The sequence below is a fragment of the Lagenorhynchus albirostris genome, chromosome X (genome assembly GCF_949774975.1).
Source record: "Lagenorhynchus albirostris chromosome X, mLagAlb1.1, whole genome shotgun sequence".
In the NCBI taxonomy this organism is placed as follows: Eukaryota; Metazoa; Chordata; class Mammalia; order Artiodactyla; family Delphinidae; genus Lagenorhynchus; species Lagenorhynchus albirostris.
The window spans coordinates 84,401,772-84,690,129 of NC_083116.1; the positions used below are offsets into that span (position 1 = coordinate 84,401,772).

The following is a 288,358-nucleotide window of genomic DNA, read 5'->3' on the forward strand; positions in this document are numbered from 1 at the left end:
ATATATAATCTCAGTAGATGCAGAAAAAGCTTTTAACAAAATTCAACACCCATTTATGATAAAAACTCTCCAGAAAGTGGGCATAGAGGGAACCTACTTCAACATAACAGAGACCATATATGAAAAACCAACAGCCAAAATCATTCTCAATGGTGTAAAATTGAAACCATTTCCTCTATGATCAGGAACCAAACAAGGTTGCCAACTCTCATGGGTATTATTCAAAATAGTTTTTGAAGTTTCAGCTGCAGCAATGAGAGAAGAAAAAGAAATAAAAGGAACCCAAATTGGAAAAGAAAAAGTAAAACTATCACTGTTTTCAGATGACACGATAATATACATAGAGAATCCTAAAGACTCTATCAGAAAACCACTAGAGCTGATCAATGAATTTGGTAAAGTAGCAGGATACAAAATTAATGCACAGAAATCTCTTGCATTCCTATACACTAATAATGAAAAGTCTGAAAGAGAAATTAAGGAAACTCTCCCATTTACAATTTCAACCAAAAGAATAAAACACCTAGGAATCAACCTACCTAAGGAGACAAAAGACCTGTATGCAGAAAACTATAAGATGAAAAAAACTAAAGATGGTACAAACAGATGGAGAGATATACCATGTTCTTGGATTCGAAGAATCAACATTGTGAAAATGATTATACTACCCAAAGCAATCTACAGATTCAGTGTAATTGCTATCAAATTATCAATGGTAGTTTTCACAGAACTAGAATAAAAAAATTTCACAATTTTTATGGAGACACCTAAGACCCTGAATAGCCAAAGCAATCTTGAGAAAGAAAAAAGGAACTAGAGGAATAAGGCTCCTGGATTTCAGACTATACTACAAAGCTACAGTAATCAAGACAGTATGGTACTGGCACAAAAACAGAAATATAGATCAATGGACAAGGATAGAAACCCCAGAGATAAACCAATGCACATACGGTCACCTTATCTTTGATAAAGGAAGCAAGAATATACAATGGAGAAAGACAGCCTCTTCAATAAGTGGTTCTGGGAAAACTGGACAGCTACATGTAAAAGAATGAAATTAGAACACTCTGTAACACCATATGCAAAAAATAAGCTCAAAATGAATTAAAGATCTAAATGTAAGGCCAGAAACTATAAAACTCTTAGAGGAAAAAAGAAGGCAGAACATTCTATTACATAAATCACAGCAAGATCCTTTTTGGCCCACCTCCTAGAGAAAGGAAAATAAAAACAAAAATAAACAAATGGGACCTAATGAAACTTAAAAGCTTTGACACAGCAAAGGAAACCATAAACAAGACAAAAAGACAACCCTCAGAATGAGAGAAGATATTTGCAAATGAAGCAACTGACAAAGGATTAATCTCCAAGATATACAAGCATTTCATGCCACTCTATATCAAAAAAACGATCAACCCAGTCCAAAAATGGGTGGAAGACCTAAACACACATTTCTCCAAAGAAGATATACAAATGGTCGACAAACACATGAAAGGATGCTCAGCATCACTAATCATTAGAAAAATGCAAATCAAAACCACAATGAGGTATCCCCTCACTCTGGTCAGTATGGCCGTCATCAAAATATCTGCAAACAATAAATGCCGGAGAGGGTGTGGAGAAAAGGGAACCCTCCTACACTGTTGGTGGGAATATAAATTCATTTATCCACTATGAAGAACAGCATGGAGGTCCCTTAAAATAGTAAAAATAGAACTACGATATGACCCAGAAATCCCTCTACTGGTCATATACCCTAAGAACAACGTAATTCCAAAGAGACATGTCCCACAATGTCCATTGCAGCACTATTTACAGCAGCCAAGATGTGGAAGCAACTTAAATGTCCATTGATAGATGAACGGATAAAGATGATGTGGCACATATATACAATGGAATATTACTCAGGCATAAAAAGAAATGAAATTGAGTTATTTGTAGTAAGGTGGATGGACCTAGAGTCTGTCATACAGAGTGAAGTATGTCAGAAAGAGTAAAACAAATACAGTATGCTAACACATGTATATGTAATCTAAAAAAAAAAATGGTTCTGAGAAACCTAAGGACAGGACCTGAATAAAGGCTCAGACCTAGAAAATGGACTTGAGGACACAGGGAGGGGGAAGTGTAAGCTGGAATGAAATGCAAGAGTATCATTGACATATATACACTACCAAATGTAAAACAGATAGCTAGTGGAAGCAGCTGTATAGCACAGGTACATCAGCTCAGTGCTTTGTGACCACAGAGAAGGGTGGGATAGGGAGAGTGGTAGGGAGGCACAAGAGGGAGGGTATATGGGAATATATGTGTACATATAACTGATTCACTTTATTATATAGCAGAAACTAACACAACATTTTAAAGCAATCATACTCCAGTAACGGTGTTAAAAAAATACATCTACATGTAGAGCAATTGTCACTGAAAACTACCTGGAGACCATCAGAAAAAATCTTGTACAACCAAGGCTATAATAAAGATCCACACAAAATCAGATTGGAAGGGAAGAAAAGCAATCAGGATGCGACCTTTACCCCTGGAATGGGACAAAGAAGAAGAGGGGGATCTTCCCTGGGGAGTGTGCTGTTAGAGTCACATATTGGTTGCCTAACATCTGGGGTCTGACACTGGGAAGCCAAGTTCCCTTAGATGGTTAGAAAACAAGTTGGACCAGCAGAAGAGCTGTAGGAATCCTAGACTCTGCTTGTGAAGAGCAAGCACATACTCATTTACTCCTGAAAATAAATGGATCTCTCTCTTCTCCTTCTTTCTTTCCTTCTGCTTCATGTGTGGTACTACAGTTTTCTGGGTCTTTTAAAAAACTTAATTGTATATCATTAACAGTTTTCAAGTTAATATGGTCTTCTTTTAAAAGGTTCCATATTATTCCAATAAAAAAATAAGATGGAGAAAGTAGATTGAAACTGCATCAGACTCTGCCCATCTCCCATGACTGCCTCACAATGCACCCCAACCCGAGCCAAGTGTCTGCTCTGGCCCTGCTTGCTTTATAGCACAGCTCCACACTAGGGAAAGGGCTGCTCAGGGCAAAGAAGAGTTCAGTTGTATGGGACAGAATGGATGCAGACTTGGAATGGCATCTGAATGGGGACAATGGTAGCCATTACTGGTGCTTAAAGAGGCAGCACATCAGGAGTGGCTTGGGATTCTGACTGGGGCTGGGACCGAGGCTGCAACAGCCAGTGCCCAGATCCATGCAGAACACATGCTCAAGAACCACTTGCCCCAGCACTGCTTCCTTCTGGGGCAAAGGTGCCAGTGTTTCAAGGTGGGGAGAGCACACACTTAGAGGGAAGGGAACCAGCTCAGACCTGACCCACAGGTCTTCTGATTCAACAGCTTGGGACCAACCCAAATAGGGTGGTGTTGGTCCCTGAGCAGTGCAGAAGTTCCAGCTCACATTTGGCTCTGGCTGTAGCTTCACCATCTCCAGACATAGCTCCTACCAAGGTGTTAGTTGTTAGAACACCCTGGGGAAAGATGTGACTCATGCTCATGTCAGATCCAGTTCTCCCACCAAACCGCTGGGCACACAGATTGTATAAGGATTCTCCCACACAAGCACACCCCTTCAAGATACTAATAATGAAACATCAGAAAGATAAATCAACGAGTGATCAAGATGGCAGAGGAGTAAGACGATTCACACAGAACATCTACTGAATGCTGGCAGAAGACCTCAGACTTCCAAAAGAGCAAGACAACTTCCATGTAAATGGGTAGGACAAAAGGAAAAAAAAAGAGAGAGAAAGAAAGGAATCTAGATGGGACCTGCTCCCCAGGGAAGGAGCTGTGAAGGAGGAAATGTTCTCACACCTGGGGAAGTCACCTCATTGGTGGGAAGATCAGCCTGGAGGGAAGGGGAGCTTTGGAGTCTTGGAGGAGAGTGCAGCAACTGGTTTTCAGTAGGCAAAACGGAGACCGACCAGCACAGATAGTGGGTACCATCGCCCTGTACTCCCCAGACTGAGACACTTGTCTGCCAATGTGGGCAGGGGCTAGATGGTGAAGCTCGGGCTTCAGAGGTCAGACCCAGGGACAGGACCGGGGTTGGTTGTATGGAGACAGGTTGAAGAGGCTGGAGTGTGGCAACTGAGGTATACTCGGAAGAAGCCTGGGCCCGGCTAGAGAGGCAAGGCTCCATTTTTGGTGTCCCACAAAGAGAAGGGTGAGACCACCATAGGCACTTCTTTCCCTTTGCATGCTCTCAGGTAACAGGACACTGCCCACACGTGCTCTGTGAGTGGGCATGAGACAGCACCACCATTCTGGGCCACTAATATGAGACATGCAAGCAGGGGTCAAGTGCTGCACCCACAGTCTCCAGAGTGTGCGGGCCACTGCTGCTGCTAAAAGACCTGCGAGCAGGCACCAAGTGCTGCCCTTGCTGTACAGGAGGACACCGTCCCCCTCCCCCACTAAGACACCTATGAATATGAGCCAAGTGCTGCCACCACTGGAGAGCACACGTGCCATGACCAGGCACTAAATGCTAGCCCTGCTGTTGCAGGAGTGCATGGGCCACTGCTGCTGCTAAGAGACCTGGGAGCAGGTGCCAATCGCTGCTCCCACTGTCTGGGAGTGGGCAGACCACAACTGCTGCTGGGACACCTGTGAACATGCAGTAATCACTGCCCCTGCCATCCTGTGAGTGTGCAAGGGCCGCTGCAACTGCACACCCCATATCAAGGGGATAATGGCCAGCACACACTGAGGAAAGATGCAGCAAGCATCCAAACTAAAAGAAGCCCTTCAATTACAGAAAAGATGACTGAGTAGAAGGACTTGAGCTCACCTCCTCCCACAAAAACATCAAAGTCACAGTTACCTGCTGAACAACCATCAACAAAAAAGACTGGAACATACCAAAAAAGATATTTTGCATCCAACAATAAAGGAATCACGAGATGGTAGGATGGGCACTTTCACAATATAATCAAATACCATACCCACCAGGTGGGCAACCCACAAACTGGAAAATAAGTATATTGCAGAGTTTCTCCCCCAGGAGTGAGAGATCTGAGCTCCACGTCAAGCTCCCCAGCCTGAGAGTCTGGCATTGGGAGGAGACCCCAGAACGTTTGGCATTGAAGGCCAGTGGGGCTTGAGTACAGAAGTTACACAGGACAGGGGGAAACAGAGACTCCATTCTTGGAGGATGCACACAAAGTTTGACATGCACTGGGACTCAGCATAAACCTCTGACTCCATAAGAGCCTGGGCTGGACCAGCCTGTGGGTCTTGGAAGATCTCCTGGGGAGACAGGAGTTGGCTGTGGCTCCCTGAGGGGTCAAGCAAACTGGTGGAAAGACCCCAGGGAATATTGATTGAGCTCTCCTGGAGGTTGCCATTTTGACACCAAGACCTGGCCACAGCCTGCAGGCTCCAGTACTGGGACACCTCAGACCAAACAACTAGCAGGGTGGACACACAGCACCACCCATCAGCAGACAGCCTGTCTAAAGTGGTATGAGCTCACAGACACCTTTAAACACATCCCTTGACATGACCCTGCCAACCAGAAGGATAAACCCAGCTATAACCACCAGTGGGAAGGCAACAGTCCCTCTCACCAGGAAGTTTGCACAAGTCCCTGGACAAACATCACCCAACAGGGGGCAGAAACCAGAAGTAAAAGGAACTACAACCATGTAGCTGGCAGAAACGAGACCACACACATAGAAATTTAGACAAAATGAGACAGCAGAAAAATATGTTCCAAACAAAGGAACAAGATAAAAACCCAGAAGAACGACTAAGTGAAGTGGAGATACAAATTCAGAGTAATGATAATAATGATGATCCAAGATCTCAGAAAGAGATTGTAGGCACAGACCGAGAAGATACAAGAAATGTTTAACAAGGAACTACAAGATTTAAAGAACAAACACACAGAGATGAACTATATGACAACTGAAATGAAAAATACACAAGAAAGAATCAATAGCAGAATAAATGAGGAAGAATAACGAATAAGTGAGGTAGAAGACAGAGTGGTGGAAATTGCTCCTGCAGAACAGAATTTTTAAAATATGAAAAGAAACAAGGGCAGGGCTTCCCTGCTGGTGCAGTGTTTAAGAATCCTCCTGACAATGCAGGGGACAGAGGTTCGAGCCCTGGTCAGGGAAGATCCCACATACCATGGAGCAACTAAGCCTGTGTGCCACAACTACTGAGCCTGCACTTTACAGCCCACGAGCCACAACTATTGAGCCTTCACACCACAACTACTGAAGCCTGCGTGCCTAGAGCCCATTCTGTGCAACAAGAGAAGCCACCAAAATGAGAAGCTCGTGCACCACAACGAAGAGTAGCCCACACTCACGACAACTAGAGAAAGGCCGTGTGCAGCAAAGAAGACCCAATGAAGCCAAAAATAAATTTAAAAAAAAAGAAACAAGAGAACTCTCAGAGACCTCTGCGACAACATTAAACATGCCAATATTCACATTATAGGGTTCCTAGAAGAAAAAGAGACAGAGAAAGGGGCTGAAAAAATATTGGAAGAGATTATAGTGGAAAACTTCCATAACATGGGAAAGGAAACCTTCACTCAGGTAAAGGAAGTGCAGAGTGTCACATACAGGATAAGCCCAAGGGGGAACATGCTGAGACACATATTAATCAAACTGACAAAAATTAGAGACAAAGAGAAAATACTAAAAGCAACAAGTGAACAGTAACAAATAACATACAAGGGAATCCCGATAAAGTTATCAGCTGAATTTTCAGCAGAAACTCTGCAGGCCACAAGGGAGTGGCTTGATATATTTAAAGTGATGAAAGGGAAAAACCTACAACCAAGAATATTCTACCCAGCAAGGTTCTTGCTTAGATTTGACAGAGAAAGCAAAAGCTTTACAGATAAGCAGAAATTAAGGGAGTTCAGTACCACCAAACCAGCTTTACAACAAATCCTAAAGGAATTTCTCTAGGCATAAAAGAAAAGGACACACCTAGAAACAAGAATATTATGAATGGGAAAGGTCACCAGTAAAAGCAGTAAAAGCAAATATACAGTAAAACAAATATACAGTAAAGGTAGGAAATGATTCAGACACAAATATGATATCAAAACCAGCAATGGTGAGAAGAGGTGAGTACAAATGCAGGATATTGGAAATTGTAATTAAGACACCAAAAACTTTAAAAGCTCTTGTAAATATATATATATATATATATATATATATATATATGTAGAGAGAGAGAGAGAGAGAGAGAGACTACTTTATCAAAACCTCATAAGAACCACAAACCAAAAATCTAAAATAGGCATATACACAGAAAAAGAAAAAACAATCCAAACACAACATTAAAGATAGTGATCAAAGCACAAGAGAACAAAAGAGGAAGGGAAGAAAAGCAACCTACAAAAACAAGCCCAAAACAATTAATAAAATGACAATAAGAACATACATTTTTTTCTATTTTTTTGTTTGATTTTTTATACTGCAGTTTCTTATAGTCATCAATTTTATACACATCTGTATATAAATGTCAATCCCAATCGCCCAATTCAGCACACCACCATCCCCAGCCCACCGCGGTTTTCCCCCCTTGATGTCCATACGTTTGTGCTCTACATCTATGTCTCAACTTCTGCCCTGCACACCGGTTCATCTGTAACATTTTTCTAGGTTCCACATACATGCGTTAATATACGATATTTGTTTTTCTCTTTCTGAATTACTTCACTCTGTATGACAGTCTCTAGTTCCATCCACGTCTCAACAAATGACTTAATTTCGTTCCTTTTTATGGCTGAGTAATATTCCATTGTATATATGTACCACAACTTCTTTATCCACTCATCTGTTGATGGGCATTTAGGTTGATTCCATGGCTATTGTAAATAGTGCTGCAATGAACATTGGGGTGCATGTGTCTTTTTGAATTATGCTTTTCTCTGGGTATATGCCCAGTAGTGGGATTGCTGGATCATATGGTAATTCTATTTTTAGTTTTTTAAGGAACTTCCATACTGTTCTCCATAGTGGCTGTATCAATTGACATTCCCACCAACACTACAAGAGGGTTCCCTTTTCTCCACACCCTCCCCAGAATTTGTTGTTTGTAGATTTTCTGATGATGCCCATTCTAATCGGTGTGAGGTGATACCTTGTTGTAGTTTTGATTTTTTCCATTTCTCTAATAATTAGAGATGTTGAGCAGGTTTTCATGTGCTTCTTGGCCATCTGTATGTCTTCTTTGGAGAAATGTATACCTAGGTCTTCTACCCATTTTTGGATTGGGCTGTTTGTTTCTTTAATATTGAGCTACATGAGAAGTTTATATATTTTGGAGATTAATCCTTTGTCCATTGATTCGTTTGAAAATATTTTCTCCCATTCTGAGGGTTGTCTTTTCGCCTTGTTTATGGTTTCATTTGCTGTGCAAAAGCTTGGAAGTTTCAATAGTTTCCCATTTGTTTATTTTTATTTTTATTTCCAATGCTCTAGGAGGTAGATCAAGAAAGATCTTGTTGTGATTTATGTCAAAGTGTGTTCTTCCTATGTTTCCTCTAAGAGTTTTATAGTGTCTGCTCTTACATTTAGGTCTCGAATCCATTTTGAGTTTCTTTTTGTGTATGGTGTTAGGGAGTGTTCTAATTTCATTCTTTTACATGTAGCTGTCCAGTTTTCCCAGCACCACTTATTGAAGAGACTGTCTTTTCTCCATTGTATATCTTTGCCCACTTTGTCAGAGATTATTGACCATAGGACCATAGTGTATCTTTGGGCTTTCTATCTTCTTCCATTGGTCAATGTTTCTGTTTTTGTGCCAGTACCATGTCTAAATTACTGTAGCTTTGTTGTATAGTCTGAAGTCAGGGTGTCTGATTCCTCCAGCTCTGTTTTTTTCCCTCAAGACTGCTTTGGCTATTCGGGGTCTTTTGTGTCTCCATACAAACTTTAAGATGATTTGCTCTAGTTCCATAAAAAAAGCCATTGGTAATTTCATAGGGATTGCATTGAATCTGTAGCTTGCTTTGGGTAGTATAGTCATTTTCACAATATTGATTCTTCCAATCCAAGCACATGGTATATCTCTCCATCTGTTAGTATCATCTTTAACTTCTTTTATCAGCGTCTTATAGTTTTCTGCATACAGGTCTTTTGTCTCCTTAGCTAGGTTTATTCCTAGGTATTTTATTCTTTTTGTTGCAATGGTAAATGGGAATTTTTCCATAATTTTTCTTTCAGATTTTCATCATTAGTGTAGGGGAATGCAAGAGATTTATGTGCATTAATTTTGTATTCTGCAAATTTACCAAATTCAATGATCAGTTCTACTAGTTTTCTGGTGGCATTTTTAGGATTCTCTATGTACAGTATCATGTCATCTGCAAACAGTGACAGTTTTACTTCTTCTTTTCCAATTTGTATTGCTTTTATTTATTTTTCTTCTCTGATTGCCATGGCTAGGGCTTCCAAAACTATGTTGAATAATAGTGGTGAGAGAGGACATCCTTGTCTTCTTCCTGATCTTACAGGAAATGCTTTCAGTTTTTCACCATTGCGAATGATGTTTGCTGTGGGGTTGTCATATATGGCCTTCATTATGTGGAGGTAGGTTCCCTCTATGCCCACTTTCTGGAGAGTTCTTATCATAAATGGGAGCTGAATTTTGTCAAAAGCTTTTTCTGCATCTATTGAGGTGATCATATGGCTTTTGTTCTTCAATTTGTTAATATAGTGTATCACATTGATTGATACGCGTATATTGAAGAACCCTTGCATTCCTGGGATAAATCCCACTTAATCGTGGTATATGATCCTTTTAAGGTGTTATTGGATTCTGTTTGCTAGTATTTTGTTGAGGATTTTTGCATCTATATTCATCAGTGATATTGGTCTGTAATTTTCTTTTTTTTGTAGCATCTTTGTCTGGTTTTGGTATCAGGGTGATGGTGGCCACATAGAATGAGTTTGGGAGTGTTCCTTCCTCTGCAATTTTTTGGAAGAGTTTGAGGAGGATGGGTTTTAGCTCTTCTCTAAAAGTTTGACAGAATTCACCTGTGAAGCCATCTGGTCCTGGACTTTTGTTTCTTGCACGATTGTTAATCACAGTTTCAATTTCATCACTTGTGATTGGTCTGTTCATATTTTCTGTTTCTTCCTGGTTCAGTCTTGGAAGATTATACCTTTCTAAGAATTTGTCTATTTCCTCCAGGTTGGCCATTTTATTGGCATAGAGTTGTTTGTAGTAGTCTCTTAGGATTCTTTGTATTTCTGCGGTGTCTGTTGTAACTTCTCCTTTTTCATTTCTAATTTTATTGATTTGAGCCCACTCCCTCATTTCTTGTTGAGTCTGGCTAATGCTTTAATAATTTTGTTTATCTTCTCAAAGAACCAGCCTTTAGTTTTATTGATCTTTGCTATTGTTTTCGTTGTTTCTATTTCATTTATTTCTGCTCTGATCTTTACGATTTCTTTCCTTCTGCTAACTCTGGGCTTTGTTTGTTCTTCTTTCTCTACTTCCTTTAGGTGTAAGGTTACATTGTTTATTTGAGACTTTTCTTGTTTCTTGAGGTAGGCTTTTATAGCTATAAACTTCCCTCTTAGAAATGCTTTTCCTGCATCCCATAGATTTTGGATCATCGTGTTTTCACTATCATTTGTCTCTAGGTATTTTTTAATTTCCTCACTGATTTCTTGGTTATTTAGTACCGTATTATTTAGCCTCCATGTGGTTGTATTCTTTACGTTTTTTCCCTGTAATTCACTTCTAATCTCATAGCATTGTGGTCAGAAAAGATGCTTGATATGATTTCAATTTTCTTAAATTTACTGAGGCTTGATTTGTGACCCAAGATGTGATCTATCCTGGAGAATGTTCTGTGCACACTTGAGAAGAAAGTGTAATCTGCTGTTTTTGTATGCAATGTCCTATAAATATCAATTAAATTATTTTGGTCTATTGTGTCATTTAAAGCTTCTGTTTCCTTATTTATTTTCATTTTGGATAATCTGTCAATTGGTGTAAGTGAGGTGTTTAAATACCCCACTTGTGTTGTGTTACTGTTGATTTCCTGTTTTATAGCTGTTAGCAGTTGCCTTTTGTATTGAGGTGGTCCTATGTTGGGTGCATATACATTTATAATTGTTATATCTTCTTCTTGGATTGATCCCTTGATCATTATGTAGGGTCCTTCCTTGTTTCTTGTAACATTTTTTATTTTAAAGTCCATTTTATCTGATATGAGTATAGCTACTTGAGGTTTCTTTTGATTTCCATTTGTATGGAATATCTTTTTCCATCCCTTCACTTGCAGTCTGTATGTATCCCTAGGTCTGAAGTGGGTCTCTTTTAGACAACATATATATGGGTCTTGTTTTTGCTTCTGTTCAACAAGCCTGTGTCTTTTGGTTGGAGCATTTAATCCATTCATGTTTAAGGTAATTATCAATATGTATGTTCCTGTGACCATTTTCTTAATTATTTTGGGTTTGTTTTTGTAGATCTTTTTCTTCTCTTGTGTTTTCCACTTAGAGAAGTTCCTTTAGCATTTTTTGTAGACCTGGTTTGGTGGTGCTGAGTTCTCTTAGCTTTTGCTTCTCTGTAAAGCTTTTGATTTCTCCATCGAATCTGAATAAGATCCTTGCCAGGTAGAGTAATCTTTGTTGTAGGTTCTTCTCTTTCATAACTTTAAGTATATCATGCCACTCCCTTCTGGCTTGTAGAGTTTCTGCTGAGAAATCAGCTCTTAACCTTATGGGAATTCCGCTGTATGTTATTTGTCATTTTTCCCTTGCTGCTTTCAATAAATTTTCTTTGTCTTTACTTTTTGCCCATTTGATTACTATGTGTCTTGGTGTGTTTCTCCTTGGGTTTATCCTGCCTGGGACCAACTGTGCTTCCTGGACTTGAGTGGCTATTTCCTTTCCCATGTTAGGTAAGTTTTCGACTATAATCTCTTCAAATATTTTCTCAGGTCCTTTCTCTCTCTCTTCTCCTTTTGGGACCCCTGTAATGTGAATGTTGTTGCATTTAATGTTGTCCCAGAGGTCTCTTAGTCTGTCTTCATTTCTTTTTATTCTTTTTTCTTTGTTCTGTTCCACAGCAGTGAATTCCACCATTCTGTCTTCCAGGTAACTTATCTGTTCTTCTGCCTCAGTTATTCTGCTATTGAGTCCTGCTAGTGTAGTTTTCATTTCAGTTATTGTATTGTTCATCTCTGTTTGTTTGTTCTTTATTTCTTCTAGGTCTTTGTTAAACATATATTGCATCTTCTCGAATTTTGCCTGCATTGTTTTTCTGAGGTCCTGGATCATCTTCACTATCATTATTCTGAATTCTTTTTCTGGAAGGTTGCCTATCTCCACTTCATTTCATTGTTTTTCTGGGGTTTTATCTTGTTCCTTCATCTGGTACGTAGCCCTGTTCCTTTTCACCTTGTCTCTCTTTCTGTGAATGTAGTTTTTGTTCCACAGGCTGCAGTATTTTAGTTCTTCTTGCTTCTTCTCTCTGTCCTCTGGTGGATGAGGCTATCTAAGCGGCTCAATCAAGAACATACATATTGATAATTACCTTAAATGTAAATGGATTAGTTGCTCCATCCAAGAAAACAGACACACTGAACAGATACAAAAACAAAAACCGTATATATGCTGTCTACAAGAGGCCCACTCCAGATCTAGGGACACATGCAGACTGAAAGTGAGGGGATGAGAGTAAGAGTATTACATGCAAATAAAAATCAAAAGAATGCTGGGGTAGGAATACTCATATCAGACAAAATAGAGTTTAAAATAAAGACTGTTACAAGAGATAAAGAAGGACACTACATAATGAACAAGAGATCAATCCAAGAAGAATATATAATAATTGCAAATATCTCTGCACCCAACATAGGACCATCACAATATATAAGGCAAATGCTAACAGCCATAAAAGAAGAAATCGACAGTAACACAATAATAGTAGGGGAATTTAACAACCCATTTACATCAATGGACAGATAATCCAGACAGAAAATCAATAAGGAAACACAGGACTTTAAATGACACATTAGAGCAGATGGACTTAATTTACATTTATGGAACATTCCAACTGAAAGCAGCAGAATACACATTCTTCTCAAGTGCACGTGGAACCTTCTCCAGGATATCAGATACTCAGCCACAAAGCAAGCCTCAGTAAGTTTAAGAAAGTTGAAATCATATCAAGCATCTTATCCAACCACAACACAATGAGATTAGAAATCAACTACAAGGAAAGAAAACTGTAAAATCACAATCACATGGAGGGTAAACAATATGTTACTAAACAACGAATGGATCACTGATGAAATCAAAGAGGAAATAAAAACATAACTAGAGACAAATGACAACAAAAACATGATGATCCCATACCTATGGGACATGGCAAAAGCAGTTTGAAGAAAGCAGTTTATAGTGATACAATCTTACGTCAGGTGAAAAAAAATTCAAATAAACAACCTAACCTTACTAAGGCAAGTAGAGGAAAAAAATGCAAAAATCAGTTAGCAGAAGGAAAGCAATCAGAAAGATCAGAGCAGAAATGAATGAAGTAGAGATAAAGAAAACATTGGAATAGATCAATTAAACTAAAATATGATTCTTTTAAAAGATAAACAAAATTGATAAACCTCTAGCCAGCCTCAACAAGAAAAAATGTGACAGGGCTCAAATCAATAAAATTAGAAATGAAAAAGATGTAAAAACAGACACCACAGAAATATAAAGCATCTTAAGAAACTAACTACAAGTAACTATATGCCAATAAAATGGACAACCTAGAAGAAATGGACAAATTCTTAGAAATGTACAACCTTCCTAGATGGAATGAGGAAGAAAAAGAAAATATGAACAGAGCAATCACAAGTACTGAAATTGAAACTGTGATTAAAATTTTCCAAAAAACAAAATTATAGGACCAGACTGCTTCAAAAGCAAATTCTATCAAACATTTAGAGAAGAGTTAACACCTATCTTTTTGAAACTCTTCCAAAAAATTGAAGAGAAAGGAATAATCCCAAACTAATTTTGTACAGCCACCATCACCTTGAAACTGAAATCAGAAAAAGATACCATGAAAAAGGAAAATTATGGAAAAATATCACTAATAAACATAGACACAAAAATTCTCAAAAAAATATTAGCAAACCAAATCCAACAATAAATTAAAATGATCAGACAGCATACTCAACTGGGATTTATCCTAAGGATGCAAGGATTCTTCTATATCTGCAAATCAATAAATGTGATATACCACATTAACAAACTGCAAAATAAAAACCATATGATCATGAGGGGAAGATGGCAGAACAGTAAGACACGGAGATCACCTTCCTCCCCAAAGATACACCAGAAATACATCTACACGTCGAACAACTCGCACAGAACACCTACTGAACGCTGGCAGAAGTCCTCAGAACTCCCAAAAGGCAAGAAGGTCCCCACATGCCTGGGTAGGGCAAAAGAAAAAAGAAAAAACAGAGACAAAAGGATAGTGACAGGATCTACACCAGTGGGAGGGAGCTGTGAAGGAGGAAAGGTTTCCACACTAGGAAGCCCCTTCAAGGGCAGAGACTGTGGGGGGAGGAGGGGGAAAACTTCAGAGCTGCGGAAGAGAACACAGCAACAGGGGTACAGAGGGGAAAGGAGAGAGACTCCGGCACAGAGGATCTGTGCAGACCTTCACTCACCAGCCCAAGAAGCTTGTCTGCTCACCCGCTGGGGTGGGCGGAGCTGGGAGCTGAGGCTTGGGTTTCAGTAGGAGCACAGGGAGAGGACTGCGGTTGGTGGCATGAACACAGCCTGCAGGGGATTAGTGCACCACGGCTAGCCGGGAGGGAGTCCGGGGAAAACTCTGGACCTGCTGAAGAGGCAAGAGACTTTTTCTTCCCTCTTTGCTTCCTGGTACGTGAGGACAGGGGATTAAGAGCGCTACTTAAAGGAGCTCCAGAGATGGGCGCAAGCCGCGGCTAAAACCGCGGACCTCAGAGACGGGCATGAGACAATAAGGCTGCTGCTGCCACCACCAAGAAACCTGTGTGCGAGAGCAGGTCACTATCAACACCCCCTTTCCGGGGAGCCTGTGCAACCCATCACTGCCAAGGTCCCGGGATCCAGGGACAACTTCCCCAGGAGAACGCATTGTGTGCCTAAGGCTGGTGCAATGTCACACCGGCCTCTGTCGCTGCAGGCTAACCCTGCACTCCATACCCCTCCTTCACCCCGGCCTGAGTGAGCCAGAGTCCCCAAAGCAGCTGCTCCTTTAACCCCGTCCTGTGTGAGAGAAGAAGAGACACCCTCCAGCGACCTACACACAGAGGCGGGGCCAAATCCAAAGCGGAGACCCTGGGAGCTGTGAGAAAAAGAAAAAAAAGGGAAATCTCTCCCAGCAGCCTCAGAAGCAGCGGATTAAAGCTCCCAAATCAACTTGATGTACCCTGCACCTGTGGAATACATGAATAGACAACGAATCATGCCAAATTGAGGAGATGGACTTTGAGAGCAAGATTTATGATTTTTTCCCCTTTTCATCTTTTTGTGAGTGTGTATGGGTGTGCTTCTGTGTGAGATTTTGTCTGTATAGCTTTGCTTCCACCATTTGTCCTAGGGTTCTCTCTGTCCGTTTTTATTTAAATGTTTTTCTTATTAATTATTTTTTATTCTAATAACTTTATTTTATTTTATCTTACTTTATTTTACTTTATCTTCTTTCTTTCTTTCCTTCTTTCCCTCCCTCCTTCCATCCTTCCTTCCCTCCCTCCCTCCCTCCCTCTTTTCTTTCCTTCTTTCTTTCTTTCTTTCTTTCTTTCTTTCTTTCTTTCTTTCTTTCTTTCTTTCTTTCTGTTTTCTTTCTTCTTATTCTCACTTTTATTCTGAGCCATGTAGATGAAAGGCTCTTGGTGCTGCAGCCAGGAGTCAGTGCTGTGCCTCTGAGGTGGGAGAGCCAATTTCAGGACACTGGTTCACAAGAGAACTCCCAACTCCACATAATATCAAATGGCAAAAAACTCCCAGAGATCTCAATCACAGCACCAGCACCCAGCTTCACTCAACCATGAGCAAGCTGCAGTGCTGGACACCCTATGCCAAACAACTAGCAAGACAGGAAAACAACCCCACCCATTAGCAGAGAGGATCCCTAAAATCATAATCAATCCACAGACACCCCAAAACACACAAAGAGACATGGACGGGCCCAGCAGAAAGACAAGATCCAGCCTCATCCTCCAGAACACAGGAACTAGTCCCCTCCACCAGGCAGACTACATAACCCATTGAACCAACTATAGCCACTGGGGACAGACACCAAAAACAACGGGAACTACGAACCTGCAGCCGGCAAAAGGATACCACACTGTAATATAAGCAAAATGAAAAGACAGAAAAACACACAGAAGATGAAGGAGTAAGATAAAAACACACCAGACCTAATAAATGAATAGGAAATAATCAGACTACCTGAAAAAGAATTCAGAATAATGATAGTAAAGATGATCCAAAATCTTGGAAGTAGAATAGACAAAATGCAAGAAACATTTAACAAGGACCTAGAAGAACTAAAGATGAAACAAGCAATGATGAACAACACAATAAATGAAATGAAAAGTACTCTAGATGGGATCAATAGCAGAATAACTGAGGCAGAAGAATGGATAAGTGACCTGGAAGATAAAACAGTGGAAATAACTACTGCAGAGTAGAATAGAGAAAAAAGAATGAAAAGAACTGAGGACAGTCTCAGAGACCTCTGGGACAACAGTAAACACACCAACATTCGAATTATAGGGTTTCCAGAAGAAGAGGAGAAAAAGAAAGGGACTGAGAAAATATTTGAAGACATTATAGTTGAAAACTTCCCTTATATGGGAAAGGAAAGAGTTAGTCAAGCCTAGGAAGCACAGAGAGTCCCAAACAGGATAAATCCAAGGAGAAATATGCCAAGACACATATTAATCAAACTGTCAAAAATTAAATACAAAGAAAATATATTACAAGCAGCAAGGGAAAAACAACAAATAACACACAAGGGAATCCCCATAAAGTTAACAGGTGACCTCTCAGCAGAAACACTGCAAGCCAGAAGGGACTGGCAGGACATATTTAAAGTAACGATGGAGAAAAACCTGCAACCAAGATTACTCTACCCAACAAGGATCTCATTCAGATTTGATGGAGAAATTAAAATCTTTACAGACAAGCAAAAGCTAAGAGAGTTCAGCACCACCAAACCAGCTTTACAACAAATGCTAAAGGAACTTCTCTAGACAAGAAACACAAAACAAGGAAAAGACCTACAATAACGAACCCAAAATAACTAAGAAAATGGGAATAGGAACATACATATAGATAATTACCTTAAATGCAAATGGATTAAATGCTCCCACCAAAAGACACAGATTGGCTGAATGGATACAAAAACAAGACCCATATATATTCTGTCTACAAGAGACCCACTTCGGACCTAGAGACACATACAGACTAAAAGTAAGGGTATGGAAAAAGATATTCCACGCAAATGGAAACCAAAAGAAAGCTGGAGTAGCAATTCTCATATCAGACAAAATAGACCTTAAAATAAAGACTATTAGAAGAGACAAAAAGGACACTACATAATGATGAAGGGAGTGAAACAAGAAGAAGATGTAACAATTGTAAATATTCATGCACCCAACATAGGAAGACCTCAATACATAAGGCAAATACTAACATCCATAAAAGGGGAAATCGACAGTAACACATTCATAGTAGGGGACTTTAACACCCCACTTTCACCAACGGATATATCATCCAAAATGAAAATAACTAAGGAAACACAAGCTTTAAATGATACATTAAACAAGATGGACTTAATTCATATTTATAGGACATTCCTTCCAAAAACAACAGAATACACATTTTTCTCAAGTGCTCATGGAACATTATTCAGTATAGATCATATCATGGGTCACAAATCAAGCCTAGGTTAATTTAACAACATTGAAATTGTATCAAGTATCTTTTCCAACCACAATGCTATGAGGCTAGATATCAATTAGAGGAAAACATCTTGAAAAATTACAAACACATGGAGGCTAAATGATACACTACTCATTAGCGAAGTGATAACTGAAGAAATCAATGAGGAAATTACAAAAATACCTAGAAACAAATGACAATGGACACATGACGACCCAAAACCTATCGGATGCAGCAAAAACAGTTGTAAGAGGGAAGTTTATAGCAATACAATCCTACCTTAATAAACAGGAAACATCTCGCATAATGAATATAAACATGCACCTAAAGCAATTAGAGAAAGAAGAACAAAAAAACCCCAAAGTTAGCAGAAGGAAAGAAATCATAAAGATCAGATCAGAAATGAATGAAAAAGAAATAAAGGAAATGATAGCAAAGATCAATAAAACTAAAAGCTGATTCTTTGGGAAGATTAAAAAAAATTGATAAACCATTAGCCAGACTGATCAAGAAAAAAAAGGGAGAAGACTCAAATCAATAGAATTAGAAATGAAAAAGGTGAGGTAACAACTGACACTGCAGAAATACAGAAGATCATGAGAGATTACTACAAGCAACTATATGCCAATAAAATGGACAACCTGGAAGAAATGGACAAATTCTTAGAAAGGTACAACCTGCCAAGACTGAATCAGGAAGAAATAGAAAATAAGAACAGACCAATCACAAGCACTGAAATTGAAACTGTGATTAAAAATCTTCCAACAAACAAAAGCCCAGGACCAGATGCCTTCACAGGCGAATTTGATCAACAATTTAGAGAAGAGCTATCACCTATCCTTCTCAAACTCTTCCAAAATATAGCAGAGGGAGGAACCCTCCCAAACTCATTCTATGAGGCCACCATCGCCCTGATACCAAAACTAGACAAAGATGTCACAAAGAAAGAAAACTACAGGCCAATATCACTGATGAACATAGAGGCAAAATCCTCCACAAAATACTAGCAAACAGAATCCAACAGCACATTAAAAGGACGATACACCATGATCAAGTGGGGTTTATTCCAGGAATGAGAGGATTCTTCAATATACGCAAATCAATCAACATAATACACCATGTTTACAAATTGAAGGAGAAAAACTATATGATCATCATAATAGATTTAGAGAAAGCTTTCGACAAAACTCAACACCGATTTATGATAAAAACACTGCAGAAAATAGGCATAGAGGGAACTTTCCTCAACATAATAAAGGCCATATATGACACACCCACAGCCAACATCATCCTCAATGGCGTAAATCTGAAAGCATTTCCACTAAGATCAGGAACATGACAAGGTTGCCCACTCTTAGCACTATTATTCAACATAGATTTGGAAGTTGTAGCCACACCAATTAGAGGAGAAGAAAAATACTAGGAATCCAAATTGGAAAAGAAGAAATAAAGCTGTCACTCCATGATACTCTACATAGAGAATACTAAAGATGCTACCAGAAAACTACTAGAGCTAATCAATGAATTTGGTAAAGTAGCAGGATACAAAATTAATGCACAGAAATCTCTGGCATTCCTGTACAGTAATAAGGAACAATCTGAAAGTGAAATTAAGAAAACACTCCCATTTACAATTGCAACAAAAGGAATAAAATATCTAGGAATAAACCTACCTAAGAAGACAAAATACACATATGCAGTTATTTATGAGACACTGATGAAAGAAATTAAAGATGATACAAATAGATGGAGAGACATACCATATTCTTTGATTGGAAGAATCAACATTGTGAAAATGACTCTACTACCCAAAGGAATCTCCAGATTCAATGCAATCCCTATCAAACTACCACTGACATATTTCACAGAACTAGAACAATATATTTCACATTTTGTATGGAAACACAAAAGACCCCAATTAGCCAAAGCAATCTTGAGAACGAAAAATGGAGCTAGAGGAATCAGGCTCCCTGACTTCAGACTTACTACAAAGCTACAGTAATTAAGACAGTATAGTACTGGCACAAAAACTGAAATATAGATCAATGGAACAGAATAGAAAGCCCAGAGATAAACCCACGCACATATGGACACTTTATCTTTGAAAAAGGAGGCAAAAATATATAGTGGAGAAAAGACAGCCTCTTCAATAAGTGGTGCTGGGAAAACTGGACAGGTACATGTAAAAGTATGAAATTAGAACACCTCCTGACACCATACACAAAAAAAAACTCAAAATGGATTAAAGACCTAAATGTAAGGCCAGACACTATCAAAGTCAGAGGAAAACATAGGCAGAACACTCTATGACATAAATCACAGCAAGATCCTTTTTGACCCACCTCCTAGAGAAATGGAAATAAAAACAAAAATAAACTAATGGGACCTAATGAAACTTCAAAGCTTTTGCACAGCAAAGGAAACCATTAACAAGACCAGAAGACAACCCTCAGAATGGGAGAAAATATTTGCAAATGAAGCAACTGTCATAGGATTTATCTCCAAGTTTTACAAGCAGCTCATGCAGTTCAGTAACAAAAAACAAACAACCCAATCCAAAAATGGGCAGAAGACCTAAATAGACATTTCTCCAGAGAAGATATACAGATTGCCAACAAACACACGAAAGTATGCTCAACGTCATTTGTCATTAGAGAAATGCAAATCAAAACTACAATGAGATATCATCTCACAGCAGTCAGAATGGCCATCATCAAAAAATCTAGAAACAATAAATGTTGGGCAGGGTGTGGAGAAAAGGGAACACGCTTGCACTGTTGGTGAGAATGTAAATTGGTAGAGCCACTATGGAGAATAGTATGGAGGCTCCTTTAAAAACTAAAAATAGTACTACCATACGACGCAGCAATCCCACTACCTGGCATGTACCTGAGAAAACCATAGTTGAAAAACAGTCATGTACCAAAATGTTCATTGAAGCTCTATTTACAATAGCCAGGACATGGAAGCAACCTAAGTGTCCATCAACAGATGAATGGATAAAGACAATGTGGCACATATATACAATTGAATATTACTCAGCCATCAAAAGAAACGAATGTGAGTTATTTGTAGTGAGGTGGATGGACCTAGAGTCTGTCATACAGAGTGAAGTAAGTCAGAAGAGAAAAACAAATACCGAATGTTAATACATATACATTGAATCGAAAAAAAAAAAGGTCATGAAGAACCTAGGGTTAAGACAGGAATAAAGACACAGACCTACTAGAGAATGCACTTGAGGATATGGGGAGGGGGAAGGGTAATCTTGACAAAGTGAGAGAGTGGCATGAACATATATACACTACCAAATGTTAAATAGATAGCCAGTGCTAAGCAGCTGCATAGCACAGGGAGATCAGCTCAGTTGTTTGTGACCACGGAGCGGGATGTTATAGGGTGTGTGGGAGAGAGGGAGGGAGATGCAAGAAGGAAGAGATATGGGAACATATGTATATGTATAACTGATTCACTTTGTTATAAAGCAGAAACTAACGCACCATTGTAAAGCGATTATACTCCAATAAAGATGCTAAAAAAAAAGAAATGAAATCAGCTTAAGAGACCTCTCAGACAACATTAAATGTAACAACATTCACATTATAGGTGTCCCAGAAGAAGTAAGATAGAAAGGACCCAAGAATATATTTGAAGAGATTATAATCAAAAATTACCCTAACATGGGAAAGGAAGTAGCCACCGAAGTCCAGGAAGTGCAGAGAGTCCCATAAATGATAAACCCAAGGAAAAATACATGAGACACATAGTAATCAAACTGGCAAAAATTAAAGACAAAGAAATATTATTGAAAGCAGCAAGGGAAAAATGAAAAATAACATACAAGGTAACTCCCATAAGGGTAACAGCTGATTTCTCAGCAGAAACTCTGCAAGCCAGAAGGGAGTGGAATGATGTACTTAAAGTGATGAAAGGGAAGAACCTACAACCAAGATTACTGTACCCAACAAGGATCTCATTCAGATTTGATGGAGAAATCAAAAGCCTTACAGATAAGCAAAAGCTAATAGAATTCAGCACTAGCAAACCAGCTCTGCAACAAATGCTAAGGGAACTTCTCTAAGTGGAAAACACAAGACAAGAAATGACCTACAAAAAACAAACCCAAAACAATTAAGAAAATGGTCTATGAACACACATATTGATAACTACCTTAAACGTGAATGGATTAAATGCTCCAACCAAAGGCACAGGCTTGCTGAAGGGATACAAAAACAAGACCCATATACATGCTGTCTACAAGAGACCCACTTCAGACCTAGGGATGCATACAGACTGAAAGTGAGGGGATGGAAAAAGATATTCCATGCAAATGGAAATTAAAAGAAAGCTGGAGTAGTAATACTCATATCAGATAAAATAGACTTTAAAATAAAGAATGTTACACGAGATAAGGAGGGACACTACATAATGATCAAGGGAGCAATCCAATAAGAAGATATAACAATTATAAATATATATGCACCCAACATAGGAGCACCTCAATACATAAGGCAACTGCTAACAGCCCTAAAAGAAGCAATCGACAGTAACACAATAATAGTGAGGGCTTTTAACACCTCACTTACACCAATGGACAGATCATCCAAAATGAAAATAAGGAAAGAGAAGCTTTAAATGACACAATAGACCAGATATATTTAATTGATATTTATAGGACATTCCATCCAAAAACTTCAGATTACACTTTCTTCTCAAGTGCACACGGAACATTCTGCAAGATAGATCACATCTTGGGTCACAAATCAAGCCTCAGTAAATTTAAGAAAATTGAAATCATATCATGCATCTTTTCTGACCACAATGCTATGTGATTAGAAATGAATTAGAGGGAAAAAGACGTAAAAAACACAAACACATGGAGGCTAAACACTACGTTACTAAATAACCAAGAGATCACTGAAGAAATCAAAGAGGAAATCAAAAAATACCTAGAGACAAATGACAATGAAAACATGACGATCCAAAACCTACGGGATGCAGCAAAAGCAGTTCTAAGAGGGAATTTTATAGCCATAGAAGCCTACCTCAAGAAACAAGAAAAATCTCACATAGACAACCTAAGCTTACACCTAAAGGAAGTAGAGAAAGAAGAACAAACAAAACCCAGAGTTAGCAGAAGGACAGAAATCATAAAAATCAGAGAGGAAATAAATGAAATGGAAACAAAGAAAATAATAGCAAAGATCAATAAAACTAAAAGTTGGTTCTTTAGCAAGGTAAACAAAATTGATAAACCATTAGCCAGACTCATCAAGAAAAAGTGGGAGAGGACTCAAATCAATAAAATTAGAAATGAAAAAGCAGAAGTTACAACAAACACCACAGAAATACAAAGCATCCTAAGAGACTACTACAAGCAACTGTATGCCAATAAAATGGGCAGCCTGGAAGAAATGGACAAACTCTTAAAAAGGTATAAACTTCCAAGACTGAACAGGAAGAAATAGAAAATATGAACAGACAAATCACAAGTAATGAAATTGAAACTGCGATTAAAAATCTTCTGACAAACAAAAGTCCAGGACCAGATGGCTTCACAGGTGAATTGTATCAAACATTTAGAGAAGAGCTATCACCCATCCTTCTCAAACTCTTCCAAAACATTGCAGAGGAAGGAACACTCCCAAACTCATTCTATGAGGCCACCATCACACTGATACCAAAACCAGACAAAGATACTACAAAAAAAGAAAATTACAGACCAATATCACTGAAGAATATGAATGCAAAAATCCTCAACAAAATACTAGCAAACAGAATCCAACAAAACATTAAAAGGCTCATACAGCATGATCATACGGGATTTATCCCAGGGATGCAAGGATTTTTCAATATACGCAAATCAATCAATGTGATACACCATATTAACAAACTGAAAAATAAAAACCATATGATCATCTCAATAGATGCAGAAAAATCTTTTGAGAATATTCAACAGCAATTTATGCTAAAAACTCTCCAGAAAGTGGGCATAGAGGGAACCTACCTCAAAATAATATAAGCCATATATGACAAACCCACAGCAAACATCTTTCTCAGTGGTAAAAAACAGAAAGCCTTTCCTCTAAAATCAGGAACAAGACAAGGATGTCCACTCTCACCACTATTATTCAACATAGTTTTGGAAGTCCTAGCCATGGCAATCAGGGAAGGAAAAGAAATAAAATGAATACAAATTGGAAAAGAAGAAGTAAAACTGTCACTGTTTGCAGATGACATGATACTATACATAGAGAATACTAAAGATGCTACCAAAAAACTACTAGAGCTAATCAATGAATTTGGTAAAGTAGCAGGATACAAAATTATGCACAGAAATCTCTTGAATTCTTATACACTAATGATGAAAAATCTGAAAGAGAAATTCAAGAAACACTCCCATTTACGATTGCAACAAAAAGAATAAAATACCGAGGAATAAACCTACCTAGGGAGACAAAAGTCCTGTATGCAGAAAACTATAAGACACTTATGAAAGTAATTAAAGATGATAACAACAGATGGAGACATATACCATGTTCTTGAATTGGAATAATCAATATTGTGAAAATGACTATACCACCCAAAGCAATCTATAGATTCAAGGCAATCCCTATCAAATTACCAAAGTCCTTTTTTAGGGAACTAGAACAAAAAATCTTAAAATTTGTATGGAGACACAAAAGAACCCGAATAGCCAAAGCAGTCTTGAGGGAAAAAAACGGAGCTGGAGGAATCAGACTCCCTGACTTCAGACAATACTACAAAGCTACAGTAATCAAGACAATATGGTACTGGCACCAAAACTGAAACATAGATCAATGGAACAAGATAAACCCGAGAGGTAAACCCATGCACCTATGGTCAACTAATTTATGACAAAGGAGGCAAGGATATACAATGGAGAAAAGACAGTCTCTTCAATAAGTGGTGCTGGGAAAACTGGACAGCTACATGTAAAAGAATTAAATTAGAACACTCCCTAACACCATACACAAAAATAAACTCAGAATGGATTAGAGACCTAAATGTAAGACTGGATACTACAAAACTCTTTGAGGAAAACATAGGAAGAACACTCTTTGACATAAATCATGGCAAGATCTTTTTTGATCCACCTCCTAGAGTAATGGAAATAAAAACAAAAATCAACAAATGGGACCTAACGAAACTTTGATGCTTTTGCACAGCAAAGGAAACCATAAACAAGACCAAAAGACAACCCTCAGAATGGGAGGAAATATTTGCAAACGAATCAAAGGACAAAGGATTAATCTCCAAAATATATAAACAGCTCATGCAGCTCAATATTAAAAAAACAAACAACCCAATCCAAAAATGGGCAGAAGACCTCAATAGACATTTCTCCAAAGAAGACATACAGATGGCCAAGAAGCACATGAAAAGCTGCTCAACATCACTAATTATTAGAGAAATGCAAATCAAAACTACAATGAGGTATCCCCTCACACCAGTTAGAATGGGCATCATCAGAAAATCTACAAACAATAAATGCTGAGGAAAAGGGAACCCTCTTGCACTGTTAGTGGTAATGTAAATCTATACAGCCACTATGGAGAACAGTATGGAGGTTCCTTAAAGAAATAAAAATAGAATTACCATATGACCCAGCAATCCCACTACTGGGCATATACCCTGAGAAAACCATAATTCAAAAAGACACATGCACCCCAATGTTCATTGCAGCACTATTTACAGTAGCCAGGTCATGGAAGCAACCTAAATGCCCATCGACAGATGAATGGATAAAGAAGATGTGGTACATATATACAATGGAATATTACTCAGCCATAAAATGGAACAAAATTTGTTTATTTGTTGAGATGTGAATGGATCTAGAGTCTGTCATACAGAGTGAAGTAAGTCAGAAAGAGAAAAACAAATATCGTATATTAATGCATATATGTGGAACCTAGAAAAATGATACAGCTGAACTGGTGTGCAGGGCAGAAATTGAGACACAGATGTAGAGAACTAACGTATGGACACCAAGGTGGGAAAGTGGCATGGGGGTGCGGGTGGTGGTGTGATGAATTGGGCGATTGGGATTGGCATGTATTCACTCATGTGTATGAAATTTATGACTAATAAGGGAAAAAAGGGGCTCATAACTTAATAAGAACAATATTTCTTCCTTTCTGTATTCTTATACCTTGTAGTTATATTTCTTGCATTATTGTACTTGCTAAGACTCCAGTACAGTGTTAACTAGAAGTGGAAATATTTGGGAGCTATGAATTATTCTCAGTCTAAAAGTGAAAGCTTTTAATGTTTTACCAAGCTAATTTTTTGTATATAGGGAATAACAAATTGAATAATAATTGTATCCTTTAAAAAAAAAAACAGACCTCCTCAATGTTAGAATCCTTTTCTTTATGACATAAGACTTTCAGACTTCATAGAATAAAACTCAACTCAAAGGAAAAAAAAAGTCCCAAAGCTTAATGATTCTCTGTTTATTTCTTTAAAATATCTTTTTTCTTTGTGTTTCATTCTGTTTTAACTTCACTGACCTTTTCACTGTAATGTTTAATCTGCCAGCAATCCCATTCAGTGCATTTTCCATCTCAAACATGGTAGTTATCATCTCTAGAAGTTCATTGCAGATATCTTGTATACCTTCTGTGTTTCTAATTAATTTCCGAACATATAGAATATAGTTACAGTAACTATTTTAATAACCTTGTCTCTTAATTGTAGTGTCTGTGTCAGTTGGGGGTCATTTTCCATTGACTGATTTTTCTCATTTTCACTCATATGTTCCATTTTTGAATGCCTGATAATTTTTTATCAGTTCTGAGACATTATTAATTTTACATTGTTGAGTGCTGATAATTTTTGCATTTCTATAAATACCATACCTTTCATCTTCGTTCTGGGACACAGTTACTAGGAAATTGTTTAATCCTTTCAGGTGTTCCTTTTATGTTTTTTAAGGCAGTACTAGAGCAATTCTCAATCAATCTTAAGGTAATTATTCCCCAATATGGAGGCAAGTCCCTTCTGTGTACTCTAACTAATGCCCCAAGGGTTATGAGGTTTTCCAGACTGGCTGATGGAGACAGACACTATTTTCCACTTTGAGTGAGTCTCAGGTATTCTTTCTTATAATATTTTGATGTTGTTTTTTCCCTAGCCTCTGGTAGTTTCCTCACCTGCACACACAAATCAGAACTCAACTGAATACTTGAGAAGAACGCTTTGCAGATCTCTGGAGTTCTTACTCTGTGCAGCTATCTCATCTCCTTACTCTGTCCTGTGGACTCTCTCTGACTTGATCTCCTCGACTTCCAACTCCATCTGCTAGCTCAGGGAATCCCGTGGGCTTCACCTTAGTTCTACCTACTTGTGCCTCAAAATTGTAAGCTGGGGCAATAGTAGACCCCACCTCATTTGTTTCCCATTTCTCAAGGATCATTGTCCTTTGTTACCTGATGTCCAGTGTCTTGAAACACGTTGTTTCATAAATTTTGTCCTTTTTTGTTTCTTTTGTGTGAGAGGATAAAATCTAATTCTTGTTCCTCCATCTTTCCCAACAATTGTGAGCCTGCACTCTTAAACCCTAAGGTATAAAGCAGCTCTCTCCCCACTTCTCCTTTTTTTGTTTAACATCTTTATTGGAGTATAATTGCTTTACAATGGTGTGTTAGTTTCTGCTTTATAACAAAGTGAATCAGTTATACATATACACATGTTCCCATATCTCTTCCCTCCTGCGTCTTCCTCCCTCCCACTCTCCCTATCCCACCCCTCTAGGCGGTCACAAACCACCTATCTGATCTCCCTGTGCTACACGGCTGCTTCCCACTAGCTATCTATTTTACGTTTGGTAGTGTATATATGTCCATGCCACTCTCTCACCTCAACACAGCCTACCCCTCCCCCTCCCCATATCCTCAAGTCCATTCTCTAGTAGGTCTGTGTCTTTATTCCCGTCTTACCCCAGGTTCTTCATGACCTTTTTTTCCCCTTAGATTCCATATATATGTGTTAGCATATGGCATTTGTTTGTCTCTGACTTACTTCACTCTGTATGACAGACTCTAGGTCCATCCACCTCACCACAGATAACTCAATTTAGTTTCTTTTATAGCTGAGTAATATTCCATTGTATATATGTTCCACATCTTCTTTATCCATTCATCTGTTGATGGACACTTAGGTTGCTTCCATGTCCTGGCTATTGTAAATAGAGATGCAATGAACATTTTGGTACATGACTCTTTTTGAATTTTGGTTTTCTCAGGGTATATGCCCAGTAGTGGGATTGCTGGAGAGGGTGTGGAGAAAAGGGAACACTCTTGCACTGTTGGTGGGAATGTAAATTGATACGCTCACTTCTCCTTAAATGTTAAAACAGAGCAGATAGCCAATCCTGTGGGGATAAAACAGAACAAAGACTCTGAAAGGAAGGAAGCCAAGGGAATGTATGTAAGCAGGCATCTCAGAGAGTTTGGGGGCTCAGTTTTCCCCTAATCTTCCTGAAAGCTTTAGCAGAAAAGGGGGGTGGGGAGCAGAATTCCCTAGTTTCCATTTTCTGGAAAAAAGGAGGCACAGAGGCATGTCTAAATGGACATTTGTCTTGGGCTGAAATTCCAGAGGAGTTGATCTTGTGGCCAGCTCAGCAAACATCTGGGACCAGAAATTCATCTGTGATTTCATGAGGTGCTAAAAGTCTTATTCACACACGTTATTCTGACAGTCAGAAAGTAGAGGGGGAAGAAAGCACATGAAATTCTATCCCAGAAGAGAACCTTGCTAGACTGCAATTTCTTACACCAGTAAGGGGCATGGGAGGAGACTTAGAACCTGTCTGTGTGTCCGTCTCTCTCCACAACACACACCACATGACCCTCTTGGAAGAGACCCAGTTTACCTGAGGACATGACACTCTTCAGAGACTGGCTCCTGGAAAGGATGGTGAGTCCAGGGTGAGGTTATGAATGAGGGGCGCAGCCTTGGTGCTGAGGGGAGGGATGGTTCTCTCAGGGTGGGCTTGTTGGAAGAGGCAGGGCAGGAAGAGCTGGTTGTAGGTTTGGAGAGGAGCATGGCATTTGGGCAGGTGGAATAGTGTTGCAGGCAAGAAAAAATAAACAGCATGTGGTACAGGGATTACTTCTCATCCTACCCGGATATTGCCCCTTTTGATGTCACTTTACGTGGCTTTCTGTTTGGTAATCCCTCTGTCTTAGTCAATTTGAGCTGTTATAATAAAATACCACAGACTGGGTAAGCTTATGAACAACAGAAATTTATTTCTCATAGTTCTGGAGGTTGGAAGTCCAAGATCAAGCTACTGACATGGTTGCCTTTTCCTGGTTCATAGCTGATGCCTTATTATTGTGTTCTTACATGGTAGAAGGAGCTAGGGATCTCTGTGGGGTCTCTTTCATAAGGCTCTAATGCCATTTATGAAGGCACTACCCTCATCACTTAAGCACCTCCCCAAAGCTCTAACTCTTAGTATCATCATTTTTGGGACTTCAACGTATGAATTTTGGAGGCACACAAACATTCAGATCATAGCACCCTCCATCCTATCCCACCCCATTCATACAGGTGAAGCTGACTTGCCACCATCCACCAGAATTGAGAAGGGAGAAGGCTGTATATGTATCATCTTCTACCCATACTGCAAGGCTAGTCTGGGTTGACTAGCTCAGTTATCATGGTAGATTTCATGATCCAATATGTTGTAGCCATGGAGGACCTCACTGGACATGTGTAGATGTGGGGGTCCAGGGAAGTAGAAGGAGCACTGACTTTGAAGTTGATGCTTGTTCTACTTCCTAGCTGTATAATAGTAACTAAATTCCCTTATCTCCTTATGCCTCAATTTACTCTAATAATTGACTTATTTTTAAGATGTTTGACTGAGCTGATGTGATAAGCCCTTCCCCTGCCCCCCCACACATATTTCTGTGAGAAACTCTGGGTATTTTTCTGCTCCCTAATCTCACAAGTGAGTGGAATACATAACAATAAAAGAAAGCATAAATAACTACATTAGTATTAGACAATTACATTAGTATTAGACAATAACTACATTAGTATTAGACAATTTAAGCTTAAATTCACTAAATACGATAAAGAGGATCATCAACAATAATACAAATCATATTTTCTGAAGGAGTCATAGCAACATAAGAGCTAAATGCCTACCACCCAAATTATTAAAATGGGAAATAAAAACATACGTTATAGTACAGATTTCAATGATCTAATTTCAAAATAGAATATATATAGCAGGAAAAATTTAAAATACATAAAGTAATTAAATAAAACCTTAAAGTAATTAATAAAACCTTAAATTATATACATTTAATAGAAAAGATATTGTTTTTTTTCTCCATATATCCACGAAACATATCACCAAACAGTCCCTCAGATTTAATATACTGTGTCTGTCCTCTGCTTTGTAACTTGGGGATTGTAAGGTTAGTCAGGCCTAGCTTCATGCCTTGAAAGAGCTAACAGATTTTTAGGAAGCAAATACATAAAAAACAACAGTAATAAATTAGTTTAGATAACATGCAGATACATATACCAACATATTGGAACACAAAGAAAGGAAAGATTATTTTTACCTGTGCTGAGGTGTGAGATCAGAGATGGGAGGACAGAAAAGGCTTTGTAGAGAAAGAAATACTTGAGTCGAAACATAAAACATGAATGGGACCTTACCTTCATCAGGTGAACAAGGTTCAGAGAAAGATGGTTCTAGCCAAAGGAAACAGTATGTATAGAAATACAGGGGTATGAAACAGCATGACAAAACAGTATGGTACTGGCAAAAAACAGACACATAGATCAGTGGAACAGAATAGAAAGCCCAGAAATAAACCCACACACATATGGTTAATTAATCTATGACAAAGGATGCAAAAATATGCAATAGCAAAAGACAGTCTTTTCAATAAGTGGAGTTGGGAAAACTGAACAGCTACATGTAAAGGAATGAAATTAGAACATTTTCTCACACCATATACAAAAATAAAGTCAAAATGGACTAAAGACCTAAATGTAAGACCAGAAACCACAAAACTCTTAGAAGAAAACATAGATAGTACACTCTTTGGCATGTCTCAGCAATATTTTTTTGGATCTGTCTCCTCAAGCAAGGGAAACGAAAGCAAAAATAAACAAATGGGACCTAATTAAACTTGAAAGCTTTTGTACAGCAAAGGAAACCATTGAGAAAACAAAAAGACATCCTATTGAACGGGAAAAGATATGTGCAAATGATATGTCTGATAAGGGGTTAATATCCAAAATATATAAACTGCTCATATAACTCAATATAAACAAACAAGCAACCTGATTTTAAAAATGGGTGGAAGAACCTAGGGGTAAGACAGGAATAAAGACACAGATCTACTAGAGAACGGACTTGAGGATATGGGGAGGGGGAACGGTGAGCTGTGGCAAAGAGAGAGAGAGGAATGGACATATATACACTACCAAACGTAAGGTAGATAGCTAGTGGGAAGCAGCCGCATAGCACAGGGAGATCAGCTCAGTGCTTTGTGACCACCTGGAGGGGTGGGATAGGGAGGGTGGGAGGGAGGGAGACGTAAGATGGAAGAGATATGGGAACATATGTATATGTATAACTGATTCACTTTGTTATAAAGCAGAAACTAACACACCATTGTAAAGCAATTATACCCCAATAAAGTTGTTAAAAATAAATAAATAAATAAAAATAATAATTTTTAAAAAATGGGTGGAAGACCTGAATAGATATTTTTCCAGAGAAGACATAAAAATGACCAACAGGAATATGAAAAATGCTCAATATCACTAATCATGAGGGAAATGCAAATCAAAACCACAATGAGATATCACCTCACACCTGTCAGAATAATTATCATCGAAAAGAACATAAAATAACAAATGTTGGTGAAGACATGCATAAAAGGGAACCCTAGTACATTGTTGATGGGAATGTAAATTGGTGCAGCCACCATGGAAAACAGTATGGAGGTTCCTCAAAAAACTAAAAATAGAGCTACCATATGATCCAGCAATTCCACCCCTGGGTATATATCCAAAGAAAATGAAAACACTAATTTGAAAAGATATATGCATCCCAATGTTCACAGCAGCATTATTTACAATAGCCAAGATATGGAAGCAACCTAAGTGGTCCATCAACAGATGAATGGATAAAGAAGATGTACAAACACACACACGCACACACACACGGTGGAATATCAATTATTCAGTCATAAAAGAATGAAATTTTGCCATTTGCAACAACATGGATGTACATAGAGGTCATTATGTTTAGTGAAGTAAGTCAGTTAAGGGCAAATAGTATGCTATCACTTCTATGTAGAATCTAAAAAATAAACACAAACTAATGAATCTAACAAAACAGAAACAGATTCATAGATATAAGGAGCAAACTAGTGGTTACCAGTGGGGAGAGGTATAAGGGGAGTGGCAAAATAGGGGAAGGGGATTAAGAGGTACAAATTACTACATATAGAATAAATAAGATACAAGGATACAATGTACAGCACAGGGAATATAACCAATATTTTATAACTTTAAATGGAGTATAATCTTTAAAAATATAGAATCACTATGTTATACACCTGAAACTAATATAACATTGTAAATCAACTCTACTTCAAGTTAAAATAATTTTTTTAATTATTCGTCAAGGTTAAAAATAACGTTTCATGTAGCTGACATTCTCCATTCAGAGAACTGCAAAACAGAGCAGAAGGAAGAAAGCTTTTATGGGACAAAGAATAAAGAACAAGGAAGAGAAAAATAGAAAATTTCTGATTGGCTGAGGCCACAGACTCAACCTTGTTTGGGATGAGAAGAGACAAGAAAATAGTACAGTGTCCAGAGTTGGCTTGACATTTGGGGATTGGCTGACCTGGTATATGTACTACCTTTCTGGGCAAGCAGAACATTTACAGGAACACAAAAGCTATCTAAATTTCAACTTGCTGACATGGCACCCAGGGTAAGAGCAGCTCCATTTTGGACCTATAAAATTATGCCAACAATATTAATAAAAGTAAAACCACTCTCAGGAAAAACAAAACGAAACAAAACAGCACAGCAAGTAGGAAGGAAAGCATTTCCTCCACTCAGAACTGAAGGGAGCATCCACTTTAGAGTACACTTCCACCAGGGGGCAGTAGGAGTCTTACTCTTGTTCTTAGGCACAGATGTGGTTAGTTAACTTAGAAATTTGTTAACTTTCCCCACTTATAACTATTTCTAAACTCCCCTATATTAATAGTACGAAACCATGTCCACTAAAGGGTGTAAGAAATATTGCTTTCTTTTTTTTCTAACACTATTTTTTTCTTTCTTCATCCCCATCACACTAGAATGGTGGATACTTAATTTCAGCTATTTAAGGACTCTTTCCCCTTTGACATACTTCTCTCCAGGGATGTATTTGTATTCTGGAGGGAGGATACAGAGTTAGGCATCTAATACTCTGTGCTCTTATATATCCATGCTGGCATCACTGAGATATATTCTTGTGAGGCTTTTGGTCATTTGTCTATGCCAGTCACTGATACCTCTTCCTTGTTCTGATCACAGAATCACTTCAGTTTCCTTGCTTGGAAAATGTTTTATTGCTCTTGCACTGCTCTTGACTAGAGGAAATTATGGGCAGGTTTATTTGCCTAGATACTACACAGAAATGTCTTCTTTATTCTTGCAAATTGTGATGCAATGAGGGGACTCTGGGATTTTGCCAGGTACCTGTCCTCCACACTAGGGAGGAAAAAAAAATCACTCTTCTTCCTGATATTCAGACTAATCTAGGAGTTCTGGAGTCTCAGTCTGAGTTTTAGCAGGCTATAGGTTCCATTCTCAGAGTCCACAGTGGTATCTAATCTCTCTTTGCTTTGTCTTTGAGACTTTTCTCCTCTTCTTATATTGGGAAAATTTAATCTAGTCTCAAAGGAAAAAACTGACCCTGACTGTTCACTTAGGCTTATGGATGAATTTGCCTTATGCCCAAATTAAGGATTTTCAAAGTCAAAAGCCAGGAACTGACTTTGCTATTTACTTACTTCATGTCCCAGATACACTGAAGGCAGATTGCCTTCTATATAGAGGTATGTATTTAGGTGAGACAAAGAAAGCTGAAGGAGAGAGGTAAGGGTTTAGAATGTCCATTGAGGGGACTGTGAAATGTTGCTGACCAGCGATTTGCCTGTAAGTCCTGGAGCATGATTGTGATACCCGAGGAAATGTTGGAACCATGGAGTTGGAGTCAATCCAGACAGGTTAGTGATTTTACCAGAGTGTCTCCTCACTTCCCTAGGCATGGAGTCAAAGGAGGATAGCTGGGGAAATAGTCTAGGCTTGGGCTATTGCTGGGGAGTTCCCAGACCCATGGGGAGTATTGTTAAAATTATTGGACTAGGGACAGAGAACATTCTTCAGAACAATGAGCAACTTTTAGATTCAGACTGTTTATTACTTGTATAGACCACAAAAGGAAGAGTAGTCAAAGGTGTCATTTTCCTGGGTCTTTGTCTCACACACTGAAAAGGATGACACCAAAATAAAAGAGGCAGATGCCTATAGTGTGAACTGTGGATACTCCACTCCTGAGGAGCCAACTCCAGCCTTCAGGTAAGTGGTTTTATGTTCTTTAGCTCTATTCTGAAAGAGATGAGTCAGGAAGCTTGATACCTCATCAGAACCCAAGAGGCAATGAAAAGTTGTCTTATGATGATAGCCTGATAGGAGAGTTAAGGAGGCAAGTGGGAGGTGACCTTATAGAAACTCATCACACGCCTCCCACCAGCTTCTGTTCTGGGAGGATCAAAGGCACTCAACCAAGATCCAGATTTGCTGTAGTTAAAGCCTTTGCCTACATGGCAAATATGGATGCATGCAAGGTTGCCAGGGGGCTATGGCAGAGAATTTTGTCTACTTTCCTCCCATCTCCCCTTTCTGCTTGAGAGAGGAGGAGACAGTGTGTACAGCCTTATGTATCCCTTAGCAAATTATTATAGTTATATTTACTACTTTTGCCATTTAACCTTCATACTAACTTTACAAGTGATTAACCTACCACCTTTACATCATTGGGTTACTTTGAATTTTATCAATACTATATATTTACCTTTACCAGTAAGATTTATACTTTGATATTTTTTCCTGTTACTAATTACCACCATTTCTTTTCAACTTAAAGAAGTCCCTTTAATATTTCCTGTAAGGCCATTCATGGTGATGAATTTCTTTAGCTTTAGCTTACCAAGAAAACTATTTCTCCTCCAATTTTGAATGACAACTTTGCCAGTTAGAATATTCTTGCTTGGCAGAGTTTTTTTTCTTTCAGCACTTTGAACACATTGTGCTACTCACTTCCAGGCTGCAAAGTTTCTGCTGAAAATTTTGCTGATAGTCTTATGAGGATTCCCTTATGCTTAACAAATTGTTTTCCTTTGCTACTTTTAAGATTCTCTCCTTGTCTTTAACTTTTGACACTTTAATTATAGTGTCTTGTTGTGGGTCTCTTTGGGTTCATTTTATTTAGAAACGTCTGAGCTTCCTTTCATCTTGTCTTTTGTTTGAAATATATTTCTATGTTTTTTTCATTTTCCTGGACTCTTTATGTTGGTTTCTATGCATTAAATAAAACAACCACCTATCCCAGTCTTGAAGGATTGGCCTCCTGTGGGAGATGAACCTAATTGTTCCACCCTGCCCCAATCTTTGTTGTCTCTCAAAACTTTGTGCTTATCCAAGCAGCCTATTTTACTTTTAGTGGTTTCCAGTAGTTGAGAGTGTGTCAAGACCTGTTGTTACAAACAGGAGGATCTCAGTCAGCCTTTAGATTCAGTCTGTATGGAAAATGGACTCTCAGGCAGCAGCCTTTAAAGTATGCAAATATACTTATTTTAGGGGAGGATTGGGAGATAGATAGGCATTTCTTTCTGTTCCTTCTTCACTGAGCCTTGGAATGATAGCTAGCACAGAACTGTTTCTATCCTACCATCACATTGAACCCAAGAACAAAAGTCTTGTTGGCCACTAGAGCTAGGAGATCAAGGTACTTCCCCTAAGGGGCAGCCATGAAAACTGGAGCACCAGACATAAAAACCAGGACACCAGGTGTGTGCACAACTTCCCTTTAGGAGTTACCAGTGATCTGGAGCATGGCAGAGGGAGTGTGAAGATAGCTCCTGCCCTTTGAGGTCTTTGGAAAGGATTACATTGAGTTCTTAGGTGTGTGTTTAATTAGCAGCCTGCCCCTCAGGACACAGCTATAAAGATAAGCTAATAGACCTCTTTCACAGAAAGACTGGGTGCCTCAGTCTGTTACCTCTCACGTGTGCCCTCGGAGGTGGTAGCTGGTTAAGAATACTTTCTCCATTTGTCACAGTCCTGTGGGACCCATTAGCATTAGCCCCACTAGTCAACATAGCCAGGTAATCTAGAGGTGTCCCCTGGGTGGCAGCTACAAAAATTGGGGCATCAGACTAGTGTACAATCTCCTGAGAGATATAGTGAACTGGAGCAAGGCAGAGGGAGAATGCTAAAATGGCATCCACTGCCTTCTGTCCCTGGAGAGCACCTAAGTAGGCTCCTAGATATGTGCCAAACCAGAAGCCTGCCCCTCATACCAAAGCTCCAGGACAAACAGATAGACCTCTTTTTCGGAAAGACTGCCCAGGACAACTGGCCAGGATCTGTTTCTCTACTTGTTACAGTTCCATGGGACCTGTGAATGCAAGCCCCACTTGTCACCAGAGTCAGAAGTTCTAGGGGCATCCCCAGGGTGGCAGTCACAAAACTGGGGCATCAGACATAAAAACCAGAGCACCAGATGCCTGTACAATCTCCCCTCCAGGGGATTACTGGTAACCTGGAGCATGGCAAAGATGAGTATGAAGATAATTCTTGCCTTCTGAGGTCTTCGGAGAGGATTACACTTGGCTTTAGTTAAGTATTTTTCATAGAAAACTATTTGGAAATTGGCAGAAGAACTCCTATATAATCAAAGCTGCAAGAAAGATCTCCACCTAACCAAGTAGGGGGAAAAAAAGCATCAGGTAAGGATCTGCGCCTCTGGGAGGTATCTGTAAGGACGAGGAGGTCTGCATGGGTGGACCTTCGCCCTGGGGGGTTAGCAGTTTGAGCCACAATCTGGGTATCCCTGTCCTGGGATCTTACATGGAGGAGTTAGGCTGCTTTATCTGCTGGGAAATCCACCAAGACAGAAAGAAGGGCTGTAGGAGTCTAGGCTCTACTTGTGAGAAGTATGTGCGTGTTAGCTTGCTGACAATCAAGGCAGACAGACCCTTTACTGGTGGCTGGTGCCTTGTCACACTTGCCAATCTGAAGCGGTGAACAACACAGCCTCACTCATGCCCCAACACAGCCTGGTGTGAGACCTGGGCAGAGACTCAGCCTAGCTGTGTAGAGACAGACCAGGGCACCTGGGGTGTTATATGAGTGGATCTGAGAAGACTATTGTCAGTGAACACACACAGCAGCAGGTGTAGCTGTGGCAGACATTGTCAATGTACACATGGGGCAACACCACAGGTGCACAAATGGCTAAGTGCTGAATCTTGGGCAGACAGGCCCTGGAAAATGACTCATTTAGCTATGCAGAGATAGGCTGGAGGTCCTGGGGTGTGGTCCATGTGGGGTGGCGATGGCTATTGTCAGCATGTTCCAAGAGTATGCGGTGGTTTATCTCCCAGCAAGAGTGCCCAAGCTCCACCCACTATACATCACAGTTAGCTTAGTGCTAGATCTGGGGCAGATAGGTCCTGGGAGAACTCTGCCACAGAGGCAGCCCAGATCTCAGACAACAGCACAGCCAACTCAATTCCTGCACTCACAATCCCCTAACCCCCAGTCCCAGTCTACTCCCCACCACAGCTTTGCACTAGATGTGGGAAGAATACTACAGAGAAAGGGACACAATATTGAGTTGCTTCTGAGCAGAACTGAGGATGCCTACAAAGGCAACACATAGGTCAACTGTGACCACACGGGCCTCACTAGCTTCAGTAATCACCACATTTGGGGTAAAAACATGCACTCAATGGCAATGGAGCTTGATCCAACTCAACAATAAGGGCTTCTACTTCAACAACTGGAGAATAGGCCCCACCCCTGACAGGGCTGTGACATCCACAGAAGAGAGAGGAAGCCATGCCTCACATCCAGCACAGGCTCTAGATACTACAACATGAAAAATGAAAAGGAAGAGGAACTACTCCCAATTAAGAGAACAAGAGAACAGTCAGCTTTACCCACCACCAGTCCCTCCCATCAAGCCTCTTAAATACCCTAATCCACCAGAGGACAGAGAGCAGAAGCAAGACAAACTAGAATCCTGCAGCCTGTGGAACAAACACCACATTCACAGAAAGATGGACAAGATGAAAAGGCAGAGGGCTATACAGTAGATGAAGAAACAAGATAAAACCCCAGATAAACAACAAATGAAGTGGAGATAGGCAACCTTCCAGAAAAAGAATTCAGAATAATGATACTGAAGATGATCCACAACCTCAGAAAACGAGAGGAGGCAAAGATCGAGAAGATGCAAGAAATATTTAACAAAGACCTAGAAGAATTAAAGAACAAACAAACAGATGAACAATACAATAACTGAAATGAAAACTACACTAGAAGGAATCAATAGCAGAATAACTGAGGCAGAAGATCAGATAAGTGACCTGGAAGACAGAATGGCGGAATTCACTGCTGTGGAACACAATAAAGAAAAAAGAATGAAAAGAAATGAAGACAGACTAAGAGACCTCTGGGACAACATTAAATGCAACAACATTCGCATCATAGGGCTCCCAGAAGGAAAAGAGAGAGAGAAAGGACCTGGGAAAATATTTGAAGAGATTATAGTTGAAAACTTCCCTAACATGGGAAAGGAAATAGCCACCCAAGTCCAGTAAGAGTAGCGAGTCCCATACAGGATAAACCCAAGGAGAAACATGCTGAGACACATAGTAATCAAATTGGCAGAAATTAAAGACAAAGAAAAATTATTGAAAGCAGCAAGGGAAAAATGACAAATAATATACAAGGGAACTTCCATAAGGTTAACAGCTGATTTCTCAGCAGAAACTCTACAAGCCAGAAAGGAGTGGCATGATATACTTAAAGTGATGAAAGGGAAGAACCTACAACCAAGATTACTCTACCTGGCAAGGATCTCATTCAGATTGGATGGAGAAATCAAAAGCTTTACAGACAAGCAAAATCTAAGAGAATTCAGCACCACCAAACCAGCTCTAAAACAAATGCTAAAGGAACTTCTCTAAGTGAGGAACACAAGAGAAGAAAAGGACTTACAAAAACAAACCCCAAACAATTAAGAAAATGGTCATAGGAATATACATATCGATAATTACCTTAAACGTGAATGGAATAAATGCTCCAACCAAAAGACACAGGTTTGCTGAATTGATACAAAAACAAGACCCACATATATACTGTCTACAAGAGATCCACTTCAGACCTAGGGACACATACAGACTGAAAGTGAGGGGATGGAAAAAGATATTCCATGCAAATGGAAATCAAAAGAAAGCTGAAGTAACTCTGCTCATATAAAAAAAAATAGACTTTAAAATAAAGGATGTTACAAGAGACAAGGAAGGACAGTACATAATGATCAGGGGATCAGTTCAAGAAGAAGATGTAACAATTATAAATATATATGCACCCAACATAGGAACACCTCCATACATAAGGCAACTGCTAACACCTCTGAAAGAGGAAATCAACAGTAACACAATTATAGGGGGGAACTTTAACACCTCACTTACACCAATGGACAGATCATCCAAAATGTAAATAAATAAGGAAACAGAAGGTTTAAATGACACAATACACCAGATAGATTTAATTGATAATTTATAGGACATTCCATGCAAAAACAGCAGATTACACTTTCTTCTCAAGTGTGCACGGAACATTCTCCAGGATACATAACATCTTGGGTCACAAATCAAGCCTCAGTAAAATTAAGAAAATTGAAATCATATCAAGCATATTTTCTGACCACAACGCTGTGAGATTAGAAATGAATTACAGGGAAGAAAACGTAAAACACACAAACACATGGGGGCTAAGCAAAACGTTACTAAATAAAAAAGAGATCACTGAAGAAATCAAAGAGGAAATCAAAAAATACCTAGAGACAAATGACAATGAAAATACGACAATCCAAAACCTATTGGATGCAGGAAAAGCAGTTCTAAGAGGGCAGTTTATAGCTATACAAGCCTACCTCAAGAAACAAGAAAAATCTCAAATAAACAATGTAAACTTACACCTAAACAGACTAGAGAAAGAAGAACAAACAAAACCCAAAGTTAGCAGAAGGAAATAAATCATAAAGATCAGAGCAGAAATAAATAAAATAGAAACAAAGAAAACAATAGGAAATATCAATAAGACTAAAAGCTGGTTCTTTGACAAGGTCAACAAAACTGATAAAACATTAGCCAGACTATCAAGACAAAGAGGGAGAGGACTCAAATCAATAAAATAAGAAATGTAAAAGGAGAAGTTACAACAGACACCACAGAAATACAAAGCATCCTTGGAGACTATTAAAAGCAACTCTATGCCAATAAAATGGACAACATGGAATAGACGGACAAATTCTTAGAAAGGTATAACCTTCCAAGACTGAACCAGAAAGAAACAGAAAATATGAACAGACCAATCACAAGTAATGAAATTGAAACTGTGATTAAAAATCTTCCAGCAAACAAAATTCCAGGACCAGATGGCTTCACAGGTGAATTGTATCAAACATTTAGAGAAGAGCTAACACCCATCCTTCTCAAACTCTTCCAAAAAATTGCAGAGGAAGGAACATTCCCAAACTCATTCTATGAGGCCACCATCACCCTGACACCAAAACCAGACAAAGATACTACAAAAAAAGAAAATTACAAGCAGCCTCAGAAGCAGCGGATTAAAGCTCCACAATCAACTTGATGTACCCTGCATCTGTGGAATACCTGAATAGACAACCAATCATCCCAAATTAAGGAAGTGGACTTTAGGAGCAAGATCTATGATTTTTTCCCCTTTCCTCTTTTTGTGAATGTGTATGTGTATGCTTCTGTGTGAGATCTTGTCTGTATAGTCTTGCTTCCACCATTTGTCCTAGGGTTCTATCCGTCCATGTTTTTTTTTTAATTTTTTTTCTTAATAATTAATTTTAATAACCTTATTATACTTTACCTTCGTTCTTTCTTTCTTTCTTTCCGTCCTTCCTTCCCTCCTTTAGACAACGAATCATCCCAAATTGAGGAGGTGGTCTCTGACAGCAAGATTTAGGATTTTTCCCCATTTACCTCTTTTAGTGAGGGTGTATGTGTATGCTTCTGTGTAAGATTTTGTCTGTATAGCTTTGCTTCCAACATTTGTCCTAAGGTTCTTTCCGTCCCTTTTTTTTTTCTAAATAAGAAGTTTTTAATTCAATAACTTTATTATACTTTATTTTATTTTTACTGTATCTTCTTTCTTTCTGTCTTTTTTCCTTCTTTCCCTCCTTCCTTCCTTCCTCCCTCCCTCCCTCCCTCCTTTCTTTCCTTCTTGCCTTCTTGCCTTCTTTGCTTCTTTCTTTCTTTCTTCCTTCCTTCCTACCCTCCTTTCCTTCTTTCTTTCCTCATACTTCTCCTAATTCCCTCTACTTTTTCTCCCTTTTATCCTGAGCCTGTGGATGAAAAGCTTTTGGTGCTCCAGCCAGGAGGCAGGGCTCTGCCTCTGAGGTAGGACAGCCAACTCCAGGACACTGATCAACAAGAGACCTCCCAGCTCCACATAATATCAAATGGCGAAAATCTCCCAGAGACCTTCATCTTAACACCAGCACCCAGCTTCACTCAACAACCAGCAAGCCACAGTGCTGGAAAACCTATGCCAAACAACTAGCAAAACAGGAACACAACCCCACCCATTAGCAGAGAGGCTGCCTAAAATCATAATAAGGCCACAGGCGCCCCCAAACACACCACCAGACGTGAACCTGCCCACTAGAGAGACAAGATCCAGCCTCATCCACCACAACACAGGCACTAGCCCCCTCCACCAGGAAGCCTACACAACCCACTGAACCAAACTTAGCCACTGGAGACAGACATCAAAAACAGGAGGAACTACAAACCTGCAGCCTGCAAAAAGGAGACCCCAAACACAGTAAGATAAGCAAAATGAGAAGACAGAAAAACACACAGCAGATAAAGGAGCAAGATAAAAATGCACCAGACCTAACAAATGAAGAGGACATAGGCAGTCTACCTGAAAGAGAATTCAGAATAATGATAGTAAGGTTGATCCGAAATCTTGGAGATAGAATGGACAATAGATTGGACAAAATGCAAGAATCAGTTAACAAGGACCTAGAAGAACTAAAGATGAAACAAGCAACGATGAACAACACAATAAATGAAATTAAAAGTACTCTAGATGGGATCAATAGCAGAATAACTGAGGCAGAAGAACGGATAAGTGACCTGGAAGATAAAATAGTGGAAATAACTACTGCAGAGCAGAATAAAGAAAAAAGAATGAAAAGAACTGAGGACAGTCTCAGAGACCTCTGGGACAACATTAAACGCACCAACATTCGAATTATAGGGGTTCCAAAAGAAGAAGAGAAAAAGAAAGGGACTGAGAAAATATTTGAAGACATTATAGTTGAAAACTTCCCTAATATGGGAAAGGAAATAGTTAAACAAGTCCAGGAAGCACAGAGAGTCCCATACAAGATAAATACAAGGAGAAATACGCCAAGACACATATTAATCAAACTGTCAAAAATTAAATACAAAGAAAGCATATTAAAAGCAGCAAGGGAAAAACAACAAATAACACATAAGGGAATCTCCATAAGGTTAACAGCTGATCTCTCAGCAGAAACCCTACAAGCCAGAAGGGAGTGGCAGGACATACTGAAAGTGATGAAGGAGAAAAACATGCAGCCAAGACTACTCTACCCAGCAAGGATCTCATTCAGATTTGATGGAGAAATTAAAACCTTTACAGACAAGCAAAAGCTGAGAGAGTTCAGCACCACCAAACCAGCTTTACAACAAATGCTAAAGGATCTTCTCTAGGCAAGAAACACAAGAGAAGGAAAAGACCTATAATAACGAACCCAAAACAATTAAGAAAATGGGAATAGGAACATACATATCGATAATTACCTTAAATGTAAATGGACTAAATGCTCCCACCAAAAGACACAGATTAGCTGAATGGATACAAAAACAAGACCCTTATATATGCTGTCTACAAGAGACCCACTTCAGACCTAGAGACACATACAGACTGAAAGTAAGGGGATGGAAAAAGATATTCCATGCAAATGGAAGCCAAAAGAAAGCTGGAGTAGCAATTCTCATATCAGACAAAATAGACTTTAAAATAAGGACTATTAAAAGAGACAAAGAAGGACACTACATAATGATCAAGGGATTGATCCAAGAAGAAGATATAACAATTGTAAATATTTATGCACCCAACATAGGAGCACCTCAATACATTAGGCAAATACTAACAGCCATAAAAGGGGAAATCGACAGTAACACATTCATAGTAGGGGACTTAAACACCCCACTTTCAACCATGGACAGATCATCCAAAATGAAAATAAATAAGGAAACACAAGCTTTAAATGATACATTAAACAAGATGGACTTAATTGATATTTATAGGACACTCCATCCAAAAACAACAGAATACACATTTTTCTCAAGTGCTCATGGAACATTCTCCAGGATAGATCATATCTTAGGTCACAAATCAAGCCTTGGTAAATTTAAGAAAATTGAAATTGTATCAAGTATCTTTTCTGACCAAAACGCCATGAGACTAGATATCAATTACAGGAAAAGATCTGTAAAAAATACAAACGCATGGAGGCTAAACAATACACTACTTAATAATGAAGAGATCACTGAAGAAATCAAAGAGGAAATCAAAAAATACCTAGAAACAAATGACAATGGAGATACAACGACCCAAAACCTGTGGGATGCAGCAAAAGCAGTTCTAAGGGGGAAGTTTATAGCAATACAAGCCCACCTTAAGAAGCAGGAAACATCTCGAATAAACAACCTAACCTTGCACCTCAACCAATTAGAGAAAGAAGAACAAAAAAACCCCAAAGCTAGCAGAAGGAAAGAAATCATAAAAATCAGATCAGAAATAAATGAAAAAGAAATGCAGGAAATGATAGCAAAGATCAATAAAACTAAAAGCTGGTTCTTTGAGAAGATAAACAAAATAGATAAACCACTAGCCAGACTCATCAAGAAAAAAAGGGAGAAGACTCAAATCAATAGAATTAGAAATGAAAAAGGAGAGGTAACAACTGACACTGCAGAGATAAAAGAGATCATGAGAGATTACTACAAGCAACTCTATGCCAATAAAATGGACAATCTGGAAGAAATGGACAAATTCTTAGAAATGCACAACCTGCCAAGACTGAATCAGGAAGAAATAGAAAATATGAACAGACCAATCACAAGCACTGAAATTGAAACTGTGATTAAAAATCTTCCAACAAAGAAAAGCCCAGGACCAGATGGCTTCACAGGCGAATTCTATCAAACATTTAGAGAAGAGCTAACACCTATCCTTCTCAAACTCTTCCAAAATATAGCAGAGGGAGGACCACTCCCTATCTCCTTCTACGAGGCCACTATCACCTTGATACCAAAACCAGACAAGGATGTCACAAAGAAAGAAAACTACAGGCCAATATCACTGATGAACATAGATGCAAAAATCCTCAACAAAATACTAGCAAACAGAATCCAACAACACATTAAAAGGATCATACACCATGATCAAGTGGGGTTTATTCCAGGAATGCAAGGATTCTTCAATATACGCAAATCTATCAATGTGATAAACCATATTAACAAATTGAAGGAGAAAAACCATATGATCATCTCAATAGATGCAGAGAAAGCTTTTGACAAAATTCAACACCAATTATGATAAAAACCCTGCAGAAAGTAGGCATAGAGGGAACTTTCCTCAATATAATAAAGGTCATATATGACAAGCCCACAGCAAACATCATCCTCAATGGTGAAAAACTGAAAGCATTTCCACTAAGATCAGGAACAAGACAAGGTTGCCCACTCTCACCACTATTATTCAACATTGTTTTGGAAGTTTTAGCCACAGCAATCAGAGAAGAAAAATAAATAAAAGGAATCCAAATTGGAAAAGAAGAAGTAAAGCTGTCACTGTTTGCAGATGACATGATACTATACATAGAAAACCCTAAAGATGCTACCAGAAAACTACTAGAGCTAATCAATGAATTTGGTAAAGTGGCAGGATACAAAATTAATGCACAGAAATCTCTGGCATTCCTATATACTAATGATGAAAAATCTGAAAGTGAAATCAAGAAAACACTCCCATTTACCATTGCAACAAAAAGAATAAAATATCTAGGAATAAACCTACCTAAGGAGACAAAAGACCTGTATGCAGAAAATTATAAGACACTGATGAAAGAAATTAAAGATGATACAAATAGATGGAGAGATACACCGTGTTCTTGGATTGGAAGAATCAACATTGTGAAAATGACTCTACTACCCAAAGCAATCTATAGATTCAAAGCAATCCCTATGAAACTACCAATAGCATTTTTCACAGAACTAGAACAAAAAATTTCACAATTTGTATGGAAACACAAAAGACCCCAAATAGCCAAAGCAATCTTGAGAACGAAAGAAGGAACTGGAGGAATCAGGCTCCCTGACTTCAGACTATACTACAAAGCTACAGTCATCAAGACGGTATGGTACTGGCACAAAAACAGAAAGATAGATCAATGGAACAGGATAGAAAGCCCAGAGATAAACCCATGCACATATGGACACCTTATCTTTGATAAAGGTGGCAGTAATGTACAATGGAGAAAGGACAGCCTCTTCAATAAGTGGTGCTGGGAAAACTGGACAGGTACATGTAAAAGTATGAGATTAGATCACTCCCTAACACCATACACAAAAATAAGCTCAAAATGGATTAAAGACCTAAATGTAAGGCCAGAAACTATCAAACTCTTAGAGGAAAACATAGGCAGAACACTCTATGACATGAATCAAAGCAAGATCCTTTCTGACCCACCTCCTAGAGTAATGGGAATAAAAACAAAAATAAACAAATGGGACCTAATGAAACTTCAAAGCTTTTGCACAGCAAAGGAAACCATAAACAAGACCAAAAGACAACCCTCAGAATGGGAGAAAATATTTGCAAATGAAGCAACTGACAAAGGATTAATCTCCAAAATTTACAAGCAGCTCATGCAGCTCAATAACAAGAAAACAAACAAACCATTCCAAAAATGGGCAGAAGACCTAAATAGACATTTCTCCAAAGAAGATATACAGACTGCCAACAAACACATGAAAGAATGCTCAACATCACTAATCATTAGAGAAATGCAAATCAAAACTACAATGAGATATCATCTCACACCAGTCAGAATGGCCATCATCAAAAAATCTAGAAACAATAAATGCTGGAGAGGGTGTGGAGAAAAGGGAACCCTCTTACACTGTTGGTGGGAATGTAAATTGATACAGCCATTGTGGAGAACAGTATGGAGGTTCCTTAAAAAGCTACAAATAGAACTACCATATGACCCAGCAATCCCACTACTGGGCATATACCCTGAGAAAACCATAATTCAAAAAGAGACATGTACCAAAATGTTCATTGCAGCTCTATTTACAATAGCCCGGAGATGGAAACAACCTAAGTGCCCGTCATCGGATGAATGGATAAAGAAGATCTGGCACATATATACAATGGAATATTACTCAGCCATAAAAAGAAACGAAATTGAGCTATTTGTAATGAGGTGGATAGACCTAGAGTCTGTCATACAGAGTGAAGTAAGTCAGAAAGAGAGAGACAAATACTGTATGCTAACACATATATATGGAATTTAAGAAAAAAAATGTCATGAAAAACCTAGGGGTAAAGCAGGAATAAAGACGCAGACCTCTTAGAGAACGGACTTGAGGTTATGGGGAGGGGGAAGGGTGAGCTGTGACAGGGCAAGAGAGAGTCATGGGCATATACACACTAACAAACGCAGTAAGGTAGATAGCTAGTGGGAAGCAGCCGCATGGCACAGGGATATTGGCTCGGTGCTTTGTGACAGCCTGGAGGGGTGGGATGGGTAGGGTGGGAGGGAGGGAGACGCAACAGGGAAGACATATGGGAACATATGTTTATGTATGACTGATTCACTTTGTTATAAAGCAGAAACTAACACACCATTGTAAAGCAATTATAACCCAATAAAGATGTAAAAAAAAAAAAAAGAAAATTACAAACCAATATCACTGATGAATATAGATGCAAAATCCTCAACAAAATACTAGCAACCACAATCCAACAGCACATTATAAGGTTCATACACCATGATCAAGTGGGATTTATCCCAGAGATACAAGGATTTTTCAATATACGCAAATCAATCAATGTGATACACCATATTAACAAATTGAAGCATAAAAACCATATGATCATCTCTATAGATGCAGAAAAATCATTTGACAAAATTCAACACCGATATACGATAAAAACTCTCCAGAAAGTGGGCATAGAGGGAACCTACCTCAACATAATAAAGGCCATATATGACAAACCCACAGCAAACATCATTCTCAATGGTGAACAACTGAAAGCATTTCCTCTACTATCAGGAACGAGACAAGGATGTCCACTCTCATCACTATTATTCCACATAGTTTTGGAAGTCCTAACCATGGCAATCAGAGAACAAAAAGAAATAAAAGGAATAGAAATTGGAAAAGAAGAAGTAAAAGTGTCACTTTTTGCAGATGACAGGATACTATACTTATGGAATCCTAAAAATGCCACCAGAAAACTACTAGAGCTAATCAATGAATTTGGTAAAGTAGCAGCATACAACATTAATGCACAGAAATCTCTTGCATTCCTATACACTAATGATGAAAAATCTGAAAGAGAAATTATGGAAACACTCCAATTTACCATTGTAACAAAAATAATAAAACACCTAGGAATAAATCTACCTAGGGAGACAAGAGACCTGTATGCAGAAAACTATAAGACACTGATGAAGGAAATTAAAGATGATACCAACAGATGGAGAGATATACCATGTTCTTGGATTGGAAGAATCAATATTGTGAAAATGACTATGCTACCCAAAGCAATCTACAGATTCAGTGCAATCCCTATCAATTTACCAATGACATTTTTTTACGGAATTAGAACAAATAATATTAAAATTTGTATGGAGACACAAAAGAACCCGAATAGCCAAAGCAGTCTTGAGGGAAAAAAACGGAGCTGGAGGAATCAGACTCCCTGACTTTGGAGTATACTACAAAGCTACAGTAATCAAGACAACATGGTACTGGTAGAAAAACAGAAACATAGATCAACAGGACAAGATAGAAAACCCAGAGATAAGCCCACACACCTATGGTCAACTAATCTATGACAATGGAGGCAAAGATATACAATGGAGAAAAGACAGTCTCTTCAATAAGTTGTGCTGGGAAAACTGGACCACTACATGTAAAAAATGGAATTAGAACACTCCCTAACACCGTACACAAAAAGAAAGTCAAAATGTATTCGAGACCTAAATGTAAGACCGTACACTCTAAAACTCTTAGAGGAAAACATAGGAAGAACACTCTTTGACATAAAGCACAGCAAGATCTTTTTTGATCTACTTCCTAGAGTAATGGAAATAAAAAAACAAAAATGAACAAATGGGACCTAATGAAACTTCCAAACTTTTGCACAACAAAGGATACTATAAACAAGATAAAAAGACAACCCTCAGAATGGGAGGAAATATTTGCAAATGAATCAACGGACAAAGGATTAAGCTCCAAAATATATATACAGCTCATGCAGCTCAATATTAAAGAAACAAACAACCCAATCCAAAAATGGGCAGAAGACCTAAATAGACATTTCTCCAAAGAAGACATACAGATGGCCAAGAAGCACATGAAAAGCTGCTCAACATCACTAATTATTAGAGAAATGCAAATCAAAACTACAATGAGATATCACCCTACACCAGTTAGAATGGGCTTCATCAAAAAATGTACAAACAACAAATGCTGGCGAGGGTGCAGAGAAAAGGGAACCCACTGTTCTGTTGACAGGAATGTAATTTGATACAGCCACTGTTGAGAAAAGTATGGAGGATCCTTAAAAAACTAAAAATAGAATTACCATATGATCCAGGAATCCAACTACTGGGCATATACCCAGAGTAAACCATAATTCAAAAAGACACATGCACCCCAATGTTCATTGCAGCACTATTTACAATAGCCAGGTCATGGAAGCAACCTAAATGCCCATCAACAGACGAATGGATAAAGAAGATGTGGTACATATATACAATGGAATATTACTCAGCCATAAAAGGAAGGAAATTGAGTCATTTGTTGGGACATGGATGGATCTACAGACTCTCATACAGAGTGAAGTAAGTCTGAAAGAGAAAAAAAATATCATGTATTAACACATATATGTGGAACCTAGAAGAATAGTACAGATTAGCTGGTTTGCAGGGCAGACTTTGTGACGCAGATGTAGAGAACAGATGTATGGACACCAAGCGGGGAAAACCACAGTGAGGTGGGGATGGTGGTGTGCTGAATTGGGCGATTGGGATTGACACGTATACACTGATGTGTATAAATTTGATGACTAATAAGAACCTGCAATATAAAACAAACAAACAAACAAAACAACTAATACTAAACTTTCTTTGAGTTATTTGTATAGAAATATGTTAATATAAATGTTTCAGACATTGTATGAAATTTCTAAAGATCTTATATGTTCTGGTATAATGTTATAAATCATAATTCCAGTTATTACTTTAAAATGTATATCTCAGAAATAACTAAATTTCCTTGTCAATTGCATTATTATGAACTTTCATCAAATATTTAACCATGGTCATTTTTAAGTCTTTTGTAATTTACAGACAGTTCTGGGTGTACTCTGATGCTTTTGCAAATATGTTCCTATAAAAGGGTTTCATCTTCAAGGAATTCATGGAAAAGACTCTGACAAGTACAGTTTCTGGTAACCCACTATACTGCTGAACTGAATGAAGAAGCATTTTCAGAACTCTAATGGAAAACTGATGAACTCTTAAAAGTGCTAACAAAAGATCAAGAGGAAAATAAAAAGATTAATTACACAGGACTGAGTGAACTGATGTGGACGATTATAATTTTTGCGACTTTGTGTTTGAATAAAAGAAAAAAAATCCCACAAGGACCCAGAGGCAAAAAATATACAAATCAATTTTCACTGCAAAGTAAAGGAGCTGTTATAGTGGAGGATTACTGGACTGAATGTCAATATTATGACATATTATGAGTGTGTTTTGTGCTTGGTAATTGCAATCATTGTTGCTTTTTTTTGTGGTCATCCATTTACAATGCTTGTTGTCAGTCTATTTATCTCTTGTAAAAATAAAATACAGTGTGTGTGTGTGAAAAAAAAGTGAGTGGCGGGCTTCCCTGGTGGCGCAGTGATTGGGAGTCCGCCTGCCGATGCAGGGGACATGGGTTCGTGCCCCGGTCCAGGAGGATCCCATGTGCCGTGGAGCGGCTGGACCCGTGAGCCACGGCCACTGAGCCTGTGCGTCCGGAGCCTGTGCTCTGCAACAGGAGAGGCCACAACAGTGAGAGGCCTGCGTACCACAAAAAAAAAAAAAAGTGAGTGGCATTATATGGGGAAAGAATCTTATAAAGAGTGAATATATGTATATGTATAACTGATTCACTTTTGCTGTACACCTGAAACTAACACAAGATTGTAAATCAACTATATTCCAATAAATTTTTTTAAAGTGAAAAAAAAAGAACAAGAGAAGTCTCCTGAAAGAACAAATAATGAAACAAAGCTCACCAGTCTACTAGACCTTGAGTTTAAAAAAGAGGTGATAAAAATGTAAACTGAATTTAGAAATATTATTGATAGAAATGTAGATCACTATACCAAGGAACTAGAAACTGTAAAGATAAGATAATCAAAAATAGACAATTCAAGTGCCAAGATAAAAACCAGTCTAGAAGCAATAAATAGCAGACTAAATGGCACAGAATAATGAACAAGTGAGCTGGAAGGTAAAATAATGGAAATCACCCAATCATAACAGCATAAAGAAAAGAAAATTTAATGAGAACTGTTTAAGGGATCTTTGGGATAACATCAAGCATACCAACATTTTCCTTATAAGGGTCCCAAAAGGAGAATAGAGAGAGAAGGGAGTCAAAAATGTCTTTGATGAAATCATGGCTGAAAACTTCCCAAACCTGAAGAAGGAAACAGATATCCAGGTACAGGAAGTAAAGAGCGTCCCAAGGAAGATTAACCCAAACAGACCCACACCAAGACATATCATATTAAAAATGTGAAAAGTAAAAGATAAAGAGAATTCTAAAGACAGCAAGAGAAAAACAAAAAGCCAGGTACCACTATAAGGGAACCCCCATAAGGCTATCAGCTGATTTCTCTCCAGAAACTTTGCAGGCCAGAAGGGAGTGACATGATATATTCAAAGTCCTGAATGGGAAAAACCTGCAACCAAGGATACACTACCCAGCAAGATTATCATTTAGAATAGAAAGATAAGAATTTCTCAGACTAGCAAACACTAAACCTACCCTAAAAGAAACATTGAATGGTCTTCTTTAAATAGAAAAGAAGCAGGAATCTATAGAAAAGGGAAATCACAATAGGAAAGGTAAATATACAAAAGGATCGAAGATCATTTAAATAAGCCAGTACATATATTAATAAAAAATTATAAAAGTGATTATAGCTACAATTAACAGCAAAAGGATAAGCATGAAGATGTAAAATAGATTATCAAAATCACAAAATGGGGGTAGGGGAGTATAAGAATGTAGATTTTTTAGAATGTGTTTGAACTTCAATGACTATCAGCTTAAAGGAAGAGTTATAGTTATGGATCAATGTACTTGAACTCCATGGTAACCACAAATCAAAAACATACAATAGATTCACAAATACCAAAGAGAAAGGAATTCAAGCACACTACAAAAGAAAATCATCAAACCACAAAGGGAAAAACAAAAAGAAGAAATGAAGAAAGAAGAACTGCAACAACAACCTGAAAACAAGAATTAAAATGGCAATAAATACATAGCTACCAATAATTACTTTAAATGTCAATGGACTAAATGCTCCAATCAAAAGACATAGAGTGCTAGGTTGGATAAAAACTTAAGAACCTACAGTATGCTGCCTACAGGAAACTCACTTCAGGGCAAAAGACACACACAGACTGAAAGTGAGGGGGATGGAAAAAGATATTTCATGCAAATGGACACAACAAGAAAGCAGGGACGATGATACTCATATCAGACAAAATTGACTTTAAAACAAAGGCCATAAAGAAAGACAAAGAATGGCATTATATAATAATAAAGGGATCGATACAAAAAGAAGATATTACAAATATTAACATATACATGCCCAATATAGGAATATCTAAATACATAAAACAAATACTAACAGACCTAAAGGGAGAAATTGACAATAATACAATAACAGTTGGAGACTTTAACACTCAATTGACATCAATGGGTAAATCATCCAGACAGAAAATCAATAAGGCAGAAAAGATCCTAAATGACACAATAGAGCAGTTGGAGTTGACTGATACCTACAGGACACTACATCCAAAAATAGTAGAATAAGCATTCTTTTCAAGCATGCATGGAATGTTCTCTAGGATAGACCACATACTAGGTCACAAAACAAGTCTCAACAAATTTAAGAGGATAGAAATTATTTCAAGCATCTTTTCTGACCACAATAGTATGACACCAGAAATCAACTATAGAAAGAAAATGGGAAAAGAATGAACACATGGAGAGTAAACAGCATGCTACTAAAAAACCAGAGTCACTGATGAAATCAAAGAATTCAGAAAATACTTGAAGGCAAATGAAAATGAAAACATAACCTTACAAAATCTATGGGATGTAGCAAAAGCATTTCTAAGAGGGAACTTCATAGCAATACAGGCCTACCACAAGAAACAAGAAAAATCTCAAACAGCTTAATCTACCTCCTAAAAGAATTAGAAAGAGAAAAACAAACAAAACCCATAGTTAGCAGAAAGAAGGAAATAATAAAGTCAGAGAGGTAATAAATAAAATAGAGATTAAAAATGGGAAAGATCAAAAAAAATAGGAAAGATCAATATACCAAGAGCTTTTTTGTTTTTTAAAGGTACACAAAATTCAAAAACCTCTAGCCAGGCTCACCAAGAAGAAAAGAGATAGAACCCAAGTAAACAAAATAAGAAATAAAAGAGGAACAATACCAAGTGATACTACAGAAATACAAAATCTCATAAGAGAATACTATGAACAATTCTATGTCAAGAAACTGGACAACCTAGAAGAAAAGGTCAAGTTTCTAGAAACATATAGCCTCCCAAAACTGAGTCAAGGAGAGACAGATAATTTGAACAGACTAATCACTCAAAGTGAAACAGAATCTGTAATTTTAAAAACTTGCTGCAAAATAAGTCTTCAGCTTCATTGGGGAATTCTACCAAATATACAAAAAAGAACTTATACATATCATTCTCAAACTCTTCCAAAAATTTGAAGAGAAGTTTTGACTCCCAAATTCACTCTATGAAGTTGCCATCACCCTGATACCAAAACAAGACAAAGACATTACAAAAAAAAAAAAAGACCAACATCTTTGATGAATATAGATGTAAAAATCCTCTGCAAAATATTAGCAAACTAAATTCAACAGTGCATAAAAAGGATCATACACCATGATCAAATTAGATTCATTCCAGGGTCACAAGGATGGTTCAACATATGAAACCAATCAACGTGATACACACCATCAACGAAAGGAAAGACAAAAACCACATGATCATCAATAGATGCAGTAAAAGCATTCAACAAAATTCAACATCCATTCATGATAAAAATTCTCACCAAAGTGGATATAGAGGGAACATATCTCTACATAATAAAATCCATTTACAACAAACCCAGAGAAAATTAATATTCAATTGTGAAAAGCTGAAAGCCTTCCCCCCAAATCAGGACCTAGACAAGGATGCCCACTCTCACCACTTTTATTCAACATAATATTGGAAGTCCTAGCCACAAGAATCAGACAAGAAAAAGAAATAGAAGTTATTCAAACTTTAAAGATAGGGTAAAACTCTCTCTATTTGCAGATGACATGATACTCTATATAGAGAGCCCTAAAGACTCCACACAGAAACTATATCAGGAGTAATAAATTAATTCAGCATGGTAGCAGGATAAAAGATTAACATACAGAAATCTGTTGCATTTTTCACTAATAATGAAATAGAAAGAGAAAATTTAAAAACAACCAGTTTAAAATCATGTCAAAAAAAATACCTAGGAACTTAGCCAAGGAGGTGAAAGATCTATACACTGAAAACTATATAACATTGATAAAGAAATTGAAGATGATTCAAAGAAATGGAAAGATATCCCATGCTTTTAGATTAGAAAAATTAATATTGTTAAAATGACCATACCACCCAAAGCAATCTACAGATTTAATGCAATCCTTACCAAAAGACCCATTACATTTTTCACAGAACTAAAATAATTAGTCCTAAAATTTATATGGAACCACAAAAGATCCTGAATTACCAAAGTAATCCTGAGGAAGAAGAACAAAGCTGGAGGCATATGCCTTCCATACTTCAGAGTATACTATAAAGTTACATTAATCAAAACAGCGTGGTATTGGCACAAAAACAATAGAACAGAAGAGAGAGCCCAGAAACAAACCCACTCACCTATGGTCAATTAATCTATGACAAAGGAAGCAAGAGGATGTAATGGAGAAAAGATAGTCTTTTCAGCATGTCGTGTTGGGAAAGATGGACAGCAACATGTAACTCAGTGAAATTAGAATACTCATTACACCATATATAAAAATAAATTCAAAATGGTTTAAAGACTTAAATATAAAATACGAATCCATAAAATTCCTAGAAGGGAACATAGGTAAATCATTCTCTGACATAATTCATAGCAATATTTTCTTGTTAAAAAATTTTTTGTAGCAATATTTTCTTAGATCAGTCTCCCAAGGCAGAAGAAACAAAAGCAAAAATAAACAAATTGGACCTAGTTGAACTTAAAAACTTTTTGACAGTAAAGGAAATCATCAAAAAAATGAAGACAACCTACTGAAGGGGAGAAAGTATTTGCAAATGATGTGACTGACAAGGGGTTAATAGCCAAAATATACAAACAACTTATACAACTCAATATTAAAAAAACCCAATCAAAAAATGGGCAGAAGTCCTGAATAAACCTTTCTCCAAAGAAGACATACAGATGGACAAAAGGCACATGAAAATATGTTCAACTTTGCTAATTATTAAAGAAATGCAAATCAAAACTGCAATGAGGTATCACTTCACACCAATCAGAATGACCATCGTCAAAAATCTACAAATAATAAATGCTGGAGAGGGTGTGGAGAGAAGGGAACCATCCTACACTGTTGGTGGGAATGTAAACTGGTGCAGTCACTATGGAAAACAGTATGGAGATTCCTCAAAAAACTAAACATACAGCTACCTTATGAACCAGCAATCTCACTCCTGGTTATATATTAGGAAAAAATGAAAACTCTAATTCAAAAAGATACATTCATCCCCCAATGTTCATAGCAACACTATTTACAATAGCTAAGACATGGAAACAACACAAGTGCCCAACAGATTATTCACTTAAGAAGATGTGGTAGGTATATACATCAGAATATTACTCAGCCATAAAAAAATGAAATATTGCCATGTGCAAGAACATATATGGACCTAGAGAATATTATGCTTAGTGAAGTAAGTCAGACAGAGAAAGACAAATACTATATGATATCACTTATATGAGGAATCTAAAAATAATACAAATGAATCTATATACAAAAGAGAAGCAGACACACAGGCATAGAAAACAATCTTATGGTTACCAAAGGGGAGGGGGAGAGAGGGACAAATTAGGAGTATGGGATTAACAGACACAAGCTATTGAATACTATACATAAAATAGATAAGTAACAAGGATTTACTGTATAGCACAGGAATTTATATTCATTATCTTGTAATAACCTATAATGGAATATAATATGAAAAAACACTGGATCATTTTGCTTTACACGTGAAATTAGCAAAACATTGTAAATCGACTATACTTCAATTTTTTAAAAAGTCCATGTTCACTGAAGCCTTTCCTTGTGTAAAATAATGTCATTTTCCTCTGGCTGTTTTATAGGTTTTTAACATACCTTTGGTTTTAAGACTTGGTTTTCTTGGAAGTTATGCTGTTCACTGAGCTTCTCATACATACAGAAATGTTTTACTCACATAATTTAGGAAGCTTTTGTTTATGACTTCTTCAAATATATTTTCTACCCCAGTCTATTTCTCCTCCATTTTTTGGAACTCAAATTACACATATATCAGTATCTTTGGTAATGCTCAATAGCTCTCTCAGTCTCTGTTTATTTTTCCCCTAACTTTTTTCCTTTATATATTTCTGATTGGTTAGTTTCTATCAATCTAACTTCAATTTCACCAATTTTTTCCTTTGAAATTGCCATTCTGTTATTAAACTCATCCAATTCCTTTTTATTTTAGATAGTGCACTTTCAATTCTAAAATTTACATTTGCTTCTTTCTTACAGTTTCTACTTCTTTTCTGAGATTTGTTTTTCCTTCATTTATTTCAAGTGTGTTTTTCTGTACCTCATGGAATATAGTTATAATAGCTACTTTAATGTTATGCCTCATAATTCCAATATCTGGGTCTCTTCTTGTTTGACATCTGATGATTTTGTTTTTCATTTTGAATGGGGCATATTTTCTTGTTCTTTAATACTAAGTAATTTTTTTGTTTATCCTGGACATTGAAAATGTTTTGTGTAGACTCTGTTCTTTTATAACCCTCTGGAAAATGTTGATCCTTTTCTTTTAGTAGGCAATCAATTTGGTTAGATTCTGCCCATCAGTTCTGTCTTACATTTTCTGGGCTGTAGTTAAAATCTCAGTTTAGTTCTCAAAGCCTTAATTTGCTAATTTGGTTATGTGTGTGCATGTGTGGTTCAGGGTTTAGGCTGATAATTTTGTGATTCAAATCTCAGCTCATTTCTCAAAGCCTTTGATTTGCTTGTGAGGTTAACTCCTGCATGTGTGGTTAACTCCTGCATGTGCATTTTCCAGTAAGTGTTGTGTGGTTTAATTCACAGATATGGAATACTTTCTCTGTCTCTTTTCCTCCTGAGATTCCTCACTTGCACTGCATCTTACCCATGCTCCCTTGTGAGGTCCTTTGGCCAGAAAGATGGCAGGGTTTCCATCAGAGTTTCAGCTACCTGTGCTTCTCCAATCCACAAGTGGGACACAATAACCATGCAAGGCTGAGAAAGAAAAAAAAATCTGGATAACTTACTCTCTTTCTTATGTTATCACTCTTTTCCACCATTTGCCTCCTTTTTGGCTACTTCTCAGAGTCCTCAAGTAGGATTTTTCTTTTTAAAATTTTTTCCAGTGTTTATAGGTGTCATTAATGGGGGGTGTGGTTTGTAAGGGAGCTTACATTCCCATTGCAGAATTGAGTCTCCCAAGAGCACTGCATTTTAAATCTCATTCTATGTCTTAATTTATGTTCAACATTATGTTGATAATTATCCAGTTGCATCTTTTCATAGAATTTTAGGTTTTATTGTGAAAGACATAAAAAGTAACCTGAACACGTGGACAGATATACCATATTTATGAATAGGATTATTTAGCACTATAAAAATTTCAGTGTCTCCCAAATTTATCCATAAATTGATTGACAGTTCAGATAAAATTACAGCAAGAATTTTGTACATTAGTGTACAGATTATAACATAACAAACACTTGCTAAGCCATTATCCATACCTATCATATCCTAACATTTTATAAAGTTGTTTCCAGAGGTGATATTCAAAATATAACAATGTGTATGGCATAGACATCAACTAATGAGAAAAATCCCTGACTACCAGTTTCTATGAGCTCAATCTAGCTACCAAGCCCTGCTAGATTTTTATATTTTTAATAATAAAATATTTTAGATAGAGTTAAATATGCTTTTGTACCTGTTTCCAAATCCCATAACTTCTTCCCTCCCTGTGCAGATTTTTATACTATTACTGTATATGTATGTATCCATAAAATGTATAGCATAGTTTCACATGTACATAAATGGTATGATACTGAAGATATTAGTAGGTAAATATCCATTTTGATACATATTTTAACTGTTGTGTAGTATCTCATTGAACGACTATGCTACAATTTACTTATCAAAATTGCCTATTACTTTGTTTTAAATTTGGGGTAGCCTTCTGATTCTGTTCTATTACAAATAATGTTGCAATAAACATTCATTTCATGTATCATTAGGAACATGTTTCTCTTGGATACTACCTAATAGTGGAATTTTGGGTTATAGGTTATATTTAATTTTACTAGATAATATAGTTGGACAAATGTATACCACCACAAATACTGAATGGGATTGCCTATATTCTGATACTCTCCCCAACACCATGTATTATCAATCTTCATTTTTAAAAAATATATTTTTTAGCTTTTACTAATTTAATAGACAAAGTGGTATTTTATTTTATGGTAATTTTCATTTCCCTAATTAATGCTTATTGATTTTCATTCAGGCCAGTCTCAAACTCAGTTTATTTCTTTTTAGTAGAAATTATTTTGAGGTTCCTTATTGTAGCCAACATACCCTCATACTCTATACTTTTCTAACTTCTGCCCTCTGTTGCAGTTTCTACCCATAACAACTTGGTACCAATTTCTGTATAGGCATGCTTTTGCCTGTAAATAATAGAAAATTCAACTCCAAACTGACTTTAAAAGGGGGGCATTGTATCATACATTAGGAAAGTTCAGGGATAGCACTGGATTTAGGCATGGCTTAATGTAAAAACAAAAATTGGCAATAAAAGAAAAAACGAAATAAGGGGAGGAGAGAGGGAAACAGTGGAAGAAGATGTGAAGAAGAAGAAGAAGAGGTGACTTCCTCACATGGCCCACTGAACTGAGATGCCAGGCAGCAACGTTTCTCACTAGGAAGTATGGTCTGAAGTGCCAGGTGTGAGGCTTTTACGGTGCACACTATGAACAAGTGAAACTAAGCAAAGCATGAAGGATAAGGGGGAAAACGTCCATATTTGCACAGCTACCATAAACACACCTTGATCAGCTCAATATTCTGCATGAATCTAATAGAAACCACAGGTTCTCTGGCTGTATCTGTTTCATAAAGACAAGAGTTCATACCAAGTTTCCGTGGCAAAGATTTTCAAGGAACAATGAGATAAAACTGCTGGTTTTCAGGGATATTTCCAGCTTTGGACCTCAGTGATAAAAATGAGAAGATAGAAGTGGATAATCTACCAGAAGATGCTACTAAGAAAATTGGTGGACCCCTGAGAAGAAGGTTAAATTAATTTTGATTTATTCTCTTGATTCATGCTGAACTTTGCTAATACTACCTAACACATGAGGAAGCTGTGAGCTTAATCTTTGCCATAGTCAGAAAGTGTAAGACCCTGTAGCAGCCAGCATTCAGGTCTGAAAGACTAACAGAAGTCAGCAGAATCTGCAAGGGGCCATGGGGAGGACTGTGTAGAAGCAGTGAAAAGTGGATGTCTGGTTACAGATAAAGCAAGTCCTCATTCCACAATTTTCTCTTCTTCCACTGAGGTAAAGCTGTCATAATTTGTTTCATAAGAACACTTGGAGGAGTAGTATGAAATTTCTGGTAATGTGCTCTATTAAGAGATAGTCTTTTAGACAGAGTGAAGAGTCAAGATGGTGGAATAGGAGGACAAGGAATTTGTCGCTCCTCACAGGTACATCAAGAATACATCTACAAATAGAACAATTGTCTCAGAGCACCGGCTGAACATTAGTGGAAGACTTCGGACACCTAAAAGAACAAGAAACATCCTCTTGCAACCAGGTAGTTTGAAAGAAAGAAAAGAGGAATCAAAAAAGAGACCAGCAACCCTGGCAGGAAGCTGAAGGTGAGAGGAGGTCCCAGCACTCAGAAAAACTCCCTCACGGTGGAGAAATCAGCTGGGACAGAAAAGAATCTTCGGGGATCAAAGGAGAATACAACGGACGGTCTGTGGAAGGCAGGACAAAGTAAGAACTGCGTGCATGGTCTGAACTGCAGCTCTGCACATCCCAGCCTGAGTTGTGAGTTTCCTGTTGTGGAGGGGGGTTGGGTGCTGGAAAGTGGGATTTGGAACATGGACCCAGGAAGGAGACAGCTGTTGGCTGTGAAACGACAGCCTGACGGGATAGGAGTAAGGAGCTCCACAACCTGGAAAGTTTGCAGAGAAACCTCAGGACCCCGTAGAAGAAAGGCATCACTGTTGAGTGGCAAACAAGGGGTGGGACCACTATTACAACCCCTTTCCCCACTTGCTGGCTACTTTGGCCTCTGCAGGCATTGGGAGGGGCAACCACCTGAGCAGGCTTACCTGCCCCTCAAGCCAAGGTCTCCTCCACATCCTCCGCCCACGTAGGCCACAGGGTCCTGAGTGTCGCCCAACCTAAAGCCTCCTTGGGAAACAGCCCTTGGCACCCTGCCTGAGACAGGAATCTGCGGATGCTGGCTGGTGCTGAGTGCTAAAGTGTGGGGTTAAAAGAGCAGATCCAGGGAGAGGACCACTGTTGGCTGCATGGATACAACAGAGGGGATGGGAGTGAGAAGCTCCAGGACCAGGAATGTCCCTATAAGAAGCATTGTCTGCCTAGAAAATGAGGTGCCATTGTTGAGTGGCACACAAGGGGAGGGACTGCCAAAAGCCCCACACACCAGCCCCTCCAACCAGAGCAAGCTTGCCCCAGTCAGTTGCAAATTCCTGCCTGTCCCTGCTGCCACAGGCAATTTTAGAACACCCCAGTTGTGGTTGCCTTACCACTCCCCAGACTGAGGGAGTAAGTGGATCCCAATTAGCTGCTGCTTTCTCTCTCTCTTGCCTGGGTGGGGAACAGATGTCTGAGGGCGGTGCTGACAAAGAGTTGGGGCCAAAATCAAAGCTGAGCCCCACAGGCACTGCGACAGAGGAGAAGGAATCTTTCCATGCAGCTGCATAGGTCTCAAACTATTTTATTTTATTATATCTTCTTCTTTCTTTCTTTCTTCTTTCCACTTTTTATTCTGAGCCATGTGTATGACAGGCTCATGGTGCTCCAGCCAGGAGTCAAGGCTGTGCCTCGGAGGTGGGAGAGCCAAGTTCAGGACACAGGTCCACAAGAGACCTCCAAGCTCCATGTAATATCAAATGGCAAAAATTTCCCAGAGATCTCCATCTCAACGCCAAGACACAGCTCCACTCAATGACCAGAAAGCTCCAGTGCTGGACACCCTATGCCAAACAACTAGCAAGACAGGAAAACAGCCCCATCCATTAGCAGAGATGCTGCCTAAAGTCATAATAAGGTCACAGACACCCCAAAACACACCACCAGACGTGGAACTATTGACCAGAAAGACAAGATCTAGCCTCATCGACAAGAGCACAGGCACTAGTCCCCTACACAACGAAGCCTACACAACACACTGAACCAACCTTAGCCCCTGGGAGCAGACACAAAAAACAATGGGAACTACAAACCTGCAGCCTGAGAAATGGAGACCACAAACACAGTAAGTTAAGCAAAATGAGAAGACAGAAAAACACACAGCAGATGAAGGAGCAAGGTAAACACCCACCAGACCTAACAAATGAAGAGGAAATAGGCAGTCAAACTGAAAAAGAATTCAGAAAAATGATAGTAAAGATGATCCAAAATCTTGGAAATAGAATGGAAAAAATACAAGAAACGTTTAACAAGGACCTAGAAGAACTGAAGAGCAAAGAAACAGTGAGGAACAACACAAAAAATGAAATTAAAAATTCTCTAGAAGGGATCAGTGGGAGAATAACTGAGAAGAATGGATAAGTGACCTGGAAGATAAAACAGTGAAAATAACTAACAAAGAGCAGAAAAAAGAAAAAAAATGAAAAGAATTGAGGACAGTCTCAGAGACTTCTGGGACAACATTAAACGCACCAACGTTTGAATTATAGGGGTCCCAGAAGAAGAAGTGAAAAAGAAAGGGACTGAGAAAATATGTGAAGAGATTATAGTTGAAAACTTCCCTAATATGGGAAAGGAAAGAGTTAATCAAGTCCAGGAAGCACAGAGAGTCCCATACAGGATAAATCCAAGGAGAAATATGCCAAGACATATATTAATCAAACTGTCAAAAATTAAATACAAAGAAAACATATTAAAAGCAGCAAGGGAAAAACAGCAAATAACACACAAGAGAATCTCCATAAGGTTAACAGCTGATCTTTCAGCAGAAACTCTGCAAGTCAGAAGGGACTGTCAGGGCATATTGAAAGTGATGAAGGAGAAAAACCTGCAACCAAGATGACTCTACCCAGCAAGGATCTCATTCAGATTTGAGGGAGACATTAAAACCTTTACAGACAAGCAAAAGCTGAGAGAGTTCAGCACCACTAAACCAGCTTTACAACAAATGCTAAAGGTACTTCTCTAGGCAAGAAACACAAGAGAAGGAAAAGACTTACAATAAAGGAACTCTAAACAATTAAGAAAATGGGAATAGGAATATACATATCATTAATTACCATAAATGTAAATGGACTAAATGCTCCCACCAAAGGACACAGATTGGCTGAATGGATACAAAAACAAGACCCTTATATATGCTGTCTACAAGAGACCCACTTCAGACCTAGAGACACATACAGACTGAAAGTAAGGGGATGGAAAAAGATATTTCATGCAAGTGGAAACCAAAAGAAAGCTGGAGTAGCAATTCTCATATCAGACAAAATAGACTTTAAAATAAGGACTATTAAAAGAGACAAAGGAGGACACTACATTATGATCAAGGGATCAATCCAAGAGGAAGATATAACAATTGTAAATATTTATGGACCCAACATAGGAGCACCTCAATACATAAGGAAAATGCTAACAGCCATAAAAGGGGAAATCAACAGTAACACAATGATAGCAGAGGAATTTAACACCCTTCTTTCACCAAATGACAGATCATCCAAAATGAAAATAAATAAGGAAACACAAGCTTTAAATGATACATTAAACAAGATAGACTTAATTGATATTTATAGGACATTCCATCCAAAAACAACAGAATACATGTTCTTCTCAAGTGCTCATGGAACATTCTCCAGGATAGATCATGTCTTGGGTCACAAATCAAGCCATGGTAAATTTAAGAAAATTTAAATTTTATCAAGTATCTTTTCTCAACACAATGCTATAAGACTAGATATCAATTTTGGGGAAAAATCTGAAAAAATACAAACACATGGAGGCTAAACAATACACTACTTAATAACCAAGATATCACTGAAGAAACCAAAGAGGAAATCAAAGAAAACTAGAAACAAATGGCATTGAAAACACAACAACCCAAAACCTATGGGAAGCAGTAAAAGCAATTCTAAGAGGGAAATTTATAGCAATACAATCCTACCTCAAGAAACAAGAAAAGTCTCAGATAAACAGCTTAAACTTACACCTAGAGCAACTAGAGAAAGGAGAAAAAACAAAACCCAAAGTTAGCAGAAGGAAAGAAATCATAAGGATCAGAGCAGAAATAAATGAAATAGAAACGAAGAAACAATAGCAAAGACTAATAAAACTAAAAGCTGGTTCTTTGAGAAGATAAAAAAAATTCAAAAACCTTTAGCCAGATTCATCAAGAAAAAAGGGAGAGGACTCAAATCAATAAAATTAGAAATGAAAAAGGAGAAGTTACAACTGACACCACGGAAATACAGAGGATCGTAAGAGAGTACTACAAGCAACTATATGCCCAAAAGTGGACAACCTGGAAGAAATGGACAAATTCTTAGAAAGGTACAACCTTCCAAGTCTGAATCAGGAAGAAATAGAAAATATGAACAGCCCAATCACAAGTAATGAAATTGAAACTGTGTTTAAAAATATTCCAACAAACAAAAGTCCAGGACCAGATGGCTTCACAGTTGAAGTCTATCAGACATTTATAGAAGAGTTAACACCTATTCTTCTGAAACTCTTCCCAAAAAATTGCAGTGGAAGGAACACTCCCAAGCTCATTCTACAAGGCTACCATCACCCAGATACCAAAACCAGACAAAGATACCACACACAAAAAATTACAGGCCAATATCACTGATGAACATAGATGTAAAAATCCTCAACAAAATACTAGCAGTGTGAATCCAACAATATATTAAAAGGATCAGACAACTTGATCAAGTGGGATTTATCCCAGGATGCAAGGATTTTTCAATATCCAAAAATCAATCTGTGTGATACACCACATCAACAAATTGACTAAAAACCATATGATCATCTCAATAGCACCAGAACATACTTTTGACAAAATTCACCACCATTTATGATAAAAACTCTCCAGAAAGTGGACATAGAGGGAACAATCCTCACCAAAATAAAGGCAATATGTGACAAACCTACAGGTAACATCACACTCAAGGTTGAAAAGCTGAAAGCATTCCCTCTAAGATCAGGAACAAGACAAAGATGCCCACTCTAACCATTTTTATTAAACATAGCTTTGGAAGTCCTAGCCATGACAATCAGAGAAGAAAAAGAAATAAGAGGAATACAAATAGGAAAAGAAGAAATTAAACTGTCACTGCTTGCAGATGACATGATGCTACACAGAAAATCCTAAAGACCTTACCAGAAAACTACTAGAGCTCATCAATGAATTCAGTAAAGTTGCAGGTTACAAAATTAATATACAGAAACCTTTGCATTTCTACAGACTAACAACAAAAGATCAGAAAGAGAAATTAAAGAAACAATCACATTTACCATTGCATCAAAAAGAATAAAATACCTAGGAATAAACTTAACTAAGGAGACAAAAGACCTGTACTCCTAAAACTATAAGATGCTCATGAAAGAAATCAAACATGATACAAACAGATGGAAAGATATACCTTGCTCTTAGATTGGAAGAATCAATATTGTGAAAATGACTCTACTACACAAGGCAATCTACAGATTCAATGCAATCGCTAGCAAATTACCAATGGCATCTTGCACAGAATTAGAACAAAAGAATCATAAAATTTGTATGGAGACCCAAAAGACCCCGAATAACCAAAGCAATCTTGACAAAGAAAAACGGAGCTGGAGGAATCTGGCTCCCTGACTTCAGACACTACTACAGAGCTACAGTCATCAAAACAGTATGGGACTGGAACAAAATAATAAATATAGATGAATGGAACAGGATAGAAAGCCCAGAAATAAACCCATGCAGGTACAGTCAATTAATCTATGACAAAGGAGGCAAGACTGTACAATGGAGAAAAGGAAGTCTCTTCAGTAAATGGTGCTGGGAAAACTGGACAGCTACATGTAAAAAAATGAAATTAAAACATTCTTTAACACCATACAGAAAATAAACTCAAAATGGATGAAAGATCTAAATGTAAGACTGGATACTATAAAACTCTTGGAGGAAAACATAGGCAGAACACACTTTCACATAAATTGCAGCAAGACCTTTTTTTCATCTACCTCCTAGATTAAAAACAAAAATAAACAAGTGGGACCTAATTAAACTTGAAAGCTTCTGCACAGCAAAGGATACCATAAACAAGACAAAAGAACAACCCTCATAATGGGAGAAAATATTTGCAAATGAAGCAACTGACAAAGGATTAATCTACAAAATATACAAACAGCTCATGAAGCTCAATATCAAAAATCAAACAACCCAATCAAAAAAATGGGCAGAAGACCGAAATAGACATTTCTCCAAAGAGGACATACAGATGGGAAACAAACACGTGAAAAGATGCTCAGCGTCAGTAATTATTAGAGAAATGCAAATCAAAACTACAATGGAGTATCACCTCACACCGGTCAGAATGACCATCATCAAAAATTCTACAAACAATAAATGCTGGAGAGGTTGTGGAGAAAAGGGAACCCTCTTGCACTATTGGTGGTAATGGATTGGGATAGAGGTTCCTTAAAAAACTAAAAATAGAGTTACCATATGATCCAGCAATCCCACTCCTTGCATATATTTGGGGAAACCTCTAATTCAAAAAGATACATGCACCCCAATGTTCATAGCAGCACTATTTACAGTAGCGAGGATATGGAATCAACCTAAATGTCCATCAACAGAGGAATGGGTAAAGAAGATGTGGTACATATATATATACATATACGATGGAATATTACTCAGCCATAAAAAAGAACGAAATTGGGTTATTTGTAGAGATGTGCATGGAACTAGAGACTGTCATACAGAGTGAAGTAAGTCAGAAAGAGAAAAACAAATATTGTATATTAATGCATATATGCGGAATCTAGAAAAATGGTACAGATGATCTTATTTGTAAAGCAGAAATAGAGACACAGATGTAGAGAACAAGCATATGGATACCAAGGGGAACAGGGGGTGGGATGAATTGGGAGATTGGGATTGACATATATACACTTTTGATACTATGTATAAAATAGATAACTAATGAGAACCTACTGTATAGCACAGGGAACTCTACTCAATGCACAGTAGTGACCTAAATGGGAAGGAAATCCAGAAAACAGGGGATATATGTATATGTATAGCTTATTCACTTTGCTATATAGTAGAAACTAACACAACATTGTAAAGCAAGTATACTCCAATAAATTTTTTTAAAAAAGAAGAGATAATGGGGCTTCCCTTGTGGTGCAGTGGTTGAGAGTCCGCCTGCCGATGCAGGGGACACGGGTTCGTGCCCCGGTCCAGGAAGATCCCACATGCCGAAGAGTGGCTAGGCCCGTGAGCCATGGCCGCTGAGCCTGCATGTCCGGAGCCTGTGCTCCACAACAGGAGAGGCCACTACAGTGAGAGGCCTGTGTACAGCAAAAAAAAAAAAAAAAAAAAAACGTAATGTAATATTTCATTCAGATGTCTATTCTGTGAAACAGGACATGAGTTCTGGGGTGTCAGAGATGAAACAGATCTTCATGATGGGGCCCCAAGGAGCTCACAATCTAGCATGTAGGAAAGAGAGTAAACAGTAAACCAGTAAACAGAGAGCTCTTACTCAGTTTATTAAGTGCTCTGACAGAGCCATATGCAAAAGAGCAAGGAGGAAGGAAAGACTAACTAAGCTTGGGGTGATTTCAGATGGCTTCTTGGAAAAAGCAGAATTTGTACCAATCTTTATAGGAAGGCAGGCCTTTTATTGGTAGGCATGGGGTGTGGGAGAGGGGAACAAAAACATTCCAGGTAGAGGAAGAGTTTGAGCAAAGGTATGGCATTGGCAGGAGGCAGAACATGAGTCATCCACTGTGACTGAGGCCTGTGAGGCTGTCAGAGACTGACTGTGGAGGGCCTTGAATGATAGGCTAAGGAGCTTGGATTTAAACCTGCAGGCCAAGGGAACCCTTGGTGGCTATAGATATGGTCATCTTGGCATTTGAAACATGATTCTGAGGGCCTCTGTGCAAGTAGAACAGATGGGAAGCAGGTACATTAGATCAGAGACCCATCTGACACTGTCCCATGTGCCCCTATGCTCAGCAGAGGCTCCTCAGAGCCTGCAGTCCTACAAGAACTACTCCTTCTTCCCTTCTCTTCTTCCAATGTTCTACTCCTCCCACAGGACACACCCAGCTCAAATACACCCTATCTGGAAGCTTTCACTGCCTTCCAGTAGGCGATTTCCTCTGTGAGGCCCGTCAGTATCCTGCTCTGGGATTCTTCAGTGACATGTTGTATTCTTATGCATCCCAGCCAGATGGAGAAATCTTCAAGGACAGGTTGTGAATCTCATCCAGTTTTGCATCTCCAGTGCATAGTATGGGTTTTGGCACATGGAAAACCACTGGGGAACTCTTCACCAGTGAATTAGAGAAAGAGAAAGTGCATGAAGAAAAGAAGAAATGGGAGAAGGGGAGGAGAATACTTGAAGAGAGGGAGGGAAGGGGGAAGAGAGATAGGGTGTTGGTATGGTCAAGGGAAATAAGAGGAAGAGTGTGGAGGAGAGCACAGGGCCAATGTGGGTTCTTTCTTCTTCCCATCAGTAGCACCAAGTATCAGACCTGCCACAGTGAGTGTCAGGCTTTGGAATCAACCAGATGTGGGTTCATATTCTGGTTCCATCACTTAGTGACCATGTGCCTTTAGACAAGACACGTCACCTCTTGGGCATTAATTTCATCAACTGTGGAATGGTGATAATACTAGTTCTTCCTACATGGGCGTTTTAGAACTTAAGAATAGAGTCTGTCATACAGAGTGAAGTAAGTCAGAAAAACAAATACCATATGCTAACACATATATATGGAACCTAAAAAACAAACAAACAAAAGGTTCTGAAGAACCTAGGGGCAGGACAGGAATAAAGATGCAGACATAGAGAATGGACTTGAGGACATGGGGAGGGGGAAGGGGAAGCTGGGACGAAGTGAGAGAGTGGCATGGACATATATACACTACCAAATGTAAAATAGATAGCTAGTGGGAAGCAGCCGCATAGCACAGGGAGATCAGCTCTGTGCTTTGTGACCACCTAGAGGGGTGGGATAGGGAGGGTGGGAAGGAGATGAAAGAGGGAGGGGATATATGTATACTTATAGCTGATTCACTTTGTTATACAGCAGAAACTAACACAAAAGTGTAAAGCAATTATACTCCAATAAAGTTAAAAAAAATAGATGTGAGTTCTTTGAGGGCAGGGATCCAACATCCAACAAGGGCCGTGGCACAACTGTGTGCTCAACAAATAATTACTGACTGAGGGAGTAAGTGATTGCCCTAGAAGAACTGTTTTCCACACTGGGGAGCAGTGCTCCATTCCACAAGAGACAGAGGCTAAGCACTTGTGTACCAGTGTACCAATAAAGGAGAAACACAGTCCCAGTAAAAATTTTCAGCTAAGTTGATATACATTAAAAGCATCAATATAGTGATCAGGGGATAAATAAAAACTTTTGGTAGACTTTCTTATATTTACTGATTTTATTCTGAATTACATATGATGCAGGGGATACCCTAACTTTTAGCGTTTAGAGACTCTAAATGTCTTAATTTGGTCCTACTTAAGCAATAGAAATTAACATGATCTAGTCCCCTACCGCAGAGCAGCTCCTGGGGAGAGAGACCCAGACACACAACACACTACAACAACACACTATGTAACTGAGGTTGGCATAGAGGGGTCTGTAGGAAGCATTGGTGTGGGAGCCCAGAGAAACACAGTCCTCCTAGGGGCAACAGAGGAATCAAATAGGAATGGGGATACAGTGTGGGGGATAGAGAAATCAAATGGAGAATAGAAAAGAATGATTGCTGAATAAGAGGTAGTAAGCAGAAAAGAGGTCACATTGGGGAGAAAGGAAATCTGGAAGTAGGGAGTGAGGGAGGAGGCTGACAGGCAGGGAAGGAGACCCCTCTGGAGGCGGAAAGAGGCAGGATCACTTCCGGCTGGGGAGGGGGAGCAAATAGGCTCAGACCTAAGGAGAGGCTTGGAGAGAGCAGATGCCTTCTGGACGGGAGAGGTGAGCTAAAGTGCCCTGCTTTACTGAAGACCTTGTGGGGGACTCCAGGCTAGGGTTTGACGTGCTTGACTCCACACATCCCTAGGGTTTGAAGGAAACCTGCTAGAGGTTCAGGAGCTAACCGCATAGAAGTGGTCGGATAGAGGTGTCTGGACTCGGTTTGCAAGGGAGAAAGGAGAGGGCAAAATCCCCTTTGGGCAACGGAAAGAGAGATCTGGACTCAGTTCGGGCTGCAGGAAGGAGGGATGCTGACCCGGTTGGGACTGCAGAAAAGAGAGATGGAGAAATAGTTCCGGCCATAGAAAGAATGGAACACGATCCAATTAGGTAGGGAGATAGGCGATGGGAGGCTTCGTTTAAACTGGAGAGAGGTCACAGGACCTGGTTTGGGCCACAGAAAGTAGAGACTGGGAGCTAGAAAAAGTAAGAGGCAGAATCCTTATTATACATCTGAAATGACCTGACTCAGAGGGGAGAAAAGAGGGGCTAGGACCCGGTTGATACCGGTTTGAAAAGAAAGGGACAGAACCTGGTAGCGTTTGGGAAGGATTACACAAAAGCCGAATACCATAGGATTTGTGGGTGGGGTAACCATGTTGCAGTAAGGGCGGGATGGTCACTTGCAGACGTGGAAGTAGGGGTGCGGTGTTGCGGAAGGGGCAGTGCAGGCACTTACTGCAGAGCATAGGGAGGGGGCATATAAAGAGAAGAGGAGGTGCGGAGGAGTACAGCAGAGCGGAGGGAGGGGGCATTACAGAAAGGGGCAGTGCGCTGCGTGGCTATACTGCAGAGGAGAGGTGTATGGTGTTGGGGAAGGGGCGGAACGAAGAGGTGCTGCAGAGCGGAGGGAGAGGGACCGGTGTTGGGGGAAGGGTTGGAATGAGACGAGATGCAGTTAGAAAGAGTGGGTCAGGAGTGGCGTCAAGATGTTCTGCTGCTCTGAGGGCAGAGGGCTTATGTGGGATTGAGGTGGTCAGGCTGTCCAGTCCACCAAAGCACATGCGCGCTGAGCGCCTGCGGTTGCCCTCACGCCTCTGGTTGATGTGCATGCGCACTACCGAGTTGCGGTAAGGGTGTTTGTAGGGTAAAGGGGCGGGATCGAGAGCAGGCTTGCGGTTTCTTGGAGGCAAAAGGAGCTAGGATTTGGAAGCCAGATGGTCTGGGTTTCTAGGTATGAGAACCCAGTAGTTGAAGGGTTTGGGGCCCAAGGTTTGATCAGAACCCCCTCCTTCAGGATTGGCAGGAGACCTGATGAATGTCCACCTCCCTCTTATTCTTTCCTGACTCAGGCCCCTTCTCGGCTTTCCAGAAAAATGGATAGGAGAAATGACTCCGATTATAAGATGACCCCGTTCCAGGTGAGGCCCCTCTGCATTCTTGGCAGGCCATCTGCCCTATTCTGAGTTCATTTAAGGCTGTTGAGCCCCTACCACTCTGTAGTTGCATAATTTCCTGCCTAACCTGTTTCAGTCCTCCCCTGAATGGTGGAGGAGGAGGTGAAGAAAACCTGCCTATTTCTTGCTCCCTTCCTCTTCCTTCACCCTCCCCTTCAATCAGTCACCATTCAGAGGAGGGGGAGGTTTTATAGAAAGGGTGGATTGTAGGGAGGCCAGATGGCTCAGCACGTTATAATCTTAAGTGTGTAGGGCCCTCTGGGAGCCTGGGCTTCACTTCCCTCCAGATGTACAGCCTGAGACAACAGAAGAAGATAGTGTCTTGCTGATGCATACCCTCTTGTCATCAACCAAGGACCTACTAGCTATGGACCCACCAGTTGCCAACCGGCCTAAGAAAAGCAAGACCAAGAAGGCCCCTATTAAGGCTATCACTAAGACAGTACGCACTGCCCCTCCAGTTCCATCTGCCAATGTGATTACCACCAACAAGCCTAAAATAACTTTTCTGGCTTTAAACCTGCCAATCATCCCCCAGATCAACCAGGCTTCAGCTACCACTGAGGTAGCCAATACTCAGGCTTCTTCATTCACTGCTCAGCCTAAGAAAGCCAACAAGACAAAGAGAGTTACTGCTAAGGCAGCCCGAGGCTCCCAATTTCCAACTGGCAGTGAGAGTGTTACTACACAGATCAAGTTACCCTTGTAGGCCCTAAATGTGCCAGTCATCCCACAGACTATCCAGGCTCCGATTGCCACTGAGTCAGCCAATTCTCAAGCCTTGTTAGCCTCCATCAAGCCTAAGAAAGCTCCCAAGGCTAAGAAGGCTAACAATAAGGCCATAACTAGTGCCACTGAGATCTCACTGACTCCATCCACCACCTACTCAGCTACCATCCAAGGCCAAATTACCTCCATCCGAACTAAGAAAACCTCCAAAGCCAAGAAAGCAACTGTTAAGGACACAAATACTGACACTGAACTCCTAGAGACCCCAGATGCCACTGAGACAGCTACCAGGCAGATTGAGGCCTCAGCAGCAGCTATCTGGCCCAAAAAATCCAAAGTCAAGAAGGCTGCCTATAAGGGCCCAAATTCTGCCTGTGAGATCTCTGAGGCCCCACCTGCCGGTCAAATGGTCACAAAACAAGCCCTAGCAGCCACCCTCCGGGTCAAGAGAAGGTACCCGGCTCAGAAGGTTGCCACTAAAGCCCGGACAACTGAAAGCCAGACTCAAATTGACAAAGGGGCCCAGGCCAAGATGACTACCCCTCAGATCAATATAAGTGCCCTTGAGACTCAGGTTGTTGCTGCTGTCCAGGCCCTGGCAGATGACTACCTGGCTCAGTTGAGTCTGGAGCCAACAACCAGGACCCGGGGCAAGAGGAACCGAAAGGTGAGATCTCTGACATCACCATCCTTAACTCTGTACTCCTTTTCCATTCCTATCTGCCTGGTTTGTTCACTTGTTCTTTTAAGTTTACTGAGCCAGTCCCTGCATTCACATAGGCTGTGAGAGATGCTGAGAGGAATGTGATATAGTTCCTGCTGCTTTGCAGTTCAAAAATTGGTGGGGAAATAAGGCATCCATACACTTAGCTACAAACTGGATATAATTCAACTTGTATTTATCAATACATAGTAGTTAGCATGGACCAGGCTTTGTGTTGGGTATAGTCACACAGGTTATGCTTTTATGTTTTAAAGTAACTCTTACCAGCTAGGTCCCAGTGTTACAGATAAGAAAACCAAGTCCCAGAGAGGTGAAGTGACTTGTTGAAGGGGTACAGCTAGTAGAGCCAGTGGTGGCCAAAAGAAGAGGAAGAACCAGACCCTGCCCTTGGGTTGCTCCTGTCTTGGCAGGGAAATGAAACTCCTGACCGGAAGACAGTGAAAGACAAATCTAGAACTCAGTGTGGCTAATGGTAAGGTCAGGACCCCTACAGGGAGGGTTTAGGGGACTTTCAGGAATAGGCAGGGTGAGGAGACAGAGCCATCTCTTTCACCTGGTGATTTTGGACCTTTCTGCTTTCTGATGATGCAGTCCAAGCATCTGAACGGGGATGAGAGAGGTGGTGGTAATTATAGGTGGATTCCATGGGGCCGGAGGCCTCTGCTATCCTGAGATGTGGCCATTTTGCAAGAAAGGGTAAGAATCCAATGCTGCCCAGTCTCTTCTCTTCTTCACCTGCCCTCTTCTCTGTCATTCTTCCAAGTTTTATGAAAACATATTGAGATCTCCCCATGTATTCCTCTTCTCCCAGGCAAATAAGTTTATGAAATACCTGTTGGTTAAGGATCAGACAAAGATCCCCATCAAGCGCTCAGGTAGAGTCATCCCAACCCTCCTCCCTGAGCTCTCCTTTCTACTCCCCTCTCCTCCCTGCCCTGGGGGTAACCATTTAGTTTTATGGCCTCTTCATTCTCTCATCTATCCTCCCCTGCCCTTTTCACACTCTGTCATGGCTGGCATCTCCCATTAACACAGTTCAGGACTCAGACTACACTAACCCCATAGGGCTGGCAAAAGGGCTGCAGCTCTGTGGCCCCTTCTCAGCCCAGCTGCTCCCACCTCTCCCTTCCTGCAGACATGCTGAAGGATGTCATCTAAGAATATGATGAATATTTCCCAGAGATCATTGAACGAGCAAGCTATGCTCTGGAGAAGGTGAAGGGACATCCTCTGTGGGATGGGCACAATGGGGAAGTCTTGAATGGAACAAAGGTGTACACGTCCCTTTGCGGGGGACCACAGAGACTCCCTAATCCAGCCCCATCACTGTGCAAATGAGCAGATGATGGCCTAGGGAGGGACGTAGACTAGCCTCGGGTCACACAGCAAGTACAGCTAGGACCCAAGCCACCCAGCTTAGTCCTGGCTTCTGTCTACTGCTGGACATGTCCTGTAGTGTATTTCAGTTGCTCACCTCTCCCTTCCATCCCCCATTATCTGTCTCCCTAGAGTCCCATTAAGCATAAAGACTATTTTGATAACAATAGTATATTTGTTACCTGTTTGCTGTGTTAGTTAAGTGCTTTACATGAATTATTTCACTGCCTAGGCTGAATTTTGTGACCTCACAGGCTATTCTTTTACTTGGCAGATGTTTCGAGTCAATCTGAAGGAAATTGATAAACAAAGTAGCTTGTATATTCTCATCAGCATTCAGGAATCCTCTGCAGGCATCCTGGGAACGTAAGCTGGGAAAGGGCTAGGATGGGAGGGAGGCTTCTGCTTTTGTCCATGGTACTACTCCATCCCTGTCCTCTCCCCACATCCCCTAGGAAGTCAGGAAAGACAGAGCCTAAAAACCCCTTTTCCATATCCCACACGTAGTTGGAGCCCTACACATGATAGTGGTGCCTGTTTATGATTGAATGGAGGTTGTAGAAGCCTGGGACAGGTCATTCCTACTGTCAAGTTTTCTGTATCTCCAGAAGCTTCCCTGTTGTTGCTTGTCTCTTCCTATTGACCTTGGTAGAGTGGTTCCCAAGGGAGGGCTTCCTGGTATGGGTGAATCATGAGGGTTGAAGGGCAGGAGCATCAGTGGGGCCATGCCTAGAATTCTTTTGGAGCTGAGGGGTCTGGAAGAGAAAGAAGGGACTCATATTGGCTGGGTGTCTGGGTTGTAGTGGGTTGACAAATACAAGTACAATTCTATCCTCTCAGCAACCTGGGGAGAGGAAAATGTGATTTTCCCATTTTATGAATAAGGGAGTCTAAGTGCCTTGCCCAGGGTCACATAGAGCTTGAAGCATAGACTGGGCAGAATTCTCTCATATCTGAAGAATCTGGGAGAAGCTAACCTAGTAGGCTGGCTGGTGTGTATTTTTTTGCAGATGGCTGCTGGATGTAAACCTTCTCTCTGTCCCATTATTTCCCTAGGACCAAGGACACACCCAAAATAGATCTTCTCATGGTGATTTCTGAGTGTCATTTTTATGAATGGCAACAAGGCCAATGAGGGTGAGTTGCTGGGCTGGCAGCTGAATGGGGGGTCATGGTCGGAATTCCACATGTTCATTTTCTATCCCTGTTTCCTTTTGCCTCCCCTTGCAGCTGTCATCTGGGAGTTGCTGCCCAAGTTGGGGCTGCACCCTGGGTATGATTGGGCTCTGTCAGCAGTTGCTTTCCATGTTGTCCTTTGGCAAGAGAGGATGGTCCCAGGATTGCATCAGCCTGGTGGTCTGGTGGAGGGGGCGGGGTTGCTGGACTGGGTAGAGGGTCCAGGGTTCTGACCTGGGTGGATGGGGAAATGGTCCTGAACTCTCTGCTTCCCCTTTCTCCTATGTTCTTTTTCTGTTCTAAGCTGATATATAAGATAGACCTTCAGGGCATCCCTGATAAAGAACCATCTGGCCTCAACTGCCTGCTTCTAGTGACCATGTGTTCATTACTTTCCTGAGTTCATTGAGATGGCCTTATGTACTAGAGAGGTCTCTTCCATGCTGGGAAATGCCTCTGCCCCCATGTGGGAAGTTCTGATCTTGGTTCATGGGTTATTTTTCCCATTGTTAGGGTAAGGCACTCGCTCTTTGGGGAAGTGAGGAAGCTCATCACAGATGAGTTTGTGAAGCAGAAGTAAGTGGTGTTTGGGGGCTTTGTCAGGCCATGAAGTGTTCTGAGTGTGCCGATCTGGTCCAGAAAGTGCTCGATTGCCCTTTTCTTACACTACCTTTAGAGGTATGGGCATCCTGTTCCCTAGAACTGAGTCCATGGTGGACCATACCAGGGCTGGGCCAGACCAAACACAAGGCCCTTGCTGTGGGGTGTGCTCAGAGCAGAATGCCCAAAGAATGGCTCCTCTGTTTACAACACACCCAATAGAAACTTGGGTTTACTCCTCACAGGTGGCAGGATACTTTGGCCTCCCTGTGACACCATGCCCTATACATGCGTCCCCTGCCACACCAAGCGACTACTTTGCACAGGGCCAATGGGAAATGGCTCAGTATTGGAGGTCAAGACCATGAACTGTGTTTTGGAGTGAGTCTAGGGAAGGAGGGCCTTGGAAATCCTTCTCTAGGAGCTGAGTTTAGTTTTTCTTTGGAGGAGGTTGCCACCTGGTCCCAAGTGGTTAGACAACAGGTTTGCTTGGTTAGAAGCAAGTTTCATTTCCTTTCTTCAAGGTACCTGGAATACAAGAGGGTCCCCAACAGCAGACCACCTGAATATGAGTTCTTCTGGGGCTTGTGCTCCTACCATGAGACTAGCAAGATGAAAGTTCTCAAGTTTGCATGCAAGGTAATAGGAGAGCTGCCCTGACTTGGCATATTAAGGGTACAGGATGTCTCTGGCTGGGGTAGGCAGTGTACAGGGATGGGCAGGTATAGGGCAGTCTGCAGTTCATATATAAGCACATGGAACTTCATTTATGTCCCAGAATGCTGCTTGACATAAAGTTTACATTGTTTCATTCATGTTCATACTTTGTATTAGTCTCCTCAACTGCCATAACAAAATACTATAGACTGGGTGGCTTAAACAACAGAAAATTATTTTATCATAGTCCTGAAGGCTGGAAGTCCTAGATCAAGGTCCAGCAGTGTTAGTTTCTAGTGAAGCCTCTCCTCCTGGCTTGCAGATGAATACCTTTTTGCTGTGTTCATGGTGGTGAGAGAGAGTCTCTTCTTATAAGGACACTAATCCTATTGGATCAAGGACCCACCATTATGACCTCATTAAACTTTACTTCCATAAAGGCCTACCTCCAAATATAGTCACATTCGAGGTTGGTACTTCAAAATATGAATTTTGGGGGGACACAAACATTCAATCCACAACATACTCTCTTATCGTTTCCCATATTACAGATGAAGACACTTAGGCTCAGTGAGATTAAGTAGCTTGTCCAAGGTCACACAGCACCTAAGTTATCGAACTGAAATTGGATCTCAGGACTGACCCATGATAGAGTCCCAACAACTAAGACTTTTTTTTTAAATGCTACTATTAGTTTTATACAAAGCCCATGGTAGGTATTTAATACATAATTACAAATGTTATTTTTCTTATAATGATTGTAATTCTCATTTTAGGTGCAGAAGAAAGACCCCAAGGACTGGGCCGTGCAGTACCGGGAGGCAGTGGAGATGGAAGTCCAAGCTGCAGCTGTGGCTGTAGCTGAGGCTGAGGCCAGGGCTGAGGCAAGAGCCCAAATGGGGATTGGAGAGGAAGCTGTGGCTGGGCCCTGGAATTGGGATGACATGGATATCAACTGCCTAACAAGAGAAGAGTTAGGTAATGATGCTCAGGCCTGGGGCAGATTTTCACTTGAAATTGAGGCCAGAGCCCAAGAAAATGCAAATGCCAGCACCAACATTGACTTCAGCAGAGGATCTAGCACCAGGGCTAGCTATAGCGATGGTGCTAGTACTAGCTTCAGTGGTGTCCCCAGCTCCAGTAATGTCTTTGGTGACAGGGCTGGCATTAGCTTTGGTGGCACATGCAGCACCAGTGCCAGCTTCAGCAGTGTAGCCAGCATTAGCTTTGGTGGCACCTTGCACCAGTACCAACTTCAGTGGTGGGGTCAGCTCTAGTTTCAGTGGCCCACTCAACACCAGTACAAGTTTCAGTGGTGGAGCCAGCTCTGGTTTTGGAGGCATACTCAGTACCCCTGCTGGCTTCAGTGATGCACTCAGTATGAGCACCAGCTTTGGCAGTACACTCGGCACCAGTGCAGTCTTTAGTGGTGCACTTAGCACCAGCACTGGCTTTGGTGGCACACTCAGCACTAGTGTCTACTTTGGTGGCTCTCCCAGTTCCAGTGCCAGATTTGGTGGCAAACTCAGTACCAGTATCTGCTTTGGTGACTTTCCTAGCACCAGCACTGGTTTTGATGGTGTACTCAGTACCAGTGCTGGTTTAGCTGGTGTACCAGCTCTTTCAGCAATAGCACTGACTTTGGTGGTACACCAAGCACCAGCTTCTGCTTTGGTGATTCTCCCAGCACTAGTGCCAGCTTTGGTGGTACACTCAGCACCAGTCTTGGCTTAGGTGGTGCACTCAACACCAGTGCTGGTTTTAGCAGTGCTGTCAGCATTAGCATTGCCTTAAACAGTGCACCCAGTGCCAACTCTGGCTTTGGCAGTGTGTTCAGCATCAGTACTGACTTCAGTGGGGCACCTAACACCACTACTGACTTTGGCAGTGCTCCCAGTACCAGCATTAGCTTTGGTGGAGCCCCCAGCACCAGATTCTGCTTTGGCAGTGTGTCTAACACCAACCTATGTTTTGGTGGCCCTCCTAGTACAAGCACCTGCTTTAGTGGTCCTACCAGTGCCAGTTTTGGTGATGGACTCAGCACCAGTGCTGGTTTCAGCTTTTGTGATGGGTTAAGCACCAACTCTGGCTTTGGTGGTGGACTGATCTCCAGTGATATCTTTGGTGGTGGGCTGGGCACCAATGCTGGTTTTGGCAGCACACTTGGCACCAGTGCTGACTTTAGTAGTGGCCTCAGCATCAGTGATGGCTTTGGCGGTGGGCCTAATACCAGCTTCGATGGAAGACTGAGCACCATCATTGGCTTTGGCAGTGGTTCCAACACCAGCACTGGCTTTATTGGTAGACCCACTTCCATTGTTGGCTTTGGCAGTGGACTGAGCACCGATGCTGACTTCAACGGTGGACCAAGCAGTAGTGCTGGCTATGGCAGTGGACCGAGCAATGCTGCTGGCTTTAGTGGTGGAGCCACCAGCCTTGGTGCCTGTAGCTTCTCCTATGGCTAGTGAGGTTTCAGGTAATTACAACATTTCCACAGCCAAGGCCGATGGGGATGGGTATAAGAGCTGGGAGATGTTATAAGAAACCCCAAGGTGGGAGGGCAGGGTGGGGAGATGAGCACAATGAAGGAAGTATGAGAAAATAGTATATTTGGTGCTAAAATGTGTTTCTGTTTGGTGTTTTGTTTTCAGATTTATATCGCATGTTTACAGATACCGCTAATGAATTGCAGCAGTCCTTCCCATGGAGCCAAGGTACATCCTTGGAATCTTTGTCCACGTAGCAATCTAAGCAGATATTACCAATCAGCTGAGGGTGACATACTATGAAAAAATCTGTTTGCCAATCCTGCTTTGTTGTTTGCTTTCTGTGTCTTGTCATATTTGATATGAGTTACATTAAATTTGAAAAATGAATTGCGGTTTGTTCTGTCTTTTAATGTGCCTAAGTTGTTGTGAGTGACATTTTGGGTTCATATAAGAGCTAGAGATAAGCATAGCTCTTTGGGGAAGGTGGGCTCCAGCTTTAGGCTAAAAGGCAAGTATGACTTCAGTGGGGTAGAGATGTGGGGAAAGCATAGCAGGCAAGGGGATAATACCTTAAGTCAAGATCTAGAAGGAGAAAGCCTGGAACAGAAGGCAAAGGGAGAGGGTTCTGGAGAGTAAGTATAGATTCATTTTGAGATATTTGTGTAAGAATGGGAGGGATATAGAGGGACGTAACTAAAGGTGGACATGGGAACAAGGGAGGACTTTTTTGGGATAGGAGAGAGACCTGAGCATGTTGCATAGACAGTGGGGGCAAAAGCCAATAGAGAAGGACAGGATATAGATATGGAATAGTCAGGAACTGACTGAATCAACCCATCCTTGGGGAGGTGGGATGGATAGAATACCAGAGAATAGAGGGTGACCCTGACTTTGAACAGGATTTAAGGGTGGCTCTAGAAGGAGATAAATGTAGATTTGCTTCAAGCAGTGATCCCAATAAAAAAAGTGATGTGGATCATACAAGGTTTGTGTCTTGCTGGTGGTTGTGATGGAAGGACAAACAAAGTCAGGGGGTGTATGCATCTGTCTCTTCGCAAGTGGGTTGCTGCTATCTGCCCACAGTAGCTGCATGGAGATTGGCTGAAGAAATAGAATGTAGGATGCAAGCTGGCCAGGTATGGAAGAACAGTGAAGAGGAAGAGGACTGGTGGATTGGGAGATAATGGAGGAATCAAAGGACTATACTCTTGATGCAGTACAAGAACAAGTATTGTTCATTCAAGAAATACTACATACATGCCTGCTGTGTGGGAGGCATGCTGCTAGGGATCCTGTGGATGACACAGAGAGTTTTAAGGACCAGGGGGCCAGTGGTCAGATAGTGGGATGCTTGTATTTAAGAAGTCAGACTGTAGAGAAGTCTAGATGATGCCAACCAAGCAGTGAGTGGCTGAAGGGAAGATGCTCACTGAAGTTGAGGGGGCAGGACACTAGGAGACCAGGGTATTGTCTGAATCATTTATATGGACAGTGAAATAACTCAGGATGGCAACAAGAGTTGGAGAAGGAAGGAGAACTGTGGTCTGAGTGCAGGTTCTTCTTTGAATGTAGGGATGAAGGTGTCATGTTCCCAGCCATGTTGCCCACGAAGAAACAAGGCCATAAGCACTCACATGAACCTATCTCCACCCTCACATTTGGAGGTACTACTCCAAAGTCCTTCTTTCCAGGTAGTTCTCACCCAGTCCATACCCCAACAGCACCAGAGCCATTTCATAGGGTCAGGATCTTAAGAGGATCTTGTGGGAAAAGCCTCACAATGACCTCCTTTCCCCTTTTGTAGGCAGTAAGAGAAGTCTTTATTGATCAGGAAATAGGAATTAAGAAGGAAAAAGTTTCATCCTGACCTAGACAGCTCCTTAGTTGTAGCTAGAAATCAAGACCTGTTTTGGAGCTGATGAGGGTTTCTTCACTGGAAGCAGGTCTCTTTCAGTGAGGCCAACTCCAGAGTGTTCTCAGTGTAAGAGAAGAGCAACAATAGCAGCTCCTAAACGTGAAAGATAGCGAGGACAGAGGCAGTTTTATGTCTTAGAAAGGGCTCAGTAGTGGGCAGGGACAGTGTCCAGGGCTTCCTCAGGTTCCCGGCTGACGTCCACATTCTGAGAGGAGAGAACCCAGTATTAGCAGGAAGCAGCCAGCAGTGTGGAGCCCCCGCCCCTCCCTGCCTCTTGTCCTCACTGCCAGGCTCCCCTATTTCAGCCAAGCCTGGATCCTGACCCTCTTCTCAGGCAAGCCTGGGGGAACCTCAGCCAGAGGCCTTTTAGGCAGGGTTGCTCTAGCTGTGCATGTCTAGGGTGCCTCGGGTCTGGGCTGTGGTTCCTGCATTTCTGGGTGCTGGTTATTCTACCTGTTGGTGGAAACACCCAAGCTCTGTGGGACTGGGGCTGCCTTTCTGCAGGGGAGGGTGCTTTCACCACGTGCCAGCTTAGGACACAGAGTCCCTCACCTACCTCAGGCTTCTCCCGATGTGTGTTTACAGCCTCCACGTTCAGGTAGATGGACTCCACTTTGCAGCCTCAGAAAAGAACAACCCGTTCATCCATAAGCCACCCGGGTAAGCACAGGTCTTTCCTGAGGTGTCATTCCCTCCTCCACCCGTCACCACCCACACCCCCAGCTCCATGCTGTGTGCAGACCGTGACTGCCCTTTAGGGAGGGGAATTTAGACCACTTGTGTGATGTCAGGGGAAGACACTAGGCCTAAGATACAGGAATGGGGCATCCTCCCAGCTCTTCCCCTAATAGTCTCAGACTTCTCTGAGCCTCCCTTGCCCAGTTGTCAATGGGAATGAGAGATGACAAGAGATGATTTTTGCACCCCTCCCCAGCTCTTGTCTGTGAGACAGAAACCTAATAATAACAATGGAGCTCTGTGGATCCTCCCAGCTGTGTTAGGTGCTAAAGTGGTGGAAGAGTCCTGGTGTCTCTGCCTGGGGCGACCAGTCCCAGGTAAAATTTATTTCCAGAACTATGCGGTTATGGCAACATCAGAGGTGTGGAAGGTCAGAAGGGAGTTCTAGGAAGCCTGAAGAAAGAGGAGGGTGGTATCATTGGGGCCTGGAGTGGGCAGAGGAGGCCCAATGCCTATGGAAGCCCCCTTAGCTCCATCCCTGTGGATTGAACACTAATCCAGGTTTCAGTACACCATCTGCCCTCTTCATACTCCAGAATAGATTTGAGTCTGTCTCTTCATCGCTCATGAACATTCCAGAGCTGACTAATGCCCCCAAAGAGAGTCTCAACTGCCCGGGCTGGTCTTTGAACCCTCTCTTCAAATCTGGCCCCAACATACACTTATTCATCTGGTCCCTTTTGGGGACCCCCTCTTCTACAGCTTTGTGCTGTATGATTGGTGCTCTGGTAGAGACAGAGAAAGCTGGGGCCAGGTCCCAGATTTAGAGGCCACCTCAGTCCTTCCCCATTCTCATCTTGCTATCACAAACCCTGCCTCTACCAAGACATCCAACTACCCACCCAGGAAATCTCTCTCAGGACTCTTCTGGGAAAATGCTAGGCATTGCAGGCATGCTCATGGTGTCTATGTGCTTTTCCCCAGATGAAGGTAGGGGACTCACCATAAGCCACAGGTGTAAGTTTGAGCACTGTGTGCAGAGGGCACCTGAGATAAGGCAGCTCATCTAGAAAGGAGGAGAGAGCAGCCCTCAGAGACAGGGTGCTGGGGAAGGCACCACCTCCCCAGGCCTCCAGGCTTGCAGCACTCTCCCTTTCCACCCCCTTCCCCATGGTTGTCTTCACCTGGGCCCTTCTCCCCCACAGTCTTCAGAGACAGTGCTGAGAGCAGGGTGGGGAAGGAGGAAGAGAGCAGAGAGGCAGCCTCAGGAGCAGGGAGGAAGGAGGGCCCTGGAGATCGCAGACAGACCCTGGGTCCCCCAGACGCTGAGGATGGTCACCTTGGAGGTGGCCGACCTCCTCACCCACAGGGCAAACATAAGACCAAGGCAGGCCTCCCTCCCGCCCCAACCTCAGCCCTTCCATGGGCTCCCCCACCACAAAGGCCCACAACAGGTCCCAGCAAGTGTTTTCTGAGGCCCTACTATGCGCCGGGGCCGTGGCTGAGGTGTGCGTGCACCTTGGCAGCTCCCGCAGCTTTCTCCCCAGCCCAGGCCTGTGCCCTCTGACTCCTGGGACACTTGTTGATGGACAAGCATTCACCGATTCACTTGTTTCCAGTTACTGAGGATTATGTATAAAGTTGTTCTGAATATTCGCATGCAATTACTCGTATGGCCTTGATGACATTCAGACAGCCCTGATGGGAGGTGATGATCAGGCCCATTCCATGGATGAGGACACTGAGGTTCTGAGAGGGAAGGCACTTGCCCTATGTCCCACAGCCAGGAAGTGGCAGTGCTGGGACTCGAGCCCAGGATGCTTTGAGGCCAAATGTGTGCTCTTCCCACTGCAGTCTGCTTCCACTGCCTTCAAGGGACTCACAGTGTTGTGGGGTGACACCCCCACCTCACTCCTCTCTGCAGACATCCACCCTCCTGACCACCCAGGCAACCTATACGGCTCCCCATCTCCCTTCATTGAGCCAGAACTCCACCCCTCACGGCCTCCCTGCCCCTGAGGTTCACCGTAGGCTTTTAAGGCCTGCCACTGACCACTCAGCCTCCTGACACATAAGATTTGACAATTTCCTGGGCAACCAGTCTGCTCCTCCTCCTTGCCTTTGTCACCATCATCTTCAGGTGCTGGGCCCAGTGCTTTTGGTGCACTATCTCATTCCATCCTCACTGATACTCTGCGGGAGTTACTGTTCCTCACTGCACACATGACAAAATAGATTCAGAGAAGGGAAGCGACTTGCCTGAGGTCTCTGACCCAGCTCTGCCACTGCCTGCACAAGTGACCTCAGCCCTGTCTTTTCCCTTTCTGGTCCCTAAAGTTCCTATCTCTCATAGCACAGGATTGGACCCAGCTCTGAGGTCTTATGGGTCTGAGTTCTCAGTCACACCATCTCTCTGGGTCTCAGTTTCCTCACGTGAGTGATAGGGGCAAGAGCATGTGCCCAGCCCTGCCTGGCCCAGCTCTTAAGACAGCTGTGAGAAGATGGCATGGCCTGTGCATGAAAGTGGTTAGTAAGTGGGTAAAGCAGTGTGCAAACGGGAGATGCATGTGCTTCCCATGCACCTCACATGTGTCTGAAGTGAGAGGCCTCTGGAATGCACCTGAGATTGGTACCTCTCCTTGAGCCCTGTGATCTTGGGCAATTCCTTCATCCCTCAGAGCTTCCATTTCCTCTTCTGCACAGTTGGGGTTACAAGACCGGCCTCACAGTCTCAAAAATAGTACTGAGCAGTAGAGATGTGGACAGTATCAGAAATCTAGCAGCACCACCCCACCCCCTGTCATCTTTTTTCCATTGAAGAGATTGAGGACCAAGCAGAGGAAATTACTTGTCCAATGTCAAGTTTTCAAGTCCCAGGGGTTCCAATTCTAGATGACTCCATATTACAAGTGCCCTTTGCTTGGAAGCTAGCGTCATAGAAAAGATCCAAGTCTGCAGGATATTGTACACTTCAAATATGACTTTGCATTGTCCTCACACTCCCTCCCTCCAGTATCCTGGAGATGTCAATGCTTCAGCATTCATGTCAGAAATGGACTCTCCCACCTGAAGGTGACACAACAGTCTCTTGCCAGGCCAGCTGCCTTAGTTTGCATTTCAGTATTTGTAGTCAGTGTAGATACTCTGTAAATTAAAATATCTAGATGTTTTTTATAAAAAGAAATTATCATTTAAAAATTTTAAATGAAAACATCAATATCTTGGGGAAATCATCCCTATAGCAAAGACAGAAACCTATAATCAAAATCAAGAGACCACAAGAGGTCCCATTCCACCTGAGAACAGCATGCCTCAGACAAATACTGGCTCATCTTTTTCAGGTTGAGGCAGACTGTTAAGGTTGGCTTTGAAAATGTTATCTCAGAGTAACACTGATATTAATAATAGCAGCTAACACTTATATGGCCCATACTTTGTGTCATGAACTGTTCTAAGCTCTTTATGTTAAATATGTTCATTTATTTAAACTTCATCATTATTCTCCCCATTTTACAGATAAGGAAACTGAGAACAGAGAGGTTAAAGTAATTTGCCAAAAGTATTATGTGACAGAGCAAGAACTTGAACACATGCACCCTTGCTCTAGATCCCGTGCTCTTAACTATTAAGATATAAACCACCAATTTCTGGTGTCAGAGTCTCAACTCACATGCAGCTCCCATGCCAGGAACAGAGAGAACAGTGGTACCTGAGCTCTTGTCCAGGAAGTAGGCCAGGAGGCACCGCATGACAGCCTGGTGGCAGATCACCAATACATTTTCCTGCCGTTCTAGCTCCATTATAACTGGCTCCAGACGCTGGACCAGATCCTCATAGGACTGAAAGGGAGAGAAACACTTGGGTAAGAAGAGGAGATGAGGCACATTTGCCCAGAGGAGAAGAACTCTACACTAGGAATCAGGAAAACTTGGCTGTGGTGCCAGTTCCGTTGTTGGTCCAGCAGTATGACCTTAGGCAACTCACTTCCTTCTTAAGGCCTTAGTTTCTCATCTATTAAATGGGGCAACCAATATAGTAGAGTAAATAACAATAATAAAATTTCCACTAAAATTCCCTAGAAAATCTGGATAAAATAAATGTCTGCACTGCTGATCTTTCAAGAAAATGAAGGAAATGTTATGAATATATGGTTCCAAAATGAAGAAAAACTGAAAAAAAGAGTGATAAATGGATATAGAAGCCACAACTCCTATGAGGGCATTTGCCAATCACAGTATCCAAGAGACTTGAGCTTTTAAAACCTTATAGAAACACGAGACAAGGCCTTAGGTGTGTACGAGATGGGGATTTGGGACTGAGACTCTCACAAAAATCTGAGACCTTCAAAGGACTACATCCTCAGAAAAACTATAAACTAAAAAATATATCCACAGGCAAAGGGAAACAGTAAGAAAATATATCTGTCTCTGCCTGACTCTTGGTGGAAAAAATTAGGAAAAGCCTCCTGTAAGAATGTATAACCACAAGCCTATCCTCAGGTGGATTTGTGGTTGAGAATTATACTACCTATGTGTTTTAGAAAATGCTAAGCTGAGAGTTTAATAAAAAGTGATTTCAAGTCATTAGCTCCCAAGAGTGTCTGGAAGAAGCAAATGGAAATTCTCTCTGGATTCTCTCAACTCAGACTGCATGGGATTCCCATAGATAAATTTTCATCAAACTGAAGCTCACATAACATGCAAGGAAAATAAGCTATCATGAGTAAAAATAAGCAGAAACAACAAGAACCCTAACAACTTAAGATAAAGGATCCACAATATAAAATGAATATGCTTGAGATTTTGAAAGAAATAAAAGATTGAATCAAAAATGTAAGGAAGAAATAAGATGCTATTGAATATATGATCTAGATTTGAAAAAGAACTAAGTAGAATTTCTATAAATGAAAGATATAGTCATTAAAATGGAAAACTCAATGGATAGAGTAAACAGCAGATTAGATACAATTCAAGAAATACTGTTCTGGAAGATAGAGCTGAAGAAATTACTCAGAATGTAGCAAAGAGATTGAAAATAAGAAGAAGTTAGGAGACATAAAGGATAGAGACAGGACTAACACACATCTAATTGCATTTCAAGGAGATAATAGAGAAAATATGAGAGAGGAATATTTAAAGATATAATGTCTGGGAATTTTCTAGAATCGATGAAGAATCCTAGTCCTCAGATTCAGGAAGTTCAATTAACCCCAAGCAAGATAAATGAAAAGAAATTAATATTTAGACATATCAGAGTGGAACTAAAAGCCATAGAGACCCAAAGACCCTAAATGCAGCCAGAGAGAAAAGAAATGACAATTAGAATTTCAGGAGACTTCTTAACCATGTTAGAAGCCAGAAGACAGTGGGGACAATATCTCCAAAGTGCCGAGAGAAAACTGTCATCCTAGAGTTTTATACCTTGCCAAAATACCATCTAGGATTAAGAGCCACCCCTCCTTAAAGACATTTTTAGACAAAAAGAAAGGTGAGTCTACTACCAACAGATCCTCCTAAAGAAACTTCTAAAGGAAGATAGACATTGAACCCAGAAGGAAAACTTCAGCTGTAAGGAGAAAGAATGATCAAGGGAATGATCAAGGGAATTGGATATATGTGGCTAAATCTAAATAAACACTGACTGTATACAATATTATTTTTTAGCGAATAAGAATTATATTTTAATTGGATAAGTGATTTTACCCCTTTTCCACTATATAAAATCCATCTAGGAGAACAGTATGGAGGTTCCTTAAAAACTAAAAATAGAACTATCATATGATCCAGCAATCCTACTCGTAGGCGTATATCCAGAGAAAACCATAATTTGAAAAGATATATGCACCTAATGTTCACTGCAGCACGATTTATAATAGTCAAGACATGGAAGCAAGCTAAATGTCCATCAACAGATGAATGGATAAAGAAGATGTGGTATATATATATATATATATATATATATATATATATATATATATATATATAATGAACTATTACTCAGCCATAAAAGAGAATGAAATAATGTCACTTGCAGCAACATGGATGCTTCACTTCACTTATCATATTAAGTGAAGTAAGTCAGAGAAAGACAAATATCATACGATATCACATATATGTGGAATCTCATTTTTAAAAAATGATACAAATTAACTTATTTACAAAACAGAAACAGACTTACAGATATCAAAAACAAATTTATGGTTACCAAAGGGGAAAATTGGGGGGGGGTGGAATAAATTAGGAGCTTGGAATTAACAGACACACACTACTATATATAAGATAGATAACCAACAAGGGCCAACTGTATAACACAGGGAACTCTACTCAAAATTATGTGATAACCTTTATGAGAAAAGAATCTGAAAAAGAATGAATATATGTATATGTATAACTGAATCACTTTGCTGTACACCTGAAAGTAACACAACATTGTAAATCAACTATAATCCAACAAAATTTTTAAAAAAGAAAAAAATCCATCTATGTGGGTACAAAGTTTATTAAGTGTTTGGAAGTAGCTCTATTTTGTCTAGCATTTATAATAATTCTACTCTGGTAATATTGATTTAACTTAAAAAATATAATATGTTGGTATTATAGGAACAAATAGTGATATATTCTGATAGATTGTTGTAAATTGAAGTGCTTCAGTAAGCATTAATTCAATCAACATCTACTTAGTAAGTTGTGCTTACAATAATAAATCTATTAATAACAATAATAAGTCATCTGGGGGATAAGACACAAGTTTGAAGTAAAATATAAAACAACAATTAACATGTAAGTTAAGAGAGGGAGTGACCAGAGTTGTAACATTTTTATATTGTTTTAGGGGGTGGGTGGAGATATTGATTTTTAGATTTTGTCAATCACACATATTAAAATGTTAAGAGCAACTCTAAAAGAAAGGAGATTGTATAAGTCAAATATAGATGTAAAAACTCTATCAATTCTAAAGAAGGAAGGAAAAGAGAAAAGATAAACTAAGCCTAGAGAGCTCAAAATAAGAGAATAGAAAGAAGTTCAAATAAATCAGTAATTACAATAAAAGTAAGTGTACCAAATTTACAATTCAAAAGACATACATTTTCAATTTTTATTAAAACCAATAAAAGTCAACTATACGCTGTCTATAAGAAACAAAACAAAAATACACAGAGAAGTTGAAAGTAAATGACTAAAGATGAACTAAGCAAATACTGACCAGAAGAAATCTTATATAGCTATATTAATATCATATAAAATACACTTTTAGGCAGAAAGCATTATTAGGGGGAAAGAGGCTTGCTCACTATGTAATAATAAAATATACAATTCACTAAGGAGATATAATTGCTTTAATTTTGTATGCCTCTAACAACATAACCTCAAAATATATAAAGGAAAATGAGGGCAAAGTCGGACTGACTTCATAATGTCATTTTTGAGGATGAAAATACACATGTGAAAGTGCTTTGTAACACAGGATATCTATTGTTTCTTCTCTGATATCCTGCTTTCTGATAATTGTTCCCTGGAATCTATCAAAAATGGAGTATGACTAACAAATATTCTAACATGTGGAACTGGCTAAATGGAGACTGGGTTGAAAACAACGAGGATTTACCTCACATGGGAATAGGGAACTGATAGTCTGGTTCATGTGGTGGCAAAGAAGTTGGATAAACCATTAGCCATTGTCCCTTGGGACTCCAACCCACAGTCCAGAGAGGCTGGAGCTTTAGGCAACTTGGCAATAAAATGTCAGGAAATTAGAGTATATTGAACTATTTCAAATACCTTTAGTGTAAGGATATCAAATTCAAAGTTTAGGACAAAGTGAGTCCTCCTGAAAGAAGACAGGAAAATAATCAGGCAAATGTGTAGCTTTTAAAAAAAGGGGAATCTGTTGCCTATAGCTAAGAATGAGAGAGCAAAGGGCCAGATAATCATATGCCTTGCGGGATGGAAGATGCTGCAAAATTTGCTTTACCCTGTTTTTAAAGCTGTCTAGGAAAATATGGAATCCTGGTAGTTGGAATAGAGATACTGGGGAGGAGTCCTAAGAGTCTGGTCACCCCTCCAAACCTTACCTCTCCCTTGGGATAGCGGTAGCGATATTTATCTTGGTCTCGTAGTGCAAATTCTTCAGGGTAGTGCTCTTGGATTTCTTCGTAGGTCATCTCCTCACAGACACCCTGAGAAAAATTATTTGGGGACAAAGTATTCACAAGTTGAAATCCCCACAACCTTTACCATAGTTCTGAAGCCAATGATTGTGGAACGTTAGCACACAAGCACCTGGGTTTCTGTGAACACAGCTCTAGGTCTGCGTCTGTTGTCTGAATGTATGTGTGTATGTATGCACAAGGTGTGTAGCTGTGTGGATGTGAGAATGAGTGCATGTGTATAGGTGTGTTCAGGCTGAGTGTATGGTGGGTATCTGGTGTTTCTCTATGGTTGTCTCCAAAGGTTTATAGGTGTACATTGTATATATGAGTGTGTACTTTTATAAATTTGTGGGGATTTGTGACTGTGTTTATCTGTGTGTGTGCAGCATGATTATGGTGTGTATTTGTGGTATGTTTAAGGTTCTATGCTGTTGGCTGTGTTTTTGTCTCAGCATATGTATAGTGTATTGGTGTGAGTGTGTGTGTATGAAGACTGTCTGATCATCTAAGAATCTGCCTGCATGGGTGTCTCTGTGGTCTGTCCCTCCATGTGGGTCTCAGTGTGTCTGTGGTATGTGTATCTGTGAGTGTGTATGTCCCTGATTATATGTGTGAGTATCTGTGTACCTATGTCTAAGGTCTGCATTAATCTGTGGTAATATGATTGAGGTTATGTGTCTGTACTGTTTATATGTCCCTGGTATGCCTCTATGTGTCTATGTGATGTAGATATATGCAAAGACTGCATGTGTGTCTATGGTGAGTGTGATATGTATCTCTAGGTGTGTCTGTCTGTAAGTGTGCATGTGTGTGCATGAATGGTGCAAATATGATTGGTAAATGCATCTGAGAGGGAACCTGTGTTTGACTATTGGGTCCATGTGTCTGTGAAGTACATGTCTGTGAGTGTAAACATACCTATGGTGGATGTCTGTGACTGTGTAGGCAGGCGCATGTGTGTGCGCACATCCACAGCAGTGCTTTCTTGTGTTATAGCATTTCCCATCCCTCCTGCCCACACCTCTGCTCCAGGACCTCTGGCAGATAAAGAAACAGGTATCCACAGACTTCTCAGAAGGCAAGAATTAGTAAATTCCTAACAGTTTCAGAGTGGTCCTTGGGGAGATACACTCTCCACACCCAAAGGAATCAAGGGCTCAGAGAATGAGTTCCCACTGAGAAATCCACAGAAGTGAGGTGGCTGCTGGTAGAGGTGGGAAGTGATGTTGGGTTTGTAAGATTTCCTTCTGGTTGTGTAGATTCCAAGTAGACCTTCCTGTAGGGGAGCAATGTGCTCTGGTTGTTGTCTTTTGAGCCATCAACCAAGCTTCCCTTAGGGTTTAGGTTCACCCCTGCCCCAGCCTACAAGAAGACAGGCAGTGTCAAACCTGCAACTGACACTGTCCATAGGAGAAAGTGCACCCTGTATATACACAAGGTCCTTCCAGATTGGCTTTGACTTTATATTCTGAGGCATGCTGGGAGCCTGTTGCCTGTGGAAGTGGCCACTGACTTTATTGACAAGGAAAATTGCTTAACTTCTCTGAATTTTATTTTCCTCATCTGCAAAATAAGGATAATTATAACTACCTCACAACAGTAGTTTGAATATTAGAGATAATATATGTAAAAGAGACTAGTACAGAATGTACAAGGCACATTTTAAAAACTCAATCAATAGAATATATTATTATATTAATTAATATTATTTAGATTATATAGTAATTTAAATAGATTAATTTAATCTAATGTTATTAGATTAATATATCTAATTATTAATATATTACTGAATGGAAAAGAAACCAGAAAATTAGACATCATTCTAAATTCTTCCTTCTTCCTTACCCATCCCCTCATAGCTAATTCCTGAGATTTTACCTCTTAAATTTCTCTCAGATATATTCCTTTTTCTTCCCTCTCCATCTGCACTGCTATGACCTTAGTAGGTCTACACACACACACACACACACACACAATTCCCTCTTTGCTTATTCTGCTTTCTCTGCGTGACATACTATTCCTGATCCTCTCTTTCTGGCTCACTGTTACTCACCCCTTAGGCTTTAGCTAGGCATCACTTCCTCTAGGCAGATCATGGCTGGGTCAGATGCCTTGCCCCAACATCTGTGTGCCCACATTCTAACCCATCAGAGGCTGTATCATGCACACTATTTTGCATTCCTCTGTCTACCCTGTTTTTTTCTGAAAACCCAGTGAAGACAGGAACCAATCTCTGTCTCCAGCACTACTCCAGAGCCTGAAATGGAGTAGGTATCCAATAAATGTTTACACCACATGTGGGCCAGAAACAAACAATAACTGAACAATTATGATGAACTGTTGCTTGCATGTATTTTATAACAAATATATGTGATATGTATAACAATGCTGTATATCCCTTTTCTAAATATGTGTGCCTCTGTACATCTACAGTTAAGCATATATGTATTATGTATACACAAACATACTTCTCTGTATTTATCTAGCAGGCAATCAGGTTAACCTACCTACACACAAGCTATCTATATCTGTAGTGAAGCTTTTACTTTAGTGTCTAACCTGAGGTCAGTGTACCTATAGTACAGGTGAGACAATGGAGAGGAAACACTTTCTCAAGAAGCTCATGGAAAAACCTGACTCTAATGAGAGACTGCCATGTCACGAGGGTCATATGAAATATTTACCAAATTTTTCTTCTTCATTTCATCTCCAATATACATATGGGCCATCACACCCTCACCTCTTGCCTAGACATCTCCATACCGGTATGCATTCTCATTCTGGCCTTCTTCTCCATACCGGTATGCATTCTCATTCTGGCCTTCTTCTCACCTAGTCTCCACACATGACCAGAGTGGTCTTTTTTTAAGAAAACGTGAATCACATTCAGGCCACTCCTCCTTGACTTAGACCACATCAATGGCTTCCCATTTTTAGGGCAGCATCCAAATCCCTCAACATGGGCTATAAAGCCCTATAAGCTGTCTTCATTTCCAACCTCATCTCCCTTCTCTCCAGACCTCACACTCACTGTCCCAGACTCTCTGCTATTTTTCCTCAGTTCCCTAAACATGCCATGCTCTCTTCTTACCTCTGGGCTTTCACATGAACTGTTCCCTATTTCTCGAATTAAAATTATCCCTCACCCCAGTCCATTTTGCCTGCTTCTTGTCTCATCTCCAGCTTCCTCTAGGAAGCTTTCCTTCTAAATCTTCCACCACTGTCTTGTCAAGAGTACCCTCACCTTCTGAGACTCTATAGTCCCTTGCACTTCCCCTCTCACAAACTTTTGTCACATGCAAAGCAATGTCTTATTCACGGCCTGCCTTTGGGCTCCATGAGAGTAAATATCTTGTCTGTTCTGGCCTTCACTGGATCCCCAAGACACAGAACAGTGTTTAGCACAAGAAATGTTTGCCGAATTAATTAGGTTCCCCATATGAGCCAGAGTAGAGGCAATCCAGGGGATAAGCCTAGAGTCAAGCCTCACCATCCACCGGGAAATCCATCCCCCTCCATCTCACCGCATCAATCTCATTCAGGGCCTTCCACTGCTCATAAGGAACACCCAGGGCTTCAGCTGTCTGGATAGTCCTCTTCATGTGGCTGGTCCACACCTTCAGGGAGCTGATGCCCTGGGACTGAATGAAGTTGGCCAGGGCATAGGCATACTGGGGAGTAGGGGTGCAAAGGAGGAGAGCAGGGGAGAAAGAGAGATGAAAGAAGACAGGGTGACCATGAGAAGAATTTCAGATCTGCCACAAATAATGGAGTGACGATGAACAAGCAAAAGTAGAGCTTAAATATTCCCAATTTATAAAAAGTCATACTCTTGCCCATGTGACTAAGAACCAAGGGAATAGAGAAGAATATGTGTATTTATGTGTGTATATGTGCATATGTGTGCGTGTGCATTCACTGATGTTTGCTCACAGAACCTCCTACTTGATTGTTCATTTATTCAAACAGCCCACCTCTAACATTTGTGGAGCCTGTGACAAAAGTACAAATGGAAGCACTCCACTCATAGTCTACTTCCCTCCTTTTCCCATTTCTGCTCCATCCTGCACTCCTAGGTGCCTTGAGTACACGTTTATGGATAATCCAGTCACAGGAACAAGTTCTGTCCACACCATATCTCCACCAATCTCCATAACACACAAACAGTAACCCCTTGGCCACCCCTTTGCCTAGGGGTGAACACTTCTGTGACATGGCCTTTTCTCAGGTGAAAAGACTCTGGGATGTGCCCATGTAGGTAATGGAAGCAGACTCTGGGCAGGAAATTCTAGTGTTCTGGGTACTCTGAGTGTGGTCTGGAAGTGTATGGGGGTGGGATGTGGGGTACATTTCCCTTTGACCCTGTGAATTCTCATTGTTTGAGCAGGGGACCTGGTACCCAGGTTCTAAGGGCATTCAAACATTTACTGAGTGTGTGTGGCCATGTGCTGCGTACTGGGGTGTCCTGTTATTAAGACATGGTCAGTCCAGTGAGGGAAACAGTGACAGCACTAAAAGGAACCACTTAGGTTTGTGGGAGCCCAGATGAGCAAGTGGTTCGCTATTCTTCTGCATACAGGCATGTTATTCATCACAGATGGTGTGTGAGGAACATCTGCACAAATGTACAGGTACAGGCACACATTTTTATGTACAAATATAGGCATTGTGTACACACATTCTAATTATGGATTATGAGTCAGCAGTCAGTGTGCTCTGGTGGAAGGAGTGCTGACTGGGAGACAGACGATGGGGGTTATGCCTGTGTGGCCTGGGATGTGTCCCTGGCCATCGCTGGCCTCATATCTCCTGCCTATAAAATGTAAACAGCGTTAGCTCACTCAGCCTGGTCTCTGTGTCACATTGGATAGTGGACCGGGAGCACCCAGAGCGCTCCCTGGCACATAGTAAGTGAGAGCTACTGTGATTGGTGGTGGGTGACAGTTGATGGGAAACTGCTTTGTAAACAATGCATGGTGCACTGTGCCCTTTAGCATGAAGGTTGGGGCCAGGCGTGTGCATGTACATGTGCACACTTGTGTTCAAGGAGGCATGTTGGGTGGAGATGGCCACGTGTCCAAACTGGGTGCTAAATTGTGCAGGCAAAGCCACGGACAGCCCTAACCAAGAGACCCCTGGCTGTAGGTGGTGCCACGGGCTAGGGTGGCTCCTCCAGTGGTCTCTGACTCTGCGAGAGAGGCGAGAGTCAGAGGTCAGAGTCTACCTCGAGGGGAGGCTACCAGTCTGAAAGTAACAGAAAATGATCCAGGAGGACCAGGCCTTCCGGTGTGATGCCTTGCCTGTGATACTGCCAGCTCTGCAGTGGGGGGAGGCTGAGGAGCAAGCATGAAGGCCTGGTTTTCAGTCCTGGCTCTGTCCTTTACTGGCTGTGTGACCAGGGGCCACTCTCTGTTCCTGTGTGGGCCTCAGCCTCCTCATCCATAAATCAGTGACAGTAATGGCCACTGCACAGAGCTGCTATGAAGATTAAATGAGGCCACACATGTGGAAGCAGACGGTGCCGTGAATGTGCAGAGGTGTCCAATAAGAGAGGACATTCCCTCCCTCCTGCACCTCATTTCCCACTTGTTCCACCCCAAGCCATCCTCCCAGCAAGAACAATAACTGTGTTAACAAGCCCAGGGTCAGGGCCAAATATGGGAAAATGTGTCTCTTTAATTGGCCAGCACCCATAATGTGCAGCTCACTATTCTCAGCTACAAAGAGACTCCCACCGTGAGGGTCAGAGATGGGCCAGAAATGGGGGGGATGGAGCCCAGGTGACCTGACTAGGAGGGCAGGAAAGGACAGGGGAGGGCTTCCTGGACCAGCTCATGGAGCAGGAGATGGGTCCTGGAAGGGGTAGAGCAGGGAGGGCAGAAAAGAAGCGGTAACTGGGGGAGGACAAGTGCTGACCCTGTGATAACCTGTAGTGGGGGTTTGGGGGAGTAGAATCAGCCCTGAGTAATGGAGGAGAAGACGGATTCAAAGGTGGGGCACTTTAAGGCAGGTATCTGTGCAAATGACGGTCACCAGCTGACAGAGGGGACAGAGGAGGACAGCCTCGGTGGGGAAGCTGCACAAGCAAAAGCACAGAGTTGTGAGAAAGATGAGGGGACCAGTCAGGCAGGAGAGAGGGTGCTTATTGTAATGGGGCTGGAGGAGCAGCTAGATCTGGGAAGGCCTGGACCAAGCCATCGGACTTGCAGATGCTGTTGGCACTTGGGAGCCATTCAGTGGGTCAAAACTGAGTGGCTGATGGGGTGGAAGAGCAAGAGTGACCAGAACCTGCTTTTATCCTGCCACTGAGTACCCCCATCCTCAGGACCCAGGCAGCAGCCACCCCACCAACCCACAGCCCACCTGGACCAGATCAGCCAAAACCTCTGAGTGCATGGGGCCATCCCTACCTGCTTGCCCCGAGCTGAGAGGCCAGAGTCACCTCCGATGCGGCCTCTGAGGTTGAGTTCACTCTCACCGTGCCGGCATAGGTAGATGGAGCGGGGTGTGACGTGGATGTTCATGAGATAGTAGACTGTGCGGCTCTGGATGTGGTCCTGCAGTCGGTTCACCATGTAGCGTGTGCCCACGTCGAAGATCTTGATGTAGGACAGGTGGCTGGGCCAGCCCAAGCAGGAGCAAGGGCAGCTCAGGGGCTGATGTTGGAGAGGCTGATCCCAAGAGAAAGCCCCAACCACACACCCTGCCTTCAAGCTTCCTCCATAACCCAGCTCTCACCTACCTTTCCTCTGACAAGGTGCTATGCCTTGCCCTGTTCTGGGTACCTGTTCTAGAGACTTGGTTCCTGGCCACTCTGAGGAGCTCACTGCCTGCTACCATCTCCTTTTCTCTCCTTTCCTCAATCTCAGTTTGAGCCAGACTGTCTTTTTACTTTCACTCCTCACACTTCAGGCATCTAGGGTTCTCTCTTTTTTGGCTCACACTGCTGACATACTCAGAGAGAAACAGTAATCCTCTGTGTCCCTGACTGTCTCCAACATCTCACAGGCCACTTGCATTTGCTGACCATTTTGTGTGTATGTATGCACCTGGCAGGGGTGGGGGCTTCAAAGTGCGTAAATCCTCATAACCATCCTAGGAAGCAGAGATTATTATCTCTGATAGGTGAGGAAACTGAAACACAGAGAGAGGAATTGATTTGCCTAATGTCGAACTCTCCAACCATCTCATCTATGACTCTCAGAACCTAAGTAGAAAATATCTGATGTAGCCTTGTTGCCTTGTTTCTGGTACTAGGTCCTGAGTGGCTCTAGGAGAACTTCCAAATTCTGTAGCTTAGTCTGACATTCTAGGTGCCTTCATACACTGGTCCTGCTTTGCCTCACCTCAGTGTTCCATGTCTATGCTCATAACTTCTCTGTTTCATTCTAGCCTTAACGCTTTTGCTGAAATATTCTCTGTACTCCTCTACTTTTATTCAGATTTAACTAGGCCATTGCAAGGTACTGTTCTCTTTCCTTGAAAATATGTTATTTGCCTGATTTCCAAAGTTGAGCTCCTATGCATCCATCCTTCAAGAACCAGTATATTCACTCTCTTTAGAAAGTTTTCTTTGAGCCCAGGATCATATGAAGTCATTTAAAGGTACTTCACATCAAAAGTCTTATAGTAGCTAATGCTTACTCCCATTATGTGTAATTTAAAATAAAAATTATAAGCTATATTATAACATGAAGAAGGTCTACTGAGTTCTGGTTATATTTTTTTCTGTTTTGACTACCTTGATGCTGTTTTTGAAATACAAACTATTAAAAGCTTTCAAGATTTTCTTTTCTTATTTTTGGTGGACTCTACCTTGCTGGTGCCCTAAACGCATGTCTAGTCCACCTACTGGGTAAACATGTTCTTCCAGACCTTTTCCTCCCAGTTGGACTGGGTCCCCTCTTCTGTGTTCCCCCACCCCACTTGCTTTACCATCACCACAATTCTGGTCAACTGCATACTCATTGTCTTCCTCAACCAACTGGGCATTCTATCAGAACAGAGATAGATAGACCTTCCCTCTTTGGGTTCCTAGGGCACAGCTTAGGAGTGGGCCTTGATGCATGGATTGTAAATGTCTGTTGATGGAAAAACGATTAGATAAAGCCAACTTTCAGAATCAGTTGTCTTCAGACCCAAACTGATTCATCAAACACCGAGTACCTGCAGCAGTCTAGGCCAAAGGCTAGGGGCTTTCTCAATGCTGTTCTTTCATTTTAGCTCCCCTCCTTCAAACTTCTTCCACCATATGCTACTATTCATACAGTGCCTTTGTGGAAATTTGAAAAAGTTTCCCCTACTCCAGTACACGTCTTGGTGAGAAAAGCAAGTGTACCCGTGACCTGGCACAGTGAACAATATTCACAATTGTACACAAGGTCCTGCCCCTTGACCTGAGTGTCTAAGCCTCATGTGGCACTTTTATGATATAGGGATGTGGGAGGAGGATAACCATGATGGAAGTTTGAAGACAAGAATTTGAGTATATATTCTGCTACTCACTCATTGTGTGGCCTCAGATAAGCCCTTGCCCTGCTGTGGGTCTGTTTCCCCATCTAAGAAGTGAGGCAGTAACAATGCTCACCTCTGGGGACTTTGGTTGGACAAAGTTGGAAGGATGCTCTTTAAACTTCTTTGGGTGGTGATGACTGTTAGAAGTCTCCTTATACTTCTTACTTGGGGTCCAAAGGGTCTGAGTGACCAGGGTCTCTTCTCATCACAATCCATTTTGAAAGAAAGTGAGGTTCTGGGTATACCCTACGTCTAAAACTCACATCTTCCCTGTACTGCCAGCTAACACCTCTCCAATCTTTAGTTGGTATTGTGAATGAAAGTTTCATATTTTTAATGTATCCTCCTATATGTCAAAGCACTATGGAAGCTACCTGAGGATAGAACCTACCTCTCTTGCCCTTATTTACACCCCCGATGTACACCATAGCCCAAAGAATCCAAATACTTACTGGTTGAAGGTGCATGCGTGTTGTGAAAACAGACATGATTAAGAGACAGAATATGTAGTTAGAATCCTAGCTCTACCCCCTGACTTGTGGTGGAAGCTTGAGCAAGTGGTTTCAGCTCTCTAAGATGCAATCTTCTCTTCTTGAAAATTTATGATCATAAGACCTATTTCAGCCTCCTTAACAGGGATGCCGAGGGGATTCAATGAAACAAAAAAGGTGAACATGTTTGGAAGCTGAAATGTCATCCATGTGTGAAGAATACTTTTGAAAACATAATAGCAACAACCACAGGAGAGAGGCATTTCTCCCCCCCTGAAATCAGGGTCCTAATATGTCCACATTGTTCAGGAAAACACTACTTCAAGCCCCTTATGATGAACACCTTACACAACAAGGAATCACCACCTCATGGATAATTAGAGCTGGGAGGGCCCTTGAAGACAAATCAAGTACAGTTTCCTGATGTTACAAATAAAGTTGAGGCCCAGAAAAGGAAGGCATTCCTCCAGGTCCTACAGGACATCAAAACCGGGCTAAGGATCCTGACCTTTACTTTGAGGTTCTGGGTTCTTACCTGTCTAGTTCATCATCCAAGGGTTGGTAGTTGACCTCATAGCATTCAATTCTCTTTAGAAAGTCTTCCAGAACCTTTTCATGGTCACAGTCTATGTAATCAGGGCTGCCAAGTTTCACTTGCTGGAGGAAGGGAAAAAGATGGAAGAACCATGGGAGACAGAGACTCCGACAGTGCCCTTGGGATGAATGCTTAGAGATCACTGAGTACAACATTCCTCATCATAAAGATGAGGAAGTTGAGACTTGGAGAAAGGTTCTTGCCCAAGTTTACAAAATCAGTCAGTTGAAGAGAATCTGTACTGTGTTAACACCTCATTCCTTATCCCTGTGTGCTCAAACAAGGTCTGTTACATTATATTCAGTTCACACACTGCTTAAGAGAAACATTTATAAGTGGCCTGGAAATTGTGGTGTGAGAAATGGTTGAAGAAAAGGAACAGGAGATCTTGGCTGGGGATCATAATGGCTTACATGTATTGAGTGTTTACTGGGATAACATGGCATATATTGGCTTTAGATTTCTGAGGGGCTGGCAACTCCTAATCCCTTAATATATCTACCTTCTCCACCCACATTCACCATCTCAGTGAATGTCACTATCATCTACTCAAGTCACCTGAGCCTAAAATGAATCTGGGAGTCATCCTAGATGTGTCTCTTTCTATCATCCCCCACCTCTTAGAAGGTACCAAATCTTCCCCCCTGTATCTTCTAAATATCTCTCCAGCTGGCCTCCATCCATTTCCTGGATGCTCACTCTAGCTTTGTGACTGGTTACTCTGTCTATAGTCTAGTTACTTTCCCATACTAGCAGCCAGAAGGATATTTCTAACATGCACATCTGAATATGGAATTCCTCTGCTTGAAACCCTTCACCATTTCCTCACATCTTTTAGGACAAAGTATGAAATATTTTAGCAGGTGACTCATGGCCTGTTATGATTGGGCCCCAAATGATTTCTTCATCCTCCTCTCCCATTGCCCCTCTAGACCTCCACACACTTTGCTTTAGACAACCTAGGCTATTTCTAGTTCCCCATAGATGCCATACTTAGTATATGCTATCCCCCTATTTTCCATTCTTTACTTGCCAAATTCCTATGCATTCTTCAAGATGAAGGTCAGCTATTACTTCATTGAGAAGCCTTCCCATGCAAGGTTAGGTCCTCAACACTGTGCTGCCACAGCCTCCTTTGTTTCTTCATCTCAGCACTGATCTCACAGAATTATGTCTATAAAATTGTCAGTCTCCCTCACTAGACTGTGAGCTCAAGGGCCAGGCACTCCCCTATCTATTTCTGTCTCTAGTACCCAGAATGGTTCAACCCAGGTGTATGTATTCAATTTATGTTTAATCAACAAATGGATGGATAGGTGGATGGATGAAAAGGAAAGAGAGTACTTGGACATATTCTATGCCTCAAGAGGCAAAATTAGGACCAATGAGTGGAAATTACAGGGAGGCAGATTTCAGATTGATTGGACTGCACTTAATGAAGGCAATGAGCTTTCACACTGGAGGTACAAAGAGAAAATCTACACAAACAATTAGCTAAGATTTCAAGTTTCTGATGAAGTGTTGAAGGAGGTGACTTTTAAGGTCACCTCTGTCCCCAAGATACAGTAATTTAATGAAATAGGGAAAAATAAAATGTAGTGAGTGAACTAAATCTAGACCACATGCCTAGAAACTGTAGAAAAGAGCAGTGATAGCTCTGATATGAATTGTGGGTCAGAAAAAAGAGCTTTCAAGGCAGACATCCAAGCTTGAGGTCCAGTCCCAGTTCTACCTCTTCCTGGCTGTATGAACACTTGACAACTTACCTCTCCTCTTGGAACCTTAGTTTCTTCTCCAATACTTAAAGGAATTTCACAGAATCATTGTATGCCAGGATGATCAGGGAATACTTCCTATAGGAAGTGGGAGGAGAAGCTCAGGGAAGATACCTCCTTTAACTGCACAGAGGTATTTCTAGGTATGATCCAAATCTGAGACAAAATAAGAAGGAAAGGTGACTGGTGCTCCTTACCCTGATGTTTTCTGCAATGACGTCAGGGTCATTACAAATGGACTCGATGAAAAAGACCTATAAAAGAAACAGAAGAAAGATTTCCAGCAAGGAATTATGTTTGGTAGGAGTCAAACATAGCTTGACCCCTTCTCAATGGCTCTGAGTCATCTTTAGAGGTATCTCTGACAACATAATTTCATACAGTGGTGCTTTCAGGATTCTGAGTTTTATGAGTCAGATTGGCCCTGAATTGTAGTGGTTCTCTCTCCTCCTTCCTCATACCCACCCCCACAGTGTCAGCTTGTCAGCAGTTATCTTCCATTGCCTAATGTGGCACCTCTTCTTTCCTGTTCTGTTCTGTTTTGATGCTTCTAACTGTGACCTGGAAAATCCTACAACTAAATTAAAATGCTGACCCTATGGTAGCTGATTTGGCATCTCTTCCTCCCCTGGTTTGCCTTTCTTTGGTGTTTGTTAAATGAGTAGGCTCTAGATAAGAGCTAGAGAGTTACTCTACCTTGTAACCATGTTCTTTAGCAAACTGCAGAATCAGTGACCGTCGTTCTCTGGTAGTGTTGGTGGCATCAAAAACCTAGAGGCACACGATGAGATTGGTTTGCTCTGAATCTGGCTCTGATAGAATGCCTACTCTTTGACCATCTCTGTGCTAAGTACAGGGCTTCCAGAAGGGGATAAAACTTGAACAGGGTTTTGAAGGATTTGGAAATGGCTTATATCAATTTCTCAAACACTCATTGAGCCCTCACTGCCTGCCCAGAAATGTAGCAGACTCTGTAGACATAATAAAGCAAGAGGAAAATGGTGGGGGTTTATTAGAGTTATTTTACAGGTAAAGTAGCTGAGGCTTAGAGGAAGTGTTTGCCTTAACCAATGTCACAGAGAGACAAACTGTCATAAACTCTGACAAAGCAGAGTTGGAACCAATTCTCTCAACTCCTAGGTGAAGCTTCTTCCTTCCCTATCACTTTGGAGCTCTTTGAAGCACTTTTAGAATTTGCAAATCCCAAAGGTCTATGAGATTAAATTGATTAAATGTTTAGCTAAATCTCTAGAACTTAAAAATGTTTGTATTGCAGTCAAATTCTAGTGTAGTCCTGCTGAATTCTTGGGGATGGAGTGGTAGTGTATACTGGTTAAGGGTGTAGATTCTGGGGACTTCCCTGGTGGTCCAGTGGTAAAGAATCAGCCTTCCAAAATAGGGGATGCAGATTCGATCCCTGGTCAGGGAACTAAGATCCCACATGATGCGGGGCAACTAAGCCCATGTGTCACAACTACTGAGCTCGCGTGCCTCAACTAGAGAGACTGCGTGCCACAAACTACAGAGCCCACACTCTCTGGAACCCGCGTGCCACAACTACAAAGCCCATGCACCCTGGAGCCTTTGCGCCACAACTAGAGAAGAGAAAACCCGCACGCCACAATGAGAGAGAAGCCTGTGCAGCGCAGTGAATAGCCCATGCACCGCAATGAAAGATCCCGCGTGGTGCAACAAAAGATCCTGCAAGCCTCAACAAAGATCCCATGTGCCGCAACTAAGACCTGACACAGCCAATAAATAAATAAATAAATAAATAAATAAATAAATAAATAAATTTTTTTAAAAAAAGAAAGAAAAAAGGAGTGTAGATTCTGGAGCTATACAACCTGTATTCCAGTTCTGGCCTGCCACCTTGGTAAAATATTTAATTATTTAATCTCTCTGCACGACATTCTTCTGGGCTATAAAATGGAGTATAATAACAATACCTATCTCATGGGGGAGGGTGGAAATTAAATAAATATGTGCAAAGTGCTTAGAACAATGTTTAGAACATAGTAAATGCTCAATATATATTAGCTCTTCTCCAACCCAGCAGAAACCTAAGAAAAAATGCAAATTTCTTTACCGCAACATGACCTTCCTCACAGCTGAGATAGTTATGGACATCTTTCAGGGCTGCTATGGCACATTGCCTGAAAAAGATGAAGGAAGAAACAGAAACAACCATTATACCCAAAATGGTCTCCTCTCTATTTTTCTGAATTATCTTTTGCACTATCTCTTAGATGTCCTACATTAAATTATTCATCTGTTGAATATCTACAAAGGGTGTCCTATATTCTAGGTATAAGCACAGAGAGGTCACACAGTTGAAAATGTGCTATGACAAGCACAGAGAGGTCACACAGTTGAAAATATGCTATGACAAGCACAGAGAGGTCACACAGTTGAAAATGGCTCTGTGTAGACATTTTAGGTGCAGGTATAAAGTAACATACCCAGGAAAAGTTGACTAATGACAGAGCCATAGTATTAAGGGCTCCAAACCTTGAACTAATAGCGCTCAAGCTGAATTGGTTCTTGAACCCAAGAAGAGCCTGAATATATGGTCTGTGAAGGAGAAGGCATTCCTGGCATATGTAACAGGGCAAGCACAGGTAATAATGTGGAAATGTATTTATGCTTTTGGCAAAAATCTGGTTAGTGATTACTCTTTGCTGAGTTCTATTAAGAGGATATGGATCAATAAATGAGACCCAGGCTCTGTTCTGGAAGTGCTCAGAGTCTTGTAGAGGAGAGACAACTTGAGGTTGAATGGATGAGACTGGAGTGGGCCAAGCTACTGAGACTCTTATTTTAAATTCTAGGCTAAGTTTCCACTCTCTCTTGTCAGAAGTAGGAAACTGTTAAAAGTTCTTAAGCAGGGGATGGATATGACCAGAAATAAGCTTTGGTTAAGATAGTAGAAGGGCTGTCCTAACCACCCTTTGAGACTCTAGGTGGACTCCTTGCTAACCCAAGTTGCTCTGCCCTATTCCCCCATCATTTGAACAAAGGTCTCCCTCAGCCAGGGGGCAGCACAGGTCTTTAAAATATTAGGTACTCACTTCCTGATAAGTAGGGCCTCCATGTTGTCTGGGAGAAAGAATTCGTAGTTCTTGTAGCTCACTGCCTCTCGTCGATACTGGCCTAAATTAAACACTGAAAGCAGGAGCCCTGGTGAAGAGGCTGGGAAGATCCCAGTGGCAAAATAATGTCCTTTCTTGGAGGTAGCTCAGAGGTAAAAGAAGGTATAGTTTGTAGCTATATAATATGTTTACAAAGCTTCAAATTATGGCCACCAGCTCATTTACTCCTTACAACAACCCTGAAAAGTAGGAATCATCATTCCCATTTATAAATGAGGAAATCAAGGGAGTAACTCTCATAGCTAATAAGTGGAGAGATGGGATTCAAACCCAGGACTGTTTGGTTCCAAAGCTGGTGATCTTTCCACTATTCCATTTTAACATAAACTCCAAACCTTTTAATGCCCATAGTATTACTATATATTATTACTGTGTTCTGTACATTACTGCATTGGAAAGATAAAGAAATTGGGACCCAGGGAGTAAAATCCGTCAAGGGTCAAACATTGAGTCAGCTGGGGACATAACTAGACTGGGCCTCCTGAATCCTAGTCCAATGTTGTTGCATTTTCTGTATCAAGACAGAGAGTCTAGATTTATTGCCTTCTTTAGGCCACACTTTCTCATTTGTAATGGTGAAAAATCAGAGAGGAGGGAAGGAAAGGGGGAAAGAGGGGATAATAGGCAAAGAGGTAATGTAATATTTTCTTCATTCATCCAATAAATAGTTTCTCATGCCTACTTTGTGAATCAGGATATGAGTTCTGGGGTGTCAGAGATGAAACAGATCTGCATGATGGGGCCCCAAGGAGCTCACAGTCTAGCATGTAGGAAAGAGAGTAAACAGTAAATCAGTAAACAGAGAGCTCTCACCCAGTGTGTTAAGTGCTCTGACAGAGCCATGCAAAAGAGCAAGGAGGAAGGAAAGACTAACTAAGCTTGGGGTGATCTCAGATGGTTTCTTGGAAAAAGCAGCATTTGTACCAGTCTTTATAGGAAGGCAGGCCTTTTATTGGCAGGCATGGGGTATGGGAGAGGGGAACAAAGACATTCCAGGTAGAGGAAGAGTTTGAGCAAAGGTATGGCATTGGCAGGAGGCAGAACATGAGTCATCCACTGTGACTGAGGCCTGTGAGGCTGTCAGAGACTGACTGTGGAGGGCCTTGAATGATAGGCTAAGGAGCTTGGATTTAAACCTGCAGGCCAAGGGAACCCTTGGTGGCTATAGATATGGTCATCTTGGCATTTGAAACATGACTCTGAGGGCCTCTGTGCAAGTAGAACAGATGGGAAGCAGGTGCATTAGATCAGAGACCCATCTGACACTGTCCCATGTGCCCCTATGCTCAGCAGAGGCTCCTCAGAGCCTGCAGTCCTACAAGAACTACTCCTTCTTCCCTTCTCTTCTTCCAATGTTCTACTCCTCCCACAGGACACACCCAGCTCAAATACACCCTATCTGGAAGCTTTCACTGCCTTCCAGTAGGCGATTTCCTCTGTGAGGCCCGTCAGTATCCTGCTCTGGGATTCTTCAGTGACATGTTGTATTCTTATGCATCCCAGCCAGATGGAGAAATCTTCAAGGACAGGTTGTGAATCTCATCCAGTTTTGCATCTTCAGTGCATAGTATGGGTTTTGGCACATGGAAAACCACTGGGGAACTCTTCACCAGTGAATTAGAGAAAGAGAAAGTGCATGAAGAGAAAGAAGAAATGGGAGAAGGGGAGGAGAATACTTGGAGAGATGGAGGGAAGGGGGAAGAGAGATAGGGTGTTGGTATGGTCAAGGGAAATAAGAGGAAGAGTGTGGAGGAGAGCACAGGGCCAATGTGGGTTCTTTCTTCTTCCCATCAGTAGCACCAAGTATCAGACCTGCCACAGTGAGTGTCAGGCTTTGGAATCAACCAGATGTGGGTTCATATTCTGGTTCCATCACTTAGTGATCATGTGCCTTTAGACAAGACACGTCACATCTTGGGCATTAATTTCATCAACTGTGGAATGATGATACTAGTTCTTCCTACATGGGTGTTTTAGAACTTAAGAATAGAGTCTGTCATACAGAGTGAAGCAAGTCAGAAAGAGAAAAACAAATACCATATGCTAACACATATATATGGAATCTAAAAAACAAACAAACAAGAAAAGGTTTTGAAGAACCTAGGGGCAGGACAGGAATAAAGACACAGACGTAGAGAATGGACTTGAGGACATGGGGAGGGGGAAGGGGAAGCTGGGACCAAGTGAGAAACTGGCATGTACATATATACACTACCAAATATAAAATAGATAGCTAGTGGGAAGCAGCTGCATAGTACAGGGAGATCAGCTCTGTGCTTTGTGACCACCTAGAGGGGTGAGATAGGGAGGGTGGGAAGGAGATGAAAGAGGGAGGGGATATGGGGATATATGTATACTTATAGCTGATTCACTTTGTTATACAGCAGAAACTAACACAACATTGTAAAGCAATTATACTCCAATAAAGTTTAAAAACTAGATGTGAGTTCTTTGAGGGCAGGGATCCAACATCCAACAAGGGCCGTGGCACAACTGTGTGCTCAGCAAATAATTACTGACTGAGTGAGCAAGTGATTGCCCAAGAAGAACTGTTTTCCACACTGGGGAGGAGTGCTCCTTTCCACAAGAGACAGAGGCTAAGCACTTGTGTACCAGTAAAGGAGGAACACAGTCCCAGTAAAAATTTTCAGCTAAGTTGATATATGTTAAAAGCATCAATAGTCATTGGGGGATAAATAAAAACTTTTGGTAGACTTTCTTGTATTTACTGATTTTATTCTGAATTACGTATGATGTAGGGGATACCCTAACTTTTAGCGTTTAGAGACTCTAAATGTCTTAATTTGGTCCTACTTAAGCAATAGAAATTAACATGATCTAGTCCCCTACCGCAGAGCAGCTCCTGGGGAGAGAGACCCAGACACACAACACACTACAACAACACACTATGTAACTAAGGTTGGCATAGAGGGGTCTGTAGGAAGCATTGGTGTGGGAGCCCAGAGAAACACAGTCCTCCTAGGGGCAACAGAGGAATCAAATAGGAATGGAGATACAGTGTGGGTGATAGAGAAATCAAATGGAGAATAGAAAAATATGATTGCTGAATAAGAGGTAGTAAGCAGAAAAGAGATCACATTGGGGAGAAAGGAAATCTGGAAGTAGGGAGTGAGGGAGGAGGCTGACAGGCAGGGAAGGAGACCCCTCTGGAGGCGGAAAGAGGCAGGATCACTTCCGGCTGGGGAGGGGGAGCAAATAGGCTCAGACCTAAGGAGAGGCTTGGAGAGAGCAGATGCCTTCTGGACGGGAGAGGTGAGCTAAAGTGCCCTGCTTTACTGAAGACCTTGTGGGGGACTCCAGGCTGGGGCTTTGAGGTGCTTGACTCCACACACCCCTAAAATTTAAAGAAAACCTTAAGGTTGTGAAGAAATGGTAATGCTAATAAGAATCGTATTTTTGGTGTAGAAGTAATAATAAAGGTGATAAAAGTAGTATGTTACTCATAGGGTTTTTTTCAGGTCTTACAAAAATCGTGCTCCTTGAAAACAGATATTTAATCTTTGTAGTTTTCTTATGCTTAGCAGCTATCACGGGATTGGGCACAGATTACGTACTTAAGAAATTGTAAAAATTTATGAGGTTAGTGGTGGTGGTGGTGGTGGTGGTGCTATAGTAGTAGTAGTAGTAGTAGCAGTAGTAGTAGTAGTAGTTGTAGTAGAGCAGCAGCAGCAGCAGTAATAGTATTAGTCCTAATACTGTTAATAATGTTTTGAGACATTCCTTTACTCGTGGTTTTGCCCTTTTGAGGTCAGCTACCTTACTGTATTTTCCATAATTGGCCTATAGAGGGCTGTAGAACAAAGGCTTTCAGGGACATACCTTTAGTTGGTGTTCCTATCCAGTTGAGATATCGTGTGAGCTTCGTGGAGATGTAGGTCTTTCCTCGAGCTGGTAAACCCACCATTATCACCATCGTGGGGGAATTTGTAAACTGGGGTATGGATGCTGGAAGACAAACAGAACCTCAAATCTTATCCCCAGGTTCACATGATATTCTGGTATCAACTCAGAGCTGTAGAATTGGAATGAGCATCTCGCCCACCATTAGAACAAGGAAAACAAAAACTGGAAAATTGCAAATTGTCCTCTATTGAATTCATGAGCAAACTGAGATTGCAATGCTAAAAGCTAACCCAAAATCTGTAGACATAGGCATCTACAGGGAACAACAGGGCCCAGGTACTTGCTTATCTTTTGCAGATACTACTGAATAATATGTAGTCATAAGAAGATAACAGCTAAAATTTGTTAATGAATTGCTAAAAGTTGGTTGTGTGTTAGTGTGAGAATGTGAAACCCCTGGGGGCTGTAGACATAGGTGGTTTTGAATCCTCTTGCAGACTTTCCCCCTAAGAAGTCCACCAGGTGCTGGCAGGGAAGAATAAGAATCCGGAGAAAGATATTCTATAGTTCTGGTTTGGGGGAGGGAAACAGAACAGCATCCATTGCTGAAACTGTGCCCAAAGCATTCTGCCTTTATACACTGCAGAGCAAAGGCCTTAACCTTCACAGGGAAAGGTAATAAAACTGTAGTCTGAGCACACTGGTGGAAATTCACTGCAGCTAGCAGAGAGGAATACCCAACACCACTAAAACTCTGCCCAGACCAATCTACTCTATCTCCCCTAGGGAAAACAAGCCTTGCTCTGCAGAAGGAATGGCAATAGGAACTGAGGGCACAGGTGGAAACTCACCACCACAGGTGAAGGAGAAAATTTGAAAAAATGCTATAACCCAGGAGGGATAGGAATATGTGCTAGGCTCACAGTTATATTTAGAGGAGGGGCAGGAACATTTGGGAAAGTCACACCTCTATGACTCAGGATAAGCCTGCCTAAGACTGAGACTTAATCAAAATAACATAGTATGTCCCTAGTCCCCTATTCTCCACTACAAGGCTAAAATAAATCAAGTAAAATAATAGCAGACTTTATTTTTAAAGAATGCAAGAGGTAAGTTACCTCCAGAGAGCAGCACAAAGGGAAGAATCAAGGAAAGAAAAAAACATAGTCTGAAGAGACAAAAAAATCATCAGGACAAGACTCAGTTATGACACATTTTGGAATTTCCAACAGACAACTTAAAATAGCTGTGATTAATATGATTAAGTACTTTTCTATATTGAAAAAGGTAGACAACATGCAAGATAAGATAGCAGCAAGGGATAAAATGTATAAGAAAGAATCATATGTAAATACAAGAGAAAAAACACATTAACAGATCTGAAGAATGCCTTCAGTGTGCTTATTAGTGAACTAGACACAGCTGAGGAATAAGCGAAATTGAAGCTAGAACAATAGAAATTACACAAACTGAAATGCAGAGAAAAAATAAAGAGTAAAAAAAGAAAACAGAACAAAACATCCAAGAGCTTTGGGACACTATCAAATTAGAATACTAGAATGAGAAGAGAGAGAGAATGGAGAAAAAATATTTGAATAAATAATTGCTGAAATTTTTCATAATTAGCAATTGATATAAACCCCAGATCCAAGTATCTCAGAGAACACAAAGCAGGGTAAATAAAATTTGTAAAAGAGCCACATCACACCCAGACATATCAAATTCAAACTGCAGAAAAACAGGCAAAATAAAATATTGAAGGCAGTCAGGGAAAAAGGGTGGACGGAACACCTTACATACAGAAGAACAAGAATAATTACACAAGACTTCGTACCAGAGTCACATAAGCCAAAAATAGTGGAATGAAACCTTTAACATACTGAAAGTAAAAACCCTGCCAATCCAAATCTAAATTCAGCAAAAATGTCCTTCAAAAATAAAGGCAACCTCCTTCCCACCCTCCCTCCCTCCGTCCTTTCTTTCTTTCCTTCTTTCTTTCTACTTCTACTAATTATTTCTTTCTACATTTTCTCCCTTTTATTCTGAGCAGTGTGGATGAAAGGCTCTTGGTGCTGCAGCCAGGAGTCAGTGCTGTGCTTCCGAGGTGAGAGAGCCAGCTTCAGGACACTGGTCCACAAGAGACCTCCCAGCTCCACATAATATCAAACAGTGAAAATCACACAGAGATCTCCATCTCAACACCAACACACAGCTACACTCAACAACCAGCAAGCTACAGTACTGGACACACTATGCCAAACAACAAGCAAGACAGGAACACAACCCCACCAATCAGCAGAGACGCTGCCTAAAATCATAATAAGTCCACAGACACCCCAAAACACACCACCAGATGTGGAACTGCTCACCGGAAAGCCACAATCCAGCCTCATCCACCAGAACACAGGCACTAGTACCCTCCACCAGGAAGCCTACACAACCCACTGAACCAAACTTAGCCACTGGGGACAGAAACCAAAAACAATGGGGACTACGAACCTGCAGCCTGCTAAAAGGAGACCCCAAACACAGTAAGATAAGCAAAATGAGAAGACAGAAATACACACAGCAGATGAAGGAGCAAGATAAAAACCCACCAGACCTAACAAATGAAGAGAAAATAGGCAGTCTACCTGAAAAAGAATTCAGAATAATGATAGTAAAGATGATCCAAAATCTTGGAAATAGATTAGAGAAAATGCAAGAAACATTTAACAAGTACCTAGAAGAACTAAAGATGAAACAAACAATGATGAACAACACAATAAATGAAACTAAAAATACTCTAGATGGGATCAATAGCAGAATAACTGAGGCAGAAGAACGGATAAGTGACCTGGAGGATAAAATGGTGGAAATAAGTACTGCAGAGCAGAATAAAGAAGAAAGAATGAAAGAACTGAGGACAGTCTCAGAGACCTCTGGAACAAAATTAAACGCACCAACATTCGAATTATAGGGGTTCCAGAAGAAGAAGAGAAAAAGAAAGGGACTGAGAAAATATTTGAAGAGATTATAGTTGAAAACTTCCCTAATATGGGAAAGGAAATACTTAATCAAGTCCAGGAAGAACAGAGAGTCCCATACAGGATAAATCCAAGGACAAATACGCAAAGAAACATATTAATCAAACTGTCAAAAATGAAATACAAAGAAAACATATTAAAAGCAGCAAGGGAAAAACAACAAATAACACACAGGGGAATCCCCATAAGGTTAACAGCTGATCGTTCAGCAAAAACTCCACAAGCCAGAAGGGATTGGCAGGACATATTTAAAGTGATGAAGGAGGAAAACCTGCAACTAAGATTACTCTACCCAGCAAGGATCTCATTCAGATTTGATAGCGAGATTAAAATCTTTACAGACAAGCAAAAGCTGAGAGAGTTCAGCACCACCAAACCAGCTTTACAACAAATGCTAAAGGAACTTCTCTAGGCAAGCAACACAAGAGAAGGAAAAGACCTACAATAACGAACTCAAAACAATTAAGAAAATGGGAATAGGAACATACATTTCGATAATTACCTTAAATGTAAATGGACTAAATGCTCCCACCAAAAGACACAGATTGGCTGAATGGATACAAAAACAAGACCCATATATATGCTGTCTACAAGAGACCCACTTCAGACCTAGAGACACATACAGACTGAAAGTAAGGGGATGGAAAAAGATATACCATGCAAATGCAAACCCAAAGAAATCTGGAGTAGCACTTCTCATATCAGACAAAATAGACTTTAAAATAAAGACAATTAGAAGACACAAAGGAGGACACTACATAATGATCAAGGGATCCATCCAAGAAGAAGATATAACAATTGTAAATATTTATGCACCCAACATAAGAGCACCTCAATACATAAGGCAAATACTAACAGCCATAAAAGGGGCAACCGACAGTAACACATTCATAGTAGGGGACTTTAACACCCCACTTTCACCCATGGACGGATCATCCAAAATGAAAATAAGTAAGGAAACACAAGATTTAAATGATACATTAAACAAGATGGACTTAATTGATAATTATAGGACACTCCATCCAAAAACAACAGAATACACATTTTTCTCAAGTGCTCATGGAACATTCTCCAGGATAGATCATACCTCGGATCACAAATCTAGCCTTGGTAAATTTAAGAAAATTGAAATTGTATCAAGTATCTTTTCCAACCACAACGCTATGAGACTAGATATCAATTACAGGAAAAGACCTGTAAAAACTACAAACACATGGAGCTAAACAATAAACTAATTAATAATGAAGTGATCACTGAAGAAATCAAAGAGGAAATCAAAAAATACATAGAAACAAATGACAATGGAGACACGACGACCCAAAACCTATGGGATGCAGCAAAAGCAGTTCTAAGAGGGAAGTTTTTAGCAATAAAATGCTACCTTAAGAAACAGGAAACATCTTGAATAAACAACCTAACCTTGTACCTAAAGCAACTAAAGAAAGAACAACAAAAAAAACCCAAACTTACAAGAAGGAAAGAAATCATAAAAATCAGATCAGAAATAAATGAAAAAGAAATGAAGGAAACGATAGCAAAGATCAACAAAACTAAAAGCTGGTTCTTTGAGAAGATAAACAAAAGAGATAAACCATTAGCCAGACTCTTCAAGAACAAAAGGAAGAAGACTCAACTCAATGGAATTAGAAATGAAAAAGGAGAAGTAACAACTGACATGGCAAAAATACAAAACATCATGAGACATTACTACAAGCAACTCTATGCCAATAAAATGGACAAGCTGGAAGAAATGGACAAATTCTTCGAAATGGACACCCTGCCAATACTGAACCAGGAAGAAATGGAAAATATGAACAGACCAATCACAAGCATTGAAATTGAAACTGTGATTAAAAATCTTCCAAAAAAAAAATCTTCCAACAAACAGAAGCCCAGGACCAGGTGGCTTCACAGGTGAATTCTATCAAACATTTAGAGAACAGATAACACCTACTCTTCTCAAACACTTCCAAAATATAGCAGAGAGAGAAACTCTCCCAAACTCATTCTACGAGGCCACCATCACCTTGATACCAAAACCAGACAAGAATGTCACAAACACGGAAAACTACAGGCCAATATCACTGATGAACATAGATGCAAAAATCCTCAACAAAATACTAGCAAACAGAATCCAACAGCACATTAAAAGGATCATACACCATGATCAAGTGGGGTTTATTCCAGGAATGCAAGGATTCTTCAATATACGCAAATCAATCAATGTGATAACCCATATTAACAAATTGAAGGAGAAAAACGATATGATCATCTCAATAGATGCAGAGAAAGTTTTTGACAAAATTCAACACCCATTTATGATAAAAACCCTGCAGAAAGTAGGCATAGAGGGAACTTTCCTCAACATAATAAAGGTCATATATGACAAACCCACAGCCAACATCATCCTCAACGGTGAAAACCTGAAAGCATTTCCACTAAGATCAGGAACAAGACAAGGTTGCCCACTCCAACCACTCTTATTCAACATAGTTTTGGAAGTTTTAGCCACAGCAATCAGAGAAGAAAAGGAAATAAAAGGAATCCAAATCAGAAAAGAAGAAGTAAAGCTGTCACTGTTTGCAGATGACATGATTCTATACATAGAGAATCCTAAAGATGCTACCAGAAAACTACTAGAGCTAATCAATGAATTTGGTAAAGTAGCCGGATACAAAATTAATGCACAGAAATTTCTGGCATTTCTATCCACTAATGATGAAAAATCTGAAAGTGAAATCAAGAAAACACTCCCATTTACCATTGCAACAAAAAGAATAAAATATCTAGGAATAAACCTACCTAAGGAGACAAAAGACCTGTATGCAGAAAATTATAAGACACTGATGAAAGAAATTAAAGATGATACAAACAGATGGAGAGATATACCATGTTCTTGGATTGGAAGAATCAACATTGTGAAAATGACTCTACTACCCAAAGCAATCTACAGATTCAATGCAATCCCTATCAAACTACCACTGGCATTTTTCACAGAACTAGAACAAAAAATTTCACAATTTGTATGGAAACACAAAAGACCCCGAATAGCCAAAGCAATCTTGAGAACAAAAAAAGGAGCTGGAAGAATCAGGCTCCTTGTCTTCAGACTATACTACAAAGGTACAGTAGTCAAGACAGTATGGTACTGGCACAGAAAGAGAAAGATAGACCAATGGAACAGGATAGAAAGCCCAGAGGCAAACCCACGCACATATGGTCACCTTATCTTTGATAAAGGAGGTAGGAATGTACAGTGGAGAAAGGACAGCCTCTTCAATAAGTGGTGCTGGGAAAACTGGACAGCTACATGTAGAAGTATGAGATTAGATCACTCCCTAACACCATACACAAAAATAAGGTCAAAATGGATTAAAGACCTAAATATAAGGCCAGAAACCATCAAACTCTTAGAGGAAAATATAGGCAGAACACTCTATGACATAAATCACAGCAAGATCCTTTTTGACCCACCTCCTAGAGAAATGGAAATAAAAACAAAAATACACAAATGGGACCTAATGAAACTTCAAAGCTTTTGCACAGCAAAGGAAACCATAAACAAAACCAAAAGACAACCCTCAGAATGGGAGAAAATGTTTGCAAATGAAGCAACTGACAAAGGATTAATCTCCAAAATTTATAAGCAGCTCATGCAGCTCAATAAAAACAACATACAACCCAATACAAAAATGGGCAGAAGAACTAAATAGACATTTCTCCAAAGAAGATATACAGACTGCCAACAAACACATGAAAGAATGTTCAACATCATTAATCATTAGAGAAATGCAAATCAAAACTACAATGAGATATCATCTCACAGCAGTCAGAATGGCCATCATCAAAAAATCTAGAAACAGGGCTTCCCTGGTGGCGCAGTGGTTGAGAGTCCGCCTGCCGATGCAGGGGACGTGGGTTCGTGACCCATCCTGGGAAGATTTCACATGCCGTGGAGTGGCTGGCTGGGCCCGTGAGCCATGGCCGCTGAACCCGCGCGTCTTGAGCCTGTGCTCGGCAATGGGAGAGGCCACAACAGTAAGAGGCCCGCGTACCACCAAAAAAAAAAATCTAGAAACAATAAATGCTGGAGAGGGTGTGGAGAAAAGGGAACACTCTTGCACTGCTGGTGGGAATGTAAATTGATACAGCCACTATGGAGAACAGTATGGAGGTTCCTTAAAAACCTACAAATAGTACTACCATATATCCCACTCCCGGGCATATACCCTGAGAAAACCATAATTCAAAAAGTGTCATGTACCAAAATGTTCATCGCAGCTCTATTTACAATAGCCCAGAGATGGAAACAACCTAAGTGTCCATCATCAGATGAATGGATAAAGAAGATGTGGCACATACATACAATGGAATGTTAGTCAGCCATAAAAAGAAATGAAACTGAGTTATTTGTAATGAGGTGAATAGACCTAGAGTCTGTCATACAGAGTGAAGTAAGTCAGAAAGAGAAAGACCAATACCATATGCTAACACATATATATGGAATTTAAGAAAAAGAAAATGTCATGAAGGATCTAGGGGTAAAACAGGCATAAAGACACAGACCTACTAGAGAATGGACTTGAGGATATGGGGAGGGGGGATGCGTAAATTGTGACACAGCTAGAGAGAGGCATGGACATATATACACTACCAAACATAAGGTAGGTAGCTAGTGGGAAGCAGCCGCATAGTGCAGGGAGGTCAGCTCAGTCCTTTGTGACTGCCTGGAGGAGTGGGATAGGGAGGGTGAGAGGGAGGGAGACGCAAGAGGGAAGGGATATGGGAATATATGTATATGTATAACTGATTCACTTTGTTATAAAGCAGAAACTAACACACAGTTGTAAAGCAATCATAGTCAAATAAAGATGTAAAAAAAACTCTAAATAAAAAAAATAAAGGCAAAATAGACTTTTTTCCAAACAAAAATGGGAAATTCATCAACAGCAGATGTGTCTTATAAGAAATATTAAAGGACATTATTTACGCAGAAGGGATATGACATAGGTCAGAAATTGGATCTACATAATTTAAGTGAGAGCATTGGGAAAGGAATACGTGAAGGCAAAATATATCTTTTTATTTTCCATATTCTTAATTGTTCTAAAAATTAACTGACTGATGTGGAGAAAAGGGAACCCTCGTACACTGTTGTTAGGATTGTAAACTGGTTCAGCCACTATGAAAACAGTGAGGGTTTCCTCAAGAAGTTAAAGCTAGAACTACCATATGATCCAGCAATTCCACTTTTTGGTATTTATCTGAAGAAAACAAAAAACAGTAATCACAAAAGATATATGTACTCCCCTGTTCATTGAAGCATTAATTACAATAGCCAAGATATGGAAGCAATCTAAGTGTCCATCAATAGAGGAATGGATAAAGAAGATCTGTTTTATATATATATATATATAATTTATATTATATGTATACACACACAGTGGAATATTATTCAGCCATAAAAAATGAAATCTTTACCTTTGTGACCTCATGGATGGATCTACATTGTATTATGTGAAGTGAAATAAGTCAGACAGAGAAAGACAAATACCATATGTTCTCACTTATATGCAAAATCCAAAAAATAAAAAAAAAATCAAACAAAAAATGAAAACAGACCCATAGATGCAGAGAAAAAATGGATGGTTGGGGGTGAATAGATAAAGAGGATTGAGAGGTACAAACCTCCAGTTATAAAATAAATAAGCCACAGGGATGTAATATGCAGCATAAGGAATATGGTTGATAATATTGTAATAATAATAACTTTGTATGGGGACAGATGGTTACTAGACTTATCATGGTGATCATTTCATAATATATGCAAATGTTAAGTCATTATGTAGTAAACCTGAAACATAATATTGTATCTCAACTATATTTCCAATTAAAACAACCCAACTGTTTAAAGCAATAATAGTAACAATGTATTGAGTGTTTATAGCAAATGTAAAAATTAAATGATTACAATGGTGACACAAGGGAAGGGAGTAAGATTGGGAATATTCTTTTGTAAGGTACTTGGACTACATGCAAAACAATATAGTGTTATTTGAAGATGAACCCAATTATTTTAAACTGTACATTGTAAACCCTAGGGAACCACTAAATTTTTTAAAGATATATAAATTATAAGTAAATAGAGGAGATAAAATGGGATCATAAAAATACTCAAATAAAATAAGAAAAGTCGAAAGAGAGAGAAAGAGAACAAAGAACAAATGCAATGAATAGAAAAACAGCAAGATGGTAGATTTTAATCCAACTGTATTAAAAATCACTTTGAATGTGAATTTTCTAAACACACCAGTTAAAAGACAGAGATTGTCAGAGTGGACAAAAAAGCAAGAATCAACTAGAAGCCATCTACAAAACACATGCAGCTGGGTCCAGTTCTGGGACCTTCTTTTATCTCTCACTAACTAACTCAAATATAAAACCTTGATAGAATTCATGAACACCTATTTGAAAACTGAAAAGTAAATATAGGCAGATGGATTGGGAAAAGATCAGAGTTTGAAATACCACCTAAATGGTTGAGTTCAACATTATTTTTTTCCCTCCAGAATCCTAAGCCTGAATTGGACATGATATGAAACCCAGAGGTGAGCATTGTTTAACAGTCAGAGGGCAATACAGGAGAAGCCTTGATGTTATGGCTTAAGGAGTGGAAAAGAGAACTCCTAAATGTGAGAATGTGAGACATTCCTAGGATTTTATTTACTCTACTTCTGTTTTGGTCCCACAGTGGGAGTAGTGACAGCAAAAGTAGTCCAGAAGCAAGAGTGGTCCATAAAGGGAACTGCCAGTAATCAAAAATCTCAGGGATAAGGTCCTTTCTCTAGGTGGAGCCATGGCGTCAAGGGGACAAAACTAAACTTCATACTAATTTTTCCTCTCTCTCTCCTGCAACTTGTTTCTGGGAGTGATACTACCAAGAAAGTGGGTGGTTTCTGAACAGAGGACAGAAAATGGGAGCCTAGAGAAATGGAAAGTACTGAAAAACTACGGGAGAGGGAACAGTTTAGAAAAGAAATTACGAAAAGTGGTTTTGAACTGCTGGGCTCACGTTTGATCTGTGAGTGCTTTGATGTGACCCTAATCAGCCTACCAAAGATTTGGAAAGTGAATCATCCCAAGTTCCACACTGACCACTAGGTGATGCACACACCGTACTGGTCTAAACAGTACTATGAAAGTTTCAAAAATGTTCAAAAAATTGGAACCCCAATACACAGAAGGGTAAAACAAAAACATCAACCTCCATAGGATAAAAATAATACTCTTGGTCTTAAATGATATTTACAATGTCCACAATACAAACTAAAATCAATCAAGATACAAATAACTATGAAATCTCAACTCACATGAAAAAAGACCATCAACAGACATGAAACCATGAGATGACACAGACGACGGAATTGTCTAAAATTATCTATTATAAAAATTCTTGAATGAGAGACCAGATCAAGATGGCAGGGCAGTAGAATATGAATCTCACCTCCTCCCACAAATACATCAAAAATATACATTCACGTGGAATGATTCTCACAGAATATCTACCAAACGCTGGCAGACTCAGACCTCAGACTCCTGAAAGGGCAAGAAAATCTCCATGTAACAGGGTAGGACAAAAGAAGAAAGAGAAAAAGAAAGAGGGAAAGAAATTGGGGCAGGACCTGAACACCTGGGAGAGAGCTGTGAAAGACAGAAAGGTCCCACACCCTGGGAAGTCCCCTTACCTGCAGGGAAATCAGCCAGGACAGAGGGAAAGCTTCAGAGCCTTGGAGGAGAGTGCAGCAGCTAGTTTGAAGCAGCCAGAACAGACAGAAACCTGCACAGACAGTATCAGAGCTACCTTGTCACATTATCCCGGGGTGCAGAGACAACAGAGGGAACACTGCCCAGTGAGAACCCAAAGAGGTATGAGCCAGGCAGAATTGGATGGTTCAACTGCAGGGATTCATTGATCTGCATTCACTAGTGCCTTCAACTACTCTCTAGGATATTTTCCATGATATCTTTCCTTTTCATGAAATGGGCCAGAAAATGTATGCTGTGGAGAACCAAAAGAAGTGGTGAAGAGCAAGGGGTGTCACTGAACCTGGTAATGAGAACTCAGTGAACTGCTCGTCTGTTCCTCTCCCTCCAGAAAGCTGTACCTTAGAATTGTGTGAAATCACCTGTTCATACTTCAGGGTTCTTCCATAAAAGAAGATTGGTTATGGGGGTTGGAGACAAGATGGTGGAGTAGAAGGACTTGAGCTCACCACCTCTCACAGAAACACCAAAATCACAACTAACTGCTGAACAACCATTAACAAAAAGGATAGGAACCTACCAAAAAAGATATTCTACATCCAAAGACAAAGAAGAAGCCACAAAAAGATGGTAGGAGAGGCACATTTGCAATGCAGTCAAATCCCATACCCACCAGGTGGGTGACCCACAAACTGGAACAAAACTATATTGCAGAGATTCTCCCACAGGAGTGAGAGTTCTGAGCCCTGCATCAAGCTTACAAGTCTGGGGGTCTGGCATTGGGAGGAGGAGCCCCCAGAGCATTTAGCTGTGAAGGCCAGTAGGGTTTGATCACAAGAACTCCACAGGACTGGTGGAAACAGAAACTATACTCTTAGAGGGTGCACACTAGTTCTCATGTGCCCCAGGACCCAGGGAAAAGCAGTGACTTCAGAGAGGAGCCTGGTTCAGACCTACATGCTGGTCTTTGAAGGTCTCCTGGGGAGTTATGGGGTGGCTGAAGCTCACTGTGGGAAAAAGAACAGTGCAGGCAGAGACTCTGGGGAGTATTCATTGGCATGAGCTCTCCTGGAAGCTGCCATTTTCTCAGCAAGACCTGGCCCTACCCAACATCCTGTAGGCTACAGAGCTGGGAGGCCTCAGGCCAAACAACCAACAGGGCAGTAACACAGCTCCACCCATCAGCAGACAGGCTGCCTAAAGTCTTCCTGAGTCTACAGCCACCTCTAAACACACCACTTGCCACAGCCCTGTCCACCTGAGGGACAAGATCCAGCCCCAACCAACAGTGGTCAGGCACTAGTCCCTCCCACCAGGAAGCCTGCACAAGCCTCTAGACAAGCCTCACCCAGCAGGACGCAGACATCAGAAGCAAAAGAAATGACAATCCTGCAGCCTGCAGAACAGAGACCACAAACACAGAAAATTAGACAAAATGAGACAGCAGAGGAATATGTTCCTGATGAAAGAACAAGATAAAACCCCAGGGACTTCTGGGAAGATGGCAGAAGAGTAAGATGCGGAGATCACCTTCCTCCCCACAGATACACCAGAAATACATCTACACGTGGAACAACTCCTACAGAACACCTACTGAACGCTGGCAGAAGACCTCAGACCTCCCAAAAGGCAAGAAACCCCCCACGTACCTGGGTAGGACAAAAGAAAAAAGAATAAACAGAGACAAAAGGATAGGGACGGGTCCTGCACCAGCGGGAGGGAGCTGTGAAGGAGGAAAAGTATCCACACACTAGGAAGCCCCTTCGCAGGCAGAGACTGCGGGTGGTGGAGGGGGGGAGCTTCGGAGCCGCGGAGGAGAGCACAGCAACAGGGGTGCGGAGGGCAAAGTGGAGAGATTCCAGCACAGAGGATCAGGGCCGACCGGCACTCACCAGCCGAGAGGCTTGTCTGCTCACCCACCGGGGCGGGCGGGGCTGGGAGCTGAGGCTCAGGCTTCGGTCGGAGCGCAGGGAGAGGACTGGTGTTGGCAGCGTGAACACAGCCTGCAGGGCGTTAGTGCACCGCGGCTAGCCGGGGAAAAGTCTGGACCTGCCGAAGAGGCAAGAGACTTTTTCTTCCCTCTTTATTTCCTGGTGCGCGAAGAGAGGGGATTAAGAACGCTGCTTAAAGAAGCTCCAGAGACGCGTGCGAGCCGCGGCTAAAAGTGCGGACCCCAGAGACAGACATGAGATGCTAAGGCCGCTGCTGCCGCCAACAAGAAGCCTGTGTGCGAACACAGGTCACTATCCACACCCCGCTTCCAGCGAGCCTGTGCAGCTCACCACTGCCAGAGTCACGGGTTCCAGGGACAACTCCCCCGGGAGAACGCACAGCACACCTCAGGCTGGTGCAACGTCACTGCAGCCTCTGCTGCCGCAGGCTCGCCCTGCACTCTGTGCCCCTCCCTACCCCCGGCCTGAGTGAGCCAGAGTCCCAGAAACAGCTCCTCATTTAACTCCGTCCTGTCTGAGCAAAGAACAGATGCCCTCCGGCGACCTACATGCAGAGGCGGGCCGAATCCAAAGCGGAGCCCCGGGAGCTGTGAGAACAAAGAAGAGAAAGGGAAATCTCTCCCAGCAGCCACAGAAGCAGCGGATTAAAGCTCCACAATCAACTTGATGTACCTGCATCTGTGGAATACATGAATAGACAACAAATCATCCCAAATTAAGGAGGTGGACTTTGAGAGCAAGATTTATTATTCTTTCCCCTTTTCCTTTTTTTGTGTGTATGTGTATGCTACTGTGTGAGATTTTGTCTGTAGAGCTTTGCTTCCACCATTTGTCTGAGGGTTCTATCCGTCCTGTTTTTTTTCTTAATAATTACTTTTTATTTTAATAACCTTATTTTATTTTACTTTATCTTCGTTCTTTCTTTCCTTCCTTCCATCCTTTGGACCACGAATCATCCCAAATTGAGGAAGTGGACTTTGAGAGCAAGATTTATGATTTTTTCCTCTTTTCCTCTTTTTCTGAGTGTGTATGCGTATGATTCTGTGTGAGATTTTGTCTGTATAGCTTTGCTTCCACCATTTGTTCTGGATTCTATCCATCCACTTTTTGTTTTTTTCCCTCTTAATAATTATTTTTTTATTTTAATAACTTCATTATATTTTATCATACTTTATTTTACTTTGTCTTCTTTCTTTTTTTCCTTCCTTCCCTCCTTCCTTCCTTGCTCCCGCCCTCCCTCCCTCGCTCCTTTCTTTCTTTCTTTCTACTTCTACTAATTCTTTCTTTCTACTTTTTCTCCCTTTTCTTCTGAGCCGTGTGGATGAAAGGCTCTTGGTGCTGCAGCCAGGAGTTAGTGCTGTGCCTCTGAGGTGGGAAAGCCAACTTCAGGACACTGGTCCAGAAGAGGCCTCCCAGCTGCACATAATATCAAACGGCGAAAATCTCCCAGAGATCTCCATCTCAACACCAGGACCCAGCTTCACTCAACGACCAGCAAGCTACAGTGCTGGACATCCTATGCCAAAAAACTAGCAAGACAGGAACACAACCCCACCCATTAGCAGAGAGGCTGCCCCAAATCATAATAAGTCTACAGACACCCCAAAACACACCACCAGACGTGGACCTGCCCACCAGAAAGACAAGATCCAGCCTCATCCACCAGAACACAGGCACTAGTACCCTCCACCAGGAAGCCTACACAACCCACTGAACCAACCTTAGCCACTGGGGACAGACACCAAAAACAACAGGAACTACGAACCTTCAGCCTGCAAAAAGGAGACCCCAAACACAGTAAGATAAGCAAAATGAAAAGACAGAAAAACACACAGCAGATGAAGGAGCAAGATAAAAACCCACCAGACCTAACAAATGAAGAGGAAATAGGCAGTCTACCTGAAAAAGAATTCAGAATAATGATAGTAAAGATGATCCAAGATCTTGGAAATAGAATAGAGAAAATGCAAGAAACATTTAACAAGTACCTAGAAGAACTAAAGATGAAACAAACAATGATGAACAACACAATAAATGAAACTAAAAATACTCTAGATGGGATCAATAGCAGAATAACTGAGGCAGAAGAACGGATAAGTGACCTGGAGGATAAAATGGTGGAAATAAGTACTGCAGAGCAGAATAAAGAAGAAAGAATGAAAGAACTGAGGACAGTCTCAGAGACCTCTGGAACAAAATTAAACGCACCAACATTCGAATTATAGGGGTTCCAGAAGAAGAAGAGAAAAAGAAAGGGACTGAGAAAATATTTGAAGAGATTATAGTTGAAAACTTCCCTAATATGGGAAAGGAAATACTTAATCAAGTCCAGGAAGCACAGAGAGTCCCATACAGGATAAATACAAGGAGAAATACGCCAAGACACATATTAATCAAATTGTCAAAAATTAAATACAAAGAAAGCATATTAAAAGCAGCAAGGGAAAAACAGCAAATAACACACAAGGGAATCCCCATAAGGTAAACCGCTGATCTTTCAGCAGAAACACTGAAAGCCAGAAGGGAGTGGCAGGACATACTGAAAGTGATGAAGGAGAAAAACCTGCAGCCAAGATGACTCTACCCAGCAAGGATCTCATTCAGATTTAATGGAGAAATTAAAACCTTTACAGACAAGCAAAAGCTGAGAGAGTTCAGCACCACCAAACCAGCTCTACAGCAACTGCTAAAGGAACTTCTCTAGGCAAGAAACACAAGAGAAGGAAAAGACCTACCATAACGAACCCAAAACAATTAAGAAAATGGGAATGGGAACATACATATCAATAATTACCTTAAATGTAAATGGACTAAATGCTCCCACCAAAACACACAGATTGACTGAATGGATACAAAAACAAGACCCATATATATGCTGTCTACAAGAGACCTACTTCAGACCTAGAGACACATAGAGACTGAAAGTAAGGGGATGGAAAAAGGTATTTCATGCAAATGGAAACCAAAAGAAAGCTGGAGTAGCAATTCTCATATCAGACAAAATAGACTTTAACATAAAGACTATTAGAACAGATAAAGAAGGACACTACATAATGATCAAGGGATCAATCCAAGAAGAAGATATAACAATTGTAAATATTTATGCACCCAACATAGGAGCACCTCAATACATAAGGCAAATACTAACAGCCATAAAAGGGGAAATCGATAGTAACACATTCATAGTAGGGGACTTTAACACCCCACTTTCACCCATGGACAGATCATCCAAAATGAAAATAAATAAGGAAACACAAGCTTTGAATGATACCTTAAACAAGATGGACTTAATTGATATTTATAGGACATTCCATCCAAAAACAACAGAATACACATTTTTCTCAAGTGCTTATGGAACATTCTCCAGCATAGATTATATCTTGGGTCACAAATCAAGCCTTGGTAAATTTAAGAAAATTGAAATTGTATCAAGTATCTTTTCCAACCACAACGCTATGAGACTAGATATCAATTACAGGAAAAGATCTGTAAAAAATACAAACACATGGAGGCTAAACAATACACTACTTAATAACGAAGTGATCACTGAAGAAATCAAAGAAGAAATCAAAAAATACCTAGAAACAAATGACAATGGAGACACGACGGCTCAAAATCTATGGGATGCAGCAAAAGCAGTTCTAAGAGGGAAGTTTATAGCAATAAAATGCTACCTAAGAAACAGGAAACATCTTGAATAAACAACCTAACATTGCACCTAAAGCAATAAGAGAAAGAAGAACAAAAAAAACCCAAAAGTTAGCAGAAGGAAAGAAATCATAAAAATCAGATCAGAAATAAATGAAAAAGAAATGAAGGAAACAATAGCAAAGATCAATAAAACTAAAAGCTGGTTCTTTGAAAGGATAAACAATATTGATAAACCATTAGCCAGACTCATCAAGAAAAAAAGGGAGATGACTGAAATCAATAGAATTAGAAATGAAAAAGGAGAAGTAACAGCTGACACTGCAGAAATACAGAAGATCATGAGAGATTACTACAAACAACTATATGCTGATAAAATGGACAACCTGGAAGAAATCGACAAATTCTTAGAAATGCAGAACCTTCTGAGACTGAACCAGGAAGAAATAGAAAATAAGAACAGACCAATCACAAGCACTGAAATTGAAACTGTGATTAAAAATCTTCCAACAAACAACAGCCCAGGACCAGATGGCTTCACAGGCGAATTCTATCAAACATTTAGAGAAGAGCTATCACCTATCCTCCTCAAACTCTTGCAAAATATAGCAGAGGGAGGAACACTCCCCAAGTCATTCTATGAGGCCACCATCATCCTGATAGCAAAACCAGATGAGGATGTCACAAAGAAAGAAAACTACAGGCCAATATCACTGATGAACATAGATGCAAAAATCCTCAACAAAATACTAGCAAACAGAATCCAACAGCACATTAAAAGGATCATACACCATGATCAAGTGGGGTTTATTCCAGGAATGCAAGGATTCTTCAATATACGCAAATCTATCAATATGATAAACCATATTAACAAGTTGAAGGAGAAAAACCATATGATCATCTCAATAGATGCAGAGGAAGCTTTTGACAAAATTCAACACCCATTTATGATAAAAACCCGGCAGAAAGTAGGCATAGAGGGAACTTTCCTCAACATAATAAAGGCCATATATGACAACCCCACAGCCAACATCGTCCTCAATGGTGAAAAACTGAAAGCATTTCCACTAAGATCAGGAACAAGACAAGGTTGCCCACTCTCACCACTCTCATTCAACAGAGTTTTGGAAGTTTTAGCCACAGCAATCAGAGAAGAAAAGGAAATAAAAGGAATCCAAATCGGAAAAGAAGAGGTAAAGCTGTCACTATTTGCAGATGACATGATAATATACATAGAGAATCCTAAAGATGCTACCAGAAAACTACTAGAGCTAATCAATGAATTTGGAAAAGTAGCAGGATACAAAATTAATGCACAGAAATCTCTGGCATTCCTATACACTAAGGATGAAAAATCTGAAAGTGAAATCAAGAAAACACTCCCATTTACCATTGCAACAAAAAGAATAAAATATCTAGGAATAAACCTACCTAAGGAGACAAAAGACCTGCACGTAGAAAATTATAAGACACTGATGAAAGAAATTTAAGATGATACAAATAGATGGAGAGATATACCATGTTCTTGGATTGGAAGAATCAACATTGTGAAAATGACTCTACTACCCAAAGCAATCTACAGATTCAATGCAATACCTATCAAACTACCACTGACATTTTTCACAGAACTAGAACAAAAAATTTCACAATTTGTATGGAAACACAAAAGACCCCGAATAGCCAAAGCAATCTTGAGAACGAAAAATGGAGCTGGAGGAATCAGGCTCCCTGACTTCAGACTATACTACAAAGCTCAGTAATCAAGACAGTATGGTACTGGCACAAAAACAGAAAGATAGATCAATGGAACAGGATAGAAAGCCCAGAGATAAACCCACTCACATATGGTCACCTTATCTTTGATAAAGGAGGCAGGAATGTACAGTGGAGAAAGGACAGCCTCTTCAATAAGTGGTGCTGGGAAAACTGGACAGGTACATGTAAAAATATGAGATTAGATCAGTCCCTAACACTATACACAAAAATAAGGTCAAAATGGATTAAAGACCTAAATGTAAGGCCAGAAACTATCAAACTCTTAGAGGAAAACATAGGCAGAACACTCTATGACATAAATCACAGCAAGATCCTTTTTCACCCACCCCTTACAGAAATGGAAATAAAAACAAAAATAAACAAATGGGACCTAATGAAATTTAAAACCTTTTGCGCAGCAAAGGAAACCATAAACAAGACCAAAAGACAACCCTCAGAATGGGAGAAAATATTTGCAAATGAAGCAACTGACAAAGGATTAATCTCCAAAATTTATAAGCAGCTCATGCAGCTTAATAACAAAAAAACAAACAACCCAATCCAAAAATGGGCAGAAGACCTAAATAGACATTTCTCCAAAGAAGATATACAGACTGCCAACAAACACATGAAAGAGTGCTCAACATCACTAATCATTAGAGAAATGCAAATCAAAACTACAATGAGATATCACCTCACACCAGTCAGAATGACCATCATCAAAAAATCTAGGAACAATAAATGCCGGAGAGGGTGTGGAGAAAAAGGGAACCCTCTTACACTCTTGGTGGGAATGTAAATTGATACAGCCACTGTGGAGAACAGTATGGAGGTTCCTTAAAAAACTACAAATAGAACTACCATATGACCCAGCAATCCCACTACTGGGCATATACCCTGAGAAAACCATAATTCAAATAGAGTCATATACCAAAATGTTCATTGCAGCTCTATTTACAATAGCCCAGAGATGGAAACAACCTAAGTGTCCATCATTGGATGGATGGATAAGGAAGATGTGGCACATATATACAATGGAATATTACTCAGCCATGAAAAGAAACGAAATTGAGCTATTTGTAATGAGGTGGATAGACCTAGAGTCTGTCATACAGAGTGAAGTAAGTCAGAAAGAGAGAGACAATTACCGTATGCTAACACATATATATGGAATTTAAGAAAAAAAATGTCATGAAGAACCTAGGGGTGAAACAGGAATAAAGACACAGACTTAGTAGAGAATGGACTTGAAGATATGGGGAGGGGGAAGGGTAAACTGTGACAAAGCGAGAGAGAGGCATGGACATATATATACTACCAAACGTAAAGTAGATAGCTAGTGGGAAGCAGCCACATAGCACAGGGAGATCAGCTCGGTGCTTTGTGACCGCCTGGAGGGGTGGGATAGGGAGGGAGGGAGGGAGATGCAAGCGGGAAGAGATATGGGAACATATGTATATATATAACTGATTCATTTTGTTGTGAAGCTGAAAGTAACATTACATTGTAAAGCAATTATACTCCAATAAAGTTGTTAAAATGAAAAAAAAAAGAAAAACCGCAGAAGAACAACTAAGTGAAGTGGAGATAGGCAAAATACTCAAACAAGAATTCAGAGTAATAATAGTAAAGTTAATCCAAGATGTTGTAAAAAGAATGGAGGCACATACTGAGAAGTAGAAATGTTTAACAGAGAGCTAGAAGATATAAAGAACAAAGAGAGTTGAACAATACAATAACTGAAATAAAAAATACACTAGAAGGAATCAATAGCAGAATAAATGAGGCAGAAGAACAGATAAGTGAGCTGGAATACAGAATGGTGGAAATCATTGCTGTGGAACAGAATAAAGAAAAAAGCATGCAAAGAAATGAGGACAGTCACAGAAACCTCTGGGATACAACAATCACATTATAAGAGTCCCAGAAGGAGAAGAGAGAGAAAAAGGGCCTGGGAAAATATTGGAAGAGATAGTAGCTGAAAACTTCCCTAACATGGGAAAGGAAACAGTCTCCCAAGTCCAGGAAGCACAGAGTCCCATACAGGATAAACCTAAGGAAGAACACACTGAGACACATATTAATCAAACTGACAAAAATTAAAGACAATGAGAAAATATTAAAAGCAACAAATAATATGCAAGGGAATCTCCAGAAACTTATCAGTTGATTTTTCAGCAGAAATTATGCAGGCCAGAAAAGAGAGGCAGGACATATTTAAAGTGACAAAAGGGAAAAACGTACAACCAAGTATATTCTACCCAGCAAGGCTCTCATTCAGATTCATCAGAGAAATCAAAAGTGTAAAGCAAAAGCTAAGAGAATTCAACACCACCAAACCAGCTTTAACACAAATGCTAAATGAACTTCTCTAGGTGGAAAAGAAAGGGCTACAACTAGAAATAAGAAAATTACAAATGGAAAAGCTCAACAGTAAAGGCAAACATAGAGTAAAGGTAGGAAATCATCTGCACACAAATGATATCAAAACCAGAAATCGTGAGGAGAGTACAAATGTAGGATATTGGAAATGCATTTGAAATTAAGAGACCAGCAACTTAAAACTATCTTGTATATAGTATATATAGAGACTGCTATATCAAAACCTCATGATAACCACAAAACAAAAGTGTACAATAGTTACATACACAAAAAATAAAAAGGAATACAAACACAACACTAAAGATAATTATCAAACCAGAAGAGAAGAGAACAAAAGAGGAAGGGAAGAAAAACACTAAAAAAAACAAATCCAAAACAATTAACAAAACAGCAATAAGAATGTACATATTGATAATTACCTTGAATTTAAACAGATTAAATGCTCCAACCAAAAGACATAGACTGGCTGAATGGATACCAAAAAATAGACCCCTATATATGCTGTCTACAAGAGACCTGCTTCAGATCTGGGGACACACACAGACTGAAAGTGAGGGGATGGAAAATGTTATTCCATGCACATGGGAAAAAAAGAAAGCTGGAGTAGCAATACTCATACCAGACAAAATAGACTTTAAAATAAAGACTGTTACAAGAGACAAAGAAGGACACTACATAATGATCAAGGGAACAATCCAAGAAGAGGATATAACAATTGAAAATATATATGCACCCAAAATAGGAGTACCTCAATTTATAAGGCAAATACTAATAGCCATAAAAGGAGAAATTGAAAGTAACACAAAAATAGTGGGGGAATTTAACACCCCACTTTCATCAATAGACAGATCATCCAGACAGAAAATCAATAAGGAAACAGAGGTCTTAAATGACACATTAGACCAGATGGGCTTTATTGATATTTATAGAGCATTCCATCCACAAGCAGCAGAATACACATTCTTTTCAAGTGCACATGGAACATTCTCCGGGATTGATCACATGCTGGGCCACAAAGCAAACCTTGGTAAATTTAAGAAAATTGAAATCATATCAAGCAACTTTTCCAACAAAACTCTGTGAGATTAGAAATTAACTACAATTTTTAAAAAGCTGTAAAAAACACAAACACATGGAGGTTAAACAATATGTTACTAAACAACCGATGGATCACTGAAGAAATTGAAGAGGAAATCAATAAATACCTAGAGACAAATCAAAACGAAATCAAGACGATCCAAAACCTATGGGACACAGCAAAAGCAGTTCTAAGAGGGAAGTTTATGGTAACACAATCTTCCCTCAGGAAACATGAAAAATCGCAAACAAACAATGTAATCTTATACTTAAAGCAACTAGATAAAGAAGAACAAACAAAACCCATAGTCAGTAGGAGGAAAGAAATCATAAAGATCAGAGCAGAAATAAATGACATAGGGATAAAAAACAATAGAAAAGATCAATGAAACTAAAAGCTGCTTCTTTGAAAAGATAAACAAAATGAAAAACATTTAGCCAGACTCAAGAAAAACAGGGAGAGGGCTCAAATCAATAAAATTAGAAATGAAAAAGGAGAAGGTACAACTGACACTACAGAAATACAAAGGATCATAAGAGACTACAACTAGCAACTATATGCCAGTAAAATGGACAACCCGGAAGAAATGGACAAATTCTTAGAAAGGTACAATCTCCCAAGACTGAACCAAGAAGAAATAGAAAATATGAACAGAGCAATCACAAGTAATGAAATTGAAACTGTGATTTTAAAACTCCCAACAAACAAAAGCCCAGGACCAGATGGCTTCACAGGCGAATTCTATCAAATATTTAGAGACGAATTAATGCCTATCCTTCTGAAACTATTCCAAAAAATTGCAGAAGAATACTCCCAAAATCATTCTTTGAAGCCACCATTACTCTGATAATAAAACCAGAAAAAAATACCACAGGAAAGAAAATTACAGGCCAATGTCACTGATGAACACTGACACAAAAATTCTCAACAAATTACTAGCAAACAAAATCCAACAACACATTAAAAGGATCATACACCATGATCAAGTGAGATTTATCCAATGGATGTAAGGATTTTTCAATATCTGCAACTCAATCAGTGTGATACATGACATCAGCAAATTGAAGAATAAAAACCATATGATCACCTCAATAGATGCAAAAAAACCTTTTGGCAAAATTCAACAACAATTTATGATAAAAATTCTCCAGAAATTGAGCATAGAGGGAACCTACCTCAACATAATAAAGGCCATATATGACAAACTTTCAGCTAACATCATACTCAACAGTGAAAAGCTGAAAGCATTTCCTTTAAGATCAGGAACAAGACAAGGATGTCCACTCTCACCACTTTTATTCAACATAGTTTTGGAAGTCCTAGCCATGGCTATCAGAGAAGAAAAAGAAATAAAAGGAATCCAAATTGGACAAGAAGTAAAACTGTCACTGTTTGCAGACATAATACTATACATAGAAAATCCTAAAGATGCTACCTGAAAACTACTAGAGCTCATTGATGAACTCGGTAAAGTTGCAGGATATGAAATAAATATACAAAAATCTGTTGCATTTCTGTACACTAACAGCAAAAGATCAGAAAGGGAAATTGAGGAAACAATCCCATTTACCATTGCATCAGAAATAATAAAATACCTAGGAATAAACCTACCTAAAGAGGCAAAATACCTGTACTCTGAAAATATGGAGAGTAAAAGGAACTAGATTGACTAAAATAATTGCAAGATAAGAACAATTTTGGAGGAAACTTCCTACTTGATTTTAAGATTTATTATAAAGGTACAGTGTAGTATGGGCAAAGGATAGACATATAGATCAAAAGAATGAAATAGAGAAACCAGAAATAGATCCACTCAAATACAGTTAAGTTTTTCTGCCATGCAGAAGCTTTTTAGTTTGATTTAGTCCCACTTGTCTATTTTTGTTTTTGTCGCTAGTGCTTTTTGTGTCATATCCAAGAAATCACTGCCTAGACTAATGTCATGAAGCTTTCTCCTTAAGTTTTCTTCTAAGGGTTGTACAGTTTCAGGTCTTATATTTAAATATTTAATGAATTTTGACTTGATTTTTGTGTATGTTGTAAGATAAGGGTCCAATTTCATTCTTTTCCATGTGGATATCCAGTTTCCCCACTACCATTTGTTTAAGAGACTATCCTTGAAATCAGGATCATCAAGAAATTATCTGCAATCCCATGTTCATTGAAGCATTATTCACAATAGCCAAGATATAAAAATAACCTAAATATCCATCAACTGATGAATGCATTAAGAAAATATGGTATATACATATAATTGAATATTATTCATCCTTTAAAAATAAGGAAATCCTGTCATATGTGACAACATGGATGAACCTGGAGTACATTATGGTAAGTGAAATAAGCCGGTTCCAGAAGTTCAAATACTGCATGATTACACTTATATGAGATATCTAAAATAGACAAACTCAAAAGCAGAGAGTAGAATAGTTGTTGCCAGGAAATGAGGAGTTGCTATTCAATGAGTATAGAGTTTGAGTCATACAAGGTGAATAGTTCTAGAGATCTACTGTAATTGTGCCTATAATTAATAATACTTTATTATGCACTTAAAACATTGTTAAGAGGGTAGATCTCATGTTGTGTTCCTGCCACAATATAAAAAAGCAACTACCAATTGTCTAATTTTTGTGTAATATCAAAGAAAAATACAATTATCTAAAACTAAAGGCTATGAGCATATTGCTGTTTTCGCAAGCTACTGTATAGGAGGACAAATTTTCTTCATATATTTCAACCAAGATAACACATTGCAACAGATTGAATGCAGAAGGTATGAAAATACATCTATCTTCTATTAAGCCAGACATAAAAGAGATTTGCAAATTCATAAAACAATTTTTCTTTACCTTCCTTGAGGGGAAATAAAGTTATTTTTATGAAAAATGTGCTATTTATGTTATCATGTAGTAGGTTTATTATTTTCATGTTTAAGTGGGTTAATAAATATATATTATAAAGAAAACAGAATATACCATGAAATCATTAATTTTAAAAAAGCAAGAGTAGCTGTTACTATCCAGTTAATTAGACTTCAGTGCACAGAAAATTACTACATACAAAAGGAAATTACATAATGATAAAAGATCAATCCCTTAGGAATATATAATAATCCAAAGTGTATGCATACCAGACAACAGAGACTCAAAATAAATGAAGCAAAAATTAAAAGGAGAAATAAGACAAATGCACAAGTATATCTGAGGACTCCAACATACACCCTCAGGAATTAATAGAATCATTAGACAGAAAATCAGCAACAATATAGAAGAATTAAACAGCACAATAAATCAGCAGTATCTAATTGACATTTATAAAGCACTACACCCAGAAACAACAGGATAAATATTTTGTTCTAGTGCCCATGGTATATTTCCATGTCCTGAGCCATTAAATAATACTCAGTAAATCAAAAGTGATTGACATTAAACATAGTGTATTCTCTGATCTTAATTGAATCAAAGTAAAAATCAACAGAAGGAAGACAGCAAAGTCTCTAAACACTTGGAAATTAAAGAACATACTTCTAAATAATCCATGAATGAAAAAAGAAGTCTCAAAAGAAATTTTGAAAATACACATAGAACTGACTTAAAGTTAAAAAACAACTTCTCAAAATATGAGGGGTGCAGCTAAAGTAGTACTGATAGGGGCATTTATAGCACCACAATGCTTATATTGGAAAAAGGAAAAGTCTCAGATCAGTAATCTAAATTACCACTTTAAAAAAACTAGAAAAATAAGAGCAAAATAAACAAAAGCAAGCAAAAGGAAAGAAATATTAGATAAGAGCAGAAATCAATGAAAACAGAAAAACAATAGAGAAAATGAATAAAATAAAAAGCTGATTCCTAAAAAAGATCAATGAAATGGATCAACCTTTAGCAAGACTGAAAAATATAAAAAGAGAGGACACAAATGACCATTATCAGAAATAAAATAGGTTATATCACTACATATCCTGCAGTCATTTAAAAGCTAATAAGGGAATACTACAAATAATTTTACTCTTATAAATTTTACTACTTAGACTATACAGACCAATTCCTTGAAAACCACAACCTCCCACAACTCAACCAAGATGAAATAAGCAATCTGAATAGTCTTGTAATCATTAAAGTAATTGAATTAAAAATAAAATCTCCAGAAATAGAAATCTCTATGCTCAGATGTATTCATGTGAGAAATCTACCACACATTTAAAGAAGAATTAACACAAATTTTACACAATAACTTCAAGAAAACAAAAAGAGAAGGGAGGATTCCCAGCTAATTTTATGAGGCCAGAATTACACTGATACCAAAAGAAGATGAATAGAGTACCCAAAAAACCCCTATAGGTCAATATCTCTCATGAACTTAAATATAAAAATCATCAAGAAAATGTTTGCAAATGGAATCCAGCATTGCATAAAAAGAATTATATGCAATAACTAAGTGGGATTCAGTCCAAGTACGCAAGGCTAGATGAACATTCAAAAAAATCAATTAATGTAACCCACAATATTGATAAGCTAAAGAAGAAAAATATGACAATGCATGTAGAAAAAACACTTCATATATTAAACATTAATTAGTGATAAAAATTATTGGCAAGTTACAAATAGAAATGAATTACTTAAACTTGATAAGGAATCTTTACAACAAAAACCTATTGTCATTATTACCCTTAAAAGTGAAAGACTTGGACTTCCCAGGTGTCACAGTGGTTAAGAATCCACCTGCCAATGCAGGGGACATGGGTTCGATCCCTGGTCTGGGAAGAACCCACATGTCACGGAGCAACTAAGCCCCTGTGTCACAACTACTGAGCCTGCACTCTAGAGCCCACAAGCCACAACTACTGAGCCCTCATGCCACAACTACTGAAGACTGAGTGCAGAGCCTGTGCTCCACAAGAAGCGAAGCCACTGAAATGAGAAGCCTGTGCACCACAACGAAGAGTATACCCTGCTCTCTACAACTAGAGAAAGCCTGCATGCAGCAATGAAGACCCAATGCAGCCAAAAATAAATAAAATAAAATAAATATATTTTTAAAAAGTAAAAGACAATACTTTCCCCCTAAGATCAGAACCAATGTAAAGATGTTCACTCTTTCTACTCTTTTGACATAGTACTGGAAGTTCTAACCACTGCAATAAGGCAGTAAAAGGAAATAAAAGGCATACAGTTTAGAAAAGAATAAACAAAATATTTCCTATTTGTAGATGTCATGATTATCTATATAGAAATTCCCCAAAAGTATAAAAGTTCTTAGAACTAACAAGTGAGTTCGGCAAGGATGAAGGAACAAGATCAACACAAAAAAATTAATTGTGAGACTTTTACTTCCATCATTAGGAGTTCTGTGAACCCACTCCCCAATGAAAAAAAAGCAAAACTGGCAAATATTATTTAAAAAAATAACCTTTTAAAGTCTCTGAAAATTATTCTAATGGGATACAGCACATGAAGCATTTATTCAAAAAAAATCAACCAAAATTCAGTAAGAACAGTGAGAATCTGTGGCATTTTTGCCATGATCCTCACTCCTGACCCCCAAGTTTAGTTTAATGGAACCTCCACTCCAGGTGTGTGTGTGTAGCCAAAAAGATGGGGCTCCCTTCCCCCTAAGAGAGTTCACCCAATCAAATGATATGGTACCTCAGAGGGAGGGGCAGACAGTCAGCACCTCACATCCCTTCCAGCTCCAAGTTGCAGAAGCAAATGTAGCTCAGAGGTTGGAGATGCCCTTCCCTCATCCAGTCCCTACCCATAGGATGAAGGTTATACCCCAGGTGCTGTAGGCTGAGAATACTGGGTTCCTGATCACCCTCACTCCAACTTGCTCAGAGGCCAGAAGTACTACACCAGGATAGGCAAACAGAGAAGACCAGAGGACACTGCCCCACCCAGCACCCACAGCAGTGGATCAGAAGGTTTGCCCATGGAGAGAAGCAGTCCATAAGACAAGAGCCTAAGGGTGCTCTTGAAAACAATAGGCCCACTTAATTAAGAGCAACAAGCTAAACCGTAGAACAGCTAGTTCACCAGAGAGAACCAGAGAACGAGCCAATTAAGAAGAGCCCTCCTCAGGTCAGAGCTAACCTCAAAGACTACTTTTGCCAGAGTTTAATTAGATAACACTGCTGAGCAATGTACGCCTGGGGGCAATATAAAAAATAATAGCAATCAGCTAATAATTAGTGGATCCCAGAGTGTAATACCAGATGGGACTGACAGCTTAGTAGAGTAATCAGGGAAAGAGATAGTGAAAGTGAGCCCAAAGTCTATGCCCTCCAAGAAGTAACACCAAAGGCTTCACACTGCAGAGAAATAGAATTCACTAAAATAGCCTAACCAAGTCACAAAGCAAAGAGTTATATTACAGTAAGGAAATGACATAAGAAGTTAATTCAAACCCATAGAAAAAATGAATGGAATCAGACAGTAAATATAAAAAAAAAACTTTATAAGTATATATGTGCTCTCCTTAATTTTCTCAGCTTCTTTAAAACATAAAATTATATAAAATAACAATTATAACAATATATTATTGGGGTTTTAGCATGTAAAGATATGACATGTATGAAATAATAGCACAAAAAAGAAAATGGAATAGAGATACATAGTGGTAACATTTCTATATCTTATTGGAATTAAGTTAGTAAAAATCTAAAGTAGATTCTAATAGTTAAGATATATATGGAAAGCCCTAGAGCAACCACTAAGGAAATATCTCAAAAATATACAGTGAAAAAATTATTAAAGGAATTAAATATTAAACTAGATAATATTAACTTAATGCAAAAGAAAGGAGGACTAGAAGGAAAAAGACATAATCTATATAGAAAATTTAAAAGTGGCACATTTAAATCCAACTACATCAATAATAACATTAAATGTTAATGGATCAAGCAATCCAATCAAAAGGTGGAAAATGTCTAACTGGATTAAAAACAAGATCCAACTATATGATGCCTACAGAAAATACATTTTAGATTCAAAGACACAGATAGATGAAAAGTAAAAGAATGTAAAAAATTATATCATGCAAAGACCAATCAGAAGAAAGTTGGAGTGGCTATACTAAGATCAGATGAAAGTAAAAGTAAAAGTAAAAGCTAAAAAACATTGCTAGAGATATGTAATGACATGATATAATGACAAAAGGGTCAATCCATAAGGAATATATTATAATTATATCTAAGAAGAGGGCCCCACAATACATGGAGCAAAAACTGACAGAATTGAAGCAAGCAATAGACAATTTGATAACAATATTTGGAGACTTTAATATGGAACTTTCAATAATGGATAGGACAACTACACAGAAGATAAACACAGAAACAGAAGACTTGAACAACACTGTACACAAACCAGTCCTAACAGACAACTATAAAACACTCCACCTCTAAACAGCAGAATGTACATTCTTCCCAAGTGCACGTCAAACATTCTCTAGGATACATCATAGTCTAAGTCATCAAATAAGCTATAGTAAACTTAAAAGTATTGAAATAATATAAAGTTTGTTCTCCAGTCATAATGGAGTGAAATTAGAAATTAACATCAGAGAGAACTTTGGGAAATTCACAAGCATGTGAACTATAAGGAGGGATATTATAATTTGATACAGAATAGAAAAGTATTAAAGAAAATTAACAAACCCCAAACTGGTTCTTTGAAAGGATTAACAAACTCAACAAACTTTTAGCTAGATTGACCGAGAAAAATAGAGAGAAAACTCAAATGAATAAATTCAGGAATGGGGAGGAGCTGCAAGATGGTGGAAGAGTAAGATGTGCAGATCACCTTTTTCCCCACAAATACATCAGAAATACATCTACATGTGGAACAACTCCTACAGAACACCTACTGAAAACTGGCGGGAGACCTCAGACCTCCCAAAAGGCAAGAAACTCCCCACGTACCTGGGCAGGGCAAAAGAAAAAAGAAAAAAAGGAGAGAAAAGAATAGGGACAGGACCTGCACCAGTAGGAGGGAGCTGTGAAGGAGGAAAGGTTTCCACACACTAGGAAGCCACTTCGCAGGCAGAGACTGCAGGTGGCAGAGGGAGGAAGCTTTGGAGCCATGGAGGAGAGTGCAGTAACAGGGGTGCAGAGGGCAAAGTGGAGAGATTCCTGCACAGAGGATTGGTGCCGAACAGCACTCACCAACCCGAGAGGCTTGTCTGCTCACCCACTAGGACGGGTGGGGTCTGGGAGCTGAGACTCCGGCTTCGGTCAGATCCCAGGGAGAGGACTGGGGTTGGCTGCGTGAACACAGCCTGAAGGGGGCTAGTGCACCATGGCTAGCCAGAAGGGAGTCCTGGAAAAGGATTGGAACTGCCAAAGAGGCAAGAGACTTTTTCTTGCCTGTTTGTTTCCTGGTGCACGAGAACAGGGGATTAAGAGCACCGCTTAAAGGAGCTCCAGAGATGGGCGTGAGCCGAAGCTACCAGCGCAGACCCCAGAGACGGGCATGAGATGCTAAGGCTGCTGCTGCAGCCACCAAGAAGCCTGTATGCAAGCACAGGTCACTATCCACACCTCCCCTCCCGGGAGCCTGTGCAGCCCGCCACTGCCAGGGTCCCATGATCCAGGAAAAACTTCCCCGGGAGAACACACAATGTGCCTCAGGCTGCTGCAACATCAGGCCAGCCTCTAACGCTGCAGGCTAACCCCACACTCCATACCCCTCCAGCCCTCCGGCCTGAGTGAGCCAGAGCCGCCTAATCACCTGCTCCTTTAACCGCATCATGTCTGAGCAAAGAACAGACGCTCTCAGGTGACCTACACGCAGAGGCAGGGCCGAATCCAAGCTGAATCCCAGGAGCTGTGCGAACAAAGAAGACAAAGAGAAATCTCTCCCAGCAGCCTCAGGAGAAGTGGATTAAATCTCCAAAGTTAACTTGATGTACCCTGCATCTGTGGAATACCTGAATAGACAACGAATCATCCCAAATTGAGGAGGTGGACTTTGGGAGCAGCTATATATTTTTTTTCCTTTTTTCTGTTTTTCTAAGTGTATAGGTGTATGCTTCTGTGTGTGATTTTGTCTGTATAGCTTTGCTTTTACCATTTGTCCTAGGGTTATGTCTGTCCGTTTTTGTTTGTTTGTTTTTGTTTCGTTTGGTGTTTTTTTTAGTATAGTTTTCAGCACTTGTTATCATTGGTGTATTTGTTTTTTGGTTTACTTGTTCTCTTCTTTCTTTCATTCTTTTTTTTAATTCTTAAAAAAAATTTAATAATTATTTTTTGTTTTTTATTTTATTTTATCTTATTTTATTTTACTTTATTTTATCTTCTTCTTTCTTTCTTTCTCCCTTTTATTCTGAGCCATGTGGATGAAAACCTCTTGTTGCTACAGCCAGGGGTCAGGGCTGTGCGTCTCGGGGGGAAAGCCAAGTTCAGGACATTGGTCCAACAGAGACTTCCCAGCTCCATGTAATATCAAATGGTGAAAATCTCCCAGAGATCTCCATCTCGACACCAAGACCCAGCTCCACTCAACAACCAGCAAGCTACAGTGCTGGACACCCTATGCCAAAAAACTAGCAAGACAGGAACACAACCCCACCCATTAGTAGAGAGGCTGCCTGAAATCATAATAAGATCACAGACACCCCAAAACACACCACCAGACGTGGACCTGCCCACCAGAAAGACAAGATCCAGCCTCATCCACCAGAACACAGGCACTAGTCCCCTCCACCAGGAAGCCTACACAACCCACTGAACCAAATGTAGACACTGGGGGCACCACCAAAAACAACGGGAACTACGAACTTGCAGCCTGTGAAAAGGAGACCCCAAGCACAGAAAGTTAAGCAAAATGAGAAGACAAAGAAACACACAGCAGATGAAGGAGCAAGGTAAACACCCACCAGACCTAACAAATGAAGAGGAAATAGGCAGTCTACCTGAAAAAGAATTCAGAATAATGATAGTAAAGATGATCTGAAATCTTGGAAATAGAATAGAGAAAATACAAGAAACGTTGAAAAGGACCTAAAAGAACTAAAGAGCAAACAAACAATGATGAACAACAAAATAAATGAAATTTAACATTCTCTAGAAGGGATCAGTAGCAGAATAACTGAGGCAGAAGAATGGATAAGTGACCTGGAAGATAAAATAGTGGAAATAACTATTGCAGAGCAGAAAAAAGACAAAAGAATGAAAAGAATTGAGGATAATCTCAGAGACTTCTGGGGCAATATTAAATCCACCAACATGAGAATTATAGGGGTCCCAGAAGAAGAAGTGAAAAAGAAAGGGACTGAGAAAATATTTGAAGAGATTACAGTTGAAAACTTCCCTAATATGGGTAAGGAAATAGTTAATCAACTTAAGGAAGCACAGAGTCCCATACAGGATAAATCCAAGGACAAACATGCCAAGACACATATTAATTAAACTATCAAAAGTTAAATACAAAGAAAAAATATTAAAAGCAGCAAGGGAAAAACAAAAAATAACATAAAGAGAATCCCCACAAGGTTAAAAGCTGATCTATCAGCAGAAACTCTGCAAGCCAGAAGGGACTGGAAGGACATATTTAAAGTGATGAAAGGGAAAAACCTACAACCAAGATTACTCTATCCAGCAAGGATCTCATTCATGTTCGACAGAGAAATTAAAACACTTACAGACAAGCAAAAGCTAAGAGAATTCAACACCACAAAAACAGCTTTACAAAATATGCTAAAGGAACTTCTATAGGCAGGAAGCACAAGAGAAGGAAAAGACCTACAATAATAAAACCAAAACAATTAAGAAAATGGTAATAGGAACATACATATCGATAATTACCTTAAATGTAAATGGATTAAGTGCTCCAATCAAAAGACATACGCTGGATGAATGGATACAAAAACAAGACATGTACATATGCTGTCTACAAGAGATCCACTTCAGACCTAGAGACACATACAGACTGAAAGTGAGGGTATGGAAAAAGATATTCCATGCAAATGGAAATCAAAAGAAAGCTGGAGTAGCAATTCTCATATTAGACAAAATAGACTTTAAAACAAAGACTATTACAAGAGACAAAGGATACCACATAATGAACAAGGGATCAATCCAAGAAGAACATATAACAATTTTAAATATTTATGCACCCCAAATAACAGAACCTCAAGACATAAGGCAAATACCAACAGCCATAAAAGGGGAAATTGACAGTAACATAATCATACTAGGGGATTTTAACACCCCGCTTTCACCAATGGACAGATCATTCAAAATGAAAATAAATAAGGAAACATAAGCTTTAAATGATACATTAAACAAGATGGACTTAACTGATATCTATAGGACATTCCATCCAAAAACAACATAATACACTTTCTTCTCAAGTGCTCATGGAACATTCTCCAGGATAGATCATATCTTGGGTCACACGTCAAGCCTTGGTAAATTTAAGAGAATTGAAAGTATATATTCTGAGCACACTGCTATGAGACTAGATATCAGTTACAGGAAAAAATCTGTAAAAAATACAAATACATGGAGACTAAACAATACCCTACTTAATAACCAAGAGATCACTGAAGAAATCAAAGAGGAAATCAAAAAATACCTAGAAACAAGTGACAATGAAAACACGATGCAAAAACTATGGGATCCAGCAAAGGCAGTTCTAAGAGGGAATTTTATGGAAATACAATCCTACCTTAAGAAACAAGAAACGTCTCAAATAAACAACCTAACCTTACACTTACAGCAATTAGAGAAAGAAGAACAAAAAGACCCCAAAGTTAGCAGAAGGAAAGAAATCAAAAAGATGTGATCAGAAATAAATGAAAAAGAAATGAAGGAAACGATAGCAAAGATCAATAAACTAAAAGCTTATTCTTTGAGAAGATAAAGTTGACAAACCATTAGCCAGACACATCAAGAAGAAAAGGGAGGAAACTCAAATCAATAGAATTACAGATGAAAGAGGAGAAGTAACAGCTGACACTGCAAAAATACAAAGGATCATGAGAGATTACTACAAGCAACTATATGCTGATAAAATGGACAACCTGGAAGAAATGGACAAATTCTTAGAAATGCACAACCTTCTGAGACTGAACCAGGAAGAAGTAGAAAGTATGACCAGACCAATCACAAGCAATGAAATTGAAACTGTGATTAAAAATCTTCCAACAAAAGCTCAGGACCAGATGGCTTCACAGTCAAATTCTATCAAACGTTTGGAGAAGAGCTAACACCTATCCTTCCGAAACACTTCCAAAGTATAGCAAATGGAGGAACACTCCCAAACTGATTCTACAAGGCCACCATCACCCTGATACCAAAACCAGACAAAGATCACACAGAAAAGAAAACTACAGACCAACATCACTGATGAACATAGACGCAAAAATCCTCAATGAAATACTGCAAACGGAATCCAACAGCACATTAAAAGGATCATACACCATGATCAAGTGGAGTTTATCCCAGGAATGTAAGGATTCTTCAGTAGCCACAAATCAAACAATGTGATACACCATATTAACAAATTGAAGAATTAAAACCATATGATCATCTCAATAGATGCAGAGAAAGCTTTCAACAAAATTCAACACCCATTTATGATAAAAACCCTGCAGAAAGCAGGCACAGAGGGAACTTACCTCAACATAATAAAGGCCATATATGACAACCCCACAGCCAACATCATCCTCAATGGTGAAAAACTGAAAGCATTTCCACTAAGATCAGGAACAAGAAAAGGTTGCCCACTCTCACCACTCTTATTCAACATAGTTTTGGAAGTTTTAGCCACAACAATCAGAGAAGAAAAAGAAATAAAAGGAATCCAAATTGGAAAAGAAGAAGTAAAGCTGTCACTGTTTGCAGATGACATGATAATATACATAGAGAATCCTAAAGATGCTACCAGAAAACTATTAGAGCTAATCAAGGAATCTGGTAAAGTACCAGGATACAAGATTAATGCACCCAAATCTCTTGCATTCCTTTACACTAATGATGAAAAATCTGAAAGGGAAATCAAGAAAACACTCCCATTTACCATTGCAACAAAAAGAATAAAATATCTAGGAATAAAACCTACCTAAGGAGACAAAAGACCTGTATGCAGAAAACTATAAGATACTGATGAAAGAAATTAAAGATGATACGTAAATGGTGAGATATACCATGTTCTTTGATTGGAAGAATCAACATTGTGAAAATGACTCTACTACCCAAAGCAATCTATAGATTCAAAGCAATCCCTATCAAACTACCACTGGCATTTTTCACAGAACTAGAACAAAAAATTTCACAATTTGTATGGAAACACAAAAGACCCCGAATAGCCAAAGCAATCTTCAGAAAGAAAAACGGAGCTGGAGGATTCAGGTTCCTGGACTTCAGACTCTACTACAAAGCTATAGTAATCAAGAGAGTATGGTACTGGCACAAAAACAGAAATATTCATTAATGGAACAGTTTAGAAAGCCCAGAGGTAAACCCACACACATATTGTCACCTTATCTCTGATAAAGGAGGCAAAAATATACAATGGAGAAAAGACAGCCTCTTCAATATGTGGTGCTGGGAAAACTGGACAGCTACATTTAAAAGAATGAAATTAGAACACTCCCTAACACCATACACAAAAATAAACTCAAAATGGATTAAAGACCTACATGTAAGGCCAGGCATTCTCACACTCTAAAGGAAAACATAGGCAGAACACTCTATGACAAAAATCACAGCAAGATCCTTTTTGACCGACCTCCTAGAGAAATGGAATTAAAAACAAAAAATGACTGGGACCAAATGAAACTTCAATGCTTTTGCACAGCATAGGAAACCATAAACAAGACAAAAAGACAACCCTCAGAATGGGAGAAAATATTTGCAATGAAGCAACTGACAAAGGATTAATCTCCAAAATTTACAAGCAGCTCATGCAGCTCAATATCAAAAAACAAACAGGGCTTCCCTGGTGGTGCAGTGGTTGAGAGTCTCCCTGCCAATGCAAGGACATGGGTTCGTGCCCCAGTCTGGGAAGATCCCACATGCCGCAGAGCAGGTTGGCCCGTGAGCCATGGCCACGGAGCCTGCATATCTGGAGCCTGTGCTCTGCAACAGGAGAGGCCACAACAGTGAGAGGCCCACATACCACAAAAACAAACAAACAAACAAACAAAACAAACAAAAAAACAACCCAATCCAAAAATGGGCAGAAGACCTAAGTAGATAGTTCTCCAAAGAAGATATACAGATTGCCAACAAACACATGAAAGAATGCTCAACATCATTAATCATTAGAGAAATGCAAATCAAAACTACAATGAGATATCATCTCACGCCAGTCAGAATGGCCATCATCAAAAAATCTAGAAACAATAAGTGCTAGAGAGGGTGTGGAGAAAAGGGAACCCTCATACACTGTTGGTGGGAATGTAAATTGATACAGCCACTATGGAGAACAGTATGGAGGTTACTTAAAAAACTAAAAATAGAACTACCATACAAACCAGCAATCTCATTACTGGGCATATACCCTGAAAAAAACATAATTCAAAAGAGTCATGTACCACAATGTTCATTGAAACTCTGTTTTCAATAACCAGGACATGGAAGCAACCCAAGTGTCCATCAACAGATGAATGAATAAAGAAGATGTGGCACATATATACAATGGAATATTACTCAGCCATAAAAAGGAATGAAATTGAGTTATTTGTGGTGAGGTTGATGGGCCTAGAGTCTGTCATACAGAGTCAAGTAAGTCTGAAAGAGAAAAACAAATATCGTATGCTAACACATATATATGGAATCTAAAAAAAAAAAATGGTAATGAAGAACCTAGGGGCAAGATGGGAATAAAGACGCAGACCTACTAGAAAATGGACTTGAGGACACAGGGGGGAGGAAGGATACGTTGGGCCAAAGTGAGAGAGTGGTAGTTTGTATGTGAACATATATACATTTCCAAATGTAAAATAGATAGCTAGTGGGAAGCAGTCACATAGTCAGGGAGATCAGCTCGGTATTTTGTGACTAGCTGAAGGGTGGGATAGGGAGGGTGGGAAGGAGGGAGACACAAGAGGGAAGAGATATAGGGATATATGTATATGTATAGCTGATTCACTTATTTATAAAGCAGAAACTAACGCACCATTGTAAAGCAATTATACTCCAATAAAAACGTTAAAATAAATTCAGGAATGAAAGAGGGATATTACTACTGACTTTATGGAAATAAAAATAATTATAATGGAGTTCTATGAGCAACTGTATGCCAACACAATAGCTGACTTAGACGAAATGGACAAATTATTAAAGCAATACAAACTCCCAAAACTGACTCAAGAAGACATCTAATTGATCTATAACAAGTAAAGAGATTGAATAAGTAACCAAAATAACTTGCCACAAGGAAAAGTCCAGGATTCGATGGTTTTACTGGAGAATTCTACCAAACATTTAAAGAATTAACATCAATTCTTCAAAAGCTGTTTCATAAAATAGGAGGGAATATTTCCTAACTCATTTCTTGAGTATTTCTGTGATACCAAAGGTAAACAAAGATATCAGAGAGAAATAAAATTATAGCCCAATATTTTATGAATATAGATGCAAAAATCTTCAGCAAGATATTAGCAAATTGAATCCAGAAAAATATAAAAGATTATACACTGTCACCAAGTTAGCTTTATTGTAGGAATGCAGTGTTAATTAGACCTCTGAAAATCAAGTAGTGTAATACACCACATCACTAGAATAAAGGACCAAAACCACATGATCATCTCAGTGCACATAGAAAAGGCAATTGAAAAATTAAACACTCCTTCATAATTAAAACCACACAACAAACTAAGAATACAAGAGAATTTCCTCAGTCAGATAACGGACATCTATGAAAAACTCATGGCTAATATTGCACTTACTGGTGAAAGATTGTATGTTAATCCACTAAAATCAGAAACAAAAGAAGGATGTCTATTATCACTTCATCTTTTCAACATTGTACTAGAGGTTTTAGTGAGGGTAATTAGGCAAAAAGAAATAAAAGGCCTCCAGATTGTGGAGGGAGACACAAGACGGAGGAGATATGGGGATATTTGTATATGTAAAGATGTTAAATAAATAAAATTAAAAAGAAAAGAAATTAAACTATCTTTCTTTGCAGATGACATGATCTTACATGTAGAAAATTCCAAGAAATCCACTAAAAATCTACTAGTACTAATAAATGAGTTCAGCAATGTTGCAGGATACATGATCAATATATAAAAAATTATATTTCCATAAAGAAGCAAGAACAAGCAAAATGAAATTAATAAAAACAATTCAATTTACAATAGCATCAAAAATACTTAGGAATACTTAAAAGCAATGCAAAACTTATACTCTGAAAACTTACACTGTTGAAATTAAAGAGGACCTAAATAAATGGAACAACAACTCATGTTCATGGACCTAAGACTTAATAATGTTAAGGTGTCAGTATTCTCTAATTGGTCTACAGATTCAACACAGCCCTATCAAAATCTCAGCTGACTTCTTTGCAGAAATTGAAAAGTTGATCCTAAAGTTCACATGGAAATTCAAGGGGCCTAGAAGAGCCAAAATCATCCTGAAAAAGAAGAACAAAGTTGGAGGACTCACATTTCCCAATTTCAAAACTTAATTTAAAAAAACTATAGTAATAAAGACAGTGTTGTACTGGCATAAGGATATATATATATATCCTTATATATATCTATAAACCTTATATATATATAAACCATTGAAACAGGACTGAAAACTCAGACATAAACTCTGTAACTTATGGTCAACTGATTTTCATCAAGGCTGCCAAAACAAGTCAGTGGTAGAAAGAAGTCGTTTCAACAAATGGTGCTGGAACAACTGAATATCCACATGCAGAGAATGCAGTTGGACTCCTACCTCACATCATATGCAAAAATTAACTCAAAATGAGTCAAAGACCTAAATGTAAGAGCTAAAACTATAAAAGTCTTAGAAGAAGAAAACCTAGGCATAAATTTTTGTGACCTTGGATTAGACAATGGCTTCAGGGACATGACACCTAACACAAACAACAATAGAAAAAATAAGTAAATTGGACTTCATTAAAATTAAGAACTTTTGTGCTTCAAAAGACACTCTCAAGAAAGTGAAAAGATAGCTCACAGAATGGGAATAAATATTTGCAAACCATATATTTGACAAGAGTCTAGTTCCCAGAATACAAAAAGGAAAAATCAACCCAAATAAAAAGACAAATAACCCAGTTTAAAAACGAGCAAAGAATCTGAATAGACTTTTCTCCAAAGAAGATATACAAATGGCCAATAAGTACATGAAAAGATGCTCAACATCATTAGGCATTAATAAAATGCAAATGGGACTCAGTGATATATCATTTCATACACACTTAGGATGGCTATAATTTTAAAAATGTTAGTGAGGATATAGAGAAATTAGAATGCTCATATGTTGCTTTTGGGAATGTAAAATGTGAAGCCACTTTGAAAACCAGTTTAGCAGTTCCTCAAAACATTATAGATAGAATTACCAGAGGACTCAGCATTTCCACTCCTAGGTATATATTCAAGAGAAATGAAAACATATGTGCACAAAAAAACTTGTGAAAGAATGTTCATGACAGCATTACTCATAATAGCCAAAACAGAAACAAACCAAATTTCCATCAATTCATGAATGGGTAAACAAAATGTGGTGTATCTATATAATGCAATATTATTCAGCTATATAAAGGAATGAAGTATCTACACATGCTACAACATAGGTTAACTTTGAAAATGTTATGCCCAATGGAAGAAGCCAGATACAAAATGCCACATATTGTATGATTCCATTAATGTGAAATGTCCAGAATAGGCAAAACTATGGAAACAATAAGTAGATTTTAGTGGCTGCCAGTGACTGAGGGGAGAGGGGAATCTGGAACGACACTAAAGGGTATGGGGTTTCTTTGGGGGGTGATGAAATGTTCTGGAATTAGTAATGATGGTTATACAACCATGCAAATATACTAAAAACCAATAAGTTGTACACTTTAAAATGGTGAGTTTTATGGTATGTGAATTACATCTCTATCAAAAACATTTTTCTTATACCAATCAGAATGGCCATCATTAAAAAGTCTACACATAATAAATGCTGGAGAGGATATGGAGAAAAAGGAAACCTCCTATACTGTTGGTGGGAATGTAAATTGGTGCAACTACTGTGGAGAACAGTATGGAGGTTCTTTACAAAGTTAAAAATAGAGTTACCATATCATCCTGTAATCCCACTCTTGGGCATATATCCAGAGAAAAATCTAATTTGAAAATATACATGCATTCCAATGTTCATAGCAACACTATTTACAATAGCCAAGACATGGAAGCAACCTAAATGTCCATCAGCAGATGAATGAATAAAGAAGATGTGGTACATATATACAATCGAATATTACTCTGCCATAGAAAAGAATGAAATAATGCCATTTGCAGCAACATGGATAAACTTAGAGATTATCATGTTAAGTGAAGTAAGTCAGACAGAGAAAGACAAATATCATATGATATCACTTATAAGTGGAATCTTAAAAATGATACAAATGAATTATTTACAAAACAGAAATAGACGCACAAACATAGAAAACAAACATGGTTACCAAAGGGGATAGCAGGGGTGAGGGGGAGAGATAAATTAGGAGTTTGGGATTAACATATACAAACATATATAAAACAGATAAACAACAAGGGCCTACTGTATAGCACAGGGAACTATATTCAATATCTTGTAATAACCTATAATGGAAAAGAATCTGAAAAAGAATACATACGCTGAATCACTTTGCTGTACAGTTGAAACTAAAACTAACACAACATTGTAAATTAACTTACTTCAATAAAAATGGTTAAAACCATTTTTAAAAAGTGTAAGAAAGATATACCAGGCAAATATAAAGCTAAATAAAGCAAATATATATACATATATATTAATATCAGGAAAAAAATTGTAGGACAAAATGATACTAGATTACCAGAAATAATTTCCTTACACATTGATAAATATTCAATATACCAGAAATATATAGCAATTCTAAATTTGGAACTATTTACAAAGCTTCAAAATTGACATAGGTCAGGGGAAGATGGCGGAAGAGTAAGACGCAGAGATCACCTTCCTCCCAACAGATACACCAGAAATAAATCTACACGTAGAACAACTCCTACAGAACACCTACTGCATAGTGGCAGAAGACCTCAGACCTCCCAAAAGGCAAAAAAACTCCCCACGTACCTGGGTAGGGCAAAAGAAAAAACAGAGACAAAAGAATAGGGACGGGACCGGCACCAGTGGGAGGGAGCTGTGAAGGAGGAAAGGTTTCCACACACTAGGAAGCCCCTTCGCAGGCAGAGACTGCGGGTGGTGGAGGGGGGAGCTTCGAGGCCGCGGAGAAGAGCACAGCAACAGGGGTGCGGAGGGCAAAGCGGAGAGATTCCCGCACAGAGGATCAGTGCCGACCGGCACTCACCAGCCCGAGAGGCTTGTCTGCTTACCAGCCGGGGTGGGCAGGGCTGCGAGCTGAGGCTCGGACTTTGGTCGGAGCGCAGGGAAAGGACTGGGGTTGGCTGCGTGAACACAGCCTGGAGGGGTTAGTGCACCACTGGTAGCCGGGAGGGAGTCTGGGAAAAGGTCTGGAGCTGCCGAAGAGACAAGAGACTTTTTCTTCCCTCTTTGTTTCCTGGTGCGTGAGGAGAGGGGATTAAAAGCGCTGCTTAAAGGAACTCCAGAGATGGGCGCGACCCATGGCTAAAAGCGCGGACCCCAGAGACGGGCGGGAGACGCTAAGGCTGATGCTGCCGCCACCAAGGGGCCTGTGTGCGAGCACAGGTCACTATCCACACCCCTCTTCCAGGGAGCCTGTGCAGCCTGTCACTGCCAGGTTCCTGGGATCCAGGGACAACTTCCCCGGGAGAACGCACAGCGGGCCTCAGGCTGGTGCAACGTCATGCCCGCCTCTGCCGCCGCAGGCTTGCCCTGCACACCGCGCCCCTCCCTCCCCCTAGCCTGAGTGAGCCAGAGCCCCCGAATCAGCAGCTCCTTTAACCCCGTCCTGTCTGAGCAAAAAACAGAAGCCCTCCAGCGACCTAAACGCAAAGGCAGGGCCAAATCCAAAGCTGAGCCCCTGGGAGCTGTGAGAACAAAGAAGAGAAAGGGAAATCTCTCCCAGCAGCCTCAGAAGCAGCGGATTAAAGCTCCACAATCAACTTGATGTACCCTGCAACTGTGGAATACCTGAATAGACAACGAATCATCCCAAATTGAGGAGGTGGACTTTGAGAGCAAGATCTATGATTTTTTCCCCTTTTACTCTTTTTGTGAGTGTGTGTGCTTCTGTGTGAGATTTTGTCTGTATAGCTTTGCTTCCACCATTTGCCCTAGGGTTCTATCTGTCCGTTTTTTTAAAAATGTTTTTTCTTAATAATTAATTTTAATAACTTTATTTTACTTTATTTCCTTTCTTTCTTTCTTTCTTTCTTTCTTTCTTTCTTTCTTTCTTTCTTTCTTTCTTTCTTTCTTTCTTTCTTTCTTCCTTTCCTTCCTTCCTTCCTTCCTTCCTTCCTTTCCTCCTGTAGACAACAAAACATCCCAAATTGAGGTGGTGGACTTTGAGAGCAAGATTTATGATTTTTTCCCCTTTTCCTCTTTTTGTGAGTCTGTATGTGTATACTTCTGTGTGAGATTTTGTCTGTATAGCTTTGCTTCCACCATTTGTCCTAAGGTTCTATCCGTCCGTTTTTTTTTAATTTTTTTCTTAATAATTATTTTTAAATTTAATAACTTTATTATAATTTACTTTATTTTATTTTACTTTATCTTCTTTCTTTCTTTCTTTTTTCCTTCCTTCCCTACTTCCTTCCCTCCTTCCTTCCTCCCACTGTCCCTCCCTCCCTCCCTCCCTCCTTTCTTTCTTTCTTTCCTTCTTTCCTTCTCTCCTTCTTTTCTTCTTTCTTTCTTTCTTTCTTCTTTCCTTCCTTCCTACCTTTCTTTCTTTCTTTCTTTCTTTCTTTCTTTCTTTCTTTCTTTCTTTCTTCCTACTTCTACTAATTCTTTCTCTCTACTTTTTCTCCCTTTTATTCTGAGCCTTGTGGATGAAAGGCTCTTGGTACTGCAGCCAGGGGTCAGTGCTGTGCCTCTGAGGTGGGAGAGCCAACTTCAGAACACTGGTCCACAAAACACATCCCAGCTCCACATAATATCAAACGGCAAAAATCTCCCAGAGATCTCCATCTCAACGCCAGCACCCAACTTCACTCAACGACCAGCAAGCTACAGTGCTGGACAGTCTATGACAAACAACTAGAAAGACAGGAACACACCCCACCCAGTACCAGAGAGGTTGCCTAAAATCATAATAAATCCACAGACACCCCAAAACATACCACCAGACGTGGACCTGCCCACCAGAGAGACAAGAAACAGCCTCATCCACCAGAACACAGGCACTAGTCTCCTCCACCAGGAAGCCTACACAAAACACTGAACCAACCTTAGCCACTGGGGACAGACATCAAAAACAACAGAAACTACGAACCTGCAGCCTGCAAAAAGGAGACCCCAAACACAGTAAGATAAGCAAAATGAGAAGACAAAAAACACGCAGCAGATGAAGGAGCAATATAAAAACGCACCAGACCTAACAAATGAAGAGGAAATAGGCAGTCTACCTGAAAAAGAATTCAGAATAATGATAGTAAAGATGATCCAAAATCTTGGAAATAGAATAGACAAAATGCAAGAAACATTTAACAAGTACCTAGAAGAACTAAACATGAAACAAACAATGATGAACAACACAATAAATGAAACGAAAAATACTCTAGATGGGATCAATAGCAGAATAACTGAGGCAGAAGAATGGATAAGTGACCTGGAAGATAAAATAGTGGAAATAGCTACTGCAGAGCAGAATAAAGAAAAAAGAATGAAAAGAACTGAGGACAGTCTCAGAGACCTCTGGGACAACACTAAACACACCAACATTCGAATTATAGGGGTTCCAGAAGAAGAAGAGAAAAAGAAAGGGACTGAGGAAATATTTGGAGAGATTATAGTTGAAAACTTCCCTAATATGGGAAAGGAAATAGTTAATCCAGTCCAGGAAGCACAGAGAGTCCCATACAGGATATATCCAAGGAGAAATACGCCAAGACACGTATTAATCAAACTGTCAAAAATTAAATACAAAGAAAGCATATTAAAAGCAGCAAGGGAAAAACAACAAATAACACACAAGGGAATCCCCATAAGGTTAACAGCTGATTGCTCAGCAGAAACTCTGCAAGACAGAAGGGAGTGGCAAGACATACTGAAAGTGATGAAGGAGAAAAACCTGCAACCAAGATTACTCTACCCAGCAAGGATCTCATTCAGATTTGGTGGAGAAATTAAAACGTTTACAGACAAGCAAAACATGAGAGAGTTCAGCACCACTAAACCAGCTTTACAACAAATGCTAAAGGAACTTCTCCAGGCAAGAAACACAAGAGACGGAAAAGACCTACAATAATGAACCGAAAACAATTTAGGAAATGGGAATAGGAACATACATATCGATAATTACCTTAAATGTAAATGCACTAAATGCTCCCACCAAAAGACATAGATTGGCTGAATGGATACAAAAACAAGACCCATATATATGCTGTCTACAAGAGACCCACTTCAGACCTAGAGACACATACAGACTGCAAGTAAGGGGATGGAAAAAGATATTCCATGCAAATGGAAACCAAAAGAAAGCTGGAGAAGCAATTCTCATATCAGACACAATACTTTAAAATAAAGACTATTAGAAGAGACAAAGAAGGACACTACATAATGATCAAGGGATCGATCCAAGAACAAGATATAACAACTGTAAATATGTATGCACCCAACATAGGAGCACCTCAATACATAAGGCAAATACTAACAGCCATAAAAGGGGCAATTGACAGTAACACATTCATAGTAGGGGACTTTAACACCCCACTTTCACCCATGGACAGATCATGCAAAATGAAAATAAATAAGGAAACACAAGCTTTAAATGATACCTTAAACAAGATGGACTTAATTGATATTTATAGGACATTCCATCCAAAAACAACAGAATACACATTTTTCTCAAATGCTCATGGAACATTCTCCAGGATAGATCATATCTTGGGTCACAAATCAAGCCTTGGTAAATTTAAGAAAATTGAAATTGTATCAAGTATCTTTTACGACCACAATGCTATGAGACTAGATATCAATTACAGGAAAAGATCTGTAAAAAATACAAACACATGGAAGCTAAACAATACACCACTTAATAACGAAGTGATCACTGAAGAAATCAAAGAGTAAATCAAAAAATACCTAGAAACAAAGGACAATGGAGACACGATGACCCAAAACCTATGGGATTCATCAAAAGCAGTTCTAAGAGGGCTTCCCTGGAGGCACAGTGGTTGAGAGTCCGCCTGCCGATGCAGGGGAATACGGGTTCGTGCCCTGGTTTGGGAAGATCTCACATGCCGCGGAGCGGCTAGACCCGCGAGCCATGGCCACTGAGCTTGCGTGTCCAGAGCCTGTACTGTGCAACAGGAGAGGCCACAGCAGTGAGAGGACTGCATACTGCAAAAAAAAAAAAAAAAAAAAGCAGTTCTAGGAGGGAAGTTTATAGCAATACAAGCCTACCTTAAGAAACAGGAAACATCTCGAATAAACAACCTAACCTTGCACCTAAAGCAATTAGAGAAAGAAGAACAAAAAAACCCCAAAGTCAGCAGAAGGAAAGAATTCATAAAAATCATATCAGAAATAAATGAAAAAGAAATGAAGGAAACGATAGCAAAGATCAATAAAACTAAAAGCTGGTTCTTTGAGAAGATAAACAAAAGAGATAAACCATTATCCAGACTATCAAGAAAAAAAGGAAGAAGACTCAAATCAATAGAATTATAAATTAAAAAGGAGAAGTAACAACTGACACTGCAGAAATACAAAAGATCATGAGAGATTACTACAAGCAACTATATGCTGATAAAATGGACAACCTGGAAGAAATGGACAAATTCTTAGAAATGCACAACCTGCCAATACTGAATCAGGAAGAAATAGAAAATATGAACAGACCAATCACAAGCACTGAAATTGAAACTGTGATTAAAAATCTTCCAACCAACAAATGCCCAGGACCAGATGGCTTCACAGGTGAATTCTATCAAACATTTAGAGAAGAGCTAACACCTATCCTTCTCAAACTCTTCCAAAATATAGCAGAGGGAGGAACACTCCCAAATTCCTTCTGCAAGGCCACCATCACCTTGATACCAAAACCAGACAAAGACGTCGCAAAGAAAGAAAACTACAGACCAATATCACTGATGAACATAGATGCAAAAATCCTCAACAAAATACTAGCAAACAGAATCCAACAGCACATTAAAAGGATCATACACCATGATCAAGTGGGGTTTATTCCAGGAATGCAAGGATTCTTCAATATACGCAAATCTATCAATGTGATAAACCATATTAACAAATTGAAGGAGAAAAACCATATGATCATCTTAATAGATACAGGGAAAGCTTTTGACAAAATTCAACACCCATTTATGATAAAAACCCTTCAGAAAGTAGGCATAGAGGGAACTTTCCTCAACATAATAAAGGCCATATATGGCAAACCCACAGCCAACATCATCCTCAAAGGTGAAAAACTGAAAGCATTTCCACTAAGATCAGGAACAAGACAAGGTTGCCCACTCTCACCACTATTATTCAACATTGTTTTGGAAGTTTTAGCCCAGCAATCAGAGAAGAAAAGGAAATAAAAGGAATCCAAATTGGAAAAGAAGAAGTAAAGCTGTCACTGTTTGCAGATGACATGATACTATATATAGAGAATCCTAAAGATGCTACCAGAAAACTACTAGAGCTAATCAATGAATTTGGTAAAATAGCAGGATACAAAATGAATGCACAGAAATCTCTGGCATTCCTATACACTAATGATGAAAAATCTGAAAGGGAAATCAAGAAAACACTCCCATTTACCATTGCAACAAAAAGAATAAAATATCTAGGAATAAACCTACCTAAGGAGACAAAAGACCTGCACGTAGAAAATTATAAGACACTGATGAAAGAAATTTAAGATGATACAAATAGATGGAGAGATATACCATGTTCTTGGATTGGAAGAATCAACATTGTGAAAATGACTCTACTACCCAAAGCAATCTACAGATTCAATGCAATCCCTATCAAACTACCACTGGCATTTTTCACAGAACTAGAACAAAAAATTTCACAATTTGTATGGAAACACAAAAGACCCCGAATAGCCAAAGCAATCTTGAGAACGAAAAACAGAGCTGGAGGAATCAGGCTCCCTGACTTCAGACTATACTACAAAGCTACAGTAATCAAGACAGTATGGTACTGGCACAAAAACAGAAAGATAGATCAGTGGAACAGGATAGAAAGCCCAGAGATAAACCCACGCACATATGATCACCTTTTCTTTGATAAAGGAGGAAGGAATGTACAGTGGAGAAAGGACAGCCTCTTCAATAAGTGGTGCTGGGATAACTGGACAGGTACATGTAAAAGTATGAGATTAAATCACTCCCTAACACCATACACAAAAATAAGCTTAAAATGGATTAAAGACCTAAATGTAAGGCCAGAAACTATCAAACTCTTAGAGGAAAACATAGGCAGAACACTCTATGACATAAATCACAGCAAGATCCTTTTTGACCCACCTCCTAGAGAAATGGAAATAAAAACAAAAATAAACAAATGGGACCTAATGAAACTTCAAAGCTTTTGCACAGCAAAGGAAACCATAAACAAGATCAAAAGACAACTCTCAGAATGGGAGAAAATATTTGCTTATGAAGCAACTGACAAAGGATTAATTTCCAAAATTTACAAACGGTTCATGCAGCTCAATAACAAAAAAATACAACCCAGTCAAAATGGGCAGAAGACCTAAATAGACATTTCTCCAAAGAAGATATACAGACTGCCAACAAACACATGAAAGAATGCTCAACATCATTAATCATTAGAGAAATGAAAATCAAAACTACAATGAGATATCATCTCACACCAGTCAGAATGGCCATCATCAAAAAATCTAGAAACAATAAATGGTGGAGAGGGTATGGAGAAAAGGGAACACTCTAGCACTGCTGGTGGGAATGTGAATTGGTACAGCCACTATGGAGAACAGTATGGAGGTTCCTTAAAAAACTACAAATAGAACTACCATATGACCCAGCAATCCCACTATTGGACATATACCCTGAGAAAACCATAATTCAAAAAGAGTCATGTACCAAAATGTTCATTTCAGCTCTATTTATAATAGCTTGGAGATGGAAACAACCTAAGTGCCCATCATCGGATGAATGGATAAAGAAGATGTGACACATATATACAATGGAATATTACTCAGCCATAAAAAGAAACAAAATTGAGCTATTTGTAATGAGGTGGATAGACCTAGAGTTTGTCATACAGAGTGAAGTAAGTCAGAAAGAAAAAGACAAATACCATATGCTAACACATATATATGGAATTTAAGAAAAAATAATGTCATGAAGAACCTAGGGGTAAGACAGGGATAAAGACACAGACCTACTGGAGAACGGATTTGAGGATATGGGGAGGGGGAAGGGTGAGCTGTGACAGGGCGAGAGAGAGGCATGGACATTTATACACTAACAAACTTAAGGTAGATAGCTAGTGGGAAGCATGGTGCTTTGTGACCGCCTGGAGGGATGGGATAGGGAGGGTGGGAGGGAGGGAGATGCAAGAGTGAAGAGATATGGGAACATATTTATATGTATAACTGATTCACTTGTTATAAAGCAGAAACTAACACAGCATTGTAAAGCAATTATACCCCAATAAAGATTTTTTTAAAAATTGACATAGTTACAAGGAGACATTAACAAATTTTCCATATCAACAAGCAGACAACATTCTGGAAGAATATAGAGCATTTGAGCCAGATTAACAAAGATGACTTAATTGAAGTATATAGTACTCTGAACCCAGTTGTAAAATGTGCATTTTTTTCAAGTTCTCATGGAATTTTTACCAAAAATTATCACACGTTTGTCCATAAAGCAAATCTCGATAGATTTCAAACAATTGAAATCTTACAAAGTTTGTTCTCTAAGGAGAATGGAATTAAATTGGAAATGGCAAGGGCACTGATCTGTCAAAACAGAAGCTGGCCCAAGGGCTTGGCACCAATTGGTAGAGGCCTCCTTCTGTGTTAGGCATTAACCCTTTAGTTGCTGGATGATAATCTGTAGGTCTTAGCAGTCCTGGGAAAGGGACTGAGGTGGCCAGGGCTACTGGGTAAGTGATGGAGAAACTAAGAAAGCCTGGAGCAGTGCGTATTTACCAAATGGTCTGGAAATAGTTTTAAAATTCATATGTCCATACAATTGTGCATCTGTGGAATATCAGCCCTGTTTAGTAGGCCAATTATACAATCAGATGCTTATATTCAAAAGGAAGAAAGTCTGAAAATTAATAAGCTGTGCATCCAACTCGAGAAATTAAAAAAAGAACAACAGAATAAATCCAAGTAAAGTGAAAAGAAAAGAATAATGATAAGGAAAATAGCTAAATAAAAAGTAAAGGACATCACAGAAAGAATCAGAAAGCCAAAAGTTGACTATTTTAAAAAACTTATAAAAGTGACAAACTTTTGGCAAGATTGATCAAGAGGAAGAAAGAGAAGGTACAAATAAACAAGGTTAAGAGGATATAAATGCAACAGAGATTTTTAAAAATATGGAGATAAGAAGTTTATGCAAATAAATTTGAAAAATGACATGAAATAGAAAAATTCCTAGAAAACCGTAATTTAACAACACTGACAAGAAGAAATAGCAAACTGGAATGATTCTATAGCTATTTAAAAGGCTGTATCCATTAAAATTTTTCTTACAAAGAAGACACCAAGCCCGGATATTTTTACCTGGAAGTTGTGCTAAATATTTAAAGAACGAATAGTTCCTTGGACAAACTCTGTGAGAAAATAGAATGAAAGGAAATAGTTCCCACTTCATTTTATGACACAAAAGTCAAACAGGGACCTGGAACTATGAGAATGGAAAATGTACAGGTCACTCTCATTCATAAACAAAATGCCAAATTCCTGAACAAAATATTAATGAACTAAATCCAGCAGTTTTTATTTATCCTAGGATTGCAAGATAAATTCCAAACAAGAAAAACCTCTAATGTAATTCACATTAACAGATTAAAATAGAAAATCAACCTGTCATCTCAGTGGATACAGAAGGCATGTTTATAAAATTCAACATTTACTCATCTTTAAAATATCCTAATATATAAGTAAGACTACATAAAATTAAAAACTTCTGTATAGCAGAGGAAACAACAAAATGAAAGCCAACCTGTGGAATGGTAGAAAATGTTTGCAAACCTTATATCTGATAAAGAGTTAATATCCAAAATATATAGGGAAATACTACAACCCAACAGCCAAAAAACCAAATACCTACTTTAAAAATGGGCAAGAGCCTGAATAGATATTTCTATAAGGAAGACATACAGATGGACAACAGGTATATGAAAAGATGTTCAACATCATCAATTATCAAGGAAATGCAAATCAAAACCACAGTGAGATATCATCTTACACTAGTTAGGATGGCTATCCTAAAAAAATGAAATACAACTGTTGACAAGGATGTGGAAATAAAGGGAAACCTCATACATTGTTGGTGGGAATGTTAATCGGTGTTGCTATGGAAAGCAGTATGGTGAATCCTCCAAATGTTAAAAAGAGAACTACTATGTGATCCAGCAATCTCCTTTCTGGGTATATATCCAAAGAAATTGAAATCAGTATCTCAGAGAGATACCTACACTCTCATATTCACAGCAGCATTATTCACAATGGTCAAGATATGGAAGTAACCTAAGTGCCCACTGGTGAATGAATGGATAAAGGAAATGTACATATACATGCATATATGTAATGGAATATTATTCAGGCTTTAAAAAGAAAGAAATCCTGCCATTTGCAACACCATGGATGAAACTGGAGAATATTATACTAAGTGATGTAAACCAAGAACAGAATGAAAAATACTGCTTGATACCACATATGTTTAGGATCTAAAAATGTCAAACTCATAAAAGCAAAAAATAGAATGGCGGTTGCTAAGGGCTAGGATGGGGCAGGGGAAATGAGAAGGTATTAGTCAAATGGTACAAAGTTTTGTTTTTGCAAGAAAAATACATCTTAGAAATCTACTGTACAGCATAGTGCCTACAGTTAATAATATTGTACACATTAAAAATTGCTAAGAAGGTAAATCTTTTGTTAAATAATTATTATTGGCTAATAATAATAGTAAATAAAGTAGATAGGAGTAAAAAAAAGTCCTATTGGCAAACTAAGAACAAACTGGAACTTTCTTAACCTGTTAATGGTATCTACAAAAAAAATTATAGCAAACTTACTCAATGGTGAAACTTTAAAAGCATTACCTTTAAAATTAGGTTCAACATAAACATGCACAATACTAACATTTCTATTCGACGTTGGTGCGCATGTATCAAAGGTAGGAGGTCCTAGCAGTGCAGTAATATAAGAAAAGAGATTTTAAAAAATAAGGATTGGAAGGGAAAAAAGAAAACTGTCATTTACATATAAATTATCAAAATTAATAAGAAAGTTTATCAGGTTTGCTAGTTGCAAATGCAATATACGAAAAAACCACAATTATGTTTGTACTCATTAGCAATAAATTGGTATAAAATGTAATTTTCTAAAAAGGTATACAATAGCAACAAAAATAAGCAAAAAAAGTCTTATACTGATGTATAAGCCCTTTTAACTTATAAAACTTCACTCAAATAACATCGAAAAAGTCTAAATAGAGAGGCACACCATGTTTACAGAAGACTCGATATCACAAAATGTTAATTCTCCTTAAATTGATATACAGATTGACTGTAATTCCAATCAAAATCCCAAAAGGTGTGTGTGTGTGTGTGTGTGTGTGTGTGTGTGTGTGTGTGTGTAACTTGAAAAAGTGATTCCAAAATTTATGGGGACAAAAATCCTCATTGCATAATTGTTCATAACCCAAAACGAAACTACCTAAAGGTACATCAATAGTAAGATGGATAAGTAAATCATGGGATATTCACAAAATGTAATATTACACAGCAAGGAGAATAAACCAACTGCATGCAACAATATTATACATGGCACAAAAAAACATAACACTGAATGCGAAAAACCAAGTCACAGATGAATATACACAGCTGTTCAAGCACTTTACACACGTTAATGCATTTAATCCTCAAAACCATCATTAAGTGATTGTGTGCATCCCCTCCCCCACTGCCCACTGTGGGGGTGGGCAGGTCTTCTAGAGAGAATGCTCCGAGCAGGAGGTAATTCAGATCTTTCTGGGGTAAATAACCTGGCCTCCTCAGCAAGGGAGGTGAGGCAGACATTGCCCAGGGCACTAGCTAAGTTTATTATATCTGCGGTCTGACATAATTCAGTCAATCACTAATGAGTTACTGTCTTGTATACACAGAGCCCCATGCTTGGCTATGGTGAGTGGTAGAGTGGAAGTAGCACAGAGCGACCATTTACTGAGTATCTGCTATGTGCCAGGCTTCGGGCTTGATGCTGGGGATATGATGGGCAAAAAGACCACACACCCACCTTCTTGTTTAAATAATCATAATAATAATAAGATTTATTGAGTATTTACTATGCACCGGACATTCTTCTAAGCATTTTATATGCTTTAGTTCTCTAATCTTCACAACACTATTACTAACTTCTTTTGACGGGTGAGGAAATGGAAGGACAGGTAAGTTAAGAGAATTGTCCAAGGTCACAGAGGCAGGAGGTGGCAGAGCTGGGACTCAAAGCTAGGCAGTCCGAATCACTGAATCACCTCAACAACATGGGGAAGTAGGTATTAATTCTGTCTTCCAGCTGAGGAAAGACGGGCTCAAATAAAGTGAGCACATATTTATTTTGCACCCTCTATATGACAAACACTATAATAGGTGATTTATATCTATTATTTCTCCAATCTGAAAGACAGAGTTCCCAGGAATATAAGGGTCCTAACAATGGAGGACCCAGGTATGCAGAGAGTGGCTTGCCTGCTTGCCAGCTAAACCCAACAGCCCCTTAGAAAGGACAGAGTGGCTTGGTGAGTGAGGGTGGGGTGTAATTCTCAGTCTCATCCAGGCTCCTAGATCACCAGATGAGAGATTGAAACTGCTGGTGGAGAGGAGGAGGAAGAAGAACAGGAGGTTGGTTTTTACCCCTCTCCCTCTATCCACAGCCTCAATTCTACATAGTATATTTAACATCCTACATCTTCCTGGATCCTCCCCTCACTAGCCCTGAGCCTGGACCTCCTCTAGCATTAGCATAGTGGAAGCTTGGTCAGTTGGTCCTTGAGATGTCTGGGTCCCACACTCCACAGCTGTCTTATCTCTGCACACCTTATGGCTCCTCAGGCCAACATTCTTGGGCTGGCAGCACCTTGATCCACAACTGTACACTGTTATCTATTGGAAATGGTATAGTCTACTTAAAAAATATATTTTACAGGTTTTGTTTGCTTCCCCTTTGAACCTGCTCTTTCTTAAATTTTCAAAGTGAACATTACACCAGCAGGCTTTCCCTGAATGTCTTCTCCCTCAACTCCCCAGAGCAGCAAAAGTGTCCATATGTGCCAAGAAGGCAATGCAGGAGACAGGACACCCAGCCTTTCCCAACCCAGTCAGAGGCTTATTAGAAGAGGCCTGAGAAAGGGGAGGAGCAAAACCGACCAATGATACGGTACTGTTGTGTACCCATCACCTGTCCTCTGAGAAACAATGCCAGGAACCATCACCTTATTTCACCCAAGCACTATCAGACAGTACTAATTTCCAGACACTTCACTGATGTCGCCAAAATAAAACATTTAGGCTAACATTGAACTAGAAACATCAAATTTCCAATAAGAAGTATTCCAAACAAGCTCTGGTGAAGAAAGAAAAAAATTCCTAGTCAAAAATCCCTCTGATTATGATGGTCTTTATATAATCCTCATTCTTTCTCTGTCTTCATCTCTCTCTTTCTATCTTTCTTTCTCTACCTTTTTGACATTAGCCTCTTGTTATCTATCCTACAGCTATTTCATCCAGCTGCTCATCTATTCCAACTTTCAGGTTGGGGTGGGGGTGGTTGGGGGGAATATCCTTTGCTCTTCTACATCCACTCTACCACCACCACCTTGAAGCCCACGGAAGCAAACCCCACTTACAGCCCCTCCTGCGTTGCAGCCTGCTGTTGCCACCGTTGTGTGGAATCCAGATCTTCTGCAATCTGGTTTGGGTGAGTTCTCCCATCTCTCGAGACATCCTAGGCGTCGCAGCTAATGACACCACTGTCCTCAAGGTACCGGGCCTCACTTTGTCTTATTAGCTGTCTCTTCTGTTGCTGTGGTCACAGCAGGTGGTGGACAGAGTTGGGACAAGGAGGTGTGCTGGGGTTCTGAGCTCTCTAGCAGCCTGTCTCCAGCCCCTCTCCTGTCTCCTAGTCATTGCCTGACTTGTCTGCCTCTGCTCCTGTATGTACCAGTGGGGGCTTGGGTGCAGAGGAGAGGTTGGACAGAGGTCAGCAGAGGCCTCTGAACTCCAAGGGCTGTGTACATAAGAGATAAGTTGGAGCCCAGCAAGGAAGACAGCCAGCAAGACAGCCCATGTCTGGCCAGTCACTTCCCTCCAATGAAGACAGGACTAGTAGAGTATGCAAATAAAAGACCGAAGATCATGTGCTTATATCCTGTGTGGGGTGGGGAGGCAAAGGTGATGCAGGCAGATCTCAGCAGCTTTCATAGCTTCAAAATAAAAAAAACAGGCCCAAGTAGAATGTCAAATTCCAACCCAGAAACAGAGATCCACATCAGAAATGCAAGATTCCCAAGTACAAATACACAAGCACAAAGTCCCTACTGAAAAACGCAATGTTTTGAGCTAGCAATCTTAGGTCTGAACTGGAAGTAGAAGGTTTACTGCCTCAATGCCCTCCCCCGCAAATGGCATTGCAACCCTTGTCTTCCCTGAATTCTGCTACCTTTCCTACTGAAGGGCCTCTCTCTCCTAAAATGTGCTACCCAGGACACTCTTGGAGAGATGGGCACTATCTGATCATCTTTATGCTCTCTCCAGCCAAAGCTAAATAAATCAGAGTAAATCGGACACCTTGGGAAGAGAAGTGAATGCAGCCATTGCTAGGGGGAGAGATGATAAGCACTGTTCACATGACTGCCAACTGCCATCAGGTCCCCTAGGGAGAAAGGCATTGTGATCTGACCCAGAACCATACTAAAGTTCTTCATGCCAAGTCATGGGGATGGAGGCTTAGCGGGGGAGGCTGCAGCAGGCAGAGTGTGGTGAGTTGGGAGCAATGGCCTCAAAGTAGGACAAGTCCATAGGCCAGAGCCATCCTACCCAGATGTCTCTGCTTTACCCTCCCCCATCCCCCTGGTTGTTTTGAAGCTTTTATGTGTAGTACTCATATAACAGCATAGCTTACCTGGAAGACGTCCAAGTGTGCTCTTACTTCATTCTTTTGCAACCTTCCCACCCCTTGATGAACCTCCAGTGATTGGCTACAAGAAAGCTCAATTTCTTCCACTGAGCTGGGCAACACTGGGGCAATCTCATGGGGATAGCAATCTCCAATCCCTGACCTCCAATGCTCTCAGCTCCACTTTGCCTTTTAAGAAGTTCCCTAAAATATATTCTCAGAATCCTAGTCTACATAAGGGTTAGATTCCCTCCATTTGTTGTGTATAAATCATACCAAACTTTCAATACATTTCAAAGCCTGCCCTTCTAAATGAATCTACTGAGGCAGTGGATAACAGTGGTTAAAAGCAATGAGCTCTGGAGTCACACTACTGGAGTGGAATCCCACCTCTGCCCCTTGCTATGACACGCTGGGTAGAAGACTTAATTTTTCAGTGCCGTGGTGTTTTCATCTCATAAGAGTACCTACTCCCTTAGGGTTGTTGAAGATTCAATGTGTTAACACATATAAAGTAACCTGGAAAATGTTCATTATATATTACCTAACACTGATTCCCTTTGTGAAGTAAAAGGTCAGTTACCTCCTTGGCTAATATGCAACTTCTGGTGTAATGCTGAGCATTCAGGAAACACTCAGTAAAGGAAACTTACAAAATTATGACAAAGGGTTAACATTTATAATAAATAAAGAGCTCATGCCAATCAGTTAGAAAGATGAATTCACTTTTACTTTTTTGGTTTTGTGATACAGAAGTCCCCTAGAAATCATTGCATCCAACCCTCTCAGGTAAGAAGATGGAAGCCTAGAGAGGGAAGTATTTTCCTAAGATCCTATAGTAAATTAAGTCACCAAGTTAGAAATAGAACACTGGGGATCTGATTTCTCCAGTCCAGGGTTTTTCTTTGGTTAACTGATCAATCAAGCTTGATTTAAGAATGTGGTCTTCTAGATTAGCTCAGAACATTTAGTGTCTTAGAACTAGAGTTTGGAAGACATGCAACTCTCTTAATCGTAATAAGTCTCCTAACTGGTATCACTCTGCTAAGGCTAGTAATCTGAATAATAACCCTTTACATGTATGTTTTCCATGGCCCACAAAGAAACATATTCCTCATCATAGTTGCTCCTTCCAAACATTCTCACTAGCCTCACAGGGAAACTGAGGTCTAGGGAGGGGAAGTGGCTTGTCCGAGGTAATCAATCCAGTCACATGAACCCCTCTTCTATGTTTACAGTTTTGTCCTCATGACCCTGCCAAGAGGCAGAAAGATAAATTTAGCAGCAGGAAATCTGAGATAGGAGCTTAGTGGGCTTTTGACAAGGTCTGAAAGGGTAAACTTAGGGTCCAGGCTTGAAAACCCAACTTAAAACTACCTGGAACTGAGTGTGTGTGTGTGTGTGTGTGTGTGTGTGTGTGTGTGTGTGTGTGTGTGTGTGCGCGCGTGTGTGTGTTTTAACCACTGTTATCAATTCTGATCCCCAGAAGTAGGAAAACTAAACAAGCTTTATGGGAAGGCCTCAGCCCTGGCTCTTCTCAATCAAACGTGTCTCTCCAGTCATGTCTCTCTTTAGACCCCTGTGGTTAAATTGTGCCAGCTGACTCACTAGGCCCCCAAACTGACTGTGTACTTTTTTGCCTCTGGGCCTTTGCTTAGCCTGGAATGCCTTCTCTTCCCTTCCCTTCTCAGTGAAATCTGACTCACTCTTCAAGGCCAGGCTCAATGCTCACCTCCTCTGAGAAGCCTTGGCTTTGGTTCCCACACTGCCTATACGCTTCTGTTTATCTGTGCAAGTATCCACCTTTTACCGGTCTACTTTCCTACTAGACTGTGAGCTCCTTAAGGATGGGACTGGATCTCAGTTATCTGTGATCTGTTTCCAGGTGTCCAGCTCAGGCCCTGGCACAGAGGAGACTTGCTCAATCTACATCTCTCTGCCCTAGATGAGATGAACATGTGTACAAATAATCCCCATTCAACAAAGGTAAATTTTATAAAAAGAGAGCTATCCAGGGAACTGGGTGGGGGAACTAACTTGGTCTGAAGGTAGAAGGTGGTAGTAGGATCTAGAAAGTTTCTCAACCCTGAATGGGGCAGAACAGAAAGAACAAAAGAATGAAGTCCCCCCCCAGAAAAAAGTTCCAATTAATGGTTACAGAAAAACTTGTTCACTCAGTATCAGAGACTCACTCAAGACCAAGAGCTGAGTCACAAATTCTAATTTGGGGTTAACTCTATGGAGGAAAAGCATAAAGTATGACTACCTGAGGCCCACAGATCCTGACCATCCTCCCAAAGTATGGAGTGTATGGGAGAATCTCATTAAAAGCAGTATCAAGACAGTACTGATGGGTATCAAAATCACAAATGGGGTCTTCTTATTGGTAATTCTTCGAGTGTGTGGGTGTGAATGCATTTGTGTTAGGGTGAGGAGGGGAGATTGCATGCTTACAGGTCAGGTGCCTATATGTGAATATCAGGCCTTCTGTGGCAGCAGCCTAGGATCCACTTCCTTCTTGGCCACTGCCCTGGCCCACCATCCCCCTACTACTTTCAGCCCCATGCCTGGGGCCCAAAGTTTGCTCTATCCTAGTGCTAGGAGTAGCCCTCCACAGACCATAGTCACTCAGGGAGAAGAGCAGCTGGAGGGTTATGTGTGGTATTGCCTGTGGAGGCTACAGAAAAAGTAGGATCACTAAGACAGAGCACGGAAGTCCTGAAATATTTCAGAAGAGCTTTAGTTCCTGTCATCCCACTCCTCTTCACCTTGTGACAGTCCTCTGAGGGAAATAGGAGGGACTTCAATTTCCATTTTGGTGAGGAGGCTATTGAAGCCCAGAGAAGCTAAAAGACTTGTTCAAAGTGTCACAGCAAACCAGCCCTACTTTATACACCAGTTGGGAGGTAAGAGATACAATCTCTATCACCCAGTTCATTCAAAACTGGACTAGACCATGTTAAAGAGACTTCTAAAGTGCTAGGGAACTGCCCTTTGGGCCAGTGTTCCACAAAGACACGTCAGAATGGATGATAGATAATGAAATATAGAAATCATGTTATCCCCAACTTCCCATACACTTTAGTGAACAGTTTGAGTGTCCACCTATTCCAAGAAAACTTTCCAGAGAGCCTAAAGAATGGATTTGGGTTTGTGTTAACTCCTATCTATTTTTCCTTCTGTTTCACCTACCTGTTCTCCTAGAGGTTTTTTCTTCCATCGCTAGTTATCCAATACACGACACACGGCTCTCTTGCATTTAGACCCCCAAAGCAGGTACAGAGAGTGGCATCAAGCAGGGAGCCTGGAGGCACTCGTTGGCTCCCTGGGAAGGCTGGGGAAGTACCCTTGGTAAGAGGGGGTGTGTGCCCGCTGTTGAAATATCAGCTGCCAAAGAAGTTCCTGAGTCACCCAGAGCCTTTTCTCTTCAGGCCAACCATGTGTTCGCCTTGCCCCAAAGGTCAAAACTAATATTAACAAGCTACTGCAGAATGGGGAAATGAAAACCAGCAATGTAAACAGGCAAGATCTGGATTTCCTTGGGGCTGGTTCAGATTGGTCTTCAGTGTAAATCAGCACGATCCCCTACTGGAAAGTGATTTGCCAATATGAAGCAAGAGCAATAAAAATGTTCATTTCCTTTGTCCTAATTATTCCACTCTTGGGACTCAATCCTAAGCCAATAACCACCAAAACATGGAAAAGCTTAAAGCACCAACATCTTAATTTTAATTGCAGGGCTATTTTCTGATGGCAACAACTAGAATGTAACCTTTAAGTCCTCCAGGAGGAAAAGCAGCTCTTTGGGTCTTTTTTGCAGACACTGAGAATGATGGTTTTAAGGCTATGGAATTCTGGGGGAAAAGTAATTATGCCACAATTCTGGGTGAGGAACCTAAGGATGCGAAGTTATGCTTTTCCCTGGACATTGGGCATGTCTATTATTTCTATTTTTATGTTATCAAAAACAAGTCACTAACCTGTTGATGCTCTTGCTATTGCCCTTTATTTGTTCATTCATTCAACAAATATTTATTAACTCCTAATATGTGTTGTGCGCTATATTAGGGGATGGGGCTAACAAGATGAATCAGATATGGTCATTGCTCTCAAGCTCTTGGCAGTCTAGTGACAGAAATAGAAATCAGTGGTAGCTGTGCATTGTAAGCGCTGTGACAGAATGGACCATAGGGTGATGTGGGGGCCCAGAGGAAAAGATCTAACTGGGGAGGTTAGAAAAAACTTACTCAGGAAAATATTCCTTGAGCTGATTAAGACAGGGGTTGAATCCTGGCTCTACTGCTTCTGTGATACTGGGGTGAATTCACTGAACCTCTCTTAGCCTCAATGCCCCTTACAGTGTTGCCCTGATAATGAAATGAGATAATGCATATGGAAGAGCCATAGGTTATATTGGAAGACAGTGCTGCTCTGGAACTTGGGTAGCCCACTTAAACTCTCTTGGCCTTGATTTTAATAATCTGAGAAACAGAGCAAAGAGGAAGTACCTGTCAGGCCACATCCTAAGGGATGCTATAAGGCCCAAGACAAATAATGACTACAGGGTGGGCTTGATACAGCTTCCCCATCTCACTCCCCCAGCCCAATAAAGCCAGAGGCCCTCTTCTAAATCTTACTCCACTAGAGTGCTTCTTTTTTTCCCTCATTTTCCCCGTGGTTTATTGAAAAGGTTCAATACTCACTATTTTGCAGCCTGCCACCCCCCAATATGTTTTGGGATCTTTCCATATCACTACACATAGAACATTTCATTATTCCCCCCCTTTTAAAAAAAATATTTTATATTGGAGTATAGTTGATATACAATGTTGTGTTAGTTTCAGGTGTATAGCAAAATACATCATATACTGTTTATTCTTTTTCAGATTCTTTTCCCATACAGGTTACTACAGAGTATTGAGTAGAGTTCCCTGTGCTGTATAGTGAGTCCTTGTTGTTTCTCTATTTTATATATTGTAGTGTGTATATATATTAAAAAAGCGAGGTAAATTTGAACACAAAATTAACAATTTTAAAGTCTATGATTAAGTGGTATTTAGTACATTTTGCAAAGATTTCATTTATATGAAATATCAAAAATAGGTAAACCCACAGGAACAGAAAGCAAATTGATGCCATAAAGGTGCTGGTGGTGGAGGGCATAGGGACTAACTGCTTAATGCGTAATGGGTATGTATTTCCCTTTGGGGTGATGTTTTGGAACTAGGTAGAGGTGATGGTTCCTCATTCCTTTTATTATTAGTTTTTTAAATATGGTAAAATATACATAACATAAAAATTAAACATTTTTAATTAAGATTCTTTTGGCACAAAAGCATATAGATCAATGGAACAGAATAGAAAGCCTGGATATAAACCCACACACCTACTTTCAATTAATCTTGGACAAAGGAGGCAAGAACATACAATGGAGAAAAGACAGTCTCTACAGCAAGTGGTGCTGGGAAAGTTGGACAGCCTTATGTAAATCAATGAAGTTAGAAGACTCACACCACACATGAAAATAAATTCAAAATGGTTTAAAGACTTAAATATAAGACGTGACACCATAAAAAAAAACTCTTAGAAAAAGAACATAGGCAAAACATTCTCAGACATAACTCCTGGTAATATCGTCTTAGATCAGTCTCCCAAGGCAAAAGCAATAAAGCAAATAAGTGGGACCTAATCAAACTTAAAAGCTTTTGCACAACAAAGGAAACCATAAACAAAACGAAAAGATGACCTAAGGACTGGGAGAAAGTATTTGCAAACGATGACCGACGACCATCAAGATCTTAATTTCCAAAATGGAGTGCGTTTCTTATTGCTCCCTCCTCCGGCCGCAAAGTTCCCTTCGCGCATTCCCCCGCCCACATTTACATGCAGGGTTACGCCAGCCACTCGCTAGTCGCTGGGTGCCGCAGCCCTCTTCGTACTCAGGGGCGCAGTCTGAACACTGTGGGCGGGGCTTCGGTCGCTGCGCGGTTCCGCCACTTAAAAAGTGGTAAAATCTCGTTTGTAACTAATCGAAATCACCAAGGGGACTTTTCAGCAGAGCAGAAACGCAGTCAGACTCAGGAACGTAAGCCAGTGTCGGGTGGTAGGGGCAGGAGCCCAACCACTGGCCTTCCTCTCACTATTCATCGCCCCTAGGCTACCACACCGCCCCCTTCAGCTTCCGCTTCTCCAGCCAATGAAAACTGAAGGGCTTGAATCCCCGCCCCATGTGTGTCCGACCCTTTTGCGGCACGCACAAGAACGCCTGCGCAAATGCGCGCGCGGAAGGCCAGGCCTGGCGGACACAAGAATTTTCGGGTTTTGGCTCGCACTTACGTGGGGCGCGGGCTTAAAGGCATTGCAGTTAGCTGTCAGCATGTTGCGCGTGGTGAGCTGGAACATCAATGGGATTCGCAGCCCCGTGCAAGGGGTGGGAAACGAGGAGCCCAGCAATTGTACCGCCATGGCCATGGGGCGCATTTTGGACAAGCTGGATGCTGACATCGTCTGTCTTCAGGAGACCAAAGTAACCAGTGAGCGCTCAAGAATTCAGGACCCCTACCACACGTTCCCTTTTCCGCTAACTTTTGCTCTCTGCTCCATATCATTTACCTTTCCCATTTCTTTATCCTTAGAGTCCTCCCCCTAGAGCCCGTCTGGAATCCCAATCCCCCCTCTATATTTCGCACTCCAGCTAGATCTCCTAATTCCGACATCATCTCCTGGCCTCAGCAGAACCATAATTCCCTCCCCCTTGCAATCTCCATCTTCTTTCAGATCCTCTAATTCCTACTCATTCTCCTGACACAGCTCAGTCCCCCAAATTTCCTCCCGCCACACACTTTCCATCTCCCACTCCCAAGACAGACACCCCCACTTTCCCTTTTCTGCCCCCAGTTCATATCCTTTAATTCTCACACCATCTTTGCCCCCAGTTTAGACTCCCTAGTTTCCTCCTTTTTAAACTTCTATCTCAGATCCCCAGTTCCTCTTATCTCTACCGCCATCTCTCCTCCCCAGCTGAGAGCTTCTCATCATTTCTACCTCATGTCCCACCCCAAACTTAGACCCTCTAATTCCCTCTCCCCCACAGCTCAATCCCCTGATTCCTTCCCTCTCCCACCCACCTCCCTCTAAGACCCATTACCTACTTTCCCTCCATCCTCAGTTCAAATCCTTGAATTCCCTCTCCTACCTCCTACTCCCAGCTCAGATTCCCAGTTCTCTCTCCCATATGTCCATTTCCCACCCCCAACTTCCTCCAGTCACCTAGTCATCTAGCCTCCTCCCACCTAATTCTTCACCTCCCATTCAGTAGTCTTCCCCTTTCTCGTAATTCTGATAACAATTCCCTCTCTAGTCCCCACCTTTTTTTAGCTTCTCTTCTTATCATAGGTACTTGATATTCTCTTCTACCCTGGCTCTGATGTGTGCAAGAAATTAGCCTACAGCTGTAATTCCAAGCCTTTCTGTGTCCTGGGTCCTAGTTTTATCTCTGATGTAATCTTACATCTTTTTTTTTCCCAGGGGATGTGCTGACAGAGCCCCTGGCTATCATTGAGGGCTGTAACTCCTATTTCAGCTTCAGCCGCAACCGTAGTGGCTATTCTGGTAAATCGGGCTTTCTGGGGACTTTAAAGTGATGGAGACAGGTGGGAAAGGGTTTTCAATATTTAATGAGAAGGTAATAAGAAATGTAGGCTTTTCATCCAAGAGCTAAAGCCATATCAGGTTATATGAAGGATAATTTTTATGTATAATATTGGATCTCAGAAACACAGTAGTGTGATGGTTAGTTGTATGAGCTCTGGAGCCAGACTGCCTGAGTTTGGATCCTAGCTCACTTCCTAGCTGCGTACCCTCTGGCAAGCTACTTAACCTCTTTATGCCTCAAGTTCCTCAGCTGGAAAATGGAGATAATGTGCACTTCTTAGGGCTATTACAAGGACTAAACTAATTAATCCATGTGATAATAATAATAGCTAACATTTTCTGAGCACCTACCATGTAAAGCACTTAGAATATTAGCTGTTATTAATCTGCAGCTTTTCTAGATGAAGGAACTGAAATTCCAGGGTTTGAGTAGAGGAGTTGCCTCAGGCATCCATGGCCCTTGAGTTGGGGGAGTCATCAAGAGAGCCACACTTGATGAAGATGAGTCGGGTGACCTGTGCAGGGGCAATAGACTGTGCAACAGGCTGTTGGCTGCCAGGCCTGCTTAGAGTACCCTCTCTGTCTCCAGGTGTAGCCACCTTCTGTAAGGACAGTGCTACCCCAGTGGCTGCTGAAGAAGGCCTGAGTGGCCTACTTGCCACTCAGAATGGGGACGTGGGTTGCTACGGAAACATGGATGACTTCACTCAAGAGGAGCTTCGAGCTCTGGATAGTGAGGGCCGGGCCCTCCTCACACAACACAAGATCTGGTAATAGCCCACATCCGCCTGTCACCGAGCATTGCTGGTTCAACTCTGTGAATGTGGTGATTCTAAGGCTTGCCTTATAAACATACATTCACCATAGAAAACTTCCCAAACTTGCCTTTCCTGGACTTCAGTCCTGGCAAGGCAACCTGCTATGTGACCCTGAACAAATCATATTCTCTTCTGAGCCTTGAGTTCTCTATTTCTACAGGGGCGGGGGCGGGGGGAGAGGGAGCCTGGCCAGGAGGACTAGCTCTCTTTTTTACCACAGGTGCCTCAGAAGCAAGTTAGCCAACTTTACTGCCCCAGGTTGCTCTCTTTCTGTGTCCTGTCTTTGTGAATGGCAGGACCATCACCTGGTTTACCTGAGTGTCATCCTAGATGTAGTCAGTCCTCAAGTCCTGTGTATGCCAGCTTGTTCATGTCTCTCTATCCCTTTCCTTCACTTCCATCCCACAGACAATCATTAAGTGGGAGCCACATGGTGTGGGGAGGGGAAGGGTGGCTTGAAAGTGACCCCTTTTGCGGGGGCCGGTTCTATTCTCCCCAGCACATGGGAAGGGAAGGAGAAGACCTTGACCCTAATCAACGTGTACTGCCCCCATGCGGACCCTGGGAAGCCTGAGCGGCTCGCCTTTAAGATGCGCTTCTATCGCTTGCTGCAGATCCGAGCAGAAGCCCTCCTGGCAGCTGGCAGGTACTGCAAACCTGGGCAGCAAGGCTTCCTTGAGCTTGTCCCGGGTGCCCAGCCCCGTGTCAAGGTCCATTGAGAGGGATATGGGATCTTTGTCTTTTGAGTTCATTTACAGCCTAGTTGTAGACACCAGCAGGCCCACCAGAATAGACCCTGCTGTCTAAGAGCTGTGGGGACCAGGTAAAGTGATACAAATATGGGTTTTGTACTCAGATACCTCTGAGCACCTATCCCAGCTCCTCTTTTACTCACTGTGAGCCCGAAGGCTAGTGTTGCCCCTATTTTCTCTTTTGTAAAATAAGTGTATGAATCCCTACCTCAGAGTATAGTTTTAAGGATGAAATGAGATGAGGAAGGTAACGTACTTGGGAACAAATGAAAAGTCTTATCCCAGGGACGGACAGGAAAGTGAGGGTAGGTTGACATAATCGAGGGATGCTTCCTAGAGGGAATGGTACCTGAGCTCATCTTTAAAGGACCAGAAAGATGCCATTAGGTAGAGATAAGTGAGACAATCATGTCAAACAGGGAACAGGGTTACCTTTGGAGATCATAATTGTGTTGGTCAGTTGTAAAAGGCATCAAGGTTATACTGAAATTGGAGAGGCAGGCTATTATGACTTGCCGTTGGACCCTACCTTGACCTCTGTGTGGCAGGTGGTCTATCTGAGATCTTGGGCCCAGGAGAAAGTAGATGGGCCAGGACTACTGCTTCCCTTTCTGAACATTCATTTTATGTTTTTCAGCCATGTTATCATTCTGGGGGACCTGAATACAGCTCACCGCCCCATTGACCACTGGGATGCAGTCAACCTGGTAAGGCTCCCTCTAGGCCTTTGACCTCACTCCTGACTATGGTTCTGTTTAGCCAGCCAATCAATGCTTTTTTTTTTTGGCCCAGGGGCAAGCTTCCTTCACGGAAAAGCAGAGCTTAGTTTGAAATTCTATTCTCAAAGCACTGAGGATTGTGCTGTGGACTCAGTTAGTAGTCAGTGCTGGCTCGGCCCCTCAGAGCTCTCAGCATGGTGGTGGGGTATGGACACATGACCAGTCAATTATAGAATGGTGTCTTCAGGGCTGAGGCAGAGACAGCAGCCCAGGAGGTTAGGAGAGCCTGGAAATAGGAGTCGGGCCAGCCAGGACGTCAGGGGAGATATCTTAAAATGGCTGAATCTTAAAAGATGAGTAGAACAGAGCTTTGGGGTGGGAAGCAAAGAATTCTAGCATGATGAGCAAAGGATGCAAGGTGAGAATTTGGCTGGTGTGCATTGAGAACTACAAGTCCCATTCTTGTTAGGGGGTGACAGAGAAGGAAGGTGAGTAGCAGGAGATGGGGCTGGAGAGTTTCAGTCAGATTTCAAGAGCCTGGAACTCCACATTGCCTTGATCATTTCCCTAATATACTATGTTTCCTGCTCATGAACCTTCAACACCTCTCTGTTACCTTTGTGATGCAGAGAAAACACACAGGCCTGGCATTCAAAACTCTTTCTTGTCTGCACCCAGTCTCCGTTTCCATCCTCCGCACCGCTACACACTCCATCCACTCCAGCCAGGTTGTCTCCTCTCTGCCCATTGCAAAAGTTATTCTCATTTTGGCTTTTCTCACTGTCCTCTGAATTGGTAGGCATCCGCTCCCTCTGTCTTCTTTTCTTGTGTGAACCTCTCATCTCTGAGTCCTTCTATGCCAATGGTCCTCAACCCTTGAAAGTACATTAGTACAAGGAGCTTTTACAAAAATGTCAATACCTTGGTGCAACCCTAGACCAATTAAATCAGAATCTATTGGGTGTGGAGCCAGGGTAGCAGTATGTTTTGAAAGTTCCCAGGCTGATTTTATTGTATATTCAGGCTTGAGGACCACTGCCCTAGAATCTCCAAGTCAGTTCTCATCATAGCTTGCCTCATAAGGGGAGGGATAAGTAACTTATGCTGGCACAGTCCAACTCAGCAGTAGGCTTGGCTCAAAGAAGAGGCTGTAGGAAAATTCCTTGATTAGTTTGCAGAAGAGCCACAGGAACATAAATGTGTCTCTCAGCTGGGAAAATGAGCAGAAATGAGATAATGAGAGACTGGTGGTGGTGGTGGTGGTGGTGGTGGTGGTGGGGAAGGGAGTGTACACTACAAACTGCAAGCCTTCAATCCTCCCTACCTTATTCCTTATCGGTGTTTACTTAGTCTGTTTTTGCTGCTTCCTGTGATAGTGTTATATACTTTTATGCCTTCTCTTCTTAGTTTCGAAATATCTTAGATATCTCGAGTGCACTTCCTATATTCTTTTTTTCCCAAGGAAAGAGAACTAATAGTACCAGATCACATGAGAAACACAATCTTTCCAAAATAACAGAGTATGTCTACTTCCCACAAGACCAGCTCTTCTAGTCTCATCTCCCTAAATAGTACCATCGTCCTCTTGGTTGCTCCAACCAGAAGCCAGGGAATTGTGTTAGTGTTCTTCTTCTCTACCCCCCTTTCCCATTCAATTGGTCAGTGAGTACTGTTGATTCTAGCTCCAAATCATCTCTTAATTTCATTTTGTCTCCTCTGGCACCACCCTAGTCTAAGTGACCATCACCTCTTGATAGCCAGTCTGGTTGCCCCTCAAGTCTTTTGGGTATACTGTCCCCTCCCTCCACAGGCCCATCACAGAAGTTGTTCTCTCAATTTGTAACACCCTCTGCCTGGGTTACTCTTGCTCAGCCTTCAGATCTGGATCTGGATCTCAGCTCCAGATCACTTCCTGAAAGGAAGCCTTGTTGGTCCCCAAGACAAGATCATGGTCCCACTTTGTCTCTAGTATCGTGCCTGGCACATAATCAGTGTTCTTTGAACATTTGTTGCACTGAATGAGTGGGTGAGTGGATTGGATGGATGATGAATTAGGGATCAGAGCCAAAGGAAGTATTCAGACCTGAAACCCTGGAGCCCCTCAGCTCAGGAAGGGGGTGTGGTCAGTGAAGGCTTTGACACACACAACAAGATAAGCCAAATAGTACCAGAGGGTTTACATGAAAAGGCAACAGGCTTCTTAACTCCTAACCTCAGCCCTACTTCCTGGAGGTAACCACTTTTAACTTGCTGTTTTCCATTCTCTTGGTGAGCAGTTCTGAGAATTGCTTTGATTAACTAACAGCAAGCTTTCAGATCTGGGATTTATGGCCCAGTGCAAGGTAGAGGTAGCCTGATGCAGAGGGGAAAAAGAATCATGGCCTTTTAAATCAGTAAGGGTGGAAAGTGAATCCCAGCTCTGCCAGTTCTGGACTGTATGACCTTAAGCATTCTTCTTTGAAACAACCACATTTTCTTGTCTGTAAAATAAAGCAGTTAATTTAAGCCCCTTCCAGTTCTAGGCGTCTAGTTCTACCTCTTTCTTTGTCCCCCTTCTCTTTCCCCAGGAATGCTTTCAAGAGGACCCAGGTCGCAAGTGGATGGACCACTTGCTCAGTAACCTGGGGTGCCAGGCTGGTTCCCATACGGGACCCTTCATTGATAGCTACCGATGCTTCCATCCAAAGCAGAAGGGGGCCTTCACCTGCTGGTCCACAGTCAGTGGCGCCCGCCATCTGAACTATGGCTCTCGGCTTGACTATGTGCTGGGAGACAGGACCCTGGTCATGGACACCTTTCAGGCCTCCTTCTTGCTGCCTGAGGTGATGGGCTCTGACCACTGCCCCGTGGGTGCAGTCTTAAGCGTGTCTTCTGTGCCGGCAAAACAGTGCCCACCTCTGTGCACCCGCTTCCTCCCTGAGTTTGCAGGCACCCAGCTCAAGATCCTTAGATTCCTAGTTCGTCTCGAACAAGATCCTGTGTTCAGGCAGTCAGCGCTGCAGCTCAGCAATCAAACACCGGTACAGATGCGCCAAAACAAAGCCCGTGTGCGCTCGACCAGGTCTCGGCCAAGTCAAGCTGGTTCCAGTAGAGGCCAAAAAAACCTGATGAGCTACTTCCAGCCATCCTCCAGTCGTCCCCAAGCTTCTTCTAACTTGGAGCTTCCTAGCCTGGGCACCCTCATGACCCCAAAGACCTCAGAAGAGGATGTGATGGCCAATGTGGTGGAGGGGCGGGCCAAGGCTTCAGAGGCCAAGGATGAAAAGGAGGTACGGACCTCATTCTGGAAGTCTCTGCTGGGGGGGCCCTTGCCCATGCCCCTGTGTGGGGGCCACAGGGAGCCGTGTGTAATGCGAACTGTGAAGAAGCCAGGACCCAACCTGGGCCGCCACTTCTACATGTGTGCCAGGCCCCAGGGTCCTCCCACTGACCCTTCCTCCCGCTGCAGCTTCTTCCTCTGGAGCAGGCCCAGCTGAACCAACCCAGGCCTAGGGATGTCTGGCATGGTTAACCTTGTACATGGTCTGAGGCCAGCTTCCTCCTAAGCTACTTCCTCAAGACCTCCTTCCCACCTCCTCTTCCTCCTCCATCTTCCTCAGGGACCCTTCCCTTTCCTCTTTTTCTTCTTCCTCCAAGGCCTCCCTTCCTCTCTCTTCTTCCTGCCTAGCTCCCCCTCACTGGTGAGCTTCTTTTGTCTTAATGCTGTGACCCAGTCCCCCACCCCACTTCCCACCTTCCTCTCAGAATTACAGAGGAACCAGTTGCCCCAGGAAGTTGTGATTTTAAACCCCTTCCTTCCTTCCTGGGAAATGTATCTGTGCCTAAATAAAGTACGTGTCTTTGTTGTAGTGCACCATGTCATGTGGACATTTTGGATGTGCTCCATAAAGCTGAGTCAGAGACGTTATCTCAGTCCCGGGTTTGCCAACTGCCTGTAACCTGATGATATAACTTCCAGGGAGAGGGGAGGAAGGAGGATTGGTGCTTACCATTAAAGTGCTCTGTTGAGTTGTTGGGGTTCCCTGCACTGCTGAGGTTGGATCAGCAAGGGAGGTGGGTGTGGTGGGGCAGAAAGCTCAAGTGGGCTGTGTAGCTTTAAACCACTGTTTCTCAACTGATGTGTCTCACAGCTGCCACAAATGGGTTACAGGGTAGAAAGAAATGGGTCCCTCAACCCTAGAGTTGCCAGGCAGGACCAGGAATTGCACAAGTTTCAGGAAAGATTGCCTCCTAGACAAGTAATACCATTAATTCACCCAAGCATGCCATGCAAATGTTTTCAGTGTGTTATGACCTAGAAAGTTTGGGAGCATTGCCTTGAACAAGTTGCTTGCTATAGCCAAGCCTCTTTCTCACCTTGGGAAACAGAACTGATAAGTCTTGTTTTATAAGGTGCTGTGAGAAGCAAAGAGGATAATGGATTGAGGAGGACATCCATTCTCTCTGTTGGAAAATATCTCCAAAGTTTTGGGGAACCAGTCTTTTTCTCCAGGCAGATTGGTTTGGGCTGATTCCACCTCCTGGCTTCAGAGGCTACCTGGGGCCTGAGTTTCTGGGCCTACGCATGAAGAGTCAATCCCTGGATTCTTGTTGAAACCATGGGGAAAGAGCCATTTGATATAAACCTGCCAAATGTCCTGGCTCTTTGTTTAACTCACTGTGTAGTTTTTGGCCTCTTGCTCTTTCTGGATCTGTTTCCCTATCAGTAAAATGACCAACAGGTGATCAGTGGTTTCCTCATGGCTCTGCCACTTGTCTGAGGGGGTCAGGTATAATGTAGTTGTCTGTTCTCTGTCAAACAAAGGGCTACAAATGCTACACTTTGCTCTTTATTTTCAGGCTCAAGTCAGCTAGAGGCACACAACAAAGCAGAGGACAGGAGGCGGCCCAGCCCCAAGAGAGGTGCAGGTGTGGTGGGGATCCAAGGCAGCTTGTTTCTCAGGCATAGGTGGTGACATACTGGGGCCCCATGTTCCCAAAGTAGGAACGTTCCCACTCACTCATGAGCTCGAAGTGCACAGGACGACGACAGAAGTTGCAGGCAGCTATAGATACATCCTGGAGGGGCAGCCCCACCTCAGTCCAGGCTGCCAGCAGCTTCTCTGAAGGTAGTGAGGGGAGGGGAGGGAAATAATTGGTTAGAGTAGGTCTTAATCGCTGTGTCACATTACAGATGTGCCAAGATATTGATCCCCCCAACTCTTTGAGATGTCTCGGAACCAGAGGTATCCTCAGTTTGCTCCACCGTGTGCTATGAATGTTAGCATTTGTGTATGGGTGCTGTGATGTATAAAAGTTTGAGAAGCACTCATGTGACATAATTTGAAGCTATACTGACCTGGCCTGAACCAAGCCCTAAGTACAGGACATGCTGTGGCTCAAGAAGTGAATCCATCTAGTTGGAAACTCCTAGCCTGGTGAGGAAGGTGACACTGACACTACCCACACAGTGTCGTCAGTATTGTGACCTGGGAGCCTGGGGCAGCGGTTTTTCCTAGAGGGAGTGGGAGCCCAGAAGACAGAACCTGACCTTGCTGTCAGAAGTACCTCAGTTGTGTCTCTGTCCCTGGCTTTTTTTCATGCCTACTCCCTGTGTGATCTCATCTAGTTTTATGGCTTTAAATACCATCACATGCTGATGATTGTGAAATTTTCATCTCTAGCCCAAAGCTGTATCCTGAATTCTAGACTTGTGTATCCAATTGCCTTTCTATATCTCCACCTGGATATCTAGTAGGCATCTGTAACTTAACATGAGCACAACTGAGCTACTGATCTCCCTACTCTCCACCAAGTCTACCCTACTTTCAGCCTTACCCATCTCAGTTGATGGCAATTCCAGTTGCTCAGTACAAAAATGTTTGAGCCATCCTTTATTTTCCTCTTTCTTCCTACCATACATCCAGTCTATCAGCAAATACCATTGGCTCTACCTTCAAAATCTGACCACTTCTCATCACCTACAGTGCTATTGTCAGGTCTGAGCCACCATAATTTCTTAACCCGGAATATTACAGTAGCCCCCTAATGGATGTCCCTGCTCCCAGTCTTTCAGTCTATTCTCAACATAGAAGTCAGAGAAATTCTTTTAAAACCTGAATCAGATATGTTACTCCTCTGCTTAAATCCTTCAGAAGGCTCTCCATTTCAGAGTTAAAGCCATAACCCTTCCAGTGGCCTATAATACCCTACACAGTCTAGCCCACATTGCCCCTCCTCAGTTTTCTGTCTCTTTCCCTCTTGCTCACACCACTCCATCCACACTCATCTACTTACTGTTCTTCAAATACAGAAGGAATACTGCTGTGTTAGGGTCTTCCTTGTCTTAGGCTGTTCTCTCTGCCTGGGATGCCCTTCTCTTAGATTTCTGCCCAGCTAACTCCTTCACCTCCTTCATATCTTTGCTCAAGTGTCACTTTGGTTGTCTCTACCCATAACACTCCATTTAATGCTACAACCCTCCTCCAAGCTAGCCCATGTATCCCCCCAACCAGCACGTTTTTTCTGCTCTATTTTTTTCCATAGTGCTTAGAACTACCATGCTATTTAATTTGCACTTACTTTTTAAAGTGTTTTTTGACTATCTCCTTCCACTAGAATGTAAGTTCCAGAAGAATAGGGAATTTGTGTCTGTTTTGTTTACTACTGGATCCCCAGCACCTAGAACAGTATCTAGCACACAGTAGGTACTCAATAAATATGTGTCGAAAGAATGAATGAAAGGATGCCTGATTAAGTCTAGAAGATGAAAAGAAGTAAGCCAGAGTAAGGGGTGAGGGAGGGCATTCCAATCAGAAAGGAGCATCATTAGCAAAATCCCAGAGGTAAGAGGCTAGAGCAAAATGAGGGAACTATAAATCATTCAGTGTAGCTGGAGAAATAAAATGAATGTGGGCAAGAAGTGAGGGCATAGAGTTCACCATGTTGAAGGCACTGAATGCCATGCCAAGGAGCTTTGACTGTTCTCCAGGCCAGTTGTCTCCAATTTGGGGGCTTATACATCCTATTAGTACAAAAGTTATAGTATGTACCTCCAATGTATGTATTTTTTATATACTATATACGTATATTATTGTCACTCTATATATTAGAGATCAATATCAGTCACGCTTAATTTCCTATTTTTTAATATAAAAAGTAAACATAAAATTCTAATAAATCCCCTTACCCTATGGATCATCTTGCATACCTCACCTTGGAGACCACTGCTCTAGTCTAGACAATAGGGAAAAATGAAGAGGTTTAGGCAAGAGAGCTATATGGTCAGATTTTTAGAAAAATCCCTCTAGTGGTCAATATGGATAAGGGATTAGAAGGAAGCAAGAGAGAAGCAGGAAAATTAGGAAGAAATCACATTGACATGGCTTAAAGAAGTGGCAGTGGAGAAAAGACATTAGAGAGCGATTGTAGAGAACATTTGCAAGATTTCGTGATGGGTTGGCTATGACATTGAAGGACTGACTGGTGGAGTCATGGTGGATGCCTCATATTTCTTTCCTGCAAAAGCCCAGCATAAATGGACACTCAGAGAACTGAGAGTACTGAGAGGTCTATAATTGAAGCCTGGAGCAAGTGAGAGGACTGAGCAAAAGGTCCAGAAGTCTAGATCATTAGTTCACAGAGGTAGTATACAGATCTAGTGGTATGAGCATGGATGTAGAAACAGACTCTGCAGTTCAAATCTATTAGCTGTGTGACTTTGGACCAGTTATTATATATTTTTATGCCTCAATTTCTACATGTAAAAAATGGAAATACTAATAATACCATCTGTACCCCATGAGGATTAGATGAGTTTATACATGTAAAGTGTTTAGAACAGTTCTTGGCACGTGGTAAATACTTAATAAATGTTGGCTAGCATTATTTGATGTTTTTAAATGAATGAATGAATGGCACCTACCTGTCTTTTCTTCCCGGGACTCTCATTCTGCCTATGCTCCAGACAAACAGAATGACTGTTGCCCATGCCTGCCCTCTGTTTTCCTATCTCTAGGTCCATGCTCATGGAATTCCCTTATTCTGGAATGTCCTTACACCATACCACATGTACTTCAAGGTGCAGCAGGACTTCCTTACCAATAAAGCCTCTTTAATTTCACCCTTCCTATACCCTCTCTAGCCATAAATGAGCACTCTCCTTCCAGTTCCCAGAGTACTGGAACTCATCACACTGGACCAGTACGATCCATGTTTATGTCTGTCTCCTTTGCTATACCATCAACTGCCTATGTGTCTTTCACCCAACAGACCTAGAAAGAGAACCTGCTCTATGCCAGGCCCTGCACCCAACAGGAATCCAGTAAACTTTAGGTGAATTGACTAAACTGGCATCTTTCAGAGTGCCGAATCCTAACCACTAGACCACCAGAGAGCATCTAAACTGGCATCCTTCAGGATAAAACCCAAACTATTCAGCTCTACAAGCCTCTAAATCTTGTGTTGTCTTTGTAGGTTCATAGATAAACACTGCCCTCCACCCCTCCATTCTTACTACCCTACATTCCAATAACAACTGCTTATTCTTGATAAGTCCCAGGCTACTTCTCACCCTCCTCCTTGCCTTTCTTCATGCTCTTCCTTCTGCTAGGAATACCCCTACTACACCCTCTTTCTTCTCTTGGCCCAATACCACACAGCTTTGTAAGACTCAGCTCAGGTGTCACCTCCACTAGGAAGCCTGTCTTGAATCCCACAGGTTGGGTCAGGCCCCTCCTCTCTGCTCCCACAACTCCCCCATACATTGTCTTTGTTGAATTTTGATCAGCCCTTGAAGTCATTGTTTGGGTCTGCTATGATCTCCTCAACCAAACTGAAGCCCTATGAGTATAAGGACTGTTTCTCATTAATTTATGACCCTAGTATAGGGTCTGGCACATAATAGATGTTCCAGGAATATATTTTTAAACTGAATGGCATCCATTCTCAACTTCTTCACATACTGGGGCTGAAGGGAAGGAGAGTACTGTAGGCACCCATGTTGAGGACTTACCCACAAAGTCTTCCATCATCTGAGGGCTGTGGTGGGGGGAGGGTGCCAAGCGCAGCAGCTCCTCACCCCGGGGGACAGTTGGGTAGTTGATGGCTTGCACATAGATGCCATGCTTGGAGAGCAGGAGATCACAGATCCTGCTGTTCAGTGCTGCATCACCCACCTGGGCTCAGGAGAAAAGTCTGTCAGTATCTGCTACCCTGGGACCACTATCACTAGCTCCATTAAGTAGGTGGAGGGAACCAGATCAAGGAACACCACTGAATTTGGGGACATATTTTTTCATAAAAGGCTTAGTCAGTGGCAGGTCTAGAATTTCTATCAAGGAGTTGCTCAGAGGCAGCAAGCAAATTTGAGATGCATGTACCTCAATGTTCATAGCAGCACATACACACACACAGTGGAATATTACTCAGCCATAAAAGAGTGAAATATTGCCATTTGTAGCAACATGTATGGACCTGGAGAATATTATACTAAATGAAGTAAGACAGAGAAAGACAAATATTATATGATATCACTTATATGTGGAGACTAAAAGATAATACAAATGAATCTATAAAGAAAACAGACTCACAGAAAACAAACTTATGGATGCCTAAGGGGAAAGGGAGGAGGGGAGGGATAAATTAGGAGTATGGGATTAACAGATACAAACTACTATACATAAAATACATAAGCAACAAGGATTTACTACATAACACAGGGAACTATAGTCACAGGGAACTATTAAATATATAACACAGGGAACTATTACTATCTTGTAATAACCTATAATGGAAAATAATCTGAAAAAAATATATATATAACTGAATCACTTTGCTGTACACCTGAAACTAACACAATATTGTAAGTCAACTATACTGCAATTAAAAAAAAATGAAAGGAGGTGAAGGTGGCACTAGGGACCTTGTCTTGAAGTTGTTGGCAGAGCAAGCATACTTAGCTAGTATGTTAATTTGGGGTGCTTCTGAGTAGGAAGATAAACCCCCCCAAGCCACCTCTGGGGTGCTGCCACTGGGTTAATTAAAGAAACATATTTACAAAAGCAGTCTTTCAAGGGAACATTGGGTTGGCCCAAGAACAGTGACCATTCTCATCAATAAAGGTCACAAAAAATTGTCCTTACCATACCCCAGCTTACCGACACACACAAATAGATGTCATTTAAGAGTTTAAGAAAGAATTAGCAGTTCATTTTTTTAACATCTTTATTGGAGTATAATTGCTTTGCACTGGTGTGTTAGTTTCTGCCGTATAACAAAGTGAATCCGCTATACATATACATACATACATGTATACATACATATACATATGTCCCCATATCTCCTCCCTCTTGCATCTCCCTCCCACCCTCCCTATCCCACCCCTCTAGGTGAACACAAAGCACCGAGCTGATCTCCCTGTGCTATGTGGCTGCTTCCCACTAGCTATCTATTTTATATTTGGTAATGTATATATGTCTATACTACTCTCACTTCATCCCAGCTTACCCTACCCCCTCCCTATGTCCTCAAGTGCATTCTCAAAGTCTGCGTCTTTATTCCTGTCCTGCCCCTAGGTTCTTCAGAACCTTTTTTTTTTTTTAACATTCCGTATATATGTGTTAGCATATGGTATTTGTTTTTCTCTTTCTGACTTCACTCTATATGACAGTCGCTAGGTCCATCAAAAGAGTCATGTACCACAATGTTCATTGCAACTGTATTTACAATAGCCAGGACATGGAAGCAACCTAAGTGTACATCGACAGATGAATGGATAAAGAAAGTGTGGCTCGTACATACAATAGCGGTTCTTGTTTTTTTTCGGTATGTGGGCCTCTCACTGCTGTGGCCTCTCCTGCCGCGGAGCACAGGCTCCGGACGCGCAGGCTCGACGGCATGGCTTATGGGCCCAGTTGCTCTGTGCCACGTGGGATCCTCCCGGACCGGGGCACGAGCCTGCGTCCCCTGCATCGTCAAGGCGGACTCTCAACGACTGCGCCACCAGGGAAGCCCCAGAGGTTCATTTTTAAAGGCAGTAAACACAAACATAGTTGGGAATCCAAAGTAGCAGCTAGCCCCATGGATTTTGATTTTCTATTTTCTGACTTCAGTTCTCCGTTAAGAAATACATTTCACACCATGACCGTACTATACACACATACACATAAACGTGCATATACGCAACTGAAACAAATTTCTCATAAAACAATACCCTTACTATGTGTGATGTGCTCCAACATTTCCTATTCTATTTCTTCTATTTTTGAATGCTAATCATAACCCACTAAACTGACTTTGTGTCCCATTAATGGTCTTGATCCACAGTTTGAAAAAACTGAGGGTCAGGACAGTCTAATAAGCATGAGATAATAGCTAATGCAAAATAAGCATGAGATAATGCAAACAAAAAAAAAAGGACTGGCTAATCCAGAATGACTGATAATTTTTCAAAAAGGGCAACAAAACTGGCAATAAGGAGGATGATTAACAAGAAAGCAGAGTTGACAGGAACAGGTGTTGGTTTGCTGGGTGTGGGAAGGCTCCCAGAAGAGATAGGTAGAGAAGGAAATGGGCAGTGTGGGGCTCTCACCCGAATGGGGATGATGTGGCTGGGGCATGGGATGACAGGAAGGCCTCTGTCCATTAGTAGCTGACGCATGTGCTTGACATTGCGCTGGTGGGCCCGCCTCAGGGCTTGGCCCTCCTCTCCCTTGAGCAGCCGCACGGATTCCAGAGCCCCAGAGAGCACCATGGGAGGCAGTGAAGTGGTGAAGATGAAGCCAGCAGCATAGGAGCGCACCATGTCCACCAAGTCACGGGTGCTGGCGATATAGCCGCCCACACAGCCAAAGGCCTTGCCTGGAGACAAGGAGGAGAATGAGGAGGATATGCACAGACCCCATTATCAGTCCCCCAAGGAACAGGGTCATGCACCAGGTAACACAAGGCGGTATACCAAAAGCTGGAGCTCCAGACTCCCTTCACAGGCCTCTGTTCATCTCCCCTGTCCATGACAAGGCAGACAGAGCTGATAATTCTGCTGCTTTGAGATAGGACTTTCAAGGGCTGCCATATGCAATGACTAGATATGCAGGAGCTGGGTGGGACCATCAACTGGTTAGGCCCAAAAGTGGAGCTAAAATGAAGTTTGGGGCTGGGGTGGGGGAGGAGTTTAGAACCACAACTCTCCACTCACTGAGTTGAACTTGGCTATTTGGCCTGGCTCAGGGGTCTTCTCAGAAAACCCTCCCAGACTTTCTCAGCAACTCTGCAGTGGGGTGGGAGTGGGATGAGAGAATCCACGAGTTCCATAGCCTGGGGCTGTAAATTCTACCCGAATATCTCCTGCAGTTGTGGGGAGGAGGAAGAAAAGGGTCTTCTAGGGGCTTCCTTTCTGGATTGTATATAAGGGCAACTCAAGGGACTCACTCACCAAGAGTTCCAGAGATGATGTCAATCTTGTGCATAATTCCATCACGCTCCCCAATCCCAGCACCCCGGGACCCATACAGTCCTACAGCATGAACCTCATCCACGAACGTCAGAGCCCCATACTGGTGGGCCACATCACACAACTCCTCAAGGGGACAGATGGCACCTGAGCAAAGCCAACAAATAGAGGTAGATCATAACCCTTCCCCAGCTCCATCTCCAGCACGGAATTTGTGACCCATAACTACTTTAGGTTGGGAAAGGAGGTGGGTGTGCACTGTCAGTTGGGGCTATGCCAAACCTCTTTATATGTGTTGACTAATTTCACCCCACTCCCACCCAAGCTGTGTGTGTGTGTGTTTTCTCCAACCTGTGATTAAGACTTGCCTCTTTCTATTTTTACTTCATTCTGATAATATCTGTCATCTTGTTTATGCTATTTGCCAGCCTCTCTCTGCTTCTTTTTTTTTTCTGTACAAGTCTGTGTATTTCCATCTAGGATTGGCACTAGCCTATATGATGTCTTTGTTTAAATAAATTGAAAAAAATAACCTTTTGCTCCAGGTTAATGTAGTCCTGATTTTAGATCCTGCTCGCCCCCTAAGCCAAGTACTGTTGGCAGCCCTGTCAATATTATTATTCTTCACTGGTCCTCCCTATTTCTGTCTTTCTGGCTTTTTGTCACTATCTCTCTTTTTGTGGCTATTTCCATCTTTGTTTCTCTATTTTTCTATCTCTGCCTCTGTTTTTCTCTCTCCTCTCCACTTCCTCCCTCTGTCTCTTTGTCAGTGTCTCTCTCACTCCCTCCCTCACGTTCCTCTCTCACTTCTCTCTTTCTTACTGTTTGTGTCCCTTTTTTATCTACCTTTCTGACTTCAGACTTTTTTTCTCTATATCTTTCTCTCTTTCTGAGTTTCTTTGTGCCTCTGTGTCTTTTCTGTGTCTCTGTGGGAATATATTTCTGTCTCATCTCTGTCAATGTTGTTACTTGAGGGCCCCCACCCACAGACTCAGTCTCAATATACTGAATGAAAGTGAATTAGAAGTAATCTGTATGTTCCTGTACATTTTCCATGCAGATTTACCATTTTTCCCTGTTATTCTATACATCTTCTATGCTGATAGTCGTTTATAAGGTCTTCAAATGGCTGTGACTCTCATGTATAGACTTTGTGGCCACTCTACATATACAAGAACCCACACTTCTGCCATTCCCCATCGCTGGAAACTAATGGTACAGGGAGTTGGAATACAGAAGAAACTTCTTCTGGTGGGAACAGGGACTCCAGGCCTGGATAAAAGTATGTGAGCTGGGACAACAGGAGGGGAGAAAACCACAGGAGTTGGAGCCCAAGACAAAAAGGACAGTGTGATGGCTCAAGCATCATTTCAGTGGGAGGAATTCAGCCCTATGGTTGACAATTTAGGCAGGGTTTCCACCAAAAGAATCAGGAACCATTCATTTGCAAGTGTAAGGAAGTAGAATGGTTCCAACATGGCTTTCACTACAGAAATAATGAATTAGAGGGAATTCCCTAGTGGTACAGTGATTAGGACTCTGTGCTCTCACTGCTGAGGGCCCAGGTTTGATCCCTGGTCGGGGAGCTAAGGTCCCACAAGCCATGCAGTGTGGCCAAAAAAAAAAAAAAAAAAAAGAATGAATGAATTAGAGTAGTCTCAGTGGTAGAAATATAATCATTGTTAGTTGTAGAACTGTGAAAGAGGGCATGACAATAAGTTCATTATATAAATTAACTTACTTAAATTCTCGCAGCTACTCTATTATTATCATCTCCATTTTTAAAGGTAAGGCAACTGAGACACAGAGCAATTAAGAAACTTGCCCAAGCTAGTAAGTTGTCATACTGGGACTTGAACATGGATAGTTTGGTTCAACAGCCTGTGCATCACCATTGCTTGATGTGATGGCACTTACATTGGCTAAATCAGAGAACACAGTGGACTCTCCTTTGTTTCACTTGGAAAAGTGACAAGTTGAAATGAAGTGAGGACCTCTTCCTTTTAATAAATCCAGAAGGTTATGCCTAAAACACATGACTTCTGCTTAAAAGGGACAACAATGGAATGATTTGAGCATTGTTTCAGTTGGGAAAAGAAAAGAGGTAGGATGATATTGGACCCTGAAAAATCTCCCAGGTAATGGTTTGTGAAATTTTCTGTTGCAGAAACCAGACACTGGGATGATTGATTTGTACTTCTAATGGAGGGAGTGTCATGTGAAGGAATTGGAATCGTACATCCTAGGGTGCAGCTACTCACTTTGGCACCAATTTACTGAGCCAACCAAGACAAATTGCATACTGTCTCCGCACTTTAGTTTCTTAACCTTTGAGATCAGTGTAATAGCTGCCTCCATCCTTTGGCAGTTACTGGTTGTGTGACCTAGGGCAAGTCACTTCACTTGTTTATGTCTCAATTTCCTCATATAAATAAACAGAAATAATGATAGCACCTACCTCATAGAATCACTGTGAAGATTAAGTGAATTAATACATGTAAAATACTAATAATTTTGCTTGGCACATAATAAGCACTATAAATGTTAGCTGTTATCATTATCATCATAGTTTTTGTGAGACCAATTTTAGTAAACATACACTCACACATATACATACCATCCATGGAGTGAACAGTCTCAAAGGCCACAATTTTGGGTGTCTCAGGGTTAGACTTCTTTAGAAGTTTCTTCAGGTGGTCAGGGTCATTGTGCCTGAAGACAAACTTCGCTGCTCCACTATTGCGGATACCTTGGATCATTGAAGCATGGTTGCCTGCATCTGAGTAAATCTCGCACCCTGAAGAACCGGATGCATAATGCTTAAGCTTCAGTCCCAGTATTCACACTTCAACCTCAGGATTGACCTGGCAGGGACAGAGAGCCAACCCTTTCCTCCCTTTAAAGACTCTGCTCTGCTTCTCCATCCTCTGGAAGCCTTTGTAACACCTCTTCCTCTCTTGGAAGAACTCCTCTGCCCTGAAATTCTGACCCCTACACTCTTCCCTCCAGGCATTTCTAACTCTGGTCTGGCCTTTGACTATCTTGGGGTGGAGGAAATTTGAATTTCCCAAGAAGCTCCAGAGTTTCCTGAGTACAGGACCTAGGTTCCTTCTCCTAGACACCAAGATTAAGCCTTAGAAAGGAGTTTATCCCAGGGAATATTTGCTGATTTGGACTGATGCTAGATTCTTCCTGATCTAGATGAAATCCCACCTCTTCCAGGTAGCATCCTTCTGCTTATAGTTACAGGGTAGACACTTATCAGACTTTCACAATTTGAATCATAAGCTCATGACAAGTCAGAGCTGGAAGGGCCATTGGTGACCATGGAATCTAATCCCTTTACTGTACAAGTGAGGAAGCTAAGGTCCAGAGAGGGGAAGACCTTTCTCTAGGACCTGAGGAATGCAGGGCTTTTTACTGGACAATGCTGGGAGACCAGGTAGAGATGGGAAATTGGTGGATGGAGTTGATCCCTGGGCCCCCAAAACTGCACTGACATCAAGGAACTGTGGCCTTTCATTAGAGTGAGGGATCACTTCTACCTGTGGAAATCAGGCATGACTTCCTGGAGGACCTGCTGTGAAAGATAACTAGACTGGGAATTTCTAGGGAGCAGGAGCCACATCTTTTTATCTTTCTGTCTCTGGTACCCAGGTTAAGACTAAGTGTACTTTAGATGTTAAGCAAACCTTTCCTGAATGAATGAATGAATGAATGGATAAAAAACAAATTACTGATTTTCAAGTGAGTGAATGAATATATGAATTAATATATTACTGAATGAAAGAGTGAGAGGAGGGGTGTCAAAAGATGAGCCTGAAGAGATAGGTAGAGGCCAGATTATTGAGGGCTTTAGAAGGCATTATAAAGAGTTTGGATTTGGTCCTAAGGGCAGTGGGGATCTATTAAAGGGTTTGGGGCAGGGGAGTAACAAAGATAGGTTTGCATTTTTAAAATGTGATTTGATTGTTGTGAAGAATATATTGTAGGAGGGCAAAGGTGAAATCAAGAAAATGATGTTGGTCTAGGTGAGGATGGTGGCAGAGGAAATGGAAAGAAGTTGAATTCTAATGGCTGAAGAGGGGGTTCACTGAAAACATTCCCAAAGATGTTGGCTTTAGCTGGGGTTATGTGTGATCTCGGAAAAAGTTTCTGAGAAGCAGTGGAGGTGTTTACAGTGTGCTGAAAAATAGACAGGAACTGAGGAAGTGGATAACAAGTGTGGAGACTTCTCTCAAGCAGTTTGGCTGTTATAGGGAGGAGAGAGAAGGGCAGTAGCTAGAGAGTGATGAGGGCAAGTGTTTTTTTTTTTTTGAGATGCAAAAGACTTCAACATTTTTAAAGAGAGGGAGAGGCTAAAGATACAGGAGGGAGAGAGAGAACTCATAGATCAAGGTTCCTGAAGAGGTAGAGGGCACAGAGCACCAATGTAAGAATTAGTCAACAAGAAAAAGGGCACCTCTTCTACTGTGACAGGAGAGAAGGAGAGAGGAGAGGACATAGGGGAATGCTCATGAGTTTATAAGTAGTTTGAGGCAAGAAGTTGAGGACATTACTGCGTGGGGTCTTCTATTTTCCGTGTGGTAGGAGGTGAAGTCATTTGCTGTGGTTGAAAGTCAGGTGGAGGTGTAAGAAGGCTGAAGAGATCGGGGTTTGGCAAAGTTACCTTGGAGACTTGGAGAGCTGACTATGAAAACAGGATTGCCAGGCAGCATAGAGGACCTGGTAGACATTGGGGATCATGAATTTTTAATGGCTCCCATCTGAGCAATTATATAAGACCAGGATTGACATAAAGAAGGTGGAGAGGGCTTCCCTGGTGGCGCAGTGGTTGAGAGTCCGCCTGCTGATGCAGGGGACACGGGTTCGTGCCCCGGTCCGGGAGGATCCCACATGCCACGGAGCGGCTGGGCCCGTGAGCCATGGCTGCTGAGCTTGCGCGTCCGGAGCCTGTGCTCCGCAACGGGAGAGGCCACAGCAGTGAGAGGCCCGCGTACCAAAAAAAAAAAAAAAAAAAAAAAAAAAGAAGGTGGAGAGTTATATTCATCCAGAGTTGGGCTATGATGGAAGGATGACAGGCATATGAGTTGAAGACATTATTGGCTAGAGAATGGGGGAGTAGGAACATGGGATTCAGATGGGATCTAGTGTATAAGTGAAGGGATTGGCTTTAGGCAGAAGGAGAGATGCGCTTTCAATTTGTAAAAGGAAAGAATGAAAGAAGGGTACATGAACAGTCAGATGAATTTGTGGATTTGGTGGCTATAAGTTAAAGGAGCTCCTGTCTGGTGGCTTCTGTTTTCTTTGTGTTGTAAGATGTGAGGTTATTTGCTAAGAGTGAAGGAGGAGGTAGCTACAGGTTTTAGAAGGGGGAAGAAAGTTTGAAAAAGTTGATGTAGGGACATAAAAGGACTGTTTATAAGTGTTAAGAGTGCAGTTGAGTTGGGAAATGATAAATTTATGATGTTACCCTTCTGTGAGTTTGGGATATAGTCATCCAGTGTTGAGGAGATGCAAGGTGGGTAATAAGGAAGGGCAATGGGAGCAAGTGAACTCAGAAGACAGGGAAGGAGTGATGGAGGCAGTAAACCTGGATGCTGTAGTGCAGGATACCACCCCTGAACAAAGCTCAGGCACCAGGCTTACCTGGCAAGATCTTGGCCAAGGTGAAGAGAGTAGAGTCATTGGCCACAAAGCAGGAAGAGAATAGCAGGGCTGAGTCCTTCTGGTGCAGCTCAGCCAGCTCTTGCTCCAGCTCAACATGAAACCTGCTGGTACCCGAGATGTTGCGGGTGCCACCAGCTCCAGCTCCGTGACGCTGCAGGGTCTCTCTGGCCAGGAGAAAACAGAAAGGGGACAAGGAGAAGAAATTCTTGTCAGATTCTGAGGAACTGGGTAGGTTTCTCTTCCTTGAAGGGGATCAGTATTGATTTAGTGACTCTATGAGCTGTGTCCTTTGTGACCAGGTAGAGGGCAGGCTGGGAACAATGGGGAGAAATGGACCTTCCTTCTCAGGCTGAAAGCACTCAGGGATGGAGGGAGAAGCCATGTTGAGCTTGATTAGCTTGGAAGACCTTCTAGAGGAGTTAGCACATCATCTCTGGCAATACTCATTCTGCAGCCAGAGTAAGAACTCATAGAGAGTGGGCCTTGCTTGGTTTCTCATCCTTTCCTTTGTAGCACTGGACACCAAAGAGTTTGGAAAACATAGCTTTTGACTTAGTTCATGTCTGAGGATTAGATTTGCTGGAAGACTTTGGACAAAAGGGGTGTTGGGTGGAAACAAGGTTTCCACTGTCAGCTCTGCCTTTTCCTTCCATGAGTGGCTTTGGCTCTTCTCTGGATGTCTCCCCACAGCTCATGGCTCAGACCCTACTACTCACTGTGTGGCTTGCAAGACCCGAGGGTGCCGGCTCATGCCCAGGTAGTCATTACTGCACCAGACAGACACATCCTTTGAAGCCACAGATGCCTCAAAGAAGTGTTCGGCAAAGGGGTATGCATCAGCCCAGCGGTTCACAGTTTTGAAAACACGATAGGTATGGTCCTGTTTCTTCTCCATGATTTTGTTCCTAAAAAACTGGTCATAACCAAAGACATGGTTTCCTGCAGGAGTAGAAATGGGGATGAGAAGAATTCATTTTAAATTACTTCCTGGCTAGTCCATATTTTATTCATGCTGTTGATTTGGTGTTCTCCAATTCTCTTTCCATTTATTCATTTATTTGATCAGTCATTAACTTACTGGGTCACATTAACTCTCTACTATTTCATTCAAGCATCCCTTTGCTTACTCACTGACTCATTCACTTAGTAATTTATTTATACATTCACTCAGGCTTCCTACCCTTGGCATGGCCTCATCTCTTTTCCCAAGGTTAGTATGGCACCCTCCTTACTAGAATCACTACTTCTAGTTTCAGTGGAAGAATGTTGATGGGTCTAGTTTCTAGTCATAGCTCTGCCACTTCCTAGTTGTGTAATCTTGAGCAAGTCATGAATCCTCTTAGTTTTAATTTCCTCATCTGTAGAATGGGATTAATAATATCTTCCCTGCAGAATTGTGACCATCTGATGACAAACAGAATGTAATACACCCAAACTAGTGTCTGGCACATAGTAGTAGTATTATGATTATTGTAATATAGTAGTAGTAGTAATAATAATAATAATTTTAAATAATATTATTATAACCAACATTTAATAAGTGCCTATTACATGTAATACCCTCTCTTAGGAACTTACAGATATTATTTCATTTATTCCTCATAACAACCCTATGTGGTAAGTTCTATTAGTATCTCCATTTTACAAGTGCGGAAACAGAGACTTATGGAGGTTAGGTAACTTGACCAAGGTCATACAGCACATAAGTGGCCTACAAATAAGTGACCTAGAGTCTACTTCTTTAACCATTACTACTACAAAATGGAGCAACCCTACTTTTAGGATAAATTGAAATAATGTATGCCAGTGGGCTTGTTGAACTCCAGAACTCTATCCATGAGACAGAAATCATGATTGTTGCAGATGGCAACTTATATGGTAGGGGGGTAAATTGGAAACATCTTTGCTGTGGGGATGTTTGGAAATATGTACCAAGTGTTTTTAAAATGCACATGCTGACATACCTAGGGGAATATTTGCAGCATGTTTAACAGAAAAATTGATATCCAGAATTTATTTTTTAGAAACTCTGAACAATTATTATGGAAAATTTTAACCCAATAGAAAAGTGGGCAAATAATATAAACAGACAATTCAATAAATGTAGAAAAAGATGCTTAATCGGGGAAAATCAAAAGGCAAAAACAAATTTTCACTCATCAAATTGATAAAGATTTTAAAATGTGATAATACTAAGTGCTGGAGAGCGTGTGAGAATATGGATTCTCTTTGATAACTGGTACACCACTTTGGAGGACTAATTGGCAATATTTATTAATATTGAAAATGTACACACCCTTACGTCCTGAGAATCGTCACCTCTTAGTGTCTATTCTAGAGGAACACTTACCTATATACATGAGGTACATTCAAGGATGTTTGTTGCACCTCTGTTTGTAATAGGAAAAATTGGAAGCAACCCAATAGAGGAATAACTAAATACTCTATAGTACAGCCACACTAAGTCTAAGATAATACTATATATTATCTTTGGATACATTTATATGTATGTAAAACCAACATACAATGTAGAGTGGAAGAATACACACAAAAAGTTGGAAACAATTACCTGAAATATAGGTGCTTGGTTAACTAAATGATGTTGCATTCATGCTACAGAACACATTCAACCATTAATAATTATTATGCAGCTCTATGTTTAGGGACATTGAATAATGCCCCTAACATATTGTTAAGTGAACAAAGCGTAATAACAAACTCCAGGTGGAATAAGATCACATTTCTAATAACAACATGTGTGTGGAGGGAAGTGTAGTTGTGTGTGTGTGTGTGTGTGTGTGTGTGTGTGTGTGTGTGTGTGTGTGTGTTTAGTCATAGGAAAATATCTGGAAAAAGTATGACAAAAAGCTAATGGTGGATGGTGGAACTCTGAGTGCTTTAAATTTCCCTCTTTATATTCTTTTTATATTGGGAAAATAAAACATTCTATTATGAAAAATGAATATAAACACATATAAGAAAGGGGAAAAAGGCTCTCTGCAAAGGATGAGAGTTTTTGAGGGAAACATGGAGAAGAAATAATAGGAATACACCTAATATTTAATGAAGCTTCATAACAAGTTAGAAGCACTTCCATAAGTGTAATTTTATTTCCTTCTCATAATAACTTGTTGAGTTATTAAAATCTCACTGGAGGGGAGTGACTCACTTTCTAAAGCATGCAGATACAGCAAGTGCCAGCATTAAAATTTAAACTCAGATTCCCTTTGGCTCTAAAGTGCTTTCTTGCCATTGCCTCTACTGTGTCAGAAGCCCTTTCAGCATTCCTTCCATATTCCTACCCCTTTTACTTCCTCCTCAGCAAACTCACCAGCCATGTTGTTCTGAATCAGGTGTGTGACCTTCTCTGAATTTTTCTCTGGCTCCTGGGGACTGAAGAATGGCTTCCTCAGGCTGGTTGAGGCCAGGGAGATGGGCAGGTCTGAGAAGGAGTATGGGATTCGTTGGCCATGAAAAAAAGGGGGGAAAAAGAAAGCATGTGCTATCTTCTTTAAACACAATACAACATATAAATATTCAAGTTTAGGAAGGAGGGAAGCCTTGTACAGAGAGAAGAAATATTCTGAAAAGTTAGCCCTTTCTCATCTCCCCAAGTGGAGACTTATATGTCAGGAAGCCATCCATAGGCTGAATTACACTTCTCTTCACTAGGACTTTCCCTTGGGTGAGACAACTGGAGCACCAATGCTGAGTCTTTCACTTGGAAGGTAGATGCAGGACAGTGTACCTTACTCTTCTTTTCTGAAAGTCATTAAAATTCAATTTTGAAATTTTTACTCTTAATTATATCCCAAAAGGGTCTATGAAAGATGTGGACTGTATGGCCAACTCTCAAGTGTGGCCAACTCTCAAGTGTGGCCTTCAGTGGTCTGCACCAATTGAGTTCACCTGGGCTCCATACCCTTCTAAAGAATGTAGCTGCTTCCAAAACTCACTCTTTTATGCAAATCCAGATTGTCATAGAGTGGTATTGCTTAAATGTGGGAGCCCAGCCTGTTGGAATCCATTTAGCCACTTGGGAGAGAGGAGGCAGAACTCTAGAGGGCTCATTTTAGACTAATAGCTAAAAGTTACAGAAGCATGTATGTGTGTTGGGGAGGGTGCATTTCAGTGCACAGTCTATACTATTTAGTAACATGGTTCCCCTGGAAAAGACTGGACTTCCATCATGAAATGTATACTAGCTGCCCTGAGCTGCCTAGCTCAGGACTGTAATAAAGTGAAATCAAGCATTAGGTGTAGAGGTTACATGAGGTGGAACTTAACTCCAACCTGTCTTGAAAGTCTTCACATCCTCCTGGACTTCTGGGGCTGCCTTCTGCACAATTTTACTCTTCCCATCCTGGAGTTCCAACAGCATGAAGGGACAGTGGCTCTTGGCCCAAGATGGAGAGTCTACGTAAAGTTAAGAGAGTAAGTGGCAGTGAGCTTCTAGCTGTAAGTTTAACAGTGGTCACTGAGAAGTACTATATCTCAAAGCTCTATCTCAGGCTATGGTAGAGACACAGAGATGGATGTATCTGGTCCCTAGGGGAGTTCCTGAGTTGTTGGGGATGGCACATACTGAAGACACATTATGAGCAGTGCTGGGATTGGAGGGAGGACATGGGCTAGAAGAGGAAAGGGACATGACCCAGAATTGGATTTGGACAGGCTGGAAGTCTAGGTAGGCTTCATAGAGGAGATGATGCCCAAGTTAAATGTTGCATGAGAAGTATGAGATACTCTAGTAAAGATAATGGGAGAGAGTCATTTGACAGGTGCAAAGACACAGAAACTTAAGAAAACAGAGTTAATCCAGACAACTTTAGTTTCAGCATGACTGGAGTATATAGAATGTGAGGGGAATGAGAGTGAAACTCCTTTTAGAGATACTGCCAGAAGTCAGAGGCCAGTGAACTCTTAGGCAAGCTCATTCTTCCTTGATACTTTTCACATGAACCCTTCCAATTATTAGGTAATGATGACCAATATGACTTGGAATCTTATCTCTAGGATCCAGACATTCTCCCCCATTTGCCAGCAGTGACTTCTTACCCCCTCCAGCCTTGGTTGCCTTAAGGTGGATTTGAGAACAGGTTGTTCCTTGGGTGGCCAGGATGGGACAGCGTCCAATACCAAACAGGAACTGGTGAGTCTTAATCATCTTGCCCAGGATGGCTGTGGGGCTCCGGATAAGCACTGGGCAACGCTGTAGCAACATGGCTGCTGCCACCCTCTTGAGCCCGAAGTTCTGCATAAGATGTGGAAGAGATGAGATTCCACCATGAAGACCTGGCTGAAAGCCAAGGGTCATTCTTGTGTTTGATCCTTTGCCTTTAGCTTCTCACCCAATGCTTGCCTCCCTCCCTAGAGATGCCTTTATTGTCATTTCAGGGTAAGAACTTTCCAAATATTAAAATGTACTAATAGGGCATCAGAGAGGAAGAAACAGGAAACTGATCATTAGACAAAAGAGGTGAAGAAAAGAGTTCCCACTGGAGGTCAGAAAGCCTGAATTCTGATTCAGACTCTGCCACTGACCTGCTCTGTGATGGTAAGGATCATTGAAGTCTGATTGTGTGTGGCAGGATGAGAGTTGACAACCCACCAACCCTTTGATCAACACTTAGGGCTAAGACTCTTTCTAAGAATATTGGCCTCAGCCAAATGAAGATTCAACCTGCTAATGCAGACAGATGCCATTGACAAGGGCTCATGAGGCTTCACTCAGAGTGTTTCCTGAGCAGACCCAGTCAGAGAGACAAGGAGCTTGAGGCCATAGGTACCAGCTTAAGTAGATTCAGGAAATAGGACAAAAGGGCACCATGTGCCACGAGACAGATATTTTACTGTCTTTGAATTTTCTCCTGGAGTTTTGAAAATCAGATAGAGATGTAGGTGAAAGCAAGACCCAAGGAATCTGGGAAACAAGTCTATAGGTGAATGAAAGAGGCAGAGACTAAGACAGAAGAGAGAATCGGGGTGGGGAGAATATAAGAAAAAAATACACATAGTAGGCATTCAATAAATATTTGTTGAATTGGGGAGTAAATTAATGAATGAGCAGGGACTCAAATGGAGGAAAGAGAAGAGAGGAAGGGTCATAAAGAAAGAAAAATTAGGAAAGATAAAAGGAGGAAAGTAAGAGAACAAAGGTGCAATGGTAGTAGTGGAGTTACAAGAGAAATAGCGGGAGAGAGATCAAAGCAAGAGGAAAGGGGACAGGTAGAGATAAGAACAGGGAGAAGAGGACTGATCCAGAAAAGCAGAGGACAAGAGGATTATGGGAAATATAGAAGGTAGGGAAAGAGACTGAGATAAAAGAAAGAATGAAAGAGAGAAGATGAGAGAAGAGAGAGAGGGAGAGAGAAACAGAGCAGAGGTAGAGTTAGAGACAGATAGACAGAGGGACAAAAAAGGGATATGAGGCGAAATCAAGGAGCATGGCTGAATATACAAAGACTCAGAAAACTGAAAGCAGGAGAGGAGAGAATCCAGCAGAGGCAGAGAGTCAGTCAGGAACAAAGGTAAAGGAGAAATTCTGTCAGAGATTGTGTGGGTGGGGGAGAACAACAAAGAAGAGCTAGGGAAAGAGGATCTTGGCCCTCCCTACTGAGGGAGATTAGAGTGAGACTGAGTTAGAGCTAAGATCAAAGGATAGAGACAGAGAGATGGCTAAGGTGGGTTGGGGGTTGTGATGAGGGAGGGCTGAGACATATAAAGACAAAGAGAGCTAGAGATAGCAAGAGGGAGAAATAGATTAAAAGAAAAAGGACAAACTAGAGATCCAGCATCAGAGGGTGAGACAAGATATGGGACAGGATAATGGGAGAGAGATGGAGGAATGTGGTAAGACTAAGGCCCTCCCACCACCAGGAGAGCTACTTAGTAGAACCTAACAGCACCTCTAGTATTTAAGGCTTTATGTTGTGAGGGAAAAGTGAACAGGAGGAACTCGTGGCCATGTCGTCATATGACAACCTCCTTCACCTCTTACAGAGCAATACTCCTCCCTTCTAGATCTCATAGAGCAAACACCCTCCTCCTAACTCACAAAGCAGCCTCTTCCCCTTGTTCCATCCCAGAGCATCCTCCTCCAACTCTCGCAGGCTGTCATAAGAGCATACGTTGGTATGTGCGGTAGGGTGTGTGGGTCCTGAAATTGGGAAAGGCCAAGGGGTGTTGAAAGGACTAATGAAACTCATGTTAAGACTTTAGGAAAGTGCCTAAAAGAAAATCTTAGCTTTTCTTATTTCAATTCCAGCTCCCCAACTCCTTGTTGGACGTTCTTGGAAAGTCACTTCCCCTCTTTGGGTCTCAGCTTTCATCAGCTGTCAAATGTAAGGTATTTATGTCTACCTCATATGGTAGGTAATGAATTGGATTTGATGCCTACCTTATATCTGGAGATATGAGTTTCCCTTCTCCTGCCTTCCTGCAAAGGCTAAACTGCTTGGAACTGAGCCTGCAGACCACAGATAAGGCTCCCAGAGTTTATCACGTTTAGGGTCTGACCACTCCCGAAGCTGAGACCAGGGTGTGGAAGAGAAGAGGAGTTCCTTTCTAGAATCATGTCTGTGCATCTGGCTGGGGCTGACCCTAGCTATTGGTGGTGAGGGGGGCGGATGGCCCAGGGAGAGGAGGCAAAGCAGATGGCCAGGTTCCAGGCTCCTGCAAATTCCTTTCCCCAACATTAACAACAATAATGACAACATTGGGGTATATAATGTGAAGAAAAACCCCCAAGATTGGAAGCAAAGTCCAGTCCTGCCTTTGGATGATGGTGAATCCCACCCCCAGGTATAAAAACAGAAGTTCAGTACACACATCATCTCTAAGGGGCTTTCGGCCATGATATTCTCAGGGACCTGGGAAAATATAGGCTACTTCTTGGAATTTGTTGAATTATCAAGTTCTTTCAAGCTTCAGTTCCAGTTTCTCTGTTCTGGCACTCCTTTCCTGGAATTTGCCCTGCCTCACTCTGCCTGCCCATCTTGGGCTCTGTTTCCATTCTATCTTACTACCTATCATGAGACTGGAGAGAGTAAAATCAAATCAGAGGAGTATTTTAGGCAATTTAGGGTATTAAGAGCACAGCCTCTGGAGCCAGACTACTTGCATTTGAATCCTGGCTCTACCACTCACTAGCTCTGGGACATTAGAAAAGTCATGTCTCTGCTCTATGTCTTATATCTTTAAAATGTAGATAATAACAAGGACAATCTACTTCACAGGGATGTTGTGAAGATCCAGTAAGATAATCTATATAAAGTATATAGAAGAGTGCCTATCCTAGAGTAAATGCTGAAAAAGTGTTATCTGTTCTTTTTTATATTCTACATTTTCTATGTAGGGAAAGTGAAGGTATAGTCAAGGGAAGTAACATCATGAATACACCAGACCAGGTCTGGAAACTTGATTCTTGTCTCAATCCTGATTCTTGTCCTGATTCTGTTACAACTTACTATATGAACTTGGGCTCTGTATTTTCCCTCTCTGGGCCTCAGTTTCTCCAAAAACATTGGACTAGATAGCTCCATAGATTCCATCTGGTTCTACCAGTCAAACACTCACAGAGTTCTCACTGTGCCATACCCCTTTGTAAATGCTTCACATACATTGACTTATTTAATCTTCATGACAACCCTGTGAGTTATATACTAATATCAACTTTATTTCAAAGATGAGGAAACTGAGGGCCCAAAAGATTAAGTAACCTGTTCAGGTCACAGAGCTACTAAGTAGGAGAACCAGGATTTGAACCTAGTCAATCTGGTTCCAGAGCCTACTAACTTAACCACTATGGATCTATGATTCTAATATTACTACACATTATCCTGACTGAGAGCCTGACTCCAGGCATAAATCCACTCTCCTACACTAACAGGTCCCTTTCTGGGACACTTGATTTTGAGTTGTAACCAATGCCTTTACCACAGGAACAGATTTCTAACTGAAGCGGAATTTCAGGCACTGGTGAACATTCATTCATTCATACATTCATTCATTCCATTATTTAACAACTTATGCACCAATCTTTGCCGGGGTCTTCTTAAAACAATGCTTTTACCCAAGGAGGTAACTGTGAAATTTTGGACCAAGTGATAGAGCATTACTAGAAGATTTTCCCTACACCTTAAAATCCTCTCTCGTGTCAGCAGCCAATCTGCAGTCCCAGAGATCAGAGGGGCCAACCACAACTCTACCCCAGGAGAGAGCCAGAAACCACTCATTGCAGCGTTCCTCGATCTCTCTCTCCCCTTTGTGGCCTGCTTTGAAAGAATCAGTTAAGTCTGGAGGGGATGTGGTCACTTCTCTTCAGGAGTTGGAAGCATCAGGATTTACTTCCCTTCCTAGCACCCTCTCCCCATCATGGAAGAATCATAAAGAATTTTAGATTCCTGGAATCAGAATCAGAAATTCTTAGAAACAAAAATTTAGAAGACCATGAAATAAAACTTAGAAGAGGTTGTGGAAATCATAGGCCAAGCCCTTTTTTTCAAAGGATGAATGATTTGCCTCATAGTGAATTAGGGTGAGAAAACAAATCAATTGACTTTCAGCATAGGGCCCCATTCTTCTCCCACCATCTCCCCTTATTTCTGCTAATTATTCAACTCTCAATTCCCTCAAATCTCTCCCTTCCCAATTCATCATTCCCACCACCCCACATTCACTTTGTTTTCTCTCCCTACCTCTGGCCCTCTGGGGTCTGACCCATTGAGCTCTGTTGTCAGCCAAGGAGAGAGAAGGAGTCAAAGTGAGGGAGGAATGGAGAATTGCCAAAAAAAAAAATACCAAGACCTCTTCTTGGGAGACAGAGAAGGAATGGAAGAAATAGAAAAACTGCGAGACTGAGAGATACAGAGTAGAAGAAAGAGATGGAAAGGGAGAGAGAGATTTAGAGGAAAAGATACATATAGACCTCAGAAAAAGGAAAAATAAGAGAAAGCTAGAGTGTCAGAGAATGATGAAGTAAAGTGAGTGATCTTGAAAACTAACAGAGGAGAGGAAACGAGGAAAAAAGACAAAGGAAAGCTGAAAACTGGGAAAGACAGGAAGAGACATAGGAGGCAAAAAGAAAATGACAGAGTGACAGATTCTAAGGAACAGACAAAGTCAGATCTAGTCAGGCCAGAGAGTCAGCATATACAGCCTTGAGGTGGGCAAGCAGACCAAGAGAGAGGGCACCAGGCTGAAAGCAACACTTACCTGTTGCCCTGCACTGAGGACGAACGAACGACGGGTTGGGTGCTGTGGGTCAGGACCTGGTTTTATCCCTTCTCCCTTGGCTCAACTCCACCCACCCCGCCTTCTGCTGGCCTGGCCCTGCATTGGCCCCAAAGGTATCTCAGGCCCTTGCTAGAGATAAAACCCAATGTAGTCCCCTCTTGTCTCCCACCCTCACCCAGCACCGGCTCTCCCCTCTCTATTTTCTTTCCCTTCTCCCTCTGGAGTAGTAAAATGAGTTTGCTGGCTTTGGAATTAGACCATCCCTATATGGCTAGGGCACCTTGAGCAAAACCATCTATCTCTCTGACCCTCATTTTCCTCAACTATAAAAGGAGGGCAGTAAAAGTCAGAAGCAACTGTAGCACAAGAGGGAAGGGCTCTGTAACAGTTAGCTTCCATAGATGACATCCAGGTCATTGTAACAATTCAGTAATATCATGTACAGAAAACACAACACAGTGCCTGGTCCAAAGAAATAACAGCTAATGTTGATTGAGTGCCTACTATGCACCTTTGTTAAGTGCTTTACATGGATAAATTTAGCCCATCCTCATAAGGACCTTATGAGAAAGGTATTATTATTCCCATGTTACAGATGAAGAAACTAGGGCTCAGAGAAGTGAGACAACTAACTGATAATTACCGAGATAGTAAGTTCAGAGTCCAACTATGAACTCAGGCAGTCTGGTTCCAGAACCTGTACTCTTTAAGCACTATTCTCCCTTTCAGGATATACAGTTAAAAATTTGAAGTTCTCTATTTCCTCTTTTTATTACCAACTCCTTATCCCTTTGTAATTTTCTTCTCCTCACTATCTTCTTTTTTCTTTCTCAATCCTAGGGCAGCAGGACGATGTCATAACCAGGCAATTTCATCTGTGGAGCAGATTATCATCATTAATAGTATATTAACATAAATGGAATCATACTCTATAATGATTTGCAATTTCCTTTTTTTCTATTTGACCACATGGCAATATGCCATGTAGTTCTTTCCATATAAATTCTTTCTTTTTTGTGGAGTCATACTATTCAAGAATCTGAATGTTAACATTATTTAAACACTCACTTATTAATGGAAATTTAAGTTACTTCCAGGGATTTCCCCCATCCATTATGAATAATGTTGCAATAAATATCTTTGGGCTTATGTGAGGATATTTTTTATATGGTAGAATCCTAAAAAAATTCCTGGGTCAAAGGATATATAGACATTAAAATTTTTGATACTGCTAATTTGCCCTATACATTTGCTATACATCCCCAATAATGGTGCATAAGAGTGTGTGTGTCTGGTCTCTCATAAACTTGCCAACACCATTTAAAAAATTTAATTAATTACTTAACTGAAATATACTTAATTTACAATATTATAACTAATTTTTATTATTTCCTTCCTTCTGCTAACTTTGGATTTAGTTTGCTATTTTAATTTCCTATTTCCTTAAGGTGTAGAGTTAGGTTATTGGTTTGATATATTGTTTCTTTTTAAAAATATGTTTTTATAACTATAAATCTCTGAGCACTGCCTTGCTGCATCCCATATGTTTTGATAGGTTGTATTTTCATTTTAATCCATTTCTAAGTATTTTCTAATTTCCCTTGTGATGTATTCTTTGACCTACTGATTGTTTAATAGTGTGTTGTTCCATTTCCACATACTTGTGAATTTTCCAGTTTCACTTGTTATTGATTTTCAGTTTCATTCCTTTGTCACCACAAAAGATATTTCGTAAGATTTTATTCTTTTTAAATTAACTGAGACTTGGGGCTCAATTTATGGTGTATCCTGGAGAATGCTCCATGTGCACTTGAGAAAAATATGTATTCTGCTATTGCCAGCAGAGCATTCTGTATATATTATTTGTTCTAGTTGGTTTATAGTGTTTTGCAAGTTCTCTATTATTGATCTTCTGTTTATGGGTTGTTGTTCTACCCATTACTGACAGTGGAGTATTGAAGTATAGAACTATTATTGTAGAACTATTTCTCCCTTCTGTTTTGCCTGGTTTTGCTTCATATATTTTGTGATGGTCTTGTTAGTTGTGTGTATGTTTATAATTATAGCTCCTTGGTGAATTGACCTTTTAATCAATATGTAATGTCCTTCTTTGTACCTTGAAACACATTTTGAATTAAAGTCTGTTTAGTATGATATTTGTATAACTACCCCAGTTCTCTTTTAGTTACTATTTGCGTGGAGTATTCTTTCCATAATTTCACTTTCAACCTACCAGTTTCTTTTGATTAAAATGAGTCTCTTGTAGGCAGCATATAGTTCGATCATAATTTTTTCATCCATTCTGCCAATCTATGCCTTTTGATTACAGAGTTTACTCTATTTACATTTAAACTTATTACTGATAAGGAAGAATTTGCTTCAGCCATTTTGCTATTTTTTTCTATATGTCTTATAGCTTTTCCTTCCTCATTACCTCCATTACTGCCTTCATTTGTGTTTAATTGATTTTTTGTTGTTGTGTTCCATTTTGGTTCCCTTCTCATTTTCCTTTTTGTGTATTTTGAGTTATTTTCTTCGTGGTTATCCTGAGGATTATAAGTAACATATTGAATTCATAACATTTTAGTTTGAATTAATACTAACAGCTTCAGTAGCATGCAAAACTCTGCTCTTATGCTCCTAGACACCTCTGTCCTTTCCCCTTTATGATGTTATTGTCATAATTTACATCTTTATACAATGTGTATCCACTAGCATTGACTTATAATTATTGTTTTATGAATTTGTCTTTCAAATCATATAGTAAAAAAGAAAAGTTACAAACCAATAATAAAATAATACTGAATTTTATATTTACCTATTTAATTACCTTTACCGGTGTTCTTTATTTCTGTGTATGGCTATCTAGCATCCTTCCCTTTCAGCCTGAAGGACTCCCTTTTGCATTTCTTGTAGGGCACGTCTACTGGTGACAAATTCTTCTGATTTTGTTTGTTTGGGGCTGTCTTGATTTCTCCTTCAGTTCTGATGAATAGTTTTGGCATATATAGAATTCTTAGTTGACTATTTTTTTCTTTTCACACTTTAAGTATGCCTTCTGGCCTCCATGGTTTTTGATGAAAAATCAGCCATTAGTTTCTGGGGAAAACTGAAATGCAGAAGAACCCTGCTTCCCCAACACACCCCCCAAAAAGTTCAATGATTGAACAGCTATCCATGAATAAAAACAGCTCTGGAAAACCTCTAGAGTCCACCTAGGAATTTTAGCAGCACAGTGGAACAAAAACCAGTATTTTTGAGAACCACACAAGCAGAGAAAGAAGACAACTTCATTCTATCTGCAACATCCCATCTCCCAAAGCAGCATTGTTCAGCACCAAGAAAGAACTTCCACCAAGAAAGAGTTCCTCTCTCTAGGAAAGGAAGAGTAGGGGTGAGCAAACAGCTTATCCAGCCTCTTGAGGCATTGCAGAAAGTTCCCACTTTGGTTTCACCCCACCTAGACCAGCAAAGCTGAAATGTATACAGCCAGCTAGGAAAAAGGAAGAAAAGCAGAGGCTATTATTAGCAGACATACAGCAGGAGCAATCATAGTTCACAAAGACCTGCTCTGCAGACGAATTCAGCAAATTTCACCACTGAGGAAACCAACAGCCAACACAGTTGCTGTGGATTGCCTGCATATTTCACCAGCTTTCACTCCACAGGTATTTGCATTTGCTGATGCCAGCCATCTGAGTTCCTTCCCACTCCTTTCCTCCTCCCACCCCTGTCAGAGCCCAGGAACCATACCAACAGCTATCCAGGATCCTGAAGCTATGCAAGTATAAGTTGCCAGCTGCCTGAGTCCTTCCATGCTACTGCCAGAGCCCAGGAGCCACACACATAGCCATGTTGAGCCTCTGCATCTGCATGAGTGCAAAATGCCAGCCTAAGCACCCTGGGTGACTTTCACCACTGTGCTTCTGCTTGGGGCCTCCATCTGCACATCCACATGGATCTAGCCTTATGCCTCCACTGTAGCTTTCATACCCTGAGGAAGATCGTGCAGCCACAGTGGGCACACCAAAAGCCAGGGCTCCTGGAGCAACTTCTGAGCCCAGATCAGGCCCTGTCTTCTGTCACTGTCCAGCACTACCACACCCACCCATAGTTAACCTCTTCAACTGTGTGTCTGCATGCTTCCAGCCTGGATCCTGTCATCAGCCATCAGCTTCCACTGCAGTACACATGCCCGGGGTAAGATGGGCAGGGAGAGTTGGAGCCACAGGTGATCACATGGAATGCCACAGCCCCTGCAGCTGTTTGTGGGCCTGGATTAATCACTGGCTGGCAACATCACACCTACCCATAGCTAGCCCTTCTAGCTGTGTACCTGCATGTCCCTAGCCCAACTCCCACTATCAGCCTCCACTGAAGCACACATGCTTAAGGAAAAAGTGTGCAGGCACAGGTGTCTGCAGCTAACCTCTGCAGCTGAGTGTGTGCACACCACTGACTCTGACCAGCAACACTGACTGCCCTGGTCCCTAGCTGCTAGATCTAGAGGTGCCACTAAGGAGTCCAACAGTCCTTGCATCCACTGCATACCCCCCCACACTGTGCTGTGCTCACCAAGGACCACATAGTTGTCAGTGCTGTGGACAAAATTGGCCTAAACTGAAGAGACATCATGCTTCCCAGACGCAGTGCCACCACAAGCCCCCATACTTGACGCCCTGGACCACTAGAACCAGGTCACAGCATGATACAGTGTGCCTCTATTCATAGGTGAAATGCTTCTGTTACTGAAGTCAGTCCATAAAGTCTAGAAGAGTTGACTACTCCTTCAAGTGTGCAGATACATAGTCAAGGCTACAGGAATCATGAGAAAAAAATCAGGAAAATACATCTCTACCAAAGGAATACAGTAAACCACCAGCAACTGTCCCCAGAGAAATAGAGCTCAAGGAAGTGTTCAACAAAGAATTCAAAATAATTTTTCTACAGATGCTCAGAAAGCTACAAGAGAACACAGATAAACAATTTAATGATGTCAGGGAAACAGTGCAACAATGAAAGGAGAAGTTCAATAAAGAGATAGAAAGCATAAAAAAATAACCAAACAGAAATTTTGGAGCTAAATACAATCACTGAATGGAAGAATACAACAGAGAACTCCAACAGCACACTTTAACAAACAGAAGAGAGAATCAGTGAGCTAGAAGGCAGATCAATTGAAATTATCCAATCAGAGAAGCAAAAAAAAAAAAAATAATGAATGAAAACGAATGAAGAAAGCCTATGGAAATTATGAAATACCATCAAAAGAAATATTATACTTAACTGGAGTCCCAGAAGAAGGGATGGAGAAATGGCTGAAAGCTTATTTAAAAAAATAATGGCTGAGAACTTCACAAACCTGGGAAGGGATATAGTTATTCAGGTTCATGAAGCTAATAGGTCACCTCAAAATTTCAATCCAAAACAATGTTCTCCAAGATACATAATAATAAAATTGTTTAAAGACAAAGAGAGAATTTTACAAGCAACAGGAAAAAAATTTTCTACAACGAGGGAACACCCATAAGGCTATCAGTGGATTTCTCAGCAATGAACTTACAGGTTAGGAGAGAGTGGGATGATATACTCAAAGTGCTAAAAGAAACTGCCAACCAAGAATACTTTAGCCAGCAGAGTTGTCCTTCAAAACTGAAAGAGAGATAAAGAGTTTCCCGGGCAAAAGCTGAGGGATTTCATCACCACTAAAGCTGCCTTACAAGAAATGCTGAAAGGAATTCTTGAAGCTGAAACAAAAGAATGCTAATTACTAACATGAAAACATAAGAAAATAAGCAACACATTGGCAAAAGTGAACATATAATTAGACTCGAAACAGCTTGATACTGTAATATGGTGATGTGTTAACTAGTTAACTCTAGCATAAAGGTTAAAAAACAAAAGTACCCAAAATAGCTATAGCTTCAACAATTTGTTAATAGATACACAATAAAAAAAGATTAAAATAGTGACATAAAAAGTATAAAAGGAAAGGGGATTAAAGTATATAGTTTTTGCATGCAATCAAAGTTAAATTGTTATCAGTGTAAAATAGACTGTTATATATATAAGAAGATTTATGTAAGCCTCCTTGTTAACTGCAAAGCAGTTACAAAAAAAGATAGAAAGAGAGGAATCAAACAATATCACTTTGGAAAATTATCAATCCTCAATGGTAGACAGCAAGAAAGGAAGAAAAGAACAATCAAGCTACAAAACAGCCAGAAAACAATTAATAGGATGGCATTAGTCAGTCTTTACCTATCATTTACCTATTAAGAATTACTCTAAATGTAAATGGATTGAATTCTCTAATAAAATGGCAAAGTGTGGTTGTATGGATGAAAAAATAGGACCCAACTATATGATGCCTATGGAGACTCACTTCAACTTTAAGGACACACATAGGCTCAAAGTAAAGAGATGACAAAAGATATTCCATGCAAGTGGAAACCAAAAGAGAGGAGGGGTAGCTATATGTATATCAGAAAAAATAGTCTTTAAGCAAAAAATAGTAACAGAAGGCAAATATGGTAATTATGTAATGATAAAGGGGTCAAGAAGATATAACAATTGTAAAGGATGCATGAACCCTGATGTTCATTGCAGCACTATTTACAATAGCCAGGACATGGAAGCAACCTAAATGTCCATTGACAGAGGAATGGGTAAAGAAAATGTGGTACATATATACAAGGGAATATTACTCAGACATAAAAAGGAATGAAATAGTGCCATTTGCAGAGATGTGGATGGACCTAGAGATTGTCATACAGAATGAAGTAATTAAGAAAGAGAAAAACAAATATTGTATAATATAGCTTATATGTGGAATCTAGAAAAATAGCGCAGATGAACTTATTTGCAATGCAGAAATAGAGTCACAGATGTAGAGAACAAACTTATGGTTACCAAGGGGGGAAGGGAGGGTGGGACAAATTGGGAGATTGGGATTGACATATATACGCTACTATGTATAAAATAGATAACTAATGAGAACCTACTGTATAGCACAAGGAACTCTACTCAATGATCTGTGGTGACCTAAATAGGAAGGAAATCTTAAAAAGAGTGGATATATGTATACGTATAACTGATTCACTTTGCTGTACAGTAGAAATTAACACAACATTGTAAAGCAACTATACTCCAATAAAAAATAAAATAAAATAAATAAGAAAGAAGATATAACAATTGTAAATATATATGAATCTACATATATTAAGCAAATACTAACAGTTCTGAAAAGAGAAATAGACAGCAATACAATAATAGTAGGAGACATCAATGCCCCACTTTCAACAACAGATAGGACATCTGTACAGAAAATAAATAAGGAAACATTGGATTTGAACCATACTATAGAATAAATGGAACTAACAGACATGTACAGAATATTCCATCCAAGAGCAGCAGAATATTCTTAAGCACACACAGAACATTCTCCAGGATAAATTATATAATATGTCAGAAGACAAGTCTTACCAAATTTTAAAAAAGATTGAAATTATAGCTAGTATATTTTCTGACTACAATGGTATGAAATTAGAAATCAATAGCAGGAGGAAAGCTGGAAAATTAACAGATAGTTGGGAATTAAACAACATGCTCAGTGGACATATATACACTACCAAATGTAAAATAGATAGCTAGTGGGAAGCAGCTGCATAGCGCAGGGAGATCAGCTTGTTGCTTTGTGACCACCTAGAGGGGTGGGATAGGGAGGGTGGGAGGGAGATGCAAGAGGGAGGGGATATGGGGATATATGTATATGTATAGCTGATTCACTTTGTTATACAGCACAAACACAATACTGTAAAGCAATTATACTCCAATAAAGATGTTAAAAACAACAACAAAAACAACAACATGCTCAGCAGCAATTGATGGGTCAAAGAAGAAATTAAAAGCGAGATCAAGAAATATCTTGAAACTAAAATTGAAGCACATCAAAACCCATGTGTTTCTACAAAAGCTGTTATAAAAGGGGAATTTATACTGATAAATGCCTACATCAAGAAACAAGAGAGGGGAGGAGTCAAGATGGTGGAATAGGAGGATGTGGAATTCGTCGCTCTTCACAAGTATATCAAGAATACAACTACAAACGTAACAGTTCTCATAGAGCACCTGCTGAACATTAGCGGAAGACTTTGGACACCTAAGAGGACAAGAAACATCCCCTCACAACTGTCTAGGATGAAAGAAAGAAGAAAAAAAGAAAAGAGGAATCAAAAGAGGGACCAGCAACCCTGGTGGGAAGCTGAAGGTGAGGGGAGGTCTTCATATTCAGAAAAACTCTCTCATGGTGGGGAAATCAGCTGGGACAGAAAAGGACCTTCAGGGGATCAAAGGAGAATGCAGTGGACAGTCTGTAGAAGGCAGGAAAAATTAAGAACTGCATGGTCTACACTGCAGCTCTGCACATTCCAGCCTGAGTCGTGAGTCACCTGTTGCAAAGGGAGGCTGGGTGCAGGAAATTGGGGTTTGGAGCACGGACCCAGGGAGGGGACAGCTGTTGGGTGTGAAAAGATAGCCTGAAGGGACAAGAGTAAGGAGCTGCACAACCGGGAAAGTCTGCAGAAAAAACCTGGGACACCATAAAAGCAAGGCGTCATTTTTGAGTGGCGTACAAGGGGCAGAACTACCATTATAACCCCTTTCACCACCTGCCGGCTTCTTCAGCCTCCATGGGCATTGGGAAGGGCTCCTATCTGAGCAGGCACACCCATCCCTCGGGCCAGGGTCTCCTCTGCCCATGTGGGCTCCAGAGGCCTGAGTGCTGCCCATCCCAAAGCCTCCTTGGGTATCAGCCCTGGGCTCCCCTGCCTGGGATGAGAGTCTGCTGATGCTGGCTGGGCTGAGTGCTAAAGCGTGGGGTTGGGAGAATGGATCTGGGCAGAGGAGTGCTGTAAGCTGCACGGATATAGCAGTGGGGACAGGAGTGAGGGGATGCGCAGCTGGGAATGCCCCTAGAGGAAGCATGCACTGCCTGGAAAGTGGGGCACCATTGTTGAGAGGTGTGAGGGGGGCAGGGCCACCACTGCCCCCACATGCCAGCTCCTGCCTCTGCAGGCACTGCCAGGCACTCCCACCAGAGTGAGCATGCCCCAGACTGTTGCAACTGCCTGCTGGTCCCCGCTGCTGCAGGCAACTCATGAACACCCCAATTGTGTCCGCCATACCCCTCCCTGGCCTGAGTAAGTGTGCCCCAAGCAGCCACTGCTTTCACCCACTCACACCTGGGCAAGGAACAGATTCCTGAGGGTGGCACACATGCAGAGGTGAGGCCAAAACGAGAATTGAGCCCCAGGGGCCATGCGACTAAGGAAGAGGAATGGAAGTCTTTCCATGCAGCTGCACAAGCCATGGATTAAATCCCCAAGATTGACTTGGTAAATCCAGCCTCTGTGGAATACCTGAATAGACAATGAGTGTTCCCACAGTTGAGACCGATCTAGCCTTCATAGCACTGGAGTTTTAGGTAACATACATGTGGGAGTCAAGCCAGGTCAGAGTCTGAGCTGGCCCCACAGTGCCCACAGCAGGTCCAGGGACCTACCTAGGTTATTGGAGGTCCTCCTGGGAAGGTAGGGATTGGCTGTGGCTCACTGAGGGAGCAATGACACTGACAGAGGAGGGCCCAGAAAAATATTCTTAATTCTATTATTCAGTTTTGTTTGTTTCGTTTTGTTCAGTTGTTGGTGTTGTTCCTTTTATTATTTTTTATCATTTATTTTTATTTTTTAAATATATATATATATTCTATTTTTACTTGTTTCCTTGTTTTGTTCTTTGTTTTTTCATTTTATTTTTTCTTTAGTTTTTTTGATTGTTTACATGTGTATATTTTGTTTTCTTCACTTTTCTTGTTTTTTGTTTGCTGTCTGTTTTTGTTTTATTTTTCATTTTTTAAGTTTTGTTTGTTAAGGCCTTATTGACTGTTCTCATGTTTGAATTCTTTTGTTTGTTCTCTTGTTTTTTTAAATTTATTTTATTTTATTCTGTGTGTGTGTGTTGTGTTGTTGCTGCTGTTTGCTGTTGTTTTTGCTCTTTGCCTTGGGTTTCTTTTCTGTTCTTTCTTTTATCATTGGGCAGCTTGTGGGCACTTGGTTCCCCATCCAGGGGTCAGGCCTGGGCCTCTGGGGTGGAAGTGCCAAGTCCAGGACACTGGACCGCCAGAGAATACCTGGGCCCAGGGAATATTAATCGGTGTGCATACTTCCGGAGGTATCCATATCAACACCAAGATGCAGCCCCACACAACAGCCTGCAGGCTCCAGTGCTGGACACCTCACACCAAGCCACCAGCAAGACAGGAACACAGCCTCACCCATCATCAGACAGGCTACCTAAAGTCATACTAAGATCACAGACACCCCAAAACACACCACCTGATGTGGCCCTGCCTTTCAGAGGGAAAAGACTCAGCTCCACACCCCCAAGCACAGGCACCAGTCCCTCCCACTAGGAAGCCTACACAAGCCCTTGGACCAACCTCACTGACTGGGAGCAGACAACAAAAGCAAGAGGAACTACAGACACTGAAGCCTAAGGAAAGGAGACCTTAACAGTAGGTTAGACAAAATGAGATGACAGAGAAATAGATTACAGAAGAAGGAGCAAGGTAAAACCCCACAAGACCAAATAAATGAAGAGGAAATAGGCAATCTACCTGAAAAAGAATTCAGAGTAATCATAATAAAGATGAACCAAGACCTCGAAAATAGAATGGAGGCACAGATTGAGAAGATACAAGAAATATTTAACAAAGACCTAGAAGAACTAAAGAACAAACAATCAGTGATGGAGAACACAAAACTGAAATGGAAAATACACTAGAAGGAATCTATAGGAGAATAACTGAGGCAGAAGAACAAATAAGTGACATGGAAGATACAATGGTGGAAATAACTACTGCAGAGCAGAATAAAGAAATAAGAATGAAAAGAATTGAGGACAGTCTCAGAGACCTCTGGGACAACATTAAACACACCAACATTCGAACTATAGGGGTCCCAGAAGAAGAAGAGAAAAGGAAAGGTACTGAAAAATATTTGAAGAGATTATAGTTGAAAACTTCCCTAACATGGGAAAGGAAACAGTCAACCAAGTCCAGGAAGCACAGAGAGTCCCATTCCTACAGGAAAAATTCAGGGAGAAACACACTAAGACACATATTAATTAAACTATCAAAAATTAAATACAAAGAAAAATCCAAGATTTTGGATCATTTTTACTATCATTACTCTGAATTCTTTTTCAAGTAGACTGCCTAACCCTAAAGAAGCGGCTGATTAGTGGGCTCTGGCTCACTCAGGCTGCGGGGAGGGAGGGGTACGGAATGTGGAGCGAGCCTGTGAGGGCAGAGGCCAGTGTGCCATTGCAACAGCCTGAGGCAGGCCGAGTGTTCTCCCGGAGAAGTTGTCCATGGATCATGGGACCCTGGCAGTGGTGGGTTGCAGAGGCTCCAGGGAGGGAGGTGTGGATAGTGACCTATGATTGCACACAGGATTCTTGGTGGCTGTAGCAGCAGCCTTAGCACTTCATGCCCGTCTCTGGTGTCCATGCTGATAGCCGTGGCTCAAGCCCATCTCTGAAGCTCATTTACATGGTGTTCTTAATCTCCTCTCCTCATGCACCCCGAAACAATGGTCTCTTAACTGTTAGGCAGTTCCAAACTTTTTCCTGCACTCCCTCCCAGTTAGCTGTGATGCACTAGCCCCCTCCAGGCTGTGTTCACACAGCCAACTCCAGTCCTTTCCCTGGGATTTGACCTCCGAAGCCCAAGCCTCAGCTCCCAGCCCCCACCCACCCCAGTGGTTGAGCAGACAAGCTTCTCAGGCTGGTGAGTGCTGTTCGGCACTGATCCTCTGTGCAGGAATCTCTCCACTTTGCCCTCTGCACCCCTGTTGCTGCGCTCTCCTCTGTGGCTCCGAAGCTTCCCCTCCGCCCATCCCCCTGTCTCTGCCAGTGAAGGGGCTTCCTAGTTTGTGGAAACTTTTCCTCCATCACAGCTCCTTCCCAGAGGGGCAGGTCCAGTCCGCATTCTTTTGTCTCTGTGTTTTCTTTTTTCTTTTGCCCTACCCAGGTACAGTGGGGGTTAGTTTCTTGCCTTTTGGGAAGTCTGAGATCTTCTGACAGTGTTCAGGAGGTGTTCTGTAGGAGTTGTTCCACATGTAGATGTATTTTTGATGTATCTGTGGGGAGGAAGGTGATCTCCACGTCTTATTCCTCCACCATATTTTTTTTTTTTACGGTACACGGGCCTCTCACTGTTTTGGCCTCTCCCGTTGCAGATCACAGGCTCCGGACGCGCAGGCTCAGCAGCCATGGCTCACAGGCCTAGCCGCTCCGCAGCATGTGGGATCTTCCCGGACCGGAGCACGAACCCGTGTCCCCTATAGGCGGACTCTCAACCCGTGCGCCACCAGGGAAGCCCCCCTCCACCATCTTGAAGGTCCTCCCGGCATAGTTATTTTTAATTCTTTTGTTTTTTTAACCTTTACACTCTAGTTAAATGTGATTTACACACCACCATTAAAGTTTTGTAGTATTTTGAGTTTGACTATATACTTACATTTACCAGTGAGTTTTATACTTTTAGTTTTATACTTTTATAGGTTTACATGTTACTAATTAGCATCATTTTGGTTCAGCTTGAAGAACTTCCTGTAGCATTTCTTGTAAAGTCAGGTTTAGTCATGATTAATTACCTCACTTTTTGTTTGGCTGGCAGTTTTATCTCTTCTTTATTTCCAAAAGACAGCTTTACTGGATAAAGTATTCTTGGTAGGCTTTTTTTATTTTTCTTTCAGCATTTTGAACATATCATCTCACTCTCTCCTGAACTGCAAGGTTTCTACTGAGAAATCTAGAATCTTATGGAGTTTCTCTTGTATGGAATGAATCACTTTTCTCTTGGTGAATTCAAAATTCTCTTTGTCATCGCTTCTCGGCCTTTTGGCTAAGATCAAGTGTAGTATCTGTTCTTATCAGTTTAATATCTGATACGTCCTCTATCCGAGGACAATATATTAAATGGATTTTTGGAGCTGGGAGTCGGAATAGGAGCTTGCTCTGTCTGCTCCACGCATCGACCTGGTATTGCAGTATCTCCAGGAATGGTGCACTTCCCCTCACGGGGACCAAAAAAAAAAAAATTCTCTTTGTCTTTGATTATTTACAGTTTGATTGTAATGTGTCTTGGTGAAATTCAATTTGGGTTGATCCTCTTTGGGCACCTTTGACCTTCATGTTCCTGGATATCCATAAATAGCTCTTTCAAGATTTGGAACGTTTTCAGCCATTATTTCTTTAAGTAAGCTTTACATCTCTTTCTTGCTCTCTTCTTCTGGGACTCTCATAATCTGTATATTAGTTCCCTCATGGTGTCTGATGAATCCTGTAGGCTATCTTTGATGCTTTCACTCTTTGTTGTTCTCTGACATGATAATTTCAAATGACCTGTCTTTGAGTTCACAGATTTTTCTTCTGCATGATGAAGTCTGTTTTTGGTGTTCTCTATGGAATTTTTCTTTATTCGATGCTTTCTTCAGCTCTAGAATTTCTCTTTGGTTCTTTTTCATTATTTCTATTTCTTTATTGAAATTCTAATTTTGTTCATGTATGGTTTTCCTGATTTTGCTGAGTTATCTGTGTTCTCTTGTAGCTCACCAGCTTCCTTAAAACAACTATTTTGAATTTTTGTCAGACAATTCATAGCTCTTCATTTCTTTGTGGTCAGTTATTGGAATATTATTATGTTCCTTCAATAGTATCATGCTTTCTTGATTTTCCATTAACATTGAAATTCTGTGTTGCTGTTTTCACATTTGAAGATGTAGACACCTCCTACAGTTCTTACTGACTGGCTATAGGAGAGGAACACCTTCACCAGTCAGCCCAGCTATGGATTTTGAGGCACTTGCAGACCATTTCTATGGATACACCAACTCTGCACTCCTTGTTCCCTCTTAGGAGGAGGGAATTCCTAAGATTTTATGTCTCTCTTGATCCCACAATACCAGGCAAGGTGCTGAGAGCCTCCTGTTTGTTTACCATAGTGCAGTTCCCTGAAATGCTCAAGTTTGTGTGCCTTCTCCCAATTCTGCAGAGTTGAGATGGCCATTGGCATGTTTTCTCAAGCTGTCTGCAGAGGATCACACTTGCCATCTGTGGGGTCAAGCAATGGGAGCCAGCCACAGAGGAGGCTGAATAGAGCTGTGTTTTGGGAATTCCTGTGGGCCAGTTGGGGGAGAGAGTGTTCTGAAGGTGAGGCACACCAAGTGACTCATGGGTGTGCCTCCTGTTGCAGTCTGTGAAGCTGACAATAGGATCTATGGCCCATTATTGAATTCTGAGCCCTGGTTGTTGTGAGTCCCCACTTCTTTTCCCTGCACCCAAACTCTTCCACCTACCTCAGTATTCTGGGTGGGGCAAGAAAGAAGTGGACTTCTTGCTGGGGAAGCCATGAGTTCACTATGTTTTCACTCTCCGTTGTGAGAGAAATTGTGTTGAGGGGATCTCTCTTGGCACTGAGCTGTGCTGCCTTGGGGGAGGGGTGATGTGGGTCAGGTGAAACTGTGCTTCTTACCCTCTTCAGTGTGTCTATTCTTGGATTTTTTTTGCTCAATTGGTGTGCTGGAACTTCTCTGGACTCCAGGACTTCCACAAAGGTACTCTTATGCTGGGGAGATTATGAAAATCTGTACCTCTGTGGGAAGAGGATGGTAGAAAGGATGGTATTCCACCATCTTGCTGAATGTGATATTAACGGTAGGTTTTTGTATATGAACTTGTCAAATTGAGGAAGTTCCCATGTTCCTACTTTGCTGAATGGGCATTGGATTTTGTTCAATCCAATTTCTGCATATATATATATATTCATATATATTCATGCAATTATCTTCTTCAGACTGTTGATAGGATAGATTACATCAATTGATTTTCAAATTTTGAACCACTCTTGCATACCTGAATAAATTCAAGACCAGCATGTAGGTCTGGCCCAGGCTCCTACAAAGTCACTGCTTTTGCCCTGGGTCCCGGTGCAAATGAGACCTTGTGTTCATCCTCCAATATTGGAGTCTCTGTTTCCCCCACTCTTCTGGAGCTCCTGCAAACAAGACCTGGTGGCCTTCAAAGTCAAATGCTCTTAGGGCTCCTCATCCTGTAGCCAGACCCCCAGCCTGGGGAGCATGACATGGGGTTCAGAACTCACACTCCCATGGGAGAATTTCTGTGATATAATTATTCTCCAGTTTCTGGGTCACCCACCAGGGGGTATGAAATTTGATTATATTGTGAGTACACCCCTCCTACCATCTCACTGTGATTTCTTCTTTGTCTTCAGTAGGTTCCAGTCTTCTTTATTTTTGATTGTTCAGCAGTTTGTTGTGATTTTGATGTTCTCGTGGGAGGAGGTGAACTCAAGATCTTCTACTCCACCATCTTGTCTTCTCTTTTCCGAAACAGAGTCATTCCACACACCACTGCCAACATGGCACTGTGAGCTGTGTGGCAATAACAATTTAATGTTGATTGCATACAAAAACTCTATACTTTTACTTTACCATCACGTTTATGTTTTTGATGTCATGATTTATATTGTTTTACTTAGTGTATCCATTATCAAATTATTTAGCTAAAGTTATTTTTAATTTATTTCTGTGTGTGTGTCTTTTAAACTTTACACTCAAGTTAAATGTGATTTACACACTGCCATTACAGTTTTGGAGTATTTTGAGTTTGACTATAGGCTTACATTTACCAGTGAGTTTTATACTTTTACAGGTTTACATGTTACTAATTAGCATCATTTTGGTTCAGCTTGAAGACTCCCTTTAGGATTTCTTGTAAAGGCAGGTTTAGTGGTGATTAATTACCTCATTTTTTGTTTGGCTGGCAAAGTTTTATCTCTCCTTTATATGCAAAGGACAGCTTTGCTGAGTAAAGTATTCTTGGTAGGCTTTTTTTTTCTTTCAGCATTTTGAACACATCATTCTCTCTCCTGACCTGCAAGGTTTCTACTGAGAAACCCAGTCTTATGGAGTTTCTCTTGTAGGGAATGAGTCACTTTTCTCTTGGTAAATTCAAAATCTCACATGTTCATGATATATGCACTGTTCTTATAAATTATAGTATTTGATTTACTACTATTTTATTGAGGATTTTGCATTTGTGTTAATGAAAGATATTGATGTGTATTTTTCTTATAATGTTTTTGCCTGGGCTTGGTACTAGGACAAGGCTGGCCTCATAGAATGAGTTAGGAAGTATTCTACCTTGTTCTATCTCTTGGAGTAGCTTTTACAGAACTGGTATAATTCCTTCTTCAAATATTTGTTAGAATTCAATGGCCAACCCATCTTGGCCTGTGGTTTTCTGCTTTGGAAGGTATTAATCATTAATTCAACTCCTTTAATAAATAGAAGACTATTCAGATTGTGTATTTCTTCCTGTGGGAGTATTGGATAATTGTGTCTTTTTAGGAATTGGTCAGGGTTATCAAGTTTGTGGGCATAGAGTTGTTCATTATATACTGTTACCCTTTCAGTGCCTATGGGATCTGTAGTGATCTCTTCTCTTTCATTTCTTATATTAGCAACTTACATCCTCTTTTTTTTCTTAGCTAGCCTGGATAGAGGCTTGTCAATCATATTGGTCTTTTCAAAGTATTTGCTTTTGGTTTTCAGATTTTCTCCAATGATTTCTTATGATGCCTTTTTACAGTAAATTGTAAACTGAGAATCAGAAAGGTTAGATTTTTCACCAAATTAAGCAACAGTATTGCAACTCTTTGGGCCTTGTGTTACATCTCAATGCCTGAATATTAATTTCCAAACATAAATTTCCTTTGAGGTTAGGTCCATATTGCAATATTCTGATAAATGACAACATGAAATGACTTGTTATTTCTCCTGTACAGTCAGTGCAAGTTGGCAGTCTATTTAATGAAATTAGCTATTTAGTGCTGGACTTTCATAGTGGAGGCTGAGAACATAGCAGCCCTAATCCTCATTATCATTGTTAGTTTAAATATTAGTCTAAATATTAGTTGAGCACATGTCTGCTAGCAATTGAACATATGTTATACCACTATACCTTCAGAACTTTCCTAGAATGTAGATATTCTTGTTCCCATTTTACAATGAAGAAACTGAAGGGTCAAGAAGTTGACTTGTCCCAAATTGAGTGACAAACCTAATTTTGCTAGATTTTCTCCTTTTGATATTGTGTCAGTGGCTAATCCTCAGTTTCTTATTCAATAAAATAGGGAATGTTACTATATGATCTGCCTCTTCTGTTCTTAGGTTAAATAGAACATATTGCTACACTGTCTGTGTGGATCCAAGGAGATCACACATGTGAGGAAATTTGGACATCAGTTGCACAGAGTAAAATGCTCAACAAATCATATTAATTCTAGTCAGTACTATGGTTATGAATAGGTCCACTACTGTAAAAGTTTCCAGACTGTGGTCGACTAATGGTGAAAAATACACTGCATTCTATGGGGGATAAGCTTTCTTCTTTTAAACACGTTCTTTTTTTCTTAAATTTTCCTTAAAATGCATCTTGATAGTAGTGACAGCAACAAAAATGTCAGCGTAGGGAGTTCCAAAGGACCATCCCTCTACAAAAGCACTGGTAAAATCAACGTCAAAATCAACTTTTCAGATGTCTGGAAAATAATCAAAGGTTTATAGCAACCAATCAAATGCTTAAACAAGAAAAAGGTGACTAAAACCTGGTAGGAGTGCATTGTGACATTTTAACTTACCTTTGTCCCACCCCACCTCCCGGGTTTGATGTCAACCCATGTTCCCAGTGTGGTTTCCTGGTGCTGGTGAGAGCAGCAGATCCTTGCCCTCAAAGAATTGTGATTGTCCATTTGGAAATGTCTGGTGGCTCCCTGAAGGTCTATTGCAAAGGACTTACCTTTTTTTCATCTAATTCAGATCTCCCTCATGTCAGAGAAGTGACTTTGGGGACAGTGTTCCTCAAAAACATTTACATGGAAATTGTGATAGTTAATATTTTTTGTCAACATGCCTGGCTATGGTGCCCAGTTGTTTGGCCAAACACCAGTCTGGATGTTGCTGTGAAGATATTTTTAGATGTGATTAATATTTACAGTTAGTAGACTTGGAGTAAAGCAGATTACTCTTCATTATTTGGGTGGGCATCAGCCAAGGCGAAGCTCTAAGGGCAAAGTCTAAGGTTTCCTGAACAAGCTTTTTTTCTTCCTCAAGTCTGCTACATAGAAATCCTGCCTGAGTTTCCTACCTGATGGCCTTTCCTGCAGATTTCAGACTCAAGACTGTAAAATCATCTTTCACCTGAATTTTAAGCCTGCTGTTCTGTCTTACAAGTTATATGCTTCAATTCCTTATACTAAATTCTTCTCTCTCTCTCTCTTTTTATGTATGTGCAGTGTGTGTGTGTGTGTGTGTGTGTGTGTGTGTGTATAAACAAGAAATGAAGATTACAACGCATAGCTGTAATCTGCCTAGATGTGTTGAAGTTGTGCCCAAATGCACACACATAGCCTACCTGAAAAGACTGAGTTGTTTTTTTTATATCCAGACACTTAAAGGGTTCTCTGTGAAAACGCTGGCTAATGAAATAAAAGCTAATGAACAAATAAATGAACTAATAAAAGCTAATGAACAAAGGTAATGAGATAGAGTCATCAATGACCACATATGGCAAAGGAGAGAGTCTCTCAAAAATAATTTTTAAAAGTCCCTAAAAATACAAACAACAATAAACTCAAGAAAGGGAGGAGAATCTCATTTCCAGAGTTGCCTCTTTATAACATTCCAAATATAGTTTTCAACAAAAATTTCAAAGCATGAGAAGAGATAAGAACCTATGTACTGTCAACTGAAAAAAATTGCACAAGCTAACAGTTGAGAAATATGTTTTATTAAGCAGACATAATGAGGACTTAAGCCTGGGAGACAGCCTCTCAGCAATCAGAGACTACTCCAGCAAGGTAAGGAAGGAGCCGGGATATATAGGAGTTTCTGCCAAAAACCACTAGGTAGTTGGAAGGAAAAACTAGACATCTCAAGTTAATGAATTAGGCACTTTTCTATGTATGGGAAGATGCAAGAGTTGGGGCTCATTGAAATCATTCCTTTGATGTACACCTTAACTGTCTAGGGGCAGTATCCTGTTTTCTCCATCCTGAATTCCCTCAGGGTACACCTTCAGGGTGGGGTTCATCTGCAGTGGCTGATGGCTTGATGGCTGCAACACCCTTTGCTTACTGATATGGCAAGTGACATTCTTTGTCCACAGTACCATTTACAAAATAAATAATTAGTGGAAACGGTCCCTGAGGAAGAACAGATATTGGAATTACTAGAAAAGACATTTAAATACCTTCTTTAAATATGCTCAAAAAGATAAAGGAAACTATAAATAAAGAATTAAAGGAAATCCGAAGAACAATGTCTCACAAAATAGAAAATTATAATAAATAGATTGAAACTGTGAAAAGGAACCAATAAAATTCTGGAGCTGGAATGTCAGATAACAAATGAAAAATTCACTACATCACAGAAATTAACTAAAATAGATTGTAGGCCTAAATGTAAAACTGTAAAACTCACAGAAGATAACGTAAGAAAAAAAGTCTAGAAGACTTTGGATATGGCGGTGACTTTTTAGATACAACAGCAAAGGCACAATCCATTAAAAAAAATTGATAAGTTGGACCTAATTAAAATGTAAAATATCTTCTCTGCAATAGACACTATCAGGAGAATGATAACACAAACCATGGACTGAAAGAATATATTTACAAAAGCATATCTGATAAAGGACTGTTATCCAAAATATACAAACACTTAAAACCCAACAATAGAAACCCAAAAAACTCAAAAAAATGGGCCAAAGACCTTCACAGACATCTCACCTCAGAAGATATGCAGATCGAAAATAAAGGTAGGAAGAGATGCTCCACATCATATGTTATCAGGAAAATTCCAATTAAAACAATGAAATACCACTACACACCTATTAGAATGGAAAAAATCTGGAATACTGACAAGAACAAATGCTGGTGAGAATGTACAGCAATGGGACCTCTCATTCATTGCTGGTGGAAATACAAATGGTATAGCCAACTTTTGAAGAGAGCTTGGCAATCTCTTATGAAACTAAACACAGTCTAACATATTATCCAGGAATCACACCCCTTGGTATTTACCCAAAGAATTTAAAAACTTATGTCCACAAAAAAATCATGCACATGTATGTTCATAGCAGCTTTATTCATGTTTGCCAAAATTTGGAGGCAACCTTCAAGTTCAACCTTCAGTAGGTATAATGGAAACATAAACTGTGGTACATCCAGACAATGGAATATTATTCAGTGCTTAAAAGAAATGAACTGTCAAGCCATGAGAAGACAATGAGGAACCTTAAATGCATATTATTAAGTGAAAGAAACCCACCTGAAAAAACTACACACCTGTAAGATTCCAGCTTCATGATATTTTGGAAAAGGCAAAACTATGGAGACAATAAGAAGATCAGTGATTGCTAGGGTTTCAGGTGGGGAGGCATGAATAGGTGGAGCACAGAGGAATTTTAGGGCAGTGAAAACACTCTATATGGTTCTATAATGATGGATACATGTCATTTATACATTCTTCCAAACCCATAGAATGCACAGTACCGAGTGAACCCTCATATAAACTATGGACGTTGGGTGCTTATGATGGATGTGACAATGCGAGTTCACCAACAGTAACAGATGTACCACTCTGGTGAGGGATGTTGATAATGCAGGAAGCTATGCATATGTAGAGGCAGAGAGTAATTGGGAAATTTCTGTACATTTCTCTTAATTTTGCTGTGAAACTAAAATTGCTCTTAAAAATAAATAAACATGCACACCACACACACACAGGAACATATAACAGGAGCCACATAGGTAATTTTAAACGTTCTTGTGGCCACATTAAGAAAAGTAAAAAGAGGTGAAAGAATTATTTTTAAAAATTCAATAGAGGTTTTCAACAGCAGATTTAAAATCACAGAAGAATCAGTAAATTTGAAGGCCAGGCACTTGAGATCATCCATTCTGACTATCAGAAGGAGAAAATAATGAAGCAAAATGAAAAGAGACCAAGAGAACTATGGTGCACCATCTTTAGCACCAATGCATGCTAAATCCCAGAAGGAGGAGAGAGAGAAAGTGGCAGAAAGAATATTTGAAGAAATAATGGAAAGAGCTGTATAGGAGCTGTATTTTGTACACTATTGAAGCTAAGTAGGTATTAATTAATTTGTCCTAGCAAATTGACCCTCAGCCCTGGTACCATCCAGACCTGCTGTCTACCTGAACAGCTTCCCCAAGAGGAGAAAAGAGAGAAGAGTCATCAAGGGAGAATTAGACAAATCAAAGTCCTCTGAGCAACTGATAAAACAACTGTTGATAAATAGAATATCAAAAGTAATATAGCAGATCTGAAAAAACAGTCAACTAAAACACGATCTAATTGACATATATAGAACACTCCAGTCAATAACAGGCAGAATACATTTTTTTCAAGTTCCCGCAGAATAGTCACCAACATAGACCTTTATCCTGGGCCATGAAACAAACCTTAAAAAGTTGAAAAGAAATGATATCATTCATACAGAGTGTGTTCTCTGACCATAATGGAACAAAATGGGAAATCAATAATAGAAAGACAAGAGGAAAAATCTCAGAACACATTGAAATGAAACAACATATTTATAAATAGTCCATGGGTCAAGAAGGAGATCACAAAGGAAATAAAATATACATGGAACAGAATAAAAATGAAGTCGCTAGAACAGTGATGACAGGGAAATTTATAGCACTAAATGCTTATATTAGAAAAGAGAAAAGGTCTCAAGTAAACGTTTCTATCCCAAGAAACTAGGAAAAAAGAGAAAAATAAACCAAAAGAAATCACAAGAAAGGAAATAATAAACACCAGAATGGAAATCAAATTGAAAATAGGAAAACAACAGAGACTATCAAAGAAATTGTTATTTTTTCAAAACTGTCACTGAAATTGACAACCCTCTAGCAAGACTGACAAAAATACCAGAGAGATGACACAAATCACCAGTGCCAGGAGTTAAACAGAGGATATGGTTCCAGAGTCTGCAGCTATCACAAAGTATAATATGGGAATATTATGAATACGCTCATAAACTCAACAATTTAGAAGAAAAGGACCAATTCCGTGAAAACCAAAAAGGATCAAAACTCAAATAAGATTAAATAGACATCTGAATAGCACTAAAACTATTCAAGAACTTGAATTTTTAATTAAAAAAAAACTTCCAAAAAAAATTTCTGGGCCCAGATGATTTAAATAGAAAATTATATGAATCAGTTAAAGAAGTCACACCAATCCACACAACCTCTGTCAAAAATTAAAAGGAGGAAAATCTTCCCAACTCATTTGATGAGGCCAATATTAACCTGACACCAAAACCAGACAAAGACAATACCAAAAAAGCCATTATGTAACAAATCCGTCATGAATATAAGCACAAAAATTGTTAACAAAATATTAGCAAGCCAAATCTAACACTGTATAAAAAAATTATACATCATGACCAAGTGAGAGTTTTTCCAGGTTTGCAAGGTTGTTTCAACATTCAAAAATCAATTAATGTAGTCCACAAAGGCTAAAGAACAAAAATAATATGATTACATCCAGGAATAGAGAAGATTATTGACAAAGTCCAACACCAATTCATGATAACAAATTTTCAGAACATTAGGGATAGTGATGAATTACCTAAGCTTGGTAAAGAACGTCGACAAAAACCCTACAGCTAACTTCATACTTAATAGTGAGAGACTGAATGGTTACCACTAAGCTTGGGAACAAGGACAGGATGACCAACCTCTCCACTCTTATTCAAAAAAAGGAAGTTCTAGCCCCTAAAATAAGTAAGGTAAGAAAAAGAAATGAAAAACATATAGATGGGAAATGAAGAAATAAAACTGCCCATATCTGCACATGACATTGTCTACATAGAAAATAGCAAGAAAACTACAAAAAAGAACCTAAACAAAAAAACACTCCCAAGCACCCACAAACCCCCAAAACAAAAAGCAAAAACAAAAATTGAGTTAAATCAGGTCTGTGGATACAAAATCAGCACTCAAAAGTCAATTGTGGCTTGGAGCCTAGGCCTGCACTTCCTGGTCAAGAGCCCTCAGAACCCCTAGAACTTGGACAGGATTGTAAGTGGTCCCAGTGGCCCTGCTCCCTGCCCCACACCTTTGCCTCTGCTCCAGGGCACTGCACAGGGTGGACGGGACAGAGCCAAGAGGGTGTGAGGGGTTCCTGCCCCTCCCTGGGGCAGCCACCTGGGGTCCAGTGCTGCTGGTGCTGGGGCAGTGAGCTCATGGCACATCTGGTTGGGCCCCCAGCACCTGAGAAGCCCAGCACCAGCCAGAGCAGCTATGTCTGGGGTGGTGTCCAGAGGTGGCTGCAGGGCCATTCCTCTGCATTCAGGGGGATGCAACCAGGTGGAGATGGCCTGCTGGGAAAAGTATGCACTGCCTTCCTCCACACTTGTGCAAGTGACTTGGAACTTATTCTCTGGGCATTGTGGTGTAGCAAAATGAAATCAAAAGTAAGGTAATTGAAGGCAGTAAAGCTGAAATAAAACATAAACATCATCAGAAAGACCCACTGGAGAAAGCAAAGGATGGAAAATAAAATAAAGCAGTGTTTTATCATATGTATTTCAGCAGGCCTTTTGAAATTTAGAAAACATGACTACTTTTTCTTTAGAGGACTGCTCTTTTCACTGCCACTTCAATCAAACCAACCAGCCCCTAGATGTCAGCTGTTTGCTATTCTTGTTTATAGTTGGGAACATATTATTAAATATCTTCCAGCTAGGAATGAGAAGAAAAAAAAACACATAACAGAATTTTACAGGGTTTTTTTGTTTGTTTGTTTTATTTTCTTTTCTCTTGCATCTCACTAGCATTCATCTTTTATTTTTGGTAAACATTTCCATGCTATCCTACTTCATGGAGTCTTGTACATTTAGGCATTAGGTTTACTAAATACAACATCTGCCTATTTAGTCAAATTATTTCCTTTACTTATGGCTTTTTCTATTATACAGTTTTCCTGAGAGTTTGTACAAATTATTACCTGAATCTCTCCAAAACTGCCAAGCTTCCATTTAATCGTCAAAAAATGATTTTATTTCTTCACAGTAATTTGAATTTATATTTCAGTCCTTGCTTATCTTTTGGGAGATGCAGCTATCTATCAAAGCCTGAAGGCACAGAATGTTGATTCTTTTCAATGTCCTTTCTACTTCAGTGTTCAGTTACTGTCTGTCATTTTTCATGGTGATGATTTTATCTGTGGCTTTTATAACCTCTTGGTCAGAAGTCATTACCTTGGTACAGGCTATTAGGATAACTTCCTCTATGAATGAGACTATCCTATATTTTCCCTTTCATTCTGCTAGTTACAGTGTGAACTCTAAACAAGTATTCCTGACCAAGCTAGTATCTGTTTTCTTGGTACCCGGTTGCCATTTGCACTACTTCAAGTAACCATCCTTTTACTTAAAGTACACATTCCAGCCTACACTGAGATGAACATTCCCTGGTTGTATTTTCTCAATAGTTTTCTCAATACTGCAGTTTATTGGTTTGATTGTCACAAGCTTAATTTGGGAGATACTGCATTACCTGTAGATCCACTTATCAACTGGAAATGCTGCTTCATTCCACTTACAGTTCATAATATTGAGCAAACGGAAAAGCCTACACCAAAATAATTTATTAGATGTTGTTCATATTTCAATAAAGCTGGGAAAAATTAATTTGTTAATATGTTGTCATGTTAAAACTAATCAAAACTTACAACTAAAATAAGAATCATACTTTTACAAACAGGAAAGAATGATGACTGAGACATGTGAAAAAATGGAACTGAAGCTTCCTATCCCCTAATTTTCAAAACTTTTCAGAATTTACCTTTAGGGGCTATATTATTTATTAAATAGTGATTTTAAAAGCAAAAAAATATAATTCCAGTGTTTATACCTGCTCAGTAACACTTTATATTACAAATAATAGTTTGTTATTAACACTAAAGTGAAAAGAATTAACCTTTTGGCCATGTTGATGTTTCTGTTACCAAACACACTGCTGGTTGCAAACTGTTCTGTAAATCTGAGATTCACTGCCATTGTTGTTTATTTATTATTATTTTTTTTACATCCTTATTGGAGTATAATTGCTTTACAATGGTGTGTTAGTTTCTGCTTTATAACAAAGTGAATCAGTTATACATATACATATGTTCCCATATCTCTTCCCTCTTGCAGCTCCCTCCCTCCCACCCTCCCTATCCCACCACTCCAGGTGGTCACAAAGCACCGAGCTGATCTCCCTGTGCTATGCGGCTGCTACCCACTAGCTATCTACCTTACGTTTGGTAGTGTATATATGTCCATGCCTCTCTCTCGCTATGTCACAGTTTACCCTTCCCGCTCCCCAAATACTCAAGTCCATTCTCTAGTAGGTCTGTGTCTTTATTCCTGTCTTAACCCTAGGTTCTTCATGACATTTTTTTTCTTAAATTCCACATATATGTGTTAGCATACGGTATTTGTCTCTCTCTTTCTAACTTACTTCACTCTGTATGACAGACTCTAGGTCCATCCACCTCATTACAAATACCTCAATTTCGTTTCTTTTTATGGCTGAGTAATATTCCATTGTACATATGTGCCACATCTTCTTTACCCATTCATCCAATGATGGGCACTTAGGTTGTTTCCATCTCCAGGCTGTTGTAAATAGAGCTGCAATGAACATTTTGGTACATGATTCTTTTTGAATTATGGTTTTCTCAGGGTATATGTCCGGTAGTGGGATTGCTGGGTCATATTATAGTTCTGTCTGCAGTTTTTTAAGGAACCTCCATACTGTTCTCCATAGTGGCTGTACCAATTCACATTCCCACCAGCAGTGCAAGAGTGTTCCCTTTTCTCCATACCCTCTCCACCATTTATTGTTTCTAGATTTTTTGATGATGGCCACTCTGACTGGTGTGAGATGATATCTCATTGTAGTTTTGATTTTCATTTCTCTAATGATTAATGATGTTGAGCATTCTTTCATGTGTTTGTTGGCAGTCTGTATATCTTCTTTGGAGAAATGTCTATTTAGGTCTTCTGCCCATTTTTGGATTGAGTTGTTTGATTTTTTGTTAATGAGCTGCATGAGCTCCTTGTAAATTTTGCAGATAAATCCTTTGTCAGTTGCTTCATTTGCAAATATTTTCTCCTATTCTGAGGGTTGTCTTTTGGTCTTGTTTATGGTTTCCTTCGCTGTGCAAAAGCTTTGAAGGTTCATTAGGTCCATTTGTTTATTTTTGTTTTTTATTTCATTTCTCTAAGGAGGTAGGTCAAAAAGGATCTTGCTGTGATTTATGGCATAGAGTGTTCTGCCTATGTTTTCCTCTAAGAGTTTGAAAGTGTCTGGCCTTACATTTAGGTCTTTAACCCATTTTGAGCTTATTTTTGTGTATGGTGTTAGGGAGTGGTCTAATCTCCTACTTTTACATGTACCTGTCCAGTTTTCCCAGCACCACTTATTGAAGAGGCTGTCCTTTCTCCACTGTACATTCCTTCCTCCTTTATCAAAGATAAGGTGACCATATGTGCGTGGGTTTATCTCTGGGCTTTCTATCCTGTTCCATTGATCTATCTTTCTGTTTTTGTGCCAGTACCATACTGTCTTGATTACTATAGCTTTGTAGTATAGTCTGAAGTCAGGGAGCCTAATTCCTCCAGCTCCGTTTTTCGTTCTCAAGATTGCTTTGGCTATTCGGGGTCTTTTGTGTTTCCATACAAATTGTGAAATTTTTTGTTCTAGTTCTGTGAAAAATGCCAGTGGTAGTTTGATAGGGATTGCATTGAATCTGTAGATTGCTTTGTGTAGTAGAGTCATTTTCACAATGTTGATTCTTCCAATCCAAGAACATGGTGTATCTCTCCATCTATTTGTATTATCTTTAATTTCTTTCATCAGTATCTTATAATTTTCTGCATACAGGTCTTTTGTCTCCTTAGGTAGGTTTATTCCTAGAGATTTTATTGTTTTTGTTGCAATGGTAAATGGGAAAGTTTTCTTGATTTCACTTTCAGGTTTTCACTGCCATCTTTAAAATATGACCTTAAATAAACATTTTTATCAAGGTTAAAATATAATTGCATTTCTATATGCTAAAAATGATTAAAGAAAACCAAAATTAAACCCATATTACCATTTAAAATCACTCCAAAAAAAAAAGAAACACTTACCTATACACTTGAAAAAACATATGCAGGATCCACATGATGACAATCATAACATATTGACAAATGACACCAAAGAAGGCCTAAACAGAGAGACCTACTGGGTTCATGGATTGGAAGGTAATACTAGAAAAGAGGTCAAGGCTCTCCAAACAGACTTATAGGCTTAATATGATTCCTATCAAAATTCCAGGAAGGATGTTTTGTAGATATAGATAAATCTATTCTGAAATTTATATGGAAATTCAGAGGCCCAAGGACAGCTAAAATAATCTTGATTAAGAGTAAAGTAGGTGGAGGCTTCCAGGAAGGTGGTGGAAGAGTAAGACGTGGAGATCACCTTCCTCCCCACAGATACACCAGAAATACATCTACTCGTGGAACAACTCCTACAGAGCACCTACTGAATGCTGGCAGAAGACCTCAGACTTCCGAAAAGGCAGGAGACTCCCCACGTACCTGGGTAGGGCAAAAGAAAGGGGAATAAACAGCGACAAAAGGATGGAGATGGGACCTGCACCAGTGGGAGGCAGCTGTGAAGGAGGAAAGGTTTCCACACACTAGGAAGCCCGTTCGCAGGTGGAGACTGCGGTTGCCGGAGAGCAGAGCTTCGGAGCCGCAGAGGAGAGCACAGCAACATGGGTGCAGAGGGCAAAGCAGAGAGATTCTCTCACAGAGGATCGGTGCCGACCGGCACTCACCAGACCGAGAGGCTTGTCTGCTCAACAGCCAGGGCAGGCGGGGCCGGGAGCTGAGGATCGGGCTTCGGTCTGATCACAGGGAGAGGACTGATGTTGGCAGCGTTAACACAGCCTGCAGGGGGTTAGTGCACCATGGCTAGCCAGCAGGGAGTCTGGGGAAAAGTCTGGACCTCCCGAAGAGGCAAGAGACTTTTTCTTCCCTCTTTGTTTCCTGGTGTGCCGGGAGAGGGGATTAAGAGCGCTGTTTAAAGGAGCTCCAGAGAAGGGCACCAGCTGCGGCTAAAAGCACGGACCCCAGAGACGGGCATAAGATGCTAAGGCTGTTGCTGCCGCCACCAAGAATCCTGTGCGTGAGCACAGGTAACTATCCACACTCCCCTTCTAGGGAGCCTGTGCAGCCCGCAACCACCAGGGTGCCGGGATCCAGGGACAACTTCTCCGGGAGAACGCACAGCGCAGCTCAGGCTGGTGCAACGTCACGCTGGCCTCTGCTGGCACAGGCTCGCCCCGCACACCGTGCCCCTCCCTCCCCGGGGCCTAAGAGAGCCATAGTCCCCGAAGTAACTGCTCCTTTAACCAGGTCCTGTCTGAGTGAAGAACAGAGGCCCTCCGCTGACCACATGCAGAGGCGGGGCCAAATTCAAAGCTGAGCCCCGGGAGCTGTGAGAACAAAGAAGAGAAAGGGAAATCTCTCCCAGCAGCCTCAGAAGCAGTGGATTAAAGCTCCACAATCAACTTGATGTACCCTGCATCTGTGGAATACATGAATAGACAACGAATCATCCCAAATTGAGGAGGTGGACTTTAAGAGCAAGATTTATGATTTTTTCCCATTTTCCTATTTTTGTGAGTGTGTATGTGTATGCTTCTGTGTGAGATTTTGTCTGTATAGCTTTGCTTCCACCATTTGTCCTAGGCTTCTATCCATCTGCTTTTCTTTGGTTTTATTTTTAACTCTTTTTTCTTAATAATTATTTTTCATTTTAATTATTTTATTTTATCTTTATTTTATTTTACTTTATCTTCTTTCTTTCTTTCTTTCTTTCTTTCCTTCTTTCCATCCTGTAGACAACGAATCATCCAAAATTGAGGAGGTGGACTTTGAGAGCAAGATTTATGATTTTTTCACCTTTTCCTCTTTTTGTGAGTGTGTATGTGTATGCTTCTGTGTGAGATTTTGTCTGTATAGCTTTGCTTCCATCATTTGTCCTAGGGTTCTATCCATCCGTTTTTTGTGCTTTTGTTTTCATTTCTTAATTTTCTTTTCTTAAAAATTATTTTTTTATTTTAATAACTTTATTTTATCTTACTTTATTTTATTTTCCTTTATCTTCTTTCTTTCTCTCTTTTTTTCCTCCTTCCTTCCGTCCTCCCTCCCTCCCTCTCTCCCCCCTCCCTCCTTTCTTTCCTTCTTTCTTTCTTTCTTTCTTCCTTTCTTTCTGCTTATACTAATTCTTCTTACCACTTTTTCTCACTTTTATTCTGAGCCGTGTGGAAGAAACGCTCTTGGTGCTGCAGCCAGGAGTCAGTGCTGTGCATCTGAGGTGGGAGAGCCAAATTCAGGACACTGGTCAACAAGAGACCTCCCAGCTACACATAATATCAAATGGCGAAAATCTCCCAGAGATCTCCATCTCAACACAAACACCCAGCTTCACTCAACGACCAGCAAGCTACATTGCTGGACACCCTATGCCAAACAACTAGAAAGACGGGAACACAACCACACCCATTAGCAGAGAGGCAGCCTAAAATCATAATAAGTCCACAGACACCCCAAAACACACCAACAGATGTCACATTCCCACGAGAAAGACAAGATCCAGCCTTATCCACCAGAACACAGGAACTAGTCCCCTCCAACAGGAAGCCTACACTACCCACTGAACCAACTTTAGCCACTGAGGACAGACAGCAAAAACAACGGGAACTACGAAACTGCAGCCTGCAAAAAGCAGACCCCAAACACAGTTAGATAAGCAAAATGAGAGGACAGAAAAACACACAGCTGTTGAACGAGCAAGATAAAAACCCACCAGACCTAACAAATGAAGAAGAAATAGGCAGTCTACCTGAAAAAAACTCAGAATAATGATAGTAAAGATGGTCCAAAATCTTGGAAATAGAAGAGACAAAATGCAAGAAACATTTAACAAGAACCTAGAAGAACTAAAGATGAAACAAGAAATGATGAACAACACAATAAATAAAACTAAAAATACTCTAGATGGGATCAATAGCAGAATAACTGAGGCAGAAGAACGGATAAGTGACCTGGAGGATAAAATAGTGGAAATAACTACTGCAGAGCAGAATAAAGAAAAAAGAATGAAAAGAACTGAGGACAGTCTCAGAGACTTCTGGGACAACATTAAATGCACCAACATACGAATTATAGGTTTTCCAGAAGAAAAAGAGAAAAAGAAAGAGACTGAGAAATTATTTGAAGTGACTATACTTGAAAACTTCCCTAACATAGGAAAAGAAATAGTTAATCAAGTCCAGGAAGAACAGAGAGTCTCATACAGGATAAATCCAAGGTGAAATACACCAAGACACATATTAATCAAACTGTCAAAAATTAAATACAAAGAAAACATATTAAAAGCAGCAAGGGAAAAACAGCAAATAACACACAAGGGAATCCCCATAAGGTAAACCGCTGATCTTTCAGCAGAAACACTGAAAGCCAGAAGAGACGGGCAGGACATATTTAAAGTGATGAAGGACAAAAACCTGCAACCAAGATGACTCTACCCAGCAAGGATCTCATTCAGATTTGATGGAGAAATTAAAACCTTTACAGACAAGCAAAAGCTGAGAGAGTTCAGCACCACAAATCCAGCTTTACAACAAATGCTAAAGGAACTTCTCTAGGCAAGAAACACAAGAGAAGGAAAAGACCAACCATAATGAACCCAAAACAATTAAGAATATGGGAATAGGAAACTACATATCGATAATTACCTTAAATGTAAATGGACTAAATGCTCCCACCAAAACACACAGATTGACTGAATGGATACAAAAACAAGACCCATATACATGCTGTCTACAAGAGACCCAATTCCAACCTAGAGACACATACAGACTGAATGTAAGGGGATGGAAAAAGATATTCCATGCAAATGGAAACCAAAAGAAAGCTGGAGTAGCAATTCTCATATCAGACAAAATAAACTTTAAAATAAAGAGTATTAGAAGCGACAAAGAAGGACACTACATAATGATCAAGGGATCAATCCAAGAAGAAGATATAACAATTGTAAATATTTATGCACCCAACATTGGAGCACCTCAATACATAAGGCAAATACTAACAGCCATAAAAGGGGCAATCGACAATAACACATTCATAGTAGGGGACTTTAACACCCCACTTTCACCCATGGACAGATCATTCAAAATGAAAATAAATAAGGAAACACAAGCTTTAAATGATACATTAAACAAGATGGACTTAATTGATATTTATAAGACATTCCATCCAAAAACAACAGAATACACATTTTTCTCAAGTGCTCATGGAACATTCTCCAGGATAGATCGTATCTTGGGTCACAAATCAAGCCTTGGTAAATTTAAGAAGATTGAAATTGTATCAAGTACCTATTTCAACCACAATGCTATGAGACTAGATATCAATTACAGGAACAGATCTGTAAAAAATACAAACACATGGAGGCTAGACAATACACTACTTAATAACGAAGTTATCACTGAAGAAATCAAAGAGGAAATTTAAAAAATACCTAGAAACAAATGACAATGGAGACAGGATGACCCAATACCTATGGGATGCAGCCAAAGCAGTTCTAAGAGGGAACTTTATAACAATACAAGCCCACCTTAAGAAACAGGAAACATCTCGAATAAACAACCTAAACTTGCACCGAAAGCAATTAGAGAAAGAAGAACAAAAAACCCCCAAAGTTAGCAGAAGGAAAGAAATCATAAAAATCAGATCAGAAATAAATGAAAAAGAAATGAAGGAAATGATAGCAAAGATCAATAAAACTAAAACCTGGTTCTTTGAGAAGACAAACAAAACAGATAAACCATTAGCCAGTCTCCTCAGGAAAAAAAGGGAGAAGACTCAAATCAATAGAATTAGAAATGAAAAAGGAGAACACTGCAGAAATACAAACGATTATGAGAGATTACTACAAACAACTCTATTCCAATAAAATGGACAACGTGGAAGAAATGGACAAATTCTTAGAAATGCACAACCTGCCAAGACTGAATCAGGAAGAAATAGAAAATACGAAGAGACAAATCACAAGCACTGAAATTGAAATTGTGGTTAAAAATCTTCCAATAAACAAAAGGCCAGGACCAGATGGCTTCACAGGCAAATTCTATCAAACATTTAGAGAAGAGCTAACACCTATCCTTCTCAAACTCTTCCAAAATATAGCAGAGGGAGGAACACTCCCAAATTCATTCTACAAGGCCAACATCACCTTGATACCAAAGTCAGACAAGGATGTCACAAAGAAAGAAAACTACAGGCCAATATCACTGATGAACACAGATGCAAAAATTCTCAACAAAATACTAGCAAACAGAATCCAACAGCACATTAAAAGAATCATACACCATGATCAAGTGGGGTTTATTCCAGGAATGCAAGGATTCTTTAATATACACAAATCAATCAATGTGATAAACCATATTAACAAATTGAAGGAGAAAATCCATACGATCATCCAATAGATGCAGAGAAAGCTTTTGACAAAATTCAACACCCATTTATGATAAAAACCCTGCAGAAAGTAGGCATAGAGGGAACTTTCCTTAACATAATAAAGGCCATGTATGACAAATCAACACCCAACATCATTCTCAATGTTGAAAAAATGAAAGAATTTCCACTAATATCAGGAACAAGACAAGGTTGCCAACTCTCACCACTCTTATTCAACATAGTTTTGGAAGTTTTAGCCACAGAAATGAGAGAAGAAAAGGAAATAAAAAGAATCCAAATCGGAAAAGAGGAAGTAAAGCTGTCACTGTTTGCAGATGACATGATACTATACATAAAGAATCCTAAGGATGCTACGAGGAAATTACTAGAGCTAATCAATGAATTCGGTAAATTTGAAGGATATAAAATTAATGCACAGAAATCTCTGGCATTCCTATACACTAATGATGAGAAATCTGAAAGTGAAATCAAGAAAACATTCCCATTTACTACTGCAACAAAAAGAATAAACTATCTATGTATAAACCTACCTAAGGAGACAAAACACCTGTATGCAGAAAATTATAAGACACTGATGAAAGAAATTAATGATGATACAAATAAATGGAGAGATATATCATGTTCTTGGATTGGAAGAATCAACATTGTGAAAGTGACTCTACTACACAAAGCAATCTACAGATTCAATGCAATCCCTACCAAACTACCACTGGCATTTCTCACAGAACTAGAGCAAAAAATTTCACAATTTGTATGGAAACACAAAAGACCCCGAATAGCCAAGGCAATCTTGAGAACGAAAAACGGAGCTGGAGGAATTAGGCTCCCTGACTTCAGACTATACTACAAAGCTATAGTAATCAAGACAGTATGGTACTGGTGCAAAAACAGAAAGATAGATCAATGGAACAGGATAGAAAGCCCAGAGATAAACCCACACACATATGATCACCTTATCTTTGATAAAGGAGGCAGGAATGTACAGTGGAGAAAGGACAGCCTCTTCAATAAGTGGTGCTGGGAAAACTGGACAGGTACATGTAAAAGTAGGAGATTAGACCACTCCCTAACACCATACACAAAAATAAGCTTAAAATGGATTAAAGACCTAAATATAAGGCCAGAAACTATCACACTCTTAGAGGAAAACATAGGTAGAACACTCTATGATATAAATCACAGCAAGATCCTTTTTGACCCACCTCCTAGAGAAATGGAAATAAAAACAAAAATAAACAAATTGGTCCTAATGAACCTTCAAAGCTTTTGCACAGCAAAGGAAACCATAAACAAGACCAAAAGACAACCCTCAGAATGGGTGAAAATATTTGCAAATGAAGAAACTGACAACGTATTAATCTTCATATTTTATAAGCAGCTCATGCAGCTCAATAACAATAAAACAAACAACCCAATCCAAAAATGGGACATTTCTCCAAAGAAGATATACAGACTGCCAACAAACACATGAAAGAATGCTCAACATCATTAATCATTAGAGAAATGAAAATCAAAACTACAGTGATATATCATCTCACACCAGTCAGAATGGCCATCATCAAAAAATCTAGAAACAATAAATGCTGGAGAGGGTGTGGGGAAAAGGGAACACTCTTGCACTGCTGGTGGGAGTGTGAATTGGTATAGCGACTATGGAGAGCAGTATGGAGGTTCCTTAAAAAACTACAAATAGAACTACCATATGACCCAGCAGTCCCACTACTGGGCATATACCCTGAGAAAACCATAATTCAAAAAGAGTCATGTACCAAAATGTTCATTGCGGCCCTATTTACAATAGCCTGGAGATGGAAACATCCTAAGTGTCCATCATTGGATGAATGGATAAAGAAGATGTGGCACATATATACAATGGAATATTACTCAGCCATAAAAAGAAATGAAATTGAGCTATTTGTAATAAGGTGGATAGACCTAAAGTCTGTCATACAGAGTGAAGTAAGTCAGAAAGAGAAAGACAAATACTGTATGATAACACATATATATGGAATTGAAGAAAAAAATGTCACGAAGATCCTAGGGGTAAGACAGGAATAAAAACAAGACCTACTAGAGAATGGACTTGAGTATTTGGGGAGCGGGAAGGGTAAACTGTGACATAGCGAGAGAGAGGCATGGACATATATACACTACCAAACGTAAGGTAGATAGCTGCTGGGAAGCAGCCGCATAGCACAGGGAGATCAGCTCGGTGCTTTGTGACCTCCTGGAGTGGTGGGATAGGGAGGGTGGGAGGGAGGGAGATGCAAGAGGGAAGAGATATGGGAACATATGTATATGTATATCTGATTCAGTTTGTTATAAAAATTGAAACTAACAAACCATTGTAAAGCAATTATACTCCAATAAAGATGTAAAAAAATGTAAAGTAGGCGTTATATTAAGACTCACTGTTTTTTTTTGTTTGTTTTGTTTTTGTTTTGCGTTACGCGGGCCTTTCACTGTTGTTGCCTCTCCTGTTGCGGAGCATAGGCTCCAGACGCACAGGCTCAGCAGCCATGGCTCACCGGCCCAGCCGCTCCATGGCATGTGGGGTCTTCCCAGACCGGGGCACGAACCTGCGTCCCCTGTATCAGCGGGCGGCCTCTCAACCACTGCACCACCAGGGAAGCCCAAGACTTACTTTTTAACTACAGTAATCCAGACAGTGTGATACTTGCTAAGGGATAGATACACATTTGAGTGGAATAGATAGAGAGTCCAGAAATGGAACCACACAAATACACTGAATTGAATTTTGAGAAGGGTACAAAAGGAATCCAATGGAAGAAAGATAGCCTTTTCAATAAATGATTCTAGAGCAATCAGACGTCCATAGGCTCAAGAAATGAATCTCGGCCTAAACTTCCCACATTATATAAAAGTTAATTCAAAATAGATTATGGATATAAAAGTAAAACAATAAAAATATTTCAAATACATAGAAAAATCTTTGAGGTCTAGGTCTAGGAAAAGAGTTCTTAGGCTTGACACCAAAAGCCTGATACATAAAGGGAAAAATGAGAAATTTAACCTCATCAAAATTAAAGCCTTTTGCTCTGAGAAAACTCATGGGAATATGACGAAAATACAAGCTACAGACTGGGAGAAAATATTTGCAAGCCACATATTTGAAGAAGGATTAGTATTTAGAATACATAAGAATTCTTTAAAAAACGAAGTTAAAAAATAAACCAAATAGAAAATAGACAAAAGATATGAATGGCTATTTCACTGTAGAGGATATAAAATGGCAAAACACACACACACACACACACACACACGAAAATATATTACACACCGTTAGCCACAAGAAAAGCAAATGAAAATGACAAGGAGATAGCCCTACACACTTATCGGACTGGCCAAAATAAAAACGAGTGTCAATCCAAACACTGGTAAAGATGTGGATAATCTGGATCGCTCGTTCTCATACATTTCCCATAGGAGTATAAAATGATACTGCCACTCTGCAATACAGGTTGGCTGTTTCTTCAAAACTAATTATGCAATTTCCAGAGGTCCTAGCAATTTTATTCTCGGGCATTTACCCCAGAGAAATAAAAGTTTATGTTTACACAAAAATCTGTTATACAAATGTTCATTGCAGTGTTATTTGTAATAGCCCCAAATTAGAAACAACCCAGATGTCCTTCAACAGGTGAATGGTTCAACAAACTGTGATACATCTATTTCACAGTGTACTACTCAGAAATAAAAAAGAGCAAACTCTTGATACACTCAACAACTTGGATTAATCTTCAGGGAATTATGCTGAAGAAAAAAAAAAAAGACAACCCCAAAGGTTACATACTGTATGATTTCATTATTGCATCAATTTTGAAATGACGAAATTTTAGAAATGTAGAACATATTTGTAGCTGCCAGGTTAAGGGGTTTAAGGTTAGTAGGGTGGGGAAATGTGTGTCATTATCAAAGAATCATAGGTGGAATCCTTGTGATGAAGGAACAGTTTAGTATGTTTATTGTGGTGTTGGATACACAAACCTACACATGTGATAAGATTGTATAGCACTAAGTACACACACACACATGCACAAACGAGTACAACTGGGAAATTTGAATAAGATCAGTGGACTGCACCCATATCAATTTGTGACGTTGTACTGTAGTTTTACAAAATCTTCTCGGTATTACTTCTTCCAACTGCATGTGAATTTACAACTGTTGCAATAAAATCTCAAAATAAAAAATAGAAAGGCAAGAATCAAAGGTAAAGCAGGACCAAGTTGAAGTAGAGGTGGTGAATGTGGATTGAAAAAGAGGATAATAATAAGAGGGAAGGGGACTTCCCTGGTGGTGCAGTGGTTAAGAATCCGCCTGCCAATGCAGGGGACACGGGTTTGAGCCCTGGTCCGGGAATATCCCACATGCCGCAGAGCAACTAAGCCCGTGTGCCACAACGGGCCACAACTACTGAGCATGCACTCTAGAGCCCACGAGACACAACTACTGAGCCCGCGTGCCACGACTACTGAAGCCTGCGTGCCTAGAGCCCACACTCAGCAACAGGAGAAGCCCGCGCACCACAATGAAGAGTGGCCCCACTCGCTGCAACTAGAGAGGGCCCGCACGCAACAACAAAGACCCAATTCAGCCAAAAATAAATAAATAAATATTTTTTTAAAAGAGGGAAGGATTCTTGTAATGCATGGTGCATTTTCATAGTACTTTGCATTTAAACAGGCGTAGGTGGATAACTGTCTCCATCACTGTCTGGGTATATAATGCTGAGTGAATGAATTAACCTCTCTGATCTTCAGTTATCTCATCTGTAAATGTGAGTAGTAATATTATATTACTCCCTCTGTGAAGCTGTTCCCGACCACCTGGATTACATGGTTCTTCTCTGTGTTCTGAGAGTCCCTAGCTCACTCCTGCCACGGTTCTCATCACATTTATTTTTCAACTATTTAATTTGTGGCTGTCTGCTTACTAGACTATGAGCTATTCAAACACTGTTTCCCTGCAAGAATCATCCCTGTGTCTCCAGATCCTGCCTGACCCAGTGCCTGGAGCCTGGTACCCAGCAGATGAGTGATGGTGAAATATGCTACTCACCCAAAACACTATAGCTATTATTATAGGTTCAATTTGTTCATAAGAAATAATATATTGAAAATGAGTGAACATAGAAAGTCTCTGCTTAAATTTATGTTCATGAGAATGGGGTTGGGGGTGGTAGTGGTTGGTGATGGCTTGTATTCCCATATTTTGTCCAGAATACTCTGATACCATTGTATTCTCCACTTTTTCCCCTTCATAAACCTAAATACAAAATGACTGATGAACAGAGTTGGGCTTCAATAAATACTTGTTTCATGAATATAACACTGCCATCAGGTTACTTTAGCTCTTCAGTGAGTGGCTGTAGATGTCACTCAGGCTTACAACAGCATAATCGAGGACATGACCTCAGTGCTCAGTGACCTTGGATGAGTGCAGGTGAGCTCTTTCACACTCAAAACGAAACTTCATTCTGTCTTCCTCCTGCTTCTTTGGTCACAACTTCTGTGTGTGTTTTCTTACAGGGTTCCCTTCCCCTGTGTCCTTTCTTGCACTTCCACTGCTTTTCTGTTTATATGTCTGTCTGCCCCAAGTGATTGTGAGATCCCAGATGCCAAGGACTAGGATCTATTCTTCTTTCATCTCCCACTTCTAGGATATCCCTGGAACATGGTGGGCATAACTATTTGCTTACATTACAAAGACAAATTTATCTTTGTGATGGCTCTGATAGAAGGAATACCCCATTTTTTTCTGTAAATTCTAATGTAGGTATTATCTGTGTAGGTCCTAGGTGCTAGAGAGGCTCCTGTATTGAGCTGTGAGTATGTTGCATGGCTACAACTTTGACCTTTTTTGGCCATCTCACACAGAGAGAATCACAGTTTTCAGTAACCAGAATAGCTTAGGGCCACATATACCATACTTTGGTAATTTTAAATCCACATTCACTCATAAGCAACTGCAAAACCTTTCTGCTCAGAAAAACTGTGCTTTGTTTTAGCAATGTACAATGTCATTACAGACGACTTCCCAGGTCAACCGTAGGCTTATTGAAGATAGTGACTACAATGAATCACTCTTATGTACCTCTGACATCCAGTTAAGTGGATGTAGGCACATTGTAGGTACTCAAGTAGCACCGATTGACTCACTTATCTGGGCCTTCTGTTTGTCTTTAAAAATAGACCCTGTGCACTCCCTAACACCATACACAAAAATAAGCTCAAAATGGATTAAAGACCTAAATATAAGGCCAGAAACTATCAAACTCTTAGAGGAAAACATAGGCAGAACACTCTATGACATAAATCACAGCAAGATCCTTTCTGACCCACCTCCTAGAGTAATGGAAATAAAAACAAAAATAAACAAATGGGACCTAATGAAACTTAAAAGCTTTTGCACAGCAAAGGAAACCATAAACAAGACAAAAAGACAACCCTCAGAATGGGAGAAAATATTTGCAAATGAAGCAACCGACAAAGGATTAATCTCCAAAATTTACAAGCAGCTCATGCAGCTCAATAACAAAAAAACAAACAACCCAATCCAAAAATGGGCAGAAGACCTAAATAGACATTTCTCCAAAGAAGATATACAGACTGCCAACAAACACATGAAAGAATGCTCAACATCATTAATCATTAGAGAAGTGCAAATCAAAACTACAATGAGTTATCACCTCACACTAATCAGAATGGCCATTATCAAAAAGCTAGAAACAATAGATTCTGGAAAGGGTGTGGTGAAAAGGGAACCCTCCCACACTGTTGGTGGGAATGTAAATTGATACAACCACTATGGAAAACAGTATGGAGTTTCCTTAAAAAAAATAAAAAGATAACTACCATATGACCGAGTAATCCCACAACTGGACATATACCCTGAGAAAACCATAATTCAATATGCACCACATGTTCATTGCACCGTTATTCACAATAGCCAGGACATGGAAGCAACATAAAAGTCCATTGACAGACGAATGGATAAAGAAGATGTGGTATATATACACAATGGAATATTAGCCATAAAAAGAAACAAAATTGAGTTATTTGTAGTGAGGTGGATGGACATAGTCTGTCATACAGACTGAAGTAAGTCAGAGAAAGGGAAAAAAATACCATATGCTACGCATATATATGGAATCTAAAAAAACAAAAAGGTACTGATGAATATGGTTGCAGGGCAGGAATAAATAGGTAGATATAGAGAATGGACTTGATGACACAGCGTGGGGGGCAAAGTGAACGTAGCATCCACGTATTTACACTACCGAATGTAAAACAGTTGGCTGGTGGGATGCAGCAGCATAGCACACGGAGATCGGCTAGATGCTTTGTGATGACCTAGAGGGGTGGGATAGGGAGGGTGGGAGGGAGCCTCAAGAGGGAGGGGAAATGGGGATATGTGTATGCATATGGCTGACTTGCTTTGTTGTGCAACAGAAACTAGCACAGTATTGCGAAGGAAGTATACTCTAATAAAGTTGTAATTTTTAAAAAAAAAAAAAACTACAATGAGATATCATCTCACACCAGTCAGAATGGCCATCATCAAAAAATCTAGAAACAATAAATGCTGGAGAGGGTGTGGAGAAAAGGGAACCCTCTTGCACTGCTGGTGGGAATGTGAATTGGTACAGCCACTATGGAGAACAGTATGGAGGTTCCTTAAAAAACTACAAATAGAACTACCATATGACCCAGCAATCCCACTACTGGGCATATACCCTGAGAAAACCGAAATTCAAAAAGAGTCATGTACCAAAATGTTCATTGCAGCTCTATTTACAATAGCCCGGAGATGGAAACAACCTAAGTGCCCATCATCAGATGAATGGATAAAGAAGATGTGGCACATATATACAATGGAATATTACTCAGCCATAAAAAGAAACGAAACTGAGCTATTTGTAATGAGGTGGATAGACCTAGAGTCTGTCATACACAGTGAAGTAAGTCAGAAAGAAAAAGACAAATACCGTATGCTAACACATATATATGGAATTTAAGAAAAAAAAATGTCATGAAGAACCTAGGGGTAAGGCAGGAATAAAGACGCAGACCTCCTAGAGAACAGACTTGAGGTTATGGGGAGGGGGAAGGGTGAGCTGTGACGGGGCGAGAGAGAGTCATGGACATATACACACTAACAAACGTAGTAAGGTAGATAGCTAGTGGGAAGCAGCCGCATGGCACAGGGATATTGGCTCGGTGCTTTGTGACAGCCTGGAGGGGTGGGATAGGGAGGGTGGGAGGGAGGGAGACCCAAGAGGGAAGAGATATGGGAACATATGTATATGTATAACTGATTCACTTTGTTATAAAGCAGAAACTAACACACCATTGTAAAGCAATTGTACCCCAATAAAGATGTTAAAAAAAAATAGACCCTGTGGAGATTCTCCTTCTAGGAATGGTGGTGTGAGGAGTTTGCACAATTCATGCTCACAGAACACAAGTAAAAACCTGGGCAAAATTATTGAAAACAACTATTTCATGGCACTGGCAGACAATAACCTGAGAAGTGTTTCTTTATGAAATACTGCTACTGTGTTGGGTAAGAAGGTGACTTTGTGGCCTTTTTCCTGGGGGTGGTCTCATCCTCACACTCCAGCTCAGAAGGTAAAAATCCACACCTTTACTGTATAGAGGTGGTGGACTCAATCTGGGGATGTTGGCAGGACAGATAGAAATTTTACAGGAAGAGCTTGGAAGTGAAGAGTCATGAAAGGGCCAAGAAGTTAAATTCTCCACCCCTCTGACTGCTAAAATATGCATGCATGTGGGAGACCGCAGGGAGCCAGGCAAAAATTGAAAGTCTGGGACAGCTTGTGAGGGGTGGATGTTGCTGTGCATTTGGATGTATTCCTCAACCCACACGCCCCTTGTGTGGCAGAGAGGTGACCTTATGGCTTGAGTAGGGTTGCAAGATTTAGCAAATAAAAATAGAGAATGCTCAGTTCAATTTGAATTTTAAAGATATTAAAATATTATTCATTGCTTATCTGAAACCCATTGCTTATCTGGTATGTTAATCTGGCAACCCTAGGATTGAGGTGTATGAACATAAACTCTACCCGGATGATTGGCTGAATACAAAACTACACAGGTGAAGGGGAGGCTGCCAAGTAGAGATATCACTGCCCACACAGGATGTGGGAGACAGTTTTAGCAGTATGAGCCCAGGTGAGGTTACAATAATTATCCATTAATACAAAACAAAAAAAGCCAACAACGTTCAGAAAAACAAAACAAAGTCACTAGAACATATTATCTATAATGTTCATCTTTCAGAAAATTAACTAGAATAGTGAAAAAAACTGGAAGGTATAACCCATTGTCAAGAAAATAAATGAGTCAATAGAATCTGACTCTATGTGAGACTAGATTTTGAATTTAGCAGATAGCATCTTCAATGCAGTTATTACAAATATGTCAAACCAATTTAAGAAATAAATGTTTAAAAATTCAGGGAAAACAATTGTGGGTCTGGGTCAAAAATCGGTAATATCAACAAAGAAATAAAAACCTATGAGAGAAAAACAATTGAAATTCTAGAGGTGTACAGTGTAATAACTGAAATGAATAAGTAAACAAACACTAGATTTGCTCAGGAGCATAACTGAGATGGCAAAAGAAACAATCACAATCACTTTGCTGTACACCTGAAACTAACACAACATTGTAAATCAACTATACGTCAATAAAACAAACAGACAAACAAAAGAAACAATCACAAAACTTGAAGATAGATCAATAGAAATTATTCAATCTGAAGAACAGAGATTAAAGAATGAACAAGGCCTCAGAGATCTGTTGGAAAATATCAGACATCCCAACATATGTGCAATTGTAATACAGGAAGGACAGGAGAAACAGAAGGGGCAGAAGAGATTTTTTGAAAAAAATGGCCCCAAAATTCCCAAATTTGGTAAAAGGATTAAATTACTGATCAAGGAAACTAAATAACTCTAAGCAGGAGAAACAAAGAAAAGCACAAGCTGAAAGCCAAAGCCTGAAAGGAAAATTAGAAAGCATCAATAGAAAAATAACACATCAGAGAAACAGAAAATTGAAAAGCCTTATGAAGGAAACAAGTTTGGAATGATGAAGGAACTAAGTCTGGAATGATGAAGGAACAGTTAAAGACCAGTGTGGCTAGATTGTACTGAATGAGGGGAGAGGTTGGAGAGGTAGGCAGAAGCCAGAAAGTGTAGGGTTTGGCAGGCCGCACTAAGGAGAATGGATTTCATTCAAAGGAAAAATGGGAATTCCTTGTAGAATGGTGGTAGTAATAGCTGCCCTCAGGATATATTTTGAATATAGAATCAAGAGGACTTGCTGATGTATATAAGTAAAAAACAAACAATATACAACAAACGCAAGAGATCTGTTTCAGACATGTTGAGTCATCCAAACAGGGAAGTCGGGTAGGTTAGACAAGTCTGGGTCTCAAGATATACATTTGGATGGATTCCATGTTTTGATTCTTTACCACAGTTCATCTATTTTGCCTACTTTTCTGATTCCTCAGGTACACACATGCTTTGTGTATTTGTCTAGAGTCTTTAGCTGTAATCAGCAGGAGAGATAGGCAGTACTGGGCTTACTCCATGGTAGCCAGAAGCAGAATCTCCTCATGGGAGTTTATGGAGGATAAAGCTCAATTGTAAGTTGTGTCAAGCTGGTGGTCTGAATACAGTTTTGGATTCTAGATTCTATTTGAAGTTATAAAATACTAAGATAGTGAGTGGATTATTTTAAATTAGTGTGTCCTAAAACTCACTAAAACCCTCCTGGATTCCACTGAAGGTCAGAACCTAGGAGCAGTGACTCAAACATGGGAAAAAAAGATATAATCTGAGTGAAAGACTAAACCAAACCCAAAACCAGGCATTGGACAGAAGAAGTGCCTTCAGAGGCAGGCAGGTGGTACACTCTCCCCTCAGTGGGAATCAGAGATTCTTCCCCACAATGGTGAACACTGGCATGTTGTGGCTCCCGCTCTTAGCTGGGAAACTTCAGACACCAGTTCTCGTGCCTGGGGGTTCCCCTGTGGGATGAAATGAATAGAATTGTCACGCTGGCTTCATAGATACTAGAGCATGTGCATATACATTAGCTTATAGATGTGTATCTCTACTTCTCATGATGCATGACGGATTATATTGATTAACTGGTTTTGTGTAGCATCCTCTGATAGGCACTCAACCCAGATCACAATATTCTTCTGATGGGCAACTAGATTGGCACAGAGAACTTCTTCCTGGTGAACACCAATGATTATTACTTTAAGCCTAAAAGCAAATATAAAACATGTAAATTAACAGGGACTGGAAAGCACCCTTGTGACCTCATCAGAGAAACTAGGAATTTAAGTGTCCAGCGATCCACCCATGCCTGCATGATATCATGACTCCATCCATCTATTATCCATCCAAAAACTATGCTTTGAGATCCTCCATAGGCCATGAATTGAACTACAGTCCACATGGCACTAAAAAGCTTCATCCTATGAGGGACCCTCTGAAAGGACTTTTTCCCTAATTTTGAAATTCTGGTCCTCTGTGGTCTCTTCTGGGCCCATTGCCTCCTTTGAGTTTTCTGTGAGATATTTGTCTCCAGCTCATAAACAAAAGATTTCAGATGCAACCAGGCTTTTTACACATCTTTTCAGGTGGTAAATCACTGGGCTTCCTCCTACTGACCAAGAGCAAATAACTAGAAAGTCCCTAGTACCACATGACCTAAGAGCCTCATATCCACGTGAATGTTGCTTTTCAACTCATACGCATCCTGGAGCAGGAAGTGCAACATCTAAAGCCATGTTCAAAAAGGTACAATTTAGGGGTCAGTTCTTTTTTTTTTTTTTTTTTTGGAAGCACAGGTTAAGTCTGCTGCTGTATTGAACAACCGTCTCACCATCAATTTGCTCATTCGGTTTATCACTAGGTAAATTCCAGCCTGATTTATCTGAAGAGAGGATATGTTTGCTTTTTCTGTTCCTAAGCTGTTTGGAAGAGGGCTGCACTTTCTTTTAGATGAAGTTGGTTTAGTGTAGCGTTTTCTAAATAATTTTAGATAAGACTCTGAACCTAATGCAACGTCAACATAAGCCTTGGTGGACATCCACATGCCAAAAAAGAAAATCTTGTGAAAAAAAAAACTTTCACAAGAATTAACTTTAAATGGATCACAGACCTAAATGTAAAATGCAAATCTATAAAACTCCTAGAAGACAACATAGGAGAAAATCTAGGTGACTTTGGGTTGGCAATGAATGACCTTTTAAAACAACACCAAAAGCACAACCCACAAAAGAAAAAATTGATAAATTGGACTTTGTTAAAATTAAATATTTCTGTTCTGTGAAGGACACTGTTCAGAGGATGAAGTGACAAGCCACAGACTGGGAGAAAACATTTGTAAAAAATATGTAATAAAGGACTGGTATCCTGAAATATACAAAGAACTCTTAAAACTCAAAAATGAGAAAACAACACGATTTTAAAATGGGCAAAAGATCTGAACACACACCTCACCACATAAGATGTACAGATGGCAAATAAGCCTACGAAATGATATTCAATATCATGTATCATTAGGGAACTACAAATTAAGACGACAGTGAGATACCACTGCACACCTATTTGAATGGCTAAATCCAACACACTGAATATATCAAATGGTGGTTGAAGATGTGGGTTAACAGGAACTCTCATTCATTGCTGGTGGCAATGCAAAGTGGTACAGCCACTTTAGAAGACAGTTTGGCAGTTTCTTACAACATTAAACATCCACTTACCATATGATCCAAAAGTTGTGCTCCTCGATATTTACTCAAATGAGTTTAAAATTTTGTCTACACAAGAACCCGCACATGAATGTTTATCTAGCTTTAGTCATAATTGCCAAAGCTTGGAAGCAACCAAGATGTCCTTCAATCAGTGAATGGATAGACACTGTGGTACAGCCATACAATAATATACTATTCAGTGATAAACAGAAACGAGCCATCATGACACAGAAATACATGGATGACCCATAAGTGCATATTACTATGTAAAAACCACCAATCTGAAAAGGTTTTACAACATATCAATGCAACTCTGACTTTCAGGAAAAGGCAAAATTACAGCAAAAAGATCAGTGGTTGTCAGAGGTTTTTAGGAAGAAAGAGGCAGGGATGAATAGGAGTAGCCCAATGGATTTTTAGGTCAGTAAAATTATACTGTATGATGCTATGATGGTGGATACATGTCATTATACATTATACATTTGTCAAAACCCAGAGAGTGCAAGTCAAAGAGTGAAACCGAATATAAAATATACACTTCAGCTAGTAATAAGGTATCAACATTGGCTCATCCCTTGTAACAGATGTACCACACTAATGCAAGATGTTCCTAATAGAGGAAACTGGATATGGAGGTGAGGGTGGGAGGATCTGGGAATCATCTGTACTTCTTGCTCATTTTTCTGTAACTCTAAAACCACTAAAAGAAATAAAGTCTATTTTTTTAAACATTGAGATAAATGGTAGGCAATAGTTTCAAAGGATAGGTAGTGCCTCCTCCTCCTCTCTCAAGATTTGGCTTTTGCCTCCATTCCTGCCTCATTGCCTCCCCCTTGTGAACCTTATGCCACAGTCACTGTGCTGCTCCGGGCTGAAGGGGGTGCTCATGAGTACACGTTTGTGCATGCACAGGACACTTGGGAGAAGCGCATCTATTGAGAATCACAATTCCATGTCTTTGCGTGGCCTCCCCCAGCACATCCTGTGCCTTAGTTTCCACTCTTTTGTTGGTTTCTTTTTCTCTTGAGTCAGATGGATTAAGCTTCAGTTTCCCTGGTAACCAACACCGGTGTTTTATCTCAGCCTCTGGTCACAGAAAGAGAGCAAGATGGAGAGAAGAATTTCCCATTGGTCCTGGCCCTTCCAGCTGGGCTGTTGCCTGAGATGAGTGATCCAGTGAGGATGAGCAGAAGAATGTTGCCAAGACAACAGAATCCCACACTCCTGTCCAGCACTGAGGCACTTCTCCCTCCCCTCCCCGCACGCTTGGATCTCACCAGAGAATGGGAATGTGCTTTGGCTAAGAGTGAAGAGATAGATGCATGGTAGAAAATTTAGGGAGAGAGGTGAAATCTTGGGAGCCTTCAGAAGGGACTGGGGGAAGTGCTGGGGTCACCAAGAAAGCATTCTGTACAGCACTGCGATCTCGGGAGACAATGAAGACTATGAAAGCACAGTGGCTCTAACGTGTGGTTCCGTGATTTTCTCCAGCAGTACACAGTGCTACAACCATTTTCTGAAGCCAAGCTCCATGCCTCAGGCCTTGGAAAATGGGGCCTGTGTTGTTTGTTAAAGGAGAATGGAGCCTGACATCGCTTATGGAGGGCAAGGATGGCCTTGAGGAGGCCCTGCTCACCTCAGTGACAACTCTCATCTGTTACTCCACTCTGTGTGTCTGTCTGGTCCGTTCTTCCTTCTGTGCTCCCTTTTTTTTTGGGAGGGGGTCTCTTTATGGGATGTGAAACATTGTCCTCAGTTAAAGGGGAGGATGAGGCGAGGATGCCCCAATCTCCTCAAACATGGACTGATGAGATGGTGGGCAGAGGAGGATTTGGTGGGGATGGTGTGCTGAAATCACAGACTCACTCGCACTCCTCAGATGGCATGGGGACTTTGGTTAACTTATTCTCTCTGGCCGATCTGATCTGATCTTTATCATGAGTGCCCACTCTCTGGAGTGGCAAACAAACAAACAAACAAACCCCACTGAATTTATATCTAATCTGGTAAGTGCAATCTGATGCTATCATGTGAATGGTTAGTTTAAAATAATGCTGTCTGTTTTGGTGAAATGCTCAGTCTCTCAGATTTCCACTCCACTTCTCTGCTCCTTTCCAAGGTGGGGAAGGCGTATGTATGGTTTACAAATCTCCTGGGTGATGTGGGAAGGGATGGGGGTCTATGAAATTCTTACGCTGCTCACAGTATCCTTGGTGGTTTCTGAGAGAAGGATGACTCTCCTCTCCCGGGTCCAGTTGGTGATGCTGACCTGCACCGCCCATGGGTGGGGCTGATGAAACTTGCATTTTTGTCTCTCTCCTCTTGGTCGGGTCCTGGTGCTCCCTGGCCAACTCAGCCTCAGCTCACTCTGCTGGCATCTGCAGACCCCTCTGAATCTGGGGCGCATCCTCCATCCCACCCCTGTGCAGGGTGTCGACTCCACAGCTTCAGCTGCAGGGTCATCTAAGCCCCTCAGACAGGTTAGGTTTCCTTCATGGTAGAACCCCTGGCTCTGGACTCAACCAATTTCCACATTCCCACTACAGGGAATGAAGGCCCTAGGGGTCTCACCACCACAGCAGGAACCAGGATCAGTTCCAGAAGGCTAAATTCCTAAACTCCAGCCATCCTTCTGCCCACTTTGTAGATGATGGAATGATCCAGAAGAAATGGGGAACATGACAATTCAGGAAAAAGGGATGATCTTTGCAAAGGCCCACTCCTGGAGAAGGAGGAAGGATATGGGATCCAGGTGAAGGGCTTAGCCTCAAATGGGATCTGGTCACTTCCTCCAGAGGGGCAGCAGAGTACCAGGGTAGAAATAGGCAGACTGGGATTGGGAAGCTTGAAAAATCCCACGGGACTGCTTCTGTCTTTTCCACGAATTATTGGGCGGGGGGAGACTGGTGGTCACTAGAATGGAGGAGGGTTGCTAGTGTGTAATGTAGTATTGTAGGTGAGAGTGAAACTGAAAAGCAATTCTCCCCTGGTCATGGATTTAAGATAAAACAATTCCGTAAAGTTTCAGAGTTTCGTCCTCAGTGCTGAGGTGCTCAGATACAAGGCAGAGGGCGAGTAGGGAGGAGGGTGCAAGGAGCACAGGAGGTGTGTTTGTGGGGGACAGTTTCCAGCCCTGGGTCCGCGGAGTAAGGAGGGGCCTGGCGGATGTTGTGGAAGGATGTGTGGTCGGTGAGCTGGCGGTTTCCAGGAGGTTGGGGCTATCAATGCAGGGGCACTAGAGCGAGGGAGCTGGAGGACAGGACGTCGTGTTGGGGGTGATGAGAGGGAGGAATGCTATACACCATGAGGGCCGCTGTCTTCCTGATACCCAGGGCATGACCGTGGGCAGGGGGGTGCTCGTGTGGGGAGAAGAAGAACATCGCTGAGGTTGGAGAGGCTCCGGGGTGACCGGCTGAGCCTCGCGGGCACTGAGGTCGCCGGGACGGATCAGAAGAGTGAGGGCTGACAGGAGCACGGTGAATGTGCCACGGGACGAGCGCGTTTACAGGCCGGGGGTGGGCGGGAGGAGAATGACCAGGGGATTGGTACCGGTCCCGCACGTGGGGGGCTGGGGCAGTGGACGACGGGACCCAGATATCACCGGTCAGGTCCCTTAGCCGAGAGTTCGAAACAGGGCCCGGGAGGAAACTTCTAGCGGACTCGGGCGGGCAGACCGGCACTGACGTTACTGGGCACAGGCTCGCAGGCCCAGAACCCGCCCACCGGCGCGCAGCCCCGTCCCCCAGGCTCGCGACTTTCCGGGGCACCAGGACTTCCTGCCCCTGTTGCTATGGTTCCAGCGGCGGCACTAAGGAAGGCTGCAGTGCCGGGAAGGTTTGTCTGGGCAACGGTGTCCTGTACCGGTCCATCTCTGGTCCTCACCATCCCGCTTTGCTTCTTCGGCCAATATCGCCAGGGCCGCTTCGGCTGGTACTATGTGTTCTCTGGTCCTAAATATGAATGTAGGGGCCCAATTACGGACATGCTTTTGGAATTAAGAACACAGTCACTGGACAATAAGCAGTATGTACGAATGAAGTCTGAACTGATTGCAGTGGTCTTTCTTTTACCAAGTCCAGGTAACATTTCTGAAGGTTCCTTGGCATGCTCATACATCTGAAAAAATAGCACATATTTTCTACCAAAAAAAAAGTTTTCTTAACAGCACTGCACACAAATTATCTGAATTAATTTATCCTGACAATTTCCTTATCATAAAGACATCGTTTGATTGGACGTGTAGCTCTTTACTAAAGTTTTCCTCTTGTAGGGCTTTGTGGAGGACCTTGGGCCAGGGCTCAAGAGAACTTCCCTTGCAGTTCCATCTCTACCCGCCTTTTATTTTACTCTGAGTCACTTTGCTTCTTTGGGCCTGCTGTTTCCTCAGTTTTAAGAAGAGTCAGGCTAAGCTAATGGGTAGCACAGGGAGGGGGATCCAGGGGAGGGTGTGGTTAAAGAGCCTGTGTTCTCAGTGCAGTGACTCCTCTTTTTTCTCTTATTTATTGCTGTTTTTTTGTTTGTTTGTTTGCATGTTTATTTTGTTAAGAAAGGAGTTTCTTTTACTTTAACAAAGAGTTTGAAATCACTGGTTTATGGGATCAGTACTCAGTCTCCCAGAGATGGGAGAAAGATTGAAGAGAAATGAAATTATAAAAATAGGTAGACTCAGCCATCCTTAGGGGTACCGTAAACTTAAAAGTACTCTCTAAGTAGATGGCTTGGGAAAATGTCTGTTCAATTATAGGGTGTCTTCAAGAACTGTTTTGTCAAATGCTGCAATCTGATTACTTACTGAGAGGGGAATTGGGGCTGAAGATGTAATCTTACCAACCGTGAGGATATGGAGAGGGGGAAGGGTAAGCTGTGGCAAAGTGAGATAGTGGCATGGACATATATACACTACCAAACATAAAATAGATAGCTAGTGAGAAGCAGCCGCATAGCACAGGGAGATCAGCTCGGTGCTTTGTGACCACCTAGAGGGGTGGGATAGGGAGGGTAGGAGGGAGGGAGACGCAAGAGGGAAGAGATATGGGAACATATGTATATGTATAACTGATTCACATTGTTATAAAGCAGAAACGAATACACCATTGTAAAGCAATTATACTCCAATAAAGATGTTAAAAAAAACATTTTTGAGAAGCCGTATTTCAAGTTAGTAATCAGTCACAATCTCATGATGACAATCTAGTGAAGTAACCATTATGTCATAATAGTAGTTGGTACAGCAACAATAATTGGCTAACAGCACACTTGGAGAGTTTCTCCATTGTCTGTCTCTATACCACTTTCACAGGAGCATTAACAGTAAATAGACACAGGCAGCCACACCTGTCTTAAGTGTTATGTAGAAGGGGTTAAAAATCACTTAACCTGGAATTGTAACTTCAGGAAATGAAGACAATGGGCCTACTGAGGTAGATTTTGAAAATGTAGCTATTAAATTTTTCCTGTTCTTACTTTATTCCCAAGAGTCATTTAAAATTATGAAGCTAATGTTTAGAAATGAAATTTACAGCTTGACTTTTCAACCTAGAGTTCCTGTTTCATATTTTCCTTCTTCGTGTGGGTGATGTGTGCTTCCGACTTTAAATTATTGGAGTAGCAGATGATGACTTGTATTTTCTCTGACAAGATTTCACATATATGTATGCCACTGGCTCGCAAATTAAGTGTCCAAAATATCAATTGTTGGGTGATATTTTCTCCTCTCTCTTGTGGTTTATTTTCGGGAAAAGAAGAAGGAATCATAATAAAGAGGACAATCACCATTCTCCCCAGTCCAAAAGGAGTAAGAGACACCCTGTCTTTCAGGAGTCTCAGGATGCAGAGGTAGGAATATGGTCAGATAGCCTCTCTCTAGTTCATCCACTGCCTAAATTACATTATCCAATTGGTGCCCTGCAATTAAAAGAAATGTATCATTCCAAGAAACCTTCAAAAATGTATTCTTACTTGATTGCAGTGGCTTTTGAGCTGGAGCCCTTAGCCATGGTATGCAGTATCTCACAGAAGGTGGTAAGGAAGCACAGAAAAAGACTTAGTGAAAATGTAATCAGGAAAAGCTAGGTCTTAGACTTTTCTCCAGTCATAGGAGCAGGGAATAATCATCTTAACCCCCTCCCTTATTTTTAGATGGAGAATAAATTTTCAGGAGTATAATGATGTGTTATTGGCTAGAAGGGGATTCTTGATTTCTGGCTAGGAAAAGTGAAAATGAAATTGAGGATGGGGGAGTCTGGTGATTTTGCAAAGCTTTAATGGCGCTTGAATGGAAGAGCTTGAATTTTAATGACTTGTGGCATTAGCATAGTATTGTTTTAATTGAGGTATAGCTTACTAGGAGAGGATTAAAGGAACCTTGTTAAGTCTTTATGTATGAATCCTATTAGTTAATGACTAAGTAGTGCTCACTTGTCCCTTTTGTGAGCAAAAAGTGAAATGATTATCGATCCCTGTCCTCCTCCTGGAACCTCTACGCAGGTGGTGATAGTCCCAGATCCTGGGCAGCTACTTGGATGGGTAAATTGTAGCTAGGTATAACTCATGTAACTTGCTCTCTTAGATGCTGGCCTTTTTCGTTGAATATCTTTGCATGTTCAGGAGTACTGCTCTTTTTTGTTCAACCTTACATCTTTACAAATTACATCACCACTTTTCCTGTAAATCTGTGCCCTCATACATAAATATAAGCCTTCTAGAAAGCGCAAACACAAAGACACTAATGTTTTTTGTATTAGTCTCTCTTACTTGCCAAGACCATTCATTTTATATTTCAGATTGCCAAGTAGTAGCAAGAAATTGAGAGTGAAAAAATGTGTAGATATGAACAGAATTGGCTTATCGGGAACATATCTCTGCCTTTTTCTCTTCTGTACCTGAATTGGAAAAGATTTGATATCCCAATGCTAGAATTCCAAGGGAGCATCAGAAGTGAGACGAATGAGAGAGAAACAGAACCAGGAGCCCCATCTATGTTTAAAAATTAGAATTCTATAAAATCTACTCCACCCCCTTTTTTAAGCTGGTAGGAGCTGTCTCTTTGTCAGGTCGTTGTTTAAAGTAGTGTCAATTCATAAGACAACTAGAACATTTGGCATAATTTTTGAAAAGTGTTTTCTCTTAGGTTGACCGTAGATTTGGGTGTTCACATCGCCTTTAATTATACACATTCTAAGACACAGAACTGCTTTGGGAGACCTTATTTCGGATGAAACTGTCATTGAACAAAATAATGGTTGTTAGTCATGTTTTTATAACCCATGGCAAAATGTTAACTTCTGAAATTATCCTCCATTTAAAAGATACATTCAAAAATGCAGGGACAACCCTTTCCAAAAATGGCCTAATCTGTTGCATGCATTTTATGAAACTTTGCTCATGTTGTATACCAAGCAATCCTGAGCAGTTTTATATTCCAACTGGATGTTAAAATCTAAGTTGTTTTAAAGAATTGAAGATACATACGCACTCATGTTTTTCTACAGATGATGGTTACTTATCAATCTTTTGTTCAAATGCCATTAACTGAGTTGAAACAAAGTGAAGTTGTTTAAATTGTTTTATACTTATATAGATTCTATTATAAATATAATTTTTGACTTAGAAAACAACTTAGAACTCAATGTCTAGTTCAGCTTCATTTTATGAGGGAAACTGAGCTACAGAAAAGTGTAGATTATTTATCCCATTGACACAGAGAAGTTAACACATAAGTACCTTTGCCTTGCTAATTTGGAAAGTAATTGTAATTCAGCAGCCAAATTGATTTGATATCCTATGGCTCATAAGATTCTACAGTGTTTCATTGGTTTTAGCAAATATGAACGAGTCTTTCATTTCAAATGTGTTGGAACTTTGGGAGCACATATTTTAAGTGCTTGGATGGACTTGCTTAATTTAGTTTCTGCAGCTGCCTTAGAATAAAAATATTACGATTCTAGGTATGGGATATGTACTAGGGGTGAAAATTTTTTTGTTGTTGAGGTTCACATAAATGAAAAAGTTTAATACCAGCTTAATCTGCTTTTACAGTTAAGGAGAATTACATAATTCTCTGTTGTAAATATACACATGCATTCCCATTCTTTTTTGTTGAAGATGCTCTGTAATTAATATTCCTCCTCGTCTCTTCAGATTCTATTTATTCGCTGGTTCTTTCATTAGCCTGATAAGGTGCTCTTTCTCTCTCCTAACTAATTTTCTGTCTACCGTATTCTTCTCTCAAGTTAGTGGATCGTGTCTCCCCCTTTACCTCCCAGCTGTAATCTGCTTTCACTGCCTGTTACTTCTCATCCCCTTCATGCAACTATTCACTAAAACTTGGCTCCTCAGACCCCACCTGTCCTGGGAGCTTGGGGTAAACTTAAATGTCTCTGTCATTTCCTCCATGACTCCTGCTATCCTACTTCTGATGTGTATCGCATATATGCCTTCCTTTACGTTTCCACTATCCTAATTCAGGCCTGCATTGCCGCTTGCTAAATGTATTGCAGAAATTTCCTCCATGGTCTCTGTGCTCTCATTCTCCTCCTACTCCATTCATCCATTAGAATCCTCTTCCTAAAAGTAGATCCGAGCATGTCTCTTAGGCTCAAGTACCTATTCCGACAGACTTCTCAGCATGACATTCAAGGCCCTTGATAACCTAGCTCTACCTTCTCATGCATATTTTGTCTCCCACAAACTCCTCTCCAGGAGGCCCCAGCCACATTGTATTACTAGCTTTGTCTCCTCGAAGACTCCTCTTCACCCTGCGTGTGCTCTTGTTGTTCTCTCCCTTTGTCACACCCATCCTATTAATATTCTCCCCATCCTCCAAGGCCCAGTTCAGATGCCATTCATTTTAAGGAACCTCTTCTATTTCCCTGGTCCGCATTCATTGCTACATTCCTGTCACTGCAATAGCTTAACGCTGTCATCCTCAAAGAGGATGGGTTCTTGATTGGGCTCAGGAATTAGCTGTTGGTTGAGTCCCTAAGTATCCCTGGCAAAGTACCTGCTTGTACATAGTAGGCACACAAGTAATTGTTTGGATAGTGGTTGGGTATCAGAACAACCTGTACCTACCTGAGATAACCTCTCAGGATGGGGACCTGGCATGTGCATGTGAATCAAACTAACAAAAACCCCACAGGTGGTCCTGATGCCTATCTCCAAATAGAATGTGCTATGGAAGATCTCTGCTGGACTCAACTGAAACTTCTTTGGTTACAGTGTAAGCAGGCAGATTTCATTATGGCCCGAACTAATCTAAAATCCTGCCTTTTCACACAGACCTAGACCCTAGGACTTTTGTGTAGTGCTTTTGTAAATGTCATTTAGTGAGAGACCCTTGGTCAGAGTCTTTTATAAATGTAATTTTATTTTGCCGTGTACTTGAACTTACAAGGGTTTCAATTTTGCAGAGCATGGGCCTGTTCTCATTTGTCTTCCACAGGTATCAGCACTAAGCTTATATCGAATGGTCAGAGGAAAAAGAATGAGCTTTGTAACTGGCAAATACATTCTGATGAGACGTTTCTTTGAGGTATCAGGAGGATGGTGAAAAGCATTTATATTTTATGGGTCTTTCTCAATCCTGAAGCGTTTAAAATCTCATTTCTCTTCTGATGAAAGAATTTGCTCTCTTTCTAAAATCAATTGCAGTAAGGAAAAAGCTTCTGTAGTAAGATAGCAGTTTCAAGTGTCAAAACCATACGGTATCAAGGAGAAACCTTTTCATCCCAAGAACTCTGACAATAATAGGACTCATTAAGTGGGATATCTCGTATGAAGTATGTTCAAAAGGGTGAAATGAGACAAGGCCCAGGGTTGTATAACGTAGGCTATGTTTATTAGCTAATCAGCACTACTGGCCTAGAAAATGCTAGTGGATACGACGTTTTAGATGTTCTTTAGTAGTTTAAAGACAATCTCATTTACAGCATCAGTCCTTTTTTTTTTTTTTTTTTGTGGTACGCGGGCCTCTCACCGCTGTGGCCTCTCCCATTGCGGAGCACAGGCTCCGGACGCGCAGGCTCAGCGGCCATGGCTCACGGGCCCAGCCGCTCCGCGGCACGTGGGATCTTCCCAGACCGGGGCACGAACCCTTGTCCCCTGAATCGGCAGGCGGACTCTCAACCACTGCGCCACCAGGGAAGCCCCACAGTCCATTTTAAGTCTTTGTTTTTTTTGGTTTTTTTTTTTGTAGTTTTTTTTTTAACATCTTTATTGGGGTACAATTGCTTTACAATGGTGTGTTATTTTCTGCTTTATAACAAAGTGAATCAGTTATACATATACATATGTTCCCATATCTCTTCCCTCTTGCGTCTCCCTCCCTCCCACCCTCCATATGCCACCCCTCCAGGCTGTCACAAAGCACCAAGCCAATCTCCCTGTGCCATGCGGCTGCTTCCAACTAGCTATCTACCTTACTAAGTTTGTTAGTGTGTATATGTCCATGACTCTCTCTCGCCCTGTCACAGCTCACCCTTCCCCCTCCCCATAACCTCAAGTCCGTTCTCTAGGAGGTCTGCGTCTTTATTCCTGCCTTACCCCTAGGTTCTTCATGACATTTTTTTTCTTAAATTCCATATATATGTGTTAGCATACGGTATTTGTCTTTTTCTTTCTGACTTACTTCACTGTGTATGACAGACTCTAGGTCTATCCACCTCATTACAAATAGCTCAGTTTCGTTTCTTTTTATGGCTGAGTAATATTCCATTGTATATATGTGCCACATCTTCTTTATCCATTCATCCGATGATGGGCACTTAGGTTGTTTCCATCTCCGGGCTATTGTAAATAGAGCTGCAATGAACATTTTGGTACATGACTCTTTTTGAATTTCGGTTTTCTCAGGGTATATGCCCAGTAGTGGGATTGCTGGGTCATATGGTAGTTCTTAAGTCTTTGTTTTGAAGTCAGAAGTAACTGAATGCAAAAGCAGGAGATGTGCCTTGGTCTTGTAGTAGCGTTCTCTAGGTTACTTACTTGGAAATAAAATAGTTGTTTTCCACAAAATAAATACATTTCTTGTGAATGCTTTAGAAAGTGAAAATATAAAAAATAAATAAAAAATAAAAAAGGATCCAAAGTCTCAAATTTTAAATAAACAAACAAACATGATGTCAGGGACATCCTTCTATATCAGTATAAATACAACTATATCATCATTGTTAATGGCTGACAAAATCACATTGTATGAATGGATGCACTATAACTTAATCACTTTCCTGCTTTTGGACATTTAATTGTTTCTGATTTTCAGCTATTAACAACAATGCTGATATTATAAGCAGTGTCACAATGAACATTTGTACTTATGTCTCTACACAACTGGGTTTGAAAACACTTTAAATGAACTAGAAATTGGAGGCAGATCAATTTTTTCTTAACAATTATTCTACAGAAATCTCTTCTAGCTTGTTAATTTTAATGTACCATTTCATAGTCTAGCATCACCTAGTGTTACACTATAGTATAAAATGGATATGTTGTCATTTGAGATGAAATTTGATTCACCAGATACTAATTATAGTTCTTACCTTGTTTTTCAGACAGTACCTGTAATGAAAAATGATCAGGAAAGCCAACTAAGAGAAACCAAAGTGTGTGTGGTGGGTTTCTTATCCAACGTAATACCTACTTATTTTTTAAATATTCATAACTTCACTATTTTATGCCACTGGAGATTTCAGATTTTTACCCTTGAGCTAGGAAAATCATCTTTTTGGATATTTTTTAAATTGGCCTTGACATTAAGTCCTGAAGTCAGTTTGATTGCTGTTGGTGACAACCTTCATTTCCATTGGGTCATTCTAATTCTTTCCTGGACAGTTCTTTTAATGTATGTCTCTAGTTGCATAAAGATGGACATAAGCTGTCTATGAGGACCTGTGGGCAGTTTGGTGTGCGGTCTATGTCGAGAAGCTCCAAATGACCGATGAGCCATGACCATTCTTGGTTTAAGTCTTATTAATGTTACCTTTGGTAAAGATTGCATTATAAGAAATGCAATACCCGCTGTTTGAGGAAAGCATCCTAGGAACTTGTTTAGAAAACTGGGAATTTATGAAGAAAGCACTAACCATTCTGTCTCTAGACTGCTGTTCTAATCTACAGATCCTGGACTTGAGTTGCCACATTTCCTGCCTCCAGCCAGCCCTACTCGCTTCACACTGGCCTCCACAATCTTAATTGACAAGAGCCAATCCCTCAGTACCTATCCTGTTGCTCCTGTTTGTCCTGAATTCAGTGGTTTTTGTGTCCTGACAGACTCCTTGGTTTGTCTCAAGCTGAAGTCAAGGGGAGATTCTCTCAGCAACCAAGGACCTCTCTGTTCAGTCCTGAATGGGTTTCTCCTCCAGTTGCAGGGCTTGTCCCTCTACTTGTGCTACTAAATGTATAAAGGTATATAGTTATACCACCCCCTAGATTCTCTAATTGTTGAATATATTGTGCAGTGTTAAATACATTGCACCCGTAAAGTTGTCTGTCCATTTAAAAACTCTGAACAAAGGACCAGCATATACTTGAGCTCAGTGTTTGGTGAAGTTTAAATGTAAATGAAATAAAAATAATAGCATGTCCCCCCAAAATGCAATATCAAAATTGTTAAATATTGTAGTTCAGATATGGATCCTTGTCATTACTTTCTCCCTTGAGAATCCTAACACTGTAAGGGAGGAAATTCTTGACAATGACTGTTTTCAGGAATCCTTAGTAGTTTCTCCATTATGACAATGACCCTGAGTCATGTTAGAGTTCAATTAAAAACAGAATATTAGGTGCAAACACCCACACATACACCCCATATCACATCCATATTTGTTGAACAGCAATAAATACTAGTCTTAAAAATGCCAATAATTAACATATAACTTTCGTAAAATGTATATCAAGTGCCTTTCAGGATCTGAGTGTAGCCTTGCATTGATATAGGAGGACCACGTATGCCCACTATCAGGGGATAGGTACGAAATCATCACTGGTTTGTATATACGTGTGCATGTATGTATGTATGCATAAATGTATGTATGTAACAAGTTATTTGTTTTATTTTAGTGCACTCCCAAAATCCATCTTATTCTTTATGGGTGTACTTTTACTACATTCTGTAGCATTGATCGATGCTTTCTCTTGGAGGGTGAGAACTTACTTTTCTGATGCACGTTATTAGGATAAGCTCCTGCTGCAAGCAGGTACAACCGATTAGTGAAGGGATTTGAAATTAGAAGGCCTGTGTTTGAATCCTCACTCTGCCACTTCCCAGCTACGTGACATTGGGCAAGTCAATGGATCTCAGTTTCCTCATCCATAAAATTGTGGATGTTAATCCCAACTTAATTTACGGGTTGCTGTGTTGTGAGCATAGATTGAAATATTTTAAGTGGCTCTAGTTTCTAAACCATTAAGGCTTAGTGTAGTGGTTGATGCTGCTATTCTCCAAGATGAATACGAAAAATAGTAATAGCGTAATACTCATCCTGTTTCTGTTTTTTATCCTCCAGTCTTCAAGCAGTGATAAAGACAGGAGCAGCAGCAGTGTTAATACCCCAGAGAGAGTAATTGGACCAGAAAGCAGCTTAAACCAGATCGTTGCTGAACCCAACATGAGTACACCTCAATCCTCATATGAGGAGTATGTACTATGCCAAGGTTCTTACTCCCACATCAACCAGATCTTAAGGGAGGAACACTTCAACAGCCTACAGCAGCAAGGACAATCTCCAGCATGATGAACTAGGAGCTCCTTATTCCAGCCTAAAATTTGTTTATGAAAGCAATTGCACACACACAAAAGGGTCTGTTGGCTTTTCAGTCTATATTTTAAACAACAGGCTGAGGGACAATTGTTTGACTTGGAGTTTTGCTGCACATTTGCTATTTCAAAGGGGGCTTTGAAGCAATTTTTATAGAATTTTTTTCAGGTTGGGTGTCAAATCTATGAGGCAAACTCACCTTCAGGTTGAATCCATAGAATGTCCAATTCAGATTGGTTTCCAAATCTGTCGGTTAGAAACTCTAGTCAAACATCCTTTGAAAATGAAAGATCTTCAGTTTAAAAAAATTAATAGGCTAGTGAAGAACATGACATTTTCATGAAAAAAGGTGTTACTTTATTCCAAAGTATAGATAGCTTGATTCAGTCTTGCACTGAATTGGACTGCCATACTGCCTCTCAGAAGGCAGATGTCTTATTGAAATTACTCTCAACTTGTGAGGGGCCCAATTAGACCCAATTTAGACTATATAAGTGAAATCTCTCTAGTAACTGTCTCCACTCTGTATTTCTAGAAAGAATGTTTCTAAGACTCTTGTATACTCAGATAACTTCTGTACCATTAATCCTCCGGAGTGTGCATTTCAGACTTAGTATTAAACATTGCACAATTCTGTCAGTCAATAAGTACATAAAAACTTTCTGTCTTGCACATAAACCTGTTTAATTATTAGTAGTTTATGTGATCTCACTTACAATTCTACCTATTATGTCTAGAGTTAATGCTGAGAAAGGATAAGCTACCTGGCCCAATGTCTAAAGTAACAAGAGTTGTTAAACTGGTTTGACAACCCTCCACTTTATGTTTCAGGGACCCCTTCACAGAGACTAGGGGGCCAGTTTCTGTCATTGAAACTGCAAAGTTTGGTGTGGCTTACAAACAATGGCTGAGGCACCATTAGAAGAAATAGGCAGTAGTTGTGTCTATTTAGAGAGAGATGGATATGCTCCCATGTTCTTCAGTTATACTAAAGGGCTAATCAGATTTGAAGAGTGATTTCATAGACATGCCTGCTTCTTCAGTGATGAGCTGTGTTAACAAGGAGCCAGAATGTATCCAGTTATCTGTCTGCCCTGCCGAGTGCCAGAGGTACAACATGCCACTAGATTTAAAGGAAAGGGCCCTGGTGTCTAATAAGAATCTCTTGCATGTTCACATCATTCCCTACTCAATATATTTGACAGTCCACACAGCAGAAACAAGTAGATATGAGAATTAAAGGTAGCTCTAGGTCTTTGCCATTTGTCAAGATTTGGAAAAGGCATAAAATAACAGATTGACTAAAAGAAGAATAAGATCTTTATGAAGTCACAGAACTAATATTTGAAAAGGAAAACTCCTAGGAAGAGGAGAAAAATCTCACACACACACACACACACACACACACACAAGTGTGTGTGCATGCCCCTCATTTACATGGTTGTTTCCTTTAGTATGGATTGGATTTTAAGGTCAGATACTGGTAGTGGAATTTTAGTATTATGGGGAAAGGTTACAGCACCGTTGGCCTCAAACTTATGGAGTAGGCATGGGTCAATTTGGGTCAATTTTTTTCTCAATTGCACAGTTTATGTAAGAATATTTTTTTCTATGACTACTGTCCCCAAAGTTGTAAAACCAGGTGTCTGACAAGAAGAATTTTTACTTTTTGGCTATCATTTTCTCTGTATCATAAAGCAAACAACCAAATATTAAAGAAGACAACCTGTTTGAACTCCCAAACCACAGGTGCACACATGATTCAGAATTACCCAGGAAGAATTCTGCAGGCTTCAATACGTGGCATTGAATGGAAACAAAGCATATATTAAAAACGCAGTGCCATTGAAAAACCTGAGAAAGCAAATTTCCTTTCATTCTCCACCCATTTAATGATATGAGAGATGAAGCTCCCACCGTGACAAAACATTATTTTTTTCAATGTAAGTAAAATCATAGTCCAAGGCCGCCAGTGTAAATCTCTTATCCCAGTAAATGCCATATGTAATCTCTACCCTGTCTTCTGCAGATTGTCTAAACCTTGGCAACCTACAATATATTTCTGTTATGAGGCTACTTGATAGTGTCAGAGAATGAGCATCTTTTAAAACACTGGTTAGCTCAAGCTAGTAAGATCTTGTATTTATATATTGCTCTGCCTTTAAAACCAATATTAATACATTTTGTCATTCAGTGCCCAATCAACTATTTAAAAGGAGAGCCAACTGAGTCGTTTGGTGAAAGATGGGGAAGAGGAACAGGGATGAACCTCTCGCTGTTTGCATGGACTTGGGCTTTGGGGGGGCACTTCTGTTTGACCCAGCCTTTGCAGTGCTTGTTATGCTCAATAGAAGAAATGAAAACTCCATGATAGAGTGAAGGAATATCAATAACATGGACAGGAAATTTCAGGGCCCAGCCAATGCATCCTTTAATTCATTTACATGAACTGAATTCACGTCAATGGTAGTACGTTATGCAGCTTTGGGGAGTAAAATACACCACTCCAGGAGGTGAACTGGTTTGTTGAGCCAGTCACCAATCCAAAGAGAACACGAGAGAGAAGAAACAGAGCAAACTAAAATGCTCATCATGTTATTGTCCAATTAACAGGGCTCACTGTTTCAAGGCTTACTGGACCAGAGGACTCCTTGCATTAGGATAACAGTGTAGAACATGAGGCTATGACAGTCGGAGTCCTGTGTGCCTCACTGACTTTCTTTGCCCTAGATTGTCAGAGCAACATTGAGGTAGTGCAGTTTATTGAGTAGTTGCAGAGCCTTATTCTGCATAATTGGAAATGCACTTTCTTTCTGAACTTAATTCTCTGTCCCCACTAATTATGAGGGGTGTCTTGTTATAAAGGGTATAATAAACATCTTCCTACTCTGGACAACTTAGAGGTTAATGTTTCAGAAGCAATGGCTTTGTAGAATAATATGGCTAGTTTAACTACTTAACAAAAGGTCAGTTTTTTGTCCCTTGGTCTTAGAATAAAACTCAATACTTAATAGCAGGGACGGAACCCAGCCCTTCAAAACTAGGTATCTCTGCTCTGCAGGAGAAGAATTTTCAAAGAATAGCAGAAAAAAGAAGAGACTTCTCTGGATTTTATCCAAAATTAGTAGATTGAAGAAGGGGAGCCAGGTTAACTCAAGAGGTGAGACTGGACCTTGTCTTAGAAATGTCACTACAGAAATGGGAATAGAAAGTGAGAATAGAATGCTTCATAGAAGGTGAGGTGGGAATGGAGGTTGGGGAGAGAGGAACTGCCCTTAAATAAGAACCCATTATGTGCCACACACTATGTGGTTTCCTCACAATAACCCTTGAGGTAGGCGTGGTGTGGGTTCTCCATTTCACAGGCAGAGAGAGGGAGGCTGGCAGCAAGTTATCCTCATGACCACTTCTGGTCCTGAAGAAACTGAGAGGGGCTAATGATTTGCTGAAAGGCACATAGTGGGCAAACAACTGTGCCACGGTTGAGAACCAAAACTTTCCCACTTTCACACAGGCCACCTTTCTTCTATTATTGAGCTGCTTTTGTAGTGAGGACCAGGTTGACCATTAGAGCATGAGTCAGAGATGACTACTAATTGGGTATTTTTACAGGGCCTGACTTCTGACATATGGGCTAAGTTGTCTCAAACACTTTGAACTCTTGAAGTGGACCACTGAAACCCAGAAAAAAGTCAGTTGTGTTGTTGTGTGGTATGTGATGTGGTGGTGGTGGTGTGTGTGTGCATGTGTGTTGATGGAAAAAGTTTCAACACCAACCTTAGTCTGTTTTTCTTCTGAAAGTTTTTCATAGGCAGCTAATATATGGAACATGTAGCCTTTCAGCACCTCCTGCAATCTCACCTTTGTCAATTCATGGCCTCGAACCTGATTGATTTCCTGGCATAGGCCAAACAGGAAGGAATGTATGCATCAGGACAGCTGAAAAAACAAAAAACTGTTGAGTTGGCAACTTGTCCCTATAAGTGACATTTGGTAAATCCAGATGAGTTTAAGTTTACAAGGCTTATATGCCTGGGTATTGATGTATCAAATCAGTCTCCCTTGGATGATAATAAAGTGTGAACCTCTTCCATTAATAGAAGCCAAGACCTTGGATAAGTGAAGCTTCTCCTCAGTCTCTCCTTGGTCCCCAGCAGGTGGCATTGGGTTTTACCTTGTGGTTTTCACGTTAGACAAGTGACAATTAACTGTGTTATTCCCTAATTAACACAGAACCCTTGTTCATCCTAAACAGCACATGGCTATTGCTATGGAATAAAATAATCATTAAGTAATTTCCTACAAGGAAGAGTTTGCTATTTACTTAGCCACACATTAGACAGGAGCAAAGATTACTATAAGCTATTCATCCGAGCCTACATGTTGAATAATTTGATTTCCTAAACTCTTACTCCTTTCTATCTGGCATCATTTTTCTCCACTTTCTTCTTTTTTTTTTAACATCTTTTTTGGAGTATAATTGCTTCACAATGTTGTGTTAGTTTCCCCTGTATAACAAAGTGAATCAGCTATACGTATACATATATCCCCATATGCCCTCCCTCTTGCGTCTCCCGCCCAAACTCCCTATCCCACCCCTCTAGGTGGTCACAAAGCACCGAGCTGATCTCCCTGTGCTATGCAGCTGCTTCCCACTAGCTATCTTTTTTACATTTGGTAGGGTATGTATGCCCATGCCACTCTCTCACTTCGTCACAGCTTACCCTTCCCCCTCCCTGTGTCCTCAACTCCATTCTCTACCTCTGCATCTTTATTCCTGTCCTGCCCCTAGGATCATCAGAACCATGGGTTTTTTTTAGATTCCACACATATGCGTTAATATACGATATTTGTTTTACTCTTTCTGACTTACTTCACTTGGTATGACAGACATTAGGTCCATCCACCTCACTACAAATAACTCAATTTCGTTTCTTTTTATGGCTGAGAAATATTCCACTATATATATGTGACACATCTTCTTTATCCATTCATCTGTCAATGGACACTTAGGTTGCTTTCATGTCCTGGATATTGTAAATAGAGCTGCAATGAACATTGTGGTACATGACTTTTTTTGAATTATGGTTTCTCAGGGTATATGACAAGGAGTGGGATTCCTGGGTCGTATGAGGGTTTTAGTTTTTCAAGGAACCTCCATACCGTTCTCCATAGTGGCTGTATCAATTTACGTTCACACCAACAGTGCAAGAGTGTTCCCTTTTCTCCACACCCTCTCCAGCATTTATTGTTTGTAGACTTTTGATGATGGCCATTCTGACTGCTGTGAGGTGATACCGCACTCTAGTTTTTTTTTTTTTTTTCGTTACGCGGGCCTCTCACTGTTGTGGCCTCTCCCATTGCGGAGCACAGGCTCCGGAAGCGCAGGCTCAGCGGCCATGGCTCACAGGCCCAGCCGCTCCGCGGCATGTGGGATCTTCCGGGACCAGGGCACGAACCCGTGTCTCCTGCATCGGCAGGCAGACTCTCAACCACTGCGCCACCAGGGAAGCCACGCTCTCTAGTTTTGATTTACATTTATCTAATGATTAGTGATGTTGACGATTCTTTCATGTGTTTGTTGGCAATCTATATATCTTCTTTGGAGAAATGTCTGTATAGGTCTTGTTCCCATTTTTGGATTCAGTTGTTTGTTTTTTTGGTACTGAGCTGCATGAGCTGCACGTAAATTTTGGAGATGGATCCTTTGTCAGTTGCTTCATTTGCAAATATTTCCTCCCATTCTGAGGGTTGTCTTTCGTCTTGTTTATGGCTTCCGTTGCTCTTCAAAAGCTTTTAAGTTACATTAGGTCCCATTTGTTTATTTATTTTTTTTACATCTTTATTGGAGTATAATTGTTTAACAATGGTGTGTTAGTTTCTGCTTTATAACAAAGGGAATCAGTTATACATATACATATGTTCCCATATCTCCTCCCGCTTGCGTCTCCCTCCCTCGCACCCTCCCTATCCCACCCCTCCAGGTGGTCACAAAGCACTGAGCTGATCTCCCTGTGCTATGCGGCTGCCTCCCACTAGCTATCTATCTTACACTTGGTAGTGTATATATGTCCATGCCACTCTCTCAATTCGTCACAGTTTACCCTTCCCCCTCCCCATATCCTCAAGTCCATTCTCTAGTAGATCTGTGTCTCTATTCCTGTCTTACCCCTAGGTTCTTCATGACATATTTTTTTTCTTAAATTCCATATGTATGTGTTAGCATATGGTACCTGTCTCTCTCTTTCTGACTTACTTCACTCTGTATGATACACTCCAGGTCCATCCACCTCATTAAAAATAGCTCAACTTCCTTTCTTTTTATGGCTGAGTAATATTCCATTATATATATGTGCCACATCTTCTTTATCCATTCATCCAATGATGGACACTTAGGTTGTTTCCATCTCCAGGCTATTGTAAATAGAGTTGCTATGAACATTTTGGTACATGACTGTTTTTGAATTATGGTTTTCTCAGGGTATATGCCCAGTAGCAGGATTGCTGGGTCATATGGTAGTTCTATTTGTAGTTTTTTTTTTTTTTTGCGGTATGCGGGCCTCTCACCATTGTGGCCTCTCCCGTTTCGGAGCACAGGCTCTGGACGCGCAGGCTAGCGGCCATGGTTCACGGGCCCAGCAGCTCCGCGGCATGTGGGATCTTCCCAGACCGGGGCACGAACCCGTGTCCCCTGCATCGGCAGGCAGACTCTCAACCACTGCGCCACCAGGGAAGCCCTATTTGTAGTTTTTTAAGGAACCTCCATACTGTTCTCCATAGTGGATGTACCAATTCACATTCCCACCAGCAGTGCAAGAGTGTTCCCTTTTCTCCACACCTTCTCCAGCATTTATTGTTTCTAGGTCTTTTGATGATGGCCATTCTGACTGGTGTGAGATGATATCTCATTGTAGTTTTGATTTGCATTTCTCTAATGATTAATGATGTTGAGCATTCTTTCATGTGTTTGTTGGCAGTCTGTATATCTTCTTTGGAGAAATGTCTATTTAGGTCTTCTGCCCATTTTTGGATTGGGTTGTTTGTTTTTTTGTTATTGAGCTGCTTATAAATTTTGGAGATTAATCCTTTGTCAGTTGCTTCATTTGCAAATATTTTCTCCCATTCTGAGGGTTGTCTTTTGGTCTTGTTTATGGTTTCCTTTGCTGTGCAAAAGCTTTGAAGTTTCATTAGGTCCCATTTGTTTATTTTTGTTTTTATTTCCATTTCTCAAGGGGGTGGGTCAAAAAGGATCTTGCTGTGATTTATGTCTTAGAGTGTTCTGCCTATGTTTTTCTCAAAAAACATTTCTATACTGTCTAGCCTTACATTTAGGTCTTTAATCCATTTTGAGCTTATTTTTGTGTATGGTGTTAGGGAGTGTTCTAATTTCTTTCTTTTACATGTAGCTGCCCAGTTTCCCCAGCACCACTTATTGAAGAGGCTGTCTTTTCTCCATTGTATAGTCTTCCCTCCTTTATCAAAAATAAGGTGACAATATGTGTGTGGGTTTATCTCTAGCTTTCCGTCCTATTCCATTGATCTATATTTCTGTTTTTGTGCCAGTACCATACTGTCTTGATTACTGTAGCTTTGTAGTATTGTCTGAAGTCCAGGAGCCTGATTCCTGCAGCTCTCTTTTTCTTTCTCAAGATTGCTTTGGCTATTCAGGGTCTATAGGGTTTCCATACAAATTGTGAAATTTTTTGTTCCAGTTCTGTTAAAAATGCCATTGGTAGTTTGATAGGGATTGCACTGAATCTCTAGATTGCTTTAGGTAGTATAGTCATTTTCATATTGTTGAGTTTTCCAATCCAAGAATATGGTATATCTCTCCATCTTTAATTGGAGATGTTTGTACCATCTTTAATTCCTTTCATCAGTGTCTAACAGTTTTCTGCATACAGGTCTTTTTTCTCATTAGGTAAGTTTATTCCTAAGTATTTTATTTTTTTTGTTGCAGTGGTAAATGTGAGTGTTTCCTTAATTTCTCTTTCAGATTTTTCATCATTATTGTATAGGAGTGCAAGAGATTTCTGTGCATTAATTTTGTATCCTGCTACTTTACCAAATTCATTGATTAGCTCTATTCGTTTTCTGTAGAGTCTTTAGAATTCTCTATGTATAGTATCATGTCATCTGCAAACAGTGAGAGCGTTACATCTTCTTTTCTGATTTGGTTTCCTTTTATTTCCTTTTCTTCTCTGATTGCTGAGGCTAAAACTTCCAAAACTATGTTTAATAATAGTGGTGAGTGTGGAAAACCTTATCTTGTTGCTGATCTTAGAGGAAATTGTTTCAATTTTTCACTGTTGAGAATGATACTGGCTGTGGGTTTGTCATATATGGCCTTTATTATGTTGAGATAAGTTCCCTCTATGCTTACTCTCTCAAGGGTTTTTAGGATAAATGGGTGTTGAATTTTTGTTGAAACTTTTTCTGCATCTATTGAGATTATCATATGTTTTTTCTCTTTCAATTTGTTAATATGCTGTATCACATTGATTGATTTGCATATATTGAAGAATCCTTGCATTCCTGTGATGAACCCCACTTGATCATGGTGTATGTTCCTTTTAATGTGCTGTTGGATTCTGTTTGCTAGCATTTTGTTGAGGATTATTGCATCTATGTCCAGCAGTGATATTGGCCTGTAGTTTTCTTTCGTGGTGACATCTTTGTCTGCTTTTGGTATCAGGGTGATGGTGGCCTCATCGAATGAGATCGGGAGTGTTCCTCCCTCTGTTATATTTTGGAAGAGTTTGAGAAGGATACATGTTAGCTCTTCTCTAAATGTTTGATAGAATTCGCCTGTGAAGCCATCTGGTCCTGGGCTTTTGTTTGTTGGAAGATTTTTAATCACTGTTTCAATTTCAGTGCTTGTGATTGGTCTGTTCATATTTTCTATTTCTTCCTCATTCAGTCTCGAAATGTTATGCATTTCTAAGAATTTGTCCATTTCTTCCAGGTTGTCCATTTTATTGGCATAGAGTTGCTTGTAGTAATCTCTGATGATCCTTTGTATTTCTGCAGTGTCAGTTGTTACTTCTCCTTTTTCATTTTTAATTTTGCTGACTTCAGTCTTCTCCCTTTTTTTCTTGATGAGTCTGGCTAATAGTTTATCAATTTTGTTTATTTTCTCAAAGAACCAGCTTTTAGTTTTATAGATCTTTGCTACTATATCCTTCATTTCTTTTTCATTTATTTCTGATCTGATCTTTATGAGTTGTTTCCTCCTGCTAACTTTGGGGTTTCTTTGTCCTTCTTTCTGTAATTGCTTTAGGTGTATGGTTAGGTTGTTAATTTGAGATGTTTCTTGTTTCTTGAGGTAGAATTGTATTGCTGTAAGCTTCCCTCTTAGAACTGCTTTTGCTGCATCCCATAGGTTTTGGGTCGTCGCGTTTTCTTTGTCATTTGTTTCTCGGTAATTTTTGATTTCCACTTTGATTTCTTCAATGATCCATTGGTTATTTAGTAGTGTATTGTTTAGCCTCCATCTGTTTGTATTTTTTACAGATCTTTTCCTGTAATTGATATCTAGTCTCATAGCGTTGTGGTCGGAAAAGATACTTCATATGATTTCAATATTCTTAAATTTACCAAGGCTTGCTTTGTGACCCAATGTATGATCTATCCTTGAAAATATTCCATGAGCACTTGAGAACAAATTGTATTCTGTTGTTTTTGGATGGAATGTCCTGTAAATATCAATTAAGTCCATCTTTTTTAATGTATCATTTAAAGCTTGTGTTTCCTTATTTATTTTCATTTTAGATGATCTGTCCATTGGTGAAAGTGGGGTGTTAAAGTCCACTATTATGATTGTGTTACTGTCAGTTTCCCCTTTGATGGCTCTTAGCATTTGCCTTATGTATTGAGGTGCTCCTATGTTGGGTGCATAAATATTTACAATTGTTATATCTTCTTCTTGGATCGATCCCTTGATCATTTTGTAGTGTCCTTTTTGTCTCTTGTAATAGTCTTTATTTTAAAGTCTCTTTTGTCTGTTATGAGAATTGATACTCCACCCTTCTTTTGATTTCCATCTGCATGGAATATTTTTTTCCATCCTCTCACTTTCAGTCTGTATGTGTTCCTAGGTCTGAAGTGGGTCTCTTGTACACAGCATATATATGGGTCCTGTTTTTTTATTCGTTCAGCCAGTCTGTGTCTTTTGGTTGGAGCATTTAATCCATTTACATTTAAGATAGTGATCAATTTGTATGTTCTTAATACCATTTTCTTAATTGTTTTGGGTTTGTTATTGTAGCTCTTTTCCTTCTCTTGTGTTTCCTGCATAGAGAAGTTCCTTTAGAATTTGTTGTGAAGTCACTTTAGTGGTGCTGATTTTTCTTAGCTTTTGCTTCTCTCTAAATATTTTAATTTGTCCAGTGAATATGAATGAGATCCTTGCTGGGTTGAGCAATCTTTTTATTTCATTTTTTTAATTTATTTTATTGAAGTATAGTTGATTTACAATGTTGTGTTAATTTCTACTGTACAGCAAAGTGATTCAGTTATGCATACATATATTTTTTCATATTCTTTTCCATTATGTTTATCACAGGATACTGAATATAGTTCCCTGTGCTGTACCGTAGGACTTTGTTGTTTGTTTGTTTACATCTTTATTGGAGTATAATTGCTTTACAATGGTGTGTTAATTTCTGCTTTAAAACAAAGTGAATCAGTTCTGCATATACATATGTTCCCATATCTCTTCCCTCTTGCATCTCCCTCCCTCCCTCCCACCCACCCTATCCCACCCCACTAGGTGGTCACAGAGCACTGAGTTGATCTCCCTGTGCTATGCGGCTGCTTCCCACTAGCTATCTATTTTATGTTTGGTAATGTATATATGTCCATGCTTCTCTCTCACTTTGTCACAGCTTACCCTTCCCCCTCCCCATATCCTCAAGTCCACTCTCTAGTAGGTCTGTGTCTTTATTCATGTCTTACCCCTAGGTTCTTCATGACTTTTTTTTTCTTAGATTCCATATATATGTGTTAGCATATGGTATTTGTCTTTCTCTTTCTGACTTACTTCACTCTGTATGACAGACTCTAGGTCCATCCACCTCACTACAAATAACTCAGTTTCATTTCTTTTTATGGCTGAGTAATATTCCATTGTATATATGTGCCACATCTTCTTTATCCATTCATCTGTTGATGGACACTTAGGTTGTTTCCATCTCTGGGCTATTGTAAATAGAGCTGCAATGAACATTTTGGTACATGACTCTTTTTGAATTATGGTTTTTTCAGGGTATATGCCCAGTAGTGGGATTGCTGGGTCATATGGTAGTTCTATTTGTACTTTTTTAAGGAACCTCCATACTGTCTCCACAGTGGCTGTACCAATTCACATTCCCACCAGCAGTGCAAGAGTGCTCCCTTTTCTCCACACCCTCTCCAGCATTTATTGTTTCTAGATTTTTTGATGATGGCCCATTCTGACCGGTGTGAGATGATATCTCATTGTAGTTTTGATTTTCATTTCTCTAATGATTAATGATGTTGAGCATTCTTTCATGTGTTTGTTGGCAGTCTGTATATCTTCTTTGGAGAAATGTCTATTTAGGTCTTCTGCCCATTTTTGGATTGGGTTGTTTGTTTGTTTTTTGTTATTGAGCTGCATGAGCTGCTTGGTTGTAGGTTTTTCCATTTCATCACTTTAAGTATGTCCTGCCAGTCCCTTCTGGCTTGCAGAGTTTCTGCTGAAAGATCAGCCATTAACCTTATGGTGATTCCCATGTATGTTGTTTGTTGTTTTTCCCTTGCTGCTTTTAATATTTTTTCTTTGTATTTAATTTTGATAATTTGATTAATATGTGTCTTTGCATGTTTCTCCTTGGATTTATTCTATATGGGACTCTTTGCACTTCCTGTACTTGATTGACCATTTCCTTGCCCATATTAGGGAAGTTTTCAAATATAATCTCTTCAAATATTTTCTCAGTCCCTTTCTTCTTCTCTTTTTCTTTTGGGCTTCTTATAATTTGAATGTTGCTGCATTGAATGTTGTCCCAGCAGTCTCAGAGACTCTCCTCAATTCTTTTCATTTTTTTTTCTGTATTCTACTCTGTGGTAGTTATTTCCACTATTTTATCTTCCAGGTCACTTATACGTTCTTCTGACTCAGTTATTCTGCTATTTATTCCTTCTAGAAATATTTTATTTATTTATTTATTTTTTTAACATCTTTATTGGGGTATAATTACTTTACAATGGTGTGTTAGTTTCTGCTTTATAACAAAGTGAATCAGTTATACATATACATATGTTCCCATATCTCCTCCCTCTTGTGTCTCCCTCCCTCCCACCCTCCCTATCCCACCCCTCCAGGCTGTCACAAAGCACCGAGCCAATATCCCTGTGCCATGCGGCTGCTTCCCACTAGCTATCTACCTTACTACGTTTGTTAGTGTGTATATGTCCATGACTCTCTCTCACCCCGTCACAGTTCACCCTTCCCCCTCCCCATAACCTCAAGTCTGTTCTCTAGGAGGTCTGCGTCTTTATTCCTGCCTTACCCCTAGGTTCTTCATGACATTTTTTTTTTCTTAAATTCCATATATATGTGTTAGCCTACTGTATTTGTCTTTTTTTTTCTGACTTACTTCACTGTGTATGACAGACTCTAGGTCTATCCACCTCATTACAAATAGCTCAGTTTCGTTTCTTTTTATGGCTGAGTAATATTCCATTGTATATATGTGCCACATCTTCTTTATCCATTCATCCGATGATGGGCACTTAGGTTGTTTCCATCTCCAGGCTATTGTAAATAGAGCTGCGATGAACATTTTGGTACATGACTCTTTTTGAATTTCGGTTTTCTCAGGGTATATGCCCAGTAGTGGGATTGCTGGGTCATATGGTAGTTCTATTTGTACTTTTTTAAGGAACCTCCATACTGTTCTCCATAGTGGCTGAACCAATTCACATTCCCACCAGCAGTGCAAGAGGGTTCCCTTTTCTCCACACCCTCTCCAGCATTTATGGTTTCTAGATTTTTTGATGATGGCCATTCTGACTGGTGTGAGATGATATCTCATTGTAGTTTTGATTTGCATTTCTCTAATGATTAATGATGTTGAGCATTCTTTCATGTGTTTGTTGGCAGTCTGTATATCTTCTTTGGAGAAATGTCTATTTAGGTCTTCTGCCCATTTTTGGATTGGGTTGTTTGTTTTTTTGTTGTTGAGCTGCATGAGCTGCTTGTAAATTTTGGAGATTAATCCTTTGTCGGTTGCTTCATTTGCAAATATTTTCTCCCATTCTGAGGGTTGTCTTTTGGTCTTGTTTATGGTTTCCTTTGCTGTGCAAAAGCTTTGAAGTTTCATTAGGTCCCATTTGTTTATTTTTGTTTTTATTTCCATTACTCTAGGGGGTGGGTCAGAAAGAATCTTGCTGTGATTTATGTCATAGAGTGTTCTGCCTATGTTTTCCTCTAATAGTTTGACAGTTTCTGGCCTTATATTTAGGTCTTTAATCCATTTTGAGCTTATTTCTGTGTATGGTGTTAGGGAGTGTTCTAATTTCATTCTTTTACATGTACCTGTCCAGTTTTCCCAGCACCACTTATTGAAGAGGCTGTCCTTTTTCCACTGTACATTCCTGCCACCTTTATCAAAGATAAGGTGTCCATATGTGCATGGGTTTATCTCTGGGCTTTCTATCCTGTTCCATTGATCTATCTTTCTGTTTTTGTGCCAGTACCATACCGTCTTGATAACTGTAGCTTTGTAGTATAGTCTGAAGTCAGGGAGCTTGATTCCTCCAGTTCCTTTTTTTGTTCTCAAGATTGCTTTGGCTATTGGGGGTCTTTTGTGTTTCCATACAAATTGCGAAATTTTTTGTTCTAGTTCTGTGAAAAATGCCAGTGGTAGTTTGATAGGGATTGCATTGAATCTATAGATTGCTTTGGGTAGTAGAGTCATTTTCACAATGTTGATTCTTCCAATCCAAGAACATGGTATATGTCTCCATCTATTTGTATCATCTTTAATTTCTTTCGTCAGTGTCTTATAGTTTTCTGCATACAGGTTTTTTGTCTCCTTAGGTAGGTTTATTCCTAGATATTTTATTCTTTTTGTTGCAATGGTAAATGGGAGTGTTTTCTTGATTTCACTTTCAGATTTTTCATCATTAGTATATAGGAATGCCAGAGATTTCTGTGCATTAATTTTGTATCCTGCTACTTTACCAAATTCATTGATTAGCTCTAGTAGTTTTCTGGTAGCATCTTTAGGATTCTCTATGTATAGGATCATGTCATCTGCAAACAGTGACAGCTTTACTTCTTCTTTTCCGATTTGGATTCCTTTTATTTCCTTTTCTTCTCTGATTGCTGTGGCTAAAACTTCCAAAACTATGTTGAATAAGAGTGGTGAGAGTGGGCAACCTTGTCTTGTTCCTGATCTTAGTGGAAATGCTTTCAGTTTTTCACCATTGAGGATGATGTTTGCTGTGGGCTTGTCGTATATGGCCTTTATTATGTTGAGGAAAGTTCCCTCTATGCCTACTTTCTGCAGGGTTTTTATCATAAATGGGTGTTGAATTTTGTCAAAAGCTTTCTCTGCATCTATTGAGATGATCATATGGTTTTTCTCCTTCAATTTGTTAATATGGTTTATCACATTGATAGATTTGCGTATATTGAAGAATCCTTGCATTCCTGGAATAAACCCCACTTGATCATGGTGTATGATCCTTTTAATGTGCTGTTGGATTCTGTTTGCTAGTATTTTGTTGAGGATTTTTGCATCTATGTTCATCAGTGATATTGGCCTGTAGTTTTCTTTCTTTGTGACATCCTTGCCTGGTTTTGGTATCAAGGTGATGGTGGCCTCGTAGAATGAGTTTGTGAGTGTTCCTCCCTCTGCTATATTTTGGAAGAGTTTGAGAAGGATAGGTGTTAGCTCTTCTCTAAATGTTTGATAGAATTCGCCTGTGAAGCCATCTGGTCCTGGGCTTTTCTTTGTTGGAAGATTTTTAATCACAGTTTCAATTTCAGTGCTTGTGATTGGTCTGTTCATATTTTCTATTTCTTCCTGATTCAGTCTTGGCAAGTTGTGCATTTCTAAGAATTTGTCCATTTCTTCCAGATTGTCCATTTTATTGGCATAGAGTTGCTTGTAGTAATCTCTCATGATCTCTTTTATTTCTGCAGTGTCAGTTGTTACCTCTCCTCTTTCATTTCTAATTCTATTGATTTGAGTCTTCTCCCTTTTTTTCTTGGTGAGTCTGGCTAGTGGTTTATCTATTTTGTTTATCTTCTCAAAGAACCAGCTTTTAGTTTTATTGATCTTTGCTATTGTTTCCTTCATTTCTTTTTCATTTATTTCTGATCTGATTTTTATGATTTCTTTCCTTCTGCTAGCTTTGGGGTTTTTTTGTTCTTCTTTCTCTAATTGCTTGAGGTGCAAGGTTAGGTTGTTTATTCGAGATGTTTCCTGCTTCTTAAGGTGGGCTTGTATTGCTATAAACTTCCCCCTTAGAACTGCTTTTGCTGCATCCCACAGGTTTTGGGTCGTTGTGTCTCCATTGTCATTTGTTTCTAGGTATTTTTTGATTTCCTCTTTGATTTCTTCAGTGATCTCTTCATTATTAAGTAGTGTATTGTTTAGCCTCCATGTGTTTGTATTTTTTACAGATCTTTTCCTGTAATTGATATCTAGTCTCATGGCGTTGTGGTCAGAAAAGATACTTGATACAATTTCAATTTTCTTAAATTTACCAAGGCTTGATTTGTGACCCAAGATATGATCTATCCTGGAGAATGTTCCATGAGCACTTGAGAAAAATGTGTATTCTGTTGTTTTTGGATGGAGTGTCCTATAAATATCAATTAAGTCCATCTTGTTTAATGTATCATTTAAAGCTTGTGTTTCCTTATTTATTTTCATTTTGGATGATCTGTCCTTGGGTGAAAGTGGGGTGTTTAAGTCCCCTACTATGAATGTGTTACTGTCGATTTCCCCTTTTATGGCTGTTAGTATTTGCCTTATGTATTGAGGTGCTCCTATGTTGGGTGCATAAATATTTACAATTGTTATATCTTCTTCTTGGATCGATCCCTTGATCATTATGTAGTGTCCTTCTTTGTCTCTTTTAATAGTCCTTATTTTAAAGTCTATTTTGTCTGATATGAGAATTGCTACTCCAGCTTTCTTTTGGTTTCCATTTGCATGGAATATCTTTTTCCATCCCCTTACTTTCAGTCTGTATGTGTCTCTACGTCTGAAGTGGGTCTCTTGTAGACAGCATATGTAAGGGTCTTGTTTTTGTATCCATTCAGCTAATCTGTGTCTTTTGGTGGGAGCATTTAGTCCATTTACATTTAAGGTAATTATCGATATGTATGTTCCTATTCCCATTTTCTTAATTGTTTTGGGTTCGTTATTATAGGTCTTTTCCTTCTCTTGTGTTTCTTGCCTAGAGAAGATCCTTTAGCATTTGTTGTAAAGCTGGTTTGGTGGTGCTGAACTCTCTCAGCTTTTGCTTGTCTGTAAAGGTTTTAATTTCTCCATTAAATCTGAATGAGATCCTTGCTGGGTAGAGTCATCTTGGCTGCAGGTTTTTCTCCTTCATCACTTTCAGTATGTCCTGCCACTCCCTTCTGGCTTTCAGTGTTTCTGCTGAAAGATCAGCGGTTTACCTTATGGGGATTCCCTTGTGTGTTATTTGCTGTTTTTCCCTTGCTGCTTTTAATATGCTTTCTTTGTATTTAATTTTTGACAATTTGATTAATATGTGTCTTGGCGTATTTCTCCTTGTATTTATCCTGTATGGGACTCTCTGTGCTTCCTGGACTTGATTAACTATTTCCTTTCCCATATTAGGGAAGTTTTCAACTATAATCTCTTCAAATATTTTCTCAGTCCCTTTCTTTTTCTCTTCTTCTTCTGGAACCCCTATAATTCGAATGTTGGTGCGTTTAATGTTGTCCCAGAGGTCTCTGAGACTGTCCTCAGTTCTTTTCATTCTTTTTTCTTTATTCTGCTCTGCAGTAGTTATTTCCACTATTTTATCTTCCAGGTCACTTATCCGTTCTTCTGCCTCAGTTATTCTGCTATTGATCCCATCTAGAGTATTTTTAATTTCATTTATTGTGTTGTTCATCATTGCTTGTTTCATCTTTAGTTCTTCTAGGTTCTTGTTAAATGTTTCTTGCATTTTGTCCATTCTATTGTCCATTCTATCTCCAAGATTTCGGATCAACCTTACTATCATTATTCTGAATTCTTTTTCAGGTAGACTGCCTATTTCCTCTTCATTTGTTAGGTCTGGTGCATTTTTATCTTGCTCCTTTATCTGCTGTGTGTTTTTCTGTCTTCTCATTTTGCTTATCTTACTGTGTTTGGGGTCTCCTTTTTTAGGCTGCAGGTTCGTAGTTCCTCCTGTTTTTGATGTCTGTCTCCAGTGGCTAAGGTTGGTTCAGTGGGTTGTGTAGGCTTCCTGGTGGAGGGGACTAGTGCCTGTGTTGTGGTGGATGAGGCTGGATCTTGTCTCTCTAGTGGGCAGGTTCACGTCTGGTGGTGTGTTTTGGGGTGTCTGTGGCCTTATTATGATTTTAGGCAGCCTCTCTGCTAATGGGTGGGGTTGTGTTCCTGTTTTGCTAGTTGTTTGGCACAGGTTGTCCAGCACTGTGGCTTGCTGGTCGTTGAGTGAAGCTGGGTGCTGGTGTTAAGATGGAGGTCTCTGGGAGATTTTCGCCGTTTGATATTATGTGGAGCTGGGAGGTCTCTTGTGGACCAGTGTCCTGAAGTTGGCTCTCCTACCTCAGAGGCAGAGCCCTGACTCCTGGCTGGAGCACCAAGAGCCTTTCATCCACACGGCTCAGAATAAAAGGGAGAAAAAGTAGAGGGAATTAGTAGAAGTATGAGGAAAGAAAGAAGGAAAGGAGGGAAGGAAGGAGGGAAGGAAGGAAGGAAGGAAGAAAGAAAGAAAGAAAGAAAGAAGCAAAGAAGGAAAGAAGGCAAGAAGGAACGAAAGGAGGGAGGGAGGGAGGGAGGAAGGAAGGAAGGAGGGAAAGAAGGAAAAAAGAAAGAAAGAAGATACAGTAAAAATAAAATAAAGTATAATAAAGTTATTGAATTAAAAAATTCTTAATTAGAAAAAAAAAGGGACGGAAAGAACCTTAGGACAAATGGTGGAAGCAAGACTATACAGACAAGATCTCACACAGAAGCATACACATACACATTCACAAAAAGAGGAATAGGGAGAAAAATCATAGATCTTGCTCCCAAAGTCCACCTCCTTAATTTGGGATGATTGGCTGTCTATTCATGTATTCCACAGATGCAGGGTACATCAAGTTGATTGTGGAGCTTTAATCCGCTGCTTCTGAGGCTGCTGGGAGAGATTTCCCTTTCTCTTCTTTGTTCTCACAGCTCACAGGGGCTCAGCTTTGGATTTGGCCCTGCCTCTGCGTGTAGGTCGCTGGAGGGCGTCTGTTTTTTGCTCAGACAGGACAGGGTTAAAGGAGCCGCTGATTCGGGGGTTCTGGCGTACTGAGGCCGGCGGGGAGGGAGGGGCACGGAATGCGGGGCGGGCCTGCGGCGGCAAAGTCCAGCGTGACCCTGCACCAGCCCGAGGCCCGCCGTGCGCTCTCCCGGGGAAGTCGTCCCCGGATCCCGGGAACCCGGCAGTGGCGGGCTGCACAGGCTCCGCGGAAGAGGGGAGTGGAGAGCGACCTGCGCTCGCACACAGGCCCCTTGGTGGCGGCAGCAGCAGCCCCAACGTCTCCCGCCCGCCTCTGGGGTCCGCGCCTCCAGCCGCGGCTTGCGCCCGTCTCTGGAGTCAGCACCCTCAGCCGCGGCTCGCGCCTGTCTCTGGGGTCCGCACCCTCAGCTGCGGCTCGCGCCCGTCTCTGGGGTCCGCACTTTCAGCCGCGGCTCACGCCCGTCTCTAGGGTCCGCGCTTTCAGCCGCGGCTCGCGCCCGTCTCTGGGGTCCGCGCTTTCAGCCGCGGCTCGCGCCCGTCTCTGGGGTCCGCGCTTTCAGCCGCGGCTCGCGCCCGTCTCTGGGGTCCGCGCTTTCAGCCGCGGCTCGCGCCCGTCTCTGGGGTCCGCACTTTCAGCCGCGGCTCGCGCCCGTCTCTGGGGTTCGCGCTTTTAGCCGCGGCTCGCGCCCGTCTCTGGAGTTCCTTTAAGCAGCGTTCTTAAACCCCTCTCCTCACGCACCAGGAAACAAAGAGGGAAGAAAAAGTCTCTTGCCTCTTCGGCAGGTGCAGGCTTTTCCCCGGACACCCTCCCGGCTAGCTGTGGTGCACTAACCCCTTCAGGCTATGTTCAAGCCGCCAACCCCAGTCCTCTCCCTGCGCTCCGTCCGAAACCGAAACCCGAGCCTCAGAGCCTCAGCTCGCAGCCCCGCCCGTCCCGGCGGGTGAGCAGACAAGCCTCTCGGGCTGGTGAGTGCCGGTCGGCACCGATCCTCTGTGCGGGAATCTGCCCGCTTTGCCCTCCGCACCCGTTGCTGTGCACTCCTCCGCGGCTTCGAAGCTCCCCCCTCCGCCTCCCGCAGTCTCCACCCGCGAAGGGGCTTCCTAGTGTGTGGAAACTTTTCCTCCTTCACAGCTCCCTCCCACTGGTGCAGGTGCCGTCCCTATTCTTTTGTCTCTGTTTATTCTTTTTTCCTTTTGCCCTACCCAGGTATGTGGGGAGTTTCTTGCCTTTTGGGAGGTCTGAGATCTTCTGCCAGCCTTCAGTAGGTGTTCTGTAGGAGTTGTTCCACGTGTAGATATATTTCTGGTGTATCTGTGGAGAGGAAGGTGATCTCCGCGTCTTACTCTTCCGCCATCTTCCTCTGTCCCTGCTAGAAATATTTTAATTTCATTTATTTTGTTGTTCATCATTGTTTGTTTGCTCTTTATTTCTTATAGGTCCTTGTTAAATGTTTCTTGTGTTTTCTTCCTTCTATTGTCAATATTTTGTGTCATCTTTACTATTGTTACCCTGAATTCTTTTTCAGGGAGACTGCCCATTTCCTCTACTTTTTTTTGGCCTCGTGGGTTTTTACCTTGGTCCTTCATCTGCTGTGTGTTTCTCTGTCTTCTCATTTTGCTTAACTTACTGAGTTTCACATGCTGCAGGTTTGTAGTTCCCATTTTTTCTTGTGTCTGTCCCCAGTGGCTAAGGTTTGTTCAGTCGGTTTTGTAGGCTTCCTGGTGGAGGGGACTAGTGTCTGTGTTCTGGTGGATGAGGCTGGATCTTGTCTTTCTGGTATGCAGGTCCATGTGCGGTGGCGTGTTTTGGGGTGTCTGTGGCCTTATTATGGTTTTAGGCAGCCTCTCCACTAATGGGTGGGGTTTTGTTCCTGTCTTGTAGTTGTTTGGCCTAGGGTGTCCAGCACTGTAGCTTGCTGGTCGTTGCGTGAAGCTGGGTCTTAGCATTGAGATGGAGATATCTAGGAGAGCGTTTGCAGTTTGATAGTACATGGAGCCAGGAGGTCTCTGGTGGACCAATGTCCTGAACTTGGCACTCCCACCTCAGAGTCTCTGTCTTGACACCCGGCCAGAATACCAAGAATCTGTCATCCACACGGTCAGGTACATGGATGGTTTCTTGCCCTTTTTGAAGTCTGAGGTCTTCTGTCAGTGTTTAGTAGGTGTTCTGTAGGAGTTGTTCCACATGTACATGTATTTTTGATGTATTTGTGGGGAGGAAGGTGATCTCCACATGTTACTCCTCTGCCATCTGACGGGTCCTCCGTCTTTGATTTCTTTCATCTGTATCTTATACTTTTCTGAGTACAGGTCTTTTCCTACTTAGGTAGGTTTGTTCCTAGGTATTTTGTTCTTTTTGATGCAATGGTAAATGGGATTGTTTCCTTGATTTCTCTTTATGATATTTCAGTGTATAGGAATGCAAGAGATTTCTGTGCATTAATTTTTCAATTTTTCCTGCAATTTTACCAAATTCATTTGTGAGCTCCAATAATTTTCTGGTAGAATATTTAGGATATTCTATGTATACTATCATATCATGTGCAAACAGTGACAGTTTTACTTCTTTTGCAATTTGGATTCTTTTGTTTCTTTTTCTTCTCTGAGTGCCATGGCTACAACTTACAAATCTATGTTGAATAAAAGTGGAGAGGGAGTGGACATCCTTGTCTTCTTTCTGATCTTAGAGGAAATGCTCTCAGTTTTTCGCTTTTGAGAATGATATTTTCTGTGGGTTTGTCTTATATGGCCTTTATTATGTTGAGTTATGTTCCTTCTATGCCCACTTTCTGGAGAATTTTTATCTTAAATGGGGTTTAATTTTGTCAAAAGATATTTCTGCATATACTGAAATGATTGTATTGTTTTTATTCTTCAGTTTGTTAATGTAGTGTACCACACTGATTGATTTGCATATATTGAGGAATCCTTTCATCCCTGGGATTAATCCTACTTGTTCATGTTTTATGATCCTTTTAATGTGTTGTTGGGCTTGGTTTGCTAATATTTTGTTGAGGATTTTTTCATCTATGTTCATCAGTGATATTGGCCTGTAATTATCTTTTTTTGTGATATCTTTGTCTCATTTTGGTATCATGGTTATGGTGGCCTTGTAGAATGAGCCCAAGTATTCCTCCCTCTGCAATTTTTTTGAAGACTTTCAGAAGTATGGATGTTAAATCCTCTCTAAATATTTGGTAGAATTCCCCTGTGAAGCCATCTGGTGCTGGACTTTTTTTTGTTGGATATTTTTTATCAGAGTTTCAGTTTCATTTTTTTGATTAGTCTGCTCATATTTTCTATTTCTTCCTGGTTCAGTCTTGGAAAGTTGTACTTTTCTAAGAATTTGTTCATTTCTTCTAGGTTGGCCATTTTATTTTCATATAGTTGATTGTAGTAGTCTCTTATGATCCTTTGTTTTCCTGTGGTTTCAGTAACAATTCCATTTTTAAGGCATTTCTCTCTTCTCACATTTTATTATAGCCAGAAGGAGCCAAGCCATTCTTTCAACACTTTGCTTAGAAATTGCCTCAGGTAAATATCCAATTTTATTTCCTATGAGTTGTATCTTCCAAAAAACACTAGAACACAAACCCAATTTAGCCAAGTGCTTTGCCACTTTATAACAATGATTACCTTTCCTCCATTGTCCAGTAACATGGTCCTCATTTACAGCTGAGACCTCATCAGAATGGTCTTTACCAACCATATTTCTACCAGCATTCTGTTTAGGACTACTTAGTTATTCTCTAAGAAGACTGAGGCTTTTTCTATAGCTCTCCTAATTTTTCCTGAGCCCTCATTAGAATTGCCTTGAAAGTTCCTTTCATGAAGATGTAGGCTTTTACTAGTGTGCACCTCAAACATCTTTCATCCTCTACCCAGTTCACAGCTCCAAAGAAATTTCCACATTTGTAGGTATATGTTACAATAGCACCACACTTCTCAGTATTAATTTCTGTCTTAGTCTATTCTGGCTGCTATAACAAAAACACCATACACTATGTGGCTTAAATGACAAGCAATTATTTCTCAGTTATGGAGGCTGAAAAGTCCAGATCAAGGTACTGGCAGATTTGCTGTGTTGTGAGGGTCTGCTTCCTGATTTATAGATAACCACCTTCTGTCTGTATCCTTTCATGGTAGAAGGGATGAAGGACCTCTCTGGCGTCCCTTTTATAAGGGCACTAATTCCATTCATGTGGTCTCTGACTTCATGATTTAATCACCTCTTAAAGGCCCCCACCTGCAAATGCTATCACAGTGGGATTAGATTTCAACATACGAATTTGGCAGGGGATGGGGGAGACACAAACATTCAGTCTGTATCAGCATCAACACTAGAAATATTCTCAGAGATAAAGAGACACATTATATAATGATGAAGAGATCAACTCTCCAAGAAGACATAACAATACTAAATGTATATGCCGTTAACAAAAAAACTTCCAAATACATGAAACAAATAGAACTATAAGAAGTAGACAAATCCACAATTATAGCTGGAGACCTCAACACTCCTCTCTCAATTTATACAACAAGTAAAGAGAAAATCAGTAAGAACAGAGAAATATTGAACAACACTATCAACTAACTGGATCTAATTGACATTTTTAGAACATGCTAACCTGCAACAGCAGAATATATGCTTTTCTTCAAGTGCACAGGAAATGTGCACCAAGATAAACCATATTCTGAGCCATAAAATAAACTTAACAAATCTAAACCAATTTACAGTATGTAATGTGTGTCCTATAGTATAATGGAATTGAACTGGAAAACAATAACTGAAAAGTGTCTGAAAAACAGCCAAATATTTGATAATTAAACAACACCTATATTTGAAAGAGGAAATCACAAAGAAATATGAATACATTTGAATTGAATTTTAAAAGCATATATATCAAAAGTTATGGAATTCAGCTAAACTAGTGCATCAGGGAAATTTGTATCATAAATGCTTTTATATAGGAAGATTAAAAAGATCTCAAATTAATTATACTTGATTTAATCTTATGAAGGAAGAATAAAAGAGCAAACTAAATGAGAAGAAAACCAAAGTATGGAAGAGACCTTCAAGACAGCAGAGGAGTAAGATGTGGAGATCACCTTCCTCCTCATAAATACATCAAAAATACATCTACATGTGGAACAACTCCTACAGAACACCTACTGGACCCTGGCAGAAGTCCTCAGACTTCTCAAAAGGCAAGAAAATCCCCACGTACCTGGGTAGGGCAAAAGAAAAACCAGAGACAAAAGAATAGGGTTGGGAGCTATGAAGGAGGAAAAGTTTCCACACACTAGGGAGCCCCTTCACTGGCAGGGATGGGGAGTGTTTGGGGGGGGGAAGCTTCAGAGTCACAAAGGAGAGTGCAGCAACAGGGTGCAAAGAGCAAAGTGGAGAGATTCCTGCACAAAAGACTGGTGCCGACCAGCACTCACCAGCCTGAGAGGCTTGCCTACTCACCTGCTGGGGTGGGTGGGGGCTGGGAGCTGAGGCTCAGGCTTCGGACATCAGACTCCAGGAAGAAGACTGGGGTTGGCTGTGTAAAGACAGTCTGAAGTGGGCTAGTGCACCACAGCCAGCTGGGACAGAGTCCAGGAAAAAGTCTGGACCTGCTGGAGAGGCAAGAAACCTTTGTTTTGGGGTTCGCAAGGAGACAGGATTCCTTCCCAGTGTGCCCACAGAAGGCAGAGCACCACCTAAGTGAGCTCCAGGGATGGGCGTGAGCCATGGCTATCAGCTCAGACCCCAGAGAACAATGCTGTGGCCACTGCCACTAAGAAGCAAGTACAGGTCACTTATCAACACCCAGCCAGGAGCCTGTGCTGCATGCCACTGCCAAGGTCCCATGATCCAGGGACAAGTTCCCTGGGAGAACACATGGTGCACCTCAGGCTGTTGCAATGTCATGGTGGCCTCTGCCACCTCAAGCTCACCCCGCATTCCAATTATGACTACCATACCCCTTCCTACCCCCAGCCTGACTGAGCAAGAGAGCCTTAATCAGCCTCTGCTTTAATCCCCTCCTGTCTGGGTGGGAAACAGAATCCTGAGGGCAGCCTATAGGCAGAGGCAGAGACAAAACCAAAACTGAACCCAAGGAGCTATGTGAAATAAGAAGAGAAAGGGAAATTTCTCCATGCAGCCTCAGGAGCAGCAGATTAAATCTCCACAGTCAACTTGATAAATTCTGCATCTGAAGAATACCTGAATAGAAAATGAATGTTCCCAAAATGGAGGAGGTTGACTTTGGGAGCAACTGTAGACTTTGGGATTGCTTTCTGCATCTAGTTTGTTTCTAGTGTTGTGTTTATTTTAGTTTAGTATTTAGTGCTTATTATCACTGACAGGTTTGTTTATTGGTTGGGTTGCTCTCATCCTTTTTTATATATACATTTTTCCCCTTTTTCTCTTTTTGTGACTGTGTATGTGTATGCTTCTTGGTAAGATTTTGTCTGCATAGCTTTGCTTTTACCATTTGTCCTAGGGTTCTGTCTGTTCGTTTTTCTGTTTTTGTTTTCTTTCTTTCCTTTTCTTTTCTTTTCTCTTCCTTTTCTTCTAAGTCGTGTGCCTGGCAGCATCTTGGTGCTCTGGCCTGCTGTCAGGCCAGAGCCTCTGAGGTGTGAGGGATGAGCCCAGGACATTGGACCATCAGAAAACTCCTGACCCCACATAATATCACATGGTGAGGGTTCTCCCAGAGATCTTCATCTCGACACTAAGATCCAGCTCCACCCAACAGCCAGCAAGCTGCAATGCTGGACTCCCCATGGCAAACAAGTAGCAAGTATTAGAAGAGAGGCTGCCTAAAGTCATACTAAGTTCATAGACAAACCAAAACACACCAATGGACACAACCCTGCCAAGCAGAAAGACAAGACCCATCCCCACCCACCAGAACAAGGGACCAGACCCCTCTACCAGGAAGCCTACACAACTCACTGAACCAACGTTAGCCACTGGGGGCCAACACCAGAAACAATGGGAACTATGAACCTGCAGCCTGTGAAAAGGAGACACCAAACAGAGTAAGTTAAACAAAATGAGAAGACAGAGAAATATGCAGCAGATGAAGGAGCAAGGTAAACACCCGCCAGACCGAAAAATGAAGAGGAAATAAGCAGTCTACCTGAAAAAGAATTCAGAGTAATGATGGTTAAGATAATCCAAGATATCAGGAATAGAATGGAGAAAATACAAGAAATGTTTAACAAGTACAAACAGTGATAAACAACACAATAACTGAAATTAAAAATACTCTAGAAGGAATAAATAGCAGAATAACTGAGGCAAAAGAATGGATAGGTGAGCTGGAAGATAGAATAGTCAAAATAACTGCTGTGGAGCAGAATAAAGAAAAAAGAATAAAAAGAATTGAGGACAGTCTCAGAGACCTCTGAGACAACATTAAACACACTAACATTTGAATTATATGAATCCCAGAAGGAGAAGAGAAAAAGAAATGGTCTGACAAAATATTTGAAGAGATTATAGTTGAAAACTTCCCTAACATAGGAAATAGTCTGTCAAGTCCAGGAAACACAGAGAGTTCCACACAGGATAAACCCAAGGAGAAACACACCAAGACACATAGTAATTGAATTGGCAAAAATTAAAGACAAAGATAAATATTAAAAGCAACAAGGGAAAAGCAATAAATAACATGCAAGGGAAACCCCATAAGGTTAACAGGTGATCATTCAGCAGAAATTCTGCAAGCCAGAAGGGAGTGGCAGGACATATTTAAAGTGATGAAAGGGAAAATCCTATAATCAAGATTACTCTACCCAGCAGAGATCTCATTCAGATTCGATGGAGAAATTAAAACCTTTACAGACAGCAAAAGTTAAGAGAATTCGCACCACCAAAGCTTGACAACAAATGCTAAAGGAACTTCTCTGTGAGGGAAACACATGAGTAAGAAAAGACCTACAATAACAAACACAAAACAATTAAGAAAATGGTAATAGGAACATACATATCGATAATCACCTTAAATGTAAAAGGATTAGATGCTCCAACCAAAAGACACAGACTGGCTTAATGGATACAAAACAAGACCCATATATATGCTGTCTGAAAGAGACCTACTTCAGACCTAGGGACACATAGAGACTGAAAGTGAGAGGATGAGAAAAGTAATTCCATGCAAATGGAAATCAACAGAAGGGTGGAGTAGCAATGCTCATATCAGACAAAATAGACTTAAAATAAAGAATATTACAAGAGAGAAAGAAGGACACCACATAATGATCAAGGGATCAATCCAAGAAGAAGCTATAACAATTGTGAATATTTATGCACCCAACATAAGAGAACCTCAATACCTAAGGCAAATTTTAACAGCCATAAAAAGGGAAATTGACAGTAACAAAATAATAGTAGAGGACTTTAGCACCCCACTTTCAACAATGGACAGATCAACCACAATGAAAATCAATAAGGAAACACAAGTTTTAAATGACACATTAGACCAGATAGGCTTAATTGATATCATAGGACACTCCATCCAAAAACAACAGAATACAATTTCTTTTCACGTGTTCATGGAACATTCTCCACAATACATCATACCTTGGGTCACAAATCAATCCTCGGTAAATGTAAGAAAATTGAAATTGTATCAAGTATCTTTGCCGACCACAACGCTATGAGACTAGATATCAATTACAGGAAAAAACTGAAAAAATACGAACACATGGAGGCTAAACAACATGCTACCAAATAACCAACAAATAACTGAAGAAATCAAAGAGGAAATCAAAAAATACCTAGGAAAAAATGACAATGAATACACGATGACCCAAAACCTAAGGGATGCACCTAAAGCTTTTCTAAGTAGGAAATTTATAGCAATACCAGAAAAAGAAACAAGAAAAATCCCAAATAAACAACCTAACCTTAAACCTAAAGCAGTTAGAGAAAGGACAAAAAACAAAAACAAAATTAGTAGAAGGAAAGAAATCATAAAGATCAGATCAGAAAAAAAT

The 288,358-nt window shown here is 40.4% G+C and overlaps 5 protein-coding genes, 2 non-coding genes and 1 pseudogene across 23 annotated transcripts; 6 read left to right on the top strand and 2 right to left on the bottom strand.

Annotated features, from left to right (window-relative positions):
- Positions 1 to 67,297: 67,297 nt before the first annotated feature.
- PFKFB1 (6-phosphofructo-2-kinase/fructose-2,6-biphosphatase 1) lies at positions 67,298 to 166,671 on the bottom strand. 15 transcript variants are annotated; one of them, XR_009538586.1, is made up of 16 exons: positions 162,015 to 162,190; positions 138,377 to 138,472; positions 108,025 to 108,150; positions 104,104 to 104,269; positions 103,122 to 103,188; positions 101,729 to 101,803; positions 101,230 to 101,286; positions 99,198 to 99,319; positions 96,068 to 96,275; positions 93,182 to 93,328; positions 89,580 to 89,684; positions 85,218 to 85,347; positions 82,512 to 82,574; positions 81,387 to 81,451; positions 74,638 to 81,035; positions 67,298 to 73,448 (listed from the first exon to the last, which is right to left on the bottom strand). XR_009538586.1 is itself a non-coding variant. In XM_060138585.1 (15 exons), exons 1-15 carry the CDS (start codon positions 166,500 to 166,502, stop codon positions 80,976 to 80,978), a joined length of 1,515 nt encoding a protein of 504 aa, XP_059994568.1. In that variant the 5' UTR covers positions 166,503 to 166,662; the 3' UTR covers positions 67,298 to 80,975. The 15 variants fall into 15 exon arrangements, 12 of the variants coding, with proteins under 12 accessions (XP_059994568.1, XP_059994569.1, XP_059994567.1 ...); XR_009538585.1 differs by having other exon boundaries at positions 74,513 to 81,035; XR_009538583.1 differs by having other exon boundaries at positions 74,176 to 81,035.
- On the top strand, positions 70,382 to 78,891 carry LOC132513156 (trophinin-like). Its single transcript, XM_060137343.1, is given in 15 exon segments — positions 70,382 to 70,836; positions 70,941 to 71,127; positions 71,429 to 72,559; positions 73,208 to 73,312; positions 73,428 to 73,491; positions 73,752 to 73,831; positions 74,268 to 74,359; positions 75,050 to 75,089; positions 75,091 to 75,130; positions 75,224 to 75,266; positions 75,683 to 75,745; positions 76,294 to 76,408; positions 77,203 to 77,660; positions 77,662 to 78,037; positions 78,040 to 78,891. Coding segments are annotated over 15 exon segments (4,101 nt in total).
- Positions 75,931 to 76,059, top strand: LOC132514177 (small nucleolar RNA SNORA11). Its single transcript, XR_009538667.1, has one exon. It is a non-coding gene; the product is annotated as a small nucleolar RNA SNORA11 (small nucleolar RNA).
- A 2,861-nt stretch (positions 166,672 to 169,532) lies between the features above and the next one.
- APEX2 (apurinic/apyrimidinic endodeoxyribonuclease 2) lies at positions 169,533 to 177,095 on the top strand. Of its 3 annotated transcripts, none has more exons than XM_060138104.1 (6): positions 169,533 to 169,815; positions 170,810 to 170,893; positions 171,525 to 171,705; positions 172,253 to 172,399; positions 173,143 to 173,212; positions 175,792 to 177,095. In XM_060138104.1, exons 1-6 carry the CDS (start codon positions 169,659 to 169,661, stop codon positions 176,698 to 176,700), a joined length of 1,548 nt encoding a protein of 515 aa, XP_059994087.1. In that variant the 5' UTR covers positions 169,533 to 169,658; the 3' UTR covers positions 176,701 to 177,095. The 3 variants fall into 3 exon arrangements, with proteins under 3 accessions (XP_059994087.1, XP_059994088.1, XP_059994089.1); XM_060138106.1 differs by having other exon boundaries at positions 169,687 to 169,808; XM_060138105.1 differs by lacking the exon at positions 172,253 to 172,399.
- Positions 177,096 to 178,040: 945 nt separating this feature from the next.
- Positions 178,041 to 201,559, bottom strand: ALAS2 (5'-aminolevulinate synthase 2). Its single transcript, XM_060138103.1, has 11 exons — positions 201,540 to 201,559; positions 196,383 to 196,578; positions 195,618 to 195,740; positions 194,656 to 194,766; positions 192,041 to 192,263; positions 191,304 to 191,488; positions 188,272 to 188,451; positions 185,637 to 185,801; positions 184,794 to 185,062; positions 182,217 to 182,379; positions 178,041 to 178,326 (listed from the first exon to the last, which is right to left on the bottom strand). Exons 2-11 carry the CDS (start codon positions 196,546 to 196,548, stop codon positions 178,163 to 178,165), a joined length of 1,749 nt encoding a protein of 582 aa, XP_059994086.1. The 5' UTR covers positions 196,549 to 196,578; positions 201,540 to 201,559; the 3' UTR covers positions 178,041 to 178,162.
- A 12,948-nt stretch (positions 201,560 to 214,507) lies between these two features.
- LOC132514220 (U2 spliceosomal RNA) lies at positions 214,508 to 214,698 on the top strand. The gene has a single exon (XR_009538704.1). It is a non-coding gene; the product is annotated as a U2 spliceosomal RNA (small nuclear RNA).
- A 10,656-nt stretch (positions 214,699 to 225,354) lies between these two features.
- LOC132513157 (probable G-protein coupled receptor 160) lies at positions 225,355 to 226,385 on the top strand (annotated as a pseudogene).
- Positions 226,386 to 250,944: 24,559 nt separating this feature from the next.
- VCF2 (VCP nuclear cofactor family member 2) lies at positions 250,945 to 260,884 on the top strand. The gene is made up of 3 exons (XM_060137344.1): positions 250,945 to 251,177; positions 252,896 to 252,989; positions 260,657 to 260,884. Exons 1-3 carry the CDS (start codon positions 250,945 to 250,947, stop codon positions 260,882 to 260,884), a joined length of 555 nt encoding a protein of 184 aa, XP_059993327.1.
- Positions 260,885 to 288,358: the final 27,474 nt, after the last annotated feature.

Excerpts from the sequence above, each read along its gene's own strand:
- VCF2 (XM_060137344.1), top strand. The coding sequence starts at position 250,945 with ATGGTTCCAGCGGCGGCACTAAGGAAGGCTGCAGTGCCGGGAAGGTTT. Across the intron at positions 251,178-252,895 it reads CAGTCACTGGACAATAAGCA|AAGAAGGAATCATAATAAAG; the intron begins GTATGTACGAAT and ends TTTCGGGAAAAG. Across the intron at positions 252,990-260,656 it reads AGGAGTCTCAGGATGCAGAG|TCTTCAAGCAGTGATAAAGA; the intron begins GTAGGAATATGG and ends TTTATCCTCCAG.
- ALAS2 (XM_060138103.1), bottom strand. The coding sequence starts at position 196,548 with ATGTTGCTACAGCGTTGCCCAGTGCTTATCCGGAGCCCCACAGCCATC. Across the intron at positions 195,741-196,382 it reads GGCAACCAAGGCTGGAGGGG|ACTCTCCATCTTGGGCCAAG; the intron begins GTAAGAAGTCAC and ends AACTTTACGTAG. Across the intron at positions 182,380-184,793 it reads GCCACATCATCCCCATTCGG|GTGGGTGATGCAGCACTGAA; the intron begins GTGAGAGCCCCA and ends TCCTGAGCCCAG.
- APEX2 (XM_060138104.1), top strand. The coding sequence starts at position 169,659 with ATGTTGCGCGTGGTGAGCTGGAACATCAATGGGATTCGCAGCCCCGTG. Across the intron at positions 169,816-170,809 it reads TCAGGAGACCAAAGTAACCA|GGGATGTGCTGACAGAGCCC; the intron begins GTGAGCGCTCAA and ends TTTTTTTCCCAG. Across the intron at positions 170,894-171,524 it reads CAACCGTAGTGGCTATTCTG|GTGTAGCCACCTTCTGTAAG; the intron begins GTAAATCGGGCT and ends CTCTGTCTCCAG.
- PFKFB1 (XM_060138583.1), bottom strand. The coding sequence starts at position 162,111 with ATGTCTCGAGAGATGGGAGAACTCACCCAAACCAGATTGCAGAAGATC. Across the intron at positions 93,329-96,067 it reads TCTCAGCTCGGGGCAAGCAG|TATGCCTATGCCCTGGCCAA; the intron begins GTAGGGATGGCC and ends CCTACTCCCCAG. Across the intron at positions 82,575-85,217 it reads CTTCCTGGACAAGAGCTCAG|ATGAGCTGCCTTATCTCAGG; the intron begins GTACCACTGTTC and ends CCTCCTTTCTAG.